This window comes from Hemitrygon akajei, chromosome 11, assembly GCF_048418815.1.
Source record: "Hemitrygon akajei chromosome 11, sHemAka1.3, whole genome shotgun sequence".
Classification (NCBI taxonomy): Eukaryota; Metazoa; Chordata; class Chondrichthyes; order Myliobatiformes; family Dasyatidae; genus Hemitrygon; species Hemitrygon akajei.
In genome coordinates this window covers 91,906,359-92,164,882 of record NC_133134.1, presented here as the reverse complement: position 1 = coordinate 92,164,882, position 258,524 = coordinate 91,906,359, and the positions used below count along the sequence as shown (strand labels likewise).

The 258,524-nt window shown below is 42.6% G+C and overlaps 1 protein-coding gene across 2 annotated transcripts; it reads right to left on the bottom strand.

The window, feature by feature from the left end:
• Window positions 1-118,148: 118,148 nt before the first annotated feature.
• On the bottom strand, window positions 118,149-255,111 carry LOC140735837 (voltage-dependent calcium channel gamma-3 subunit-like). Of its 2 annotated transcripts, none has more exons than XM_073061349.1 (4): window positions 209,380-209,752; window positions 162,655-162,738; window positions 141,904-142,044; window positions 118,149-119,257 (listed from the first exon to the last, which is right to left on the bottom strand). In XM_073061349.1, exons 1-4 carry the CDS (start codon window positions 209,597-209,599, stop codon window positions 118,740-118,742), a joined length of 963 nt encoding a protein of 320 aa, XP_072917450.1. In that variant the 5' UTR covers window positions 209,600-209,752; the 3' UTR covers window positions 118,149-118,739. The 2 variants fall into 2 exon arrangements, with proteins under 2 accessions (XP_072917450.1, XP_072917451.1); XM_073061350.1 differs by lacking the exon at window positions 209,380-209,752 and adding an exon at window positions 255,039-255,111 and having other exon boundaries at window positions 118,150-119,257.
• Window positions 255,112-258,524: the final 3,413 nt, after the last annotated feature.

Genomic DNA, 258,524 nt, shown 5'->3' with positions numbered 1-258,524 from the left:
CTTTTTTTAACCTATGATCACCCTTATTTAACTTATTTTTACCTACACCAAAAGATTCTTGCTACTTTCTTGGACTTATCTTTAAGAGTCTATTGTGAATTTTTGAAGAAATGAATACAGAAATGGCTCTTAGATCTAAAGGGCGAGAACCTGGGAAGGATCCTAACGGCAACGGGAAGAAAAAGCAGACCGATCCGAAGTGTACTGAATTGACTTATGAAATGTTATTGGAGGTTTTAAATCAAAAATTTGAAGAACAACGACAAATTTTTAAACAAGATATAAAGGCTTTTCAAGATTATATGGATAAGATGGATTCAGTAGTTAACCAGCAGCAAGTTCTAATCGCAACTCTGCAAGAGGATGCTCGGAAGCGAGACTTGATAATTGAAAAACTGCAGCAGAACTTACTTTCGACGATTAAACAGGTGGAAACACTTAAAGCCAAGAGTGTCGACTTTGAGAATCGGTCCAGAAGACAGAATCTACGCATACTTGGTCTCCCGGAAGGTATTGAACAAGGGGACCCCACGAAGTACTTTGCTCAACTTTTAAAGGATGCGTTCCCTTCTGTATTCCCAGACAGTCCTCCGTTACTCGATCGCGCTCACAGAATTATGCGTCGATCACCAAGTGCTTCAGCTAAACCACCGGTTGTAATTGTCCGATTTCATTATGTGCATGTTAAAGAGCAAATTATTTGTGTGGCTCGGCGTGTAGGGATGGTCAAATTTCAAGATAACAATTTTTGATTAGTAGAAGATTTTAGTCCAGAAGTAATGAAGGCAAGGCTTCTTTTTAAACCTCTGATGTCTGAATGTTATGAGAAAAATCTAAAACCTGCGCTCTTATACCCTGCGAAGCTCAGAATCTCGCCTCCGAATGCTCCACGTTGTGTTTTTCTTTCTACAACTGAAGCGAGAAGCTTTCTGAAGGAGAACTTCCCTACTGCTACGGACACTCATCTCTAATAAATGACTGATTTTGATCATGCAAGATGGTTTTTATTTCCAAAACCAGATTTTGTTTCTGGCTATTGGTGTAGGTTTACTCTATATTTTATACTCCAGTTAAAGTTTTTTTTTCGACATACTAATCTTTTTATTTTACTTACTTCAACCACTGTACTTTATCTTTGGTTATTATTATTAATCCTTTGAAGGAGAATTTTTAATCCTTCGAAGGTGAATTTTTTTTTACTAAGATGGCGGTTTTTTCTCTAAAATATTTTTGGCTTTTTTTTAATTTCGCTTTTTTTTCTCTCGTCTTCTTCCTATAATGCATCTCTTATCACAGTTTAAATTTGTTTGGTTTGTTTGGGTTTTAACCCGATTTATAAGTTACTAGTGATCATATTCTTTTTGTTTTTTTTACTACCAATTATATTAAGAAGTTTGGTTTTAGTGTATTGATTATAATTTCTTTAGAGTTTGGGTGGATTTTTTTTATCTTTTATATACGGAGTTGTCTTCTGCTGATATGGGGGTAGATTTAGTTTCATCTTTCCCTTTTCCCAGCCTATCCTTGGCTGAGGTGGTCTTTTTTTTCCTCTTGGGTGGGGGGTGGGAGGTCTTTTTCTAAATCTTATGTTTCTTATATCAGTTTTTTTCAGTTTTTTCATTTGGGCTGATCTTGAACTACAAAAATGTCTGCGATGTCATCACTTCCGGGTCCGCTCCTTATTTTTGTTCCTCTTCCGGGTGCATGAGTTCATAATTTGGTTAACCCTTTGTTTACCAAAGGGTTGATTTCAGAAATATGGCTCAGACCATTAATTTTGTCTCTTGCAACACTAATGGCTTAAACCATCCGATTAAACGGAAAAAGATTTTCAAAGTATTCCAAAGACTTAATGTTCATATTATTTTTGTACAAGAAACTCATGTGAGGAAAGAGGACAATTATCGCTTTTTTTAGGTTTTGGAGGGGTCAACACTATCATTCGAATTCGAATGCCAAAGTAAAGGGAGTTTCAATTTTTATTGACTCCTCTATTGCATTTGTCCAACATGATATCTTTTCGGATCCAAATGGTAGATTTTTGTTAATTACTGGCTTACTTTTTAACAAAAAGGTTGCTATGGTTAATGTTTATGCTCCAAATGTGGATTGTCCTGATTTTTTTAAGTCCTTATTTACTTCTCTACCTAATCTAAATGAATATAAGTTAATAATGGGTGGTGACTTTAATTGTTGTTTAAATCCTTTGATGGACAAATCTATATCTACTCAGACTTTACCCAATAAGTCGGCCACTTGTATTAACTCTTTTTTGACTGATAATGGAATTTTTGATATTTGGAGATTTTGGCATTCTAAGGACAAAGAATTTTCTTTTTTCTCACATGTTTATCATTCCTACTCGAGAATTGATTATTTTTTTATTGACTCTTGTTTTATTCCATCGGTAATTGGTTGTAATTATGATATTATAGCCATCTCTGACCATGCTCCATTAAAATTTTCTATTAAATTTACGGATACAGCTTCTAATGCTAGACAATGGCGATTTGATTCTACCTTACTGCAAGATCCAGATTTTATTAAATTTATGAAGGAACAGATTGATTTCTTCTTTTCAACTAATTCCACGGATGATATTTCTTGCGGAACACTTTGGGAAACTTTTAAAGCATATATACCTGGACAGATTATCTCTTACTCTGTTGGTCTGAGAAAACGCATTAAGAAGGAAACTCTTTTATTGGTTGATAAAATTAAAGAGATTGACAAGAAATATTCGATCACTCCTAGTAAGGAGCTTTACAAACAAAGGGTTGAACTTCAAACGGAACATAGTTTATTACTTACATCTTCGATTGAAAATCAGTTAATGAAAACCAGATCTGATTTTTATATACATAGTGATAAATCGGGTAAACTGTTAGCTAGTCAATTGAAGAATGCTTTGGTTAAACGTCAAATTACTAAGATCCGTCAGCAGAATGGGGATCTGACAGTTAACCATGATGAGATAAATAAATCACTTCAAGATTTTTATACCTCCCTGTATCATTCCGAATTCCCTAATGATCGTAATACCATGTGTGATTTTCTTGGGAAATTGAATTTTCCAAAATTATCATCAGATGATCTTTCAATATTAGAAACTCCTATTACGGATGCAGAAATTAAAGGGGTTATTTCCTCCATGAATTCTGGGAAAGCACCAGGGCCAGATGGGTATACAGTAGAATTTTTAAAATGTTTTTCCGCTACTCTTTCTTCTTGGTTATGCAGGGTTTTTGAAGAAGCAATTAGATTGGGCAATTTGCCACAATCTTTTTATAGAGCTTCCATTTCTTTAATATTGAAGAAAGATAAAGACCCTACTGACTGCGCATCCTATAGACCAATATCTTTATTGAATGTAGATTCCAAGATCTTTTCCAAGTTACTGGCATCCAGGTTGGAGAAGGTATTACCCCAAATTATTTCGGAAGATCAAACCGGTTTTATTAAAAATCGCTATTCTTTTTTCAATGTTAGGAGATTATTGAATATTGTTTATACTCCTTCACATAGCACTTCAGAATGTGTTATTTCATTAGATGCGGAGAAAGCATTTGATAGAGTTGAATGGCCATACTTATTTAATGTGCTGGAGAAGTTTAATTTTAGTCTGACATTCATTTCCTGGATTAAACTGATATATCATACTCCAGTAGCCTCGGTGCTTACTAACAATCAAAGATCTCCCTTTTTTCGTTTATTTTGGGGCACTAGACAAGGCTGTCCTCTTAGTCCATTATTATTTGATATTGCTTTAGAACCCTTGGCAATTGCTATCAGAGAATCACAGAATATTTTTGGCATTAATCGTGGGACAGATATACATAAGTTATCATTATATGCAGATGATTTATTATTATTTATTTCTGATCCTGAGAAATCCATTCCTGCAGTTTTATCATTGTTGGCTCAATTTAGTGATTTTTCCGGGTATAAATTAAATCTTAATAAGAGTGAATTGTTTCCTTTAAATAGACAGGTTCCAATTTATGGAAATTTACCTTTTAAATTAGTTAATGACTCTTTTATTTACTTAGGGATTAAAATCACAAAAAACTATAAAGACTTATTTAAGGTTAATTTTTTACCCTTAATCAATCAGATTAAATGTTTGTTTACTAAGTGGTTACCACTATCTTTATCTCTGATAGGTCGGATTAATGCTATTAAGATGGTTATTTTACCCAAGTTTTTATATATATTTCAAGCGGTACCAATTTTTATTCCAAAATCTTTTTTTGCTAATGTTGATTCAAAAATTTCCTCATATATATGGCAGAATAAAAATCCTAGGTTAGGTAAAATATATTTACAGAAGGCAAGGAAGGAAGGTGGATTGGCATTGCCTAATTTTAGATTTTATTATTGGGCAGTTAATATTCGATATTTGATATGTTGGTTAAAGGATTGGGATATATCTTTTAGCCCTCATTGGGTGAACCTGGAAATTAAATCTGTACAAGGATTTGCATTGGGTTCTATTTTAGGGACTTCTCTTCCCTTTGCTCTTTCTAAATTGCCGAAACGAATTGACAACCCGATAGTTAAACATACTTTACGTATATGGTTTCAATTTCGGAAATTTTTTGGGTTGACTCAGTTTGTTTTAAATATTCCTATTGTATCCAATTGCTTTTTTTTATCCTTCTATTATAGACCAAGCTTATTTAGCCTGGAAGACTAAAGGATTACTACGATTTTCCGATTTATTTCTGGATAATTGTTTTATGTCTTTTGAGCAATTATCTAATAAATATAATTTGCCTAGATTTCATTTTTTTAGATATTTACAGAATAGGAATTTCTTAAATACTGTACTTCCTACTTTTCCAAATTTTGTGTCTTCAGGTATTTTGGAGAATTTGTTTGAACTAAACCCTTTTCAGAAAGGGCTAATATCAAAACTTTACAATATAATTATGAAGATACGTTCAGAGCCCTTTTATAAGACTAAAAATGATTGGGAAAGAGAACTTAACCTTACTATCCCTATTGAGAATTGGGATAAAATTCTTCAATTAGTTAATACATCATCTATATGTGCTAAACATTCATTAATACAGTTTAAAGTTGTGCACAGGGCTCATATGTCCAAGGATAAATTGGCTCATTTTTATTCCTATATAAATCCTATTTGTGACAGATGTCATTCTGAGATAGCGTCTTTAACTCATATGTTGTGGTTGTGTCCGCTTTTGAAAAAATATTGGAAAGATATTTTTGATATTATTTCTGCGGTATTGAACATTGATTTACAACCTCATCCTATTACTGCAATTTTTGGTTTACCAATGATGGACTCACTCCATTTATCCGCTTGTCGAATGATTGTATTTCTTACACTAATGGCTAGAAGATCTATTTTGTTGAATTGGAAAGAAATTAATCCTCCTACTGTATTTCATTGGTTTTCTCAAACTATGTTATGTCTAAATTTAGAAAAAATTAGAAGTGGTGTATTTGATACTTCTATTAAATTTGAAAAGATATGGAGACCATTTATTCAATATTTTCATATGATGTAATATGACCCTGTTCCAAGCCTATTTGATTTTCCAGTTTTGATTTTATATATGTTGAGAGGATCGGAGTTGACGACACAGATGATTTTGTATTTTTGTGAGATATAAACAGCCCTTTTTTTTCTTTTTCCTTTTTTTTTCTTTTTTTTGTTTTTTTTCCTTATTAGTTACTAGATTATTAGATTAGTTTTTTTGCATAATTTTTTTTCTTTTTCTTTTTTCTGTTTTTTTATTATATATTATGATATACCTAGGTTTGCCTTGTTTATTTGTATATTGTATCGTCCATGATTTGGGAATACTCATTTATACTGTAATCATTGCTTATGTATTCTTTCATGTTCAGTTGAAATGTGTATGTTTGTAATCCCATTATCTATGTATCAATTTTATTTTGTTGATATTAATAACAATAATAAAAAGATTGAAAAAGAAAGAAAAAATTCAATCAGGTTCGTAAGGCACAACATGCCCTTGACAAAGCCATGTGGACTATTCCTAATCATACCTCTCCAAATGTTCATAAATCCTGCCTCTCAGTATCTTCTCCATCAACTTAACAACCACTGAAGTAAGACTCACTGGTCTATAATTTCCAGGACTATCTCTACTTCCTTTCTTGAATAAGGAAACAACATCTGCAACCCTCCAATCCTCCAGAATCTCTCCTGTCCCCATTGATGATTCAAAGATCATTGCCAGAGGCTCAGCAATCTCCTTCCTCACCTCCCACAGTAGCCTGGGGTACATTCCATCCGGTCCCCGTTACTTATCCAACTTGTTGCTTTCCAAAAGCTCCAGCACATTCTCTTTCTTAATATCTACATGCTCAAGCTTTTCAGTCCTCTGTAAGTCATCCCTACAATCACCAAGATTTTTTTTTATAGTGAATACTGAAGCAAAGTATTCTTTGCTGCAGCTTCTTGTGTCATGAAGCCTCACGTTGTCCAGGTTGGCTAATATCAGTCCCACTGGAGCTGCGGGTAAGGTGACCGCACGTTTCCCACCAGGGCAGGCCACGGTCCTCTGCAATGGTAACGATGCAGCTCCCTTCATCTGCGAGAGGTATTTTGTCTGGTGGACTTGCATGCTGCCCCACTGGGAAGGGCTCATTGCTTCCTATTGCTCATTTTCTGCACCTCAATTGTATTGCAATACAGAGGTAAAATCCTCGGCCCACCACGTCCATGCTGACTTTCTCTGATCTACACTAACAGAATTTATTTACACCAGTCCATAGCCTACTTGGTGCCTGTCCAGATACTTTAATGCTGTGAGAGACCCTGCCCCTACCACCACCTTATGTAATCTGTTCTGGATTCCACCTCGGGGATGGGGAGAGTTCATTCTGAGATTCCTTTAAACCTCATTCACCATGTAGTTTTGTACAAAGTTTTGTACAAGTTTTTTGTGAAAATAAACTTGTCACCTGTTCTATATTCAAAGGGAAGTGTACTCTGGGGTTTCTGCCTTGCTTTTTCTGACCAGTGGTTACATTTTCTCCCTCTGGCACTTTTCCTTTAGCTCCCAAGTAATAAGACTATTGGTAAATTGTAGTGCCTCTGTTATAGATCACATAGCATGGAAACAGGCTGCAACAGTTACATCCATTTCCACCAATCCCATTTTTACTTTCCCCTTTCCCACCAATTCCCCACATATTCATTTACTCACCTAGGGGCAACTTACAGTTACTTTTAACTTAACCAAATGCATATCTTTATAATGTGGAATAAAACCAGAGCCCAGGGGAAACACATTTTGTCACAGGAATGTTACGAATGTGCCGCAACTCTGAGGGGCCGAAGGGTACAAAGTCGTCCCCTCCTTTTTGAGAATCACAAGATCGCTATTAATTCGGGTCTGGGACCCAGGAAATGAGAGAGAGACATGCAGAATCCACAAGGTTTGGAATGTGTCCTGGCCTCAGCGAAAACAAAACCATTGATAACGGCTATTGTCTCTTGGAGACGGAATTGTGTATTGAGTTTACTGTACTATTCATTGAAGCCCCTCAGGGGATGACCAGAATGGGCTGGTTGAGGGATTGCATCATCCCAACCTGATTGACATCTGAGACCCCGTGAGTAAGGATAAAAGAGGGTCTGGGGAACAACCCCTTTAGATGCACCAGGAGAAACGCTAGAAATCCCGTGACAGCGTTTAATAGCGACAGCTGGTGGGGGGCTCGTGTGCATCCTTCCCTTGCCTGGGATTGGCGGGCTCAACACGGAAGAACGGCTTTAGCTAAAGAAGAGGCCACAAGTGAACGGCCACACCAATGAGACTCCGACGGATCGAAATCATAAAAGGAAAGCCGGCAAGTTTTTCTCCCAAAACTCTCTCTCTCTCCAACCATTGAAAACCCAGCGGTCACCAAAGGCTGCAGCCTGCATGAACTGAGCGAACTTTATATTTCCATTGGACAATAAACTATCCCCTAGACAACGATAGAGCTTATTTCTTATTGATTATTATTATACCTGCACTTTTAGATTTAATATTGACAACGTATATTATCTGTATATTTGCATTGATATTATTTTTGGTGTATTTTTACTAATAAATACTGTTAAAAATAGTACCATCAGACTTCAACGGACCTCTCTATCTTTGCTGGTAAGTGACCCAGTTACGGGGTTCATAACAAAGTGGGTGCCTCGTCTCGAGATTTGATACCAAATTGGAGGGCCAGTAAATCGGGCTTTTAAGTCCAAACATGGGTCTGGTTGCGCGGGTAACCAGACGGGAAACCAGCAAAGGTGGACGTGGATGAATTTATAGAAAACCTGACTCTGGAGGCACTAGAGGCGGCCACAAAGTCGGACTTGATAAATATTGCGAAAGGACTAAATCTCGCAGAGGTGAGGTTGTCGATGAAAAAGCGGGAGGTGCGGAGGGCCATAACTCAGTATTGTGAAGCATGTGTTTTCGGCTGAGGTATTGGAAAATATCCAATAAAAGTTACCAGAGAGACTGTGGGAACGGTAGAGAAAGCCCGCCGGCTGAGGCAGAGATCCCGCCGGGTGCTAGTGGTAAAATTAAGGTGGAGGAAAGGCAAGACGGCAGGAGAGGTCCTGGCTTGACCTGTTTTAATTGTGGAAAGGTGGGTCATATTGCATCTAAGTGCCTTGCTCCGAGGAAGGAGGTAGGAAGAGGGAGAGCAGCGGTCCCTACAGGATGTGTTGTGGTGATCAGTAAATCGACGAGAAAGCCCCAGGTAGACAGAATACGAGAAGGGTCTGAGAAATGTATTTCAGAAGGAACCGTGTCTGTGAAAGAGGGAGACACACCAGTTCCAGTGCGGATCTGGAGAGACACGGGAGCTGAACTGTCATTGATTCGCAGTATGGTACTAGATTTTGGTCCTCAGACTGGAGAGGTAGCTTTGAGAGGCATAGGAAAAGGGACAGAAGCGGTGCCTTTGCATAGGATCATTATAAATTGTGAGCTGGTATCTGGACCAGTTGAAATAGGGGTGCGATCAGAATTTCCGAGAACTGACGTAGACATCCTTCTGGGTAATGATTTAGCTGGTGGTGACGTTTGGTTGGCCATGGAGCTGACAAGCCAGCCTGTAAGTGTGGAGGACCTGCCCCTAGATTCCAAGATCTACCCCGCATGCGCGACCACTCGCAGCATGTCGGAAAAGGCAGCTGAGAACGAGACCAGTTTAAATCCAGCCAGTATCGATTTGGCCGAGATGTTTTTACCGACCCTGTACCAAGGGGGTTTAGAGGGTGGTAAAACGGAGAATAGGAAAGTGAAAGAGAGTAAGGGAGAGGAGGTAGACCTTAGCCAGGAGGAAATTTATAGAGACACGGAGTAAAGATGAGAAACAGATAAGGCTGTTAAAAGGTCCAGGGTTGGACATGGATGATCTGTCTGGTGTGGCAGAACCGTTTGAAGAAGTTGAAAATTTTAAGTGTGTTCCCGATAATGAAATGAGGGCAGTCCTAGATGAAAAGGATGCCATTACCTTGAAGAAGTCTGCTGGGTTGGCAGATGAGGTTGTTTCAGCCCGCGGGGTTGAGTTTACTCCGGAAGGGAGTTGCCCAGAGAGGAACTGGGAGGATCAGGGGAACTTAGAATTTGAAAAGGGTACGGGTATTGAAAGCCTGGAAGAGGCAGATGTCCCATTTGAGTGTGTTCAAGATGTGGATGCACGTGGTACTGAACCTAGTAATGGAGCTCAGAAAAAGTCTGAGGTATTTGATTCAGTTTTTGATGCAGGAATGCAGTCCTTGTGGGTCAGATGGACTTGGTTCAGTGAAGAAAGGGTTAACCTTGGTAATAGTGGGAAGTGAGAATTCCCAGTTGTTTGTGTTCGAAGGTGTGTTAAAAGTTAGTGAGGAGATAAAAGGTGGTGAGGTGAATATTATTATTGAAGGAAAAGGGAAAAGTGTAGTTCCTAAATTGAATGAAGAAAATTTAAAGTCTGGATTGATGTCAGAAGCAGCAACCAGGCTACAGAGACAATGGCTTGGTAACACGGTGCCTGCGAATCAATTACAGGTTGATTTGGAATGTAAAGGTGCCCCACACGCTATTGTTATTCAAGAGGGGGCTGTGAAGAGGCAGAATTTGAAATGCTGTTTGGACAAAGAGGGATCGCTTGCAGAGTTGAAACTGAAAACTAATAGCATGAAGGGTCCTGAAGATAAAACTCACAACTTGCTTAAAATTAAAGAATTGTGTGGAAATTCGGAAAATGGTCTAAGTTTGGAACACATTGTTGATAAAATAACTCCTATGAAAGGAGCATGCAAAAGCCTATTCCACACTAGTATACAAGTTAACCACGTGGGAGTTAACTGGAAAAGGGGCAAGGGTTGACGGGATGTCACTTTAAATAACAGGATCCGGTTTTAAGGGATTTCGACAAAGCATGTAACTAATGAAGACAACCCCCATGGAAGATTGACTGTTAAGTTTGAAAATAAAATAAAGATTAGTATTTGCATGAACTTTTGTAGTATACACGTAAGCTAAGATCACAACTCTTTAGTTTTTGTTTTCTGAAGGAAAGGAATAAAAATAGGTGGCTATTAAATTGGAGTCTGATGCTACAAGAATTTATTAAGGAACAAGATGTTAAGATATTAAAGGAAGTGACAATGTAATCGCTAACTGTTTAGATGCTGAATTGAATGTATAACTGTATTACTCTGTAGTGAAAAAAAACTCTTTTGTATTGTGTTAGATTCTGAAATCCTGTAAGACGCTGTATTAATTAATTTTTACCTGTGTTACGTATTCGGGCAACAATAATATAGATGAGTTAGGCAAGGGGTTTTATAACGAATAACACGTTTATTAAACACTGATAACAAACCCCCTTCAAATGTAAACAAACCCAAACAATGATCCGAGCTCAGCTGCTCAAACAGTCCTTAATAGCGTTGCAGTCCCAAACAGTCTTTAAAGCGGTATTGAAAAAAACAGTTCTCCAAAGCGAATTGCCGAATGAAAACAGTTCAAAGAACGATATGCCGACAGTTCCAAAGCTCACGGTACTTTTAGAAGGAGAGACTTTTTAAAGCGATGTAAATTCTCTTCCACGTCGATGTCCTTCGATTCCCAGCGTCGAACTCCCACGTCAAATTTTATTAAATATAACAGCTTAAAGTGACTGACCTTCCTTCCACAATATTCTCAATCTCCCGCTTTTCCAGCGGAGACTATCGTGAGAATAGTAAACGAAATCCTTCCGAATGAGGATCACACAAGGTCGAAGTCAATCCATTGAAAATCGATTCTTCTCAATTTGTCTTCCAAGCTTCACTCTCCCTTGGCAAAGAAACCGTTGGCTCTGACCTTTTAAACTTTAGGCATTATATAAAACTTCATTTTTAACTAAACTGCGTCATCACATTAAATCACACAGTAACATGAAGTCATCTTGGCAAATCCAGCCACGAACTGCCCCACCTGACAGGGTGGGTCTCCCTTTTATACCCTGTAGAAAAAACCTGTCACATGACCTCTACTGGCGGGAAAATGACATCACTCCACCATTACCTCATGTCCAGTATAACTTCAACCCCAGTCACGTGACAAGGGTACCACTGTCACGTGTCACGGGTACGTAACACCTCCCTCCAAAAAAAAACATTTTTGTTCTGTCAAGAACAAAAATTTTTAACAATTACTTACAAAAAAAAATCCAAAAAAAAACAAAGGTATAAATTATATAACATACACAATATACAATACAGTAGGAGTGTTACAATAAAAAAAACCACTCCAAAAAAAAACATTGTACATTCAACATCGAGATAGACAATCAGCAACCACATTATCTTTACCTTTAATATGAGTTATCACAATATTGTACTCTTGTAACATCAAACTCCAATTTAACAATCTTCTGTTTTTGTTTTTCATCTTACTCAGAAAAACTAACGGATTATGATCAGTGTAAACAATAAGTGGTTTTTGAGTTGTACCAACATATACCTCAAAATATTCCAAAGCTAAAACAAGAGATAACAATTCTTTCTCTATTGTTGAATAGTTTCTTTGATGCTTATTAAATTTCTTAGAAAAGTAAGCTACTGGATGATCAACCTCATCACCCTCATTCCTTTGCATCAATACTGCTCCCGCAGCTTCATCACTAGCATCCACAGCTAATGAAAAAGGTTTTTCAAAGTCAGGTGCCTTAAGCACAGGTTGTTGACATATCATTGTTTTCAATTTTTCAAATGCTTCCTGACAAAACACTGTCCACACAAACCTCACATTCTTCTGCAGAAGGTTAGTTAATGGAAGGGCAACATTAGCAAAATTCTTACAAAATTTTCGATAATATCCTACCATTCCCAAAAACCTTCTGAGAGTTTTTTTCCCCGTCGGAGTGGGAATTTCCAAAATTGCCTGAACTTTTGCCTGAACAGGAGCTACCTTACCTTGACCCACAACATAACCAAGGTAAGTCACAGTAGCATGTCCAAATTCACTCTTGGCTAAATTAATAGTCAAGTTAGCTTTTGAAAGCTTTTCAAACAATTTCTCCACCGCAATAATGTGTGCTTCCCAAGTATCATTTCCTGTCACTAAATCATCAATATAAGCATCAGTATCTTTCAAACCCTGAATCACAGAATTAATCATCCTCTGAAAAGTACCTGGGGCATTCTTCATCCCAAATGGAAGAACATTATACTCATATAACCCAGATGGAGTTACAAATGCAGAAATCTCTCTACCTCTGTCCGTTAGTGGAACACACCAATACCCTTTCAATAAATCAATCTTTGTAAGGAACTTTGCTTTTCCAACCTTATCTACACAATCATCTACTCTAGGAATTGGATATGCATCTGTTTTCGTTACAGCATTCACCTTCCTATAGTCCGTACAAAACCTAATACTACCATCAGGTTTTGGCACCATTACACATGGCGAACTCCAATTCGAGTTAGAATGTCTAATAATATCATTCTCTAACATGTATTCAATTTCTTTCTCAGCAAGTTCACATTTTTCCATGTTCATCCTATATGGATGTTGTTTAATAGGTTTGGCATCTGCAACATCTACATCATGTGAAGCTATAGTAGTCCTTCCCGGAACATCTGGAAACAAATCCTTATACTTAAAAATCAATTCCTTCATCTGTTGTTTCTGCTCTAGCTGTAAATGTGCTAATTTCTCATCCATATTTTCCAAAATAGTCGAATTAGGTAACCTAACAGAAACAATGTTAGATTTAGAATGAAAGTCAGATGAATCATCTATCATGTTCCCAGTTAAATCAAACTCATTCTCACTAACCACAACAGTCACAGTATCAGATTGTTTCTCAAAATATGGTTTAATCATATTTATGTGGCAAAGTTGTGTTGACCTTCTACGATCTGGAGTTTTTATTACATAATCCACATCATTAACTCTAGACACAATTTCATAAGGTCCATGAAATCTAGCTTGTAAAGGATTTGTCTGCACTGGGAAAAAAACCAACACCTTATCTCCAGGCTTAAACATCCTCATCCTAGCTTCCTTATCATACCAAGTTTTCATTTTCTCCTGAGCCAACTTCAAATTTTCCTTGGCTAAGCTACAAGCTTTATGTAACCTGTCCTTAAATTTCAAAACATAGTCCAACAAATTAGTATGCACTTCCTTACTAATCCACTGTTCCTTCAATAAAGCTAAAGGTCCTCTAACTCTATGTCCAAACACAAGTTCAAATGGACTAAAACCTAAAGATTCCTGTACCGATTCCCTTACTGCAAATAAAAGTAAGTTTATACTCTCATCCCAGTCACTTTCATTCTCCACACAATATGTCCTAATCATATTCTTGAGAGTAGAATGAAACCTCTCCAAAGCACCTTGCGATTCTGGATGGTATGCAGACGAAGTAATTTGCTTAGCTCCCAATTTATAAACTATCTGTTGAAACAATCCAGACATAAAATTACTACCTTGATCAGTTTGTATTTCCTTAGGCAATCCAAAATAAGTAAAGAATTTTATAAGAGCCTTCGTCACAGTTTTAGCTTTTATATTCCTAAGTGGTACTGCCTCTGGAAACCTAGACGAAGTACACATGATAGTCAACAAATACTGATAACCAGTTTTTGTCTTTGGTAATGGACCAACACAATCTACAATAACTTTAGAAAACGGTTCACCGAATGCTGGAATAGGTTGTAATGGAGCTACTGGTGTAACCTGATTTGGTTTACCCACAATTTGACAAGTATGGCACGTCTTACAAAACATCGCCACATCTTTTCTTAAACCAGGCCAGTAAAAATGTTTTAAAATCTTGTCCACAGTTTTCCTTACCCCTTGATGTCCACCTAAAGGCACACTATGAGCTAAAGTCAAAATCTCATTCCGATAAACTTTAGGAACAACTACCTGGTAAACAACATTCCATTCCTCACTTGCAGGAATTGTAGGCGACCTCCACTTCCTCATCAACACTCCTTTTTCCAAGTAATATCCTACTGACACCTTCTCAATTTCACTACCTAGTAAAGCTTGTTCCCTTAATTTTACAATCTCAGGATCTCTATTCTGCTCTGCTATCATCTCCTTCCGAGACAGAGATAAATCTTCATAGTCAGACCTACTCCCAGAATCTTGTTCAAACAACGAAGGTAAGAAAGTCTCTGACACATCCTCAAAACTCAAATCCTGAGTTGAACAGTCATGAGTAACAACCTCATTCTGCACATCAATCTTTTTAGCCATAGCTCTAGTCACAACACAAGAAGAATCTGTGTTAGAATTCACCTCTGGTTCCTCTGATTCCATTGTCAAATGCACTTCAGGAAAAACTTGTCCACCTGCCAAGTCATTACCTAACAATAAAGAAATACCCTTCACAGGTAAGCTATGCTGTAATCCTACTTTAACAAATCCTGTAACTAACCCTGACTTCAAATTTACTTCATGTAAACGTACAGGCATAAAATCACTTCCAACACCTCTTATGTAATTTACCTCACCAGTATCACTCTCTTCATTAAACTTCAACACACTATCTAACATCAGTGATTGAGAAGCTCCAGTATCCCTAAGAATTTTTATTGGCACCAGAGTAGATCCTTCTTTCAAGGATACAAACCCTTCAGTTATAAAATGATCATATCCCTTTCTAACTTTGTCAGACTCTAACAAATCCTCATTTGTGTTTACCAAACCCTGTAACTTTACAGGTGCTTTAGTATGTTGCACACAAGCATCCGGAACTGCTTCCTTCTCTTTCTTTTTCAATTTGAAACAGTTAGCTATTACATGGCCAGGCTTCTTACAATAGTTACAAATAAGACCAAACTGTCTTTCCTTCACAGGTTTTCCTTCCTCCTTACCTCTCTCATTAACCTCTGATTTAATCTCTAATTTACCTTGAGTCTCCATATTATTTTTCCTCTTGAAAATTCTACCCTGAGGAAATTTATTCTTATGGATTAAAACATACTCATCAGCTAATCTAGCACAGTCCTGCAATTTATCAGTATCCCTCTCATTTAAGTAGGTCCTTACTTCAACAGGAATGCTTCTTTTAAATTCCTCCATTAAAATCAGCTCTTTCAAAGTCTCATAGTCCCCATTTACATTTTTAGAAGAAACCCATCTCTCAAAACACATAGCTTTATCATAGGCAAATTCCACATAAGTCTTTTCCACAGACTTTTTCAAACTCCTGAATCTTTCCCTGTACGCTTCTGGGACCAATTCATACGATTTGAGAATATTTTCTTTCACAATATCATAATCTAATGCTTGCGCAGCAGTTAAAGCTGTGTAAACGTGTCGTGCCTTGCCTTTGATTACACTCTGTAATAACACTGACCATTTATCTTTCGGCCACTCTGACATCCGAGCAATAGTTTCAAAATGTTGAAAATATCACTCCACTTCTGTTTCACTAAATGGAGGGACCAATTTAATTTCTTGGCTAGCAACAAACGGTTTTCTAGAATCAGCAGACTGTTCTACAGACCTTAATTTCTCCATTGCATATTCAAAATCTCTCTGCTTTTGCTCAGCTTCCAATTTACACCTTTCTAACATCATTTGTTCAATTTGCAACTGCATCTCCAGATTACTTATTGGAAACGATTCTAAAATCGATTCTTCAAAAGCACCCGAAGCCACATAGTGAGACGCGATCTTTCTCTGTATTACAGCTTTTGATGTAGTTGGCAAAATCCCTTTAAGATGCAACCGATTAGCGATCTCAGACACTTCAGTTTTTTTCGCCTTCGCTAACAAATCCGCGACTGGCGAATCCAGAAACTCATCAATATTCATCGTTGCCGAATACCACTCACAAGCCAAACAAACAAAAAAAAAATCGAGCAATCCCCGTTACCAAAACACCGATTCAAAATTCAAAAACCTGTTTAAACTCAAATAATTCAATTCCGAACGTAGCCCCCATAATTATGTTACGTATTCGGGCAACAATAATATAGATGAGTTAGGCAAGGGGTTTTATAACGAATAACACGTTTATTAAACACTGATAACAAACCCCCTTCAAATGTAAACAAACCCAAACAATGATCCGAGCTCAGCTGCTCAAACAGTCCTTAATAGCGTTGCAGTCCCAAACAGTCTTTAAAGCGGTATTGAAAAAAACAGTTCTCCAAAGCGAATTGCCGAATGAAAACAGTTCAAAGAACGATATGCCGACAGTTCCAAAGCTCACGGTACTTTTAGGAGAGACTTTTTAAAGCGATGTAAATTCTCTTCCACGTCGATGTCCTTCGATTCCCAGCGTCGAACTCCCACGTCGAATTTTATTAAATATAACAGCTTAAAGTGACTGACCTTCCTTCCACAATATTCTCAATCTCCCGCTTTTCCAGCGGAGACTATCGTGAGAATAGTAAACGAAATCCTTCCGAATGAGGATCACACAAGGTCGAAGTCAATCCATTGAAAATCGATTCTTCTCAATTTGTCTTCCAAGCTTCACTCTCCCTTGGCAAAGAAACCGTTGGCTCTGACCTTTTAAACTTTAGGCATTATATAAAACTTCATTTTTAACTAAACTGCGTCATCACATTAAATCACACAGTAACATGAAGTCATCTTGGCAAATCCAGCCACAAACTGCCCCACCTGACAGGGTGGGTCTCCCTTTTATACCCTGTAGAAAAAACCTGTCACATGACCTCTACTGGCAGGAAAATGACATCACTCCACCATTACCTCATGTCCAGTATAACTTCAACCCCAGTCACGTGACAAGGGTACCACTGTCACGTGTCACGGGTACGTAACACCTGTTGGTAAAAATCTTAGAAGGAAGAGGGTGTTACGAATGTGCCGCAACTCTGAGGGGCCGAAGGGTACAAAGTCGCCCCCTCCTTTTTGAGAATCGCAAGATCGCTATTAATTCGGGTCTGGAACCCAGGAAATGAGAGAGAGACACACAGAATCCACAAGGTTTGGAATGTGTCCTGGCCTCAGCGAAAACAAAACCACTGATAACGGCTATTGTCTCTTGGAGACGGAATTGTGTATTGAGTTTACTGTACTATTCATTGAAGCCCCTCAGGGGACGACCAGAGTGGGCTGGTTGAGGGATTGCATCATCCCAACCTGATTGACATCTGAGACCCCGTGATTAAGGATAAAAGAGGGTCTGGGGAACAACCCCTCTAGATGCACCAGGAGAAACGCTAGAAATCCCGTGACAGCGTTTAATAGCGACAGCTGGTGGGGGGCTCGTGTGCGTCCTTCCCTTGCCTGGGATTGGCGGGCTCACCACGGAAGAACGGCTTTAGCTAAAGAAGAGGCCACAAGTGAACAGCCACACCAACGAGACTCCGACGGATCGAAATCATAAAAGGAAAGCCGGCAAGTTTTTCTCCCAAAACTCTCTCTCTCTCCAACCATTGAAAACCCAGTTTGCATGAACTGAGCGAACTTTATATTTCCATTGGACAATAAACTATCCCCTAGACAACGATAGAGCTTATTTCTTATTGATTATTATTATACCTGCACTTTTAGATTTAGTATTGACAACGTATATTATCTGTATATTTGCATTGATATTATTTTTGGTGTATTTTTACTAATAAATACTGTTAAAAATAGTACCATCAGACTTCAACGGACCTCTCTATATTTGCTGGTAAGTGACCCAGTTACGGGGTTCGTAACAGGAAAAATCCAAACTCCACACAGATAGCACAAGAGGTCACTGGAGCTGAGAGGCAGCAAGCTCAACTAAATGTGCCACACAAGCTCTAAAAGCAAGTGCTTAAACTGGAGGTGCAGTCTGTAGATATAGTCATTTGGGCAGAGTCATCTGAACATACAGCTCGGAAACAGGCCCTTCAGCCCATCTAGTCCATGCTGAAACCACTTAAACTGCCTAATCCCATCGACCTATTACTGGGACCATGGTCCTCCATAACCCTCCCATCCATGTCCATTCAGCGTTGACATAAAGCTTCCATGCACCACTTGTGCTTGTTCCACACTCTCATGGCCCACTGTGTGAAGAAGTTTCCCCATAGGTCCCCTTTCCGAAGTAATCCCCACTTTGCTGAGCTGTACTACCCATGGACCTGAGCTCACCTACCGAAGTAAAGGCCACTTAGAATGTAATCCAATCTGTCGTTCTACTGTATGAATTATAAAGAAGCAAAAATACTTAACAACATATGATTGGCTGCAAGGTCACTCTCCATGACCAAAGGCCACTTTTTTTTTTGCAACCAGGACATGTCTTTCTCTCTACTAATTCTACCATCAATTGAGTCCTGCTGAAGGGTTTCAGCCCAAAACATTGACTAATTTTTTCCATTGATGCTGCCTGGCCTGTTGAGTTCCTCCAGCATTTTGTGTGTTGCTCAGATTTCCAGTATCTGCAGATTTTCTCTTGTTTGTGACCAATTCAATTCATTTTCATTCTTAAATAATGCTTCCTTGAAGATCCTTGTTACATAGATCCAGCTCTCAGTGTCTAGTGGCAGCAGGACACTTGACTGTGGTCCTTCCCCACAGACGAGCTTCAGTGCATCCCTCAGCATGTACTGCAAACCCCGAAATGTGCCAGGCGACAACATTTCTGACATCTCCAATGGGTTTTGGGCAGACTAGGATGTGTTTTTTAAAAGGTTGATGATTTTCCTGCAGCAGTTGGTGTTTGTATAATCATTCCTGTGTTATGTAGCTGCTCAGATCAATCTTGATGAGGAACATTGCATCCCTTTACACACCATGGTAAATGCAACTTCCAGTAGAAAGTGGACGATTGCCTCATCCACATCACAGCCATTTCAAGGGCAGTGGATTTGAGAACATCAGTCAATGCTGGGAGGATCTAATGGGGAGATCTTGGATTTGTTGTTTTGGCAATGACTTTTGACATTTATATGGGAATATCAGTGCCTCCAGTTGAACTCTGTCTTTTTGTGTATTTCCCCCAGCTGTCAGTCTGTGGTTTTGTATTTCCATATGCTCTTGTTCGTTTTCATGCCCTGCCCCGCTCCTGCACCTGCTCTACTCCGGCCCCTGTATTACTGAGTACTCTGCTTCTCATCTGTTTCTCATTATTACCTGTATTGCTGCCACCTGTGTCTCATTGTGCTCCACCTATCATCTGCCTCTCTGTTTATTGCTCAGTGTATTTCAGTCCTGTGTTTTCACCTGTTTATTGCCTGATTGTGCCAGTGAATTTTCCTGAGCCTTTCCAGCATTCGTATCTGTACTCTGTCCATCTAAATATCAACTCTGCCTGTTTCCCGATTCTGGTTTTTAGGTTTCTCTGGATGTTTTGATCTCTGCCTGAACTTTGATGCTGACTTTGTTTGCACCTTGGGATTTGTTACTCAATTAATATCATGGTGTACAACAGTATTGGTTCTGTAATTGGTTCCCTGCTCCAGCATCCTGACAGTACAATCAGGCCAGAATGGATCCAGCAGACTCTGATCATCTGAGAGCTGGCTTGGAACAATAGGGAGTGATGCTGTGGAGACACCAGAACCAGCTGGACTCTGTGTTCTGGGCAGTAGAGTCGCTTTCTGCCAATGTAGCCGATCTTGTGGCCCAGAGTCAGTCACTCCAGCTGTCCCAGAGCGCCCATCAACGTTCTGTATCTGCATCTTCCGCCCTGCCTTCTGCGTCCTTGCATGCTCCTCCCACCCAAGAGCCCCATCTGCCTCCTCCAGAAAAGTACTCAGGTGAGCCTCGTACCTGCCATTCTTTTCTTTCCCAGTACACCCTCATTTTTGAATTGCAATTGACAAAATTTCCAACTGATTGAGTCAAGGTAGTCTACGTCATCACTCAACTGTCCGGTTGGGTGTGAGAATGGGGAACAGCTGTCTGGGAGGCAGGCTCCCCTTTCTGCAGTGGTTTTCAGTTATTTTCTGAGGAGATGAGAAAAGTGTTTGATCACTCCAAACATGGAAGAGAGGCTGTCCATGCACCAGGGGCACAGATCTGTGTCAGATTACACCATAGAGTTCCAGATCCTAGCCACCTCCAGCGGCTGGAACTTGGAGACACAGTATGACACCTTCCTGAACGGCCTTTCCGAAGACGTCAAAGATGAGCTGGTCACCCAGGACCTTCCTGCCACCTTTGAAGCCCTGGTGGATTTGGCCATCCGTATTGATGTTCACCTTCAGCAGTGCAGCAGAGGGACTAGTGTCCCTGGGGACACTAGGTGAGTTTCAAGCTCCTTGTCAGTCTGCATTGCCCTGCTGTTTTTCTCCTTCTACAATTCCTGTTCCAGAGCCCAAGGCTAGGCATGTTGACTGTACCTGCCAGACACCGATTGAAAGACAGAGTCAGCACATGCTCCTGTCTGTACTGGGGCCACTTCATCTCCACCTGCCTTGTAAAAGCCAAGCACTCACCAGTAGGATGAGGAGTACTGGTGAGCATGAGCTCTGTCCTGCCTCCTTGATACCACTCACTTTCATACCTGTTTCTCTGGAGTGGGGCATCTAATGCTGAGCAGTCTCTGCTTTGGTCAATTCTGGTGCAGAGGGTGTTTTATCTGTTCCAGCTTGGCTGCCCAGTGGGGACTACCCACGTCTGCTCTCCAGTCACCATTAATGGCCAACGCCTTGAATGGTCAGAGACATCACTGATGGTGAGTCTCAGTTTGATCCGGCAAACATCGTGAACAGTAAACCCTTTATGTTATTGACTCTCCTCAAGCTCCCACTGTCCTGGGCCACCCCTGGTTAGTCGGACACAACTCCCACATTGACTGGCTCAGTTGCAAGATTGTAGGCTGGAGTCCATCCTGTTACTCCCACTGCTTCTGCCATACTCAGATTCCCTTGTCTCCAAGCTCAGATCCCCCCTGAGGAATTTCTGGATCTTAGTACCATCCCTCCTGAACACATGGACCCAAGGCTGTGTTTAGCAAGTACTGGGCCACTTCCCTGCCACCTCATCGTCCATATGATTGCGCCTTTGACCTCTTGCCCGCCACATCTCCCACAAGGAGCCGCCTTTATACCCTGTCTGTACCTGAAACAGAAGCCATAAATAAGTACATCCAAAAGTCTCTGGCTGCAGGCATCATCCGGCTGTCTTCCTCCCCTGCTGGTACTGGTTTTTTCTTTGTTGAAAATGCATTGATTACCGGACACTGAATGAAATCGCTGTTAAGAACCATTACCCTCTTCTGCTCATGACCTCAGCATTGGGGGAGAGTTTACTGTGGATGGTTTAAACTAGAGTTGTTGGGGGGTGGGATCTGAACTGAAGAGACTGGGGAAGAGGAGGTTGGCTCACAAATAGAGAACGCTTGCAAACAGTGCAAGAGGGAGGATAGGCAGATGATAGAGAAGGGACACGCTCAGACCAAAGGCTTGAGATGTGTTGATTTTTAACGCAAGGAGTGTTGTGAACAAAGTGAATGAGCTTAGAGCATGGATCAGTACTTGGAGATATGACTTGGTGGCCATTACAGAGACTTGGATGGCTCAGGAACAGGATTGGTTACTTCAAGTGCCGGGTTTTAGATGTTTCAGAAAGGACAGGGTCGGAAGCAAAAGAGGTGTGGGCGTGGCACTGTTGATCAGAGATAGTGTCACAGCTGCAGAAAAGGTAGACGCCATGGAGGGATTGTCTATAGAGTCTCTGTGGGTAGAGTATAGGAACAGGAAGGGGTCAAAACTTTACTGGGTGTTCTTTATAGGCCGCCTAATAGTAACAGGGATATTGAGGAGCAGATGGGGAAACAGATCCTGGAAAGGTGTATTAATAACAGAGTTGTCATGATGGGAGATTTTAATTTCCCAAGTATCGATTGGCATCTCTGTAGAGCAAGGGGTTAGATGGGGTGGAGTTTGTTGGGTGTGTTCAGGAAGGTTTCTTGACACAGTATGTAGATAAGCATACAAGAGAAGAGGCTGTACTTGATTTGGTATTGGGAAATGAACCTGCACAGGTGTCAGTGGGATAGCATTTTGGAGATGGTGATCATAATTCTATCTCCTTTACAACAGCATTGGAGAGAGAGATAGGAACAGACAAGTTAGAAAAGTGTTTAATTGGAGTAAGGGGAATTATGAGGCTATTAGGCAGGAAATTGGAGGCTTAAATTGGAAACAGATGTTCGCAGGGAAAAATATGGAAGAAATATGGCAAATATTTAGGGGATATTTGTGTAGAGTTCTGTATAGGTATGTTCCAATGAGACAGGGAAATTATGGTAGTGTACAGGAACTGTGGTTTACAAAAGCTGTAATAAATCTAGTCAAGAAGAAAAGAAAAGCTTACAAAAGGTTCAGAGAGCTAGGTAATGTTAGAGATCTAGAAAACTATAAGGCTACTAGGGAGCAGTTTAAGAAGGAAATTGGGAGATCCAGAAGGGGCCATGAGAAGGCCTTGGTGGGCAGGATTAAGGAAAACCCCAAGGCATTCTACAAGCATGTGAAGAGCAAGAAGATAAGATGTGAAAGAATAGGACCTATCAAGTGTGACATTGAGAAAGTGTGTATGGAACCGGAGGAAATAGCAGAGGTACTTAATGAATACTTCAGGATTCACTATGGAAAAGGATCTTAGTGATTGTAATGATGGCTTGCAGCAGACTGAAAAGCTTGAGCATGTAGATATTAAGAAAGAGGATGTGCTGGTGCTTTTGGAAAGCATCAAGTTGGATAAGTCGCCGGAATTGGATGAAATGTACCCCAGGCTACTGTGGGAAGTGAGGGAGGAAGTTGCTGAGCCTCTGTCAATGATGTTTGCATCATCAATAGGGACAGGAGAGGCTCCAGAGGATTGGAGGGTTGCAGATGTTGTTCCTTTATTCAGGAAAGGGAATAGAGAGAGCCCAGGAAATTATAGACCAGTGAGTCTTACCTCAGTGGTTGGGAAGCTGATGGAGAAGATCCTGAGGGGCAGGATTTATGAACATTTGGGGAGGTATAATATGATTAGGAATAGTCAGAATGGCTTTGTCAAGGGCAGGTCATGCCTTACAAGCCTGATTGAATTTTTTGAAGATGTGACTAAACACATTGATGAAGGAAGAGCAGTAGACGTAGTGTATATGGATTTCAGCAAGACATTTGATAAGGTACCCCTGCAAGGCTTATTGAGAAAGTAGGGAGGCATGGGATCCAAGGGAATATTGCTTTGTGGATCCAGAACTGGCTTGCCCACACAGAAGGCAAAGAGTGGTTGTAGACGGGTCATATTCTGCATGGAGGTTGGTCACCAGGGATCTGTTTTGGGACCCTTATTCTTATTGATTTTTTAAAATAACCTGGCTGAGGAAGTGGAGGAATCGGTTAGTAAGTTTGCTGATGACACAAAGGTTGGGGGTGTTGTGGACAGTGTGGAGGGCTGTCAGAAGTTATAGCAGAAATGGATTAAAACCTTAAATACTAATCCCAAAGCTAAAGTAGTGACAAATGGTCAAATTTCAATGTCATTTCAGTTAACAAGGTCAGCTAGACAAGGTTGTCCATTATCACCTGCTTTATTTGTGTTGGCGATAGAACCATTAGCTGAATTAATTAGAACGGACCCAGATATTATGGGTTTCAGAGTTAACCAGGAAGAATATAAAATTAATTTATTTGCTGACGATGTTTTGTTTTATTTAACAAACCCATTGTATTCGCTGCGTAAATTATCTTCTAGATTGGAAGAATATGGGAAAATATCAGGCTACAAAATAAATTGGGATAAAAGTGAAATCCTACCCCTTACTAAAGGAGATTATAGTCAATGTCGACTAATAACAATTTATATGGCCAATAAATGGTATAAAATATTTAGGTATAAGAGTTGATAATGATATAAAGAATTTATATAAATTAAATTATTTACCATTATTGAAAAAAGTTCAAGAAGATCTTGATAAATGGATGACGTTACCAATAACATTAGTAGGCAGAATAAATGCTGTAAAAATGAATATATTAGCAAGGCCCACGTCTACCGAGGAACCGCGGTCTCAGGTACATTATACCGCTGGCAATGCGGAACAGGAGACCGCGGGAACATTGGCCATCCCTGGGGGGAAGGGCCATCGTGAATTGCGCAAACGCGAAGGACAGAACATGCGCAAACGGGAGCAACAAAAACTACAAAGCCCAGCTATCACTGCAACTGAAAGTGATAGCGAATCGGAGGGAGAGTCAAGTGTCTCGGAAGGATCAGATGAAGAAGAAGTTAAAAGTCCTTCTAGAAATATAGAAAAGACTTTGAGGCAAATAATGCGTAAATTAGACACATTAAAAGTAATTAAAAATAATCAAAAAATACTTGAAAAAAAATAACCAAAATGGAGATTATGCTTGATAAAATGACAAAGAGTCAGGAAAAAATGGAAAAAAGAATTACGGACTTGGAAACTACAACGGAGGACATGGTTGAAAGAATGGACAAAATAGAAAATGAAAGTGCTGCTTGGGCATCAGAAAGAAAACAATTTATGGAAAAAATTGATAAGCTTGAAAACTTCAGTAGACGAAATAATATTAAAATTGTTGGACTTAAAGAAGATATAGAAGGAGAAGATCCAATAAATTTTTTTCAAAAATGGATCCCTGAAAAGTTGGAAATGGAAGGAGAAATTCCAATTGAGATCGAAAGGTCTCATAGATCCTTAAGGCCAAGACATCGAGCTGATCAAAACCCACGATCAATTTTGATAAAATGCTTACGATACCAAGACAAAGAAAAGATCCTGAAGGCCGCTGCCCAAAGTGCCAAAAATAGAAACGGGCCATTGATGATAGCAGGGAAACCAGTTCTTTTTTATCCTGATATAAGTTACAACCTGTTGAAGAGAAAGAAGGAATTTAACCCAATGAAAAAAGCCTTATGGGACAAGGATTATAAATTTACAATGCGTCATCCAGCAACACTGATAATTTTTTTGGAGGAGGGAAAAAAATTTTTCCCGACTATCGAAAAGCGGAGGAGTTTGTACAAGAACTTCCATCTATTCGCTAATTACACATAGAGGCTTCTAAACGTAATGGATTAAAGATGAAGATAGACCCAACGAACAGAAGTGATGGACATTTATGGATATTATTGAAGAGAAAAGCAAAATTTTAGAAATACTAAATGAGAATAGTATTTTTTTTCTCTTATACATATACTTTTTTGTGTTGCGGGGGGGGGCTGGGGAGCTTTGGATCGGTTACTGCGGGATTCACATGTGTAATCATGGCGGTTGCCATGACCCGTACAGCAGAGGGGGGTAATGTTGTGTTTTTTTTCCACAACATTAGTAGGGGGGTATTTTGTTTTTTTCTTTATATTTTAATTTTCTTTTATCTTTTTGCCTGGATGATTGGTGGGGACACACATAGCAACACGGAGATTTTTATAAAGATTTCCCAGGATACCACGAAAGTTGAAAGATTAGGTATTATTATAGATTGGAGTAATATAATAAAAAAAAATAATGACTAATCTACTAAATTTTTTAAGTTTTAATGTTAATGGGCTTAATGGGCCAGTAAAAAGAAAAAGAATTTTAACATATATTAAAAAAATGAAAACAGATATAGCTTTTTTTACAAGAAACTCATTTAACAGACATAGAACATCAGAAATTAAAAAGAGACTGGGTTGGAAATGTTATTGCAGCTTCATTTAATTCAAAGGCAAGAGGAGTTGCAATTTTGGTTAACAAAAATCTACCAATTAAAATACAAAATGTATTAATTGATTCGGCGGGGAGATATCTAATTATACACTGTCAAATTCTTTCAGAACTATGGACCCTTATGAACATCTATGCACCAAATGAAAATGATGTAAAATTCATAGTCTTTTTGAATTTGGCCAATGCACATGATAAAATATTAATAGGTGGAGATTTTAATTTTTGTCTAGATCCAGTTTTAGATAGATCAACAAAGGTTGTTACAAAATCAAAAGCAGTAAAATTAACTCTATCATTGATGAAAGACTTAAATCTGATTGATATATGGAGAAGAATTAATCCAAAAGAAAGAGATTATTCATTTTATTCAAATAGACATAAAACATATTCAAGGATAGATTTTTTCCTATTATCAAGGAATATTCAAGATAGAGTGAAAAATGTGGAATATAAAGCAAGAATATTGTCAGATCATTCTCCTTTAATAATGACAATGATAATGATAGATAAAGAGGAATCAGTTTATAGGTGGAGATTTAATTCAATATTATTAAAACGTCAAGACTTTTGTGATTTTATGAAAAAACAGATTCAGTTCTTTTTAGATATAAATTCACATTCAGTTGATGATAAATTTATAGTGTGGGAAGCAATGAAGGCATACTTGAGAGGTCAGATAATAAGTTATACTTCTAAAATTAAGAAGGAATATATGATAGAAATAGATCAATTGGAAAAAGAGATTACAAAATTAGAAAAAGAATCCCAAAGAAATATGACAGAAGAAAAACAAAGACAACTTATTAACAAGAAGTTACAATATAATACGCTCCAAACATATCGAACAGAAAAAGCAATTATGAGAACTAAACAAAGATATTATGAACTAGGTGAAAGATCACATAAAGTTCTTGCATGGCAGCTAAAAACAGATCAGACTTCTAAAACAATAAATGCAATTCGAACAAGAGTAAATAAAATTACTTATAAACCTTTAGAAATTAATGAAGCTTTTAAGAATTTTTACTCTGAGTTGTACAAATCAGAATCACAAAATGACAATGTCAAGATAGAAAGGTTTCTATCACAAATAACTCTTCCAAAATTAAATACGGAAGAACAGAAGGGATTAGATACGCCTTTTACATTGAAAGAGGTCGAAGAAGCCCTAGGATCACTTCAAAGTAATAAATCTCCAGGAGAAGATGGTTTTCTGTCTGAATTCTATAAAAACTTTAAAGATTTATTAATTCCTCCTCTTATGGAGTTAATACACCAAGCGGAAAGAACGCATAAACTTCCAGAATCTTTTTCCACAGCCATTTTAATAGTATTGCCAAAAAAAGATAGAGATCCTTTAAAGCCATCATCATATAGACCGATTTCTTTATTAAATACTGATTATAAAATAATAGCAAAAATCTTATCTAATAGATTATCTAAATGCTTACCAAAATTAGTACATATGGATCAAACAGGATTTATTAAAAATAGACAATCAGCAGATAATGTAACTCGCTTATTTAGTATAATTCATTTAGCACAGAAGAGGGAGGAAATGAGCGTAGCAGATGCTTTAGATGCAGAAAAAGCATTTGATAGATTGGAGTGGGATTTTTTATTTAAGGTATTGGAAAAATATGGATTAGGAGTATCTTTTATAAAATGGATTAAAACCTTAAATACTAATCCCAAAGCTAAAGTAGTGACAAATGGTCAAATTTCAACACCATTTCAATTAACAAGGTCAACTAGGCAAGGTTGTCCATTATCACCTGCTTTATTTGTGTTGGCGATAGAACCATTAGCTGAATTGATTAGAATGGACCCAGATATTAAGGGTTTTAGAGTTAACCAGGAAGAATACAAGATTAACTTATTTGCTGATGATGTTCTGCTTTATCTAACAAACCCATTGCAATCGTTGCGCAAATTATCCTATAGATTAGAAGAATATGGGAAAGTATCAGGTTACAAAATAAATTGGGATAAAAGTGAAATTTTACCTCTTACTAAAGGAGACTATAATCAATGTCGATCAATAACCCAATTTAGATGGCTGGCAAATGGTATAAAATATTTAGGTATAAGAGTTGATAATGATATAAAGAACATATACAAATTAAATTATTTACCACTATTGAAAAAAATTCAAGAAGATCTTGATAAATGGATGGTATTACCAATAACATTAATAGGTAGAGTAAATACCATAAAAATGAATATATTCCCTAGATTACAATACTTATTTCAATCACTACCAATACAATTACCCCAGAAGTTTTTTCAAGAGCTGAATAAATATGTGAGGAAGTTTCTTTGGAAAGGTAAGATGTCAAGAATATCATTGGAAAAATTGACATGGAAATTTGAGCTAGGAGGGTTACAACTTCCAAATTTTAAGAATTATTATAAAGCAAATCAACTTAGATTTATTGCATCTTTTTTTGAGAAAGACAAACCGGCATGGATCAGAATAGAACTAGATAAAATAGGAGAAAACATACCAGAAGACTTTATATATAAATGGGAATCTAAATGGATACGGGAAAAGAAAGAATCTCCTATTTTAAAACATTTGATTGATTTATGGAATAAGATAAATATTGACGATGAGACAAAGAAATCCTTATTAGCAAAGAGATCTTTAATTCAAAATAGACTTATTCCTTTTACAATGGATAATCAACTTTTATATAATTGGTTTCAAAAAGGGATTAGATATATAGGAGATTGTTTTGAAGGAGGTATATTAATGTCATTTGATCAATTAAAGAATAAATATAAAATATCAAACAACACTCTTTTTTGTTACTTTCAACTAAGGGCTTATTTAAGAGAAAAGCTAGGTCAAACAATGTTACTACCGAAACCCAATGAAATAGAAACTTTAATTCAAAAAGGAAAGATTAAAAAATGTATCTCTTGTATGTATAATTTGATTCAAAAACAGGCAATTAAACAAGGAGTCCATAAGTCAAGACAAAAATGGGAAAGTGATTTGAATATCAAAATTGAAGAAAAAAACTGGTCAAGACTGTGTCTTGACAGTATGACAAATACAATAAACGTTTGATTAAGATTAGTGCAATACAATTTTTTACATCAACTATATATTACACCACAAAAAATAAATAAATTAAACCCAAATTTATCTGATCAGTGTTTCCGATGTAACCAAGAAATTGGTACTTTTTTACATTCTACTTGGTCTTGCTCTAAAATTCAACCTTTTTGGACAAATTTAAGAGTTTTACTGGAACAAATTATTGGAATACACAACCCAATATTACTTTTACTAGGTAATATTGAAGGGATAAAACCGATATCCAGATTGTATAAATATCAGAAAGAATTTATAAAAATTGCATTGGCAGTAGCCAAAAAAGCTATTGCAGTGACTTGGAAATCGGATACATATCTAAGTATAGATCGTTGAAAGAACGAAATTTATGGCTGTATTCCACTTGAAAAAATCACTTATAATTTAAGAGATAAATATGAAACATTTTTGAAAATTTGGCGCCCTTATTTACAAAAGACAGGATTAAATATATAGGTGCTCCAAAGATGAAATAATTGGTTACTTGGGGAAAGAAATAAATATATATACTAAAGTTATTACGAACTCCGTGGAGCATGTGGGGACCCTCCAATATCCAGGCATTCCCTTTTTTTTTCTTTCTTTTTTTTTAATAGGGATGTTAGGGGGGAGGGGTTAAGGGGAGGGGGGCTGGGTAACACATTTTTTTTCATACACATTTATTCTGTAACTATTTGAAAACAATAAAAAAAAAGTTTAAAAAAAATTGCATTATGAATGAATGGATACCGATTCTAGAATAAATGGTTTTCAATCCTGAAAAAAAATGAATATATTCCCTAGATTACAATATTTATTCCAAACACTACCAATACAATTACCGCAGAAGTTTTTTCAAGAGTTAAATAAATGTGTAAGGAAGTTCCTTTGGAAAGATAAGATGTCAAGAATATCGTTGGAAAAATTGACATGGAAATTTGACCTAGGAGGGTTACAACTTCCAAACTTTAAGAATTATTATAAAGCAAATCAACTTAGATTTATTGCATCTTTTTTTGATGAAGATAAACCAGCATGGATTAGAATAGAATTAGATACAATAGGAGAAAATATTCCAGAAGATTTTATATATATGTAAGTGGGAATCTAAATGGATACGGGAAAAGAAAGAATCTCCTATATTAAAACATTTGATTGATTTATGGGATAAGATAAATGTTGATGATGAGATAAAGAAATCTTTATTAGCAAAGAGACCTTTAATTCAAAATAAACTTATTCCTTTTACAATGGATAACCAACTTTTATACAATTGGTTTCAAAAAGGGATTAGATATATAGGAGATTGTTTTGAAGGAGGTATATTAATGTCATTTGATCAATTAAAGAATAAATACAAAATATCAAACAACACTTTTTTGTTATTTCCAATTAAGGGCTTATTTAAGAGATAAATTGGGTCAAACAATGTTATTGCCGAAACCTAATGAAATAGAAACTTTAATTCCAAAAGGAAAAATTAAAAAAATTGTTTCTTGTATGTATAGTTTGATTCAAAAACAGGCAATTAAACAAGGAATTCATAAGTCAAGACAAAAATGGGAAACTGATTTGAATATTAAAATTGAAGAAACAAGTTGGTCAAGATTATGTCTTGACAGTATGACAAATACAACAAATGTCTGGTTAAGATTAGTGCAATATAATTTTTTACATCAATTAAACCCAAATTTATCCGATCAATGTTTCCGATGTAATCAAGAAATTGATACTTTTTTACACTCTACTTGGTCTTGTTTTAAAATTCAACCTTTTTGGACAAATTTAAGAATTTTATTGGAACACAACTTCCACATAATCCAACATTATTTTTACTAGGCGATATTGAAGGGATAAAACCAAAATCCAAACTGAATAAATATCAGAAAGAATTCATATAAATTGCATTGGCAGTAGCCAAAAAGGCTATTGCAGTTACTTGGAAATCGGATTCATACTTAAGTTGGAAGAATGAAATTTTTAGCTGCATTCCACTTGAAAAAATTACTTATAATTTAAGAGATAAATATGAAATATTTCTGAAAATTTGGTGCCTTTATTTACAAAAGATAGGATTAAATATATAGGTGCTCCAAAGATAAAATTATTGGTTATCTGGGGAAATAAATAAATATATATACTAAAGTTATTATGAACTCCATGGAGCATGTGGGGATCTTCTGATATCGAGGCATTCTTTCTTTCTTTCTTCTTCTTTATTTTCTCCTTCTACAGGGATATGTTAGGGGGAAGGGGGTAAGGGTTGACAATTTTTTTAATTTTTTTTCCTTCTGTAACCTATTTGAAAATACAATAAAAAAAATTTAAAAAAAGAAGTTATAGCGGGACATTGATAGGATGCAAAACTGGGCTGAGAAGTGGCAGATGGGAGTTCAACCCAGATAAGTGTGAAGTGGTTCATTTTGGTAGTTCAAATATGAAGGCAGAATATAGTATTAATATATAATCCATATAACAATTACAGCACAGAAACAGGCCATCTCGGCCCTTCGGGTCCGTGCCGAACGCTTACTCTCACCTAATCCCATTGGCCCACATTCAACCCATAACCCCTCCATTCCTTTCCTGTCCATATACCTATCCAATTTTACTTTAATTGACAATACCGAACCTGCTTCTACCTCTTCTACTGGGAGTTCATTCCACACAGCTACCACTCTCTGAGTAAAGAAATTCCCCCTTGTGTTACCCTTAAACTTTTGCCCCCTAACTCTCAACTCATGTCCTCTTGTTTGAATCTCCCCTACTCTCAATGGAAAAAGCCTATCCACATCAACTCTATCTATCCCCCCATAATTTTAAATACCTCTATCAAGTCCCCCCTCAAACTTCTACGCTCCAAAAAATAAAGACCTAACTTGTTCAATCTTTCCCTGTAACTTAGGTGCTGAAACCCAGGTAACATTCTAGTAAATCTTCTCTGTACTCTCTCTATTTTGTTGACATCTTTCCTATAATTCGGTGACCAGAACTGTACATGATACTCCAAATTTGACCTTACCAATGCCCTGTACAATTTTAACATTACATCCCAACTCCAACACTCAATACTCTGATTTATAAAGGCCAACATACAAAAAGCTTTCTTCACCACACTATTCACATGAGATTCTACCTTCAGGGAACTATGCACCATTATTCCTAGATCACTCTGTTCTACTGCATTCTTCAATGCCCTACCATTTACCATGTATGTCCTATTTGGATTATTCCTACCAAAATGCAGCACCTCACACTTATCAGCATTAAACTCCATCTGCCATCATTCAGTCCACTCTTCTAACTGGCCTAAATCTCTCTGCAAACTTTGAAAATGTACTTCATTATCCACAACGCCACCTACCTTAGTATCATCTGCATACTTACTAATCCAATTTACCACCCCATCATCCAGATCATTAATGTATATGACAAACAACATTGGACCCTGTACAGATCTCTGAGGCACACCACTAGTCACCGGCCTCCAACCTGACAAACAGTTATCCACCACTACTCTCTGGCATCTCCCATCCAGCCACTGTTGAATCCATTTTACTACTTCAATATTAATACCTAACGATTGAACCTTCCTAACTAACCTTCCGTGCAGAATCTTGTCAAAGGCCTTACTGAAGTCCATATAGACAACATCCACTGCTTTACCCTCATCAAATTTCCTCGTAACCTCTTCAAAAAATTCAATAAGATTTGTCAAACACGACCTTCCATGCACAAATCCATGTTGACTATTCCTAGTCAGACCCTGTCTATCCAGATAATTATATATACCATCTCTAAGAATACTTTCCATTAATTTACCCACCACTGACGTCAAACTGACAGGCTATAATTGCTAGGTTTACTCTTAGAACCCTTTTTAAACAATGGAACAACATGAGCAATATGCCAATCCTCCAGCACCATCCCCATTTCTAATGACATTTGAAATATTTCTGTAATATTAATTATTAATGTTAATTATTGTAATATTAATATAATATGATATACAATATTAATTATTATATTATTGAATATTAATGGTAAGACTCTTGGAAGTGTGGAGGATCAGAGGGATCTTGGGGTCCGAGACCATAGGACACTCATAGCAGTTGCGCAGGTTGACTCTGTTGTTAAGAAGGCATATGGTGTATTGGCCTTCAGCAACCGTGGAATTGTATTTAGGAGCCGAGAGGTAATGTTACAGCTATATAGGCCCATGGTCAGACCCTACTTGGAGTGCTGTGCTCAGTTCTGATCGCCTCACTACAGGAAGGCTCTGGAAGCCATAGAAAAAGTGCAGAGGAGATTTACAAGGAAGTTGCCTGGATTGGGGAGCATGCCTTATGAGAATAGGTTGAATGAACTCGGCCTTTTCTCCTTGGAGTGAAGGAGGACGAAAGGTGACCTGATAGAGGTGTACAGGATGAGAGGCATTGATCATATGGATACTCAGAGAGTTTTTCCCAGGGCTGAAGTGGTTGCCACAAGAGGACACTGGCTTAAGGTGCTGGGGAGTGGGTACAGAGGAGGTTTTCTACTCAGAGAGTGGTGAGTGCGTGGAATGGGCTGCCAGCAACAGTGGAGGAGGAGGATACGATAGGGTCTTTTAAGAGGCTTTTAGATGGGTACATGGAGCTTAGTAAAATTGAGGGCTATAAGTAAGCCTAGTAATTTCTAAGGTAGGGACATGTTCGGCACAACTTTGTGGGCTGAAGGGCCTGTGTTGTGCTGTAGCTTTTCTATGTTTCTATTTGAACTACTACAAGCAGCCCAAGTTTTCAGCAAGCTTGATCTCCATAATGCCTATCAGCTTGTCCGCATCTGCGAGGGGATGAGTGGAAGATTGCCTTCAACACCACCTCAGGCCATTACAAGTATCTGGTCATCCCATTCGGTCTCACCAATGCCCCCGTCGTCTTCCAAGCCCTGCTAAAAGATGTTCTCAGGGACATGCTGAACCAATTTGTTTTTGTGTATCTCAACAACATTTTGATTTTTTTTCTAAGCAACACACAGGTCACGTCTGCAGAGTTCTCCAGCACCTTCTGGAGAACCAACTCTTTGTGAAGACTGAGAAATGTGAGTTTCAGCGCAATACCATCTCCTTCCAGGGGTATGTAATTTCAGGCGGTTCCATTCACATTGAAGGTCAAGGTGGTGGTCGAGTGGCCCTAACCCCCAACTCGTCGGGTGTTGCAATGCTTCTTGGGCTTTGCTGACTTCTATCGCCGCTTGATCAGAAATTACAATACACTGGCTGCACCACTTGCTGCTCTTACCTCATTGGATGACAGATTCTCCTGGTCCCCTGATGCTGAAAAATCATTATCTGACCCGACGGAATGTTTCACCTCTGTCCCCATACTGATTCAACCCGACACCGACTGACAGTTCATTGTGGAGGTGGATGCATTTGACATTGGCTTAGGAGCTGTTCTCTCTCGGTGCTCGGCCAAGTGTGAGGAGGTACACCCCCTGTGCCGCCTTCTCTCACCACCTCACTCCCACGAAGTGGAATTATGATGTCTGAATCTGGGAGCTGCTGGCTGTGTGCAGCTAGCTCCAGAGAGGTGGAGGCATTGGCTGGAGGGAGCAAAGGTGCCATTCTTAGTCTGGACTGATCACAAGAATCTGGAATATATCCGCACAGCCAAGCATCTCAACTCCTGTCAAGCTCGTTGGTCCCTGTTTTACTCAAGATTCAATTTTACTCTGTCCTTCTGCCCTGGTTCCAAGAATGGAAAACCTGATGCCCTCTCCCAAAGATTTCCTTCCTCTGACACCCCTGAGGTATCTGATGTCATCCTCCCTGCTCATTGTCTTGTGAGTGTAGCGCAATGGGACATTGAATCCATTGTGCAAGCCGCTCTACAAAACGAGGCAACCCCTAGTCAATGCCCCACTAACCATGTTTATTTTTCCAGCTCTGTCTGCTCACAGGTAATGCAGTGGGGTCATTCTTCCCAGTTATCCTGTCACACTGGAACCAAGCATACTCAGGCCTTCATCAGTCAGTGATTCTGGTGGCCCTCCATGGGAGATGACATTTGCAACTTTGTCTCAACCTGTTCAGTCTGTGCTCAAGGCAAGAACTCTAACCAGTCACCTGCTGGTCTGTTACACCCCCTGTCTATCCCCAGGGAACCCTGGTCCCACATTGCCCAGGATTTTGTCACTAGTCTTCCCCCAACAGATAGTAATACCACCATTCTCACAGTAGTTGATTGTTTCTCCAAGTCTGTACACTTCATTCCTTTACCTAAACTCCCCTCGGCCAAAGAAACAACCAAATTACTAGTACTGCATGTTTTTAAACTACATGGTTTACCTGTAGATGTGTCAGACAGGGGCTCTTAATTCACATCCAACTTCTGGAGGGCATGCCTCCTGTTTCTGGGTGCATCTGTGAGACTGTCTTCAGGATTCCACCCACAGACCAATGGCCAGACTGAGTGGGCCAACCAACAGCTAGAGACTGTGTCTGGACTCCCAGAACCCCTCCGCGTGGAGTCAGCAGCTACCCTGGGTCGAGGACACCATAAACTCTCATCTGTCCTCATCCACCGGTCTGTCCCCTTTTGAGTGCTGCCTTGGCTACCACCCTCCACTGTTTCCTGCCCAGGAGGAGGAGGTTGGCATTCTATCTGCCAAGGCATTCATCTGCCATTGTCAGCGGACGTGGAGGCGTACTTGCTCTGCCCTTCTCTGTGCCTCTGCTAGGAGTCAAGCGTCAAGCTCCAAGGCCACACGTTACCAGCAGGGACAGCGTGTATGGCTTTCAACCCGAGACCTGCCCCTCAAGATGGATTCCTGCAAGCTCACCCTTGCTTCATCAGCTCCTTTCCTGTTGCTAAAGTCATCAGCCCTGCTGCCGTCCATCTCAAGCTCCCCTCCACTCTCCACCACATTCATCCCACCTTCCATATGTCCCGGATCAAGCCTTTCACGAGCCACCCCCTGTGTCCTGTCCCCAAACCGCACCCCCCCCCCCCCCACGGCCCATTGATAGGTCAGAGGTCTTCACGGTACGTTGACTGCTGGATGTTTGTTGCCAAACTGTGGACTGGGGGCGGGGGGGCTATGGTCCTGAGGAGAGATGCTAGGTCCCCGCCTGTAACATCCTGGACCCCTCTCTCATCAGGGACTTTCATCGCCAGCACCCAGCTCTACCTTCCGTGATGCCAGGAGGCATTCGGGGGGGGGGGAGGGTGGTGTACTGTCAGTATCTCCAGTCGAACTGTCTTTTTGTGTGCTTTCCCCCCTAGCCGTCAGTCTGTGGTTTTGTATTGCCATATGCTCCTGTCCGCGCTCCTGTTCTACTCTGACCCCTCTATTACTGAGTACTCCATCTCTCATCTGTTTCTCATTATTACCAGTATTGCTGCCACCTGTGTCTCATTGTGCTCCACCTATCATCTGCCTCTCTGTTTATTGCTCAGTGTATTTCAGTTCTGTGTTTTCACCTGTTTGTTGCCAGATTGTGCCAGTGAATTTTCCTGAGCCTTTCCAGCATTCGTCTGTGTACTCTCAGTCTAAATATCGACTCTGCCTGTTTCCCGATTCTGGTTTTTTGGATTTCTCTAGATGTGTTGATCTCTGCCTGAACTTTGACTCCGACTTTGTTTGCACCTTGGGCTTTGTTACTCAATTAATAACGCTGTGTGTATAGTACTGGGTGGGAAACAGTCCCACAGAATTTGCTGCCATCTCCCACGGAGCCTAACCCTAAGGCGCACATACATCACATACAAGTCTTTCAGCTCAACATGTCTATACTGACCACTTCCTATCCAGCTAGTCCCAGTTTCCTATGTCTGGGCTATATCCCCTTATGTACCTTTCAAAGTGCTTCTTAAATGATGCTGTTACCTCATAATTTGATAAACCTCATAAGGTACAAAGTGAACAGTAGGACACTGAGGAGAGGGTAGAACAAAGGGATCTGGGAATACAGGTCCATTATTCATTGAAGATGCCGTCATAGGCAGAGGGGTTCGTAAAGAAAGCTTTTGGCACATTGTTCATAAATTGATGTTATGTTGAAGTTGTATAAGATATTGGCGAGGTCTAATTTGGAGTAATGTGAGCAGTTTTGGTCGCCTACCTACAGGAAAGGTTGAAAGTGCAGAAAAAATTTATAAGGATGTTGCTGGGTCTGGAGGATGTGAGTTATGAGGAAAGATTGAATAGGTTAGGACTGTATTCTTTAGAATGTAGAAGATTCAGAAGAGATTTGATAGAGCTATACAAAACTATGAGCAGAATAGATGGGGTTAGTGCAAGCAGCTTTTTTTCCTCTGAGGGTGGGTGGGACTACAACCAGAAGTTCAAGGGGATCATGAGGGTAAACGTCTTCAGTCAGAGGTCTGTGAGAGTGCGGAATGAGGTGCCAGCATGTGGTGCATGTGAGCTCAATTTCAGTGTTTAAGAGAAGTTTGGATAGATACATGGATAGTAGGGGTATGGAGGGCTATGATCCCCATGCAGGTTAACAGGCATAGGCACTTTGAATTGTTTTGGCATGGACTAGATGGGCTGAAGGGCCTGTTTCTATGCTGTACTTCCTTATGACTTTAATGTACATCCTCCTTGGGGCGCATGGGGTAGCACCTCTGGTGAAGGGGTTTGTCTTCTTCATTCCAGGGCAGTTTGTTTACCTCTGATCCCCACCAGACACTCAGCTGTCACAAGTAGCTGTTTGCATATGACAGCAGCCACAGCATAGTGCTTCAACAGGTGGGGGTAGCCAGTGGCTTCATGTCCTGGTGATGTGGGGACATACCTGTCCTAGCATGTAAAGTCAGCTCTGGCTCCTATATTCAATGCACTGACTGATAAAGGCCAGGTGTACTAATTGCTTTTTTCACAAATCTTTCTTTCTGTGATAGATCTTTTTCTGAACTATACACTTATACTCCTGAGTGTTCTATTACACTCCTCGCTGCCCTGTCATTATTGGTATGTTCTTTGCTGGTTTGATTTTCCAAACTGCATCACCTTATCTGTATTAAAGTCCATTTGCCACTTCTTGGCTCACTTGCCTAATTGATAAAGATCCCCTGTAATCGATGATAACCTTCTTCACTATCAACAACTAATTTTGTGTCATTCATAATCATACTGATCTAGCCTACATTCACATCAAAGTCATTAATGTAAATAAATAACAAGACCATAAAACATAGAAGCAGAATTAGGCCATCTGGCCCATCAAGTCTGCTCCGCCACTCAATCATGGCTGATCCTTTTTTGTTTATATATATCCTCCTCAACCCCAGTTCCTGGCCTTCTCCCCATAACCTTTGATGTCATGTCCAATCAAGAACCTGTCAATCTCTGCCTTAAATACACCCAATGACCTGACCTCCACAGCTGCATGTGGCAACAAATTCCATAAATTCACCACTCTTTAGCTAAAGAAATTTCTCTACATCTACGTTTTGAAAGGGCACCCCTCTATCCTGAGGCTGTACCCTCTTGTCCTAAACTCTCCCACGATGGGAAACATTCTTTTCACATTTACTCTGTTAAGGCCTTTCAATATTTGAAAGGTTTCAATGAGATCCCCCCTCATCCTTTTGAATTCCAGCGAGTACAGACCCAGAGCCATCAAACATTCCTCATATGATAACCCCTTCATTCCTGGAATCATCCTTGTGAACCTCCTCTGGAAACTCCCCATGCCAGCACATCTTTTCTAAGATCAGAGGGCCAAAAACTGTCCCCAATGCCGAAGGTGATGTCTCACCAGTGCCTTATAAAGCCTCAGCATCACATCCTTGCTCTTGTATTCTAGACCTCTTGACATGGCATTTGTCACTAGTCACCAACCCCAATTCCAAGGAACATATTTCAGCTACCACTCTCTTCCTACTTCTGAGCCAAAAGCTCTCCAAAGTTTCCATAGTTTCTTTTCTCTGCAGGTGGTGCAGCAATGTTCAGCTGAGTGAGACAGTGGGTGGCAACTAAGCCAGGCCCAAGCTCTACAACAATGTGAGCAGACAGATCCACAGCATGTTGTGTATATCTGAACTCAACGTGCACCCACACACAAAAGTGGCCATCAGAATGAGGGCAAATTGGATATGTTTTCCACTCTCTCCTTCCTCTGACCTGAACATTCAGCCCCAAGCAATACAATCTAATCTGGATCTCCAGATGAAATGAAAAATGGCTTGGATGCTGGCCATAGCTTAAGGTTTGAGCTATGGTTGCATTATGCACAGTGACAACAACAGCATCTGGCAGTTGACTAGGTGCTTGAACACCATTTGCTTTGAAGTTTTCTGCAACTAAACCAGCCTAAATGAGTTTTACTGATATTGTAAAAGTAATGCAGGGACATTTAGAACTGAAACTATTGTTATTTTCAGGATGTTTTGGGTTTCATAAGTGGAATCAATAGGAAGGGGAGTTCATTTCAGCATGAAGAGATTGCCTGAGCACTGTCTGTTTGGTAGTGGGCTTCATGGTGCTCTGAGAGATTGTATAGTTTGTGGAATCTTACAAGAAAGCAATTAAAATGCTTCCTAACTGAAGTAGGACACATACAAAGAGCATGTTGGGCAGACAAAAATAAATGAACTGCACAGGGAACAGATTAAAGATAAAAAGTCAAGTTGCAGTTTCAAAAAGAGCACTAATCTGATAATGATGAGAATGATAGAGGACTGAGTAGCCTTGAGATTTATAGTGTGAAAACTAACAAAGACAAGCAATATGGCTTACACTAGAAATGTGCGGCAAACTAATTAAAATGGAATTGGATACTGGCTCAGCTGTTTCAATCATTCCACAAAATGGCATTTCAAAGATGCCTGCAGATATCTAACTAAGAATTTATACTGGAGAAAAGATGGTTCCTGTGGGAATAACAGTGAAATGCAACAGCCAATAAGAAACATTGGACTGGTATTTGGTAAAAACAGGAGGGCCAGAGTGGTTGAGACAACTACAACCTGATTGGCGAGCCATCCACCATTTTCATGCCATATTCCCTGCAAAAGAGTCAACTGAAAGTGAACTTAAAAAGGTATTGGATGATGCCACAGCAGTGTTCAAGGATGATATTGGAAAACTTTGTTCTGTGGCTGCCTGCAGGAGGATGAAATCTCAGAGATATAGTCTGTATACATCAATAATAAATGTACTTTCAAATCTGAACTTTTAACTCAAACATACCAAGGGTAAAAATAGTGCTAAATGAAAATGCCACATCCACATTTTGCAAAAGCCCGTCCAGTCCTTTATACCATCTGTGATAAAGTAGCCATTGAGCTACGTTGCATGGAGACTGAAGGAATCCCTTCCAAGGTTGAGTGGAGTCCATATGGGTAATGCCAATGGTCCCAGGAGCCAAGAAGAACAAATCTGTCAAGTTTTGTGGTGATCACCATCAAATCAGTACTGACATTATCCAGGTAACACTGAGTGCCTGGGTAACCTTTCAGTGACTGGTGCGTCACTATTTGCCAGAGTGCAGGTGTGGATGTTACTCCAAAAATAAGGCCATTAAAGCAATAAAATCCTTTTTGAGTGTGTAACACACTGTAAGGTATAACTGCTAAGGCTAATGTAATGGCTTCTATATAATGTTCCACTGCTAAGATAATGGTTTCTCTGTAGCAGCGATGTTTGGGTTATGACTAGAGATAATGGGACTTTGGAATTCAGTGACTATCCAATGGGAGAAATGTTGTTCTTTCTTGTGATTCTGGGAGCCGGGGTTTTTGCAGTCTTTTTTCGAGGAGAGATGAAGAGGAAAGACGCGTGTGGAGAGAGCTGGTAGACCACCGGACGGAGTGGACTGGGATCTGAGGGTCCCGAAGGTCAGCAACATTCAGAGGGGACCGGTGGTGGAAGAATGTCTACTGAGTGAGCTCCAACGTAATCTTGACTGTGATTTAGGCCTTTTTTTTGTTTTGCTTATTTTCATTACTAACCCTATATTCAGATTAAGATTTATAAAGTTTATCATTTAATTGCATATGATGTACTGTCTGATATTTTGCGTTGTGGTTTTGAAACCGGGGGGATGTTACTCAGCATCCACACAAACGTGATCACCCAGTTTGGTGGGGCCAAAGGCTGATTCCCCTAGACAAATGCGAGCTGGGCAAGTCTGAGGGTTACAAGTGTTTATACAGAGTAATACTTGGGACTCTTATTTCGTTTCCATCTATATATAGGTCTCTGGTGAAGTATTTTCCTCCAGTAAGGTTTGCAAAGATATCCTCTATCCTGAGCAGAAGTTATCGATCTACTTTCAGTACTGGTTTGATGGTGACCTTAAAATTACCATAGAACCTGACAGACCCATTCTTTATGGCTCCTGGGACCAATGGCATTGCCCATGGTCTCCACTCAAATTTCAATGACGAGGATGATCTCTAAAATCTCAAGACAGTGTTTAAAAGATTAGAAGGTTATGGGCTCAGAGGACGATGCAACAAGTGTGATTTCTTTAAACCAGGCATCATTTACTGTGTCACACCATTGATGCACAAAGATTACACAAGTGTGCTGAGAAAATTCAAGCTGTAGTGGATGCCCCAAGGCCAAAAGGATGTGTCACAATTGTGGTACTTTTTTAGGATTTGTCGATTACTATAAAAGGTTCCTGCCAAACCTGGCTACTGTGCTCCATTCTTTGAACTCATTACTACAGATTGGGAAGAAACAGCAAAGAACAAAGCAGTTGTGGGGTAGCTTTCAAAAAAACAAAAGGAAATGGTAATATCAGACACCATACTCACACATTATAATCCATATTGAATGTGAAATTTGCCATGCATTGTTTGGAAAGCCAACAAGTCCAGAAGAAAGGTATCCAGAGTCAACTCCTACAACCACCATTGAGATTGGACGGTTTCACAGCCATAAGTCTCACCTGCCAAGCAGAATGATCTCTCTCATCAGGAAAGATGTTACCCCGCAAGAATAAGAAATCTTCCACAGCAATTAAATCTTTAGGCCTAAATGGGACAATTTAAAATTAACTGTACTGTGGATGTCTGTATAGTAGTTGTATTATATAGTTATACTGCGTATATAAGACACATAGGAGTAGGATTCAGCCCATTGTGTCTGCTATTCCATCATGACTGGATGGGAGATGCCAGAGCGTAGTGGTGGATAACTGTTTGTCAGGTTGGAGGCCAGTGACTAGTGGTGTGCCTCAGGGATCTGTACTGGGTCCAATGTGGTTTGTCAGATACATTAATGATCTGGATGATGGGGTGGTAAATTGGATTAGTAAGTATGCAGATGATACTAACATATGTGGCATTGTGGATAATGAAGTAGGTTTACAAAGATTGCAGAGAGATTTAGGCCAGTTAGAAGAGTGGGCTGAAAGATGGCAGATGGAGTTTAATGCTGATAAGTGTGAGGTGCTGTATTTTGGTAGGACTAATCAAAATAGGACATACATGGTAAATGGTAGGGCATTGAAGAATGCAGTAGGACTGAGTGATCTAGGAATAATGGTGCATAGTTCCCTGAAGGTGGAATCTCAAGTGGTGATGAAAGCTTTTGGTATGCTGCCATTTATAAATCAGGGCATTGAGTATAGGAGTTGGGATGTAATGTTAAAATTGTACAAGGCATTGGTAAGGCCAAATTTGCAGTATTGTGTACAGTTCTGGTCACTGAATTATAGGAAAGATATCAACAAAATAGAGAGAGTACAGAGAAGATTTACTAGAATGTTACCTGGGTTTCAGCACCTAAGTTACAGAGAAAGGTTGAACAAGTTAGGTCTTTATTCTTTGGAGTGTAGAAGGTTGAGGGGAGACTTGATAGAGGTATTTAAAATTATGAGGGGGATAGATAGAGTTGACGTGGATAGGCTTTTTCCATTGAGAGTGGGGAGATTCAAACAAGAGGACATGAGTTGATAGTTAGGGGGCACAAGTTTAGGGGTAACATGAGGGGGAACTTCTTTACTCAGAGAGTGGTAGCTGTGTGGAACGAGCTTCCAGTAGAAGTGGTAGAGGCAGGTTCGATATTGTCATTTAAAGTAAAATTGGATAGGTATATGGACAGGTAAGAAATGGAGGGTTATGGGCTGAGTGCAGGTCAGTGGGACTAGGTGAGAGTAAGCGTTCGGCATGGACTAGAAGAGCCGAGATGCCCTGTTTCCATGCTGTAATTGTTATATGGTTATATGACTGATCCCAGATCCCACTCACCTGCCTCTCACCATTCTTGTTCATTTAAATAATTCATTACTGGCTATATATAAAAATAAGTGAATTGAATACATGTGTGCCTCACTTTCAGTAAAAATGAAACTATGATGCATTATTCCTGGCTCCATATTTTTGTTTTCAATTAGTTTAATGTTGTGGTGTTACAAAACATAACAAGCAGTACTAAAAGTACTTCACATCTGAGGACCAGGTTCTTCCCAATCATTGAGAGGGAGTGCCCTTCTCACAGTTGGAACTTTTTTGCTTGACCTTTCCAATGTGCTCCAGACAATGTTTGTGACATGTATCACCCCCTCCAAACAAGAACCCCAGCACTTTCAAGTCATCAAAGCTGATACTGAAGGTGTAGTAGAAACCAGTCAGACCATTTACCTGAATCTTCCTGCTGTTGATTCTGGCCCTGATGTCAATTCAAGCTGATCATAGATGCTGGTCATTCTGTTAACCAACTGTAGATATGAGTCAAAGATGACAATATCAATCATATACAGGGAGGTTTTGATCTGTGTGCCTCAACTGCCATGCAATTTCATAACACATGTTCTCATCCTTCTGTGACAAGATCCTAAGGTTTATTCATTATGGACTGTGCCTTTAAAAAGAGAGAGAGTGGGTGTACACTGATTCAGACTATGTCCACACTAGACCAGATAAATCCGTAAATGAAGCTTTTTCTCTTCGTTTTGACCCTCCGTCCACACTGAAACAGTGTTTTCCTCCCCCGAAAATGGAGCTTTTCTAAAGCACCCTCCAGAGTGTGTAAATTTGAAAATGCCAATTGGCCGGAGCAGTGTGGATGGGGTTACCAGAGATTTCTGGAAATGCTGTCATGACGAGCCGGAACAACGTAACAATTTCAGAACAGATGGCAACGAGACTGAAGCCAGAAGAGTTAAAAATGTACTCACCAAATACTTTGACCCATAACTTTCTGAATAAATAAGTATACTCACTTTGCCCTGTTTTCTGTCCTTGCTTGTATGAAGGTGGTTTACCTATTTATGCAAGTACTTCTTTGACAACAGATGTGTTACAGCCTACTGTACCATTGTATGGAAATACAAGAAAACACTGATGCAGACATGTTTTATATATTTAACAAGGTGCTTTGTTAATGCAACAGAGTTAGTTTTTCAATGTAGATGTGTCCTGCACATGCCCAGTAGGAGGAAACTTGCCCAAATATCAGTTTTAATGTGGACGGAGGTATTTTCAAAAACGCTTGGTGTGGACGCTTATCGTTATTACGTGAAACCGGCATTTTCAAAATTATCCTGTCTAGGAGGGAGGGAGAGGGAGAGGGAGAGGGAGAGGGAGAGAGAGAGAGAGAGAGAGTGTGTGTGTGTGTGTGTGTGTGTGTGTATGTGAGTGCGATATATACAAGAGAGTTTCAGCATGTTTGGGATATATACAAGGTCAGCTGCCTTTCCAACAGACACGTGGAAGATATAGACACTGGGTGAGCTTTGAGTGTCCCAAGAAAGGGTGGGTTTTGCTCGCAGTGTGGAAAAGGGGTGACTGGTGAAAGGCTATCAGTGTGTTTAATCCTTGCCTGGGTTGATAGCTTTACCGCATGAAGATGGTACCCTTTTGTGTGGTCACAGTCGGTGACTTTAACAGGACTTCGGAGGACAACGTGGGAAGAATCAACAGCTTCAGCTTACTTGGAAATCAAATCGCCCCTCTCTCTCTGTTAAATCTACTCAACTCAATATCACGAACCAAACTGACTTCATTCCTATACCATTATAAGACTGTATCATTTACCACCTAAGCTTGAAGAAGTTTGGGGTTTCATATTTACACACTTCTATATATGCATATACTCTGCTAACCTGTTTGATTTATCTGGTTTTATATTACTATATTATGTAGATACTAATAAATAGTGTTTTGTTTGTAGTTAAACCAGACTCTAGGTGTGTTCCATTTCTGCTGGTTCTTTTAACTTATTATGGGGTACGTAAAATTTCCTAAAGGATTTGATAAAGAGATTTGTGCAATAAATAAACATGACTGGGGAAGTGGACAACTCTGATTGACTTCAGATTTAATGGAAAAGCCTGTGTGTTTTTCAACCATTGATTTGAATTGTACTAGGGATATTTGTGTAGAGCATTTCAATGCAATTCCTGATTCTTTCCCCAACACCCATTTTGGTGGACTTGTCCATCCTGTCAAAGGCCCTCTCCTGTACCAAGCTGACTAGACTGGTGCCTATGTCTTTGACCTGAACATAGCAGATGGTATCTTTGAGCAGTGCAGGACTACCAAAGATATCTCTACCAGGTACAGCACAGGTGGATTACCTATGCTAGAGCAGGTGCTACCGTGTTGGTGACAATGTTAGACAGGAGTCCACACTCAGTGAAGATATTGATTTCCAATTCCTGATATTATTCCCTCCTCTTTCTGCTTGTAGATGAAATGATGATGCACTTACTCATGGATTCTGCTATGTAACCATTCAGAAGCATCACAATGTTCACTTCCAGTAGGTCTGAGCCTATCCAGTCCCAGAGCACCAAGTACAAGTTAGTCAATAAACTGAGCAACACACACAATACTGGAGGTCTCAGCAAGTCAGGCTACATCTATGGAGCGGAGTAACAGGGGACTTGATGCTTTGGGCCAACACTCGTCATCAGCACTCATAGTCAATAAACTGCAGCTTCCATGAGTTGTATTTGAATCAAATGAATAGATGGTGCCAATCAGCTCCTTCAGGGTCTGTGGTTGCTCCAAACTGTCCTGCTCACGGTTATCTAAGAGTTCCCTGATAGAAAATAGGAAGTTCTGGGAAGTTGTGCTGTCTGTGGCCTTTCTGTCATAAAGACTGACCTCAAAGGTTCTGCAAATCCTCATATGTTTTTCGCTGATGATGTTACCGAGCTGTCCTCTTCCTTAAGGCTTAAGATCACAGAGCACTCCCTGTGCACCTATTGGAAGGAGCATAATATCTACCTCTCTTTAGGCACTGCTGTCAGGTATCAGCCAAATCTAAATCTCCTCTCACCTTAATCCAATACCTTTTTTCCCTTAGACAGCCCTAACATTGGACAGTATTTCTTGTAATCTACCATTTATAATCGAGGCACAACTCAGCAGGTGCGTGGACATCAGTGAGTTAGACTGGCGGGAAGAATTTAAAAAGATGACAGCTTTATAGAGTGGGTGTAGAGGTAGAGTAAGCTAGAATAGGAGGGCTTTGCCTCAACGGGTCGAGGAAAGGCAAGTTACTTGTGAAGAATAGGAATAGGAATAGGAGGCCGGTGTTCTATGCTGGGTGTTGTATGTGGGATGTCTGGGAGACTCCCAGCCTTGCGGACAGTCACATCTGCGCCAGGTGCATCGTCTGGTCAGGGAAAGTGAGGAGGTGATAGATAGGAGCTATAGGTAAGTAGTCACACCAGGGCCTCTGATAAGTGGGTAACAGTTGAGAGAGGGAAGGGCAAGAGTCAAATACTAGAGAGTTCCCCTGTGGCTGTCCCCCCTTAACAATAAGTTTTCCTGTTTGAGTACTGTTGGGGGTGTACGAGCTACCTGGGGGAAACAACAGCGGACCTAGAGTGAACAGACTCTGGCACAGAGTCTGGCCCTGTGGCCCTGTAGGGAAAGGAAGAGGATGGCAGCAGTGATAGAGGTCTCTATAGTTAGGGGGTCAGACAGACGTGTCTGTGGACACAGGAAAGAAACACAGATCATAGTTTGCCACCCAGGTGCCAGGGTCCAGGATGTTTCTGATTGTGTCCATGATATCCTGAAGTGAGAAGGTGAACAGCCAGAGGTTGTGGTACATATTGGTACCACTGACATAGGTAGGAAAAGGGAGGAGGTCCTGGAAACAGACTACAGAGTTAGAAAAGAAGCTGAGCAGGACCACAAGGATTACTGCCTGTGCCACGCAACAGTGAGTATAGGAACAGAGTAAAGTGGAGGATAAATGCATGGCTGAGAGATTGGAGCAGGGGACAAGGATTCAGATTTCTGGATCATTGAGACCTCTTTTGAGGCAGGCATGACCTGTACGTATAAGGACCAATATCCTGGCAGGGAGGTTTGCTTAGGCTATTGGGGAGAGCTTAAACTAGAATTGCTGGGGGAGAGTGGGAACCGAACTGAAGAGACAGAGTAAGGGGTGATTGGCTCACAAATAGAGAAATCTTGTAGGCAGTGTGAGAGAGAGGATAGGCAGGTGATAGAGAAGGGACACGCTCAGACCTATGGTTTGAGATGTGTCTATTTTAATGTAAGGAGTAGCATGAATAAAGCGGATGAGCTCAGAGCGTGGATCAGTACTTGGAGCTATGATGTTGTGGCCATTAAAGAGACTTGGATGGCTCAGGGGCAGGAGTGCCAGGCTTTAGATGTTTCAGGAAGGACAGGGAGGGAGGCAAAAGATGTGGGGGCATGGCAATGCTGATCAGAAATAGTGTCACGGCTGCAGAAAAGGAGGAAGTCTTGAAGGGATTGTCTACTGAGTGTCTGTGGGTGGAAGTTAGAAACAGGAAGGGGTCAATAACTCTACTGGGTGTCTTTTATAGACCACCCAATAGTAACAGGGACATCGAGGAGGAGATAGGGAGGAAGATTCTGGAATGGTGCCTTAATAACAGGGTTGTCAAGATATGAGATTTTAATATCCCCACTATTGATTGGCATCTCCCTACAGCAAGGAGTTTAGATGGGGTGCAGTTTGTTAGGCATGTTCAGAAGGGTTTCCTGACACAATATGTAGATAGGCCGACAAGAGGAGAGGCTGTACTTGATCTGGTATTGGGAAATGAACCTGGTCTCTCGTTGTGGGAGAGCATTTTGGAGATAGTGATCACAGTTCTGTCTCCTTTACCAGAGCATTGGAAAAGGATAGGAGCAGACAACTTAGGAAAATGTTTAATTGGAGTAAGGGGAAATATGAAGCTACCAGGCAATGACTTGGAAGCATAAATTGTGAACAGATGTTCTCAGGGAAATGTATGGCAGAAATGTGGCAAATGTTCAGGGGGTACTTGTGTGGTGTTCTGCATAGGTACGTTCCAATGAGACAGGGAAAGGATGGTAGGATACAGGAGCCGTGGTGTACAAAGACTGTTGAAAGTCTAGACAAGAAGAAAAGAAAAGCTTATGAAAGGTTCAAAAAACTAAGTAATGATAGAGATCTAGAAAATTATAAGGCTAGCAGGAAGGAGATTAAGAGTGAAATTAGGAGAGCCATAAGGGCCTATGATAAGGCCTTGGCAGGCAGGATTAAGGAAAACCCCAAGTTGTGAAGAGCAAGAGGATAAGATGTGAGAGAATAGGACCAAGCAAGTGTGACAGTGGAAAAGAGTGTATGGAACTGGAGGAGGTAGCAGAGGTAGCAGAGGTATGTAGTGAAAATTGCTTCAGTATTCACTACAGAAAAGGACCTTGATGATTGTAGGGATGACTTACAGTAGAATGAAAAGCCTGAGCATATATACATTAAGAAAGAGGATGTGCAGGAGCTTTTGGAAAGCATCAAGTTGGATTAGTCACTGGGACCGGATGAGATGTACCCCAGGCTACTGTGGGAGGCGAAGGAGGAGATTGCTGAGCCTCTGGCAATGATCTTTGCATCATCAATGAGGACTAGAGAGGTTCTGGAGGATTGGAGTATTGCGGATGTTGTTCCCTTATTCAAGAAAGGAAGTAGAGATAGTTCAGTGAGTCTTACTTCAGTAGTTGATAAGTTGATGGAGAAGATCCCGAGAGGCAGGATTTATGAACATTTGGAGAGGCATAATATGATTAGGAATAGTTAGGAATGGCTTTGTCAAGGGCAGGTCATGCCTTAGGAGCCTGATTGAATTTTTTGAAGATGTGACTAAACACATTGATGAAGGTAGAGCAGTAGATGTAGTGTATATGGATTTCAGCAAGGCATTTGATAAGGTACCCCATGCCAGGTTTATTGAAAAAGTAAGGAGGCATGGGATCCAAGGGGACCTTGCTTTGTGGATCCAGAATTGGCTTGCCCGCAGAAGGCAAAGAGTGGTTGTAGGTGGTTCATATTCTGCATGGATGTCAGTGACCAGTGGTGTGCCTCAGGGATCTGTTCTGGGACCCCTACTCTTCATGAGTTTTATAAATGATCTGGATAAGGAAGTGGAGGGATTGGTTTGTAAATTTGTGATATGATGGCAGAATATAGTATTAAAGGTAAGACTCTTGGCAGTGTAGAGGATCAGAGAGATCTTTGGTTCAAGTCCATAGGACACTCAAAGCTGCTGCGCAGGTTGACTGTGTGGTTAAGAAGGCATACAGTGCATTGGCCTTCATCAGTTGTGGGATTGAGCTCAAGAGCCGAGAGGTAATGTTACAGCTATATAGGACTCTGGTCAGACCCTACGGAGTACTGTGCTCAGTTCTGGTCATCTCACTACAGGAAGGATGTGGAAACTATAGAAAGGGTGCAGAGGAGATTTACAGGGATGTTGCCTGGATTGGGGAGCATGCCTTATGAGAATAGGTTGAGTGAACTTGGCCTTTTCTCCTTGGAGCGACAGAGGATGAGAAGTGACCTGAGAGAGATGTATGAGATAATAAGAGGCATTTATCGTGTGGATAGTCAGAGGCTTTTTCCCAGGGCTGAAATGGCTAACATGAGAGGGCACAGTTTTAAGGTGCTTGGAAGTAGGTACAAAGGAGAGATCAGGGTTAAGTTTTTTTATGCAGAGAGTGGTGAGTGCGGGCTGCCGGTGACAGTGGTGGAGGCAGATACAATAGGGTCTTTTAAGAGAGTCTCAGATAGGTACATGGAGCCTCAAAAAATAGAGGGCTATGGGTATCTCTAGGTAATTTCTGAAGTAAGTACATGTTTGGCACAACATTTTGGACCGAACGGCCTGTGTTATACTGTAGGTTTTAAATGTTTCTGTAATGTTTTATACAGCTATAAGGTCATTCCTCTGGGAATGCAAAATCAGCCTATCCATTATAACTGTAATATTCTCTCCTTATAACTGAAATATTCCATGCCAAGCAACATCTTGGTGATACTCCCTACATCTACATTCTCATCCTTCCTACAGTGTAGAGACTAGAACTGTATTTAGTACTCCAAGCATGGCCTATACAATGTTGTACATGATATCTCAACTCTTATATTCTCTATGTCATGTCTTATAAAGTCAAGCATCTCTTATGCCTTCACTACTTTATCCACCTGTGCTGACTCTTGCAGGAATCTATGCAGTTAATCTTGTACCGCAAACTTAGTCTGTTAATCAGCTCCTCCTGGTGTCTACCATTTAATGAGTATATTCTACCCTTGTTTCCTCTCTCAAATTGCATTACTGTGGACTGCTCATTAAATTCCATTTGCCAATGCTCTGCCCATTTGCTCTCCATCCTTCTGTAGCCTTAGAAACCCTTTGCTATCTGCAATATTGTTAGTTTTGTCAAAGACCTTATTAACATCCCTGTAGAGATCAGCCACCATACTGCCTTCATCAAAAATCTCAATCAATTTAGTGAGACAGGATTTTCCACAAATAAAGCCATGCTAGCTATTCTGAATCAATCACGCTCTTTCCAAGTGAAGGTAAATTCTGTCCCTTAGAACTTTTTCCAGTAGTTTTCCTACCACTGATATAAGACTCGCTGATCTGTACCTTCTTCAGTCCCTGATGCTCTTTTAGAATAAAGGAACAACAGTAACTATACGTCACCCATGGCCAACAAAAATACAAAAACTCTCTTTAAAGTAGGCTTATTCAGAAAGTCAGGAGGCATGGGATCCAGGGAAATTTAGTTGTGTGGATACAGATTTGCCTTTCCCATAGAAGGTAGTGTGTGATTGTAGATGGCACGTATTCCACCTGGAGGTTACTGACCACTGGTGCTCCACAGGGATCTGATCAGTGACTCCTGCTCTTTGTGATTATTATAAATGACTTGAATGAGAAAGGGTGGAAAGGGTGAAACTTGGAAGGGTGGCTTAGTAAATTTGCAGAAGGATCTTAACTAACTCTACAAAACTCTGGTTAGACCACGCAGGCTATTGTTTTCAGTTCTGGTCACCTCATTATAGGAATGTTACGGAAGCATTAGAGAGGGTGCAGAGGAGATTTACCAGGATGCTACATGGAATAGAGATCATGTCTTATGCTCTCAAAGGTTGAGCTAAGGCTCATTAGAGAGGAGGATGAGAGGGGACTTGATAGAGGTATACAAGATGATAAGAGGCATGGAATTAATGGATAACCAGAGACTTTTTCCCAGGATGGAAATGGCTAATACCAGGCGATATAATTTTAAGATGATTGCTGGAAAATGGGAGGGGGGGAATGTCAGAGTTAAGTTCTTTACGCAGGGATTTGTAAGTGTGTGTGGTAGAGGCAAATAAATTAAGGGACATTTAAGAAACTCAGAAAGGCACATTTTATTGAGATGCAGCATGGAGCACATCTTTCCAGCCCTTAGAGCTGTGCTGCCCAGCAACCCCCTATTTAACCCTAGCCCAATCACGGCACAATTTACAATGACAAATTAACCTACTGTGGCGACCCACTTCCCAGCGCACTCAAACCGACTCACAAAGTCGGCAATGAGGCAGGTTCCAAAGAGGGCACCAAGCCTGCTTCACCAGCAAGGGGAAAAGCCCGCGCGCGGGACGGGACTGTGAATACAGCATTCCCGCCCGGGGAGGGCGGGATCAGGAAGGCTTTAAAGTGAGGCCGCGAAGTTTGAATAAACCTCTTTTGTAACTGCAGCTCACCGACTCCGTGTCATTATTGCAGCGCTGCGTGTAACACACCGGTACAATTGGTGACCCCGACGGCCCAAACGATATTTGGACCAGAGATGAACGACACCGCATCTGTTCATGCAGTTTCGTTAAAACTGCCAAGCTTCTGGACACTGCAACCTCACCTATGGTTCCAGCAAGCAGAAGCCCAATTCCACATTCGGCAGATAACCTCGGATGCCACACGTTACTATTACGTGGTGAGCTCCCTCGACCAGGAGACAGCCGCCCAGGTTGAGGAGTTCATACAAATACACAGAATTCAAAGCATTGCTCATAAGGATTTTCGGACTCTCACTGCGTGAGCGAGCTACCCACTTACTGCACCTGGATGGTTTGGGGGACAGGCCACCGTCAGCTTTAATGAACGAGATGCTGTCCCTGGCCGGAGGTCACAAACCCTGCCTCATGTTTGAGCAGGCATTCCTGGAGCAGCTGCCCGAGGACATATGCCTGCTGCTGTCTGATGGGATTTCAGCGACCCCCGGAAGGTGGCGGCCTGGGCAGATGTGCTGTGGAAAGCCAAGAAGGAGAGTGGGGTGTCCGTCGCACAGATCACCAGGCCACGCTCCCAGCAGCAAACCAGATGAGGCCCGGCTGCAGAGCCTGCTCACCCCAGAGGCAGGGGTGAGGAGACCAATGAACAATGGTGCTTCTACCACCAGTAGTGGGGCACAGAAGCCCGCCGCTGTAGCCAGCCCTGCAGGTTCCCGGGAAATGCCAGGGCCAGCCGTCCCTGATGGCTACGGCGTCTGGCCATTGGGATAGCCTCCTGTATGTCTGGGACAAGCAGTTGGGACGCTGCTTTTTGGTCGACACCGAAGCTGAGATCAGCGTAATACCTCCTAAAAGTTATGACACCCGCAACAGAGAACCGGGTCCCACCCTGAGGGCCGCGAATGGCAGCACAGTAAGGACCTACGGCACCTGTACAGTGAGGCTACAGTTCGGTTCCAGCCGGTTCACGTGGGACTTCACACTGGCCGCCGTAGCCCAACCGCTCCTGGGAGCTGATTTTTTGCGAGCTCACAGCCTACTGGTCGACCTGCCCAGGAAGAGACTGGTCCACGCTGAGACCTTTCAAAAGTTCTCCCTGGGTGAAGCCCAGTTGCCGGCCCCACACCTGGACTCCATCACGCTGTCCGACAACGACTTCACCAGAGTCCTGGCGGATTTCCCACCGGTTCTGGCACCGCAGTTCACGGCAGCCATGCCCAGACCATGTACAGCACCACATCACGACAAGGACCATCCCTCCACGCCTGTGCTCGAAGGCTTGCCCCGGACAATCTCCGACTGGTGAAGGAGGAGTTCAAGAGGATGGAGGAATTGGGGATCATACGGCGGTCCGACAGCCCATGGGCCTCCTCTGCACATGTGTAACCCCTGGGTCACCCCAGGCATCGCTCAAACTCGTTCTAGTCTAGGGGGAGCAGCCTTCGGCCCCGCCAAACTGGGTAATCAGCTGGTGTGGATGCTGTGTGATGTCCCCGCCTCGCTCAAAAAACAGACAGTACACCTTATGCGATTAAATGAGTACAATTTATAAAGATTACTATAACTAAGCGATTACTAACGATACAGTATATATGAATAAGAGAAAAAAAAAAAGAAAAGGCGCCAAACTTATCAAAGTCCAAACCACTTTGTGCACAACCGTTGGAGCTCAATTACTGAAGTCTTCTGGTATTCGATCCCCTCCAAATTTCTCGACCCGCCTCCTGGGACCCCCACGGTGGTCGACCAGTCGCTCCACACTCCTCTGTCTCCGTCTCCTCTCATCACCGAAAACCTTGGGCCGGGGACCCCCGCTCGGGGTCCGTACCGTCGCCCAGCATCCAGCACCCCGTCCTCTCTCTCTCACTCCATCGTGCCGACTCCCCAAAACCCCCACCAACAATCAGTTTATAGTCCCAAACAAGCTTCCAGCACTTATCATAACAAAGAACCTAGCATTCCTACTATTAATACAGGCGCCAGCATTCCTACTTGTAACAAAACAAAGACGCCATTTTGATTACATACACAGTAACAAAGAAAAAGAAAAAAAACCCCGTTACACATGGTACCCAAAGCAACAGGGGGCTGAAGACCATGTGGCGACTACCACAGGCTGAACGAGGCTACCACACGGGACCGCTACCCTGTGCCGCACATTCAGGACTTTGCTGCCTGCACGGCGCACGGATCTTCTCCAAGGTAGACCTCGTCCGGGGATACCATCAAATCCCAATGCATCCCGACGACATCCCCAAAACAGCACTCATCACCCCTTTCGGCCTTTTCGAGTTCCTCCGCATGCCGTTTGGCCTAAAGAATGCTGCACAGACGTTTCAGCGGTTAATGGACGCAGTGGGATGCGACCTGGGCTTCGCATTCATCTATTTGGATGACATCCTAATAGCCAGCAGCAGTCGTCAGGAGCATCTGTCCCACCTCTGTCAACTCTACGCCCGACTGAGTGAATATGGCCTGACAATCAACCTGGTCAAATGCCAGTTTGGGCTCGACACCATCGACTTCCTGGGCCACAGGATTACTAAAGATGGGGCAACCCCTCTGCCCACCAAGGTAGACGCAGTCCGCCATTTCCCCCAACCCAACACAATCAAAGGCCTTCAGGAATTCATGGATATGGTAAATTTCTACCACCGCTTCCTCCCTTCAGCTGCCCGAATCATGCCCTGATGTTGGGTAAGGGTAAGGACATTGCCTGGGATGAGGAGTCTGCCGCCGCTTTCGTTAAAACCAAGGAAGCCTTGGCAAATGCCACGATGCTAGTGCATCCCAGAACGGACGTCCCTACCGCCCTCACAGTGGACGCATCCAACATGGCAGTCGGTGGAGTGCTGGAACAACTCATCAAGGGTCGCTGGCAACCCCTGGTGTTTTTCAGCAAACACCTACGAGCACCCGAGCTCAAATACAGTGCTTTCGACTGGGAACTGTTGGCGCTATACCTGGCAATCCGGCATTTCAGGTACTTCTTCACCGCGTTCACGGACCACAAACCGCTTACCTTTGCGTTCAAAAAAGCTGGTCGTCCCGCCAGCAGCGACATCTGTCCTACATCTCTGAATACACGACGGATGTCCGGCATGTCTCGGGAAATGACAATGTCGTGGCGGACGCCCTCTCCCGCCCTAACATCCAAGCCCTGTCCCAGGGGGTAGACTATGAAGCTTTGGCGGTGGCGCAGCAGGCAGATGACGAGATCCCTAGTTACAGGACTACAGTCTCTGGTTTGCAGCTCCAGGACCTCCCCGTAGGCCCAGGTGAGAGGACCCTACTCTGTGACATCACCACTGGCCAACCCCGCCCCGTCATTCCAGCAGCCTGGTGGCGGCGCATTTTCAACTCCATTCACAACTTAGCGCACCCCTCCATCAGGACAACCGTCCAGATGGTAGCCAACAGGTTTGTTTGGCACATACTCCGCAAGCAGGTCAGTGAATGGGCCAGAACGTGCATGCACTGCCAAACAGCCACGGTGCAGCGGCACACCAAAGCCCTGCCGCAGCAGTTCCACCCCACCCGCCAGCGTTTCGACCACATTCATGTGAATATCGTGGGACCCCTGCCAGTGTCGCGAGGAGCGCGGCACCTCCTGACTATCGTGGACCGGTTCACAAGATGGCCAGAGGTGTCCCGCTCACTGACACCACCTCCGAATCTTGCGCCCGGGCACTGATTGCCACCTGGGTATCTCGCTTTGGTGTACCGGCCCACATTACCTCCGACAGAGGCGCCCAGTTCACCTCCAGCCTGTGGTCAGCTATGGCCAGCCTTTTGGGGACACAGCTGCACCACATAACTGCCTACCACCCACAATCGAACGGACTAGTGGAGTGTTTCCACCGTCACCTGAAGTCGGCCCTCATGGCCCGCCTCAAAGGGCCCAACTGGGTGGACGAGCTCCCCTAGGTTCTGCTCGGCATCCGCACGGCGCCCAAAGAGGATCTGCACACCTCGTTGGCCGAGTTGGTGTACGGTGCACCCCTGGTCGTCCCAGGAGAGTTCATACCAGCCCCAAGGGGGCAAGAGGAAGAACCTGCAGCGGTCCTGGGCAGACTATGTGAGAGGCTCGGTAACCTGACCCCCATACCCACTTTACAGCATGGGCAGAACCCGACCTGCGTACCCAAAGAACTGCAAAATTGTAAGTTCATTTTTGTACGATGGGGCGGACATAGGGCACCACTACAGCGGCCGTATGAGGGGCCGTTTACGGTGATCAGAAACAACGGGTCCACATTCGTGCTGGACATTGGGGGGAAAGAGGAGGTTTTCACGGTGGACCAACTCAAACCGGCCCATGTGGACTTGGCGCAGCCGGTCGAGATTCAGGCACCGCGGCGCAGAGGCAGACCTCCCAAACAGGGACCGACCCAGACTGAAGATATTGGGGGGTGTATCGCCGGTTCTGGGGGGGGGGGTTATGTGGCAACCCACTTCCCAGCGCACTTGAACCGGCTCACAAAGCGGCGCGCGCCAGCATTGAGGCAGGTCCAAGCCTGCTTCACCAGAAAGGGGAAAAGCCCGCACGCGGGACGGGACTGTGAATACGCATTCACAGGGGAGGGAACTCACATTTGCCCGGGGAGGGCGGGATCAGGAAGGCTTTAAAGCGAGGCCGCGAAGTTTGAATAAACCTCTTTTATAACTGCAGCTCACCGACTGTGTCGTTATTGCAGCGCTGCGTGTAGCACACCACTACACTACCATCTGGTACTTCTTTGGACTGTGGCAAGAAAGCGGAGCACCCAGAGGAAAACCACATGGTCATGGGGAAAATGTACAGGCTCCTAACAGGCAGTGGCAGGAGTTGAACCCAGATTGTGGGTATTGTAAAGCATGGAGCTAAGCACTATGGGTGATAGAAGAGCTATATATAGGAGTAAAGGGTTAGATTGATCTTAGAGTAGTCAGCACAACATCATGAGCTGAAAAGCCTGTACAGTGTTGTAATGTTTTATGTTCTATATACTTAGTGAATAAAGATGAGCAGTATTTATCTAGGACATTTCCCACATCCTTCCACTAGTATCAACCCCTCTCCATGGACAAATATTCATTTTGGTCTGTAAAGGAGCCTATTCATTCTCTGGTTAATTTCTTCCTCTTAAAATACACATACATATAACGTTTTGTGATTCATCTTAATAAATGATATGACGTGGCCCCATTTGGCCCTCCTAATTTCTTTTTTAAGTACTCCTATACTCTCTAATCTTCCTCTCCCAGTTGCCTATACATGTTGTACGCCTCCTTTTTTCACCAACCTTTCTGTATACCTTATCATCCAGGATTCTCTGATATTTTCATCCACACTTTACATCCTCATGGTAGCAAGTTGGTACCATCTTCCTTTTAAAATACTCCCACTTGTTGAACGTTATTTTACCTCTTAATCTACTTTTAAAAATCCCTGATTTATGATATTGAGATTGCTCTTGCCCAGTTCTGTACCCTGACATGTAAATCGTCCTTATTCCTCTCCATGACCACCCTGAAATTTGCAGCTGTTCACTATTCCTAAATTGCTCCCCCACTGACACATCAAACACTTGCCCAGTTTAATTTCCAAAAAGCTCCATCCCCAGAATTACGATCTACATATTTGCTTGAAAAACTCTCCAACATGCGCTTTACAAACTCATCTCCATCTGAACTTCAAAGTATGATCAAAGTGTACATAGGTCACAATATACAGCCCTGAGATTATTTTTGTGGGTATACTCAATAAATCTATGGAATTATAACCATAACAGTATCAATTAAAGACTGCCCAACTTGGGCATTCATCAGAAAACAACAAATTGTGTAAGAAAGGAAGAATAATAATAAATAAATGCAATGAATCATCCTTGAAAGAGGGAACATTGATTGTGGGAACATTTCAATGAACTTTTCAGTGAACTTGAGGGAAGTTATCCCTTGTAGTTCAAGAGCCCAATGATTGAGGGATGGTAATTGTTGTGAATCTGGTTATGAGAGTTTGAGGCTCCTGTACCTTCTCCCTGATGATAGCAGCGAGAAGAGAGCATGTCCTGGGTGGTGGGGGTCTCTCATAACAAATGCTGCTTTCCTGCGATGTCATTCAATGTAGATGCAAGGACTTTACCCATGAGAACTGGGCCGTATCTGTTACTTTTTGTAGTATTTTCTGTTCAAGTGCATTGGTGTTTCCACATCAGGCTATGATGCAGCCAGTCAATCTGCTCTCCACTACATATCTATAGAAGTTTGTCAAAGTTTTAGATGTCATGTGAATCCCTGCAAACTTCTAAGAAAGTAGAAGCACTGCCATGCTTTCTTCATGATTGCATTTATGTGCTGGGCCCAGGACAGGTCCTCTGAAATAATAATGCAGCAGAGTTTAAACTTGCTGACCCTCTCCAGCTCTGATTCTCCAATGAGGACTGGTTTATGGACATCTGGTTTCCTTCTGAAGTCAATAATCAGCTCCTTGGTCTTGCTGACATTGAGTAAGAGGATATATGGCACCACTCAGCCAGATTTTCAATCTTCCTCCTATATGCTGATTCATCACTACCTTTGATTTGGCCTTCAGCAGTGGTGTCGTCAGCAAACTTGAATTGAAGCTGTGTAAAGTGAGGACAACAGGAGACTAAGCACACAGCCTTGTGGTGCACCTGTGCTGATGGAGATCATGGATGAGATATTGTTGCCATTCCAAACTGATTGAGGTCTGCAAATCAGGAAATCCAGAATCCAATTGCACAAGGATGTATTGAGGCCAAGATCTTGGAGTTTATTGATTAGTTTTGAAGGATTGATGGTATTGAATGCTGAGCTGTAGATGATGAAGAGCATCCTGATGTATGCATCTTAGCTGTCCAGGTGTTCCAGGGTTGATTGAAGAGCAAATGAGATGCCATCTGCTGTGGACCTGTTGCTCCGGTAGCAACTTGGAGTGGATCTAAGTTGTTTCTCATCAGGAGTTGATATGTTTCATCACCAACCTCTCCAAGCACTTCATCACTGTTGATGTAAGTGCTATTGGGCAATAGTCCTTGAGGCAGGTCACTGTGTTCTTCTTGGGCACCGGTACAATTGAAGCCTGCTTGAAGCAGATGGGTACTACATGCTGTCAAGTGAGAGGCTAAAGATCTCAATGAACACTCTAGCCATTTGATCAGTGCAGGTCTTTAGTATTTAGAACAAAGTACATAGCACAGAGGTATAGCACAGTACATAGTACAGCACAGTACAGGCCCTTCAGCCCACAATGTTGTGCCGACCCTTAAACCCTGCTTCCCATATAACCCTCACTTTAAATTCCTCCATATACCTGTCTAGTAGTCTCTTAAATTTCACTAGTGTATCTGCCTCCACCACTGACTCAGGCAGTGCATTCCACACAACAACCACTCTCTGAGTGAAAAACCTTCCTCTAATATCCCCCTTGAACTCCCCATCCCTTACCTTAAAGCCATGTATTTAGCAGTGGTGCCCTGGGGAAGAGGCACTGGCTGTCCACTCTGTCTATTCCTCTTAATACTTGGCCAGGTACCCCACCTGGGCTGGATGGTTTTCATGGATTCACCCTCCTCAGGGGGATGTGGGAGTTCATGTTGGTTGCACTATGTCTTTACGTTCAATACGATCATAGAGGGCATTGAGCTCATCTGGAAGAGAAGCACTGCTGTTGCCTCTGTCACTTGATTTGACTTTGGAAGCGATGGTAGTATTCAAGCCCTGCCACAACTATCAAGCAACCTGTGTTCGTTCAAGTTTAATTCAGAATTGCCACTTCATCCAGCAATCGTAGCTGGACCTCTTGTACCTTTCTTGGTTACCAGACTTGAATGCTTTTGATCTGGCTCTCAGAAGAGTTTGGATCTCATAGTTCATCTAGGGCTTCTGATTGGGGAAGTCTCTGAATGATTTTGTGAGGACACACTCATCTACAGCTGTTTTAATAAAGTCTGTTAGAACCATGGTGTATTCATTCAGATCAACAGATGAGACCTTGTACAAGGCCAAGTCCACTGACTCAAAACAATCCCATAGACTCTCCTCTGCCTCCCTCATCCACTTCTTTGTTCTAATCACTGGAGCTTTCCTCTTTAGCCTCTGCCTGTATGCAGGTAGGAGAAGGACAGCCAAAAGATCAGATTTACTGAAATACACTCTGGGCAAGAACAGTAGGCACTTAACAGTAACACTTACAACAGTGGTCTAGTGTCTAGTGTTCTGATGCGACAGGTTATATGCTGATGGTAATTGGGCAGGGTTTTCTTCAAACAAGCCTGGATGAAGTCCATGACTATGATTTGAAATGTATCAGAATGGACTGTTTCTTGTTTGCAGACAGCATCATGCAGTATTGCAAGTGCTTGAATATTGTCACTCGCTGGTGGTATCTAAATTGTGATCAGGATTATAGAGGAGAACTCCTTGGTAAATAGAACAAGTTGGGTGTTCAAAGCCAGGGAAACATGAGTTCCATAAAACCACACCCTTGCAGCTCCACCAAGACTTTCATGAACACATACCTCTGCCTTTTACCTTTTCCAAATCAACATTTTGGTCCATTCAATAAATTGTAAAGTCTTCAGGTTTGACCTTTGAATTTGGCATGCTGCAAGAAAGCCAGACATAGTACAACAGTTCTTCATTTCCCTCCCAGATAGTAATCTTGCCCTCGGGTCCTCAATTTTGTTCTCCAGCGATTGCATATTTGCTAACAAGATGCTAGGTAAACAGGGCCTCATTCCTCTGCGTATCAGCCCAGCTTGGAACCCACACTAGCCCCGACCTCACTTCTGGCCATGGTTGTGAATTTTGCCCGCTTAAAAGTGCTGTATCTGCTTGGTCCACCAACACCTTCAGATGATCATGAAATTGCAGATCATTAAATTAATTGAAAAGTACATTGCTTTGAGCGAAATTATATGCTGCAGGTTGCAGTGAGAGTAATGTGAAAGAGATACATTTCAAAGTATAATTAGAATTTATTGGATCTCATTAATTTTCGATCCGTAGGTTCTTTTAGGAGATCAAGAATGAGTGAGAAATTTTGATTCTTCACAATTGTTTATTTAAAAGTTTAAACAAAGAATCAAATACTAAGCAGAAAAGCATGATAAAGAAAACATGAAAGATGGTTAAGAAATGATGGTGCCTTTGAAAAATCTGCCATCTTTAAAGTTCAGATAACACAAATTACAAACATAGAAACATAGAAAAACCTACAGCCCACAAAGCTGTGCCAAACATGTCCTTACCTTAGAAATTACCTAGGTTTACCCATAGCCCTCTATTTGTCTGAGCTCCATGTACCTATCCAAGAGTCTCTTAAAAGACCCTATTGTATCAGCCTCCACGACTGTCGCCAGCAGTTCATTCCACGCAGTCACCACTCTGCATAAAAAACGTACCTACTTCCAAGCACCTTAAAACTGTACCCTCTCATGCTAGCCATTTCAGCCCTGGGAAAAAGCCTCTGACTGTCCACACAATGAATGCCTCTCATCATCTTATACACCTCTATCAGGTAACCTCTAATGCTCCGTCGCTCCAAGGAAAAAAGACCGAGTTCATTCAACCTATTCTCATAAGGCATGCTTCCCAATCCAGGCAAACTCCTTGTAAATCTTCTCTGCACCCTTTCTGTGACCAGAACTGAGCACAGTACCCCAAGTAGGGTCTGACCAGGGTCCCGTATAGCTGCAACATTACCTGTCGGCTCCCAAACTCAATCCCACGATTGATGAAGGCCAATGCACCGTATGCTTTCTTAACCACAGAGACAACCTGCGCAGCAGCTTTGAGTGTTCTATGGACTTGGACCCCAAGATCTCTCTGATCCTCCACGCTGCCAAGAGTCTTACCATTAATACTATATTCTGCCATCATATTTGACCTACCAAAATGAACCACCTCACACTTATCAAGGTTGAATTCCATCTGCCATTTCTCAGCCCAATTTTGCATCCTATCAATGTCTTGCTGTAACCTCTGACAGTCCTTCTTACTATCCACAATGCCTCCAACCTTTGTGTCATCAGCAAATTTACTACCCCATCACCCACTTCCTCATCCAGGTCATTTATAAAAATCACGAAGAGATGGGGTCTCAGAACAGATCCCTGAGGAACAGCACTGAGCTCCATGCAGAATATGACCCGTCTACAACCATTCTTTGCCTTCTGTGGGCAAGCCAGTTCTGGATCCACAAAGCAATGTCCCCTTGGATCCCATGCCTCCTTACTTTCTCAATAAGCCTTGCACGGGGTACCTTATCAAATGCCTTGCAGAAATCCATATATACTACATCAACTGCTCTACCTCCATCAATGTGTTTAGTTAGCAAACACGAGGAAATCTGCAGATGCTGGAAATTCAAACAACACACACAAAATGCTGGTGGAATGCAGCAGACCAGGCAGCATCTATAGGAAGAAACACTGTCGACGTTTCGGGCCGAGACCCTTCGTCAGGACTAACTGAAAGTGTTTAGTTCCATTCTCAAAATATTCAGTCAGGCTCATAAGGCATGACCTTTCACAAAGCCATGTTGACTATTCCTAAACCTATTATGCCTCTCCAAATGTTCATAATTCCTGCCTCTCAAGATCTTCATCATCTTACCAACCACTGAAGTAAAACTTACTGGTCTATAATTTCCTGGGCTATCTCTATCCCCTTTCTTGAATAATGGAACAACATCTGCACCCCTCCAATCTTCCGGAATCTCTCCCGTCCCCATTGATGATGCAATGATCATCGCCAGAGGCTCAGCAATCTCCTCCCTCACCTGCCACAGTAGCCTGGGGTACATCTTGTTCAATCCCGGTGACTTATCCAACTTGATGCTTCCAAAAGCTTCAGCACATCCTCTTCCTTAATGTCTACATGCTCAAGCTTTTCAGTCCACTGTAAGTCATCCCTACAATTGCCAAGATCTTTTTCTGTAGTGAATTCTGAAGCAAAGTACACAATAAGTATCTCTTATGTCTCCTCTGGTTCCATAAACACTTTCCCACTGTCACAATTGATTGGTCCTATTCTCTCATATCTTATTCTCTTGCTCTTCACAACTTATAGAATGCCTTTGGGTTTTCCTTAATCCTGCTCATGGTCCCTTCCAGCTCTCTTAATTTCTTTCTTGAGCTCCTTCTAGATCTTCTAGATCTCTATCATTATTTAGTTTTTTGAACCTTAGATAAAAGAATCCAATCAAGTTACATGTATGTTATGTGCGAGCACTTATATAACCATATAACAATTACAGCATGGAAACAGGCCATCTCGGCCTTTCTAGTCCGTGCCGAACACTTACTCTCACGTAGTTCCACCGACTTGCACTCAGCCCATAACCCTCCATTCCTTTCCTGTCCATACACCTACACAATTTTTTTTTAAATGACAAAATCGAACCTGCCTCTACCACTTCTACTGGAAGCTCATTCCACACAGCTACCACTCTCTGAGTAAAGAAGTTCCCCCTCATGTTACCTCTAAACTTTTGCTCTCTAACTCTCAACTCATGTCCTCTTGTTTGAATCTCCCCTACTCTCAATGGAAAAAGCCCATCCACATCAACTCTATCTATCCCCCTCATAATTTTAAATACCTCTATCAAGTCCCCCTTCAACCTTCTATGCTCCAAAGAATAAAGACCTAACTTGTTCAACCTTTCTCTGTAACTTAGGTGCTGAAACCCAGGTAACATTCCAGTAAATCTTCTCTGTACTCTCTCTATTTTGTTGACATCTTTTCTATAATTCGGTGACCAGAATTGTACACAATACTGCAAATTTGGCCTTACCAATGCCTTGTACAATTTTAACATTACATCCCAACTCTTATACTCAATGCTCTGATTTATAAAGGCCAGCATACCAAAAGCTTTCTTCACCACCCTATCCACATGAGATTCCACCTTCAGGGAACTATGCACCATTATTCCTAGATCACTTAGCCAATTAAAAACCAAAAGGGAACAAGCATTATGTAATATTCCCGTCAGTAAGTGGAGATGAACCACCACGTACTGTGAAAAACATGAGTTTGTAAAAGATATAAACTGATAAAAATACAAATTATGTCAGTAAAAAGAAACTACGTTTGAAACTATGATTTTAGTCTTGCATTAATTCCAATAATATCTTATAAAAAGTATAAAAAACCATTTTGAACAGCTCCCCCCCAACTTTGATTCTATAAGGTACACTGTTATAATCATTACATCTGAAAATTCAGAGGCAGAAAAACATAAAACATAGAACAGAGAAAATCTGCAGCATATTACAACTCCTTTGGCACACTGATGCACTATCAATAACTCCAAAAGACTGGAAGTAGAGTAAATACTGAAAGGCTTTTATTAGCAGTAAAACGGAGCACGTCCATGCCGGATGACTGCCCTGGACTGTGGGAGGAGCAGTGACACAATCACCTTTATCCAGGGGTCTGTGGGAGGAGCCACTGGAGCAGTCAGCAGAGGGGCGTGTCCAGACAGATATACATGGTTTACCACACACACAATGTTGCATGGACCATGGACTACTCTCACAGCTACCTAGAATTTCCCTACCGCATAGTCCTCTATTTTTCTAAGCTCCATGTACCTGTCTAAGCATCTCTTAAAAGACCCTATTGTATTTGCCTCTACCACCATCACCAGCAGTACATTCCACGTACCCACCACTCTGTGAAAAACTTACCCCTGACATCCCTCTTGTACCTACTTCAAAGCACCTTAAAAATATGCCCCCTCATGTTAGCCATTTCAGCCCTGGGAAAAAACGTCTGACTATCCACACAATACTTAAATATCTAAAATATTTTTAAAAATAAATACTTAAATATCTACTTACAGAATAATCAAAAACAACTTCAATTGTTTCATATCAAAGAGTACACATGTTCTTAAAAGCATTTACAATATTATGTTCTTATTGAATACATTAGGAACCGTTATGTGGGCGGTGAGAGCAGCGAGGTTTCCCCTCGCAGGTTGGTGGCAAAGGAGAGTTTTGTGGGTGTTTGGTATCATTCTGGCAGCACAATCAGCAGTGAGAGCAGCGCACAGTGACGTGGTTTCTCACATGTTGGCAAGAATAGCACAGAGAGAAGTAAATAAAAGTGCAGAAGGGACTAGTTAACATGGAAACATAGAAAATAGGTAAAGGAGTAGGCCATTTGGCCCAACTCAGATCCTTGTACCTGCTTTCTCTCCATACCCCCTGATCCCTTTATCCACAAGGGCCATATCTAACTTCCTCTTAAATATAGCCAATGAACTGGCCTCAACTGTTTCCTGTGGCAGAGAATTCCACAGATTCACCACTCTCTGTGTGACCAAGTTTCTCCTCATCTCGGTCTTAACAGGCTTCCCCTTTATCCTTAAACCGTGACCCCTCATTCTGGACTTCCCCAACATCGGGAACAATCTTCCTGCATCTACCCTGTCCAATCCCTTTAGAATTTTATATGTTTCAATAAGATCCCCCCTCAATATTCTAAATTCCAGCAAGTATAAGCCTAGTCGATCCAGTCTTCCTTCATATGAAAGTCCTGCCATCCCAGGAATCAATCTGGTGAACCTTCTTTGTACTCCCTCTATGGTAAGAATGTCTTTCCTCAGATTAGGGGACCAAAACTGCACACAATACTCCAGGTGTGGTCTCACCAAGGCCTTGTACAACTGCAGTAGAACCTCCCTGCTCCTGTACTCAAATCCTCTTGCTTATGAATGCCAACATACCATTCACCTTTTTCACTGCCTGCTGTACCTGCATGCCCTCTTTCAATGACTGGTGTACAATGCCACCCAGGTCTCGTTGCACCTCCCCTTTTCCTAATCGGCCACTATTCAGATAATAATCTGTTTTCCTGTTCTTGCCACAAAAGTGGATAACCTCACATTTATCCACATTAAATTGCATCTGCCATGAATTTGCCCACTCACCTAACCAATCCAAGTCACCCTGCATCCTCTTAACATCCTCCTCACAGCTAACACTGCCGCCCAGCTTCATGTCATCTGCAAATTTGGAGATGCTGCATTTAATTCCCTCGTCTAAATCATTAATATATATTGTAAACAACTGGGGTCCCAGCACTGAGCCTTGTGGTAACCCATTAGTCACTGCCTGCCATTCTGAAAAGGTCCCATTTATTCCCACTCTTTGCTTCCTGTCTGCCAACCAATTCTCTATCCACATCAATACCATACCCCCAATACTGTGTGCTTTAAGTTTGTACACTAATCTCTTGTGTGCGACCTTGTCAAAAGCCTTCTGAAAATCCAAATATACCACATCCACTGGTTCTCCCCATCCACTCTACTAGTTACATCCTCAAAAAATTCTGTAAGATTCGTCAGACATGCTTTTCCTCTCACAAATCCATGCTGACTTTGTCCGATGATTTCACCACTTTCCAAATGTGCTGTTATCACATCTTTGATAACTGATTCTAGCATTTTCCCCACCACCGATGTCAGGCTAACTGGTCTATAATTCCCCAGTTTCTTTCTCCCTCCTTTTTTAAAAAGTGGGGTTACATTAGCCACCCTCCAATCCTCAGGAACTAATCCAGAATCTAAAGAGTTTTGAAAAATTATCACTAATTCATCCACTATTTCTTGGGCTATTTCCTTAAGCACTCTGGGATGCAGACCATCTGGCCCTGGGGATTTATCTGCTTTTAATCCCTTCAGTTTACCTAACACCACTCCCCTACTAACATGTATTTCCCTCAGTTCCTCCATCTCACTAGACCCTCGGTTCCCTACTATTTCCAGAAGATTTTTTATGTCCTCCTTAGTGAAGACAGAACCAAAGTAGTTATTCAATTGGTCTGCCATGTCCTTGTTCCCCATGATCAATTCACCTGTTTCTGATTGTAAGGGACCTACATTTGTCTTAACCAATCTTTTTCTTTTCACATATCTATAAAAGCTTTTAGAGTCAGGTTTTATGTTCCCTGCCAGCTTTCTCTCATAATCTTATTTCCCTTTCCTAATTAAGCCCTTTGTCCTCCTCTGCTGGACTCTGAATTTCTCCCATTTCTCAGGTGTGCCGCTTTTTCTGGCTAATTTGTATGTTTCTTCTTTGGAATTGATACTATCCCTAATTTCCCTTGTCAGCCACGGGTACACTAACTTCCCTGGTTTATTCTTTTGCCAAATTGGGATGAACAGTTGTTGTAGTTCATCCATGCGATTTTTAAATGCTTGCCATTGCATATCCACCGTCAACCCTTTAAGTATCATTTGCCAGTCTATCTTAGCTAATTCACGTCTCATACCTTCAAAGTTACCCTTCTTTAAGTTCAGAACCTTTGTTTCTGAATTAACTATGTCACTCTTCATCTTAATGAAGTATTCCACCATATTATGGTCACTCATTGCTCAATACCCAGTCTAGAATGGCCTGCTCTATAGTTGGTTCCTCGACACGTTGGTTCAGAAAACCATCCCGCATACATTCCAAGAAATCCTCTTCCTCAGCACCCTTACCAATTTGGTTCACCCAATCTATATGTAGATTGAAGTCACCCATTATAACTGCTGTTCCTTTATTGCACACACTTCTAATTTCCTATTTAATGCCATCCCCAACCTCACTACTACTGTTAGGTGGCCTGTACACAACTCCCACCAGCGTTTTCTGCCCCTTAGTGTTATGCAGCATTACCCATATCGATTCCACATCCTCCAGGCTAATGTCCTTTCTTTCTATTGTGTTAATCTCCTCTCTAACCAGCAATGCTACCCCACCTCCTTTTCTTTCCTGTCTATCCCTCCTGAATATTGAATATCCTTGGATGTTGAGCTCCCATCCTTGGTCACCCTGGAGCCATGTCTCTGTGATCCCAACTATATCATATTCATTAATAACTATCTGCACATTCAATTCATCCACCTTGTTACGAATGCTCCTTGCATTGACACACAAAGCCTTCAGGCTTGCTTTTACAACACTCTTAGCCCTTATACAATTATGTCGAAAAGTGGCCCTTTTTGATTTTTGCCCTGGATTTGTTTGCCTGCCACTTTTACTTTTCACCTTACTACTTTTTGCTTCTACCCTCATTTTACACCCCTCTGTCTCTCTGCACTTGTTCCCATCCCACTGCCACATTAGTTTAAATCCTCCTGAACAACAGTAGTAAACGCTCCCCCTAGGACATTGGTTCCAGTCCAGCCGAGGTGCAGACCGTCCTGTTTGTACTGGTCCCACCTCCTCCAGAACTGGTTCCAATGCCCCAGAAATTTGAATCCCTCCTCCTTGCACCATTTTTCAAGCCACATATTCATCTGAAATATCCTCCTATTTCTACTCTGACTAGCATGTGGCACTGGTAGTAATCCAGAGATTATTACCTTTGTGGTCCTTCTTTTTAGTTTATCTCCTAATTCCCTAAATTCACATTGTAGGACCTCATCCCATTTTTTACCTATATTGTTGGTACTTATGTGCACCACGACCACTGGCTGTTCACCCTCCCACTCCAGAATGTCCTGCAGCCACTTTGAGACATCCTTGACCCTTGCACCAAGGAGGCAACATACCCTCCTGGAGTCTCGTTTGTGGCCACAGAAACGCCTACCTATTCCCCTTACAATTGAATCCCCTATCACTACAGCTCTCCCACTCCTTTTCCTTCCCTCCTGTGCCGCAGAGCCACCCATGGTGCCATGAACTCAGCTGCTGTTGCCTTCCCCTGATGAGACATCTCCCCCAACAGTATCCAAAACAGTATATCTGTTTAGGAGGGAGATGACCTCAGGGGACTCCTGCACTACCTGCCTACTGCTACGTGGCCACCCTTTCTGCCTGTGTAGCCTTTACCTGTGGTGTGACCAACTCACTGAACGTGCTATTCACGACTTTCTCAGCATCGCGGATGCTCCAGTATGAATCCAATCGCAGCTCCAGCCGCTCAATGCGGTCTGCCAGAAGCTGCAGCTGGACACACTTACTGCACACATAGTCGTCAGGGACACTGGAAGTATCCCTGATTTCCAAAATGCTGCAGGATGAACAAACCACGGGGCCAATCTCAGCTGTCATGACCTACCCGATTCGTTGCCTCAACTTTTGAAACGTTCTCCTTTTAAAGGAACTTACTCGGCCTTACCTCACTTGGAGTGAAGCTCGTCCTCAGCCTCTGCTCGCCGAAGCTTCTGAAGACAAAGCCTTCCTACTCTGTCTCCCTCTACTACATCGCCCGCTACAATGTCCATAATTAAGCAGCCATTGTTAGGAGTGGGCTAGTGGTGAGAGTGTGAGTGTCACTTTTTGGCTGAAAGGAAGCTTTGGCTCAGAAGAGGCGTTGGCTCTGGGTTAATTGTCTAGACAAGTTTCAGTTTCCCTTTTTTCTTACTGTATCAGGGGTGTAGTTTAAATGGCTTCATGCCGGATGGCAGAGTTGTGAAACCCAGAATCTTCCAGGGAACTACATCTGCGTGAAGTGCATCTAGCTACATTTCCTTGAAGACCAACAGGTCAACGGCAGATGCCATCTCTCTGGCACTACATTCTTCCTTAGAACACTTGGAGAATAAAGATGCATATGTAAGGCTCCTTTTCATTGACTACAGCTCTGCCTTTAATACCATCATTCCAAATAAATTGATTCCTCAGCTCCGGAACCTGGGTCTTAGCACTCAGATCTGCAGCTGGATCTTCAACTTCCTCACAGACAGGACCCAGGCTGTAAAAATAGGGGACAAGCTCTCCTCTACAATCATTCTGAGCACAGGTGCACCACAAGGCCATGTACTCAGCCCCCTGCTGTACTCACTGTACACCCATAATTGTGTAGCCAATTTTCCGTCGAACTCAATATATAAGTTTGCTGATGACACCACAATTGTAGGCCACATCTTGGGTAATGATGAGTCTGAGTACAGAGAGGAAGTTAAGAACCCGGTGGCATGGTGCGAAGACAAAAACCTATCCCTCAACGTCAGCAAGACAAAGGAATTGTTTGTTGACTTCAGAAGGAGTAGAGGACCGCACAACCCCATCTACATCGGTGGTGCACAGGTGGAACAGGTCAAAAGCTTTAAGTTCCTCAGGGTGAATATCACAAATGATCTGACTTAGTCTAACCAAGCAGAGTCCACTGCCAAGAAGGCCCACCAGCACCTTTACTTCCTGAGAAAGCTGAAGAAATTTGGCCTGTCCCCTAAAACCCTCACTAATTTTTATAGGTGCACCGTAGAAAGCATTCTTCTAGGGTGCATCACAACCTGGTATGGAAGTTGTCCTGTCCAAGACCAGAAGAAGCTGCAGAAGATCGTGAACATATCCCAGCACATCACACAAACCAATCTTCCATCCTTGGACTCACTTTACACCGCACGCTGTCGGAGCAGTGCTGCCAGGATAATCAAGGACACAACCCACCCAGCCAACACACTTTTTGTCCCTCTTCCCTCCGGGAGAAGGTTCAGGAGCATGAAGATTCATACGGCCAGATTTGGGAACAGCTTCTTTCCAACTGTGATAAGACTGCTGAACAGATCCTGACCCGGATCTGGGCCGTACCTTCCAAATATCCGGACCTGACTTGCTCTACCTTACTCTCCCTTTTCTATTTTCTAATTATGATTTATAATTTAAATTTTTATTATATTTAATTTGACTTGTACTTCAGGGAGCACGAAGCACAGAATCAAATATCGCTGTGATGATTGTACGCTCTAGTATCGATTGTTTGGTGACAATAAAGTAAAGTAAAGTATGTTAGGGATCTGGAGCTACAGCTGGATGACCTGCGGCTTGTACGGGAGAGTGAGCTGATCATCGATCGAAGTTACAGGGAAGTAGTCACCCCGAAGTTGCAGGAGGCGAGTAGCTGGGTGACGGTCAGGAGAAGTGGGAAGGAGAATAGGCAGTAAGCATAGAGCACCCTTGTGGCCATTCCCCTCAGTAATGGATATACTGTTTTGGATACCGTTGTGGGTGATGACCTCCCAGGGGAGTGCCATGAAGATAGGTACTGGCACTGAGCATGGGTCTGTGGTGCAGAAGGGAAAAAGAAGAGGCGAGCATTAGTGATAACGCACTCAATAGTCAGAGGTACAGACAGGAGATTCTGTGGAAGGGAATGGAATACCCAGATGGTATGTTGTCTCCCAGGTGCCAGGGTCAGGGACATCTCCGATCATGTCCACAGCATTTTGGAGAGGGAGGGAGAGCAGCCAGACGTCTTGGTACGTATTGGTACCTAAGACATAGGAAGAAAAAGCAGTAAGATCCTGAAGAGAGAATTTAGAGAGTTTGGCAGAAAGCTGAGCAGGACCTTCGGGGTAGTAACTGCTGGATTGCTATCTCTGCCACGCACCAGTGAGGGTTGAAACAGGATGATGTGTGACTGAGAAGCTGGTGCAGGAGGCAGGGCTTCAGGTTCTTAGATCATTGGGATCTCTTCTGGGGGAGGTATGACCTGTACAAAAGGGACGGGTTCAATCTGAACCTGAGGGGGACCAGTATTCTTGCGGGCAGGTTTGTTTGAGCTGATAGGGGAGGTTTAAACTAATTTGCCAAGGGGTGGGAATTGGAATGAAGGAACTCAGGTAGGCCAGATGGTCAGGCTGTCAGGAAGGGTAGGCAGATGATAGGACAAAATTGCAGCCAGCAGGGTGAGAATCAGTGCATTAGAGATGCAGAATCAAAAAGGGTAGCAAATACAGTACTCAAAGTGTTATATCTCAATACATGAGTATAAGAAATAAGGTGGATGATCTTGTTGCACTTTTACAGATTGTCAGGTATGCTATTGTGGCCATCACTGAAATATGGCTGAAGGATGGTTGTAGTTGGGAGTTGAATGCCCAAAGTTACAACATTGTATTGGAGGAATATGAAGGTAGGTAGAGGGGGTGGTGTGGATCTGTTGGTAAGGAATGACACCAAATCAGTGGAAGGATATGACATGGGATCAAAAGAGTTGAGTGAGGAAACTGCAAGTAAAAAGGACCCTAATGGTAGTTATATACAGGCCCCCCAACAGTAGCTGGGATGTGGACCACAGATTGCAAGAGATAATAGAAAAAGTGAGTCAAAAGGGCAATGTTATGGTCATCATGGGAGATTGAGAAAATCAGGTTGGTAATGCAGGTAGATTGAGAAAATCAGGTTGGTAATGGATCTCGAGAGTGAGTTAGTTGAATGCCTAAGGGATAGATTTTTAGAGCAGTTTGTCATTGAGCCTACTAGGGGATCATCTATACTGGATTGAGTGTTACATAATGAACCTGAGGCGATTGGGGAGCTGAAGGTAAAGGAACCCTTGGAAGGAGTGATCACAGAATGATTGAATTCTACTTGAAATTTGATAGGGAGAGAGGAAAGTCTGACATAGCAGTATTTCAGTGGACTAAAGGAAATAACAGTGGTATCAGAGAGGAGTTGGCCAAAGTAAATTGGAAGGAGCTGCTAGCAGGGATGATAGCAGAGCAGCAATGGTGTGAGCTATTGAGAAAAATGACGAAGGTGCAGATGTATTCCAAAAATGAAGAAATACCCAAATGCCAAAATAGTACACTGTGGCTGACAAGGGAAGTCAGAGCTAATGTAAAAGTAAAAGAGAGGGCAAACAACAAAGCAAAAATTAGTGGGAAGACAGACAGACAAAATCTAACAGGAAGTATCTAAAAGAATCGTTAGGAAGGAAAAGATGAAACATGAAAGCAAGCTAGCAAACAATATCATAGTGGATAGTAAAAGCTTCTTCAAGTATCTAAAAAAAATAAGAGAGATGAGAGTAGACATGCTAGAAAATGAGGCAGGAGAAATAATATTGAGAGCAAAGACGTGAGTTGAAGATTGTGAGGGAAGAGAAGTGAGTGCAGTTACTATTACAAGAGAGAAGGTGCTCAAAAAAACTGGAAGAATAAAGGTACATAAGACACCCATTCCAGATGAACTGCACCCTAGAGTTCTGAAAGAGGTAGCGGTAGAGATTGTGGAGGTACTAGTAATGGTATTTCAAGAATCATTGGACTCCGGCATGGAAAATTGCTAATGTCACTCCACTCTTTAAGAAAAGAGGAAGGCAACAGAAAGGAAATTATAACCCAGTTAGCCAGAACTCAGTGGTTGGGAAGATTTTGGAGTCAATTGCTAAGGATGAGGTTATGGAGTACTTGGTGACACAGGACAAGATAGGGCAAAGTCAGCATGGATACCTTGAGGGAAAATCTGTTGGAATTCTTTGAGGAGATTATAAGTAGGATAGATAAAAGGGATGTAGTGGCTGATGTATTTTTGGACTTTCAGAAGGCCTTTGACCAGGTAGCACACATGAAGTTGCTTACCAAGTTAAGAGTCCATAGTATTACAGGAAAGTTACTAACATGGTTAGAGAATTGGCTTATTGGTAGAAGGCAGCAAGTGGGAATAAAATGATCCTTTTCTGGTTGATAAAATGATCCTTTTCTGGTGACTAGTTGTGTTCCATAGGGGTCTGTGTTGGGTCCGCTTCTTTTTATGCTGTAGGTGACAGAATAGATAGCTTTGTTACCAGGTTTGCAGATGATACAAAGATTGGCAGAGGGGCAAGTGTGTTGAAGAAAGGGTGGGCTGTAGAAGGACTTGGACAGATCAGGAGAATGGGCAAGAGAGTGACAAATGAAATACAAAGTCAATGGTCATGCAGTTTGGTAGTGGAACTAAATGTGCAGACAATTTCCTAAACTGGGCGAAAATCCAAAAATCTGAGATATAGAGGGACTTGGGAGTCCTTATGCAGAACATCCTGGTTAACTTGCAGGTTGAGTTGGTGGTGAGGAAGGTAAATGCAATGTTAGCATTCATTTCCAACAGGTCTAGAATACAAGAGCAGGGATTGTAATACAGAGGCTTTATACCTTGAGTACTGTGAACAGGTCTGGGCTCCTTGTTTAAGAAAAAACGTGCTGGCATTGGAGAGGCTTCAGAGCAATTTCACAAGGATGATTCTGGAAATGAAAGGGAAATGAGGAATGTTTGGTAGCTCTGGGCCTGTACTCACTGGTATTTAGAAGGTTGAAGGGGGATCTCACTGAAAAGAGTAGATGTGGAAAGGTTATTTCCCATGGTTGGAGGGGGGGGTTCTAGGACAAGAGGGCAGAGCTTCAGGATAGAGGTGTGTCCATTTAAAACAGGGATGCAGAGACATTTCTTCAGTGAATTTGTAGAATATGTTACTCCAGGCAGCTGTGGAGGCCAGGTATTTGGGTATATTTAAGGTGGAGATTGATGGATTCTTGATTGGACACACCATCAAACATTACAGGAAGAAGGCCGAGGATGGGAGGAAAGGATCAATCATGATTGAATGATGGAGTGGACTCGATGGGCCAAATGGCTTAATTCTGCTCCTATGTCTTGAGGTCTTATGAGTTTGGACAATTCTAGCAATAATAGCATTTAAACAAACAAAAAATGTAGATTATGATTGTTATATCTGTGTACAACTATATATTAATTAAATAAAAGCACGCGGGAGATGGTTTTAACTGGTGTATTCAGATTGCAACGGGAGAGAGAACATTATGTGTTCTCTATGACACTATGTGTCTAGGCATAAAGGGCAGGCAGCTAGCATTAACTGCACGTACCCAACTTATATTTGCATCTATGAAATCGGCACTGAAAAGGATTTTTGAAGAAAAGGCCACGAAGACAACAGGAAACGGTGTACTTCACTGAGCAGAAATGACAGTAAAGCAAGCTAGGTCCCAGAGTGACCAGATGAGGGCACCATTACCTACACAACTCCACTGAACAAGTACATCAGGAGATCCAAATGTCATAATCAGAAACAGAATCAGGTTTATTCTCATCAGCATGTGACGTGAAATTTGTTAACTTAGCAGCAGTAGTTTAATGCAATACATAATCCAGCATAGAGAAATAATAATAATTATAATTATAATAAATAAACAAGTAAATCAATTACATAGCAAACACGAAGAAATCTGCAGATGCTGGAAATTCAAACAACACACACAAAATGCTGGTGGAACACAGCAGGCCAGGCAGCATCTATAAGGAGAAGCACTGACAACGTGCTTCAATTACATATACTGAATAGATTTTTTTTAAATGTGCAAAAACAGAAATCCCGTATATTAAAAAAAGTGAAGTAGTGTCCAAAGCTTCAATGTCCATTTAGGAATTGGATGGCAGAGGGGAAGAAGCTGTTCCTGAATCACTGAGTGTGTGCCTTCAGGCTTCTGTATCTCCTGTCTGATGGTAACAGTGAGAAAAGGGCATGCCCTAGGTGCTGGAGGTCCCTAATAATGGATGCAGCTTATCTGAGACACTGCTTCCTAAAGATGTCCTGGGTACTTTGTAGGCTAGTGCCCAAGATGGAGCTGACTAGATTCACAACCTTCTGCAGCTTCTTTCTGTCCTGTGCAGTAGCCCCTCCATACCAGACAGTGATGTAGCCTGTCAGAATGCTCTCCACGGTACAACTATAGAAGTTTTTAAGTGTATTTGTTGACATGCCAAATCTCTTCAAACTCCTAATAAAATATAGCCGCTGTCTTGCCTTCTTTATGACTACATCAATATGTTGGGACCAGGTTAGATCCTCAGAGTTCTTGACACCAGGAACTTGAAGCTGCTCACTCTCTCCACTTCTGATCCCTCTATAAGGATTGGTATGTGTTCCTTCGCTTACCGTTCCTGAAGTCCACAATCAGCTCTTTCATCTTACTGACGTTGAGTGCCAGGTTATTGCCGTGGCACCATTCACTAGTTGGCATATCTCACTCCTGTACACCCTCTCGTCACCACCTGCTTACCAACAATAGTTGTATCATCAGCAAATTTAGATGGCATTTGAGCCATGCCTAGCCACACAGTCATGTGTATACCGAGAGTAGAGCAGTGGGCTAAGCACACACCCCTGAGGTGCGCCAGTGTTGATCATTAGCGAGGAGAATATGTTATCAACAATCCGTACAGTCTGTGGTCTTCCAGTTAGGAAGTTGAGAATCCAATCGCAGAGGGAGGTACAGAGGCCCAGGTTCTGCAACTTCTCAAACAGGATTGTGGGAATGATGGTATTAAATGCTGAGCTATAGTCGATGAACAGTAACCTGACGTAGGTGTTTATGTTGTCTAGGTGGTCTAAAGCCATGTGGAGAGCCACTGAGATTGTATCTGTCATTGACCTATTGGTCCAGGTCCTTGCTGAGGCAGGAGTTCAGTCTAGTCATCACCAACCTCTTAAAGCATTTCGTCACTGTTGATGTTAATGCTACCAGATGATAGTTATTAAGGCAGCCCACATTATTCCTCTTTGGCACTGGTATAATTGTTGCCTTTTTGAAGCAAGTGGGAACTTCTGCCCATACAGTGAGAGGTTGAAAATGCCCTTGAATACTCATGCTAGTTGGTTGGCACAGGTTTTCAGAGCCTTACCAGGTATTTGATCAGGATCTTCTACGTTGCAAGGATTCACTCTCTTTAAAGACAGTGCAGTTTGTCTGAGCAAAAGCTGGTCACACAAAACCGAACAAGTTAAGCTAAGTGAAGAAAAGTACAAATCTGAAGATGTAGAAGAGTGTCATATATCACTTACTAATGCAGAGACATCTGATGCAGAGATTTTGATGATGGAATTTCCAGGATCTGCTGATATTGATAGAGCATGCACATATACAGTTTGTGGAGAAAAATAGCTTGAAAGCTATGTAAGTGAACTAAACCAGAATGAAGCGCAGAAACTGGTGAACACAGATACACCCAGTTACAGAGCATTCAAATTTGGAGATGGAAAGATTGTAAATTCTACCAAGAGTGAAAATTCCCCAAAAAGTAGGGCAGACAAAATGTTGCATTGGAACGGCAGGTGGTTACCAGTGAACATTCCATTCTTTATCTTGAGTAAAACTTACTTCAAGAAAGCAAGGGCAATATTGGATATGGAGAATGACCAAGCTACGATGTTTCCACAGCTAGTGTCTTTTGAGCTCACTAGTTCTGGACATTACTGTGTGAATATTCTAGATAAACACATTACTGAGAATCAATGTGAGAATGAAGTACTGTCACAGAGAACATGATCCCAGATGAGAAACGCAAAGTGTTGCTCAAGCTTCACAAGCAGTTTAGACCCTGATCGATTTCAAAAACTGCTCAGGAGTTCAAGAGTCAAAGATGCAGACTATTTTTCCATTCTAAAGCAGATAATTGACAGCTGTGAGATGTGTCAAACCCAAGCCTGTGGTTAGTTTGCCACTAACATCTGAATACAATGGAACAATGGCCATAGATCTACATGAATTGTAGCAAGGAGTGTGGTATCTCCACATCATTGATGAGTTCATACATTTCAAAGCTGGTAGCACTGGGACTCTTAGAGATAGCAAAATAAAACAACTTAATCCATTCCTGGATAAGTGTGCATGGCCAACCTCAGAAAGGATTCAGTGATAATGGTGGTAAATTTAATATTGATGAGCTCAGAGATATGGCAGAGAACTTTAACAGTGACATACAATTCTTGGAATAATGGACGACCGAAGTGAAGCAATCAAATACATACTGAAATAATGCTGAAGGTAAAGGAAAACAATGGCTGTGATTGGAAAACAACCCTGGACTAGGCCTTTATGGCAAGGAATACCATGCACAATGTACATGGCTATAGCCTGTATCATCTTGTTTTCAGCCAGAATCCAAACTTTCCCTCTGTACTGGTTCACAGGTCACCTGCTTTAGAGGGCACTGGGTTGGGAAATATTTTTCAGTACTGCATGCATCAAGGAGGGCTTTCATTGAAGTAGAGTGTTCAGAGAGAATTTGAAGAGCACTGCGGGCACAGACAGGTTCATCCTACAGATGAAAAATATTAGTCGGGATAAAGTGTATTCTGAAAGAGCAGACTGTACAGAATGGAAAAGTCCTGGAGTTGCCATTGGTCAGGATGGAGTTGTGGTATTCATGAGACATGGAGGTACACCTGTGAAAGTGCATCATCTCAGATTATGTAAAGCACAAACTGAAATCCATCAGAACTCCATGGAGAATGACACAAAGAATGAAAAGTACTTACCTGATACAGTGTCACATAGCATAGAGAACGCTGAGGACCCAACGGATTTGCTCAAGAGTGGCACAGACAGAGCTGAAGAGTTCAGTTGGGCACCCATCAGACTTGCTTGAACAACAGGTATCATGAATGTACAAGTAACATGGAGATTTCAGTCTTAAAACCGGATGAACTGACATTTGTAGACCAAGACACTGGAATCTCGTATGAAGCTGAAGTCTTAGGATGAGCAGGCAAAGCCACTGGGAGAAACAAAAGTTGGTACAACTTGAATTGAGAAACTGAGAAAAGGGTAAAGAAATACAAGATGACCAAGCAACTTGTGCCTCCGGGGATCAGCACTTGGAGCTATGATATTGTGGCCATTACAGAGACTTGGATGCCTCTGGGCAGGAATAGCTACTTCAAGTGCCAGGCTTTAGATGTTTCAGAAAGGACAGGGAAGGAGGCAAAAGAGGTGGGGGCGTGGCACTATTGATCAGAGATAGTGTCACGGCTGCAGAAAAGGAGGAAGTCATGGAGGGGTTGTCTACGGAGTCTCTGTAGATTAAAGTTATGAATAGGAAGGGGTCAATAACTCTACTGGGTGTTTTTTTACAGACCACCCAATAGTAACAGGGACATCAAGGAGCAGATAGGGAGACAGATTCTGAATAGGAGTAATAATAACAGGGTCGATGTGGTGGGAGATTTAAAATTCCCAAATATTGATTGGCATCTTCCTAGAGCGAGCGGTTTAGATGGGGTAGAGTTTCTTAGGTGTGTTCAGGAAGGTTTCTTGACACAATATGGAGATAAGCCTATAAGAGGAGAGGCTGTACTTGATCTGGCATTGGGAAATGAACCTGGTCAGGTGTCAGGTATCTCAGTGGTCGAGCATTTTGGAGATAGTATTCACAATTCTATCTCCTTTACCATAGCATTGGAGAGGGATAGGAACAGACAAGTTAGGGAAGCATTTAATTGGAGTAAGGGGAAATATGAGTCTATCAGGCAGGAACTTGGAAGCATAGATTAGGAACAGATGTTCTCTGGGAAACATATGGAAGAAATCTGGTGAATGTTCAGGGGATATTTGCATGGGGTTCTGAGTAGGTACATTCCAATGAGACATGGAAAGGATGGTAGGGTACAAGATTCGTTGTGTACAAAGGCTGTTGTAAATCTAGTCAAGAAGAAAAGAAGAGCTTACGAAAGGTTCAAGTAACTAGGTAATGATAGGAATCTAGAAGATTATAAGGCTAACAGGATGGAGCTTCAGAAGGAAATTAGGAGAGCCAGAAGGGGCCATGAGAAGGTATTGGCGGACAGGATTAAGAAAACCCCAAGGCATTCTACAAGTATGTGAAGAGCAAGGGGATAAGACGTGAGAGAATAGGACCAATCAAGTGTGGCAGTGGAAGAGTGGGTATGGAACCGGAGGAAATAGCGGAGGTACTTAATGAATACTTTGCTTCAGTATTCACTATGGACAAGGATATGGCAATTGTAGGAATGACTTACAAAGGACTGAAAAGTTTGAGAATGTAGATATTAAATAAGAGGATGTGCTGGAGCTTTTGGAAAGCTTCAAGCTGGAGAAGTCACCGGGACCGGATGAGAAGTACCCCAGGCTACTGTGGGAAGGGAGGGAGGAGATTGCTGAGCCTCTGGCAATGATCTTTGCATCATCAGTGAGGATAGGAGAGGTTCCAGAAGATTGGAGGGTTGCAGATGTTGAACCTTTATTCAAGAGTGGGAACAGGGATAGCCTAGGAAGTTATAGACCAGTGAATTTTACTTCAGTGGTTGTTAAGTTGATGGAGAAGATCCTGAGAGGCAGGATTTATGAACATTTGGAGAAACATAATATGATTAGGAATAGTCAGCATGGCTTTGTCAAAGGAGGGTCATGCCTTACGAGCCAGATTGAATTTTTTGAGAATGTAACTAAACACATTGATGAAGGTAGAGCCATAGATGTAATGTATATGGATTTTAGCAAGGCCGTTGACAAGGTACCCCAGGCAAGGCTTATTGAGAAAGTAAAGAGATATGAGATCCAAGGGGACATTGCTTTGTGGATCCAGAACTGGCTTGCCAATAGAAGGCAAAGAGTGGTTGTAGATGGGTCATATTCTGCTTGGAGGTCGGTCACCAGTGGGGTGCCTCAAGGATCTGTTCTAGGACCCCTACTCTTTTTGATTTTTATAAATGACCTGGATGAGGAAGTGGAGGGATGGGTTAGTAAATTTACTGATGACACAAAGGTTGGGGGTGTTGTGTGGAGGGCTGTCAGAGGTTACAACAGGACATGCCTTTTCAGAAGGCATTTGATAAGGTCCCACATAGAAGATTGGTGGGTAAAATCAAAGCTCAGGGCAGCGGGGGGAAGGCATTGACATAGATAGAAAACTGGTTGGCAGATAGAAAGCAAAGGGTAGCGGTGAATGGGTGTTTCTCGGAATGGCAGGTGGTGACTAGTGGGGTGCCACAGGGCTTGGTATTGGGACCACAGCTGTTTACCATTTACGTTAACAATTTGGATGAAGGCATAGAAAATAACATCAGCAAATTTGCTGATGATACTAAGCTGGGTGGCAGTGTGACATGTGATGAGGATGTTAGGAGAATTCAGGGTGACTTGGATAGGCTGGGTGAGTGGGCAGATACTTGGCAGATGGCGTTTAATGTGAATAAGTGTGAGGTTATCCACTTTGGGAGTAAGAACAGGAAGGCAGATTATTATCTGAATGGTGTAGAGTTGGGTAAGGGAGAAATACAAAGAGATCTAGGAGTCCTTGTTCATCAGTCACTGAAGGTGAATGAGCAAGTGCAGCAGGCAGTGAAGAAGGCTAATGGAATGTTGGTCTTTATTACAAAGGGAATTGAGTACAAGAGCAAGGAAATCCTCTTGCATTTGTACAGAGCCTTGGTGAGACCACACCTGGAGTATTGTGTACAGTTTTGGTCTCCAGGGTTAAGGAAGGACATCCTGGCTGTAGAGGAAGTGCAGCGTAGATTCACGAGGTTAATTCCTGGGATGTCTGGACTGTCTTACGCAGAGAGGTTAGAGAGACTGGGCTTGTACACGCTGGAATTAAGGAGATTGAGAGGGGATCTGATTGAAACATATAAGATTATTAAGGGATTGGACAAGATAGAGTCAGGAAATATGTTCCAGATGCTGGGAGAGTCCAGTACCAGAGGGCATGGTTTGAGAATAAGGGGTAGGTCATTTAGGACAGAGTTAAGGAAAAACTTCTTCTCCCAGAGAGTTGTGGGGGTCTGGAATGCACTGCCTTGGAAGGTAGTGGAGGCCAATTCTCTGGATGCTTTCAGGAAGGAGCTAGATAGGTATCTTATGGATAGGGGAATCAAGGGATATGGGGACAAGGCAGGAACCGGGTATTGATAGTAATTGATCAGCCATGATCTCAAAATGGCGGTGCAGGCTCGAAGGGCCGAATGGTCTACTTCTGCACCTATTGTCTATTGTCTATTGACATTGGTAAGATGCAAAACTGGGCTGAGAAGTGGCAGATGGCGTTCAACCCAGGTAAGTGTGTGATGGTTCAAGTATGATGGCAGAATATAGCATTAATGGTAAGACTCTTGGCAGTGTGGAGGACCAGAAGGATCTTAGGGTCCGAGTCCATAGGACACTTGAAGGTGCTATACAGGTTGACTCTGTGGTTAAGAAGGCATACAGTGTATTGGCCTTCATCAATTGTGGAATTGAGTTTAAGAGCCGAGAGGTAATATAGGACCCTGGTCAGACCCCACTTGGAGTACTGTGCTCAATTCTAGTCGCCTCACTACAGGAAGGATGTGGAAACCATAGAAAGGGTGCAGAGGAGATTTACAAGGATGTTGCCTGGATTGGGAAGCATGCCTTATGAGAATAGGTTGACTGAACTCGGCCTTTTCCCCTTGGAATGTCGGAGGATGAGAGGTGACCTGTCTTATGTGTGATGAAAAAACCATGGGGAGATGGGGTCCAAAGTTGACCCCCTGTGAACTATGCTGCTAACGAAAGAGAGAGATAAAGAGGGGGAGAGGCGCCATGCTGCACATGCTGATAATGGGAGAGACACAAGGATTTAAAATTATGGCTTCTTCGCTGATTGTTAACTTTACTTCCATGGACTTTGCCACTTTGCCTGCTTGTGTGAATCCCTGCTGACACAGCATAGTGGGTGCCAGGTGCCTGCTGAGACAGGAGGGAGTGGCCCAGTTTGATGGACATGGTCAGTTGATGGATGGCTGGTACTCCGGTAGGGGAGATAAAAGACGAGTCTGCTGAGACACAGGCAGAAACGCCACTGGACACTGAAAGAGTGTTGTGCACCCACAGGAAGGTGGGGGCTTGGAGGATTGATTCGGGGAATCGGTCAGAGGCTCACAGTGTGTGAAGGCAGACTGGTGGGGGCTTGTGTGTGTGTCCACCCTCGCCTGGGTGACAGGCTCACCACTGAAGAACGGTCTGGCTTGGAACAGAGGGGTCATAGTCGGTGACCACAACAGTACAACAGAACAAGAAGACAATGGAAGGTTTGCCTGCTGCAACTGCTCATCTCTCACTCACTCGCTCTCTCCAACGTTACAACAGCAACTACCTCAACCCAAGCTAAACTGAACTGAACTCTGCATTACCTTAAGACTATTCATTTACCTCTAGACTATGATACAGCTTGGTTTTGATTCTTATTCCTACACTTCTGTATTTATCATTGCTAACCAGTTTTATATGTATATTTGCATTTTTGATACTGTATTACTTAGTTTACTAATAAATACCTTTAATTGCAGTACCACCAGACTCCAATGTATCATTCCATTTCTGCTGGTTTGGTAACCTGGTCACTGGGTACATGACAAATTGGGGCTTCTATCCAGGATTTTGAATGTCAAATTGGGAGGTTGTTGGATTGATTGGGGTAAATTCCCTTATCTGATTTGGTGTGTGGGAAATACAGGTAAACAGCAGAAATGGAGATTGACAAGTTTTTAAGGGAACCAACTTTGGAGGCATTAGGGGATGCCAGAAAGTTGGAATTGTTGAATATTGCGGAACGGTTGAAACCTGTGAGAGTGAATCCGGCAATGAGGAAGTTGGAGATACAGAGATACATAGTTGATTACTATGTATCTGAGGGGGTGTTTTCCAAAGAGGAGCGGGAGATGTTTCCTGAGAGTAAACCCAGTGGGGTTGAGCTTCAGCTTCAGATGGAAAGATTAAGGATGGAGGAGGAGGAAAGGAAAAGGGAGCATGAGTTCCGAATATGGAAGCTGGAGGCTGAGGAAAGGGAGAAGGAAAGGCAGTATGAGATGGATAGGTTACGAGCATTGCAGGCAGGGGGACACGTGGTGGACCCAGACAGGGGGTTCAAGGTTGGTCAGGAGGTTAAGTTGGTACCCCCATTCGAGGAGATGGATGTCGATAAGTACTTCCTCCATTTTGAGAAAATTGCTATGAATCAGGACTGGCCTAAGGAGAAGTGGGCTGTTCTGTTACAGAGTGTTCTTAAGGGGAAGGCTCAGCAAGCCTATTCGGCATTGTCTATGGATGAGGCGAAGGATTATGAGGAAGTAAAGTGGGCTATACTGAGGAGTTACGTGCTGGTTCCAGAGGCATACCAGCAGAGGTTCCGGAATTTGAGAAAGCTGTGGGACCGCATGTATTTAGAGTTTGCCCGTGAAATGCAAAAAGTGAAGTTTCCCCCAAATAAGAGCTACCAGAAGGGTAATAGGGATGGTAGAGAAAGCCCACCAGCGAAGTCAGAGAATAAGCTGAGGACCAGTAAGGGTAAGGAGGAAGAAAAGCAGGCTGGAAGGAAGTTTCCCAGCTTTACATGTTATAATTGTGGGAAGGCTGGTCACATAGCATTTAAGTGCCTGGCTCCAAAGAAAGAGACAGGGAAAGGAAAGGCGACAACTTGGACAGGCTGCATTGGGCCGGTCAACAGACTGATGAGGAAGGAGAGGTCAGATAGAGTTCAAGAGGGGCGTGAGAAGTTAATTTCGGATGGGTTGGTATCTGTGGAGGAGGGGTCAACCCCAGTTCCAGTGCGGATCTGGAAAGACACTGGGGCTTGTCAGTCATTGATCTTAAGAAAGATGTTAGAATTCAGTGATGAGACCGAGACTGGGGAGGTAAATGTGACAAAAAGGTATGGGAAAAGGGACCGAGGCGGTACCGTTGCATAAGATATATAAGGGCATTCCGAGAGGTAAAGGATGCCGCTACCTTGAGGGAGTCTGCTGGGTTAGCAGACGAGGTTGTTTTAACCTGCAAGGTTGAGTTTACTCCGGATGGGAGTTGCCCAGAGATTAACTGGAAGGATCAGGGGAACTTGGAATTTCCTTTCGGTTAGTCCTGACGAAGGGTCTTGGCCCAAAACGTCAACAGCGCTTCTCCCTATCGATGCTGCCTGGCCTGCTGTGTTCTACCAGCATTTTGTGTGTGTTGTTGCTGGTATTGAAAGCCTAGAAGAGGCAGATATCCCGTTTTCCTGTGTTCAGGTTGTTGAAATACCTGTGGATTCACAGGGTACTGAACCTTGTGTTGAAACTCAGGAAAGGTCTGAGGTGTCTGACTTGGTTAAAAAGGAATGCAGTCCTTTTGGGTCAGATAGACTTGGTTCAGTGAGTAAGGGGTTAACCCTGGCACCAGTGGAAAGTGAGAATTCTCCGTCACTTGTGTTAGAAGGTTTTCTAAAAGTTATTTTAGAATATTATATTATTGAATATTATTGAATATTATATTGTGAATATTATTGAAGATAAAGGGAAAAGTATTGTTCCTGAACTTTTGAATAAGGAAAATTTAAAGTCTGGATTGGTTTTAGAAGTAGTAAACATGCTGAAGGGTCAGTTGTCTGTTAACAAGGTGCCTGCTAGTCAATTACAGTTTGTTTTGGAATTTAAAGATAAACAAAGTGGTCATGTTGTTTAAGTTTGTGATTTGGAGAGGCAAAACTTGAAGTGTTGTTTTGTCCAAGAGGGATCACCTGCTGGTGTTATTATAAGAACTAATAGACTTAAAGATCTTGAAGATAAAATTAATGACTTGCTTAAAATTAATGAGTTGTTTGGAAGTTCAGCAAATGGGCTTAGTCTGGAAAACATTGGTGATAAGTTAGCCCCTGTGCAGGGAGTCTGTGAAGGCCTTTTCCAAACTGGTGAGCCCGCTGATCACGTGAGGGTTAAGTGTTCTGTGTCGAAGTGGAAAAGAGATAATGGTTAACAAAACACCACTTTGAATAACTGAGCTTGTTCCCAGTTAGTCTTTACAATGACTCCTGAGATGGTGATGTGCCTCTCCTGTGAGATGTGGCAGTCTTGGGGGAACTCCCCTCTCCCGCAGAGTCACATCTGCCAGAAGTGCATGCGGCTGGGCGATCTGGAAGACCATGTGAGGAATCTGGAGCAGCAGCTGGATGACCTTTGACTCATAAGGGAAAATGAGGCAGTCATAGATGAGAGCTACGGGGAGGTAGTCACACCTAGGCTGCCAGAAGCAGGTCGTTGGGTGACAGTCCGAGGGGGGAAAGCGAAGGAGAGTAGACAGGCAGTGCAGAGCACCCCTGTAGCCATTCCCTTGAATAATGTTTACCGTCCTGGATGCTGTTGGTGAGAACGACCGACCAGGTGTGAGCCATGGTGGCAGGGCCTCTGGCACTGAGTCCGACCCTGTGGTGCAGAAGGATGGGACGGAGAAGAGGAGAGCTGTCGTCATTGGAGACTCTATAGTCAGGGGAGCAGACAGGAGATTTTGTGGACGTGAGAAGGAAACCCGCATGGTTTGTTGCCTCCCATGTCTCTGACCGTGTGCACGACATCCTGGTACAAGAGGGAAGGCAACCAGAAGTCATGATACATGTTGGGACCAACGACATAGACAGGAAGAGGGATGAGGTCCTGAAGTGTGAGTTTTGGGAACTAGGCAGAAGGCTGAAGAACAGGACCTCAAGGGTGGCGTTCTCAGGATTGCTGCCAGTGCTACGTGATAGTGATGGTAAGAATTGGAGGAGCTGGCAGTTGAATGCGTGGCTGAGGAGTTGGTGAAGGGGGCAGGGTTTTAGATTTTTGGACCATTGGGATCTCTTCTGGGGAAGGTGGGACCTGTACAGATTGGATGGGTTGCACCTGAACTCGAGGGGGAGCAATATCCTTGCAGGTAGGTTTGCTAGCATGGTTCGGGAGGGTTTAAACTAATTTGCAAGGGGGATGGGACCCGGAGCAATAGAGCAGTGAAAGGAGTGCATGGAGTAAAGCCAGACCTAACATATAGAGAGGCTTTGAGGAAAGAGCAGCAGAATAAAGGGTATAAAGGTAGTAAGGTAGAAGGGCTAAACTGTGTGTACTTCAATGCAAGAAGCATCAGGAACAAAGGTGATGAACTGAGAGCTTGGATACATACATGGAATTATGATGTAGTAGCCATTACTGAAACTTGGCTGGCACCAGGGCAGGAATGGATTCTCAATATTCCTGGATTTCAGTGCTTTAAAAGGGATAGAGAAGGGGGGAAAAGGGGAGGAGGGGTGGCATCACTGGTCAGGGATACTATTACAGCTGCAGAAAGGGTGGATAATGTAGCAGGATCCCCTTTTGAGTCAGTATGAGTGAAAGTCAGGAACAGGAAGGGAGCAGTTAATCTACGGGGGGTATTCTATAGGCCCCCTGGTAGCAACAGAGATACAGAGGAGCAGATTGGGAGGCAGATTTTGGAAAGGTGCAAAAATTACAGGGTTGTTATCGTGGGTGACTTTAACTTCCCTAATATTGATTGGCACCAGATTAGTTCCAATGGTTTAGATGGGACAGAGTTGTTAAGTGTGTCCAGGATGGATTCCTGTCACAGTATGTTGACAGGCCGACTAGGGGGAAATGCCATACTAGATCTAGTATTAGGTAACAAACTGGGTCAGGTCACAGATCTGTCAGTGGGTGAGCATCTGGGGGACAGTGATCACCGCTCCCTGACCTTTAGCATTATCATGGAAAAGGATAGAATCAGAGAGGATAGGAAAATTTTTAATTGGGGAAGAGCAAATTATGAGGCTATAAGGTTAGAACTTGCGGGTGTGAATTGGGATGACGTTTTTGCAGGGAAATGCACTATAGACATGTGGTCGATGTTTAAGGATCTCTTGCAGGATGTTAGGGATAAATTTGTTCCAGTGAGGAAGATAAAGAATGGTAGGGTGAAGGAACCATGGGTGACAAGTGAAGTGGAAAATCTAGTCAGGTGGAAGAAAACAGCATACATGAGGTTTAGGAAGCAAGGGTCAGATGGGTCTATTGAGGAATATAGAGTAGCAAGAAAGGAGCTTAAGAAGGGGCTGAGAAGAGCAAGAAGGGGGCATGAGAAGGCCTTGGCGAGTAGGGTAAAGGAAAACCCCAAGGTATTCTTCAATTATGTGAAGAACAAAAGGATGACAGGAGTGAAGGTAGGACCTTCATTAGAGATAAAAGTGAAAAGATGTGCCTGGAGGCTGTGGAAGTGAGCGAGGTCCTCAATGAATACTTCTCTTCGGTATTCACCACTGAGAGGGAACTTGATGACAGTGAGGACAATATGAGTGAGGTTGATGTTCTGCAGCATGTTCATATTAAGAGAGAGGAGGTGTTGGAGTTGTTAAAATACATTAGGACAGATAAGTCCCCGGAGCCTGATGGAATATTCCCCAGGCTGCTCCACGTGGCAAGGGAAGAGATTGCTGAACCTCTGGCTAGGATCTTTATGTCGTCGGTGTCCACGGGAATGGTACTGGAGGATTGGAGGGAGCCGAATGTTGTCCCCTTGTTCAAAAAAGGTAGTAGGGATAGTCCAGATAATTATAGACCAGTGAGCCTTACGTCTGTGGTGGGAAAGCTGTCGGAAAAGATTCTTAGAGATGGGATCTATGGGCATTTAGAGAACCATGGTCTGATCAGGGACAGTCAGCATGGTTTTGTGAAGGGCAGATCGTACCTAACAAGCCTGATAGAGTTCTTTGAGGAGGTGACCAGGCACATAGATGAGGGTAGTGCAGTGGATGTGATCTACATGGATTTTAGTAAGGCATTTGACAAGCTTCCACACGGTAGGCTTATTCAGAAAGTCAGAAGGCATGGGATCCAGGGAAGTTTGGCCAGGTGGATTCAGAACTGGCTTGCCTGTAGAAGGCAGAGGGTCGTGGTGGAGGGAGTACATTCAGATTGGAGGGTTGTGACTAGTGGTGTCCCACAAGGATCTGTTCTGGGACCTCTACTTTTTGTGATTTTTATTAACGACCTGGATGTGGGGTTAGAAGGGTGGGTTGGCAAGTTTGCAGATGACACAAAGGTTGGTGGTGTTGTAGATGGTGTAGAGGATTGTCAAAGATTGCAGAGAGACATCGATACGATGCAGAAGTGGGCTGAGAAGTGGCAGATGGAGTTCAACCCAGTGAAGTGTGAGGTGGTACACTTTGGAAGGACAAACTCCAAGGCAGAGTACAAAGTAAATGGCAGGATACTTGGTAGTGTGGAGGAGCAGAGGGATCTGGGGGTACATGTCCACAGATCCCTGAAAGTTGCCTCACAGGTAGATAGGGTAGTTAAGAAAGCTTATGGGGTGTTAACTTTCATAAGTCAAGGGATAGAGTTTAAGAGACGTGATGTAATGATTCAGCTCTATAAAACTCTAGTTAGGTCACATTTGGAGTACTGTGTCCAGTTCTGGTCGCCTCAGTATAGGAAGGATGTGGAAGCATTGGAAAGGGTACAGAGGAGATTTACCAGGATGCTGCCTGGTTTAGAGAGTATGGATTATGATCAGAGATTAAGGGAGCTAGGGCTTTACTCTTTGGAGAGAAGGAGGATGAGAGGAGAAATGATAGAGGTGTACAAGATATTAAGAGGAATAGACAGAGTGGACAGCCAGCACCTCTTCCCCAGGGCACCACTGCTCAGTACAAGAGGACATGGCTTTAAGGTAAGGGGAGGGAAGTTCAAGGGGGATATTAGAGGAAGGTTTTTCACTCAGAGAGTGGTTGGTGTGTGGAATGCACTGCCTGAGTCAGTGGTGGAGGCAGATACACTAGTGAAGTTTAAGAGACTACTAGACAGGTATATGGAGGAATTTAAGGTAGGGGGTTATATGGGAGGCAGGGTTTGAGGGTCGGCACAACATTGTGGGCCGAAGGGCCTGTACTGTGCTGTACTGTTCTATGTTCTATGTTCTATGTTCTATCTGGTTCTGCAGGAATTTGATTTTTTTTATAACAAAGCATGTGAATAATAAAGACAAGGTCATGGTAGATTAACTGACTGAATGTTAAGTTTAAAAGTGAAATATAGATCAGTATTTGTATACACTTCTGTAATGTGTTACATGATAATCACACATGTATTAGTTTAACCTCTGTAATATACACCCAAGTTAAAAACTGTTCCACTGTAGAAAAAGAATTACTGTCACTTATTCTGGCGTTACAACATTTTGAGGTTTACATTTGTCCGTCACAGAAGCCATTGATAGTTTATACTGATCACAACTCATTGGTATTTTTGACTAACATGAAGGATAAAAATGGACGGTTATTAAGTTGGAGTCTGATGTTACAAGAATTTGATATACAGATACAACATGTAAAGGGAACTGACAATGTAATTGCTGATTGTTTATCTAGGTGTTAGAATTGAAAATATATCTGTGTTACTCTGTTGGCTAATGACTGCGTCTGTATTATATTAGACTCTGTAATGTGCCTTACTATTGAATTTTTCCCCCGGTAAAAATTCTTTTAAGGGTGAGGGTGTTATGTGTGATGAAAAAACGATGGGGAGATGGGGTCCAAAGTTGACCCCCTGTGAACTATGCTGCTAATGAAAGAGAGAGATAAAGAGGGGGAGAGGCGCCATGCTGCACATGCTGATAATGGGAGAGACACAAGGATTTAAAATTATGGCTTCTTTGCTGATTGTTAACTTTACTTCCAAGGACTTTGCCACTTTGCCTGCTTGTGTGAATCCCTGCTGACACAGCATAGTGGGTGCCAGGTGCCTGCTGAGATAGGAGGGAGTGGCCCAGTTTGATGGACATGGATAGTTGATGGATGGCTGGTACCCCGGCAGGGGAGATAAAAGACAAGTCTGCTGAGACACAGGCAGAAACGCCACTGGACACTGAAAGAGTGTTGTGCACCCACAGGAAGGTGGGGGCTTGGAGGATCGATTCGGTGGAATCGGTCAGAGGCTCACAGTGTGGGAAACCAGGCCTGTGGGGGCTTGTGTGTGTGTGTCCACCCTCGCCTAGGTGATGAGCCCACCACTTAAGAACGGTCTAGCTTGGAACGGAGGGGTCATAATCGGTGACCACAACAGTACAACAGAACAAGAAGACAATGGAAGGTTTGCCTGCTGCAACTGCTCATCTCTCTCTCTCTCCAATGTCACAACAGCAACTACCTCTACCCAAACTGAACTGAACTCTGCATTATCTTAAGACTATTCATTTACCTCTAGACTACGATAGAGCTTGGTTTTGATTCTTATTCCTACACTTCTGTATTTATCATTGCTAACCTGTTTTATATGTATATTTGTATTTTTGATACTGTATTACTTAGTTTACTAATAAACACCTTTAGTTGCAGTGCCACCAGACTCCAACGTATCATTCCATTTCTGCTGGCATGGGGTACGTGACACCTGATAGAGGTGTACAAGATAATGAGAGGCATTGATCGTATGGATAGTCAGAGGATTTCCCCCTGGGCTGAAATGGCTAACACGAGAGGGCATAGTTTTAAGGTGCTTTGAAGTAGGTACAGAGGACATGTCAGGGGTAAGTTTTTTTTTCACAGAGAGTGGTGAGTGCATGGAATGGGCTGCCGGCAGTTTTGGTGGAGACGGATTTGATAGGGTCTTTTAAGAGACTCCTGGATGGCTACATGGAGCTTAGAAAAATAGAGGGCTATGGGTAAAGCCTTGGTAGTTCTAAGGCAGGCACAATTTTTATGAAGTGTCTCGGCCCGAAATGTCAACTGTACTTTTTCCTATAGATGCTGCCTGGCCTGCTGCGTTCCACCAGCATTTTGTGTGTGTTGCTGTATTGTGCCTTTCTGTTTCTATGTATGGCTGGAAATTCGAGATAGCAGGTATACGGATGGAGCTAGGGAGACTGGCCACATGGAGGCTCTTCTGATTTAAAGAAAATTTGTTACTGGAAAGGTGAGACCAAAGAGGGGACGGTGACTCGGACCCGGACTGGGCGTTAGAATCATGATGTGGTGTTTTAATAAACTGGAGGAAGTGGTCAAAAGGCAGCCTCCACCAAAACCTAAACCTGAGGTGGAGGAGGAAAAATAATAAAAATGGAAGTAGATCGTTCCCCCCTCCCCCCTTCTCTTATGTCCTAGGTCACGTGCTGCCAGGAAACCCTGATAAGGAAATAGCAATATTCGCCACAGTTGCTTATTTGGCCTACATTCTGCAGCAACGCACTTGGAGACTTGGTCATGAACGAGTGTCCCCATTTGCACCATCTCCTAGAGCAGAAATTTTTTAAAAATCTTGCATTCCTTGGAATGACAAATACTGTCCACACTGGTTTCCTGAATACAGAATACAGGGTGCACCATCTCAAATCCATTGGAGCCCTGAAATAGAACAGGCATATGAGGCCCTAAAGAAGAAAATGCTCCACGCACCAGCCTTGGGCATTCCTGACTACACTGATTCCTTCCAGTTATATGCTACCAAAAAGGAGGGATTTGTGAGCGCCTTGTTGACTCAGGAACATGGTGGATTGAAAAGACTGATGGCATATTACTCCACAGCAGGGGCATCAAACTTCACAGCAGGATGATTTGGGAGGTGGGGGGTGGAAGTATATTCATGACTATTTATTATGTATCTGTATGGCAGCCATACAATAGGTGGCAGTTAACCACCCGCTGTGCATAAGAACCTACCACCCTGCACTGAAGACCAGTAGGGCCCCCACTTACGTCATCAGACACAGTATAAACACAGAGTACTCAGGTAAGTAACACCTGTAGCAAGGCTAAGACCGTTTGCTGCTGTGGTTCAAAATGCTTTCCAAGAAAAGTTGACATATTGACAAAGTCGGATATTCAACGATAATTGGAAAGATCGTTTTTTCTTCTGTGAGGTCAACAGCAAACCTGTGTGTCTGATATGCTTGCAACAAATGGCTGTGGCAAAAGAGTACAATATCAAACAACACTGAGACGTCACACGGAGAAAAATATGACAAGTACACAGGACAACTCAGAACGCAAAAGATAAACAAGCTTGAAGCAGCTCTGAAAGAACAGCATTCAGTGTTCACCAGAAGTCAAGAGACTCATTATAGAGCTGTCAATGTCAGCTACATTATTGCCAACAAAACAGCTGCTACGTTGAAGCTACTATACTCAGAGGGGGAATTCATCAAAGCATGCATGCTGACGGTGGCTGAGCTGGTGTGCTTTTGGTAATATCAGCTTGTCAAGAAGTACTGTGGCAGAGAGAATCGGGGACCTTGCAGGAGATTTGAACAGACAAAGTGAAGTCATTTATTGCCTTCTCTATTGCAATCGACGAGAGCACCGACGTGATTGATGTAGCTCAATTGAGAATATTTATTCGTGGTGTTGGTGCATCTTTGACCGTCACCGAGGAGTTTGTGGAGATGGTGCCCATGACAAACACCACAATGGCGAATGACGTTTTTTCCAGCCTTGTCGAGGCCTTGGACAGACTGGGGGTTGACTGGAGTCACGCTGTCAGCGTGGTAACAAATGGCACACCATCCATGGTCGGGAAAAAGGCAGGTGTTCTTGCGAAACTCAGAGAGAAAGTACAGAGAATCCAGAGCAGGAATTCTGGAATTTTCATTGTATTATACACCAAGAGGCTTTATGTAGCAGGACCCTGAAAATGGACAATGTCATGGATGTAGTAATCAAAACGGTTAATTTTATTAGAGCCAAGGGAATCAACCATCGGCAATTTGACACTCTTTTGTCCCTACCCTACCACACTGAAGTCCGCTGGTTGAGCAGAGGGGTTGTGCTCAAACTTTTTTTTCAATTACGTGCGGAAATTGGACTATTCATGAACGAGAAAGGGAAGCCAGTGGCAGAGGTGGATGACCCAGACTGGCTTCATGATCTTGCATTTTTGGTGGATATAACAGATAGATAGATAGATAGATAGATACTTTATTCATCCCCATGGGGAAATTCAACTTTTTTCCAATGTCCCATACACTTGTTGTAGCAAAACTAATTACATACAATACTTAACTCAGTAAAAAAAATATGATATGCATCTAAATCACCATCTCAAAAAGCATTAATAATAGCTTTTAAAAAGTTCTTAAGTCCTGGCGGTAGAGCACTTAAATGTGCTTAATGTTAACGTACAAGGCCGCAACAAACTTGTTACGGAATATGATGACAGCATTTGAGCCTTTCAAATTAAATTAGGCCTGTGGGAGATGCAACTATCCCGGAGCAACCCGGCTCATTTCCCCTCTTTGCAGTCTGTACATGGGAAGAGTGTACAGCTCATGGGAATAATGACAACATGGACAGGTACAAGGACAAAATATCACGGCTGAAAAGTGAGTTTCAGAATCATTTCTAAGTCTTCACTCAGCTCAAGAAGGAATTCTCACTATTTTGCTTGCCGTTTGCCATCAGATGTGCCAGAGGTACTCCAAATGGAACTAATTGAAATTTGGCTTTGAAATATAAATTTGAGACTGTGGGTCTGGACTCATTCTATCAATACCTGGAACTGATGTACCCCAAGATGACAGACTTCGCCTCAAGAATCCTTTGCATGTTCAGGACAACATACCTCTGTGAACAGACGTTCTCCATAATGAACATTAACAAATCCAAACTGCGTTTGCAGCTGACACACAGACATCTAAATGACATTATGAAAATCACAACTGCTCAGAAACTGGTCCCTGATGTTGATAGGCTGGTTAAAGCCAAGAGTTGCCAGGTGTCTGGAAGCAGCAAGTGAAAAATGAGTGACACTGTTTGATGCACTGTGATATGTAAGCAAAATGCATTATGAAATATTGAGTGTCATAATATTGTGATTCATTCATTTTCTGACTATTCTATTATTGTAAATGTGATCACTTCAATAAAAATTAGAGGCTAACTGTGTTCATTGTCTGAGTTTGATTGCTGGAAGCAGGCTAATAAAAATTAGATGCAGCTGTGTAGCCTACATTTACCATTTGTTTCGTTAGATCTACATTTGTGTCTGCTAATATTCGATTTCAAATGGTTTATTAATGGAAAGGGTGTGGCTCCCAAAACAATCTTAACCAAAATAGCATTGTTTTTTTTCTCTCATCACAACTTCCTTGTAGCCTATGACTGTAAGTTAATACCAATCATAAAAATAATGCTTGTTAGGCAATCTTCTTCATAAGAAACAAAATTCGTAAAGTGAAACACTTTGTAGTTATAGCAGAGACTGAGACACGAGAGCAGGTTGAAAAAAAATGAAGGCAACGAAAAATGTGGGAGCACGCGTGTGTGCACAACTGATCCGGCCCGCATGAAGTCACATTTTGCCCAATCCGGCCCGTGACCTAAAATGAGTTTGACACCCTTGCTCCACAGTGACTACCCATGGTGCAAGGCCTGTCTGGCTGCCTATGAGCTGTAGTGGTGACAGCAGTGACAGTCAAAAAAGGCAACGCCTATAATACTGAAACACAGTACTGTCTCCCCACGCAATATTGCTACCCCACTATCCAGCGGCTACACAAAACTTCACAGCAGAAAGGCAAGCAGAGTTTGCTATTTTCAAAGTCAAATTAGATTTTTAAAAGAGCACCAACCGTTAATGCAGTCACCCTTGTTCCCATTCATGGTGATGCCGAATGACATGATTGTGTGATAACTGTAGAAGCCACTACCTCTGAGTTCTAACCTTTACGTAACCCAGATTTAACTCACTTTACTGATGGCTGATCGTGTAAACTTGGTGATTTTGAGTAACTGGTTCGGTGACTCCTCATGAGGTACTTACTGGAACATCACACAAACCGCTGAGCTACATGCAATCACAAGGGCTTGCATTTTAGCTAAGGGTGTGAACTATACTGATTCGTGGTACGCTCTTGGGGTAGTACGCGATTTTGGTAGCCTGTGGTAGCATGGAGAATTTATTACTTCCTCTGATAAATCTATACAGCATGCTCAACTTATTGAGAATTTGCTACAGACTGTTCTACTGTCCCAGCAGATCACTGTAATAAAATGTGAAGCCCATATGCGTAGCTCCTGTGGCACAAGGTAATATTGCGACAGAGCAACCGCTAAATCTGCCATCCTTTCCGTTTCAATGAATTTACAACAGTCTCTTACGCCAGTGCAGAGGAACAACAGCTTTGGAAAAATAAACGCTGCACGCATGAAGGCGGTGGATTATGGTCGCACCCCGATGGCCGCGCCGCATGTCCCCGTAATCTCCTCTTTGTCTTTGATAGAGTGGCACATGGCCAGGGACATGCAGTAACACATCAAATACGAAACCAGGACTAACAGTAAATTACTGATGAAGAAGATTATTCCCCAATTTGGGATTCCGGCCAAGCTTAACAGTGACGGGGAATGCACTTTATGGGGAAATTTACTAAAGCATTGGGCAAGCTCTGGGATTCTCCTGGGACTCGATGGGACAGGTTCTGGGATTCTCCTGGGACTCGCAGGTGCCCTACCAATGATAATCACGAGAAAGAGTAGAGATTAGAAAGGATGAAAATATTGGAAGGATGAAAGACACTCTGGCCAAAGTATGCAAAGAGGTGGGATTGAAAGGACTGAGGTACTACCCATTGCTCTATACACCTTGAGAAATCATGTCAACAGGACCACCAAACTGGTCCCTTTTGAAGTATTGATGTGAAGACCTATGCCTGCGGATTTTAACCCATATAACCATAACAGCAGGGGAACAGGCCATCTTGGCCCTTCTAGTCCGTGCTGAACGCTTACTCTCACCTAGTCCCACCTAACTGCACTCAGCCCATAACCCTCCATTCCTTTCCTGTCCATATACCTATAGAATTTTTTTAAATGGCAATACCAAACCTGCCTCTACCACTTCTACTGGAAGCTTGTTCCACACAGCTACCAGTCTCTGAGTAAAGAAGTTCCGCCTCGTGTTACCCCTAAATTTTTGCCCCTTAACTGTCAGCTCATGTCCTCTTGTTTGAATCTCCCCTACTCTCAATGGAAAAAGCCTATCCACGTCAACTCGATCTATCCCCCTCATAATTTCAAATACCTCTATCAAGTCCCCCCTCAACCTTCTACACTCCAAAGAATAAAGACCTAACTTGTTCAACCTTTCTCTGTAACTTAGGTGCTGAAACCCAGGTAACATTCTAGTAAATCTTCTCTGTACTCTCTCTATTTTGTTGACATCTTTCCTATAATTCGGTGACCAGAACTGTACACAATACTCCAAATTCGGCCTTACCAATGCCTTGTACAATTTTAACATTACATCCCAACTCCTATACTCAATGCTCTGATTTATAAAGGCCAACATACCAAAAGCTTTCTTCACTACATGAGATTCCACCTTCAGGGAACTATGCACCATTATTCCTAGATCACTCTGTTCTACTGCATTCCTCAATGCCCTTGCATTTACCATGTATGTCCTATTTGGATTATTCCTACCAAATTGTAGCACCTCACACTTATCAGCATTAAACTCCATCTGCCATCGTTCAGCGCACTCTTCTAACTGGCCTAAATCTCTCTGCAAGCTTTGAAAACCTACTTCATTATCCACAATGCCACCTACCTTAGTATCATCTGCATACTTACTAATCCAATTTACTACCCCATCGTCCAGATCATTAATGTATATGACAAACAACATTGGACCCAATACAGATCCCTGAGGCACACCACTAGTCACCGGCCTCCAACCTGACAAACAGTTATCCACCACTACTCTCTGGCATCTCCCATCCAGCCACTGTTGAATCCATTTTACTACTTCAATATTAATACCTAATGATTGAACCTTCCTAACTAACCTTCCATGTGGAACCTTGTCAAAGGCTTACTGAAGTCCATATAGACAACATCCACTGCTTTACCCTCGTCAACTTTCCTCGTAACCACTTCAAAAAATGCAATAAGATTTGTCAAACATGACCTTCCACACACAAATCCATGTTGACTGCTCCTCATCAGACCCTGTCTATCCAGATAATTATATATACCATCTCTAACTCCTCCCGCAAGTGTCCAAACAGTGCTGATACGGACTGATGAAAAAACCCTAGAAGTACTAAAAGCTCCAAGTGAAGCTATAATAAATATGGGCAGAGTAATAGCAGATAGAGTTCACACAGAAAAATCTGAGGTGCTGCTCCTTCATAGAGCAAATGCAAGGAGACAGTACAAGACCTTTGATAGTGTTGCTGAGCAGAGAGATCTTGGGGTCCAAATTCATAGCTCCATGAAAGTGGCAACACTGGTCAATGGGTGGTGCAACTTTATAAAACTGGTTAGGCCACATCTATCTGGAGTATTGCGTACAGTTCTAGTCACCCCTTTATAGGAAGGACATTGAGGCTTTGCAGAGGGTACAGAAGAGGTTTACCAGGATGGTGCGTGGTTGAGTGGCATATGCTATCATAAGAGGCTGCACAAACTTGGGTTGTGTTCTCTGGAGCACCCGAGGCTGGGTGAGGTGGGGTGTGGAGGTGCTGGGCTTTTAGCTCAGACAAAGCAAAGGAAAGAAAAGCTCAGTTTTTTTTTCCTTTTCTTCTTTATATCTGCTCAGTAAGGTAGAGATGACAGGCAGGATAGTACAGTGCTCCTCTTGCAGGATTAGAAATGGGGATGGTGCCGTTGGATTGGCGTATTGCTCATGTGGTTCCATTGTTTAAAAAGGGTTCTAAGAGTAAACCTAGCAATTATAGGCCTGTCAGTTTGACATCAGTGGTGGTTAAATTAATGGAAAGTATTCTTAGAGATAGTATATATAATTATCTGGATAGACAGGGTCTGATTAGAAACAGTCAACATGGATTTGTGCGTGGAAGGTCATGTTTGACATATCTTATTGAATTTTTTGAAGAAGTTACGAGGAAAGTTGATGAGGGTAAAACAGTGGATGTTGTCTATATGGACTTCAGTAAGGCCTTTGACAAGGTTCCGCACAGAAGGTTAGTTAGGAAGGTTCAATTGTTAGGTATTAATATTGAAGTAGTAAAATGGATTCAACAGTGGCTGGATGGGAGATGCCAGAGAGTAGTGGTGGATAACTGTTTGTCAGGTTGGAGGCTGGTGACTAGTGGTGTGCCTCAGAGATCTGTACAGGGTCCAATGTTGTTTGTCATATACATTAATGATCTGGATGATGGGGTGGTATATTGGATTAGTAAGTATGCAGATGATACTAAGGTAGGTGGCATTGTGGATAATGAAGTACGTTTTCAAAGTTTGCAGAGAGATTTAGGCCAGTTAGAAGAGTGCGCTGAACGATGGCAGATGGAGTTTAATGCTGATAAGTGTGAGGTGCTACATTTTGGTAGGAATGATCCAAATAGGACATACATGGTAAATGGTAGGGCATTGAAGAATGCAGTAGAACAGAGTGATCTAGGAATAATGGTGCATAGTTCCCTGAAGGTGGAATCTCATGTAGTGAAGAAAGCTTTTGGTATGTTGGCCTTTATAAATCAGAGCATTGAGTATAGGAGTTGGGATGTAATGTTAAAATTGTACAAGGCATTGGTAAGGCCAAATTTAGAGAATTGTGTACAGTTCTGGTCACCAAATTATAGGAAAGATGTCAACTAAATTGAGAGAGTACAGAGAAGATTTATTAGAATGTTACCTGGGTTTCAGCAACTAAGTTACAGAGAAAGATTGAACAAGTTAGGTCTTTATTCTTTGGAGCGTAGAAGGTTGAGAGGGGACTTGATAGGGGTATTTAAAATTATGAGGGGGATAGATAGAGTTGATGTGGATAGGCTTTTTCCATTGAGAGTAGAAGAGATTTAAACAAGAGGACATGAGTTGAGAGTTAGGGGGCAAATGTTTAAGGGTAACACGAGGGGGAATTTCTTTACTCAGAGAGAGATAGCTGTGTGGAACGAGCTTCCAGTAGAAGTGGTAGAGGCAGGTTCGGTATTGTCATTTAAAGTAAAATTGTATAGGTATATGGACAGGAACGGAATGGAGGGTTATGGGCTGAGTGCGGGTCAGTGGGACTAGGTGAGAGTAAGCATTCGGCACGGACTAGAAGGGCTGAGATGGCCTGTTTCCGTGCAGTAATTGTTATATGGTTATATAGGATGTGGAAATGTAGGGAGACCTCCAGTGTCCCTGACCACTACAACTGTGAGAAGTGCATCCAGCTGCAGCTTCTAACAAACAGCATTAAGGAGCTGGAGCTGGAACTGGATGAACTCTGTATCATTTAGGAAGCTGAAAGGGTGATAGATAGTTACACTCAATATGCAGGACAAAGGAAACTGGGTGACAGTCAGGAAGTGGAAAAGGGGTTAAGGAGCCAGTGTAGAGTACCCCTATGGCCACCCCCCTCAACAACAGGTATATCACTTTGGATACTGTCTGGGGCAGGGGATGAATGAGCTTACTGAAGAAAATTACAGTGGTTATGTGTCTGGCACTGAGCCTGCCTCTGTGACTCAGAAGGGAAGGGGGGGAGAAAATTTGTTAATGCTGCATCATGGGGTTTGAACTAGAGTTGCAGTGGGATGGGAACCAGAGTGCCAGAACAGGTAGTGGAGAGGTTGTGGAGGCAGATGTTGGTAAGACCTCAGACAAAGTTAAAGATCAAAAGGTTGAGTACAGTGCGACAAAATAGAAAAGGGTGATACAGGACAGAAGGAGTTGTATCTGAATGCACGCAGTATACGGAATAAGGTAGATGAACTTGCAGCACAGTTGCATATTGGCAGGTATGATGTTGTAGATATCACTGAATCATGGCTGAAAGATGATAGCTGGGAGCTTAATGTCCAAGGGTACACATTGTATTGAAAGGACAGGTGGGAAGGCAAAGGGTGTGGTGTTGCTCTGTTGGTAAAAAAAAATGAAATCAATCAATACAAAGAGGTGTCGAATCATTGTGGATAGAACTAAGGATCTGCAAAGGTAAAATTACCCTGATAAGAGTTGTATACAGCTTCCAATGCATACCTTAAGAGCAATGTTACAATAGTCATGGGGGAATTCAATATGTAGATAGATTGGGGAATTCAATATGTGGATAGATTGGGAAAATCAGGTTGGTGTTGGATTACAAGAGGGGGAATATCTTAAGTGCCCATGAGATGGTCTTTAGAGCCAGCTCGAGGTTGAGCCCACTAGGGGATCAGCTATTCTGGACTGGGTGGTGTGCAATGAACCAGTATTGATTAGAGAGCTGAAGGTAAAAGAACCCTTTGGGGAATTCACCCTGAAATTTGAGAAGGCGAAGCTGATGTCAGATGTATCAGAATTACGGTGGAGTAAAGGGAATTACAGAGGCATGAGAGAGGAGTTGGAAGGAATTGGTTGTTTGCCAATGACAGCCTACTGTGTAGTGGCTCAGTAGTGGGGAGGGCCCTACCCATGATGAACTTGGGGTCTCCACTCATTTTTGTAAGCTTTTCTATACCAAGGGTATTGGTGTTTCCATACTAGGCTGTGATGCAGTCAATATACTTTACACTACACATCTATAGAAGTTTGTCAAAGTCTTAGATGTCATGCTGAATCTTTGCAAATATCTAAGGAAATAGAGGCTTTCTTCATTGTGCTCCTCTGAAATGATAACACCGAGGAATTTAAAGTTGCTGGCCCCCTCCATCTCTGATTCCCCCAATGAGGATTGGCCCGTGGACCTCTGGTTTCCCCCTCCTGAAGTCAATAGTCAGTTCTTTGGTCTTGCTGACATTGAGTGAGAGATTGTTGTTGTGGTACCACTCAGCCAGATTTTCAATCTCCTTCCTAAATACTAATTTGTTACTACCAATTCGGCCAATGAATGACATCATCAGCAAACTTCAAAATGGCACTGGAGCTGTGCCTAGCTTCACAGTCATAACTATAAAGTGAGTAGAGCATGAGTCTGAGCACACAGCCTTGTGGTGCATCTGTGCTCATGGAGACTGTGGAAATACTTTTGGCAAAATGACTGGAGTCTGTAAGTGAGGAAATAGAGGATCCAATTGCACAATGAGGTTTTGAGGCCAAGGTCTTGAAGGTTATTGATAAGTTTCACTCAACACTGGTAAGACCACAGAAAATAGAACATTATAGCACAATACAGGCCTTTTGGCCCATGATACTGTGCTGATCTTTTAACTGACTTAAAGATCAATCTAACACTTCCCTTCAACATAACCCTCTATTTTTTTTATCATCCATGTGGCTATATAGTAGTTTCTTTAGTGCCCCTAATGTGCCTGGCTCTACCACTAACTCTGACAGGGTGTTCTACACAAGTCACCACACCCTGTGAAAATAACTTAGCTCTGACATCCACTCCTTCTTTCCTCCAATCATCTTAAAGCTATACCCCCTTGTATTAGCCATTTCCACACTGGGAGAGAGCCAAAGCTCTCCACTCTATGTATGCCTCTTAACATCTTGTACACTTCTGTCAAGTCATACTTCATTGTCCTTCACTCCAAGGAGATAAGTCCTATCATGCTCAATTTATCTACATAAGACATGCTTCCTAGTCCAGGAAGCAATCTCCTTTATACCATTTCTAAAGCTTTCACATCCTTCCCATCATAAGACCATAAGATATTGGAGCAGAAAGTCAAGTCGTCAAGTCAAGAATTAGGTCATTTGACTCATCAAGCTTGTTCTGTCATTTCATCATGGCTGATCCATTTACCTCTCAGCCCCAGTCTCCTGCCTTCTCCGCATATCTTTTGATACCTTGACAAATGAAGAATCTATCAACCTCTGCCTTAAATATACATAAGACTTGGCCTCCACAGCCATCTGTGACAATGAATTCCACAGATTCACCATACTCTGGCTGAAGAAATTCCTCCTCATCTCTGTTCTAAATGGACATCCCTCTATTCTGAGGCTGTGACCTCTGGTACTAGACCTCTCCCCCCCACCATAGGAAATATCCTTCCCACACTCACTCTATTGAGGCCTTTCAGCATTTGATAGATTTTGATGAGATCACCCTCATTGTTCTGAATTCCAGTGAGCACAGGCCCAGAGCCCACAAATGCTCCTCATATGATGCCTTTCAATCCCAGAGTCATTTTCTTGAAACACACACAAAATGCTGGTGGAACACAGCAGGCCAGGCAGCATCTATAGGGAGAAGTGCTGTCAACGTTTCGGGCCGAGACCCTTCGTCCCTATAGATGTTGCCTGGCCTGCTGCATTCCACCAGCATTTTGTGTGTGTTGTTTGAATTTCCACCATCTGCAGATTTCCTCGTGTTTGTCATTTTCTTCAACCTCCTTTGAACCCTCTCTATTGTCAGCACATCCTTTCTTAGATAAGGGGTCAAAACTGCTCCCAATACTCATGAGGCCTCACCAGTGCCTTATAAAGCCTTAACATTACATCCTTGCCTTAAAATTTTAGCCCTCTCAAAATGAATGCAACCCTTTGCTTCCTCACCAACCTGCAAGTTAACCTTTAGGGAATCCTGCATGAAGTTCTTTTGCATCTCAGATTATTGAATTTTCTCTCCATTTAAAAAATCGCTTTTATTTCTTCTACCAAAGTGCACTTTGGTACACTATTCCATCTGCCATTCCACTGCTCATGCTCTTAATCCATCTTCAGATCATCTGCAAACCTGGCCACAAAGCCATCAAGTCATTCATCCAATAACAAACAAGAGAACATCTGCAGATGGTGGAAATCCAAGCAACACACACAAAATTCTGGAGGAACTCAATAGGCCAGGCAGCATTTAAGAAAAAAGTACAGTTGATGTTTCGGACTGAGGCGAGTCCCATCCTGCCAAAAGGTCTCTAGCTTTTTCCATAGATGCTGCCTGGTCTGCTGAGTTCCTCCAGCATTTTGTATCTGTTCCTTTATCCAATCATTGACATATAATGTAAAAATAATCGATCCCATCAGACCCCTGTGGAACACCTTTAGTCACTGACAGCCAAACAGAAAAGGCTCCCTTTATTCCCACTCTTTGCCTCCTGCCAATCATGTCAATCATGCTAATCTTTCCTTTAATACCATTGGCTCTTAATTTGTTAAGCAGCTTCATGTGTGGCATCTTGTGAAAGGCCTTCTAAAAATCCAAGTACTCAACATCAACCAATTCTCCTTTGTTTATCCTGCATGTTATTTCTTCTAAAAATTCCAACAGATTTGTCAGACAAGATTTTCCATGGATTTCTCCATGCTGATTTCAGCTTATTTTATCATATGCCTCCAAGTACCCCACATCCTTAACAATCAACTCCAACATCTTCCCAAACAATGAGGTCAGACTAACTGGCCTATAATTTCTTTTCTCTGCCTCTCTCCTTTCTTGAACAGTGGAGTGACATTTACAATTTCCAGTCCTGTGGAACCATGCTAGAATCATTGATTCTTGAAGGATCATTACTAATACCGGAACAATCTCTTCAGTCACCTCTTTCAGAACCCTGTAATCCATCAGCTGCAGCTTCTCCCTGGTAATGGCAACTTCACTCAATTTCCAGCATACAGCTAGTGTGTTCTACAGCGAAGACTGATGCATAATACTTATTCAGTTCCTCTTCCGTTTCCTTGTCCCCCATTTCTATCTTTCCAGCATCATTATCCAGTGGTCCTACATCTACTCTTGCCTCTCTCTCACACTTTATGTATCTGAAGAAACTTTTGGTATCCTCTTTTACATTATATGCTAGCTTACCTTTGTATTCCATCTTTTGCTTCTTTGTGACATTTTTAGTTGCCTTCTGTTGGTTTTTAAAATTTCTCAATCCTCTCTTTTGCTTTTCTGTTGGGTTTGACTTCTCTTGTCAGTCACTGTTGCATTCTCCTGCCTTTAGAATACTTCTACTTTGGGATGTATCTATCCTGCACCTTCTGAACTACTCCCAGAAGCTCCAGCCATTGCTGTTTTGCTATCATCCCTGCAAGTGTTTCCTTCCAATCAATTTTGGCCAACTCTTCTCTAATGTCACTCTATTTCCCTTTTCTCCACTGTAACACTGATAGATCTGACCTTAGCTTCTCCTTCACTGATCACTATCGGTTCCTTTACCTTGAGCTCTCTAACCAATTCCAGATTACGACATAACTCATCGATCATCGAGGCCTGGTCCGAGATCCACCACGTTCCCAGAGACCCGCGGTCTGCTACAGTGTCGGAGCACCTGGAGACGCGGCCCATTTCCACCAGCACTTCTCCGAAGCAGACGACCACACAGAAGTGATGTCAGAGACCTCAGGATACCCCAGACGCTTCCCCAGAGTGACCACCGTAGAGCCCTGTTGGTGGACATCCACAGCTGCTGAAAGTGAGGCCTCCGCCGCCAACCTCGGAAATCGAGCCCGGGGCTCGGCTAGAGCGGAGGCCTCTGCAACTGTGACACAGTTCACGGACTTGTTTCAGCTGGCAGCCCGGACCTCCGGGATTAAGTGTTGGCTTTGGGGCCCGACCCAATTGACAGCCCGGGCCACCAACACACTGCATCGATGGAAACCTGGAAAGATGCACAATTTACCGAGGAAGCGTGGGAAAAGAGCTGGGCTGCTGGTCAGATTGAAGCGGAGGGGCTTTAGGATCCCTCTGCCCACCATCTTACTAGCTAATGTGCAAGCCATAGAGAACAAGGTGGATGATCTTAAAGGGAGACTCATCTACTGCAGGGAGATGCAGAACTGCTGTGTATTCTGTTTCACAAAGACCAGGCTCTCCCCTGCCACCCCCGACTGTGCCATCTGACCAGAGGGATTTTCGATCCATCGGATGGATGGCACGGCGTCTTCGGGCAAGACAAAGGGAGGTGGAGTTTGCCTACTGATCAACACTGCGTGGTGCTCGGACACAGTGGCACTGACAAGCTCCTGCAGTCCGGACCTGGAACATCTGTCGGCCAAGTGTCGTCCCTATTATCTGCCACGGAAATTCACCTCAGTCATACTGAAAGCGGTCTACATTCCCCCCCAGGCAGACGTGGAATGTGCTGTGAACACACTGTATGCCAACATCAGTGAAATTGAGACCAGGTATCTGCAGGCTTTGCTCATTACAGCCGGGGACTTTAACCAGGCCAACCTCAGAAAAGCGCTGCCAAAGTTATACCAACATGTCTCCTGTTCCACTAGAGGTCCGAATATACTTGACTACTGCTACACAGCAGTCAAGGATGCCTACCATTCCGACTTTGGAAAATCGGACCATCAGGCCGTACTCCTCCTCCCGGCTTACAAACCGGAACTAAAGCAGTAAGTCACGGTGTCAAAAGTGGTGTCGCGTTGGACAGAGGAAATGAATGAGGTCCTCCGTGACTGCTTTGAATTGGTGGACTGGTTAGTATTCAAGGACTCGGCAGCTAACCTCGATGAGTATGCCTCAGCTGTCATGGACTTTATCTGGAAATGCACAGAGGACTGTGTGTCTCACAAGACGATCCGGGTATTCCCTAACTGGAAACCTTGGATGAATTACGACATCTAGTCCCTTTTGAAGGCGAGAGCTGCGGCTTTTAGGTCTGGGGATACCAGTCACTACATGGAATCCAGGCGTGAACTCCAGAAAGCCATTAAGGGCGCTAAGTGGCAATATCGAGCCAAGTTGGAAGCCCAGGCTAACCAGAGGGATGTCAGTAGACTATGGCAGGATCTAAATGAGATCACTGGGCACAAAGAAAAGGCTGGGAATATCAATAACTGTAACGCTTCTCTTCCTGACGAACTTAACGTATTCTATGCAAGATTCGAACAGAAGAGGAGTGTCCCGCCCCATCTGGATGAACCGGACCTGGTGGCATCAAGATTCATCGTCACCGAGGAAGACGTTAAAAGAGCCTTCCTGAAGATAAATCCAAGCAAGGCAACGGGCCCAGATGGTGTCCTGGCGTCCCGGGACAGGCTCTCCAGGCCTGTGCAAGCGAGCTAGCTGGAGTGTTTGCTGACATCTTCAGCTGCTCCCTGCTTCAGTCTAAGATCCCCTCGTGTTTTAAGGAGGCAACGATAATCCCGGTGCCGAAGAAAAGCAAGGTGGCATGCCTGAATGACTACCAACCTGTGGCTCTAAAGTGCTATGAAGTGCTTTGAGCAATTGGTTATAGCACACATCAACCATAACCTACCGGTCAACCTCAACGCTTTGCAATTCGCCTACCGGAGTAACAGGTCAACTGCAGATGCCATCTCTCTGGCACTACATTCCTCCTTAGAATACCTGGAGAATAAAGATGCATATGTAAGGCTCCTTTTCATTGACTACAGCTCTGCCTTTAATACCATCATTCCAAATAAATTGATTCCTCAGCTCGGGAACCTGGGTCTTAGCACTCAGATCTGCAGCTGGATCTTCAACTTCCTCACAGACAGGACCCAGGCTGTAAAAATAGGGGACAAGCTCTCCTCTACAATCACTCTGAGCACCGGTGCCCCACAAGGCTGTGTACTCAGCCCCCTGCTGTACTCACTGCACACCCATGCTTGTGTAGCCAAGTTTCCATCGAACTCAATATATAAGTTTGCTGATGACACCACAATTGTAGGCCGTATCTTGGGTAACGATGAGTCTGAGTACAGAGAGGAAATTAAGAACCTAGTGGCATGGTGTGAAGACAATAACCTATCCCTCAACATCAGCAAGACAAAGGAATTGGTTGTTGACTTCAGAAGGAGTAGCGGACCGCACGACCCCATCTACATTGGTGGTGCGCAGGTGGAACAGGTCAAAAGTTTTAAGTTCCTCAGGGTGAATATTATAAATGACCTGACTTGGTCTAACCAAGCAGAGTCCACTGCCAAGAAGGCCCACCAGCGCCTTTACTTCCTGAGAAAGCTGAAGAAATTTGGCCTGTCACCTAAAACCCTCACTAATTTTTATAGGTGCACCGTAGAAAGCATTCTTCTAGGGTGCATCACAACCTGGTATGGAAGTTGTTCTGTCCAAGACCGGAAGAAGCTGCAGAAGATCGTGAACATAGCCCAGCACATCACATAAACCAATCTTCCATCCTTGGACTCACTTTACACCGCACGCTGTCGGAGCAGTGCTGCCAGGATAATCGAGGACACGACCCACCCAGCCAACACACTTTTTGTCCCTCTTCCCTCCAGGAGAAGTTTCAGGAGCTTGAAGATTCACACGACCAGATTTGGGGACAGCTTCTTTCCAACTGTGATAAGACTGCTGAACAGATCCTGATCCAGATCTGGGCTGTACCTTCCAAATATCCAGACCTGACTTGCACTACCTTACTTTCCCTTTTCTATTTTCTAAATATGATTTATAATTTAAATTTTTATTATATTTAATTCAATTTGTATTTTAGGGAGCTCGAAGCGCAGAATCAGATATCACTGTGATGATTGTATGCTCTGGTATCAACTGTTTGATGACAATAAAGTAAGTAACTCCCAGTCCAGTATAGCTGATCCCCTAATGGGCTCAACCACAAGCTGCTCTAAAAAGCTATCTCATAAGCATTCAACAAAATCCATTTCTTGGGATTCAGCACCAAGTTGATTTTCCCAGTCTACCTGTGTATTGAAATCCCCCATGACTACACATAACATTTCCTCTTTGACATGCATTTTATATCTTCCATTGCAATTTGTAGACCACATCTTTGCTACTATTTGGAGGTCTGTATCTAACTCCCATAAGTGTCTTTTTAACGTTGCCGTTTCTTAGCTCGACCCTCAACAGTTCTACACCTTCCAATCCTAGGTCACCTTTCTCTAATGATTTGATTTTTTTTTATAACCAACATACCTCTGCCTGCCTGTGTTTTTTGATGCAATGTGTATCCTTGGACGTGAAGTTCCTAGCTATAAACTTCTTTCAGCAACCATTCAGTGATGTCTTCAACATCATACCTGTCAATCTGTAGCTGTGCTACTAGTTCATACACCTTATTCCATATATTGTGTGCATTTATATATAAAACCTTCAGTCCTGTGTACATCGCCCTTTTTTGATTTTGTCCCTCTTTTACACTGCAGCTCATCCTGTTGACTGCAATTTTGCCCTATCAACAGCCTTTCTTCCCTAGAGGTCTCACTACACACTGTCTCAGTTTGTAAACCAACTACACCATCTTCAGCCCTGTCGCTGATTTTCATCCCCTTGCCAAATTAGGCTAAATCCTACTGAACAGCTCCATCAAACCTTCCCACAAGGATATAGGTCCCCCTTGTGTTCAGATGCAACCCGTCCCTTTGTACAGGTCATAACTTCCCTAGAAGATTTCCCAATGTTCCAGAAATCTGAACCCCTGCCTCTTGCCCTAGTTCTTCAGCCATTCACCTGCCAAATCATCCTGAAATAACCCTCTCTGGCACGTGGCACAGGCACCAATCCAGAGATTTCTTACCTGGAGGTCCTGCTTTTCAGCTTTCTATCTAATTCCCTATACCTCCTCACCTTTCCTACCTATGTCATTGTTGCCAATATGTACCCAGACCTCTGTCTGCTCACCCTTCCCCTTTAGAATGCTGTGGACTCAATCCAAGACATCCCTATCCCTGATCCTAGTACCTAGGAAGCACCATACCATCCAGGTGTCTCTATTGTACCCCCAGAATCCTGTGAATTTGTGGAATTTATTACCACAGACAGCTGCGGAGGCCAGGCTGTTGGGCGTATTTAAGGCACAGCTAGATAGGTTCTTGAATGGACAGTATCAGTTTATGGGCAAAAGGCTAGGATGTGGGGCTGAGGAGGGGAAAAAGAATCAGCCATGATCGAATGGCGGAGCAGACTCAATGGGCCAAATGGCCTAATCCTGCTTCTATGTCTTATGGTCCTGCAACCTAGGGGTGACAACCTTCCTGTAGCTTTTATCTATCACATTCCTCAGTCTCCAGTATGAGCCGAAGATCATTGAGCTGCAGTTTCAGTTCCTTAATACGTTCTCTGAGGAGCTGCAGCTCCTGGTGCAGATGTGGAGGTCACCCAGAATTCCCACATTTCACACACAAAACAAAACACTGTCCCTGGAGCCATTCTCATTGCACTAACAGACAAGGAATAAAGGGAATGAAGAGTAAACAGGATGAAAAAACTTACCAGATACTTTCCTCGCCTCAGCATGATCTTGCAAAGCCTATTGTGCCAAAGCCACTCCAACATTGGCCCATTCACACAATGCCTCTCTTATTTTTTTAATCATGAAATAATCAGAACCGTACACAATATTCCAAGAGGTCTAACAAGGGTCTTATAAAGACAATAAGAGCACAAGACATAGGAGTAGGAGTAAGCTATTCGGCCCAGCAAGTCTTCTTGGCATTTCCATCACACCTGATTAATTATCCCTCACAATCCCATTCTCCTACCTTCTCCCCACAGTCCTTGACACCCGGACTAATAAGACCATAAGATATTGGAGCAGTATAGACATAGAGATGTGACATTACCTCGCGGCTCTTGAATGCAGTCCCTGACTAATGAAGGCCAACACATTGCATACCTTAACAATCCTATCAACTGTGTAGCAAATTTTAGCAACTTATGGACATGGCGTCAAGATCCTCTGTTTCTCCACACTACCAAAATACTTGTCATTAACTCTATTCTACTTACAAATCCAACCTTACAAAATGAATTACTTCACACTTTTCAGTTTGAACTGCATCTGCCCTTCGTCAGGACTAAGGGTCTTGGCCCAAAATGTCGACTGTATTTCTTCCTATAGATGCTGTCTGGTCTGCTGCGTTCCACCAGCATTTTGTGTGTGTTGTCTGTATTCACACTGTCAAGTTTCCCTGAATCCCATGACTTTCTGAATAAAGTTACATGCAGAACTTTATCAAATCCATATACACCACATCCACTGCTCTTCCTTCATCAATGTGCTTTGTCACATCCTCAATTAATTCAATCAGGCGCGCAAGGCATGAACTGCCCTCCACAAAGTCCTTAGTCAGATTAGTCTGACTATCCCTAATCAGATCACACTCATAAAATCATGGCTCTAAGTCTCCTCTACAATAATTTTCCCATCAGTGGTATACAATTCCTAGTTCCTTTTGTGAATAAAGGAATAACATTTTTCACCCTACAATCATCTAGTAGTACTACTGAGGCCAGAGACAATATAAAGATCACAACCAAGGGCACAGCAATCTCTTCCCTCACTTCGTATAATAATCTGGGATATACCATCTGGCCTGGGATTTACCTATCCTAATCTTTTTCAAAGAGTTCTTACCATTAACATGTTCAACCATATCAACTTGCTTTACGCTGTCTTCACAATAGTCAGGGTCCCTCTCACTTGTGACTGCTGAAGCAAAGTATTCACTAAGCACTCCCCTACCTCCTGTGACCCCAAGCTTATGTTCCCTCTACTATTATTGGTCCTATCCTCACTTTGGTCATTCTCCTGTTCCTCACAGACCCCTTGGGGGCTTTTTCATAATCCTATTCACAAAGACCCTCTCATGTCCCCTTCTTGCTCACCTGTCCATTCTTCAGCTCTGTCCTGGCTACCCTGTAATTCTCTAGAGCCCTGTCTGATCCTTGTTTCCTAAACCTTAACTAAGTTACTTTCTTCCTCTTGAGTAAGTGTTCCATATCTCTTATCAACTATGGCCTTTCACCCTGCCATCCTTTTCCTGCCTCAATGGGACAAACCTATCGAAACCTAAACAACCTCCACATTTCAGTTGTGGATTTCCCTGAGTACATGCTCCCAATTTATGCTCCCCAGTTCTTGCCTTAGCATTATAATTCTACTTCCCCAATTAAATACCTATCACTCTGTAAGTTAAACCCTCCCCAACAGCTCTTGCAAATCTGCTCTCAAGGATATTAGCCTGCCTCAAGTTCAGGTGTAACACATCATTTTTCTACAGCAAATACCTTTCCCAGAAGATATCCCAATGATCCATAAATCTACAACCCTGCCCCCTGAATCAGTTCCTCATCAATGCATTCATCCATCAAATAGTATTTTTACCCTCACTGACATGTGGCACAGACAGTAATCCAGAGATTACTATCTTTGAAGTCCTGTTTTTCAGCTTTCTACCTAATTCCCTATATTTTCTCTTTAAGATCTCCACCCTTTTCCTAGCTAGGTCATTGGTAACAATATATTCTGCCAATTCTGGCTGCTCACTCATAATGCTGTGGAACCAGTCCAAGATGTCCCTGACTCTGGCACCTGGCAGGCAACATTCCATCTAGGTGTCTCTTTCAAGTCCACAGATTCTCCTGTCTGCTCCCCTAACTATCGAATTGCCTATCACCACTGCACTCCTCTTTCCCTCCCCTAGAGCTAGATGGTGCCAGAGTCGTGGCTGCTGAGACCTTCCCCTGTAGGTCCACCTCCCCCCAATAGTATACTTACTGAGAAGGGAAATGGTCACAGAGGTGCTCTGCACTGTTTGCATATTCCCTTTAAACCAGCATGTTGTACTTATACCAAACGCTGGTTACTAGCACACAATACGAAGTGCTGACACCCGGCATTAAGGAGTAACACCCAGCTTTAAGGAGTGACACCCAGCGATACTTGATGTTAATACCCAACACTAGGAACTTATACCCAACCTACACAAGAGGGATGAGTTGCACTTGTATCCTTTCAAACTACTGGTCTCGCTCTTGTTGGCTAATGCTCTATCTGATGAATTGCTCCTGCTCGAGTCCCAGCCCTGCGAATCTGAAAGGATATTTATTAGGATAGCTAAGCAGGGAAAGGAATACTCAAACTGTATTTATTTCAGTTCTCAATTCAGAGTTTCAGTTTGAATTGCCATTCAAGATAAGGCAGATGAACTCAGAAAAAGGATTTGTTAACAGGACTGTAATGCTACAGAAACAAGTCAGGGAGAAGAACAAGAGTATGGGATACAGATGTTACCTGTGTGACAGAGGTACGATAAATGAGGAGGGAGTGTAGCATTCTTGATAAGGGAGCAAACAACTGCTGTATTTAGAAATGACATTCTTGGGGACCATCCAGCGAAGCCATATGGGTAGAACGTAGAAACAAAAAAGGAGAGGGTCATTCAAGTGGGCCTGTATTATGGAATAACTGTGGCACACATTTCAGCCCTGGGAAAAAGCCTCTATCTACATGATCAATGCCTCTCATCATATTGTACACCTCTATCAGGTCACCTCTCATCCTCCTTCACTCCAAGGAGAAAAGGCCAAGTTCACTCAACCTATTCTCATAAGGCATGCTCCTCAATCCAGGCAACAACCTTGTAAATCTCCTCTGCATCCTTTCTATGGCTTCCATATCTTTCCTGTAGTGAGGCGACTAGGACTGAGCACAGTACGCCAAGTGGGGTCTGACCAGGGTCCTATAAAGCTGCAACATTACCTCTCGGCTCCTAAATACAATTTCACGGTTGATGAAGGCCAGTACACCATATGCCTTCTTAACCACAGAGTCAACCTGCACAGCAGCTTTGAGCATCCTATGGACTCAGACCCAAAGATCCCTCTGATCCGCCACACTGCCAAGAATCTTACCATTAATACTATATTCTGTCATCATATTTGACCTACCAAAATGAACCACTTCACACTTATCTGCATTGAACTCCATCTGCCACTTCTCAGCCCAGTTTTGCATCCTATCAATGTCCTGCTGTGACCTCTGGTAGCCCTCCACACTATCCACAATACCTCCAAACTTTGTGTCATCAGCAAACTTACTAACCCATCCCTCCACTTCCTCATCCAGGTCATTTATAAAAATCACGAAGGGCAAGGGTCCCAGAAGAGATCCCTGAGGCACTCCACTGGTGACCAACCTCCATGCAGAATATGACCCATCTACAACCACTCTTTGCCTTCTGTGGGCAAGCCAGTTCTGGATCAACAAAGCAATGTCCCCTTGGATCTGATGCCTTCTTACGTTCTCAATAAGCCTTGCGTGGGGTACCTTATCAAATGTCTTGCTGAAATCCATATACACTACATCTACTGCTCTTCCTTCATCAATGTGTTTAGTCACATCTTCAAAAAATTCAATCAGGCTCATAAGGCACGACCTGCCTTTGACAAAGCCATGCTGACTACTCCTAATCATATTATACCTCTCCAAACGTTCATAAATCCTGCCTCTCAGGATTTTCTCCATCAACTTACCAATCACTGAGGTAAGACTCACTGGTCTATAATTTCCTGGGTTATCTCTACTCCCTTTTTTGAATAAAGAAACAACATCCGCAACCCTCCAATCCTCCAGAACCTTTCCTGTCCCTATTGATGATGCAAAGATCATTGCCTGAGGCTCAGCAATCTCCTCCCTCGCCTCCCACAGTAGCCTGGGATACATCTCATCCGGTCCCAGCGACTTATCCAACTTGATGCTTTCCAAAAACTCCAGCACATCCTTTTCCATAGTGAATCCTGAAGTAAAGTATTCATTAAGCATCTCTGCTATTTCCTCTGGTTCCATACACACTTTCCCACTGTCACACTTGATAGGTCTTATTTTTTCACATCTTATCCTCTTGCTCTTCACATACTTGTAGAATGCCTTGGGGTTTTCCTTAATTCTGCCCACCAAAACCTTCTCATGCCCCCTTCTGGCTCTCCTAATTTCCTTCTTAAGCTCCTTTCTAATAGCCTTATAGTCTTCTAGATCTCTAACATTACCTAGCTCTCTGACCCTTTTGTAAGCTTTTCTTTTGTTCTTAACTGGATTTATAACAGCCTTTGTACACCATGGTTCCTGTACCCTACCATAACATCCCCGTCTCATTCGAAAGTACCTATACAGAACTCCACACAAATATCCCCTGAATATTTGCCACGTTTCTTCTGTACTTTTCCCTGAGAACATATGTTTCCAATTTAAGCCTCCAATTTCCTGCCTGATAGCCTCATGATTCCCCTTACTCCAATTAAACGCTTTTCTAACTTGTCTGTTCCTAACTCTCTCCAATGCTGTTGTAAAGGAGATAGAATTATGATCACTATCTCCAAAATGCTCTCTCACTGAGAAATCTGACACCTGACCAGGTTCATTTCCCAATACCAAATCAAATACAGCTTCTCCTCTTGTAGGCTTGTCTATATATTGTGTCAAGAAACTTTCCTGAACACACCTAACAAACTCCACCCCATCTAAATTCCTTGCTCTAGGAAGATGCCAATCGATATTTGGGAAAGTAAAATCGCCCATCAAAGTACAGAGGAGATGTCAGGAGTAAGTTTTTACTCAGAGAGTGGTGAGTGCGTGGAATGGGTTGCCAGCAACGGTGGTGGAGGCGGATACAATAGGGTCTTTTAAGAAACTTTTAGATAGGTACATGGAGCTTAGTAAAATAGACGGCTATATGTAAGCTTAATGATTTCTAAGGTAGGGACATGTTCGGCACAGCTTTGTGGGCCAAAGGGCCTGTATTGTGCTGTAGGTTTTTTATGTTTAGGTCCACAGGTTAGGGTCCTAATTTTGGATGAAATTGGACAGGACTTAGCAGGGGTCAATTTGCTGAGACTTGTTCAGTGGAAAGGAATGAAAAGGCAAGTGGGAAGCCAAATGTGCAGGACGAAGGTAAGGCAAAGGGTAAACTTGGTAATTTCGGAGATCCTTATTGGGCAAGAGATATAGAGGCTCTGGTCAAAAAAAGAAGGAAGCGTAGATTGGGCTTAGGAGGTCAGATGGAGTGAACCTTTTGATGACTGAAGAGGAAGATCAGGAAGGCAAAGAGAAGGTATGACCTGGATCTGGCAGGTAACGTTAAGGAAAATCCCAAGAACTTCTAAGGTAATATTAAAAGGGTGGGAAGGGAGAGAGTAGGATCTTTTAGGGATGCCTATATCTTGAGCCACAGGAAATGGGTGTTTACTGAGAAGAAAATCATGTTTGCTCAGGGAATATGGTAAACAAGTTGAGATATTTTGGAGGGCATTCATATTAACAGGGAGGAGGTATTTGCAGCCTGAGAGTACATCATCTGGCTTTCTGGGAGGTTAGAGGGGAAAATGTGGGGGCCCTTCCAGGGATAGCCATTGGTGAAGTTCCTTTAAGACTGGAAAGTGGCTCATGCTATTCTGTTGTTTAAAAGGCGTAACAAGGAAAATACATGGAACTACAGGCTGGTCAGACTGATATCAGTAATGGGAAATGTACTGGAGGTACTCCGAGAGGCAGGATCGATTACCATTTGGATAGAAAAAAATCCACCTGTCTTTATATGTGGGAAGTTGTGCTTGACAAACCTTTCAGAGCTTTTTGAAGAAGTAATCCTAAAAGTAGATTAGGCTAGGACAGTGGATGCTGTCTATCTAGTTTCTACCAACACCTTCAACAATATCCCACATGGTAGGCTGGTCTGGAATGTTACGTCCCATGGAACCCAGCGAGAGTTAATTAGGTGGATTGAAAATTCACTCAGAGTTGGGAGGCAAAGGGTTACAATTGAAAGTTGTTTCTCCAAATGCAATCTGGTGACTAATGATGTGCCACAGGAGTTGTTGTTGGGACCCTTATTATTCAAATTTTATGAAAAAGATTTGGATGCAAATGCAAGGTTATGGATGACACAAAATTAGGAGCTGTTGTTGATAGTGAAGTAGTTTATCATAGATTACAAGGGTTTCTTGATCAGTTAGGGAAGTGGCAAATGGATTTCAATCCAGACAAGTGTGAGGTAATGCAATCTGGAAAATCAGACCAGAGAAGAACTTATGCTCTGAACAATAGGGAGTGTTATTAAACAGAGGGGACTTTGGAGGACAATACAAAATTCATTGAAACCAGTGTCACAGATACACTGTGTGGTGAAAATGGCTTTTATCACATTGGCCTTCATCAGTCAGAGCATTAAATATAGGAGCTGGGACACTATGTTGCAGTTGTACAAGTCATTAGTGAGACCACACTTGGAGTACTGCATACAGTTTTGGTCACCCTGCTATAGGAAAGACATGGTTAAACTAGGAAGTACAAAAAGATTTACAAGGATGTTGCCAGGAAAAATGTTCCTGAGTTATAGGAAGAGCCAGGCTCGGTCTTTATTCATTGAAACTTGGGAGAATGACAGGTGACCTTATGGAAATGTTTAAAATTACAAGAGGCATAGATAAGGCATATGGTAAGTCTTTTCCCCTGGTTAAGGGAGACCAACACTAGAGGGCATACATGTAAGGTGAGAGGGAATCAATTTAAAATGACCTGAGAGGCAGCTTCTTCATGTGCAGAGGGTGGTGACTATAAGTTGCGAGAGGAAATCTTTGAGGCAGATACAACAGTATCTTCCAGGAAATATTTGAATAGGAATTACTAGCTGTGGTCAGCACTGGGCCAAAGGGCCTGTATCCATTCTGTATTGAGCTGCCTGACATTTAACACGATGCTGACATTATCAACAGCTGCCAACGTACAATACAAGGGGCTGAAATCCAGCAGTAGGTACTGACACCCAACACAAGGAGTGTAATCAGTGCTATGTTCTGATACCCGACACTAGGTGCTGGTCCCCAGTACATAAAGTTCAGATAGATAGATAGATAGATACTTTATTCATCCCCATGGGAAAATTCAACTTTTTTTCCAATGTCCCATACACTTGTTGTAGCAAAACTAATTACATACAATACTTAACTCAGTAAAAAATATGATATGCATCTAAATCACTATCTCAAAAAGCATTAACAATAGCTTTTAAAAAGTTCTTAAGTCCTGGCGGTAGAATTGTAAAGCCTAATGGCATTGGGGAGTATTGACCTCTTCATCCTGTCTGAGGAGCATTGTATCGATAGTAACCTGTCGCTGAAACTGCTTCTCTGTCTCTGGATGGTGCTATGTAGAGGATGTTCAGAGTTATCCATAATTGACCGTAGCCTACTCAGCGCCCTTCGCTCAGCTACCAATGTTAAACTCTCCAGTACTTTGCACTTTGCACTGATATCCATACCTGTGCAATAATAAGCTACAATAGACACTGATACAACACAGAAGAGGATCTTCAGCCCACAGTCTGTATGCTAGCCATGGAATCTCTAACATTCTAAGTCCCACTTACCCTTCCATGCCTTAGCAATTCATATGTGATTATACCCAACATTGATATCCAGGCTGAGCACCAATAATCAACACATTTAATATAGACAGCACTACCCAGCAATGGGTTCTAATAAATAAAACTAAAACACTGAAATACAAAATTTTTTGCAGTGGTAATAAGTTCTGACACCTTACACTGGGCACTTACACCCAACAAAGAGAAACGATACCCAGAAATGGGTGCTAATATCTACCATTTGGCACTGAAGTCCAACACTGGGCACTAATGTCAAGTGCTATAGCACAGGAACAGTCCCTTTGCCCCATCTAGTGTATGTTGAGCTATTATTCTGCCTACTCCCATGACCCACACCTGGACCACAGTCCTCTATATCCCTACCATCTATGTACTTAAATTTTGTTTGTTACCCTTAAATGTCAATATTAAACCTGCATCCACTACTTTTGTCTGTTCTATATTCTCACCACCCTCTGAGTGAAGAAGTTCCCCTGCATGTTTTCCTTAAATATTTCACCTTTCACCTTTAATCTTTGTCCTCCAGTCTTACCCAAACTCAGTGGAAAAAGTCTGTTTGCATCTACCCTATCTATATTTCTCATAATTTTGTATACCGCTATCAAATTGTGGTTCAATTTTTTTATACCTTAGGGAATAAGGTTCTAAATTATTCAACCTTTCCCTCAAACTCATGCCCTCAATTACCTGCACAAACTTAGATAGGTACGTTGATGGGAAGGGCATGGTGGATTATAGTCCAGGCGGCATGGACTAGATGGACTGAAGGACCTGTTTCTGTACTGTGGTGTTCCATGACTCTACATTCAACACTGTGCACTGATATCTAATGACAGGTGCTCTCAATCTGCACAAAATAACGCACGGGGGTTCATTGCTTTCTGTGCTGGTAGGTTAACAGTATCCATACCAAATGACTGACAAATAACAAGTGATGACAAAGTCTGAATGACCGGTATATTTATTCCTGTTATTCAATTTTTACATAAATCACCAATGTGTGTCATCAAATTCAGTGCTCCTAGCAACTAAGCTATTTGATTTCAACTGTGCTCTTATTTTCAAAATTTAATAAAATTAAGCATTTAAATGGTAAGAATATATCAATCCATCTCATTAAAATTATTTACTGCTCTGTAGGGGAGGTCAGTCGGTGAAACCGGGTGTTCAGTTGGGACATGCAGAAGTGGAGCCATTGTATCTCCTGTGGCTTTGCTGGAAACTTTTTCAACCTGTCTTCAGTCTTTGACTCTAAACTTGGTGGGAGGGAGCCAAGGCTTGTGATGAAGTCTGTACCATCATGGCACACTTCCCCCTTAGACAGGAGTGGTTCGCCTGTTGGCAGCGTTTGAGTGGAGACTTCCTTTCCATTCCTTCGAAACACAGTTGTGAACCTGCAGGAATTTAGCATTCCTTTCAGAAGTTGAGTTTGTTGAAACAACTGCTTTTGAAGAGTCTCTGGAGAGCGCATACATTGATATCTGAGTGGAGGGTGGTGTGTTGTAGCATTTACCTCCAATGGGGGAAGAGTCCCTTGATCGAGGCTCAGTAGAACGGGAGCTTGACCTGCGCCGGAACCGGTACCTGTAGCTGGGAATTCGGGCAAGTGTGGACCTCTTCAGTTCATGGTTCGGAGACTTTACCCTCAGCAGTCGGTGTTTCTCAATATACATGTGCACTGCTAACACTCCCATTGTTTCTGCAATGATGAACGAGAGTGCCCCAAAGTAGAACGACCATCCATAAGAGTAATTGTTCTTCTTGGTATCGCTCTGTGCGGGATCTCCTGCGTTTGCTGATATGTATACTATAATTCCTATTATGTTGCTTAAACCTAAAGGAGTGGAGAGGACAGGGTTATAATTACAGGCTGTGATATAACAGAGAAGGAAGCAAAACATGTCACAGAATCATAACTTTGTAAAAACTTCTGTAATTTTGTAAATCAAAGAGGATTCAGAGGATCCGGCCAATTAATTACTTCACTGGCAAGTCCCAGCTGTAATATTGGATCCCACTTAAAGGATTCGGGAACTGAAAAAAAAACCTGTGAGCAACAATTGAATATGGCTAGATGATTTTGTTGAAGGGGCATGCCAAAAATATTCTGCTCACTCAGAGACAGCCACTAAGAATCCCAGCACAGTACAAGTGAGCCCTAGCTGCAGCTTTAACCCATTCCTATTCACACATCACCAGAATGTACTCTAGAAGGTGATTGGTTTAGAAATCTGATTGCAGTGGGGCAGAAGCTCTTTTTAAATCTAAACAACTGGGTAGTTAAGTTCCAGCATCTTCTCCTAGAAAGTAGGAGAGAGAAAAGGGCATGGCCAAGGTGGCATCCCTGATGATACTGTTAGCTTTAAAATTCAAAAGGGGGAAGAATGCAGGACTGAAGGTACTGTATTCAAATGTGCGCAGCATTTGGAATAAGGTTGACAAACTCATGGCACAATTGATCAGTATGATGTTGTGGGCATCACTGAGTCGTGGCTGAAAGAAGGCCATAGTTGGGAGCTTAAGGATATATTTTGTATCAATAGGACAGGCAAGAAGGAATAGGTGGTGGTGGGGCTCTATTGGTAAGAGATGGAATTACATCTTTAGAAAGAGGTGACATAGTGTCAGAGAATGTTGAATCTTCGTGGGTGGAGTTAAAGAAACTGCAAGGGTGAAAAATCATTGTGAGAATCATATACAGTATGGTCCTCCAAACAGTAGCCAAGATGTGGGGTTGGGATTGCAAAGGGAGCTGGAAAAGGCATGTAATGCCCATGTACAAAATTAAGGGAGGGAAGTTTAGGGGAGACATCAGGGGTAAGGTTTTTTTTACACAGAGGGTTGTGAGTGCCTGGAATGACTTGCCAAGGATGGTGGTGGAGGCTAAAACATTAGGGGTATTTAAGAGCCTCTTGGACAGGCACATGGATGAAAGAAAAATAGAGGGTTATGGGGTAGTGTGGGTTTAGTACTTTTTTTTAAGGATTATATGGGTTGGCACAACCTGGAGGGCTGAAGGGCCTATGCTGTGCTGTAGTGTTCTATGGTTCTATGGTAATAAGGGTAATGTCACTAATGGCGGACTTCAATATGCAGGGGATTTGAGAAAATCAGGTTGGTGTCAGATTACAAGAGGGAATTTGTTGAATGCCTACAAGATGGATACTTAGAGCATCTTTGTGCTTGAGTCTACTCGGGGAAAGGCTATCTTACACTGGGTGTTGTGTAATAACCCAGATCTTATTAGGGAGCTTAATGTAAAGGAACCCTTAGGAGACTGTTCAGAATATGATTGAATTCATACTGCAATTTGAAAGGGAGCAGCTTAAGTTTCACAGTGGAATAAAAGGAATTACAGATGCATGAGAGAGGAGCTTGGCCAGGTGGATTGGAGGGGGATACTGGCTGGGATGACAGCAGAGCAGAGATGACTGACGTTTTTGGGAATAGTTCACAAAGTGCAAGATGGATATGTCCCAGAGAAGTAGTTTTTGAATGGCAGGGGTAGCTGACAAGGGAAGTTAAGGACCACATGAAAGACAAGGAAAGGGCATATAATGCATCAAAAGTGAGTGGGAAGTTGGATGATTGGGAAGCTTTTAAAATCAAACAAAAGGCAACTAAAAAAGCTATAAGATGGGAAAAGATGTAATATGAGCACAAACTAGACAATAATATAAAGCAGGATACTAGAAGCCTCTAGTTAAATAGAGTGAAAAGGAGGTGAGAGTTGAATAGACCTCTGGAAAATGATGCTGGTGAGGAAGTAATGGAGGACAAAGTAATGGCAGATGAACTTAATGAGCACTTTGCATCTGTCTTTACTATGGAAGACACTAGCAGTGTGCCAGAGATCCATGAAGTGTCAGAGAACAGGAGTGAGTGTCATTGCTATTACAAAGGAAAAAGTGCTAGGCAAACTCAAAGGTCTTAAGATGGATAAATCACCAGGGCCAGGTGGACAACATCCCAGAGAACTGAGATAAGTTGCTGAAGAGATAACGGATTTCAAGGATCACTTGACTCTGCCATGGCCCACTCTTTAAGGGAAGAAGACAAAAGAAAGGAAATGGCCAGATAGCCTAACCACAGTGGCTGGTAAAGTGTTGCAGTCTATCATTAAGGATGAGGTTTCAGGGTACTTGGATACTAATGATGTAATAAGTCAGTCAAGCATGGTTTCTGTAAAAAGAAATCTTGCCTGACAAATCTGTTAGTGTTCTTCAAGGAAGTAACAAGCAGGGTGGACAAAGGAGAGGCAATGGATATAGGATGTCATTCCTGCCTGTGACCATCAAACCTTACAACTCCTCCCTTGGAGTGTCAGACACCCTGAGCCAATAGGCTGGTCCCGGATTTATTTCCACCTGGCATGATTAACTTATTTTTATTTAATTATTTATGGTTTTATATTGCTATATTTCTACACTATTCTTGGTTGGTGCGGCTGTAACGAAACCCAGTTTTCCTCGGATCAATAAAGTATGTCTGTCCGTCTGGATATCATTTACTTGGATTTTCAGAAGGCATTTGTTTAGGTGCCACACATGAAGCTGCTTAACAAGATAATATCTTAAGGCTTTACAGGAATGATACTGGCATGGATAAAGGTGTGACTGACAGGCAGCGAGTTGGAATAAAGGGGGCCTTTTCTGGTTGGCTGCCAGGGACTAGTGTGTTCTTCAGGGGTCAGTATGGGGACTGCTACTTTTCACATTGTTTGTCAATAGTTTGAATAATGGAATTGATGGCTTTGTGGCAAAGTTTGCGGACGATAAAAATATAGCTGGAGGGGTAGGTAGTACTGAGGAAGCAATGCGATTTGCAGTAGGACTTAGACAAATTGGAAAAATGAGCAAAAAAGTGGCAGATGCAATCCAGTATTGGGAAATATACAATAATGCATTTTGGTAAAAGGAACAATAGTGTGGATGATTATCAAAATGGAGAGAAGGTTCATACATCAGACATGCAAAGGGACTTATGAGTCCTCATGCAAGATTCCCAGAAGGTTAATTTACAGGTTGTCTGTGGTAAAGAAGGCAAATGCAATGCTGGCATTTATTTCTGGGAGAATAGAATATAAAAGCAAGGAAATAATACTGAGCCTTTATAACACACCAGGTAAGCTGCACGTGGGAGTTTTGTGAACAGTTTTGGGCCCCTTATCTCAGAAAGGATGTGTTGTCTTTGGAGAGAGTCCAGAGGAGGTTCACGAGATTGATTCCGGTAATGAAGGGGTTAACATATGAGGAGCGTTTGACATCTTTGGGCCTGTACTCACTGGAACTTAAAAGAATGCAGAGGGCTCTTACTGAAACCTACCCAATGGTGAAAGGATTAGATAGGTTGGATGTGGAGAGGATGTTTCCTATGGTGGGGGTATCCAGAACTAGAGGACAGAGCCTCAAAATTGAGGGGCAACCTTTTAAAACAGAGGCAAGGAGGAATTATATTTGCCAGAGAGTGGTGGATTTGTGGAATGTTCTACCGTGACTGCAGTGGAAGCCAAATTCATGGCTATATTTAAAGCAGGTTGATAATTTCCTGGTTGTTCAGGGCATCAAAGGATATAACAAGGCAGGTATATGGGGTTGAGTGGGATCTGGGATCAGCCATGATAGAAAGGTGGAGAAGGCTCGATGGGTTGAATGACCTAATTCTGCTCCGATGTCTTAAGGCCTTATGATTTTTACTGAACCAACACAGCATGAAGTGGGACTTGATGAATGCACATTTTAAGCTTGTGATGGACTGGTCACAGTTTCCTGTTACTTACAGATTCTGACAGTTCAGAACAGAGCAGTTGCCATACCAGACCAAGATAAAACCTGGCAGGATACTTTCTCTCATGCAATGCATTGACTATATAATAATGCATTCTATGCACATCCTGGGCAATTGGGCATGTGACTGTGATGTGTACTGCCCACATTCCAGAGATCAGTACATTTATTTACTGTGGGATGTGGGCAGTACCTCTAAACTCAGGGATCATGTTGGAGGTGGTCACACTTCCTGTGTGAGGATGGCACTTGGAGCCAGACATTCACACAATACATTATTAATTGGCCCTTTGAACCAATGAGCTCAAGCCAAACAGGCTGCATTCCCAGTGGCCACTTCATTAGATATACCTGTGTGCTTGCTTGCTTTATCTATATATATATATATATATATATATATATATATAACCATATAACAATCACAGCCATTCCGGCCCTCCTAGTCCGTGCCGAACTCTTAATCTCACCTAGTCCCACCTACCCGCACTTAGCCCATAACCCTCCACTCCTTTCCTGTCCATATACCTATCCAATTTTACCTTAAATGACACAACTGAACTGGCCTCTACTACTTCTACAGGAAGCTCATTCCACACAGCTATCACTCTCTGAGTAAAGAAATACCCCCTCGTGTTTCCCTTAAAAACAGCCAATAATGTGGTAAGAACTCAATGCATAAAGGCATGCAAATATGGTCAGGAGGTTCAGTTGTTGTTCAGACCAAACTTCAGAATGGGGAGGAAATATGATGTGGTGCCAGATGGGGTGATTTATGTACCTTAGAAACTCCTGATCTCCTGGGATTTTCATGTACAGTCTCTAGAATTTACAGAGAATGGTGTGAAAACAAAAAAAAATCCAGCGAGCAGCAGTTCTGTGGGCAAAAATGCCTTGTTGAGATAAGTCAAAGAATTGCGAGACTGCTTCAAGGGGACAGTAACTCAAATAAACATGAGTTACAACAGTGGTGTACAGATTACCACCTTGAAGTCAATGGGCTACAGCAGTAGAAGACTATGAACATACACTTAAGTGGCACTGTTGATCAGGGATAATATCACGGTTGCAGAAAAGGAGGAAGTCATGGAGGGGTTGTCTATGGAATCTCTGTGGGTGGAAGTTAGGAATAGGAAGGGGTCAATAACCTACTGGATGTTTTTATAGACCAGCCAATAGTAACAGGGACATCGAGGAGCAGATAGGGAGACAATTTCTGCAAAGGTGTAATAATAAAAGGGTTGTTGTGGTGGGAGATTTTAATTTCCCAAATATTGATTGGCATCTGCCTAGAGTGAGGGATTTAGATGGGGTGGAGTTTGTTAGGTGTGTTTAGGAAGGTTTCTTGACACAGTATGTAGACAAGCCTACAAGAGGAGAGGCTGTACTTGATCTGGTATTGGGAAATGAACCTGGTCAGGTGTCAGGTCTCTCAGTGGGAAAGCATTTTGGAGATAGTGATCACAATTCTATATCCTTTACCATAGCAGTGGAGATGGATAGGAACAGAAAAGTTAGGGAAACGTTTAATTGGAGTAAGGGGAAATGTGAGGCTATTAGGCAGGAACTTGGAATCATAAATTGCAAACAGATGTTTTCAGGGAAACATACAGAAGAAATGTATGTTTCACTGAGACAGGGAAAGAATAGTAGGGTACAGGAACCGTGGTGTACAAAGGCTGTTGTAAATTTAGTCAAGAAGAACTGCTTACAAAAGGTTTAAAAAACTAGGTAATGATAAAGATCTTGAAGATTATAAGGCTAGCAGGAAGGAGCTTAAGAACGAAATTAGGAGAGCCAGAAGGGGCCATGAGAAGGCCTTGGTGGACAGGATTAAGGAAAACCACAAGGCATTCTACAAGTATGTGAAGAGCAAGAGGATAAGGCATAAGAGAATCAAATATGAGAGTGTATGGAATCGGAGGTGACAGCAGAGGTACTTAATGAATAGTTTGCCTCAGTATTCACTATGGAAAAGGAGCTTGGCGATTGTAGGAATGACTTGCAGTAGACTGAAAAGCTTGAGCATGTAGATATTAAGTCTTACTTCAGTGGTTGGTAAGTTGATGGAGAAGATCCTGAAAGGCAAGATTTATGAACATTTGGAGAGGCATAATATGATAGGAATAGTCAGCGTGGCTTTGTCAAAGGCAGGTCATGCCTTACCAGCCTGATTGAATTTTTTGAGGATGTGACTAAACACATTGATGATGGTAGAGCCTTAGATGTAGTGTATATGGATTTCAGCAAGGCATTTGATAAGGTACCCCATGCAAGGCTTATTGAGAAAGCAAGGAGACATGGGATCCAAGGGTACCTTGCTTTATGGATCCAGAACTGGCTTGCCAACAGAAGGCAAAGAGTGGTTGTAGATGGGTCATATTTTACATGGAGGTTGGTGACCAGTGGTGCACCTCAGGGATCTGTTCTGGGACCCCTACTCTTTGTGAGTTTTATAAATGACCTGGATGAGGAAGTGGAGGGATGGGTTAGTAAATTTGCTGATGACACAAAGGTTAGGGGTGTTGTGGATAGTGTGGAGGGCTGTCAGAGGTTACAGCAGGACATTGATAGGATGCAAAAACCGGGCTGAGAAGTGGCAGATGGAGTTCAACCCAGATAAGTGTGAGATAGTTCATTTTGGTAGGTCAAATATGATGACAGAATATAGTAATAATGGCAACGTGGAGGATCAGAGGGATCTTGGTGTCCCAAGTCCATAGAACACTCAAAGCTGCTGTGCAGGTCGATTGTGGTTAAGAAGGCATACAGTGTACAGGGCTTCATCAATCGTGGGATTGAATTTAGGAGCCAAGAGGTAATGTTGCAACTATAGAGGACCCTGGTCAGCCCCCAGTTGGAGTACTGTGCTCAGTTCCGATCCCCTCACTACAGGAAGGACGTGGAAACCATAGAAAGGGTGCAGAGGAGATTTACAAGGACGTTCCCTGGATTGGGGAGCATGCATTACAAGAAAAGGTTGAGTGAACCTGGCCTTTTCTCCTTGGAGTGACAGAGGATGAGAGATGACCTACTAGAGATGTACAAGATAATGACAGGCACTGATCGTATGGATAGTCAGAGGCTTATTCCAAGAGATGAAATGGCTGGCATGAGAGGGAACAGTTTTAATGTGTTTGGAAGTAGGTACAGAGGAGACATCAGGGTTAAGTTTTTTTGTTTTTTGTTTTTTTTTACACAGAGAGTGGTAAGTGCCTGGAATGTGCTGCCAGCGGCGGTGGTGGAGGCAAAAACGAATAAGGTTTTTTTTTTAAAGGGACTCCTGGATAGGTACATAGAGCTAAGAAAAATAAAGGGCTATGGGTAAGCCTAGGTAGTTCTAAGGTAAGTTCATGTTCGGCATAGCTTTGTGAGCTGAAGGGCCTGTATTGTGCTGTATGTAGGTTTTCTGTCTCCTCAAATCTGCAGTGATGGTCTCCTGTATCAATGCTGTGCCCTTTCTTCACTTACAAACATCATGGATAGATTGTTGAAGTGCCAGTCCTGTACGTCTTTCTATCATGTCACTGTGATTGCAACATTTTCATCAAAACTCTGTTTATCTAGGCTCCTTGCATTCAAATCAATGTGATATAAACCTAATTCTCACATGGGAGCACGGAAGAACAACTGGAAATCTCCAGGAAGGCCTTCTTTGTTGCTGCTGCTGTTGTGAGGTCTGGGTCTCTGCTGGGAAGAACAGGCCCCCAGTCCTCAGGGTCACGTTGCCGGTGGCGGGGGCATCATAGTGCGCTCGGCAGAGGATGGTGCTCAGAGAGGCTGTGCTAGAAGGGATGGTCGGAGGCTCGGAGGTTCGATGGACTCGGAGTCCACTGCGGTTGGGGTGCTTTCACTGTGTGCTGTGTCTGCGAGGCTGGGTCCGACAGCACTTACATTGTGTGCTGCGCCTGCAAGGATGAGTCCAGTGGTGCCGTGGAAGTCCATAGCGGAGGTATTCCCTTATGCTGGCTGCGTGGGATGACGAGTCTATCGGGACCCTGAGGACTTGTGGGAAACTGTGTGGTGGTTTCTTTCGAACTTATAAGTCTTTTAACATCTTTGGACTATTTTTAATGTGCCCATGGTCTGTTTTTTTTTAATCAATTATGGTATTGTTTGCACTGTTGTAATTATGTGGTTTTGTGTAGGTCTTGTAGCTTTAGTTTTTGGTTTGTTGGGTGGTAGAGTTGGTCTCCTGACTTGGCGCTAAGATGATAGCGCGATATTAAATATGCAGCAGCCTCTCCAGACTCTGGATTTGGGGATTGCCAAATGTTATGTGGATTTTCTGGTGTAGTCTGTTTTGTCATGTGCTTTTGTGATATCATTCTGGAGGAACTATATAACAATTACAAGGGCCATCTCGGCCCTTCTAGTCCATGCCAACGCTTACACTCACCTAGTCCCACTGGCCCGCACTCAGCCCATAACCCTCCATTCCTTTCCTGTCCATATACCTATCCAATTTTACTTTAAATGACAATACCGAACCTGCCTCTACCACTTCTACTGGAAGCTCATTCCACACAGCTACCACTCTCTGAGTAAAGAAATTCCCCCTCGTGTTACCCTTATACTTTTGCCCCCCTAACTCTCAAATCATGTCCTCTTGTTTGAATCTCCCCTACTCTCAATGGAAAAAGCCAATCCACGTCAACTCTATCTATCCCCCTCATAATTTTAAATAACTCTATCAAGTCCCCCCTCAACCTTCTACGCTCCAAAGAATAAAGACCTAACTTGTTCAACCTTTCTCTGTAACTTCGATGCTGAAACCCAGGTAACATTCTAGTAAATCTTCTCTGTACTCTCTCTATTTTGTTGACATCTTTCCTATAATTCAGTGACCAGAACTGTACACAATACTCCAAATTCGGCCTTACCAATGCCATGTACAATTTTAACATTACATCCCAACTCCTATACTCAATGCTCTGATTTATAAAGGCCAGCATGCCGAAAGCTTTCTTCACCACCCTATCCACATGAGATTCCACCTTTGGGGAATCATGCACCATTATTCCTAGATCACTCAGTTCAACTGCATTCTTCAATGCCCTACCATTTACGATGTATGTCCTATTTGGATTATTCCTACCAAAATGCAGCACCTCACACTTATCAGCATTAAACTCCATCTGCCATCTTTCAGCCCACTCTTCTAACTGGCCTAAATCTCTCTGCAAGCTTTGAAAACCTACTTCATTATCCACAACACCACCTACCTTAGTATCATCTGCATACTTACTAATCCAATTTACCACCCCATCATCCAGATCATTAATGTACATGACAAACAACATTGGACCCAATACAGATCCCTGAGGCACACCACTAGTCACCGGCCTCCAACCTGACAAACAGTTGTCCACCACTACCCTCTGGCATCTCCCATCCAGCCACTGTTGAATCCATTTTACTACTTCAGTATTAATACCTAACGATTGAACCTTCCTCACTAACCTTCCATGCGGAACCTTGTCAAAGGCCTTACTGAAGTCCATATAGACAACATCCACTGCTTTACCCTCGTCAACTTTCCTCGTAACCTCTTCAAAAAATTCAATAAGATTTGTGAATTTAAAATAAAATTTAAAATAAATTCAATAAAATTCATGACCTTCCATGCACAAATCCAAGTTGACTGTTCCTAATCAGACCCTGTCTATCCAGACAATTATATATACCATCTCTAAGAATACTTTCCATTAATTTACCACCACTGATGTCAAACTGACAGGCCTATAATTGCTAAGTTTACTCTTAGAATCCTTTTTAAACAATGGAACCACATGAGCAATACGCCAATCCTCCATTTCTAATGACATTTGAAATATTTCTGTCAGAGCCCCAGCTATTTCTACACCAACTTCCCTCAAGGTCCTAGGGAATATCCTGTCAGGGCCCAGACATTTATCCACTCTTACATTCCTTAAAAGTGCCAGTACTTCCTCCTCTTTAATTGTCATAGTTTCCATAACTTCCCTACTTGTTTCCCTTACCTTACACAATTCAATATCCTCCCCCTTAGTGAATACCGAAGAAAAGAAATTGTTCAAAATCTCCCCCATCTCTTTCAGCTCCACACATAGCTGTCCACTCTGATTCTCTAAAGGGCCAATTTTATCCCTCACTATCCTTTTGCTATTAATATAACTGTAGAAAAGCTTCGGATTTATTTTCACCTTACTTGCCAAAGCAACTTCGTATCTTCTTTTAGCTTTTCTGATTTCTTTAAGATTCTTTTTACATTCTTTATATTCCTTGAGTACCTCATTTACTCCATGCTGCCTATATTTATTACAGATCTCCCTCTCTTTCCGAACCAAGTTTCCAATATCCCTTGAAAACCCTTGGGACGTTGTTTCATTTTTAAACTGCATCGCAGTCGTGGTTTCTAAATGACAATAAACCGAAATTCAATTCAATGTGAGTCATTCTGCCAATTGGATTGAGCTACATTTTTTTGTTATATTTGACTGAAACTTGGTTGAAAGTCCATGGTTCCCTGAAAGTGGCAACACAAGTAGATAGGGTGCTAAAGAAGGTGCACAGCGTACTTGCAAAATGCTGGAAAAACTTAATGTCAGCCAGGATGTATGGTGGGAAAATCGATGATTCAGGCTATGACCCTTTGTCAGAAATCCTGATGGGCATATGATTTTTGGATCATTGGGCTTTCTTCCAGTTAAGCGGGACCTGTGTAGAAGTGCAATTTGCTCTTGAACTGGAGGAGGACAAACATCCTAACAGGAAGGTTTGTTCATGCTGCATGGTAGGGGTTTAAAGTAGAGTTGCAGGGGGATGGGAATCGGATCATCAAAACACTGGCAGAGAAGCTTGCAAAGCATAAACGACTGGAATTTCTGAAAGCAATTTAGAAGGCACAGGATATATACATCCCAATGTGGAACAATTATTCTAAAGGAAAGATGACATAACTGTGGATAACATGAGAAGTCAAAGCCAACATAAAAGCCAGAGAGGGTATATAATCGAGCAAAATTTAGTGGGAACTTAGAGGACCATTAAGCTTTTAAAAACCAACAGAAGGCAACTGAAAAGTCATTAAGCAGGAAAAGATGGAAGACAAAAATAAGCTAATATAACACGCTGTAAGGGTTCACTGCTGAAGTAACGGTTTCTCTGTAGCAGTAATGCTTGGATTATGGTTGGAGATAACAGGACTGTGGATACATGTTAGCCAATCAGGATTTTGTTGCCCTGTCTTGTGATTCTGGAAGCAGTTGATTTTGCGGGTTTTTGCCAGAGGGAGAGAGAGAGAGAGAGATGAAGAGAGAAGATGTGAATGGAGAGATTTAGTAGATTGCCAGGCGGGGTGAACTTGGAGCTGGGGTCCAAAGGTCGGTGACGCTCAGAGGAGACCGATTGTGGAAGAAGGACTACTGAGTGAGCTCCAACTTTGTGCACAGACTGTTTAATAAGATTTGGGGCCCTTTTTCTTTTATATTTTGTTTCTCTACTAACCATATAATCAAAGTAAGAGTTATAAAGCTTAATTGCATATTGTGTACTGTTGGTTATTTTGGGGTACTGATTTGTAACAGGACACACATCATGCAGCATCCACCCAAATGAGATTTCTTAAGTTTGGCCGGGCAGGGGTTTATCACCTCTTATATTAAGCTGCCAGGCAAAGCAAGTGTTACAACTGTGGGGGCTACATTTGGGATTGATTCCGTTGGATGCTGTGTGATTACCCTGAGAAATGAACCAGTGGGGCAGATATTTGTACTCTGGATGAATTGTTAATTCCACTGTTAAAGTTGTGACTGTGAACGGAGGTTTGATAAAATAGCAGGCGCAGCTCTCGTTTTAATGCAGACCAGTGCTGAGGTAGCTGGGTGCGGAGATTTCAAAGACAGTGTTCTATCATTTCTGAGAAGTGAGGGGGAAGAGTGGTTAGATTTGTAATGTCTAATTAGTCCACGTCCCCCAGTGAAGAGTAAGAATTCTGAGGTATTATCCGCCCTTACTTCTCTGGTGAATAAATGGAAAAATCAGATTCAAAGTCCCAGCTATGGCAGGCTCCGCCTATTCTCTGGAATATTGCCCACCCCTAAAGGGGAGTAGGAGTATGAGATGAAAGTGGAATGGACCTCTCAGTTGTTAGATGAGTGGCAGTGCTCAGATGATGAAAAGCTACAGAGATTTGTTGAAAGTTTGAATGGACGGTCTGCTGACGATGTCAGAACTGTCAGGTTAAATGATCCTGTAGCAACAGCTATTAACTATCTGCAAGCACTGGACAATGCTTTTGATCTGACTGAAAGCCCAATGGAGCTCCTAGAGAGGCAGCTGTATTGCTTGCAGCGCGGGGGTGGGTGGGTGTCATTCAGGTGGCTGAGGTGAATCAGTGAAGAATGGACCAGATAGCCAGGGGTGTCCATGACCGGATTGTGTGGGGCCTCCGACAGTCTCATAAGATGCGCTCCCCTCCATCTTTTGTTGAGCTGATCAGAGAGGTACGGGAAGAGGAGAACGTGGCGGAGGCGTGGGAGGACTCAGTCGGCAGGGTACAGTCCTCGGTGGTAGTCCCCTGTGGTGAAGTGACCACAGATAGCCTACCCGGGGAGTGGTAGAGGAGATTGCGGCAGATTTGAGAACGGAGATACGTTGGCTGTTATTAACAGGTGTGACCCGCCCCCCCCCGCATATGATGGAGCTGATGGGGGGAGGGGCGGATTCCCCAAGGGGACAAACAATGCGGAGGGCTGCTGACAGCAGGAGTCATGCCCAGAAGGAGAGTGAGCCCCCGGGTACCTCAGCAGGGAGAGTCGTTTGGAAAACTTAGAGGGGACCCAGTGAGGGAACGGTCTGGTGTCTCTGAGGGAACTCATTCCCAGCAATGTACCAAAGGACTCTCGAAAGCCTAAGTCCCTATTCCTGAAGGCTTAGTGGGTCCATGGTCCAGTGTGTCACTATGGATAGAGGGTATTTATGCTAAAGCCATACTTGACACCAGGTCGCAGGTCACGTTACTCTACCATTCGTCTTACAACTGGTATCTGAAGCACTTACCCTTGACACCATTCAGTGCACTGGAGATTCGGGGTCTCAGTGCTGGTGATTATCCATACGACAGTTATTTGTCAGTGAAACTGGAGTTCTCGGAGGCCAATGTGGGAGTGTCTGAGGTTCTTGATACAAAGGTGCTGGTTTGTCCAGACCCTGTTGAGACGGGCGGCGTTTCAACTCTGGTGGGGACCAACACCCTTCTTGTGAGGAGGCTTATGGGGGCCTGCAAGGAGAAGGTTGGTGAGAGCTTTTTGGGGACAATGTCCGTGCACCTGGTGTTTTGAGCTGCTTTTGAGGAAGTGCATAGCAGCATTGGGCTGGATACTGAATTTAAACGAGGGACTGTGTGGTTCACCTACTCGAAGTCAATGGTGATACAGCCCGGGGAAGTAGTGACAGTGATGGGGATACCCAAATTTCCTGGAGTGCCTGAGGGCGAGGCCCTCTTAGTGGGCTCTCCGGAAGACCATGAGAGGGAGTCAGGATTTCCTGCTGGGCTACAGGTGATCATCAGGAACACTACGAAGAGCATGGTCACCTTCAAGCAGGGGATGCCCCTGGTGCATTTGTTCCCGATGACGGTAATGTCTAGTGCCCCCGTGAGGCATGCCGGGGAGAAACTATTGGAAGAGGGGGGAAAGTTGACCACTGAGTCATTCAACTTCGGGGACTTCCCGGTGCCACCAGGTTGGAAAAGAAGGCTGGTAGAAAAGATGTTTAAGCTGGAAGGTGTCTTTTCCATCAGCGAGTTTGATGTGGGTTGTTCCAAGAGCACTCATCGCACTATCCAGGTGACCGAGGACACCCTGTTTAGAGAGAGGTCGCAGCGACTGGCCCCCGAAGACGTGGAAGAAGTGCAGCAGCATGTGTAAGTTGAAGGAAGCTGGGATCATCACTGAGTCGCGAAGCCCCTATGCGTTCCCAATAATAGTGGCCCAGAAGAACGGGAAGGTGCGCATGCGTGTGGACTATAGGACCTTGAACCAGTATACGGTCCCGAGGGTCGAAGACGTGCTGGCCTGTCTGAGTGGTGCGAAGTGGTTTAGTGTGCTGGACTTGAGAAGTGGATATTACCAGGTCCCAATGAGTGAGGCCGACAAAGACGGCATTTATATGTCCCCTGGGATTCTTCCAGTTTGAAAAGATGCCTCAGAGCATATTGGGAGCCCCTGCTACCTTCCAGCGGGTCATGGAGAATTTGGCGGGGGATATGAACTTGCTTGAGGTATTGGTGTATCTGGATGACCTCATAGTGTTTGGGTCCACCTTGGAGGAACATGAAGCGAGGCTACTGAAGGTGCTCAGCCACCTGAAAGCTGAAGGGTTAAAACTTTCCCTGGTCAAGTGCCAGTTCTGCCAAACGTCTGTTAGCTATGTCGGACACATATTCTCACGGAATGGAGTAGCTACAGACCTGGCTAAGATAGAAGGATGACCACTTGGCCAAGGCCCCAGACTGTGAGCGCTCTGCACTCGTTCCTTGGGTTCTGTGATAATTATACAGAGATTTGTGAAGGGCTACGCCAAAGTGAGTCACCCCTTGAATCAGCTTCTGTGTGATTACCCTCCCTTGGGGAAGAAAGGGAAGGAGAAAAAAGGGACAGGAGGGTGGAGAATATCTAAATCTGTCAGAGTCCTCTGGACAGAGGTGGGATGTAAAATGTGAGGAGGCTTTTCAGTCACTGAAAGAGTTGCTGACCCAGGCGCCGGTGCTGGCTTTTGCGGACCCCCGATTGCCGTATGTACTGCACACAGATGCCAGCCGAGAGGGTTTAGGGGGCGTCCTGTATCAGGATCAGGGTACTGGGTTGAGACCTGTGGCATATGTCAGCTAGAGTTTGTCAGCTTCCGAGAGAAACTATCTCACGCTCAAGTTGAATTTCCTGGTGTTGAAATGGGCAGTGGTGGATAAGCTGAGTGATTATTTCTACGGGGCCAAGTTTGAGGTGAGGACGGACAACAATCCTGACCTCGGCAAAACTGGATGCCTTTGTCCGACTATGATTTCAGCCTGAAGTACCGGCCAGGGAGCTGGAACGTTGATGTGGATGCTTTGTCCTGACGGATGCATGAGGGCTGGACAGGGATGAGGAGTGGGAGAGCGTTCCTGCCCCGAGGGTGAACGCCCTGTGTCAGTTTGCCATCACCCTGAAGGCAGAGGAAAAGGACAGGCTGGATCGAGCAGTGGATCAATCAGGGGCTTCTGATGACGCCATACCCCAAGTTTACTGTAACCTGACCGCTCTGAAGACCAATCAGCTGCTGGAATTGAGTTCTGGGGAAGTGGCAGCTGCTCTGTGAGATGACCCGGACATTGGCACTATTTGGTCCGCGGTTGAAAAGGGAGACATGGCTCAGGTGGAGAAGACGAAACACGCTTTGGCGCCACCATTACTGAAAGAATGGCCTCGGTTAGAGTTGAAGAACCAGATCTTATACCAGCTCACGTCACCCCTGGACCGACCTCGGCGTTGCCAGCTGGTTCTGCCCGAGAAGTATCTGAGGATGACGTTGAAGTCACTTCATGATGATTCTGGACATTTAGGGGTGGAGAAGACCTATGGATTGCTTAGAGACCGGTTTTACTGGCCCCAAATGAGGTCAAAGGTTGAAGAATATTGCAAGTCGTGCATTTGCTGCATACGGCGGAAGACACTGCCTATGCGGGCAGCTCCCTTGTCCCACTTGCAGAGTGCAGGGCCCCTGGACCTGATGTGTATGGATTTCCTGTCAATAGAACCCGATGCCAGCCACACGGCGAATGTCTTAGTCATCACGGACCACTACACCAGATATGCTCAGGCTTTTCCTACCAAGGACTAGAGGGTGACTACGATGGCAAAAGTGTTATGGGAGAAATATTTTGTCTATTATGTCCTTCCCAGGTGGATACACAGTGACCAGGGACAGAACTTTGACAGCAGACTCATCTATGAGTTACTGGGCATGCTTGGAGTTGAGAAATCGAGGACCACGCTCTATCACCCGCAGGGCGATCCCCAGCCTGAGAGGTCTAATCGGACCTTGCTAGACATGCTCAGGACCCTGGAGATCAGCAAGAAGAGCAGATGGAGTCAACATATTGGGCATCTGGTTCACTGCTACAACTGTACACGAAATTAAGTTACTGGATACTCGACATATTATCTGATGTATGGGCGTGAGGCGAGGTTGCCCATTAACCTTTGTTTCGGAACTGACGAGGATGACTTACCACTGAAGCCTTATCTGAAGTATATGTCTGATACGTGGAGAGAGCTGAAAAGAGCTTATGAACTGGCTGGAGTCGTGGCCGCCAAGCAGAATCGAGGAAATAAGAGGAGGTATGATCAAAAAGTGAGGTTCTCCCAACTCCTGCCAGGAGACCCAGTCCTCATAAGGAATTTGGGGCTACCAGTTTTCCTGGTGAAACCAGAGGAGGGAAATGGGCCTGTCAGGATTCTCCATCAGACCCACCTGTCGCCCTGGGATAAGAGGTGTAGGTAGACCCAGAGCCTGACTTGGAGCCTACACCAAGTAAGAGGACTGTGAAAATGCAGGGCGACCTCAGGGCCCACAGCAGGAGAGACTGGGCCTGGGCCCACCCATGAGAGGGATACTGATTCCGAGGATGATGATTTGGATGTGTGGTACATGCTGCTGTTCACTATCTCCCCATTGATTGAGGCAAAGACTCCTGGCCTTCTCCCAGTGAGTCAGGTGAAGTGGGTGGGGGTCTATCTGTGGGCAGCCTGGGTTGCAGTAGAACCCTGAAGGAGAGGAAGCAGGGCCTGGACACGAGATAGAGCGCTCTGAGTTGCAGGGGGACACGAGTGATAGATCGGGGGAGGACTCGCCAAGTCGGCCCCAAGTATCCCCAGTAGTGTCTGAGCCTGAAGAGTTAGGTGAGGAGGTACGGAGGTCTCAGAGAATTAGGAGACCACCGGATAGGTTGATCTATGTAGCGCCTGGGGAACAGGGCGTGATCTCGACTGTTCTGGGGAGCTACGTCACTGCCTTTTGCACCTGGATTGGGCTTTGTGTTTTGCAGTAGGGTTGGCAAACACTCTCAACGTCTTGAGGACATGATTAAATTTGGTGGGGGGGAGAGTGTAACGCTGTCACTGCTGAAGTAATGGTTTCTCTGTAGCAGCAATACTTGGATTATGGCTGGAGATAACAGGACTGTGGCTGCATGTTAGCCAATCAGGATTTTGTTGCCCTGTCTTGTGATTCTGGAAGCAGTTGATTTCGCGGGTTTTACCAGAGGGAGAGAGAGAGAGATGAAGAGAGAAGACGTGAATGGAGAGATTTGGTAGAACGCCGGGCGGGGTGGACTCGGAGCAGGGGTCCGAAGGTCGTTGACACTCGGAGGAGACCGATTGTAGAAGAAGGACTACTGAGTGAGCTCCAACTTTGTGAATAGACTGTTTTAATAAGATTTGGGACCCTTTTTCTTCTATATTTTGTTTCTCAACTAACCATATAGTCAAAGTAAGAGTTATAAAGCTTAATCGTTTAATCATATAGTGTGTACTGTTTGTCATTTTGGGGTACTGATTTGTAACGGGACACATTGTGCAGCATCCACCTAAATGAGATTTCTAAGTTCGGCCGGGCAGTGGGTTATTACCCCCTATATTAAGCCGCTAGGCGAAGCGAGTGTTAGACCAGCCAATAATATTAAAATGGATACCAAAAGTTTCTTCAGATACATAAAGTGTAAAATAGAGGTGAGAGTGGATATCAGACCACTGGAAAACAATGCTGAAGAGATAGAAATGGGGGCAAGAAATTGGCGGATACATTAAGTAAGTATTTTACATCAGTCTTCTCTGTGGAAGACACCAGTAGTATGGTGGAAGTTCCAGGTGTCAGGGGTCATGAAGTGTATGAAGTTACCATAACTAGAGAGAAGGTTCTTGAAAACTGAAAGGTCAGAAGGTGGATAAGTCACCTGGACCAGATGGTGTGCACCTCAGAGTTCTGGAAGAGGTGACTGAAGCAAGAATAATGATCTTTCAAGAATCACTAGATTCTGGAATGGTTCCAGAAGACTGGAAAATTGCAAATGTCACTCCACTCTTCAAGAAGGGAGAGAGGCAGAAGAAAGGAAACTATAGGCCAGTTAGTTTGAACTAGTGGTTGGGACTATGTTGGATTCAAGTATTAAGGATGTGGTCTCAGTGTACTTGGAGGCAAATGATAAAATAGGCCATAGTCAGCATGGTTTCCTCAAGGGAAAGTCTTGCATGACAAATCTGTTGAAATTCTTTGAGGATAACAAGCAGGATAGACAAAGGAGAATCAGTGGATGTTATGTACTTGGACTTTCAGAAGGCCTTTGACAAGCTGCCACACGAGGCTGCTTAACAAGCTATGAGCCCATTGTATTACAGATTCTAGCTGTGGCAGCTTTGGAGGCCAAGTCTTAATGTATATTTAAGGCAGATGTTGAAAGATTCTTTATGGTCAGGGATATAGGGAGAAGGCAAGAGACTGAGAGGAAAGTTGGAGCAGCAATGATGAAATGGTGCAACAGCTTGATGAACCAAAATGCGAGAGGGAGGGGAGGGAGAGAGGAGAGAGGAGAGAGGAGAGAGGAGAGAGGAGAGAGGAGAGAGGAGAGAGGAGAGAGGAGAGAGGAGAGAGGAGAGAGGAGAGAGGAGAGAGGAGAGAGAGAGAGAGAGAGAGAGAGAGAGAGAGAGAGAGAGAGAGAGAGAGAGAGAGAGAGAGAGAGAGAGAGAGAGAGAGAGAGAGGAGAAAAAGAGGGAGGGGGAGAGAGAAGGGAGGGAGAGGGGAGGGGGAGAGAGATGAGGAGCGAGGGAGTAGGAGGGAGAAATGGAAGTGGGGAGGGGTAAGGACAGCGTGATGAAGGGGCAGGAGAAGTAGAGGGATAGGGAGGGTATGGAGTTAGGGGGAGGGAGTAGAGAGGGAGAGGATGGGGTGGGCAGTAAAGGGGTGGGGGTTAGGGGGTTAGAAGAGTAGGGAGTAGGGGTAGAGGGGTAGGGAGGAGGGTGCACGGGAGTAGAGAGGTAGGATGGAGGGGGAATGTGAGCGGGGAGGGGTGAGAGCTGGGGGAGCGTGTAGGTGGTGAGAGGGAGGGGTAGGGGTGAGGGCAAGGAGGGAATGAGAGGAAGGAGAGAAAGGGTGAGGGTTTTGAGCGGGGAGGGGTTAGAGGTGGGATAGTGGGAGAGAGGGGAGAGTGGTGGGGAGTATGGAGGGGGTTGTGGATGGAGTTGTGGAGGGGGTGTGAACGGGAGTGAGGGGGAGAGGGTTGAGAGGGGGTGGGATGGATGAGAAGGGGGTGAGAGTGGGTGAAAGGGGAGAGGGGGATGAAAGTAGGGAGAGGGGAAAATTGGGGGAGAGGGGAGGGGACAGTGTGGTGAAGGGCAGGGTAGGAGAAGTATGGGGTAGGGAGGGTAGGGGAAGGGGATAGGTGGTACGGGGTTGGGGAGGGGGATAGGTGGTACGGGGTTGGGGAGGGGGATAGGTGGTACGGGGTTGGGGAAGGGGATAGGTGGTACGGGGTTGGGGAAGGGGATAGGTGGTATGGGGTTAGGGAAGGGGTAGAAGATGGGGGATGGGCAGTAGAGGGGTGGGGGGGGTTAGAGGGGTAGGGGTTAGAGGGAATAGAGGCAGAGGTGTAGGGGAGAGGACTAGGGGGAATCGTAGAAACCTTACAGCACAATACAGGCCCTTTGGCCCATAAAGCTGTGCTAAACGTGTCCTTACTTGGAAAAGACCTCAAGTTACCCACAGCCCTCTATTTTACTAAGCTCCATGTACCTATCCGGGAGTCTCTTAAAAGGCCCTATCGTATCTGCCTCCACCACCATCGCCGGAAGCCAATTCCACGCACTCACCACTCTCTCGTGTAAAAAACTTATCCCTGACATCTCCTCTGTACCTACTTCCAAGCACCTTAAAACTCTGCCCTCTCATGCTAACCATTTCAGCCCTGGGGAAAAAGCCTCTGACTATTCACATGATCAATGCCTCTCATTATCTTGTACACCTCTATTAGGTCACCTCTCATCCTCCGTCGCTCCAAGGAAAAGAGGCCGAGTTCACTCAACCTATTCTCATAAGGCATGCTCCCCAATCCAGGCAATATCCTTGTAAATCTCCTCTGCACCCTTTCTATGGTTTCTACATCCTTCCTGTAGTGAGGCAACCAGAATTGGGCACAGTACTCCAAGTGGGGTCTGACCAGGGTCCTATATAGCTGCAACCTCTCAGCTTCCAAACTCAATCCTATGATTGATGAAGGCCAATGCACCGTATGCTTTCTTAACCACAGAGTCAACCTGCGCAGCAGCTTTGAGTGTTCTATGGACTCGGACCCTAAGATGCCTCTGGTCCTCCAAACTGCCAAGAGTCTGACCATTAGTACTATATTCTGTCATCATAGTTGACCTTACAAAATTAACCACCTCATACTTATCTGGGTTAAACTCTATCTGCCACTTCTCAGCCCAGTTTTGCATCCTATCAATGTCCTGCTGTGACCTCTGACAGCCCTCCACACTATCCACAACACCCCCAACCTTTGTGTCATCAGCAAATTTACAAACCCCAGTTCATCATCCAGGTCATTTATAAAAATCACGAAGAGTAATGGTCCCAAAACAGATCACTGAGGCACACCACTGGTCACCAATCTCCTTGCAGAATATGACTCACCTACAAGCACACTTTGCCTTCTGTGGGCAAGCCAGTTCTGGATCCACAAAGCAATGTCCCCTTGGATCTCATGCATCCTTACTTTCTCAATAAGCCTTGCATGGGGTACCTACTAAATGCCTTGTTGAAATCCATATACACTACATCTACTGCTCTACCTTCATCAATGTGTTTAGTCACATCTTCAAAAAATTCAATCAGGCTCATAAGGCACAACCTGCCTTTGACAAAGCCATGCTGACTATTCCTAATCATATTATGCCTCTCCAAATGTTCATAAATCCTGCCTCTCAGGATCTTCTCCATCAATTTAACAAACACTGAAATAACACTCACTGGTCTATAATTTCCTGGGCTATCTCTACTCCCTTTCTTGAATAAAGGAACAACATCCACAACCTTCCAATCCCCTGGAACCTCTCCTGTCCCCATTGATGATGCAAAGATCATCGCTAGAGGCTCAGTAATCTCCTCCCTCGCTTCCCACAGTAGCCTGGGGTACATCTCATCCGGTCCTGGTGTCTTATCCAACTTGATGCTTTCCAAAAGTTCCAGCACACTCTCTTCCTCTTCTGTAGTGAATACTGAAGCAAAGTATTCATTAAGAATCTCAGCTCTCTCCTCCGATTTCATACACACTTGATTGGTTCTATTCTCTCATGTCTTATCCTCTTGCTCTTCACATACTTGTCGAATGCCTTGGGATTTTCCTTAATCCTGTCCACCAAGGCTTTCTCATGGCCCCTTCTCGCTCTCCTAATTTCATTCTTACGCTCCTTCCTGCTCGACTTATAAGCTCTTCTTTTCTTCTTGACTAGACTTACAACAGCTTTTGTACACCATGGTTCCTGTACTCTACCATTCTTTCTCTGTCTCATTGGAATGCACCTATGCAGAACCCAACGCAAATATCCCCTGATCAATATTTGGGAAATTAAAATCTCCTACCACAACAACCCTGTTATTATTACACCTTTCCAGAATCTATCTCCCTATCTGGTCCTCGATGTTCCCGTTTCTATTGGGTGGTCTATAAAAAGCACCCAGTAGAGTTATTGACCCCTTCTTGTTCCTAACTTCCACCCACAAAGACTCTGTAGACAATCTCTCCATAACTTTCCTCCTTTTCTGCAGCCGTGACACTACCTCTGATCAACAGTGCCACGCCCCCACATCTTTTGCCTCCCTCCCTGTTCTTTCTGAAACATCTAAAGCCCAGGAAAGTGGTGGGGGAGAGGGTAGTGGGAGAGGGGTAGGGTGGAGGGGGAATGTAAGCAGGGAGAGGTGAGGGGTAAGGATGAGGTTGGGTGGGGGAGTGTTTAGGGGCAAGGGGAGGGGTGGTGGGGTTTAAGAGCGGAAGGTGATGAGGGGGAAGTGGGGAAGGCTTTGAGTGAAGGTGGGTGAGCGGGAAGGGGTGGAGGGTATAGGGGTGGGGAGGGGTGCAGGAGGGGAAGTGTGGAGGAGGAACAAGAAGGGGAAGAGAAGAGGAGGGGGAGAGGTGGGAGAGCTGTGGATAGTGATGGGAATAGTGAGGGGGGGATAGGGAGGGGGAAAAGGGGTGAGTGATGGGGAGGGCAGGGGTGCAGGGAAGGGGGAGAGTGAGGGGAAGGGGGAGCACATCTACAGTGTCCAAATGTGTGAAATGATTGAGTCTGACACAATGCCTCAGGGTCCAATCTTCTGTCCCAGTGTGCAAATGAACAGAGCTGCTGAACAAAACATTGCTACAGTGTTTCAGAGTCTGTCCCAGTACCCAAGGGTGCATGTGAAGGGATGCAATAATGGAGTTAAGGGAGGAATCCCATAATGCCAATGTACTGCCTTCATCACCTGATGTTGAATCTGGAACCACTGTAGTATGCAGCCCTCCTGAACTCATCAGCTTTGTTCTAAAAGTGCTTCTATTTGCTCAGCAGGAGCAACCTAGTATTGCAGACCAGAAGGGAGTTCAAAAATTATTTCAGTAAATTATTTTAGTTAAAAAACAACGAACCTGCAGCAACGAAAAAAATCCCAGAGCTGAGGACAATGTCATGTCTGCTTTTGTAGAATTCACTAGCTGCTATGCAGATCCCACCCAGGAACAGTAATCCCACACTGAGTATCGGGAACAGGCTGGAAGCTCGAACAATTCCTGCAGAGAAAACAGGAGTCAACACACAGTTCTTCATGTGAGTCACAAAGTAATATCTGTCACATACTCTAAAAGTTGGAAATTTCCTTCCCGTTAGTGTCTGCTTTACATATAGCATGATGGCAAAACAAAGTTGAGGAAATGGGCTGTGGGTAGAAAGGCGATAGGTTTGCCTTCTGATTGGGTGATTTCAGTTAATTAAATTCCCCATCATTCATGCCTTCCTCCACAATGACCATCTCTGCCCACACCTTGTTCAATTTCTCCAAAAACTCAAATTCAAGAGATATTGAGGCCCTAGGTTAAGAAAAATAAGAATGCATAGCAATATCGGCAGGTAGGAACAAATGAGGTGCTATAGAGTACAGGAAATGCAAGAGAACACTAAAGAAAGAAATCAAGAGGGCTAAAAGAAGGCATGAAGTTGCCATAGCAAGACAAAGTGAAGGAGAATCCTGAGGCATTTTACAGACATGTTCAAAGAAAAGGATTGTCGGGGATAAATTGTCCTCAGGAAGATCAGAATAGTAATCTATGTGTGGAACCAAAAGAGATGGGGGAGATCTTAAATGAAATGTTGCATCTGTATTTACTCAGAAGACAGACAGATTCTTATAGCGGTGAAGGAAAGCAGCAGTGAGGTTGTGACCCCTATTCAGATTACAGAGGAGAAGGTGTTTGCTGCCTTGAGGCAAATTAGGGTTGACAAATCCCCAGGGGCTAACAAGGTGCCCCTTCAGACCCTGTGAAAGACTGGTACAGAAATTGCAGGGGAAATATAATGCAGACTGTTATCTAAATGGGGAGAAGGTTCAAATATCAGAGGTGCAGAGGGACTTACGAGTCCTTGTGCAAGACTCCCAGAAGGTTAATTTACAGATTGAGTCTGTGGTAAAAAAAAGTTAAATACAATGTTGGCATTAGGGGAAAAGAATATGAAAGCAAGGAGATAAGGCTGAGCTTTATAAGACACTAGTCAGGCCATGATTGGAGTATTGTCAACAATTTTGGACCCATATCTTAGAAAAGATGTGCTGACATTGGGAGAGTCCAGAGGAGTTTCACAAGGATGATTCCAGGAATGAAGGGGTGAAGAGTGTTTGGCAGCTTTGGGCCTGTACTCATTGGAACTTAGAAGAATGTGTGGTGGATCTCATTGAAACCTACCGAATGTTCAAAGGAATAGATAAGGTGGATGTGGAGAGGATGCTTCCTGTGGTGGGGGTATCCAGAGCTAGAGGGCACAGCCTCAATACTGAGGGGTGACCCTTTTAGAACAAAGGTAAGAAGGATTTTTTTTTTAGCCAGAGAGTAGTGAATCTATGGAATGCTCTGCCACAGACTGCAGTGGAGGCCAAGACCGTGGGTATACTTAAGGTGGAAGTTGATGGTCAGGGTATCAAAATATATGGCGAGAAGGCAAGTGTATGGGTTTGAGTGTGATCCAGTATCAGCCATGCTAGAAGAGCAGAGCAAACTCAATGGTCTGAATGGCCTAATTCTGCTCCTGTCTTATGGTCTTAGAGAAGGCAGGGGTTTGGATGACTATGGTCCGGTTGCAGGTTGTTGGGACTAGACTGTTTAAATGTTTCAGCACGGACTAGGTGGGCCAAAGGGCCTGTTTCTAGGCAGTACTCTTCTATGACAGGCACTTAATTGGGCCAAAACATACTGGTTCCTATGTGTCCTAATTAAACAGAATTGGGGCCTGGAGGCAGGCCATTATCTGAATTTTGTTTGTCATTCTATGCCACTTACCCAGTGGTGATCCAGACCCATTGTAATCCTCGTTAACAATCTTCATTGTCAATCACAACTACTTTACTGTCACCTATTTTCGTGTCATCTGCAAATTTACTAATCATGTGTTATACATTTTTATTTAAATTATTGTTATAAATAACAAATAACATTAGACCAAATGTCGACCCCTGAGGCACACCATTAGTGAAGGATGAAGTGCTCCGAGAGGTTGCTGATGAAACACAAACTCGTGCCTGAGAAGCAACTTGGATCCACTCCAATTTGCCTTTTGGCACAACAGCAGATGACATTTCATTGGCTCTCAACTCAACCCTGGAACATCTGGACAGCAAAGATGCATACATCAGCATGTCCTTTTTTGCAACAGCTCAACATTCAATGCTATCCCTCAAAACTAATCAATAAGCTTCAATACTTTGGCCTCTAAACCTCTTTGTGCAATTGGATCCTCAATTTCCTCACTTGTAGATCCTAGTCAGTTTGGATTGGCACAAAGAACAAAGAGAGAACAAAGAACAATACAGCACAGTACAGGCCCTTCAGCCCACAATGTTGTGCTGACCCTTAAACCCTGCGCCCCCCCCCCCATATAACCTTCCACCTTGAATTCCTCCATATACCTGTCTTGTGGTTTCTTATATTTCACTAGTATACCTGCCTCCACCACTGACTCAGGCAATGCATTCCATGCACCAACCACTCTGAGTAAAAAACCTTCGTCTAATATCCCCGTTGAACTTTCCTCCCCTTACCTTAAAGCCATGTCCTCTTGTATTGAGTAGTGGTGCCCTGGGGAAGAGGCGCTGGCCGTCCACTCTATCTATTCCTCTTAATATCTTGTATACCTCTATCATGTCTCCTCTCATCCTCCTCTCCAGAGAGTAAAGCCCTAGCTCCCTTAATCTCTGATCATAATGCATACTCTCAAAACCAGGCAGCATCCTGGTAAATCTCCTCTGTACCCTTTCCAGTGCTTCCACATCCTTCCTATAGTGAGGCAACCAGAACTGGACACAGTACTCCAAGTATGGACTAACCAGAGTTTTATAGAGCTGCATTATTACCCCGCGACTCTTAAACTCTATCCCTCGACTTATGAAAGCTAACACTCTAGAAGCTTTCTTAACTACCCTATCTACCTGTGAGGCAACTTTCAGGGATCTATGAACATGTACCCCCAGATTCCTCTGTTCCTCCATACTACTAAGTATCCTGCCATTTACTTTGTACTCTGCCCTTCCAAAGTGTACCACCTCACACTTCTCCAGGTTGAACTCCATCTGCCACTTCTGCATCCTATCAATATCTCTCTGCAATCTTCGACAATCCTCAACACTATCCACAACACCACCAACCTTTGTGTCGTCTGCAAACTTGCCAACCCACCCTCTACCCCCACATCCAGGTCGTTATGGGACATCACTAGTCACAACCCTTCAATCCGAATGAACTCCCTCCTCCACGACCCTCTGCTTTCTGCAGGCAAGCCAATTCTGAATCCACCTGGCCAAACTTTCCTGGATCCCATGCCTTCTGACTGTCTGAGTAAGCCTACTGTGTGGTACCTTGTCAAATGCCTTACTGTTGTTGTTGTTCGTCCTTCGGAGTCGAAGACGACCACGACTTCTGTCAGGTGGAGGGTTTGTGACTGTGGGTCCGGAGGTGACTGGTGAGGCCAATCTGGGCCCTGAAAGCTCACCCACATGTGGGACATGAGGGTAGGTGCTGCAGTGGAAGTGGAGGTAGCTCGAGCCTTGCGCACGGCGCGTTTCCTCTGAGCATCTGTGGTGCTTCTGATTTCTGCTGCATACGCTCCTTTAGAGGTCCTGCTCCACCAGGTTGGGCGGTCCAGAGCAAGCGATTCCCAGCTACTGGGATTGATGTTGAGGTCTTTGAGGGACACTTTGAGGCAGTCTTTGAAACGTTTCTTCTGCCCTCCAACTGAGCGCTTGCCCTGGCTCAGCTCTCCATACAGCAGCTGTTTTGGTAATCGACTGTCAGACATCCTGACGACATGACTAACCCAGTTGGCTTGGGCTTTCTGTAGGAGGGTGTAGATGCTGTGGGTGCTATCCCGCTCCAGGACCTCCGTGTCTGGGACTTTGTCCTGTCTGAGAAGTCTGCGGAGGCAGTGCATGTGGAAGTGGTTGAGCTGTTTAGCGTGTCTGCTGTAGACAGTCCAGGTCTCGCTGGCATAGAGGAGGGTGGTGACAACCACTGCTCGGTAGACCTTCAGCTTGGTGGTAAGGCGGAGTCCTCTCCGCTCCCATACATTCTCACGGAGTCTTTGGCAACTCTGTTGCTGATCTCTGCATCTATGTTCACCGCTCGTGATAGAGTACTGCCCAGATAAGTAAAGGTGTCGACTGCCAGTAGCTTCTGCCCCTTTACTGTGATGTGTGGTTCCTGGTAGGGCTTTCCCGGTGTGGGCTGGTACATATCATCGGTCTTTTTGGTGCTGATTGTAAGTCCAAAGTTGTCACAGGCTCGTGAGAGGCAGTCCATTTCTCGCTGCATCTTCTGCTCTGTGCTGGCGTTGAGGGCGCAATCATCAGCGAATAAGAGGTCTCTGACGACAGTCTCCTTTACCTTTGTAACAGTCTGTAGACGTCGGAGGTTGAATAGCCCACCACCAGTCCTGTATCTGACGTGTATACCATCCTGACAATCGCATAAGGCATCATTCAGCATAGCAGAGAAGACCATGCTAAAGAGTCTAGGGGCGAGAACGCATCCTTGCTTCACACCGTTCGTCACTAGGAAGGCTTCTGACTCATCACCATTATCCAAAACTTTCACCATCATGCCATCATGGAACTGTCGAACAATCGTAATGAACCTGCTAGGGCAGCCAAACTTCTCCATTATCTTCCATAAGCCACCTCTGCTGATCGTATCAAATGCCTTGGTCAGATCGACAAAGGTCATAAAGAGGTCGCTGTGCTGCTCTTGACATTTTTCCTGGAGTTGGCGTTCAGCAAAAATCATGTCGACAGTTCCACTCTCTGCACGGAAGCCACACTGGCTTTCTGGGAGGAGACCTTGCTCAAGGTGTTGGAGAAAGCGATTAAGCAGGACGCGAGTCAAAATCTTCCCAGCTATGGACAGGAGGGAAATGCCTCAGTGATTGTTACAAGACTGGTGGTTGCCTTTCCTCTTGTAGCTGTGGACTATGCTGGCATCTTTCAACTGTTGCGGGACCTTTCCTTCATTCCACATAGACTGGAAGAGCTCAGACAGCTTCTGCATCATGAATGGGCCTTCTACTTTGTAGACTTCAGCAGGGATTGCATCTGATCCTGGTGCTTTGCTACAAGAAAGCTGCCTGATGGCTTTTCTGACTTTTGTTACGTACCCCGTAACTGGGTCACTTACCAGCAAAGATAGAGAGGTCCGTTGAAGTCTGATGGTACTATTTTTAACAGTATTTATTGATAAAAATACACCAAAAATAATATCAATGCAAACACAGATAATATACGTCGTCAATACTAAATCTAAAAGCGCGGGTATAATAATAATCAATAAGAAATAGCTCTATCGTTGTCTAGGGGATAATGTATTGTCCGATGGAAATATAAAAGTCACTTCAGTTCATTCAGGCTGCAGCTTTTGGTTGGAGAGAGAGACGGATTTTTAGAACTTGCCCGTTTTTCCTTTTTATGATGTCAATCCTTCGAAATGTCGTCGGTGGTGATCTCTTCTTTAGCTAAGCCGTCTTCCGTGGTAAGGCCTCAATCCCGGGCAGCGGGAAAGGACACACGTGGGCCTTCCACCGGCTGTCGCTATTAAACGGGATTTCTAGCGTTTCTCCTGGTGCGTCTAAAGGGGTTGTTCCCCAGACCTTTTTTTATCCTTACTCACGGGGTCTCAGATGTCAATCAGGTTGGAATGATACCATCCCTCAACCAGCCCACTTTGGTCATTCCCTGGGGGCTACAAATAAATAGTACAGTACTCAATACACAATTCCGTCTCCAAGAGACAATGGCCGTTTTCCGTGGCTTTGTATCGCTGAGGGGCCAGGACATTCCAAACCCCTTGTGGATTCTGCGTGTCTCTCTCTCATTTCCTGGGTCCCAGACCCGCATTAATAGCGATCTTGCGATTCTCAAAAAGGAGGGGGCTACTTTGTACCCTCAGAGTTGGGGCACAGTCGTAACACTTCTCCTTCTTCTTCTGTAGGGAGGTTGTCAAGGTCCAGGTTGATCTCCACCTGAGGTAGGCGAGCAATGGCCTCATCATTGATTTCGGCTGGGCGGTTGAGGACCTGGTTGAAGTGTTCAGCCCATCTCTCCAAAATTTGCTTTTTCTGTCAGCAGCCGAGTCCCATCTGCACTGAGGAGGGGGAGGAGCCAGAGGACTGAGGTCCATACATAGCCTTCAAAGCATTGTAGAAACGCTTGGTGTTGTGACTGTCTGCGTAGCCCTGGATCTCATCGGACTTATTGCTGAACCAGACATCCTGCATCTCACGGAATTTCTTCTGCACTTTCTGTCTTGCAGTGGCAAAGGCATCTATCTTTGCTTGTGATATGGGATCGTTCTGGTGCGCTCTGAACAGTTGGTGTTTCTCTGACAACAGTGCCTGTATCTCCTCGTCGTTCTAATCGAACCAGTCTTGATGTTTACGGATTGCTGCTCCGAGGTGTTCGAGAGCGGTAGAGTAGACTGCATCTTTGAAAGCCGTCCACTGCTCTTCAATGCTGGTGTGGTCATCCTGGGGTGTGTCAAGCAGCCTGCTATCTAGGTCTTCACGAAATTCTTCTGCAACTATGCTGCTCTTCAGCTTGGAGACATTGAGCCTCTTTGCAGTCTTCTGACCTTGGGGTCTTCTCACAGGCAGGATGCGAAGTTTAAACGTGTACACTATGAGTCGATGATCCGTCCAGCAGTCAGCACCACACATGGCCTTTGTCACTCTCGCGTCTTGCCAGTCCCTCTTTCTGGTGATGACATAGTCAATCAGATGCCAGTGCCTAGAGTGTGGATGCATCCAAGATGTCTTGTTACGGGTAGGGAGGCGGAATAGGGTGTTGGTGATGACAAGGTCATGCGTAGCGCATGTCTTGAGGAGTAGCAGGCCATTGCTGTTAGACTTGCCAATACCATGTCTTCCAAGAATCCCTTCCCAGGTCTGGTAATCTGTCCCCACTCTGGCGTTAAAGTCCCCGAGGACAATAAGCTTCTCTGACTGTGGGACTGCTGCTATGAGGGCATCAAGTTCTTCATAGAACTTATCTTTGATGTCATCTGGGTTGGTCATCATTGGGGCATATGCACTGATCAGCGTTGCACTCCTCTTATTGCCAAGTGGGAGCCAAAGCGTCATCAGGCGATCGTTGATGCTCTCTGGAAGCTTGGCAAGTTTACGAGCGAGGTGGGATCGGATGGCAAATCCAACGCCAGCCTCTTGTCGTTCAGTGCTGCTGCGACCGCTCCAGAAGGTGTACCCACCACCACGTTTTGTAAGCTGGCCCTTGTCTGCTAGGCGTGTTTCACTGAGTGCTGCAATGTCCACGTTATAGCGGGCTAGTTCTTTGGTGACCAGGGCTGTTCTTCTTTCTGGTCTGACAGCCTAGGTGATGTCAAGCAGAGTTCACACGTTCCACGTGCTAAGGTTGAGCACCTTCACTTTTGTCTTCTTTGTAGTTCGACCACTAAGTGGGATCCCCGCAAGCCGCAGTGTGCTGGCCAGGGTAAGATGAAGCAAGCTATGTTTGAGGCACCTTTTCTAGCCCCTTCCTCCATGGAGATGAGCAGAGCGATTCCTAAAGAGGACTGCTCAGACACCCAGGAGGCTGGCAAGCTCCACTGCTGTTTCATTCCAGCGGAGAACGACCCAATGTCCTGGGCCGCCTGTGTGCAGGTTTGTGACTACAGCTTCCAGTGTATCCACACCTGCTGCTTCGCCACTTGCCCATCGCCACAGGACTTGAAGTTTTTTAGCAGAATGGGTTTGGAGTCATGACTTGCACTTGACTTGGAGGGAGAGTTGCGCAAGTCGTCAGCCTCACTCTCTCATCCCAACCTATCTGTATCCAGTTGCAAGATGGAGTCGAGACGGCTGGAGATAAGTCCGGATGTGTCATGGTTTCTTGAAATAACCAGGAGACGCAGAAGATTCTTTGAGAAATTTAAGCCTTTATTTGCAAACAAAAGCTGAGACAATTAATGAACGTGTCACTAATTGCCTGCCGAGCCTAGTTCACAGTATTCTTTATAGTAATTTCTTATCTTAGTCGCATTAGCATACCCCGTCTCCTATCTCAGTTACATTAGCATACCCTATCCGCTTGCAACGCTATCACCAGCACATTAGCTTCTCGATTCGCCACGAATATTTCTGCTCAGTAGCCCATACTTGCTCTAGTCTACTCCCTGGAACACGTGTCCCCCTTCCCGGCCTTGACTGGTCCCCATACCATCACACCACTCCACGATCCCATCTACCACCGTTATCTCTAAATGCTTACTTTCACTGTGAGCTACATTCTCAAGGCACTGATGTGTTCAATAGTACACAGAGAATACAGAGATTTCATTCTGGTTAATAAGTTGGATACATAGTAAATGTAAGGCTGGTTACATAGTTTTGGTTACACAGCAAACAATGCAACCTTATTCTCCAACAGATGCAGTGGATGGCCAGCAGTGTCCTACGTGTCTCACTGTGCCCTGATTGCGCTCCACAACGCTTTGCTGGGTCCGCCTTTCTACTCGTTGGACCGCAAAGTGGTGGTCTCCTCCGCGTAGTCCGCCGAATTCAGTCTTCGCATGTGTAGGTAGACAAGCCCTAACTCACCGAGGGTTTGAGGCTCATCGGCTACCCTCACCAGGTTTTGCCGGCCAGTCGAAGCTGTTGCCCGGGGTGTGGCCGCTGTTGTATGCAAACAGCTACGAGGAACCACTGGTGAGAGCTGAATGTCAGGTGAGGACCAATGCGGCCGAACTATTCAGAAGAGTACGACGTGTTCCCCGTCAGAAGTACTACCTCTCCCTGACACCCCATACACCCCCACTTACTAAAATCCATGTAAATCACATCCACTGCACCATCCTCATCTATATGCCTAGTCACCAACTCAAAGAACTCTAACAGGCTTGTGAGACACGATCTGCCCTTCACAAAGCCATGCTGACTGTCCCTAATCAGACCATGTTTCTCTAAATGCCCATAGATTCTATCTCTAAGAATCTTTTCCAACAGCTTTCCCACCACAGACGTAAGGCTCACTGGTCTATAATTACCCGGACTGTCCCTACTACCTTTTTTGAACAAGGGGACAATACTTGCCTCCCACCAATCCTCCGGTACCATTCCCATGGACAAAGAGGACATTAAGATCCTAGCCAGAGGCTCAGCAATCTCTTCCCTCGCCTCATGGAGCTGCCTGGGGAATATTCCATCAGGCCCTGGCAGACTTAATCTTCCTAATATATTTATCCATAATGTATGTAACAACATCTCCACAATCTCCATAAGCACAGGTGTACCACGAGGCTATGTGCCTAGAACCCGGCTTAGCGATGAATGGTGAGTGAGAAAATCTCAGCCTGGCACATGCAGAGACTTGGCCCAGCACAGCATATTTAAAAAAATGCAGAGTGATATGTATTCTTCAGAAGGGAAGACACGAATGAGTATTAAAAACAAGTCAGAATCCAGAAGAATTCATGGGTTCATAAAGACTGAGTACCAGATGATAATGATCATAAAAAAAGTAGAATTGGCTGACTGTGTTTTCAAAATTGATATATTTGATTACACAAAGGATAACTGGAATATGTACACTGAGCTAATTGAACAGTATTTTGAAGCAAATTAAACAGCCAATGAGAATATGGCTAACGCGAGAGGGCACAGTTTTAAGCTGCTTGGAAATAGGTACAGAAGGGGTGTAAGGCGCAAGTCTTTTGCACCGAGAGTGGTGGGAGCGTGGAATGGGCTGCTGACGACTGTGGTGGAGGCGGATACAATAGGGTCTTTTAAGGGGCTTCTGAATAGGTACATGGAGCTGAAAAAAATAGAAGGTTATGAGTAAAAATAAGTACATGTTCGGCACATCATTGTGGACTGAAGAGCTTGTATTGTGCAGAAAGGTTTCCTATGTTTCTGTGAGTTATCTTTTCTCCAAAATAAGTTCTTAGTTGGTATCTTTGAAATGCCATTCAAACTCATTTTGTGGAATGACTCGAAAGGCTGAGCCACTTTAATTAATCTCCCGTTCACTTCTGGCATAAGCTGTATTGCTTGTCTATTGTTAGTTTTCACATTGTAAATCTCAAGGCTACACAGTCCTTCATCACTCTAATCACTATCAGAATTTTCATCAACAGCACACAGATTAGTTCTCTTTTTGAAACTGTTACTTGGCATTTTAGCATTTTCTCTTCTCTAAGCAGACCATTTATTTTTGCCTACCCATCATGCTCTTTGTCTGTATCCAACTTTGCAGCATTTCCTGCAAGCTTTCCCTTTAAATCTGAATTTGGTGTATGTGAGCCCCTGCCACAATGGTAACATAATTTGTTCAGCCAGGCCAGTTTCAGTTTAGATGCTGCAACTCAATTGCGTTTTTGCCTGAAGTTTCCTTTGAAACAGAAATTTCCTCAGCTCGTTTGAAAGTGAGCTATGCTTCAGTCAGGAGCCATTTTTGAATGCTTTCTTGTAAGATTCCACAAGCTAAATAATCTCTCAGTCCTTCATTAAGCCCATTACCAAACTGACAATGTTCAGACAATCTCTTCAATTCAGCTACATTCACTGAAATAGACTCCCCTTCCCTTTGATTCTGTTTATGAAACCTAAAGCGTCCTGTGATCAACAATGGCTTTGGTTTTAAATATTCCTGCATCACTTTTACAATAGTTGCAAGGTTTATTTCTGATGGTAACAAAAGAAATTGTTGAGGGTAGGGCAGTGGATGTGGTCTACATGGACTTTAGCAAAGCATTTGACAAGGTCCCTCATGACAGACTCATCCAGAAAGTCATGAGGCATGGGATAAGTGGAACTTTGGCTGTTTGGATAAAAAATTAGCTTAAAGGAAGAAAGCAGAAGAAGGAAAGTATTCTGCCTGGAGGTCGGTGACTAGTGGAGTGCCGCAGGGATGTGTCCTGGGACCCCTGCTATTTGTGATTTTTATAAATGACAAGGATGCAAAGATGGAAGGATGGGTGGGTAAGTTTGCGGATGACATGAAGATTGGAGGAGTTGTGGATGGAGCTGTAGGTTGTCGAAGGATACAAGAGGCTATAGACAGGCTGCAGAGTTGGGCAGAAAAATGGCAGATGGAGTTCAATCCAGACAAGCTTGAGGTGATGCATTTTGGAAGAACAAACCAGAAGACTGAGTACAGGATTAATGGTCAGTTACTTAAGAGTGTGGATAAACAAAGAGACCTTGGGGTTCAAATCCATACATCCCTCAGGTCGCTGCACAGGTTGATAGGGTAGTTAAGAAGGCCTATGGGATGCTAGGCTTCATTAACAGGGGGATTGAGTTCAAGAGTGGAGAGGTCATGTTGCAACTCTACAAATCTCTGGTGAGACCGCACTTAGGGTATTGTGTTCAATTCTGGTCACCTTATTATAGGAAGGATGTGAAAGCTATGGAGAGGGTGCAGAAGAGATTTACCAGGATATTGCCTGGTTTGGAGAACAAGTCATTTGAAGCAAGGTTAGCAGAGCTGGGACTTTTCTCTTTGGAGAGTATAAGAATGAGAGGGGACTTGATAGAGGTCTACAAGATTATGAGAGGCATAGATAGGGTGGATAGTCAGTACCTGTTTCCCAGGGCACCAACAGCAAACACCAGAGGGCATATGTACAAAATTAAGGGAGGGAAGTTTAGGGGAGACCTCAGGGCTAAGTTTTTTTTTTACATAGAGGGTTGTGAGTGCCTGGAATGACTTGCCAGGGATGGTGGAGGAGGCTAAAACATTAGGGGTATTTAAGAACCTCTTGGACAGGCACATGGATGAAAGAAAAATGGAGGGTTATGGGGTAGTGTGGGTTTAGTACTTTTTTTTAAGGATTATATGGGTCAGCACAACATGGAGGGCTGAAGGGCCTGGATTGTGCAGTAGTGTTCTATGGTTCTATGGTTTGGTTGGAGCACACAAACTTTGAACCAAACTGTATGCCTTTAACCTTAATGCACTTGGCAAACTGGCATTTATTTCTCATTGGTTATTTCATTTACTTCAGAATGCTGTTTGAAATGCTCAGTATACATGAGCCAATTACCCGTTGTGTAATCAAACTCATCAATTTTTCAGGTAAAACCAGTCATTTCTGCTTATTTTGTCAATAATTAGTATTACCTGGTACTCACAGTTATGAACCCGGAATTCTATTTACTGCTTTAAAAAACACTTGATATGTGTTCCCTTGCAAAGAACATGTGCTGGCTGCTTTTTTTTTTAAACTCAATCGTCTCGCCACATGCCGGGCTGCCTTTTTTACTCACCGTTGCTCCCACTGTGTTTTATTTTATTTTGAACATCTCACTCCATTTAACAGATCCGTTGCCATCTCGGGTTCGTTTTAAAATACCTCAGCACCAATATTATGTTTTGTAGATTCAAAACATTAAATTAATTCGAAGAAACTTGTGGGAGCCTGAAAATACGAGTGTAACTTTGCCTTTAAGCTATGCTTACGTATGCAACATGACATATGCAATTCACTTATTTTTAATTATAACCTATAATTATTTAAATGAACAAGAATGTTTAATCAAACAATATATACACAAGATTAGTAAAATATTATTGAAATATTAAATACACAACAACTAACACAGTCCAATGATATACTAGAGGAAGCCCACAAATGTCACCATGTTTACAGCGGCAACATGCCATGTCTACATCTCACTAACCCTAAAGAAACCCATACAATTTTGGAATGTGTGAGGAAACTGGAGCACCTAGAGGAAGTCCATGCAGTCACAGGGAACTTTCAAACTCCTTACAAACAGCAGTGGGAATTGAAATCCAATTGGTGATGGGTGGTGTGGTAATGAATTGTACTAACTGCTACTCTACCTTAGTTTACCAGATCCTGTTTAATGATCCTGAACTTGATCTTCTGCTAATACAGAATTATTTTCCCATACCATGCTTATCTTTATCTCAAAGTTCAATGTAAATGTTATTATCAAAGTACACATGCGTCAACATAGACAACCCTGGAATTCAATTTCCTGCAGGCATACTCAGCAAATCTATAGAAAAGTAACTATAGTAGGATCACTAAAAAATGAACTAGAATGCAGAAGACAACAAACTGCAAAGTCAAACAGAAATAAATAGTAATAAATAACAAGAACATGTAATAATGAGATAAAAAGTCCATTAAAGTGAGATTATTGGTTGTGGGAACATCTCAATGGATGGTTGTGGGGTACTAACTGTTCTTGAAACTGGTAGTGTGAGTCCTGAAGCTCCTGTACCTTCTACTTGATGGCAGCAGTGGGAAAAGAGCATAGCCTGTGTGGTGAAGATCTCTGATGATGAATGCTGCTTTTCTACAGCAACGTCCATGTAGATGTGCTCAATGTTTGGGAGGGTTTTACCTCCGATGTACTGGACCAAATGTACTATCTTTTGTAGGATTTTCCATTTAAAGCCATTGCTATTCCCATACCAAGCTGCGATGCAGCCAGTCAATATACTCTCCACTGCACATCATAGAAAACCTACAGCACAATACAGGCACTTTGACCCACAAAGTTGTGCCAAACATGTCCCTACCTTAGAAATTACTAGGCTTACGCAAAGCCCTCTATTTTACTAAGCCCCATGTACCTATCCGAAGGTTTCTTAAAAGACCCTATCGTATCCGCCTCCACTACCGTTGCTGACAGCCCATTCCATGCACTCATCAGTCCAGGGTAAAAAAAACTTACCCTTGACATCTCCTCTGTACCTACTCCCCAGCACTTAAATGTGTGTCCTCTTATGGCAGCCATTTCAGCCCTGGGGAAAAAGCCTCTGACTATCCACACGATCAATGCCTCTTATCATCTTATACACCTCTATAAGGTCACCTTCGTCGCTCCAAGGAGAAAAGGCCAAGTTCACTCAACCTATTCTCATAAGGCATGCTCCCCAATCCAGGCAACATCCTTGTAAATCTCCTCTGAACCCTTTCTATCGCTTCCACATCCTTCCTGTAGTGAGGCGACCAGAACTGAGCACAGTAATCCAAGTGGGGTCTGACCAGGTTCCTATATAACCGCAACATTACCTCTCAGCTCCTAAATACTATTCCACAATTGATGAAGGCCAATACACCATACGCCTTCTTAACCGCAGAGTCAACCTGCGCAGCTGCTTTGAGTGTCCTATGGACTCGGACCCCAAGATCCCTTTGTTCTTCTACACTGCCAAAAGTCTTAGCAATAATACCATATTCTGCCATTTGACCTACCAAAACGAACCACTTCACACTTATCTGGGTTGAACTCCATCTACCACTTCTCAGCCCAGTTTTGCATCCTATCAACGTCCCGCTGTAACTTCTGACAGCTCTCCACACTATCCAAAACGCCTCCAACCTGTGTTTCATCAGCAAACTTACTAACCCATCCCTCCACTTCCTCATCTAGGTCATTTATAAAAATCACAAAGGGTAAGGGTCCCAGAAGAGATCCCTGAGGCACTCCACTGGTGACCAACCTCCATGCAGAATATGACCCATCTACAACCACTCTTTGCCTTCTGTTTGCAAGCCAGTTCTGGATCCACAAAGCAACGTCCCCTTGGATCTGATGCCTTCTTACTTTCTCAATAAGTCTTACATGGGGTACCTTATCAAATGCCTTGCTGAAATCCATATACATTTACTGCTCTTCCTTCATCAATGTGTTTAGTCACATCCTCAGAAAATTCAATCAGGCCCATAAGGCATGACCTGCCCATGCTGACTATTCCTAATCATATTATACCTCTCCAAATGTTCATAAATCCTCCCTATCAGGATCTTCTCCATCAGCTTAACAACTACTGAGGTAAGACTCACTGGTCTATAGTTTCCTGGGCTATCTCTACTCCCTTTCTTGAATAAAGGAACAATATCCGCAACCCTCTAATCCTCTGGAACCTCTCCTGTCCCCATTGATGATGCAAAGATCATCGCCAGAGGCTCAGCAATCTCCTCCCTCACCTCCCACAGCAGCCTGGGGTACATCTCATCCAGTCCCAATGATTTACCCAACTCGATACTTTCCAAAAGCACCAGCACACCTTCTTTCATAATATCACGCTCAAGCTTTTCAGTCTGCTGCAAGTCATCACTATAATCACCAAGATCCTTTTCAATAGTGAATACTGAAGTATTCATTAAGCACCTCCGCTATTTCCTCCGGTTGCATACACACTTTCCCACTGTCACACTTGATAGGTCCTATTCTTTCACACCTTATCCTCTTGTTCTTCACATGCTTGTAGAATGCCTTGGGGCTTTCTTTAATCCTGCCCGCCAAGGCCTTCTCATGGCCCCTTCTGGCTCTCCTAATTTCCTTCTTAAGCTCCTTCCTGTTAGCCTTATAATCTTCTAGATATCTAACATTTCCTTGCTCTCTGATCCTTTTGTAAGTTTTTCTTTTCTTCTTGACTAGATTTATTACAGCCTTTGTACACCACAGTTCCTGTTCCCTGTCTCATTGGAATGTACCTATGCAGAACTCCACACAAATTTCCCCTGAACATTTGCCACATTTCTTCCATACCTTTCCCTGAAAACATCTGTTTCCAATTTAAGCTTCCAATTTCCTGCTTGATAGCATCATAATTCCCCTTACTCCAATTAAATGCTTTTCTAACTTGTCTGTTCCTATCTCTTTCCAATGCTATTGTAAAGGAGATAGAACTATGATCGCTATCTCCAAAATGCTCTCCCACTGAGAGATCTGACACCTGACCAGGTTCATTTCCCAATACCAAATTAAGTACAGCCTCTCCTCTTGTAGGCTTACCTACATATTGTGTCAAGAAACCTTCCTGAACACACCTAACAACTCCACCCCATCGAAATCCGTTGCTCTAGGGAGATGCCAATCAATATTTGGGAAATTAAAATCTCCCATCACGACAACTCTGTTATTATTACATCTTTCCAGGATCTGTTTCCCTATCTGCTCCTCAATAGCCCTGTTACTACAAAAACACCCAGTACAGTTATTGACCCTTCCTGTTCCTAACCTCCACCCATAGAGACTCTGTAGACATTCCCTCCATGGCGTCCACCTTTTCTGCAGCCGTGACTCTCTGATCAACTATCTCTGATCAACAGTGCCACACCCCCACCTCTTTTGTCTCCTTCCCTGTCCTTTCTGAAACATCTAAAACCCAGCACTTGAAATAACCATTCCTGTCCCTGAGCCATCCACGTCCCTGCAATGGCCACCACATCATCTCTCCAAGTACTGATCCACACTCTAAGCTCATCTGCTTTGTTCACAACACTCCTTGCATTAAAATAGACACATCTCAAGCCTTTGGTCTGAGCGCATCCCTTCTCTATCACCTGCCTATCCTCCCTCACACACTCACTGTCTACAAGCTTCCTCTATTTGTAAGCTAACCTCCTCTTCCCCAGTCTCTTCAGTTCGTTTCCCATCCCCCAAAAATTCTAGTTTAAACTCTCCCCAGTAGCCTTAGCAAACCTCCCCGCCAGGATATTGGTCTCCCTGGGATTCAAGTGCAACCCATCTTTTTTGTACATCTGCCTGCTAATATCCTCTAAACATATTCATCAATGTCTTTCACACCTTGTAACACCATTCCTGTTGGCTGCACCTTCTTACCTTCTAATCTTTACTCGTGCAACTTCCTGTGACAGTGCTTCATGTAGAAGTGCTCAGTGGCTTTACCCGTGATGGACTGGGCTGTAACCACTTCTTTTTGTAGGTTTCCCTTCATAAGTGCATTGGTATTTCCATACCAGCCCATGATGCAACTAGTCCACCTTGATAAAGTTGTTGACCCCCTTCACCTCTGATCCCCCAATGAGGACCTCTGATTTTCTCCTCCTCAAGTTACTAATCTGAGTCATAGAGAAGTAAAGCACAGAAATAGGCCCTTTAGCCCATCTAGTTCATGCTGAGCCATTTAAGCTGCCTACTCCCATTGACCAGCACGGGGACCATAGGTCTCCATACTCCTACCTATCCAAACTTCTCTTAAACATTGAAATCGAGCATGCATTTTTGTTTTGGCAGTTCATTCCACACTCTTTGAGTGAAGAAGTTTCCACTCATGTTCCCCTGAACTTTTCACCTTTCACCCTTAACTCATCTCCTTAGTCTTGCTGGCATTGAGTCAGATGTTGTTGTGGTACCACTCAGCCAAATTTCCAATCTCCTTCCTGATTTATCACCACCTTTGATTTGGCCATTGGCATCACAGTCATAAGTATACTTTATTCCTTGGAGCACAGAAGAATGAGGGGGGATTTGATACAGGTTTACAAAATTATGAGGGGTAGAGACAGAGTAAATGTGAGTAGGCTCTTTCCACAGATTAGGAGAGAAAAATACGAGAGGACACGGCTTTAGGGTGAAAGGGGAAAGCTTTAGGGGGAACTTCTTCACTCAGAGTGGTGGGAGTGTGGAACGAGCTGCCATCTGACATGGAAAATGTCTTAAGTTTTAAGAATAAATTGGATAGATACATGGATGGGAGAGGTCTGGAGGGTTATGGACTGGGTGCAGGTTAATGGGACTAGCGGAATACAGTTTCGGCACAGACTAGAAGGGCTGAATGGCCTGTTTTCTGTGCTGTAGTGTTCTATGGTTCTATAAAGCAAATAGAGTTGGGGGCGAAGCACAGCCTTGTGGTGTGCCTGTGCTGTGGAGACTGTGGGACAGATGTTGTTGCCAATCCAAACTGACTGGGGACTTCAAGTGAGGAAATTAAGGATCCAGTTTCACAAGGAGGTACTGAGGTCCAGGACTTGAAGCTTAATGATTACACTTGAGGGGATGATAGTATTGGATGCTGAACATTCAATGAAGAGCAGCAATGGAGACACCTTCACTGTCCAGTTGTTCCAGGATTGTGTGAAGAGCCAATGATGGTGGTTCCAAGCCACCCTTCAGGCGGGAGTTAATACGTTTCATCACCAACCTCTCAAAGCACTTCATCATCGTAGATGTGAGTGCTACTGGCATTTGCCATTGAGGCACTTCTTCTTGGCAATGGTATAAGTTAAGCCAGTTTGCAGCAGGTGGGTCCCTCAGACTTAAGTGAGAGGTTAATGTTATCGGTGAACACTTCAGCCAGCTGGTCACCACAGGTCTTTGGTGCTCAGCCAGATACCCCGTCTAGGTCCATGGGCTCACCCTCCTTCAGGATGCTCTTGCATTTGCCTCAGACTGAAATCACAGTGTCATTGAGGACTGTGGAGGTACCTCCATGTTTTGATGGTCAAAGCAAACAAAAAAGGGATTGAGCTCATCTGAGTTCAAAGTCTTGTTGACACCTCTGTCTCTGGTTTTACCTTGTAGGAGATGATACCATTCCAGTCCAGCCACAGCTGTCAATCACATCTTCAGTGATTCAGGTTTGGTCCAGAATGACCATATTGCACATGAGACGGCTTTCCGGAGTTCCTACCTGGACCTCATGCATTTCAGTTAGTCGCAGACTTGAATGCCGTTGGTCTGGTCCTCAGCAGTTTGAGGATGTGATGGTCCACCCAGGGCTTCTGATTAGGGAAGACTCAATGATTTTGTGGGGACACACTCATCTACAACCTTTTTATAAAGTCCATGAAAACTGTGCTATATCCGTTCAGATCCTCTATTGAGGCATTCAGGATGAGGTACTAAATTGGATTAGATATTGGTTTCATGGGAGAAGCCAGAGAGTGGTAGTAGATGGTTACTTCTCTGACTGCAGGCCTGTGACTAGTGGAAGGAACCATGTTCCTTTGCCTGAATGGAGCAATTTTAAAATTATATTGCGAACTGTGTATATGGTTGATACATTCTCTGTTAAGTTTATAGCCAAGCAGGGAGGAGTGTTGTGTATTTAACATTCCAATATTTGAGTGATCTTGTGTATATTATAAATATATTCATTGCATATGTCATTACTCTACCACATGATGTGTGCACACCTTGCTTAATGGAAACTCGGTAACTCCTGAATTTGCAGATTACAGTGAGTTTACTTGAGTTAATTTAATGCTTTAAAGTTACAAAACAGAAAATTGGTCATTGACATAAAAGACACATTTCACTGTATGTTTATGCTTCAATGTTCATGTGACAAATAAAGCAAAAATAGTGATTTGTAAGATAACTTACATTTGGGAAGTGGAATTCTTTTAAAGGTGAAATAAGGACAATTTAGGTTCAAGGTGTTCCTGTAGGGATAAAAGGAAAGGACAGCAGTTCAGGGTACCCTAGCTGACAAGTTTGATCAAAAAAGGGCAGCATCTTGTAAGTATGGATTACTGAAATCAGCCGAGTCCCTTGCAACTCGACCTCGTAAAAAAAAACACTGCCACCTCCAGTTTAAATTCCCACGTGGAATATTGTGGAGGATCAAATACAGTACCCAAACCCAGCACAGCCCCCACTTGTCCCACTTAACCTGGAACTTTCAGACCCAGGGAATTCAGTGCGATGGTCCTTAGAACCCAGTGGACCTCGGGAGCCGACAGAGGTTCTGTTCTGTTGATGGGAAGCCATCACGATTGAAAATAAAGTAGAAATAATAAAGTGTCTGGAAAGAGTTGAAATCCATCGGTCATTGGAAAAGCGTTAGGCTATAGTCGGTCAACGATCTGAACAATTTTAAAGGATAAAGTGAGAATAACGGAGTATGTGAAAGGCTGATGAAAGCTACAATTATTACTAAGCAATGCAGTGGTTTAATTATTGGAATACATACGTTTCTTAAGTGTTTTATATGCATAGAAAGGTAAAATATACTATATACTAAGACAAACATTTGACTAACTGATGCTAAATAATACTGATGTACTTGTTCCGATTTACGTACAAATCCGACTTAAAGAGGGACTCAAGAATGGAACTCGTACGTAACCTGGGGACTGCCTGTACTCTAAATTTGGCCTCCCCAGCTCTTATGGAACTTCATCAGAATACCCCAACTCTTTTGATTTATGAAGATCAATGTTTCAAAAGTGCTCTTTATAATCCTATCTACCTGTGATGCCACTTACAAGAATAATGAATCTGTATTCCCCTATTCTTCCACATTCCTCTGCGCCATACCACTCACCATGTAAGCCTGATCTTGGATTGTACTCTCAAAGTGCAACACCTCACGTTTGTCCGCATTAAATTCCACCTGCCATTTTCCAGCCCATTTTTCCAACGGGTTCAGAACCCATTGCAGGCATTCATAGACTTCCTCCCCATCCACCACACCCCCAATCTTGGTGTCATCCACAAGATTACAGAGGACCCACATTTAAATAAGAACAATGTAGCAAAAAAGCCACTTTTTTTAAACTGATATTGTTGATGAATACTTAGAATAATCTGAAAAGACGGGTGATAGATCATACTGGTGCTAAAATGCAGTGAACTGACTCAGGAAAATCAGAGCAACACATACAAAATGCTGGAGGAACTCAGCAGACCAGGAAAAGAGTACAGTCGACATTTCGGGCCAAGACCCTTCGGGGGTAGTCTTTGCATAATGTGACTTTTCTGACCCTATTCTTAAACAATGCGTTATGTACAAAGGTTAGATACACTGTATAGTCAGTTCAGAGGAATACGTTATGCCTTTAAAGTTCACATTCCTTTTGCAATATAACTGTTCAAACTGTGTGAAACAGTCTCAGTACACTTACTCAGCAAATACTCCGCTGTGTCCTGTTCATAGTCTGCATCCTCAGGGAAATGATCAATTATTTTGCAGACTCCTTTGAAGGTACCTAATGGAACACACATTTTAGAACAAGAATGTACTGAAAAAAAACGTGTTACACAGAGTTTACACAAGTGTAAAAGTGTTACACAAGAACAAAGTTGGTTTCACTTTTAAAAACTACTGTAGTACATTAGCCTGGAGAAAGGGTGATCTTGGAAATAAATTTGATCTGCTGTTTTTCATATCCAGAGCTCGGATGCAAAGAGAACCTGTTGGGGAGAGTTCTTGGATCCACTAATGCCAGAAGGGGTATGTAGATTGGAGCTTACAATCCAATCAGCTATCAGAAATTGAACATTGGAGCCAGTTGACAGTTTGTATGTTTTATGCCGATCTGAAAAACATGAGGAGATTTCATTGACCACATGCAAAATATACAATTTTCCTGACAGCAATTGATAGCGCCACTGTCTGTATTTTTTTAAACAGTGACAGGAAGGAAAGAAAAAAACTACCAGGGATTGCCTGGAAGATTATCAGTGTGAAATGCAATGAATAATTATAATGAACCACTTGTATATTAAGGTCAACCAACTGTAAGTGGGAAGGAATTGTATATAAGATTCACAGGGACCTGATGCAGAGAGAATCTGTTCGGAGGTGGTCTTGGATCCACCAATCCCAGGAGTAGAATACACAGTGCAGGTTACAATTGAATCAGCTGTCAGCTAAAGCCAACACAATAAATAGCTGCTCTAAAAAGCATCTAAAACACGTAGTCTTGCAATGTTAAGATAGTACATTTAGTTTGATGTAAACTGACAGATAGTCCCTCTAATAGGGTCTATGCAGAGACACTGTTTGTTACACGCAGCTAGTAATGAGGCACAATACATCTTCTTACACACAGTCCCTGCAACACACACATATGTTGCTACACAGATGTAGCCTGGGAAAAATACATTCAGGATCACAAATAATTTTGAGTCTGTTGAGATGTTTTAAAGCAGAAAGAGGATATCAAAATACAAACAAAAAATGAGCTTGATTAAAAAAAAAGTTCTTGCTGTTACCATCTCAGCTGAATTTTGATCCACACACTTGTGTATCAACTAGTTATGTATGCAGTAAACTCAAATATATAAACCAATACGGTAGTGGCAATTCTAAAAAACAATACAGCAACATTCAAATTCCACCAAACTTATACATTATACACAACATGAAAATACCAACAAATACACCTCATCTTCACTATCAACACACACAAAATGCTGGTGGAACACAGCAAGTCAGGCAGCATCTGTAGGGAGAAGCGCTGTCGACGTTTCGGGCCGAGACCCTTCGTCAGGTCTAACTGAAAGGAAAGATAGTAAAAGATTTGAAAGTAGGAGGGGGAGGGGAAAATGTGAAATGATAGGAGAAGACTGGAGGGGGTGGGGTGAAGCTGAGAGCCAGAAAGATGATTGGCAAAAGGGATACAGAGCTAGAGAAGGGAAAGGATCATGGGACAGGGAGGCCTAGGGAGAAAGAAAGGGGGAGGGGAGCACCAGAGGGAGATGGAGAATAGGCAAAGTGATGGGCAGAGAGAGAAAGAAAAAAAAGGAGGATGAAAAAAAGCTAAATATATCAGGGATGGGGTTAGAAGGGGAGGAGGGGCATTAGCGGAAGTTAGAGAAGTCGATGTTCATGCCATCAGGTTGGAGGCTACCCAGCCGGTATACTAGGTGTTGTTCCTCCAACCTGAGTGTGGCTTCATCTTCACTATGATGCATACTCACTTTGGCACAGATGATTGACCCTGAAACAAATTCTTCTCATTCACACCACATGAACAGAGATGAACATATGCACATTACTCACATTTAGTCATGAAACAAGGAAGAATGACAAAAATAAACCTTTATAATATATTTCCCTGTAGTTAAATGACTAAGAAAACTAACACTTTTTGTCCCACTTCCCTCCGGGAGAAGGTTCAGGAGCATGAAGATTCATACGGCCTGATTTGGGAACAGCTTCTTTCCAACTGTGATAAGACTGCTGAACAGATCCTGACCCGGATCTGGACCGTACCTTCCAATATCTGGACCTGATTTGCACTACCTTACTTTCCCATTTCTATTTTCTAATTATGATTTATAATTTAAATTTTTATTATATTTACTTTGATTTGTACTTAAGGGAGCACGAAGCACAGAAACAAGTATCACTGTGATGATTGTACACTCTAGTATCAATTGTTTGGTGACAATAAAGTATAAAGTATAACCTAATAGGCCAATATCTTACTCGCGAAGATCTAAAGCATCCAAAAGTAAAACATGGCAAATCAGCATTATACTAGATTCACAAACAAGTATAAATGAATTTACATGGATTATTCACCTTCCTCAGCATACAACCAACATCCCTGTGGAAAACAGCTCCCTGCACTCAATGTTAGTCTACCTCGAATATCTAACTATTATTTTCTACCCCAGGCCGACCAGGGGGAAATGCCATACTAGATCTAGTATTAGGCAACAAACCGGGTCAGGTCACAGATCTCTCAGTGGGTGAGCATCTGGGGGACAGTGACCACCGCTCCCTGACCTTTAGCATTATCATGGAAAAGGATAGAATCAGAGAGGACAGGAAAATTTTTAATTGGGGAAGGGCAAATTATGAGGCTATAAGGCTAGAACTTGCAGGTGTGAATTGGGATGATGTTTTTGCAAGGAAATGTACAATGGACATGTGGTCGATGTTTAGGGATCTCTTGCAGAATGTTAGGGATAAATTTGTCCTGGTGAGGAAGATGAAGAATGGTAGGGTGAAGGAACCATGGGTGACAAGTGAGGTGGAAAATCTAGTCAGGTGGAAGAAGGCAGCATACGTGAGGTTTAGGAAGCAAGGATCAGATGGGTCTATTGAAGGATATAGGGTAGCAAGAAAGGAGTTTAAGAAAGGGCTGAGGAGAGCAAGAAGGGGGCATGAGAAGGCCTTGGTGAGTAGGGTAAAGGAAAACCCCAAGGCATTCTTCAATTGTGTGAAGAACAAAAGGTTGACAGGAGTGAAGGTAGGACCGATTAGAGATAAAGGTGGGAAGATGTGCCTGGAGGCTGTGGAAGTGAGCGAGGTCCTCAATGAATACTTCTCCGGTATTCACCAATGAGAGGGAACTTGATGACGGTGAGGACAATATGAGTGAAGTTGATGTTCTGGAACATATTGATATTAAGGGAGAGGAGGTGTTGGACTTGTTAAAATATATTAGGACGGATAAGTCCCTGGGGCCTGACGGAATACTCCCCAGGCTGCTCCACGAGGTGAGGGAAGAGATTGCTGAGCCTCTGGCTAGGATCTCTATGTCGTCGTTGTCCACGGGAATGGTACTGGAGCATTGGAGGGAGGCGAATGTTGTCCCCTTGTTCAAAAAAGGTAGTAGGGATAATCTGGGTAATTATAGACCAGTGAGCCTTACATCTGTGATGAGAAAGCTGTTGGAAAAGATACTTAGAGATAGGATCTGTGGGCATTTAGAGAATCATGGTCTGATCAGGGACAGTCAGCATGGTTTTGTGAAGGGCAGATTGTGTCTAACAAGCCTGATAGAGTTCTTTGAGGAGGTGACCAGGCATATAGATGAGGGTAGTGCAGTGGATGTGATCTACATGGATTTTAGTAAGGCATTTGACAAGCTTCCACATGGTAAGCTTATTCAGAAAGTCAGAAGGCATGGGATCCAGGGAAATTTGACCAGGTGGATTCAGAATTGGCTTGCCTGCAGAAAGCAGAGGGTCGTGGTGGAGGGAGTACATTCGGATTGGAGGGTTGTGACTAGTGGTTTCCCACAAGGATAGCTTCTGGGACCCCTACTTTTCGTGATTTTTATTAACGACCTGGATGTGGGGGTAGAAGGGTGAGTTGGCAAGTTTGCAGACGACACAAAGGTTGATGGTGTTGTGAATAGTGTAGAGGATTGTCGAAGATTGCAGAGAGACATTGATAAGATGGAGAAGTGGGCTGAGAAGTGGCAGATGGAGTTCAACCTGGAGAAGTGTGAGGTGGTACACTTTGGAACGACAAACTCCAAGGCAGAGTACAAAGTAAATGGCAGGATACTTGGTAGTGCGGAGGAGCAGAGGGATCTGGGGGTACATGTCCACAGATCCCTGAAAGTTGCCTCACAGGTAGATAGGGTAGTTAAGAAAGCTTATGAGGTGTTAGCTTTCATAGTTGAGGGATAGAGTTTAAGAGTTGTGAGGTAACGATGCAGCTCTGTAAAACTCTGCAGTACTGTGTCCAGTTCTGGTCGCCTCAGTATAGGAAGGATGTGGAAGCATTGGAAAGGGTACAGAGGAGATTTACCAGGATGCTGCCTAGTTTAGAGAGTATGCATTATGATCAGAGATTAAGGGAGCTAGGGCTTTAATCTCTGGAGAGGAGGAGGATGAGAGGAGACATGATAGAGGTATACAAGATATTAAGAGGAATAGATAGAGTGGACAGCCAACGCCTCTTCCCCAGGGCACCACTGCTCAGTACAAGAGGACATGGCTTTAAGGTAAGGGGAGGGAAGTTCAAGGGGGATATTAGAGGAAGGTTTTTGACTCAGAGAGTGGTTGGTGTGTGGAATGCACTGCCTGAGTCGGTGATGGAGGCAGATACACTAGTGAAATTTAAGATACTACTAGATAGGTATATGGAGGAATTTAAGGTGGGGGGTTATATGGGAGGCAGGGTTTAAGGGTCGGCACAACATTGTGGGCTGAAGGGCCTGTACTGTGCTGAACTGTTCTATGTACACATTCATAATGCCAACAGTTTTCTCTTAAAGGCACAGCCAATTATTTTAGCGTAAAAAGAGTGCAGTTTTAAAAATAAAAAATAATATTCAGCAGTCATCTGGTTACACATACACAGTCAGGACTGGAACACAGTTCCTGTTACACACACATTCAGTACTTGAAGATATTCCATTACACATACACAGTCAGAACTGGGACACAATCCCTGTTACCCATATATAGCCATTACTGGGACACAATCACTTGTTTTTACACAGTCAGTAGTGGGACACACAGGCCCTGTTGCATGTACACAATCAGTGCTGGGACAGAACCCCTATTACATATACAGAGTCAGTACTGGGTCACAGTCCCTGTTATACATACACAGTCAGTACTGGGAAACAGCCCCTGTTATACGTACATCACTGGGACACAATCCCTGTTAAAAATACACAGTCCAGTTATGCAATCACTTTAGAACTGCAACACAGTCCCTGTTGCACTAAAATGTCACAACTGCGACATAGAGCTTTTTACACTTACACTTTCAGACATGGGACACACTGTCACTGTTGCAAATACACAGTCACTACTGGGACACAGTCTCTGGTTACACAAACATTGTCAACACTCGGACACAAACCCTGTTTCACATATGCAGTCAGTACTGTGACACAGTCCCTGTTACACATACACACTCTGTATTGGGACACACAGCCTCTGTTACATATACACAGTCAGTACTTGGACACAATACTTGTTACACATAATCAGTACGAGGACACACTCCCTGCTACACATACAAAGTCAGTGCTAAGACACACTGTTGCTGTTACAAATACATTACTGGAATACAGTCACTGTTACATATACACAGGCAGTGCTGAGACACAATATCTGTTGCTTACACAGTCAGTACTGGGACACAAATCCAGTGAAACATACACAATCAGAACTGTGACACAGTCCCTGTTGCACTAAAATGTCACAACTGCAACACAGAGCTTGTTACACTTACGCTGTCAGAACTGGAACACACTGTCCCTGTTACACATACACAGACAGTACTGGGACACAATCCCGGTTAAACATACACAGTGCAGTTACACAATCACAGTCAGAACTACAACACAGTCCCTGTTACACTAAAATGTCATAACTGTGACACACAGCCTGTTACACTTACACTGTCAGACATGGGATACTGTTTCTGTTGCAAATACACAGTCACTACCGGGACACGGTGTCTGGAAACTTTACTGAACACACATGACAAACTATCTGATCTAGTCCTTCTACAGTATGGGATTCCCAGTCAATATGTGGAAAGTTAAAAATCACCTATATAATAACCTTATGCTTCCTGCAACAATATGCGATCTCTTTACAAATTTGTTCCTCTAAATCCCTAGGACTGTTGGGTGGTCTATAATACAGCCCCATTAACATGGTCATACCTTTCTTATTGCTCAGTTCCACCCATAATGTCTCACTAGTTGATTTCTCCAGTCTGTCCTGACTGAGCACTGCCATGACATTTTCCTGACTATTAACACCATCCCTCCTCCTTTAATCGTTCCTGCTCTGTCGTGACTAAAACAATGGAACCTGGAATACTGAGCTGCAAGTCCTGCCCTCTCCTGCAGCCAAGTTTCACTAAAGGCTACAATATCATAATTCCAGGTGTTAATCCAGGCCCTGAGCTCATCAACCTTTTTTATGACACTTCTTGCGTTGAAATATATGCAGCTCAGGATACTAGTCTCATCATGCTCAACCTTTTGATTCCTAACTTTGTCTGAGGTCTTATCAGCATCTGTCTCCACAACCTCTCCACTAACTGTTCTGGCACTCTGGTTCTACTCGCTCTGGAACTCTAGTTTAAGTCCCTTGTGCAGCATTGACAAACACAAAGATAGCAGTTCAGATGCAAACTGTCCCTTCTGCACAGGTCTCACCTTTGCTGGAAATGACCCCACCACTGTCTGTGGGAGAGCATTCCACAGATTCACTACTCTTTGGCTAGAAAAAAATCCTCTTATCTCTGTTCCAAAGGATCGCCCCTCAATTTTGAAGCTGTGCCCTCCAGTTCTGGATACTCCCACTAAATCTAGTCCTTTCCACATTCACAAAATGCTGGTGGAACATAGCAGGCTAGGCAGCATCTATAGGGAGAAGCACTGACAATGTTTCAGGCCGAGACCCTTCGTCAGGACATCTGCATCTGCAGATTTCCTCGTGTTTGCCCTTTCAACATTTGATAGGTTTCAATGAGATCCCCCACATTCTTCTAAATTCTAGTGATTACAGACCCAAAGCTGTAAAACGCTCCTGATATATTAACCCCTTCATTCCCGGAATCATCCTTGTGAACTTCCTCTGGACTCTCTCCAATGACAACACATCCTTTCTGAGATATGGGGCCCAAAACTGTTGACAATATTCCAAGTGCAGTCTGACTGGTGTCTTATAAAGGCTAAGCATTATCTCCTATCTTTTATATTCTTTTTTTTAAAATTTTTTTTAATTGAATTTTCAAATAGGTTACAGAAAGAAATAATTATCAACCCTTCCCCCCCTCCCCTTAACCCCTCCCCCCTAACATATCCCTATAGAAAAAAAAGAAAGAAAGAAAGGATGCCTGGATATCGGAAGATCTCCACATGCTCCATGGAGTTCATAATAGCTTTAATATGTATATTTATTTATTTCCCCAGATAACCAATAATTTTATCTTCGGAGCACCTATATATTTAATCCTATTTTTTGTAAATAAGGGCGCCAAATTTTCAGAAATATTTCATACTTATCTCTTAAATTATAAGTAATTTTTTCAAGTGGAATGCAGCTAAAAATTTCATTTTTCCAACTTAAGTATGAATCCGATTTCCAAGTAACTACAATAGCCTTTTCGGCTACTGCCAATGCAATTTTTTTGAATTCTTTCTGATATTTTTTCAATTTTATCCCTTCAATATCACCTAGTAAAAATAATGTTGGATTATGTGGAAGTTGTATTCCAATAATTTGTTCCAGTAAAACTCTTAAATTTGTCCAAAAAGGTTGAATTTTAAAACAAGACCAAGTAGAGTGTAAAAAAGTACCAATTTCTTGATTACATCGAAAACATTGATCAGATAAATTTGAGTTTAATCTATTTATTTTTTGTGGTGTAATATATATTTGATGTAAAAAGTTATATTATACTTTTAGTCAAACATTTATTGTATTTGTCATACTGTCAAGACATAATCTTGACCAACTTGTTTCATCAATTTTAATATTCCTTTGGAAACTCCTTCGGAAAGGTAAGATGTCAAGAATATCGTTGGAAAAATTGACATGGAAATTTGACCTAGGAGGGTTACAATAACCAAATTTTAAGAATTATTACAAAGCAAATCAAGTTAGATTTATTGCATCTTTTTTTGATGAAGATAAACCGGAATGGATTAGAATAGAATTAGACAAAATAGGAGAAAATATACCAGAAGATTTTATATATAAATGGGAATCTAAATGGATACGGGAAAAGAAAGAATCTCCTATACTAAAACATTTGATTGATTTATGGAATAAGATAAATGTTGATGATGAGATAAAGAAATCTTTATTAGCAAAGAGACCTTTAATTCAAAATAAACTTATCCCTTTTACAATGGATAATCAACTTTTATATAACTGGTTTCACAAAGGGATTAGATATATAGGAGACTGTTTTGAAGGAGGTATATTAATGTCATTTGACCAATTAAAGAATAAATATAAAATATCAAATAACACTCTTTTCTGTTATTTCCAATTAAGGGCTTATTTAAGAGATAAACTGGGTCAAACAATGTTATTGCCAAAACCTAATGAAATAGAAACTTTAATTCATAAAGGAAAAACTTAAAAAATTATTTCTGGTATATATAATTTGATTCAAAAACAGGCAATTAAACAAGGAATTCATAAGTCAAGACAAAAATGGGAAACTGATTTGAATATTATATTCTATATTCTAAAACTGAACTGAACTAATCCCCTCGAAATAAGTGCCAACATCATATTTGTCTTCTTTATCATACATGATTTACCTGTAAATTAACCTTCTGGGAGTCTTGCACAAGGATTCCTAAGTTGCTCTGCACCTCTGATGTTTGAACCTTCTCCCCAGTTAGATAATAGTCTGCACTATTGCTCCTATTACCAAATTGCATTATCATACATTTCCCAACACCGTATTCCATCTGCCACTTTTTTGCCCATTCTTCTAATCTGTCTAAGTCCTGCTGCAATCATATTGCTTCCTCAGCACTACCTACCCCTCCACCTATCTTCGCATCATCTGCAAACTTTGCCACAAAGCCATTATCCAAATAATTGAAAAAAAAAGTTAAAAGCAGCAATCCCAATACTAACCGCAGAAGAACACCACTAGCCACTGGCACCCAACCAGAAAAGGCCCCTTTTATTCCCACTCACTGCCTCCTGCCTGTCAGCCATTCCACTATCCATGCCAGTATCTTTCCTGTAACACCAGGAAAGCAGATTCATGTGTGGCACCTCATCAAATGCCTTCTGAAAATCGAAGTAAATAACATCCACTGCCTCTCCTTTGTCCACCGTGTTTGTTACTTTCTCAAAGAACTCTAACAGATTTGTCAGGCAAGATTTCCCTTGACAGAAACCATGCTGACTTTGACTTCTTTTATCATTAGTCTCCAAGTACCTTGAAACCTCATCCTTAATAATAGACTCCAACTATTGGTCAAAGCTCTTACTTAAGTGGTGGGCAAATTTTTGAAGTAGATTCTTAGAGGTACAGTTCATGAGCATTTGGAGAAGCAAAGTCTGATTAGGAATAGTGAGCACAGCTTTGTGAGAGTCAGGTTATGCCTTTTGAGCTGAACAAGGCACCTTGATGAAGGTAGAGCAGTGAATATCGATTTTAGGAAAATGTTCGATAAGGTTTCCTATCGTAGGTGCACTCAGAAAGTCCAGAGGCATAGAAATATCAAGCAGGATAGACAATGGATAATCAGTTGATGTTGTGTACTTAGATTTTCAGAAGGCCTTTGACAAAGTACCGCACGAGGCTGCTTAACAAGCTATGAGAGTATTAGAGGAAAGATTCCAGCATGGATAAAGTGGCTGATTGGCAGGAGGCAAAGCGTGGGAATAAAGGGAGCCTTTTCTGACTGGTGGCCAGTGACTAGTGGTGCTCCACAGGAGTCCATGCTGGGATCAATTCTATGTTAATGATTTGGATGATGAAATTGATGGCTTTAATGTAAAGCTTGCAGACGATATGAAGATAGATAATTCTGAGGAAGTAGAGAGGCTACAGAGGATTAGGTGAATGGGTAAAGAAATGGCAGATGGAAGTGTATGGTCATGCACTTAGGTAGAAGAAATTAAAAGGTTGACTATTTTCTAAATAGAGAGAAAATGCAAAAAACTGAGGTGCAAAGGGACTTGGGAGTCCTTGTGCAGGATTCCCTAAAGGTTAATTTGCAGGTTGAGTCTGGTGAAGAAGACAAGTGCAATGTTAGCGTTACTTTCAATAGGACTAGAATATTAAAACAAGGATGTAATGTTGAGACTTTAATAAACCACTGGTGAGACCTCACTTGCAGTATTGAGAACAGGTTTGGGCCCCTTATCTAAGAAAGGATGTGCTGACATTGTAGAGGGTTCAAAGGAGGTTCACAAAAATTATACTGGGATTAAAGGGCTTGTCATATGATGAGCGAATGATGGCTCTGGGTCTCTGCTCACTGGAATTTAGAACAATGAGGGGTGACCTCATTGAAACCTATTGAATGGTGAAAGGCCTTGATAAAGTAGATGTGGAGATGATGTTTCCTATGATGGGAAAGTCTAAGACCAGAGGACACAGCCTCTGAATAGAGGGCATTATTTTAGAATGGAGATGAGGAGGAATTTCTTTAGCCAGAGAATGGAGAATCTGTGGAAATTCTCTGCCACAAGCAGCTGCGGAGGCCAAGTCCATGTATATTTAGAAACATAGAAAACCTACAGCACAATACAGGCCCTTCAGTCCACAAAGTTGTGCCAAACATGGCCCCACCTTAGAAATTGCTAGGCTTACCTATAGCCCTCTATTTTACTAAGCTCCATGTACCTATCTAAAAGCCTCTTAAAGACCCTATCGTATTCGCCTCCACCACTGTTGCTGGAAACCCATTCCACACACTCACCACTCTCTGAGTAAAAAAACTTACCCCTGACTTCTACTCTGTACCTACTCCCCAGCACCCTAAACCTGTGTCCTCTTGTGGCAACCATTTCAGCACTGGGAAAAAGCCTCTGACTATCTACACGATCAATGCCTCTCAGCTTGTACACCTCTATCAGGTCACCTCTCATCCTCCGTCGCTCCAAGGAGAAAAGGCCAAGTTCAGTCAACCTATTCTCATAAGACATGCTCCCTAATCCAGGCAACATCCTTGTAAATCTCCTCTGCACCCTTTCTATGGTTTCCACATCCTTTCTGTAGTGAGGCAAACAGAACTGAGCACAGTAATCCAAGTGGGGTCTGACCAGGGTCCTATAAAGCAGCAAAATTACCTCTCAGCTCCTAAATTCAGTTCTACGATTGATGAAGGCCAATACACCATACACCTTCTTAACCACAGAGTCAACCAGCATAGCAACTTCAAGTGTCCTACGGACTCGGACCCCAAGATCCCTCTGATCCTCCACACTGCCAAGAGTCTTACCATTAATGCTATATTCTGTCATCATATTTGACCTATCAAACTGAACCACTTCACACTTATCTGGGTTGAACTCCATCTGCCACTTCTCAGCCCAGTTTTGCATTCTATCAATGTCCCGCTGTAACCTCTGACAGCCCTCCACACTATCCACAACACCTCCAGCTTTTGTGTCATCAACAAATTTACAAACCCATCCCTCCACTTCCTTATCCAGGTCACTTATAAAAATCATGAAAAGTAAGGGTCCCAGAACAGATCCCTGTGGCACTCCATTGGTGACTGAGCTCCATGCAGAATATGACCCCTCTACAACCACTCTTTGCCTTCCGTGGGCAAGTCAGTTCTGGATCCACAAAGCAATGTCCCCCTGGATCCCATGCCTCCTTACTTTCTCAATAGCCTTGCATGGGGTACTTTATCAAATGCCTTGCTGAAATCCATAAACACTACATCTACTGCTCTTCCTTCATCAATGTGTTTAGTCACATCCTCAAAAAATTCAATCAGGCTCGTAAGGCACAACCTGCCCTTGACAAAGTCATGCTGACTACTAATCATATTATACCTCTCCAAATGTTCATAAATCCTGCCTCTCAGGATCTTCTCCATCAACTTACCAACCACAGAGGTAAGAGTCACTGGTCTGTAATTTCCTGGGCTATCTCTACTCCCTTTCTTGAATAAAGGAACAACATCCGCAACCCTCCAATCCTCTGGAACCTCTCCTGTCCCCACTGATGATGCAAAGATTATTGCCAGAGTCTCAGCAATCTCCTCCCTCACCTCCCACAGTAGCCTGGGGTACATTTTGTCTGGTCCCAGCGACTTATCCAACTTGACACTTTCCAAATGCTCCAGCACATCCTCATTCTTAATATCTACATGCTCAAGCTTTTCAGTCTGCTGCAAGTGATCACTACAATGATGGATCCCTGATTAGTCAGGGCATGAAGGATACAGGGAGCAGGCAGGAGACTGAGGCTGAGAGGAAAAGTGGATCAGCCATGATGAAATGGCAGAGCAGACTCGATAGGAGAAATCGCCTAATTCTGCTCCTATATCTTATGGTGTAAAATGTTGTTGTTGGCTACAGAGGATGCAGATCTAGGCTGAGATGCAGCAGATGGTGTTCAACTGGAAAAGTGCAAAATGATTCACTCTGGAAGGTCAAATTTAAAGGGAGAATACAGGGTTAATAGCAAGGTTTTTAGCAGTATGGTGGAACAGCAGGATTGTGGGGTCCACAGCCATAGATTCCTCAAAGCTGGCGCTCAAGTGGATATGGTTGTTCAGAAGATGAATGATGTGTTGAACTTTAGTTGGAGGATTGAGTTCAAAAGCCACAAGGTAATGTTGCAGCTGTATAAACCCCTGGTTGTACTACACTTGCAATACTGTGTTTAGTTCAGGAAGGCTTTGGAAGCTCTAGAGAAGATGCAGAGGAGAGTTAGTAGGATGCTGCCTAGATTAGAGAGCATGTTTTACTCTGGGGATAGGTTGGGGAAGTTGGGGCGTTTCTCTGTGGAGTGAAGGAGGATGAGGGGTGACGTGATAGAGATGTACAATATAGTCAGAGATATAGATAGCCAAAGACTTTTTCCCAGGATGGAAGTGGCAAGCACAATAGGAGCAAGCATAATTTTAAGGTGACCAGAGGAAAGCATAGGAAGGATGTAAGAGGTAAGTTTATTTGTTTTTTTTTTACACTGTGTATGGTGAGTGCATTGTACACCTTGCTGGAGAGAGTCAGATACATTAGGAGCATTTAAGAAACACTTAAATAAGCTCATGGATGATAGAAAATGGAGGGCTATATAGGAGGGAAGGCTAGACTGATTTTAGAGTTGTTTAAAAGGTTGGTATAACATAGTGGGCCAAAGAGCCTGTACTATTCTGTAATGTCCTATGTTGTATTTTCAAAGGGAATTAGGAGAGCCAGAAGCGGCCAAGAGTAGTCCTTTATGTCCCCTCCTGGTTCTCATAGGATTAAAGATAATCCCAGGCATACTACTCCCACATAGAGAATAAAAGGATATCTAGTGAGGGGGTAAGTCCACTCAAGAATAAAGAAGGAAACATATGGTTGGGGTGGAGGATGTGGGTGAGATCCTAAATGACTACCGTATTGATGTTTACCAAGGAAAAAGAATTAGATGGTAGTGTGAAAATTGTGAACTGTGCTAATATGCTGGGTCATTTTGAGATTAAGGAAGAGGTAGCTTTTAGTCTTTTGAAGAACATTAAGGTGTGTAAGTCCTGTGGCCTGATGGCATATATTCCAGGTTATTGAGAGGCAAAAGATGAGATTCCTGGGCCCTTAGCCAAGATCTTCAAGTCCGCATAAGCCACAGGCAAGGGCCTGGAATTCTGGCAAAAAGCTAATGTTGTTCCAATATTTAAGTGAAATAAGGATAATCTTGTAAACTATAATGTGAGAATGGCGAGTCTCGCACCAGTTGTAGGGAAGTTGGAAAAGATTCTTGAGCATTTATGAGTATTTGGAGAACCATGATTTAAATAGGGGCAGGCAGCATAGCTTTGTGTAGGGCAAGTTGACTGACTAACTTAATGAGTTTTTTGAGAAGATGATTAAGGTGATTCATAAGGCTGGAGCTGCGGATATTTTCTACGTAGATTTTAGGAGGGTGTTTGATAAAGTGCCACATGGTAGGTCCATCTAGAAGATGAACGTACATGGCATAAATGGTATCTTTCCTGTTTGGGTTTAGACTTGGCTTCCCCATAGAAGACATGATGAATCATGTTGATGAATCTTAGTCTACTGGAGTTCTGTGACTAGTGATATTCCACAGATCTCCATCCTGGGACCTCTGCCATCTGTAATATATATAAATGAATGGTGAGTGTTAGTAAGTTTGCAGATGATACAAAGATTGGTGGTACTATGGATAGTGTAGAAGATTACCAAAGTTTATAGTGGGGTAGAGATCAGCTGCAGATGTGAGTGGACAAATGACAGAGAGCATTTAACTTGGCCGTATGTGAGCTCTTGTACTTAGGAGTTGAAAATTAAAGGGAAAGAACACAGTTAACGGCAGGATCCTTAACTCTGGCTAGCCGTATCTGGAGTATTGCTTTTACTTCTGGTTGCCGATCATCGGAAGGATGTGGAGACTTTGGAATGGGGTGTAGAAGAGTTTTAGACCATAAGACATAGGAGCAGAGTTAGGCCATTTGGCTCATTGAGTCTGCTCCATTCAATCATGGCTGATACTTTTTTTAATCCCTCCTCAGCCCCAATACCCAGACTTCTCCCTATAACCTTTGATGCCATGACCAATCAAGAACCTACCAAGCTCTGCCTTAAATACACCCAACAACCTGGCCCCCACAGCTGCCTGTGGTAATAAATTCCACAAATTCACCACCCTCTGGCTAAAGAAATCTCTCTGCAACTCTGTTTTAAATGGACTCCCTTCTATCCTGAGGCTGTGCCCTCTTGTCCCAGAATCCCCACCATGGGAAACTTTCCACATCTACTCTGTCTAGGCCTTTCAACATTTAAAAGCTTTCAGTGAGATATCCCCTCATCCTTCTAACCTCCTGCAAGTACAGTCCCACAGCTATCAAATGTTCCTCGTATGATAATGCTTTTCATTCCCGGAATCATCCTTCTGAACCTCCTCTGACCCCTCTCCAATGCCAGCACATCTTTTGTTAGATGAAGAGCTCAAACCTGTTCACAATACTCAAGGTGAGCCCTCACCAGTGCCTTATAAAACCTCAGCATCACATCCCTGCTCTTGTATTCTAGACCTCTTGAAATGAATGCTAACATTGTATTTGCCTTCCTCACTACCAACTCTACCTGCAAGTTAACCATTTGAGTGTTCTGTACAAGGACTTCCTAAGTACACCTTTGCATCTCAGATTTTTGGATTTTCTCCCCATTTAGAAAATAGTGTGCACATTTATTTCTTCTATCAAAATGCATGACCTTGTATTTTCAACATTGTATTTCATTTGGCACTTCATTGCCCATTCTCCTATCTGTCTAACTCCTTCTGCAGCCTACCTGTTTCCTCAACACTACTTTCGTATGTTCCACAAAACTGGCAACAAATCTTCGTATCATCCACAAAAGTGGCAACGAAACCATCTATTCCATCATCTAAATCATTTACATACAAGATAAAAAAAAAACCTGTCCCACCACTGACCTCTGCGGAACACCACTAGCCAGTGGCAGCCAACCAGAAAAGGATCCTTTCATTCCTGCTCGCTGCGTCCTACCAATCAGCCAATGCTCTAGCCATGCCAGTTTAGCAGAATGCTGCCTGAATTAGAAAGCATGTGGTACGAAGAGAGGTTGGACAAACTCAGGTTGTTTTCTCTGGAGCAGAGGCTGAGTGCAAACCTGACAGAAGTTTATAAAATTATGAGGGGCAAAGATAGTGTAGGCAACTGGTATGTTTTCCCAAAGATTGAGGTGTCAAACACTAAAGGACATACTTAAGCTAAAATGGTTTCAGCTCAAAGGAGATGTGCAGGCAAGTTTTTTTTAAAACACAGAGTATGGTGGGTATCTAGAATACACTGCCAGGGAGGAGGCTTTTAACAGGCTCTCAGATTGGTACATGAATGTGCACACAATAGACAGATAAACTTGTGTAGGCAGAAGGGACTAGTTTAGTCCATTTTTAATTAGTTTAAACAGTTTGAAGTAAATAACGAGCCAGGGATCTTATATCCACTGTTCTATGTTAGACATACTGCCAGCACTGGGAACACAGTTCTTTGTTACATGCAAAGTCAGTATCAGCACACAGTAGCCATTAAACACAAGGTTAGTGTTGCGACACTCACTCCTATTTGCCACTTAGCTCTGTCTGGCCTGACTTTATCGGATGACATCCTGGTGAATGGAGCCTTCTTGCTGAAGGAATGGCTGTGTAAGTGTGTTGTGCATGTCATTGTATCTCAGGCTAACAGTACTTTGTGAACTGGGTTGTACGTGGGCCCTTTTTTCAGTTTTACGTGTGACACAGTAGCCAACAATAATATTGCGTTCAATAATAATTACATTAATCGACCAATTTCAGTGGCAAGTTCAGTTCACTAACTTTGTGACTTCCATTAAAAGTAATCTCTTCTGCCAACTGTGATGGGGTATTCAATACTGGACCTCATCCAGTGGTCAAGGGGGAGGGGTACAGCTGTCTCACATATCCTGGTGCCCTTATCTGCAAGACACAAAATCCTATGAATCCAGTCAGATATATATGACCTTTCAAAGTCCCCTGCTTCTGAGAAAGGGCAAACACTGGTGGAGATGAGGTGGCAAGCATTTTCCATTCAGAAACAGCCAAATTGTCCTAAGTATTTACACAGATTTATATCAAAAACAATCAGAGAAAATAAGAGTAAGCACCAAGATAATCTCTCTGGTATGTAATCTCTCCCACACCTCTATCTCTCTGGGACAAGAAGTCACACAGAGTACATGCATTTTATCAAGTGTCTGGGTTGGAACAAGAAGTCATAACCTTTTGCCGAGGCTAACACAAGCAACAGAGAGGTACCATTCCCTCACGTGGCATCTGATTCAAAGTCTCCAATGCTGTGATGTGAATCCCAGGAACATGCCTGCACATAGCAAATTCTTGTTATTTTGTACCTTCTTCAGTAACCACCTGAACCTGTCACAATGTGTGAAGTGAGAGCAGATCAGGAGCACGTACTTATGTAGAAAGAAGGAGTCCGGTTGATGACTTCATCAAAATAGCTTCTGAAGAAAGATGGTCAAGTGAAACATACCCTCTTTCTCCCGAGTTGTTGCCTAACTTGCATTAATTTTAGAGCTCTTTTATTGTTCTTACAAAGTAGGAAGCACAATGTAGCAGCTATCTATTTCTTTGCATGAGAATCTGGGGTCTTCTCCCTTGTGAGCCAGTTGTTCAGAAACTAGCAGTAAACTCAGGAGATGCTCAGCTGGTCAGGCAGCAAGAATGCAAAGAGAAATAGATTCAAAGACCCTTTATCAGGACTCTAGAAAATTAACTGTGTTTCTCTCTCAGAACATGCTGCCTGTCCAAGAACACTATGGGAAGCTTCATAAGAAATTGCAGGACTCTGGCTGAGATATATGCATCATTGTTAGGGCTGGAAGTCTGGAGACTGGCTAATGTTCATTTATTTAAGAAGAGCTACAAAGAAAATCCTTGGAACTATAGACCAGCAAGCCTAAAATCTGTAGTAGATAGGTTACTAATGGGGATTCTGAGGGATAACAATTGCAAGCATTTGGAAAGACAGGGCTGATTATGGATAGTCAGCATGTCTTTGTGCATGGGAGATCATGTCTCATGAAACTGAGTTTTTTTTAAAGAAGTAACTAAGAAGGTCATTGAGGGTAGGAATGTAAATGTAGTCTAAATGGATATCATCCCCTCAAAGCTAATCAACAAGTTCCAAGACTTTGCTCCCAATACTGGATCCACAACCAATGGACTAGTTTTCAAGGACTCTTTACCTCATGTTTTTGATATTTATTACTTATGCATTTATCATTCTACTTTCTTTCTTTCTGTATATGCACAGTTTATTGTTTCTGCACTCTCGTTGAATGCCCGAGTTGGACGGTCTTTCAGTGATTCTATTATGGTTCTTACTCTACAGATTTATTGAGATTGCCCACAAGACAATGAATCTCAGGGTTGTGTATGGTGACATATATGAACTTTGCTAATAAAGTTATTTTGAACTTTAAGGACTTCATTACAGACATTCACATCATATGCTGCTATTTAAAGTAAGATTGCATGGGATCCAGGGGCAGAGGATAATGGTAGAAGGATGCTTTTCAGACTGAAGATCTGTAACTAATGGTATTCCCCAAGGGTCAGTGTTAGGCATGTTGTTATTTGTAACCTACATCAATGACTTCAGTTCAGTTCAGTTCCAGTTTATTCTCATTTAGAAACCATAAATGCAATGCAGTTAAAAAATGAGACAACGTTCCTCCAGAATGATATCACAAAAGCACATGACAAAACAGACACCACCAGAAAATCCACATAACGTTTGGCAATCCCCAAACCAGAGTCCGGAGAGGCTGCTGCGTATTAATATCGCGCTACCATCTTCGCGCGTTTCCCGGAAAGGAGCTCCAAACCCACCAGACAAAACAAGACTACCCAGACACACCAAGTCAGGAGACCAACTCTAGCACCCAATAAACCAAAAACTAAAGCTACAAGACCTGCACAATACCACATAATTACAACAGTGCAAACAATAGCATAATTGATTAAAAAAAAACAGACCATGGACACAGTAAAAATAGTCCAAAGATGTTAAAAGACTATAAGTTTGAAAGAAACCACCACACAGTTTCCACAAGCCCTCAGGGTCCTGATAGACTCGTCATCCCACGCAGGTGACAGAAGGGAATACCCCCGCTATGGACTTGCACGGCGCCGCCGGACTCAGCCTCGCAGACACAGCACACAGTGAAAGCACCCCGACCACAGCAGACTCCAAGTCCGTCGAACCTCTGAGCCTCTGACCATCCCCTCCGGCACACCCTCTCTGAGCACTATCCTCTGCCGAGCGCACTACGACGCCCCTGCCACCGGCCACTGGCAACGCGACCCCGAGGACTGGGGGCCTGGTCTTCTCAGCAGAGGCCCCAACCTCACAGCAGCAGCAGCAACGAAGAAGGCCTTCCTGGAGATTTCCAGATGTTCCTCCATGCTCCCACGTCCGTTTTTCATCAGATTAGGATTGTGCATGGCACCCCACTTAACAAATAACAGATATCAGCTCCGGAGTGGCCGCTGCAAGCTGCGTCACACCTTGATGGGATGACTTGATCTTGACTTGGATGGGAATGTACAAGGCATAGTTAGTAAGTTTGCTGATGACGTTGAAGTAGGTGGTACTGCTGACAGTAAAGATTGTTTAGGTCAAAGGGTTCTTGATCAGCTGGACAAGTAGGCTGAGAAAAGGCAAATAGAGTTTAATTTGGTGAAGAGTAAAGTGTTGCATTTTGGGAAGACAAATGAGGGTAGGGCTCTAAGTGTTGTAGGACAGAGGGACCTAAGAGCATAAGTACATGTAGTGGTGAAGAAAGCTTTTGGTATGCTGGCCTTCATCAGATAGGGTATTAAACTCTCCTCTACATTGGCAAGACCCGACACAGATTGGGGGACTGCTTCGTCGAGCACCTCCGCTCTGTCTGCCACAACAGACAGGATCTCCCGGTTGCCACCCACTTCAACTCTGCTTCACATTCGCATTCAGATATATCCATACGTGGCGTCCTCTATTGCCATGATGAGGTCAAACTCAGGTTGGAGGAACAACACTTCATATACTGTCTGGGTAGTCTCCAGCCCCTTGGTATGAACATTGAATTCTCCAACTTCTGGTAATTCCCTCCCTCTCCCTTCCCCCATCCCACTTTCACTCTGCCTCCTCTTCCAGCTGCCGATCACCTCTCTCATGATTTTGTCTTCTTCTACTACCCACAGTGCTTTCCCCTTACATTCCTTCTTCACCTTTCCTGCCTATCCCCTCCTTGCTTCCCCTCCCCCACCCCTTGATCTTTCCTCTGATTGGTTTTTCACCTGGCACCTACCAGCCTTCTCCTTCCCACCATCCCCCCACCTTCTTTATAGGGCCCCTGCCCCCTCCCTCTTCAGTCCTGATGAAGGGTCTCAGCCCGAAACGTTGACTGCTCGTTTCCACGGATGCTGCCCAACCTGCTGAGTTCCTCCAGCATGTTGTACAGGGCGCTAAATATACAAGCTGGGATGTTACGTTGCAGTTGTACAAGACTGCACTCAGTTTTAATCACCCTGCTACACAAAAGGTGCAATTAAGCAGGAAAGAGTCCAGAGAAAATTTATAAGGATGTTGCTGGGACATGAGGGAATGAGCTATGCAAATTGTTTGAGCAGGTTTTGAGTTTTTTTTATATATAAGAACAAAACAGAATGGAGAATTATTTTAATGCTGTTTAGAGTATATAGGGTAAACATGCATCGTCTTTTTCCCCAGAGTTGGGGAATGCATAGATTTAGTTTGAGAGAGGAAAGATTTAATAAGAACCTGGAGCAACTTTATTACCTTGAGAGTAAGTATATGGAATCAGTTGCCAGAAAAGTGGCTAAGATAGATGCACTTAATGTTGGCCAGCTGCTTGGATTGGAAGTGTTTTGAGGGATAAATCAAACTCGGGCAAATGGAACTAGCTTAGTTGGCATGAACCAAGTGACTGAAGGTCTGTTTCTGTTCTGTATGACTATGACTTCCCAAGTGTTTTCAGCATTTTCTGCTTTAATTTCTGTTTTCCAGCACCTGTAAGTTTTGACTTTTGGTTAATAAGGAAACTTGTCTGAGACCCAGCACAATGACTGTAAATTAATCTGAGTCATGGTCAGTTTTTGTTGGAAAAAGTTATATACCGAAGGATAGGGGAGGCTGATTTCAGTTAATAACAGGTAAACTGAAGAACTTACTGAACTGAAAAGCTGCATGTACCACACAATACCACACAATTCCCCCAAATCTAGGGCTAAAGCCTGTGGTGGACCATCTAGGAGATATACTGCTCTGAGACTATTAAGTCATGGCAGAGAGTCATGAAGTAGCAAGAGAGCATGGTTCTCAACAAAAAACTCTGGCCTGCCATGGCTGTGATCTTGAGGAGTTGTAGCAAAGATTCACTTTCATTCTGGAATTCACTTATGGTTGGTAAACATGATCCATTCTGTGGGATTAGACCCACTAGCAAAGATATATACATTTTACTAACATTAAACCTTATAAAATCACTAAAATTACTTAAAATAATTGACTAGACCCAATAAAGGTTGGGAAATCAGAAACGAGCGGGCCTAGATCTAAAGTGAAAAGGGAAAGGGGAATGGTTCAATAGGAACCCTAGTGGCAACCCTTTCACCCATATGGAACAAGCTGCCGGAGAAGTGGTTGAAGCAGACACAACAACATTTAAAAGGTATTTGGACAGGTACATGGACAGGAGTGTTTTAGAGGAATATGGTGAAATGCAGGCAAATGGGACTAACTTGGATGGGCATCTTTGTTGATCTGATAGAGGTATAAGATGATGAGAGGCATTGATCATGTGGATAGTCAGAGGCTTTTTCCCAGAGCTGAAATGGTTGCCACAAGAGGACACAGGTTTAAGGTGCAGGGGGGTAGGTACAGAGGAGATGTCAGGGGTGTTTTTTTACGCAGAGAGTGGTGTAACGAATGTGCCACAACTCTGAGGGGCCGAAGGATACAAAGTAGCCCCCTCCTTCTTGAGAATCGCAAGATCGCTATTAATTTGGGTCTGGGACCCAGGAAATGAGAGAGAATCCTCAAGGTTTTTGGAATGTGTCCTGGCCCCTCAGCAAGACAAAGCCACGGATGACGGCCATTGTCTCTTGGAGACAGAATTGTGTATTGAGTACCGTACTATTCATTGAAGCCCTCAGGGAATGACCAGAGTGGGCTGGTTGAGGGATTGCATCATCCCAACCTGATTGACATCTGAGACCCCGTGAGTAAGGATAAAAGAGGGTGTGGGGAACAACCCCTTTAGACACACCAGGAGAAACACTAGAAATCCCGTGACAGCGTTTAATAGCGACAGCCGGTGGAGGGCTCGCGTGCGTCCTTTCCCGTTGCCTGGGATTGGGGCCTTACCATGGAAGAATGGCTTAGCTAAAGAAGAGGCCACCAATGAAATTTCGAAGGATCGACATCATAAAAAGGAAAAGCTGGCAAGTTTCTAAAAACTCTCTCTTGACTCCAACCAAAGGCTGAAGCCTGCATGAACTGAGTGACTTTTATATTTCCATTGGACAATACATTATCCCCTAGACAACGATAGAGCTTATTTCTTATTGATTATTATTATACCCGCACTTTTAGATTTAGTATTGACGACGTATATTATCTGTATGTTTGCATTGATATTATTTTTGTGTATTTTTACCAATAAATACTGTTAAAAATAGTACCATCAGACTTCAACGGACCTCTCTATCTTTGCTGGTAAGTGACCCAGCTACAGAGTTCGTAACAGTGGTGAGTGCATGGAATGGGCTGCCAGCAACGGTGGTGGAGGCAGATACAATAGAGTCTTTTAAGAGACTTTTGGATAGGTACATGGAGCTTAGAAAAATAGAGGGCTATTGATAAGCCTAGTAATTTCTAAGGTACAGACATGTTTGGCACAACTTTGTGGGCTGAAGGGCCTGTATTGTGCTGTAGGTTTTCTATGTTTCTATGTTTGGTGTTGTTGGACTGATGGGTTTTTCCGTGTTGTATTATTCTATTATTCTTAGGTTTACAACAACTTGTAACTCAAGATGAGAACTGATACAGTTCCTGAAGGCCAAGTTTACACAACATGTTGACATTGACTGCATCACAGGGACAAGTGAATTCTATATCTCAACAGCAATGGAATCAGCTGGAAGTATTATGAAATGTCTTGTTAGCCATGGTGGGAATGTGAAGTCTCCCTTCCCAAGCCATGACTCAAATGGAACCTCACTTCCTCACTTTCTCCTCATGTCATTACATTGTTAACACAATGGTTTTCATTTCCACTGTGGACACTGGGTCTGCATTGTGTGAGCTCGTCCTGTGTTGCACACACCAGATCTGTGTTATGCAGTCTGGATCTATACTAAGAGGCCAGTTCTGATTTGTGTTGACCAGATCTGTACTGAGGAGGTCAGTTCTACTTTGCTGAGGCTTGACCTGTATTGGGAATCATCTAACCTCATCATTTAGTTTGCTTAATCAATTATTTGTGGTGCTACAGCAGTGTAAGGGGGCAGCATGGTATTGAACAGGTAGCATACTGTTATTACGACACCAGCAGCCTGGATTCATTTCTACCACTATCTTTAAGGAGTTTGTTCGTCCTCCCCATGGTCACATGGGTTTCCTCCGGGTGCTCCAGTTTCCTCCCACAGTCCAAAGACGTACGGGTTATATGGGTGTAATTGAGTGGTGCAGGCTCATTGGGCTGTTAACTTGCTGTATTTTCAAATAAAAATATTTTAATTTCCAAGGAAGTTCAGAAATAGGGCAATAAATATGAATCAACAGGGAGCTGTGGAGGAACTGATTCTTGGAGCTGTTGAACAACAAAATATTTCGGAAATTTGTAATAAAGCAAAGGCTGCTGGAACACTGATCAGGCACAATCATAGTCAACATCATCTTGTCAATTGTCCCAATCCCAAAACATTAATATTCTTTTCACAATCAATCCCTGACCTGCTGAGTGTTCACTGCATTTTACCTTAATAAGCAATAGAAGTTAGTGAGGTGTAGGTGGAGACAAGTCTGGAATATGAAGATTGATATGAACTATTTTCGTGACTGGTCAGTTGAAAGTTGACTGTAATTTCCCTTTGAGAGTGGTACTTTTTAAGTGTCTGTACGACCTGACGTTTTTGTGGCACCCTGAAGGATTCCATGTACTGGACTCTCGAGAATCAGTTCCTCCACAGCTCCCTGTTGATTCATATTTATTACCCTATTTCTGAACTTCCTTGGAAATTAAAATATTTTTATTTGGAAATACAGCAAGTTAACAGCCACGGCAAAAGTTGCTGGAGTGGACCTGTGGCTGGATTGAAGTGGTGGGCCCCGAGCATGAGCCCGAGAGCAGAAAACAAACTGCTGTTTAGCTGAATTAAGCACGAGCCAGATTAAAAAGATCAAGGCGTTGAGGCCAAGGGTGAAGGAGGAAGCTGTAGCCAGTTCACTATTTTACTCAGCTCAGCAGTGAACTGGCCCTATGGCTGTGGCCTGCAGCTATCAGGCTCCCGGAATAGTTACAGTGCTGAAATGGCTCTGTGGATGTGGACCCTGCAGATCATGATCTGTGTTTCATTTGTTTACATAACCATAAGATGTAGGAGCAGATTAGGTCACTCGGCTTGTTGAAGTCTACTCCTCCCTTCCATTTTGGCTGATTCATTATCAACCCCACTTATTATCAACCCCATCATAGCTGATTTATTATCAACCTCATTCTTCTGCCTTCTCGCTGTAACCTTTGACACCCTGACTAACCAAGAACCCATCAACCTCCACTTTAAACATTCCCAAAAATTTGGCCTCCATAGCTGTCTGTGGCAATGAATTCCACAGATTCGCCACCCTCTGGCTAAAGAAATTCCTTCTTGTTTCTGTTTTAAATGAGCATCCCTATGTGCCTGCTAGTCTGAGACTGACCCATCATAGAAAACATGCTCTCCACATCCATTCAATCCAGGCCTTTCAATCTTCAATAAGTTTCATGGAGACTTCTCCCTCCCCCCTCATTTTTCTAAGCCCCAGCGTGTTAAAGCCCCGGGACCATCAAACACTCCACATACATTAACCCGTTCATACCGGAATATTTCTCGTGAACCTTCTCTGAACTCTCTCCAATGCCAACACATTTTTTCTGAGATAAGGGGCCTAAAACAGCTCACAATACTCTTAAGTGTGGTCTGACCAATGCCTTATCACATGGTCTTATGTAAAAAGGTCCTTATGCCTCAGTATCACATCCTTGCTCTTATATTCTCATCCTCTTGAAATGAATGCCAACATTGCCTTTGGCTTACTTATCACTGATTCATATGCAAGGTAACCTTCAGGAAATCCTGCACAAGAATTCCCAAGACCTTTTGTACCTCTGATTTTTAATATTTTCTCCCAGTTTTGAAAATAGTTTATGCTTTTTTTCCTTTTACCCAAGTGCTCTTCCTTACACAAAATTTCATCTGTCATTTCTTTCCCCATTCCCCCAAAACTGTCTAACTCCTCCTGCAACACCCTGCTTCCTCAACAATATCTGCCCCTCCACCTACCTTTGTATCATCTGAAAACATGGCCACAAAGCCATCAATTCTGTCGTCCAAATTGTTGACATATCAGATTCAGATGCAGTTTATTGTCATTTAAAAACCACAAATGCAATGCAGTTAAAAAATGAGACAACGTTCCTCCAGAATGATATCACAAAAGCATATGACTAAATAGGCTACACCAGAAAATCCACATAACGTTTGGCAATCCCCAATCCAGAGTCCGGAGAGGCTGCTGCGTATTAATATCGTGCTACCATCTTAGCGCGTTCCCCAGAAAGGAGTTCCAAATCCACCAAACAAGACCAAAAACTAAAGCTACAAGATCTGCACAAAACCACATAGTTACAACAGTGCAAACAATACCATAATTTGATTAAAAAAACAGACCATGGGCACGGAAAAAATAGTCCAAAGATGTTAAAAGACTATAAGTTCGAAAGAATCCACCACACAGTTTCCACAAGTCCTCAGGGTCCCAACAGACTCGTCATCCCACGCTGGCGGCAGAAGGGAATACCCCCACTATGGACTTCCATGATGCTGCCCGACTCAGCCTCGCAGACACAGCACACACTGAAAGTGACCTGACCGCAGCGGACTCCAAATCCGTCGAACCTCCGCGCCTCCGACCATCCCCCCCCGGCACAGCTTCTCCGAGCACCATCCTCTGCTGAGTGCATTAAGACAACGGCCACTGGCAACGCAACCCCGAGGACTGGGGGCCTGTCCTTCTCAGCAGAGACTCGGACCTCACAGCAGCAGCAGCAATGAAGAGGGCCTTCCTGGAGATTTCCAGATGTTCCTCCGCGCTCCGTGCTCCCACGTCCATTTTTCATTAGATTAGGACTGCGCACGGAATCCTATGATGTGATCCTATGATAGAATCCTATGATATGATGTGGAAAGCAGCAGTCCCAATACCAACACCTGCGGAACACAACTTCCCACGAGTAGCCTAACAGAACAGGCCCTCTTTGCTTCCACTCTGCCTCCTGCCAATCAGCCAATCTTCTATCCATGCTAGTATCATTCCTGTAATACCATGGGCTCTTAACTTGTTTTTTTTTAAAACTTTTTTTATTGAGTTTTCAAGTAATTACAGAAAGAAAAAGAAAATATATATAAAAAATATACCCTTCCCCCCCTCCCCCCTAACATCCCTATAGAAAAAAAAGAAAGAAAGAAAGAGTGCCTGGATATCGGAAGATCCCCACATGCTCCATGGAGTTAGTAATAACTTTAGTATATATATTTATTTCTTTCCCCAAATAACCAATTATTTTATCTTCGGAGCATCTATATATTTAATCCTGTCTTTTGAAAATAAGGGTGCCAAATTTTCAAAAATGTTTCATATTTATCTCTTAAATTATAAGTAATTTTTTCAAGTGGAATACAGCTGGAAATTTCATTCTTCCAACGATCTATACTTAAGTATGAATCCGATTTCCAAGTAACTGCAATAGCCTTTTTGGCTACTGCCAGTGCAATTTTTATAAACTTTCTGATATTTATTCAATTTGGGTTTCGATTTTATCCCTTCAATATCGCCTAATAAAAATAATATTGGATTATGTGGAAGTCGTGTTCCAATAAAACTCTTAAATTTGTCCAAAAAGGTTGAATTTTAGAACAAGACCAAGTAGAATGTAAAAAAGTACTAATTTCTTGGTTACATTGGAAACACTGATCGGATAAATTTGGATTTAATTTATTTATTTTTTGTGGTGTAATTTATAATTGATGTAAAAAATTACATTGCACTAATCTTAACCGGACATTTATTGTATTTGTCATACTATCAAGACATAGTCTTGACCAACTTGTTTCTTCAATTTTAATATTCAAGTCACTTTCCCATTTTTGTCTTGACTTATGGACTCCTTGTTTAATTGCCTGTTTTTGAATCAAGCTATACATACAAGAAATAATTTTTTTAGTTTTTCCTTTTTGAATTAAAGTTTCTATTTCATTAGATTTCGGCAATAACATTGTTTGACCTAATTTTTCTCTTAAATAAGCCCTTAATTGGAAGTAACAAAAAAGTGTTGTTTGATACTTTATATTTATTCTTTAATTGATCAAATGACATTACCTCCTTCAAAACAATCTCCTATATATCTAATCCCTTTTTGAAACCAATTATATAAAAGTTGATTATCCATTGTAAAAGGAATAAGTCTATTTTGAATTAAAGATCACTTTGCTAATAAAGATTTCTTTGTCTCATCATCAACATTTATCATTCCATAAGTCAATCAAATGTTTTAATATAGGAGATTCTTTCTTTTCCCGTATCCATTTAGATTTCCATTTATACATAAAATCTTCTGGAATATTTTCTCCTATTTTATCTAGTTCTATTCTAATCCTTAAAAAGATGCAATAAATCTAAGTTGATTTGCTTTATAATAATTCTTAAAATTTGGAAGTTGTAACCCTCCTAGATCACATTTCCATGTCAATTTTTCCAATGATATTCTTGACATCTTACCTTTCCAAAGAAACTTCCTCACATATTTATTTAACTCTTAAAAAAACTTCTGTGGTAGTTGTACTGGTAGTGATTGAAATAAATATTGTAGTCTAGGGAATATATTCATTTTTATGGTATTTACTCTACCTACTGTTATTGGTAATACCATTCATTTATCAAGATCTTCTTGAATTTTTTTCAATAACAGTAAGTAATTTAATTTATTTAAGTTCTTTATATCATTATCACCTCTTATACCTAAATATTTTATACCATTTGCCGGCCATCTAAATTGAGTTATTAATCGACATTGACTATAATCTCCTTTAGTAAGAGGTAAAATTTCACTTTTATCCCAATTTATTTTATAACCTGATATTTTCCCATATTCTTCTAATCTATAGGATAATTTACGCAACGAGTGCAATGGATTTGTTAAATAAAGCAGAACATCATCAGCAAATAAGTTAATCTTGTATTCTTCCTGATTAACTCTGAAACCCTTAATATCTGGGTCCATTCTAATTAATTCAGCTAATGGTTCTATCGCCAACACAAATAAAGCAGGTGATAATGGACAACCTTGCCTAGTTGACCTTGTTAACTGAAATGGTGTTGAAATTTGACCATTTGTCACTACTTTAACTTTGGGATTAGTATTTAAGGTTTTAATCCATTTTATAAAAGATACTCCTAATCTATATTTTTCCAATACCTTAAATAAAAAATCCCATTCCAATCTATCAAATGCTTTTTCTGCATCTAAAGCAACTGCCACACTCATTTCCTCCCTCTTTTGTGCCAAATGAATTATACTAAATAACCGAGTTACATTATCTGCCGATTGTCTATTTTTAATAAATCCTGTTTGATCCATATGTATTAATTTTGGTAAGTATTTAGATAATCTGTTAGATAAGATTTTTGCTATTATTTTATAATCAGTGTTTAATAAAGAAATAGGTCTATATGATGCTGGCTTTAAAAGATCTCTATCTTTTTTTGGCAATACTATTAAAATAGCTGTCGAAAAAGATTCTGGAAGTTTATGCGTTCTTTCCGCTTGATGTATTAACTCCATAAAAGGAGGAATTAATAAATCTTTAAACTTTTTATAAAATTCAGGCGGAAAACCATCTTCTCCTGGAGATTTATTACTTTGAAATGATCCTAGGGCTTCTTCGACCTCTTTCAATGTAAAAGGCATATCTAATCCCTTCTGTTCTTCCGTATTTAATTTTGGAAGAGTTATTTGTGATAAAAACCTTTCTATCTTGACATTATCATTTTGTGATTCTGATTTATACAACTCAGAATAAAAATACTTAAAAATTTCATTAATTTCTAAAGGTTTATAAGTAATTTTATTTACTCTTGTTCGAATTGCATTTATTGTTTTAAAAGTCTGGTCTGTTTTTAACTGCCATGCAAGGACCTTATGTGATCTTTCACCTAGTTCATAATATCTCTGTTTAGTTCTCATAATTGCTTTTTCTGTTCGATATGTCTGAAGTGTATTATATTGTAACTTCTTATTAATAAGTTGTCTTCGTTTTTCTTCTGTCATATTTCTTTGAGATTCTTTTTGTAATTTTGTAATCTCTTTTTCCAATTGATCTATTTCTATCATATATTCCTTCTTAATTTTAGAAGTATAACTTATTATCTGACCTCTCAAATATGCCTTCATTGCTTCCCACAATATAAATTTATCATCAACTGAATGTGAATTTGTATCTAAAAAGAACTGAATCTGCTTTTTCATAAAATCACAAAAATCTTGACGTTTTAGTAATATTGAATTAAATCTCCATCTATAAATTGATTCCTCTTTACCTATCATTATCATTGTCATTATCAAAGGAGAATGATCTGACAATATTCTCGCTTTATATTCCATATTTTTCACACTATCTTGAATATTCGTTGATAATAGCAAAAAATCTATCCCTGAATATGTTTTATGTCTATTTGAATAAAATGAATAATCTCTTTCTTTTGGATTAATTCTTCTCCATATATCAATCAAATTTAAGTCTTTCATCAATGATAGAGTTAATTTTGCTACTTTTGATTTTGTGACAACCTTTGTTGATCTATCTAAAACTGGATCTAGACAAAAGTTAAAATCTCCACCTATTAATATTTTGTCATGTGCGTTAGTCAAATTCAAAAAGACCTCTTGTATAAATTTTACATCATTTTCATTTGGTGCATAAATATTCATAAGAGTCCATAGTTCTGAAAAAATTTGACAATGTATAATTACATATCTCCCCACTGAATCAATTAATACGTTTTGTATTTTAATTGGTAAATTTTTATTAACCAAAATCGCAACTCCTCTCACCTTTGAATTAAATGAAGCTGCAATAACATTTCCAACCCAGTCTCTTTTTAATTTCTGATGTTCTATGTCTGTTAAATGTTTCTTGTAAAAAAACTATATCTGTTTTCATTTTTTTAATGTATGTTAAAATTCTTTTTCTTTTCATTAAGCCCATTAACATTAAAACTTAAAAAATTCAGTAAATTAGTCATTATTTTTAATTATGTTACTCCAATCTATAATAATACCTAATCTTTCAACTTCCGTGGTATCTTGGGAAATCTTTTTAAAATTCTCCATGTTGCTATGTGTGTCCCCACCGATCATCCAGGCAGAAAGATAGAAGAAAAATAGAGTATAAAGAAAAAAACAAAATACCCCCTACTAATGTTGTGAAAAAAAAAGAACACAACATTACCCCCCTCTGTTGTACGGGTCATGGCAATCGCCATGATTATACACGTGAATCCCATAGTAATCGATCCAAAGCTCCCCAGCCCCCCGCAACATAAAAAAGTATATATATAAGAAAAAAATACTATTCTCAATTAGTATTTCTGAAATTTTGCTTTTCTCCCCTGTATCATCCTTAAATGTCCATCATTTCCATTCACTGTCTCTGTCTTCATCTTTAATCCATTACGCTTGGAAATCTCTATGTGTAATTAGTGAGTAGTTGGAAGTTTTTGTGCGAACTCCTCCGCTTCTCGATAATCGGTAAAAAATCTTCTTTTTCCCTCCTCCAAAAAAATTATCAGTGTTGCTGAGTGACGCATTATAAATTTATAACCCTTTTCCCATAAAACTTTTTTCGCTGGGTTAAATTCCTTTTTTCTCTTCAAAAGGTTATAACTTATATCAGGATAAAAAAGAACTGCCTTCCCTGCTATCATCAATGGCCCGTTTCTCTTTTTGGCACATTGGGCAGCCGCCTTCAGGATCTTTTCTTTATCTTGGTATCTTAAGCATTTTATCAAAATTGGTCGTGGATTTTGATCAGCTTGAGGTCTTGACCTTAAGGCTCTATGAGCCCTTTCAATTTCAATTAGAGTTTCTCCTTCCATTTCCAATTTTTCAAGGATCCATTTTTGAAAAAAATTTATTGGATCTTCTTCTATATCTTCTTTAAGTCCTTGTGTGCTTTTTTTGACTGTCTTTGTTGCGTGAGTGTTTTGTCTGTGTTGTGTGGTATTTTTCACTGTTGTATGGGTAATTTTTGATGGTGTTGTGTGGGGAATACTTTGACTGACTGTTTTGTGATGGTTTTTGACTGTCTGTGGGGCTTTTTGACTGTGTTGTGCAGGTTACTATGACTGTCTTTGCTGTGTGGGATTTTATGACTGCCTCTGCTGTTTGGGGATTTGGACTGTGTTGTGTGAGGGTGTTTTGACTGTGTTGTGTGAGGGCTTTTTTGACTGTGTTGTGTGGGTTATTACTTTCTTTGCTGTGCAGGATTTTATGACTGCTTTTGTTGTGTGGGGTTTCTTTGACTGTCTTTGTTGTGTGTTTTTGTTTACTGTATTTGTTGTGTGAGATTTTTGACTGCCTGTGTTTTGTGGGTTTTTTCAGTCTGTTGTGTGTGTATTTTCTTTTACTGTGTTGTGTGGGGAATTCCTTGACTGTGTTCTGTGCGGTTTTTGACTGTGTTGTGTGGGGTTTTTTGACTGCCTTTGTTGTGTGGGGTTTTTTGACTGAGTTCTGTGGGTATTTTTTGACCGTGTTGTGTGGGTTATTATGATCATCTTTGTTGTGTGGGCTTTTTGACTGTGTTGTGTTCGGTTTCTTTGACACTCTTTGTTGCGTTGGGTTTTTTGACTGTGTTGTGTGGGTTTTTTTTGACTGCTTTGTGTGGGTTCTTCTGACTGTCTTTGTTGTATGGGGCTGTTTGACGGTGTTGTGTGGGTTTTTTTGATTGTCTTTGTTGTATGGGGTGTTTTGACTGCATTATGTGGGTTTTTAAGCTGTGTTATGGTGATTTTTGACTGTGTTGTGTGTGTATTTTTTTCCATTGACTGTTGTGTGGCTTTTTTGAGACTGTGTTGTGTGGATTTTTTCGACTGTGTTGTGTGGGTTCTTCTGACTGTCTTTGTTGTATGGGGCTGTTTGTGTTGTGTGGGGGTTTTTGACTGACTGTTGTGTGGGGTGTTTTGACTGCATTGTGTGGGTTTTTAAGCTGTGTTATGGTGATTTTTGACTGTGTTGTGTGGTTTTTTTTACTGTCTTTACTGTGTGGGGCTTTTTGACTGTCTTTGCTGTATGGGCAAGGTTTTGATTGTCGTTGTTGTGTCGGATTTGACTGTGTTGTCTGGGTTATTTTGACAGTCTTTGTAGCGTGGGTCATTTTGGTTGTCTGCATTGTTTGGGGATTTTTGACTATCTTTGTTGTGTGGGTTTCTTTGACTGTCTTTGCTGTGTGGGTTCTTTTAACTGTCCTTGTTGTATGAGGCTATTTGACTGTGTTGTGTGGGTTTTTTTGACTATCAGTATTGTGTGGGGTGTTTCAACTGTTGTGTGGGTTTTTTGACTGTCTTGGTTGTGTATGGGGATTTGACTGTGTTGCTTGGGGTTTTTTGTCTGTGTTGTGTGGGGTTTTTTGACTGTCTTTGTTATGTGGGTTTTTTTGACTGTTGTGTGGAGTTTTTTGACTGTCTTTGTATGGGGTGTTTTGACTGTTTTTAAACTGTGTTGTGGTGTTTTTTGACTGCGTGGTGTGGGTATTTTTAGACTGTGTTGTGTGGGTTAGTATGACTGTCTTTGTTCTGTGGGGTTTGTGACTTGTGTGGGATTTTTGACTGTGTTGTGTGGGTATTTATTGATTGCACTGTGTGGGTTATTATGACTGACTTTGTTCTGTGCAGTTTTTGACTGTCTTTGTTGTGTGGGGTTTTTTGAATGTTATGTGGGGATTTTTGACTGTATTCTATGGTGTTTTTTGAATGTGTTGTATGGGTTATTTTGACTGACTTGTGTGGGTGTTTTGACTGCCTTTGTTGTGTGGGTTTTTTGACTGTTGTGTGGGTTATTATGACTGTTCTGTGGGGTTTTTGACTGTCTTTGTTGTGTGGGGTTTTTTGATTGTGTTGTCTGGGTTATTTTGACTGTCTTTGTTGTATGAGTTACTTTGACTGTCTTTGTTGTATGGGGTTTTCTGACTGTTGCGTGAGCTTTTTAACTGCTGTGTGGGTTTTTCGACTGTCTGCGTTGTGTGGGTATTTTTTGACTGTCTTTGTAGTGTGGGTTTTTTTGACTGTTGTGTGGGGTTTTTTGACTGTTGTCTGGGGCTTTTGACATCTTTGTTGTGTGGGTGAGGTTTTGATTGTCTTTGTTGTGTTTGGCAGGTTTGACTGTGTTGTGTGGGCTTTTGTTGACTGTCTTTCTTGTGTGGGGTTTTTTGACCGTCTTTGCTGGGTGGGTTTTTTGACTGCCTGTGTTGTGTGGGTTTTTAAAATGTGTTGTGGTGTTTTTTGACTTTGTGTTGTGAGTTTATTTTCACTGACTGTTGTGTGGGTTTTTTTTTACTGTGTCATGTGAGTTTTTCTTTTTGACTGTGTTGTGTTGGTTCTTTTGATTGTCTTTGTTTTATGGGTGTCTTTGACTGTTGTGTGGTGTTTTTTGACTATCTGTGTTGTGTGTTTATTTTCACTGACTGTTGTGCATTTTTTTTTACTGTGTCGTGTGAGTTTTTATTTTCAACTGTGTTCATGTTGGTTCTTTTGACTGTCTTTGTGTTGTGTGGGGTTTTTTGAATGTGTTGTGTGGGTTTTTAAACTGTGTTGTGTTGTTTTCTGACTGTATTGTGTGTTTTTTTCACTGACCGTTCTGTGTTTTTTTTTACTGTTCTTTTTTTTTTGACTGTTGTGTGTGTTTTTACTGTCTTTTCCGTGTGGGGCTTTTTGCTGTGTGGGCGAGGTTTTGATTGTTTTTGTTGTGTCGGGGGTTTGACTGTGTTGTGTGGGTTCTTTATACTGTCTCTGTTGTGTGGGGTTTTTTGACTGTATTTGTTGTGTGCGTTTTTTTTTGACTATTTTTCTTGTGTGGACTTCTTTGATGTCTTTGCTGGGTGGGTTTTTTGATTGTGTTGTGTGGGTTTTTAAACTGTGTTGTGGTGTTTTTTGACTGTTTTGTTGTGTGACATTTTTTGACTGTTTTGTGTGGGCTTTCTTTAACGGTCTTTGCGTGAGGTTTCTTGACTGGTGTGTGGGTTTTTTTGACTGTGTTGTGTGGGGTTTTTTTTTACTGTCCATGTTGTGCGGCGTTTTTTGATTGTCTTTATTGAGTAGGGTTTCTTGACTGTGTTGTGTGTTTTGTTTTTGACTATGTTGTGTGGGATTCTTTGACTTTATTCTGTGAGTTTTTTGACTGTTGTGTGGGATTTTTCAGTCTGTCGTGTGGGTATCTTTTGACTGTTGAGTGGGGAATTCTTTGACTGTGTTATGTATTGTTTTTTTGACTATCTTTGTTGTGTGGGGTTTTTTTTTGACTGACTGGGTTGTGTGGGTTTATTTGGACTGTCCAAATTGTGTGGTTTTTTTGACTGTCTTTGCTGTATGGGATTTTATGCCTGTCTGTGTTGTGTGGGTTCTTTCACTCTGGTGTGTGGGTATTTTTTGACTGTGTTGTGTGGGGAATACTTTGACTGTCTTTGCTGTGTGGGGTTTTTAGACTGTCCGTGTCTTGTGGGGTTTTTTGACTGTCTTTGTTGTGTGTTTTTTTTTAACTGTCTTTGTTGTGTGAGTTTTTGACTGTGTTGTGTGGGTTTTTCCACTCTGTTGGGTGAGTAATTTTTTGACTGTGTTGTGTGATGGTTTTTGACTGTGTTGTGTGATGGTTTTTGACTGTCTTTGTTGTGTGGGGTGTTTTGACTGTCTTTGTTGTGTGGGGTGTTTTGACTGTCTGTTGTGTGGATTATTTCACTCTTCTGTGTGGAATTTTTTGACTGTGTTGTGTTGGTTAGTATGACTATCTTTGTTCTGTGGTGTTTTTGACTATCTTTGTTGTGTGGGGTTTTTCTACTGTTGTGTGGGTTTTTTTGACTGTTTTTGTTGCGTGAGTTTTTTGATCGTGCTGTGTGGATTTTTTGACTGTCTGCGTTGTGTGGTGTTTTTTTGACTGTCCATGTTGTGTGGGTTTTTGACTATCTTTGTTGTGTGGGGTTTCTTGACTCTGTTGTTTGTGGACAATAGAGTCAAAAAAAACCCACACAAGACCGTCAAAAAACTCACACAACAAAGACAGTCAAAAGAACCCACACTACAGTCCAAAAAACCCACACAACAAAGACAGTTAAAAACCTACATAACAGTCTAAAAAACCCCACACGAGTCAAAAAACTCCTAGTGTGGGTTTTTTTTTTACTGTATGCTGTGTGAGGGGTGTTGACTGTATGTTGTGTGGGGCTTTTGACTGTGTCTTGTGTTGGGTTTTTTTGTCTTTGTTGTGTGGATTTTTTTGACTGACTGTGTTGTGTGTGCGGTTCTTTGTGAACTTTCTTTGACAGTCTGCGGTATGTGATGTTTTTTGATTGTGTTGTGTGGTGTCTTTTTGACTGTATATGTTGTGTGGGGCTTTTGACTGTCTGTCTTTTGTAGGGTTTTTTGGACTGTCTTCGTTGTGTGGGTTTTTTTGACTCACTGTATTGTGTGGGGTTGTGTGGGACTGTGTTATGTGAGCATTTTTTGACTGTTGTGTGGCTTTTTAATTGTCTTTGTTGAGTGGGTTTTTTGATTCTGTTGTGTGGGTTTTTTTGACTGTTGTGTGGGGTTTTTTAAACTGTCTTTGTTATGTAGATTTTTGACTGTGTTGTGTGGACAATTTTTTGACTGTATTGTGTGGGTTTTTTTTGACTGTGCTGTATGGGATTTTTTTGACTGTGGTGTGTAGGGTTTTTTGCTATCTTTCTTGTGTGGGGTATTTTGACTAACTGTGTTGTGTGGGGTTTTTTGGACTATGTGCTGTGTGGGGCTTTTTGACAGTGTTGTGTGGGGCTTTTTGACTGTGTGTTGTGTGGGGGTTTGACTGCATATTGTGTGGGGGTTTGACTGCATATTGTGTGGGGGTTTGACTGTATGCTGTGTGGGTGATTTGACTGCATGCTGTGTGGGTGTTTTGACTGCATGCTGTGTGGGTGTTTTGACTGCATGTTGTGTGGGGGTTTTGACTGCATGTTGTATGGGGGGTTTTGAATGTGTTGTGGTGTTTTTTGACTGTTGTGTGGGTTTTTTTGGACTGTCGTCTGGAGTTTTTTTTAGTGTGTTTTGGGGATTTTTGACTGTTTTCTGTGGGTTTTTTTGACAGTCTTTGTCACGTGGGGGTTTTTGACTGACTGTGTTGTGTGGGTTTTTACACTGACTGTTGTGTGCAGTTATTTGACTGTCTTTGTTATATAACCATATAACAATTACAGCACGGAAACAAGCCATCTCGGCTCTTCTAGTCCGGGCCGAACACTTACTCTCACTTAGTCCCACCCACCTGCACTCAGCTCATAACCCTACGTTCCTTTCCTGTCCATATACCTAGCCAATTTTTTTTTTAATGACAATATCGAACCTGCCTCTACCACTTCTACTGGAAACTCATTCCACACAGCTACCACTCTCTGAGTAAAGAAATTCCCCCTCATGTTACCCTTAAACTTTTGCCCCCTAACTTTTGCCTGTTGTGTGGGTTTTTTTTGACTGTCTTTGTTGTGTGGAGAAAACACAAAAATTTGACGTGTTGTGTGGGGTGTTTTGACAGTCTTTGTTGTGTGCTGTTGTTTGATTTTGTTGTGTGGGTTTTTTTGACTGTCTGAATTGTATGGGTTTTACTGACTGTGTTGTGTAGGGGGTTTTGACTGTATGTTGTGTAGGGGGTTTTGACTGTATGTTGTGTAAGGGGTTTGACTGTATGTTGTGTAAGGGGGTTTTGACTGTGTGCTGTGTGGGTTTTTTAAACTGTGTTGTGGTGTTTTTTGACTGTGTTGTGTGGGCTTTTTTTTTAAACTGTTGTATGGGTTTTTTTCACTGTGTTGTGGTTTTTTTTACTGGTTTCTGTCGGCTTTTTGACTGTCTTTGTGTTGACTGTGTTGTCTGGGTTTTTTGATTGTTGTGTGGGGATTTCTTTTACTGTGTTCTGGGTTTTTTCCAACTGTTTGTTGTGTGCAGCTTTTTGACTGTGAGTTGTGTGGGGTTTTTTGACTGTATGTTCTGTGGGTAGTTTTGACTGTGTTGTGGGGTTTTTTGACTGTGTTGCGTGGGTTTTTAAACTGTGTTGTGTTGTTTTTTGACTGTATTGTGTGGGGATTTTTACAGTGTTGTGGCTTTCTTTTTTACTGCTTTTTCTCTGGATTTTTTTTGACTGTTGTTGTTGGGTGGAGTTTCTGACCGTCTTTGTTGTATGGGGTTTTTTGACTGACTGTGTTGTGTGGGAATTTTCGACTGTGTTGTGGGGAATTTTTGACTGTCTGTGTTGTGTGGGGTTTTAAACTGTGCTGTGGGTTTTTTTTTACTGTCTTTGTTGTGTTTGTTTTTGAATGTCTGTGTTGTGTGTGTTTTTATTGACAGTGTTGTCTGGTTTTTTTTCCACCGGGCTGTGTGGGGATTTCTTTGACTGCGTTCTGGGGTTTTTTCCGACTGTCTTTGTTGTGGGGGTTTTTTTGACTGTCTGTTGTGGTTTTTCTTTTTACTGGGTTGTGTGATGTCCTGTTGACTGTCTTTGTTGTGTGGGGTTTTGGACTGCCTGTCCTGTGTGGGTTTTTTTTTACTGTGTTGTGTGGGTTTTTTTTAACTGTGTTGTGTGGGTTGTTTCATTCTCCGTTGTCTGGGATTTTTTGACTATGTTGCATGGGTTATTATGACTGTCTTTGCTGTGTGTGGTTTTTTAACTGTCTTTGTTTTGTGGGTTTTTTTATGACTGACATTGGGGTTTTTTGACTGTTGTGTGGACATTTTTTAAATGTCTTTGTTGTCTGGGGATTTTTGACTGTCTGGGTTGTGGGTTTTTTTGACTGTGTCGTGTGGTGTCTTTGACTGTCTTTGTTGTGTGGGGTTTTTTGACTGTCTGTCTTAGAACCATAGAACACTACAGCACAGTACAATCCTTTCAGCCCTCCATGTTGTGCCGACCCATATAATCCTTAAAAAAAAGTACTAAACCCACACTACCCCATAACCCTCCATTTTTCTTTCATCCATGTGCCTGTCCAAGAGACTCTTAAATACCCCTAATGTTTTAGCCTCCACCACCATCCCCGGCAAGTCATTCCAGGCACTCACAACCCTCTGTGTAAAAAAACTTACCCCTGATGTCTCCCCTAAACTTCCCTCCCTTAATTTTGTACATATGCCCTCAGGGTGTTTGTTATTGGTGCCCTGGGAAACAGGTACTGACTATCCACTCTAACTATGCCTCTCATAATCTTGTAGACCTCTATCAAGTCCCCTCTCATTCTTCTACACTCCAAAGAGAAAGGTCCCAGCTCTGCTAACCTTGCTTTATATGACTTGTTCTCCAATCCAGGCAACATCCTTGTAAATCTCCTCTGCACCCTCTCCATGCTTCCACATCCTTCCTATAATGAGGTGACCAGAATTGAACACAATACTCTAAGTGCGGTCTCACTAGAGATTTGTAGAGTTGCAACATGACCTCTCCACTCTTGAACTCAATCCCCCTGTTAATGAAGTCTAGCATCCCATAGGCCTTCTTAACTACCCTATCAACCTGTGCAGCAACCTGAGGGATGTATGGATTTGAACCCCAACGTCCCTTTGTTCATCCACACTCTTAAGTAACTGACCATTGTACTCGGTACTGTACTCGGTCTTCTGGTTTGTCCTTCCAAAATGCATCACCTCACACTTATCCGGATTGAACTGCATCTGCCACTTTTCTGCCCAACTCTGCAGCCTGTCTATATCCTCTTGTAACCTTCAACAATCTGCAGCTCCATCCACAACTCCTCCAGTCTTCGTGTCACCCGCAAACTTACTCACCCATCCTTCTGCCTCTACATCCAGGTTATTTATAAAAATCCACAAATAGCAGGGGTCCCAGGACAGATCCCTGCTGCACTCCACTAGTCACTGACCTCCAGGCAGAATACTTTCCTTCCACAACTACCCTCTGCTTTCTTCCTTTAAGCCAATTTTTTATCCAAACAGCCAAGGTTCCATGCCTCGTGACTTTCTGGATGAGTCTCTCATGAGGGACCTTGTCAAATGCCTTGCTAAAGTCAATGTAGACCACATCCACTGCCCTACCCTCATCAATTTCTTTTGTTACCTCTTCAAAAAACTCAATCAGGCTCGTGAGGCACGATCTTCCCTTCACAAAGCCATGTTGACTATCGATGAGTAGACTGTACTTCTCCAAATGCTCATAGATCCTATCCTTAAGAATCCTTTCCAGTAGTTTGCATACCATCGACGTAAGACTCACCGGTCTATAGTTCCCAGGTTTATCCCTATTACCTTTTTTAAACAAGAGAACTACATATGCCATTCTCCAGTCCTCTGGCATTTAATGTTTTTAAGAAGATCCAGCACTTCTTCCTCAATCTCCACATTGTCCAGCACACAGGCCTGCTCTACTTCGACCTCATCCTGATGAAGATCCTTTTCACTTGTGAATACTGAAGCAAAGTATTCATTTAGTACCTCTTCAACCTCCTCCGCTTCTGGGCACATGTTGCCCTCTTTATCCTTTAGGTCCCACCTTCGTTCTTATCATCCTCCTATTCTTCACATACGCAAAGAACGCCATGGGGTTCTCCTTAATCCTACATGCCAAGGCCTTCTCATGCCCCTTTTGAGCTCTCCTAAGTCCTTTCTTTAGCTCCTTCCTGGCTACCCTATATTTCTCATAAGCCCCTCCTACTTCCTGCTTCTTATATCTAACATATGCTTCCTTTTTCCTCTTGACAAGTTGCCTCACATGTTTCGTCAGCCACGGTTCCCTTTTCCTACCATTTTTTCCTTGCCTCAGTTGGACAAACCTATCCTGAAACCAGCTCAGGTGGTCCCTAAACTTCTCCCACATTACTTCTGTGCTTTTCCCTTTGAACATCTGTTTCCAATTTACTCTCGCTAGTTCCTGCCTCATCCCTTCAAAGTTAGCCCTTTACCATTTCGTCTGATTTTATCCCTTTCCATAGCTATGCTGAAGCTAAGGGAGTTGTGGTCTTGTGTGGGGTTTTTAAACTGTGCTGTGGGTGTTTTTGACTGTCTTTGTTGTGCTTTTTTTATTGACAGCATTGTCTGGGTTTTTTGACTGTGCTGTGTGTGTTGTGTGGGGATTTCTTTGACTGTTTTCTGGGGGGTTTTTCCGACTGCCTTTGTCTTTGCTGTGTGTGTTTTTTTTAAATGTCTGTTGTATGGGGTTTTTTGACTGGGTTGTGGGTTTTTTTTAACTGTGTCGTGTGGTGTCTTTGACTGTCTTTTTTGTGTGGGGTGTTTGTCTGTGTTGTTTGGGGGTTTTTGAGTATCGGTGCTGTGTGGGGTTGTTTAGTGGTTTCTAATGTGTTTCTTTGTTTTGTGCCTACCTGGAAGAGGATGAATCTGAGTGTTGCGTATGGAATATGTATTTTGATAACAAATTTTCAGCACTTTGAACTTTGAAATATAATATACCAAGCATTACTAAACCTCTCACAAGAGAACAACAGCTTGGGTCTCCTTGACATAGAATTGTCATTGGAAAAGACTCTGTCTCTCTGTTCACTAAAAGCTCTTTACCCTTGGAAAAGAATACAATGTTACAAACAATATTTGTAAAAGTTTGGCACAATGTGCAGCCTTTGAGCACCCTGCCTCCCAAGGTCCACATGACACCTTTATTACAGATATTATCAATATTAACCAAAGCTTTTGTTTCCCAGGAGCTCAGAATGAACACAGGGTGAAGCCACTGGCTCAGTGTCCACGCTTCAATTCAGTCATGGAGACCGACAACCATATGGGGATCTATGTGTCCATAAGGACATGTAGACCATCATCAACCTCTTCCTTATTCCCACATCTACTTCAGAAACAATGTTTATCTGCTGGTAGAGCATTTCAGATAGTTGGAAGAGGCTATAAAATGACCTCATACTGAGCTTTCACTATAGCAACAGGTAGAAAATGGGCAGCAGTGTTCTGATCACCACCTCTGCTACATCTGTTCATTGTCTCATTCCATTTCATCAAAGTAATTACTACCAGCCCAGAGCAGAATTAGTACAAGGGCAGGCAATATACTGGGTGCTGGGAACAGACCAAAACTTAGCAGGAAAATGCATTTAAATTCTCTTGGATCAACTGCCTCAATTTCATTCCACAGAAAGCACTCATTTGTTCAGTCCAACTCAGAGGTGTTTGGGACAATTGGTGGCTGGGTTCAGATGGTAGTTTAAATTAACACCCAAAGCCAGGCCTGGAATCCAGTCCTCCCTCCGCCCCATAGGACGTAACCATCTGCCTTTGGAACACTAGTGAAATAGCTTAAAAAAAAAACTAGCCTATGACAAGTAACACATACAAAATGCTGGAAGAACTCAGCAGGTTAGGCAGCATCTATGGAAAAGAGTACAGTCGACATTTCACACCAAGACACTTCAATAGGACTGCTCTGGGCTGGTAGTAATTACTTTGATCGTGGTGGTGATCGGAAAACTGCTGCCCATTTATTACCTGTCGCTATAATGAAAGCTCAGTATGAGGTAATTTTACAGCCTCTTCCAACTATCTGAAATGCTCTACCAACAGATAAACATTGTCACTCTAGTAGATGTGGGAATAAGCAGTCCTGCTGAAGGGTCTTGGCCTGAAATGTTAAGTGTACTCTTTTCCTTAGATGCTGCTTGTTCTGCTGAGTTCCTCCAGCATTTTGTGTGTATTGCTTGCATTTACAGCATCTGCAGATTTTCTCTTGTCTATGACAAGCAAGTGACATTGGGAAAGAGGGAGGAGTAACTGCAACATGCATCTTAAATGAATTTGTCCCTTTTGCAGAAACACTCATTCACACAAACCCTGGAACAGGTGGCATGTAAGGGGTCATAAAGTTTACACCATGAAAGAAGCTTCTTGGCCTCCCCTATTCAGGCTGGATAAAGGAAGGAACTACGCAGGATAACTATCCCCTCTTCTCAGTTCTGAGTTTGCAGCACTGAAGGTTAACAACTCTTCAGTGGCAATCTTTACTCAGTCCCAGAATGGAAAATGGAGTGGTATTGTTGCCTGTCTGCTGAGATATTCAGTTAAGGCTCAGATGCTCTCTGGTGGATACAGAAGATTCCATTTACAGAAATGTTTTGCACAGTGTTCATAGCTATTCTTCAGTCAACAACTAACCAGAATGTAATACTGAATCTATTTTAACAAATGTTTAGCCTTGTTTTGAAGACCATGTCCAATTTCAAGCACTGCACTCAGCTTTAAAGGGGATACAGATGACATTTACAGGACTCCATGGTTAAAATGGAGAAGCTGGGATTCTCCAGGTTAAGAAACTTGATGAAGACATTTAAATTCTGAAATAAAAGCAGAACATGAGATATTCAGCAGGTCAAGCATCATCTATAGAGAGAGAAACAATTAATATTTCAAGTCAAAGACTATTCCTTGGATTCTCTCTGATCCTGTTTCTCTCCACTGATGCTCCATTGTGCTCTGCTTTTATTTCAGCATTGTCTGTCTTCCAGTATTTTCAGATTTTGACTTTTTTGTAAAACTTTGTTATTTAAAGAAAATTGTTTCAGTTGTTGGGGAGTTAATAGCTAAGGAATGCGATTAAAGTCAGCATAAGAAAAGCCATTTCACCCACTGAATGGTTAACATTACAATGTGTTGTCTGACAGAGCATAGGGCACAGTAGGTTCTCAATTATACTAACAAGTTAGAGAGAATGTGAGCTTGAACTAAAATGCCCATCAAGAGAGGTGATAAGGACTTTGTGCTGACTGGTCTGCTGTGTTGACCCTTTCCCTGAGTGATATAGATAGATCGCAGAGACAGGGGAGCCAGGGACTGGAGGGCACAGATTTAAGGTGAGACAGGAAAGACTGAAGTAGAACCTGAGGTGCAACAGGGGGTTGGTAGGTATACGGAATGAGTTGCCAGAGTAAGTGCTAGAGTGGTACAATTGCAACATTTAAAATGTACTTGGCTGGATACATGGATAGGAACATTTAGGGGAGACTGGCCAAATGCAGCTAAGTGGAAATAGCTCAGGAAGGCACGTTGGTCAGTGTGGATGAGTTGGGCCAAAGTACCAGCTCCCATGTTCTATGACTATGACTGAAACACAATTTAGAGTCACAGAGGCAGACTGTCAGAGCACTACAGCACAGAAACAGAGCCTTCAGCCCATCTGGTCCATGTCAAACTGTTACTCTGCCCTGTCACATTGACCCAACCTTGACCACAGCCCTCCATACTCCTCCTATCCATGTACCTTTCCAAACTTCTATTCAACCTTTCCCTATAACTCAGGTCCTCAAGTCCCAGCAACATACTTGTAAATTTTCTCTGCACTCTTTAAATCTTACTGATATTTTTCCTGTGGTAGGTGACCAGAACTGCACACAATATTCCAAATTAGGCCTTGTCAAAGTCAGTGTAATATCTCAACTGCTGTACTCAGTACTTTGATTTATGAAAGCCAATATGCCAAAAGCTCTCTTTATGACCCTATCTACCTATGCCACCATGTTCAAGGAATTTATGGATCTATATTCCCAGATCCCCCTGTCCCTACTGTTCTCTATGCAAGCCATACCCTGATTTATTGGGTAAGGGATTTCGGTAGAATGGTTAGATGGCAGAGTCATTTTCCTCAGAGCAAAGTATGGTGAGTTGGTGTACTGCTTGGACAAGGTATACATGAGAGGTTTCTCCCATTTGCACAGACCAAGAGACACATATTTAAAACACTGACTGAAGATAGATGCTGAGAAACATTTTTACTCAGGTACTAGTTAGGAGCAGGAGTATCATGTGAGAAAGAGCAGAGTCAGTGCTTTCAAAATGGGAGGAAATCACACATTACTATGGTAATAGAACAGGGATTGGGACAGAGGAGGTGACATCCCACCTGCCCTGTTACCTTATGTGAAATATTTCAGCATTTATTACATCAGTTCCCTCAATTTCTACCTTGCAACAATTAATTGCTGTGAAACACATTGCGATATGTTTATTGCAGAACACGGGTGACTGCTAATTGTTTTCAGTAATCAAGGCAACACTGCCTTATTTACCCAAGGTCATTCTTTTCATGGAACCTGATAGAAAATTACTACAATTACTGACAAAGGCTTTTCTGACTTAGCACCTTACATCCCCAGGCATGAGATCAATTCACATCACCAATTTTTCTAGACTGCATCAAAAAATCCAGTTGCATCGACAGGTACCTTGTAATATTAACTGTTTTCCCACTGTACTGGTGCTGATGATCCACAGTATTTCCAGCATTTTCTATTTTTTCATACTTCCAGTAACTAGTATTTTGAATCTCTCAATTCCAGTAACGTTTTACACCCTCTCAAGAACAAGGGAGCACAGGTTTAAGGCGAGAGGGCAACTTGAGAGACAACAAAGGGTGGTATTTATGTGGAATGAGCTGCCAGTGGAAGTGGTTGAAACAGATACAACAACAACAACAACTTGTAAAGGGTGTTTGGATGAGTGACATAGATTGTATAAAAATTATATTATAAGCCAAATGCTGGTCAATGGGACTAGACCAGGTGACATGAACCAGTCGGGCAGAATGGTTTGCTGTAAACTCTATGAAAATCCTCTTCTTTATCTCCTTCTATTTCCATCTCCCCCAGACAAATCAGCTGCAATTAACAGAAAAACAAACTGCTGGAGGTTTTCAGCAGATCTAGCAGCATCTGTGGAGGCAGAGCAATGGTTGATGTTCTAGGTCAAAACTCCAGACTGCAGCATCTCCAGTCTCTTGTGTCTCTCTCCCAACTAAATTCTGTCATCTACGCTTTGTTACATTCATTCTCTCCACCCTTTCCTTCTCTGCACCACAAAATGTCTTTTTTCTCTAACTTCCTCAGTTCTATCTGAACTAAAACATAAATTATATTTCTCTCTGCACAGATGTGGCCTGATCTCCCAGGAAATTTCAACATTGTGCTTGATTTTACATTTCCAGCACCTGCATCTTTTTGATTTTTTTATTATAGTTATTTTCCTTTTAACCAAGTGGATCGTTCCCATTGCTGGTAGAAGTGATACATTTCAAAATGATTAATGACAGCACAGACAAAAAAGGATTTCCCTAATTTGGAAGTCTTTTAAACATTTAACCTCACTGACAAAAATTGCTTTGGGCCTCTTCTTTTTAGTTACATTACAATGAAGAATCTATCCTTTCCTGGAATTCAGATGAATAACATCTATCGGCATTGAGACAAAGATGATGCTCCCTGTGACTGGGCTGCCTAGAACACTTCCTCCAAATCAGATTGGTCATGAAAAGAAGTTTCGATTTCTGACCGGTAGTGAATCTTAGGAAATTCTATCTCAAAGTGAGAATGAAGACTCAGGTTCTGAATACAAGTTCCTCCCTGGGTTATGGACACACTGGACTAATGGAGACCAAACCTCTGCTTGCTCTCAGTCGCAGCTATTTCTGTGATCCTCTCCACACACATTTGTTCCAACAGTTCCAAAGGTTCATTAAGTATCAAAGTATACAACTCTGAAATTCTTATTCTCCAGATAGCCATGAAACCAAGAAAAGAGTGGCAGTATGATCACCTCAGGATCGCTGTCTTAACCCGGGGGATTTACTGTGGCTATTGAGCACGTGAAAGGAAGTAAGCTCATGTAGGAAAATGTTGCTTTCATCGTGACCCCATCGTAAGCCTCAGCCATCCTCCTGTTGGGGTATTCAGATCTAATGTTTAAAACCTGTTTCCCACGCTGTGGTGTTCTAATTTGACTGTGACAAGAAACCCCTTGTTTAATGTACTTTTCAGCCGAATAGGTCAAAAGAATGAGAGAATTGTGTCCAAGAGCACGGGTTATCCCTACAGCTGGGGGGTATTTCCCGTGTCGATGCCGCTCGCAGTGACTATGAGCTGTGCTTTAACGCGAGCTGGGTTTCCGGGGTCGCTTTACACGGGCAGCCACGCATTTCTCGTGTTACATGTGGCAGCTTATTTCGCTCCTGGGATAGTTACAGCATTATAACACGGATGAATCTGGTTAGGGACTGTAAACCCTGTCACTCCGGTAGAATTACTTTGTTTCAAGATTTATCTCCCGTTACCCTTTTTATACAAACAACTACATTTTGAAGTTCAAGTCCCGACGAACCGATCCCGACATGGAAAGTGCGGGGCTGCCCTTCCCTCAACCCCACTTCACCCTTGGACCCACGCCCGAGACCGGGACCAGCACCCGGCAAGGGGCGGAAGGTTACTGAGGGTTTAGGGATTCGGGGAGCGGTGAGTAGGGAGGGAGCCCCAGAGAGAGTGGTCTCAGGATCTCGGGAGAAGGATGAAGTGAGTTCGGGGAGGGAGGTCTCGGAGTCTTTAATCCGCCACCTACCTTCTAAGCAGCAGGTCCTCCAGAGGCCGGAGTGGGTCATCACCTCCTCGTTCTTGCGGACCGTGTCGTTGTCGTCGCCGCCGCCGCCCTTGCTACGACACACACCCCGGGAGTACAGCCAGTAGTCGGTGCCCACGGCGATTGTCATCAGGGTGAAGGCGGCGAACGCCCCCGCTGTGGTCAGTAGCATCTGCAGCCCCCGCTCACAGCCGCCCCCCATCTCGGACCGGGACACCGGCCCAGCCCACCCGAGTAATGAGAGCCTGAGCCCAAGCCTTGGCGCCGTTGGGACGGACGGAGGGAGGGAGACGTGTGTGTATGTAGGTGGTGGGGGGGTTGTTCCATTCCATTCCCGCCCCGTAACGTGACTCCCGCTCACAGCCAGCGAGGGCTCAAAGAGACGGGAAGGAAGTCCCTTACCCGCCCCAAAACCCTCTCTCATTCCAAGCCCCTCCCCATCGCTCATCCCCAACACCTTTTTCACTTCCCCACCACAATCGTTAACTCCTATCCCCAAACTGCCTTCCCATTCCTCAGCCTAACCTTATTAGGAGAGGGCACAGTTTTAAGGTGCTTGGAAGTAGGTACAGAGATGTCAGGGGTAAGTTTTTTTACGCAGAGGGTGGCGAGTGCGTGGAATGGGCTGCGGCGACAGTGATGGAGGCGGAAATTATAGGGTCTTTTAAGAGACACCTGGACAGGTACATGGATCTTAGAAAATTAAAGGTGTTTGTGGGATCTTGCTTTATCCAGCAAGATATTGTGTAAGTTGCATGCATTAAGCTTCTCGCATTTCTAAGGTATAAATTTTCAACAATCAGACCTATTCCATTTCCCAATTCTGTGTCACAGGTGTTGGGCTGGAGAGAGGTCTCTACCAAAGGAGGTGGAAGCTGCTCCTTCCCTCTGCTAGTCTGCTGGTCACCCTTGGGCAAGGTGCAGCACCTGATCAGGGTCACATGCAGCCATGGGAGCAGGTGGATGGTCTTATGAGCAGCTGGTGCATATCACTTCCTGATTGTGTGATCACTGATGCCAAGCAGACAATCTCTGAAGAGTTTACTAGTGACTAAGATAACCCATCTTGTAAAGACACTGCCCAGAAGCTTGCAATGGCAAATCACTTCTGTAGGATATGCCAAGAACAATCATGATCATGGAAAAACAACGATCACCTGCATCATCAACATGGCACATAATGATGATAAATTCACCAATCACAGAAAAACATAAATCACAGGCACATAGCATCATTAATAAACTTTCACATGAAAAAAATCACAGGCGCATAGCTTCAATAACAACCATTCACATGACAACATCAACCACAGGGATATAGCATCAATAATAAACATTCACATAAAAAACATAAATCACAGGCACATAGTGTCAATAATAACTCACAGAAAAACATAAGTCACAGGCCCATCGCATCAATAATAGGTATTACCAGAAAAACATAAATGACAGGCACATACCATCAATAATAAACATTCACAGAAAAGAATAAATCACAGGTACATAACATCAATAATATACATACACATGAAAAACAAAATTCAGCACATAGCAGCAATAATAAACATTCATAGAAAAACATAAATCACAGGCACATAGAATAAATAATAAACTTTCACAAAAAAATGTCAGGCACAATAGCAAAAATTCACAGACTATAAATCACTGACACAGAGCATCAAAAATTAACATACACATGAAAAACATAAATAACAGGCAAGTAGCATCAATAATAAACATACATATGAAAAAAATCAGTGACAGAGCATCAATAATAAACATTCACAAAAAACAAATGCCAGGCACATAGCATTAATAATAAACATTCAGAGAAACATAAATCACAAGCACAAAGCATCAATAATAAACATTCACAGAATAACATAAATCACAGCCACATGGCATGAATAATAAACAATAAAAACATAAATTATAGTAAAAAGCATCAATAAAAATTTACAGAAAAACATAAATCACAGGCACTTAGAGTCAATAATAAACATTCACATGAAAAACAAAAATTCATAGGCACAAAGCAGCAATAATAAACATTCACAGAATAACATAAATCACTGTCACTGTCATACAGGGGTGTTGTATCAGGACCCAAATGCAGGACGCAGACACTGCAGTGCTCGGAACAGGGCAGGACAAGGGACTGGGAACAAGGAGCCTGGGGTGGACTCCAAGCTTGAGACTGGACAAGGGGCCAAAACCTGGGTCTTGCCTCGGGCTCGGACCCCCAAAACCAGGCAAAGACGTGACAAGGCTTGGCTAGAGACTTGGGGTCGAGGCCTGGCTTGAGGCTGGGGTTGAGGCCTGGCTGGAGCTTGGAGGCAGACTAGAAACTGTATATAAACATAGAGCTAGGACTTCTCCTTCGACAAGCCGAGACTCATCTTTCACAAAACACTAACATGAGACTGGACAGAACATAGACATAGAGCTGGGACTTCTCCTTTGACAAGCCGGGACTCAACTTTCACTCCACACCAAGGTGGGGCAGGACCGTCCGTTGGGTAATGGCAGAACGGCCGGACTTACCCGACAGAGGCAAAGACAAGACAAGACAGATTTCCCCCGCAGGGCAACGGCAGGATGGCCCAACTTACCCCACGGGGCAAGGACAGGAAGAGACAAACACCGAAGAACGACAGACAGTTCCATCTCTGCATTGGGGCTGCTCCAAGTAGCCATTACGGCCAGCAACCTTGGCTGGCTACGGAAACAACCGGATCCTTACCTAGCTCGGAGTGGCTGACGGCCCCCAGCTGGCCCGGGAAACGGCCGAATCCATACCGCAATGACAGCTCCGACTACTGACAGTAAGGCTCCAAGAAGCAATGGTTCTCCAACACAGCCTAAAGATGGCAAGTGGCCGTACCAGCCTTTCATCAGCCATTTGCTCCATGAGAATCTTGCCAGGGAAGCTTGACAAGACGACCCCCCCCCCCCCCCCCAACCACACTCAATCTCAGGGCCACTTATATTCCCCGCCAACAAGGTGAGTATCAGGTGTTTATGATTTAGTCCAACCAAAACAAGGGACAGCCGGAGGACCCGGAGTCCGGAGCCTGCAGACCGCGAACCAGTACGCGGACCCCGGGCTGGACCATGACAGTCACAGAGCATCACTAATAAACATTCACATGAAAAACATAAATCACAGGCATATAGCATCATTCACATGAAAAAAATCACAGGCACAGATCATCAATAATAAACATTCAGAGAAACATAAATCACAGGCACAAAGCATCAATAATAAACATTCACAGCATAACAAAAATCACGGGCATATGGCATGAATAATAAACATTAAAAAACATAAATTATAGTAAAAAACATCGATAATAAACATACACAGAAAAACATAATTACAGGCACATAGCATTAATAATAAACATTCATAGAAAAACAAATCACAGACACATAGCATCAACAATAAACATTCACAGAAAAACATAAATCAGAGGCAGATAGCATCACTATTAACTATTCATAGAAAAACATAAATCACAGGCACGTAACACCAATAATAAACATTCACATGAATGGGACCAATATTCTGGCAGGAAGGTTTGCTAAGGCTGTTGGGGAGAGTTTAATCTTTAATCGCTGGGGGGTGCAGGTGGGAACCCAGCTAAAGAGACGGTTGGCTCACAAATAGAGAAAGCTTGTAGGCAATGTGAGAGGGAAGATAGGCAGGAGATAGTGGAGGGATGCACTCAGACCGATGATTTGAGATGTGTCTATTTTAATGCAAGAAGCATCATGAACAAAACAGATGAGCTTAGAGCATGGATCAGTACTTGGAGCTATGATGTTGTGGCCATAAAGAGACTTAGATGGCTCAGGAGCAGGATTGGTTACTTAGAGTGCCAGACATTTGATGTTTCAGAAAGGACAGTGAGGGAAGCAAAAGAGGTGGGGATGTGGCACTGCTGATTAGAGATAGTGTCACAGATGCAGAAAAGGACAAAGTCATGGAGGGATTGTTTACTGAGTGTCAGTGGATGGAAGTTAGAAACAGGAAGGGGTTTAATAACTCTACTGGGTGTTTTTTTATAGACCACCCAATAGTAACAGGGACATCGAGAAGCAGATAGGGAGACAGGTTCTGGAAAGGTGTAATCATAACAGGGTTGTGTTGGTGGGAGATTTTAATTTGGTGGGGATATTTGCCTGGGGTTCTGAGTAGGTACGTTCAAATGAGACAGGGAAAGGATGGTAGAGTACAGGAACTGCGGTGTACAAAGGCTGTTGTAAATCTAGTCAAGAAGAAAAGCTTATGAAAGGTTCAAAAACTAGGTAATGATACAGATCTAGAAGATTATAAGGCTAGTAGGAATTAAGAATGAAATTAGGAGAGCCAGAAGGGGCCATGAGAAGGCATTGGCGGACAGGATTAAGGAAAACCTCAAGGCATTCTACAAGTATGTGAAGAGCAAGAGGATAAGGCATGAGAGAATAGGACCAATCAAATGTGACAGTGGAAATGTGTGTATGGAACCTGAGGAGATGGCAGAGGTACTTAATGAATACTTTGCTTCAGTATTTGCTACGGAAAAGGATCTTGGCGATTGTAGAGATTACTTACAGTGGACTGAAAAGCTTGAGCATGTAGTTATTAAGGAAGAGGATGTGCTGGAGCTTCTGGAAAGCATCAAGTTGGATAAGTCACTGTGACCGGACGAGATGTACCCCAGGCTACTGTGGGAGGCGAGGGAGGAGATTGCTGAGCCTCTGGTGATGATATTTGCATCATCAATGGTTCCGGAGGATTGGAGGTTGTAGTTGTTGTTCCCTTATTGAAGAAAGGGAGTAGAAATAGCCCAGGAAATTATAGACCAGTGAGTCTTATTTCAGTGGTTGTTAAATTGATGGAGAAGATCCTGAGAGGCAGGATTTATGAACATTTGGAGAGGCATAATATGATTAGGAATAGTCAGCATGGCTTTGTCAAAGACAGATTGTGCCTTATGAGCCTGATTGAATTTTTTGAGGATGTGACTAAGCACATTGATGAAGGTAGAGCAGTAGATGTAGTGTATGTCCTATATTATTATAGATGAAATCTATGTCCTATGTCATTGATGCTACGTGCCTGTGACTTATAGAAACATAGAAAACCTACAGCACAATACAGGCCCTTCAGCCCACAATGCTGTGCCGAACATGTACAGACTTTAGAAATTACCTAGGATTACCCATAGCCCTCTATTTTTCTAAGCTCCACGTACTTATCCAGGAGTCCCTTAAAAGTCCCTATCGTATCCGCCTCCACCATCGTCGCCGGCAGCCTATTCCACGCACTCACCACTCTATGCATTAAAAACTTAACCCTGACATTGCTTCTGTACCTACTTCCAAGTACCTTAAAACTGTGCCCTCTTATGTTAGCCATTTCAGCCCTGGGTAAAATGCCTCTGACTATTCACATGATCAATGCCTCTCATCATCTTATACACCTCTATCAGGCACATAGCATCAATAATAAACATTCACCCAAAAAACATAAATCAGAGGCACATAGCAACAGAATCAGAATCAGGTTTATTGTCATCGGCATGTGATGTGAAACTTGTTAACTTAGCAGCAGCAGTTCAATGCAATACATAATCTAGCAGAGAGAGAGAAAAAAATAAATAAAAATAAGTGAGGTAGTGTCCAACGCTTCCAAGTCCATTTAGGAATTGGATGGCAGAGGGGAAGAATCTGTTCCTGAATCGCTGAGTGTGTGCCTTCAGGCTTCTGTTCTCCTACCTGATGGTAACAGGGCATGCCCTGGGTGCTGGAAGTCCTTAATAATGGACACTGCCTTTTTGAGACACTGCTCCCTAAAGATGTCCTGGGTACTTTGTAGGCTAGTGCCCAAGATGGAGCTGACTTGACTTATAACCTTCTGCAGCTTCTTTCGGTCCTGTGCAGTAGCCCCTCCATACCAGACAGCGACGCACCCTGTCAGAATGTTCTCCATGGTACAACTGTTGAAGTTTTTGAGTGTATTTCTTGACATGACAAATCTCTTCAAACTCCTAATTAAGTATAGCCGCTGTACTGCCTTCTTTATAACTACATCAATATGTTGGGGCCAGTTTAGATCCTCAGAGATACTGACACCCAGGAACTTGAAGCTGCTCACTCTCTCCACCTCTGATCCCTCTATGAGGATTGCTATGTGCTCCTTCGTCTTACCCTTCCTTAAGTCCACAATCATCTCTTTCATCTTACTGATGTTGAGTGCCAGGTTATTGCTGCGGCACCATTCCACTAGTTGGCATATCTCACTCCTGTACGCCCTCTCGTCACCACCTGAGATTCTACCAAGAATGGTTGTATTGTCAGCAAATTTATAGATGGTATTTAAGCTATGCCTAGCCACACAGTCATGTGTATTCAGACAGTAGAGCAATGGGCTAAGCACACACCCCTGAGGGCACCAGAGTTGATCATCAGCAAGGAGGATATGTTATCACCAATCCGCACAGACTGTGGGCTTCCAGTTAGGAAGTCAAGGATCCAATTGCAGAGGGAGGTACAGAGGCCCAGGTTCTGTAACTCCTGAATCAGGATTGTGGGAATGATGGTATTAAATGCTGAGCTATAGTCGATTAACAGAATCCTGACATAGGTGTTTGTGTTGTCTGGGTGGTCTAAAGCCATGTGGAGAGCCACTGAGATTGTGTTTGCCGTTGATCTATTGTGGCGATAGGCAAATTGCAATAGGTTCAGGTCCTTGTTCAGTCTAGTCATGACCAACCTCTCAAAGCATTTCATCACTGTAGGTGTGAGTGCTACCGGGCGATAGTCATTAAGGCAGCCCACATTATTCTTCTTTGGCACTGGTATAATTGTTGCCTTTTTGAAGCAAGTGGGAACTTCTGTCCATAGCAGTGAGAGGTCAAAAATGCCCTTGAATACTCCCACTAGTTGGTTGGTACAGGTTTACAGAACCTTACCAGGTATTCAATTGGGATCTTCTGCCTTGCAAGGTTTAATAATAAACATTCATAAAAAAACATAAATACAGGCACATAGCATCAATAATACATTCACATGAAAAACATAAATCACAGGCACACAGCATCAATAATAACCATTCACAGAGAAACATAAATTAACACTATTTTAAAAGAAAGAACACAATTAAAGAAAATCTATTTTAGTGCAATGTACTCAAAGTAGTCACAGAGTTGCTAAATTATGGTGATTGGGGTTGGTTCAAAGAAATGGCTAAAAGGAAGTAGTGGTTCCGAAATCTGGTGGTGTACAATTTCTGGCTCTGTAACTCCAGCCTGATGGTAATTGCGAAAAAGTGGCATGGCCTGGAGAATGGGGATGTTTGATGATAGATGTTCCTTTCTGGGTGCAACACTTCCTGTGGATACTGCTGATGGTGAGTGGAATTCAGAGTCATATCAAAAAGGAACCTAAATTTTGTTCAGACACATAAAATGTAAAAGAGAAGTGAGAGTGGATATCAAACTGCTGGAAAATGGTGTTGGAGAGGTAGTAATGGGGAAATAGGAAAATGGCAGATGAAATGCATCAGTTTTCATTCTGGAAGGCACTAGCAGTATGGTGCAAGTTCCAGGTGTCAGGCGTCATGAAGTGTGTGAAGTTAACATTACGAAAGAGATGGTTCTTGGGAAACTAAAAGGTCAGAAGGCAGTCAAGTCACCTGGACCAGATGATGTACAACCCATAGTTCTGAAAGAGGTAGGTGGCTGGAGTGATTGTGGAGGTATTAGTAATGATCTTTCAGGAATCACTGGGTTCTGTAATGGTTCCAGAAGACTGGAAATTTGCAAATGTCACTTCACTCTTCAAGAAGGCAGAAAGACAGAAGAAAGGAAACTATTGGCCGGTTAGTCTAAACCTCAGTGGTTGAGAAGATGTTGGAGATAATTATTCAGGTTACTTGGAGGCACATGATAAAATAAGCTGTAGTCAGCATGGTTTCCTCAAGGGAAAATCTTGCCTGATGATTATTTTTGAATTCTTTGAAGAAATAACAAGCAGGATAGACAATAAATAATTGGTTGATGTTGTGTACTTGGATTTTCATAAGGCCTTTGACAAGGTGCTACATATGAGGCTGCTTAACAAGCTACAAGCCCATTGTATTCCAGGAAAGATTCTAGCATAAATAAAGCAGTGGCTGATTGGCAGGAGGCAAAGAGTGGGAATAAAAGGAGCCTTTTCTGACTGGCAGCTGGTGACTAGTAGTGTTCCACAGGGGTCTGTGTTGGGACCGATTATTTATACATTATATTTTAATGATATGGATGATGAAATTGATGGCTTTGTTGCAAAGTTTGCAGCTGATATGAAGATAGGTGGAAGGACAGGTAGTTCTGAGGAAGTAGAACGTATACAAAAGGACTTAGACAGTTTAGGAGAAAGGGCAAAGAAATGGCAGATGGAATACAGTGTCAGGAAGTGTAGGGTCACTCACTTTAGCAGAAGAAATGAAAGGGTAGCTATTTTCTAAATTGAGAGAAAATACAAAACAAAAGAAGCACAAAGGGATTTGGGAGTCCTTGTGCAGGATTTCCTCAAGGTTAATTTGCAGTTTGAGTCTGTGGTGTGGAAGGCAAATGTGATGTTAGCATTCATTTCAAAAGGACTAGAATATAAAAGCAAGGATATAAAGATCAGACTTTATAACGTACTGGTGATGCCTCACCTGGGGTATTGTGAGTAAGTTTGGGCCCCTTATCTTAAAAAAGATGTACTGAAACTGGAGAGGGTTCAAAGGAGGTTCATAAAAATGATTCCAGGATTGAACAGCTTGTCATCTGAAGGGAATTTGATAGCTCTGGACCTGTACTCACCAGATAGGCCTTGATAGAGTGGATGTGGATGGATGTTTCCTATGATGGGGGAGTCCAAGATCAGAGGACACAGCCTCAGAGCAGAGGTGTGTCCATTTAGAACAGAGATGAGGAGGAATTTCTTTAGTCAGAGAGTGGTGAATCTGTGGAATTCACTGCCACAGGCAGCTGTGGAAGCCAAGTCACTAGGTATATTTAGAGCTGATAGATATTTGACTGGTTGGGACATGAAGAGATTATGGAGAGAAGATTGAGGCTGAGCAGGAAAATGGATCTGCCATGATTCAATGACGGACCAATTCGATGGGCTAAATGACCTAATTCTGCTCCTATATCTTATCGTCTTATGGAATGCACCCCAGTGTTCAAAATTCAAATTTTTTTTTCTTCTTCGGCAGTTTAACGGGGGCACGACTACGCAAGCATGTGTAAGTCGGACCGTGAGGCAGCGGGAGAATTTAAAGGGAGCAGTTTGTGGAAGTTGGTCATTTTTTTCGGCAGGTTAATGGGGGCACAACTGCACAAGCGCATGTATGTCGGACTGTGAGGCAGCGGGAGAATTTAAAGGGAGCAGTTAGACGGAGCGGGTGATGTTGTAGCAGGCGACAGAGTAGGAAGGCTTTGTCTCGAGAGGCTTCGACGAGCAGAGGCTGAGGACGAGCTTCACTCCAAGTGAGGTAAGGCTGGGTAAGTTCCTCTAAAAGGAGAACGTTTCAAAAGTTGAGGCAACGAATTGGGTAGGTCATGTCAGCTGAGATCGGCCCCGTGGTTTGTTCATCCTGCAGCATGTGGGAAATCAGGGATACTTCCAGTGTCCCTGATGACTATGTGTGCAGGAAATGTGTCCGGCTGCAGCTTCTGGCAGACCGCAGTGAGCGGCTGGAGCTGAGATTGGATTCATACTGGAGCATCCGCGATGCTGAGAAAGTCGTGAATAGCACGTTCAGTGAGTTGGTCACACCACAGGTAAAGGCTACACAGGCAGAAAGGGAATGATTGGCCATGTAGCAGTAGGCAGGTAGTGCAGGAGTCCCCTGAGGTCATCTCCCTCCTAAACAGATATACTGTTTTGGATACTGTTGGGGGAGATGTCTCATCAGGGGAAGGCAACAGCAGCTGAGTTCATGGCACCATGGGTGGCTCTGCGGCACAGGAGGGAAGGAAAAGGAGTGGGAGAGCTGTAGTGATAGGGGATTCGATTGTAAGGGGAATAGATAGGTGTTTCTGCGGCCGCAAACGAGACTCCAGGAGGGTATGTTGCCTCCCTGGTGCAAGGGTCAAGGATGTTTCTGAGTGGCTGCAAGACATTCTGAGTGGAAGGGTGAACAGCCAGTGGTCATGGTGCACACAGGTACCAACGATATAGGTAAAAAAAACAGGATGAGGTCCTACAAGGTGAATTTAGGGAATTAGGAGATAAACTAAAAAGTAGGACCACAAAGGTAATAATCTCTGGATTACTACCAGTGCCACGTGCTAGTCAGAGTAGAAATAGGAGGATATTTCAGATGAATACCTGGCTTGAAAAATGGTGCAAGGGGGAGGGATTCAAATTTCTGGGGCATTGGAACCAGTTCTGGGGGAGGTGGGACCGGTACAAACAGGACGGTCTGCACCTGGGCTGGACTGGAACCAATGTCCTAGGGGGAGCATTTGCTGCTGCTGTTCAGGAGGATTTAAACTAATGTGGCAGTGGGATGGGAACAAATGTAGAGAGACAAAGGGGTGTAAAATGAGGGTAGAAGCAAAAAGTAGTAAGGTGAAAAGTAAAAGTGGCAGGCAGGCAAATCCAGGGCAAAAATCAAAAAAGGCCACTTTTCAACATAATTGTATAAGGGCTAAGAGTGTTGTAAAAACAAGTCTGAAGGCTTTGTGTGTCAATGTGAGGAGCATTCGTACAAGGTGGATGAATTGAATTGCAGATAGTTATTAATGAATATGATATAGTTGGGATCACAGAAACATGGCTCCAGGGTGACCAAGGATGGGAGCTCAACACCCAGGGATATTCAATATTCAGGAGGGATAGACACGAAAGAAAAGGAGGTGGGATAGTGTTGCTGGCTAGAGAGATTAACGCAATAGAAAGGAAGGGCATTAGCCTGAGGATGTGGAATCGATATGGGTAGAGCTACATAACACTAAGGGGCAGAAAACGTTGGTGGGAGTTGTGTACAGGCCACCTAACAGTAGTAGTGAGGTTGGGGATGGCATTAAACAGGAAATTAGAAATGCATGCAATAAAGGAACAGTAGTTATAATGGGTGACTTCAATCTATATATAGATTGGGTAAACCAAATTGGTAAGGGTGCTGAGGAAGAGGATTTCTTGGAATGTATACGGGATGGTTTTCGGAACCAACATATCGAGGAACCAACTAGAGAGCAGGCTATTCTAGATTGGGTATTGAGCAGTGAGGAAGGGTTAGTTAGCAATCTTACAGTGCGAGGCCCCTTGGGTAAGAGTGACCATAATATAGTGGAATTCTTTATTAAGATGGAGAGTGACATAGTTAATTCAGAAACAAAGGTTCTGAACTTAAAGAAGGGTAACTTTGAAGGTATGAGACGTGAATTAGCTAAGATAGACTGGCAAATGATACTTAAAGGGTTGACGGTGAATATGCAATGGCAAGCATTTAAAAATCGCATGGATGAACTACAACAAGTGTTCATCCCAGTTTGGCAAAAGAATAAACCAGGGAAGGTAGTGCTCCCGTGGCTGACAAGTGAAATTAGGGGTAGTATCAATTCCAAGGAAGAAACATACAAATTAGCCAGAAAAAGCGGCACACCTGAGGACTGGGAGAAATTCAGAGGCCAGCAGAGGAGGACAAAGGGCTTAATTAGGAAAGGGAAAAAAGATTATGAGAGTAAGCTGGCAGAAAACATAAAAACTGACTGTAAAAGCTTTTATAGATATGTGAAAAGAAAAAGATTGGTTGAGACAAATGTAGGTCCCTTACAGTCAGAAACAGGTGAATTGATCATGAGGAACAAGGACATGGCAGACCAATTGAATAACTACTTTGGTTCTGTCTTCACCAAGGAGGACATAAAAAATCTTCTGGAGATAGTAGGGGACTGAGGGTCTAGTGAGATGGAGGAACTGAGGGAAATACATGTTAGTAGGGAAGTGGTGTTAGGTAAATTGAAGGGATTAAAGGCAGATAAATCCCCAGGGCCAGATGCTCTGCAACCCAGAGTGCTTAAGGAAGTAGCCCAAGAAATAGTGGATGCATTAGTGATAATTTTTCAAAACTCCTTAAATTCTGGATTAGTTCCTGAGGATTGGAGGGTGGCTAATGTAACCCCACTTTTTAAAAAAGGAGGAAGAGAGAAACCGGGGGAATTATAGACCGATTAGCCTGACATCGGTGGTGGGGAAAATGCTAGAGTCGGTTATCAAAGATGAGATAACAGCACATTTGGAAAGAGGTGAAATCATCGGACAAAGTCAGCATGGATTTGTGAAAGGAAAATAATGTCTGACGAATCTTATAGAATTTTTTGAGGATGTAACTAGTAGAGTGGATAGGGGAGAACCAGTGGATGTGGTATATTTGGATTTTCAAAAGGCTTTTGACAAGGTCCCACACAGGAGATTAGTGTGCAAATTTAAAGCACACGGTATTGGGGGTATGGTATTGATGTGGATAGAGAATTGGCTGGCAAACAGGAAGCAAAGAGTGGGAATAAATGGGAACTTTTCAGATTGGCAGGCGGTGACTAGTGGGGTACCGCAAGGTTCAGTGCTGGGACCTCAGTTGTTTACAATATATATTAATGATTTAGACGAGGGAATTAAATGCAGCATCTCCAAGTTTGCAGATGACACAAAGCTGGGTGGCGGTGTTAGCTGTGAGGAGCATGCTAAAGGGATGCAGGGTGATTTGGATAGGTTAGGTGAGCGGGCAAGTTCATGGCAGATGCAATTTAATGTGGATAAATGTGAGGTTATCCACTTTGGTTGCAAGAACAGGAAAACAGATTATTATCTGAATGGTGGCCGATTAGGAAAAGGGGAGGTGCAACGAGACCTGGGTGTCATTGTACACCAGTCATTGAAAGTGGGCATGCAGGTACAGCAGGCAGTGAAAAAGGCAAATGGTATGTTGGCATTCATAGCAAAAGGATTCGAGTACAGAAGCAGGGAGGTTCTACTGCAGTTGTACAAGGCCTTGGTGAGACCACACCTGGAGTATTGTGTACAGTTTTGGTCCCCTAATCTGAGGAAAGACATTCTTGCCATAGAGAGAGTACAAAGAAGGTTCACCAGATTGATTCCTGGGATGGCAGGACTTTCATATGAAGAAAGATTGGATCGACTAGGCTTATACTCGCTGGAATTTAGAAGATTGAGGGGGGATCTTATTGAAAAGTATAAAATTCTAAAGGGATTGGACAGGGTAGATGCAGGAAGATTGTTTCCGATGTTGGGGGAGTCCAGAATGAGGGGTCACAGTTTAAGGATAAAGGGGAAGCCTTTTAGGACTGAGATGAGGAAAAACTTCTTCACACAGAGAGTGGTGAATCTGTGGAATTCTCTGCCACAGGAAACAATTGAGGCCAGTTCATTGGCTATATTTAAGAGGGAGTTAGATATGGCCCTTGTGGCTAAAGGGATCGGGGGTATGGAGAGAAAGCAGGTACAGGGTTCTGAGTTGGATGATCAGCCATGATCATACTGAATGGCGGTGCAGGCTCAAAGGGCCGAGTGGCCTACTCCTGCACCTATTTTCTATGTTTCCCTCATGTTTCCATACATTTGAATGCCATACCAGTCCATGATGCAGTCAGGATACTTTCAGAAGTCCCTCTGTAATAGTTTGTTAAAGTGTTTGATGACAGGCCATTCATCCTAAACTGCTGCAAAAGCAAATATGCTGTCATGCTTACCTCAGGACAGCTCATTGGATATGTTCTTGCTCAGGAATTTAGAGTTGCTGACTCTCTCCACCACCAATCTCCAAATATAGATTGATGCATGTTTGCCCACTTTCCCTTTCCTGAAGTCAACACTCAGCTCCTGAGTTTTGCTGAAATTGAGCAAGAGGTTTTTGTTCAGAACAGCTAAGCCTGGTGTGCTATCTCACTCTAGATGTATCAACTTACTGGAGCAATTACAGGTTGCTTGGTAGAGTAGCGGTTAGCGCAGTCACTTTACAGCACCAGCAACTCCCCCAACTTTCTGTAAGGAGTTTGTATATATGTTCTTCTCATGACCATGGGGCTCTCCTCTTGGTGAACTGGTTTCCTCCCACATTCCAAAGACCTCCAGTTAGATTTAGTTATTTGAGTTACCAGTCAAACACAAGGTCTATGGTGAAACAATAAAAACAGCATGTTCCATTTTTATCTCAGATTTTCAGTATCTACAACATCATATTTTTGGCTGTGATGGAGAGAATGTGATTCTCTATCACGAGGTGATCAGTCGGTGGGACCACTTTCCCATTTGGACACCAGCCCCAGACTTTGCAAAGTCCACTAGGTAAATCACATTTAGAGAGTTGTTTAGCCTGAGGTGAGGCCAGATGCACTGTTCTGATTCTTTATTGTATACGGTGATGCTGACTGGCTCCAAGGCTGCTGCCCTGTTAAGAGTAGACAACTCCTCAGTTTGTAGCAAGTTGCCAGTCCTATCTGGAAAAGATAGCCATCAGTTGAGTGAGTCCGCTCAGCTCAGACACACTGAAACCAGACAATGAGGTGTACAGGACAATTACAGCTGGGAACCTCCTGGCACCACAGGAGTGCCCCATCAAATGAGTGGCTTTGACCCAAGCAACTGGGGACCACAACTGTAAGTTAGGCTAAGGAGGAATGCTAGACTGGATAGGGGTTTGAAACTTTGGAAGGATGTACATTCACAGAGAGGGAAGCAATTATTTAGCACAAGCACAGAGAGAATGGAGATTTTTCTGCCCTAGTGAGATTGTCAAGGTATTGAGAGAGGGTGCCAATGAACAGAGGAAGGTCATAACCTTGTTAGTGGGAATGAAATTGTCAGTCCTCTTGGCTGATCTACTAGCTGACATGAAGTTTGTAGTGGTTCACAAGGATAAACAAATTCAAGTACCAGTAAAGCAGTGGTTGGCACAGGATAGTCGGACCAGACTTGACCAGGGCAGCCATGCTGCTTTGACACACCTAGGCCTAGACAATCTTCTAACCTGCCAACTGGTTCTTTTCAACAATTCCTTGCACTGAGGATGTGACCATGTCCTGTCGCAGTACGGTGTACTGAAGACTGAAACCAATCATTTATACTCATAGGACCCATAAAGAGAATGAACTGTATAAGCTGGGGCAAGGATGATGGTGCAGTGAGCTGATGATATAACTTAGATCCCAGGTATATAGGCTGTTCACCTTTGTGGCCATTCAAAACTAACTGTCAAATAGCAAACAGTCCCAGGAGCTTGCAGGTGCACAATCTTTAGCAAGCTAAATTTCTCACATGCCTATGCATACACGTACCACCCAGAGCAAATTCACTAGCTGAGAATCAGCACTAGCAAAGGGTAATTAATTATCAGTTTATAGGGCAAACACATGCCAATTGATCTTCCAACCAGATACTACAGGGCATTTGTCAGTGTCTCTGTAACTAGGGTGACGTACTGTTGCTAGAGTAATTTGACACTTTAGCAGCCAGTATGTCACTCTGATTATTGAGGTAGAATATGTGAGGAAGCATCACTTAAGTTCCAAAGGACACAAATGTCAAATTTAAGATGGAACTCACACAAAATGCTGGAGGAACTCAGCAGGCCAAGCAGCATTGAGGAAAAGAGTACCGTCGATGTTTCAGGCCGAAACCCTTCACCAAGCACATCTTCCCCCCCCCCACCCCCACTTTCTACTTTCCGCAGGGATCGCTCCCTACGTGACTCCCTTGTCCATTTGTCCCTGCCCACTGATCTTCCTCCTGGTATTTATCCTTGCAAGCAGAACAAGTGCTACACCTGTCCCTACATCCCCCTCACTACCATTCAGGGCCCTAAACAGTCCTTCCAGGTGAGGTGAAATTTCACCTGTGAGTCTTTTGGGGTTACTTACTGTGTTCAGTGCTCCCATTGTGGCCTCCCGTACATTGATAAGACCCGGTGTAGATTAGAGACCACTTCGTTGAGCACCTACGCTCTATCCGCCAGGAAAAGCAGGATCTCCCAATGGCTACCCATTTTACTTCCACTTCCCATTCCCATTCCAATAGGTGCATTCATGGCCTCCTCCATAGGAGGCCACACTTAGGTTGGAGGAACAACACCTTATACTCCATTTGGGTAGCCTCCAACCTGATGGCATGAACATCGATTTCTCAAACTTCCCTCCCTCCTTCACCATTCCCTATTCCTTTTTCCTTCTCTTACTTTATCTCTTTGCCTGCCCAATGCCTTGTGCTCCACCCCACTTTTTCTTTCTTCCATGGCCTTCTGTCTCTTTCATCAATCAACTTCCCAGCTCTTTACTTCATCCCTCCCCCTCCAGGTTTCACTCATCACCTAGTGTTTTTCTCTCTCCTATCGCTCCACCTTTTAAATCTACTCCTCAGCTTTTTACTTCAGTCCTGGTTTCGGCCCGAAATATCGACTGTACTCTTTTGCTAGATGCTACCTGGTCTGAAGAGATCCTCCAGCATTTTGTGTGTGTTGCTCGGATTTCCAGCATCTGCAGATTTTCTCTTGTTTGTGAAGATGCAATAATTAGTTTTACATGTAGCCCTTAAGTCAGTAGGCCAGGGAGTGAGATCCATCAAAGAAACGTTGGTAGTTATATTGAATACCAGAAGAACAAACCAGGTCAATTCTTTTTGGCAACAGACATGCAGGTTCTTTTCTCATCTAGCTTTAAACCTCCGAGATTGATATGGCTCCTCAAGAGGATGGTGCCACAATAAGTGGAATAATGTACTCTGGGTGGGTGGCACGTTGCCTGATCTCCCTGTTAGTGAAGCAAAATGCTCACCATTAGAAATATGAATAGTCTACCATTCAAAGTGTGGTGGTAAGAAGAGGTCATTGGGGAACACATCAAGGATAAGATATCTTGGCCATTCTTCATGGTCAACATCTTGGCATTGTCCACATGAAGGCAATAATCAAAAGGTTTATTCAGTGGTCAGGCACAGGTAAGGACATTGCACACCCAGTAAATTATTCAAGGTTCAGCTCCTTCAAAAACTTGTCACTCATGATGAGCCCTGCCAGAGCCTACCAGTTCACACTGACAGCTGTCAAATGGAGCCACAACTCTCACATTAAACCTCTGCCCACTGATTGTGGACTTCATTACCCTGTAGTCTCCTATCTACATCCATCATAACTAGAACTATAAACAATACTCCATACAATCTAACCAATGGTTTTTTTTTTTTTACAGCTGCAACATGCCATCCCAGACCTGAAGAAGGGTCTCAGTCTGAAATATCAACCATTTATTCATTTCCATCGATGCTGCATGACCTGTGAGTTCCTCCAGCATTTTGTGTGCATTGCTCTGGTTATCCAGAATTTGCAGAATCCCTTGCGTTCCACCTCTTATACTGCTTGGGTCTGAACCATGCTGGCTTTTGTGGACCTGTTCTTGTCTCATCCTATTTAGGTTCCTCCCTTAATTCTTTCTTCTGATGCACTGATACTGCATTTGCAGCTTCTTGCACTTGTGCAGAACTTGAAAGTTCAGCAATTTTGCTGCCAATTTGCTCTAAATTACAACATGGTTCCAGATTCTATCCTTCACTTTCTTGACCTCACTCTCCCACACCTTTCCCCTCCTCAAGGTTAGTATAGTAATCAATATCCATTTCAATACGAGAACACTCTTCACTTTATCAACTTCTCTGTTCCTATTTCATGGTATCCATTAATAATCAGTATCCAGCATAATTCTCCTGCTCTCCTGACCACTTCTTGTAAGAGCACAGTTCTCCCAATACTCCTAGTGTGGATAGTTAGAGACTTTTTCCCAGGCTACCACGAGAGGGCATAGTTTTAAGGTGCTTGGAAGTAGGTACAGGGGAGATGTCAGAGGTAAGTTTTTTTTAATGCAGGGAGTGGTGAGTGAGTGGAATGGGCTGCCGGCGCCAGTGGTGGAGGCGGATACGACAGGGTCTTTTAAGAGACTTCTGGACAGGTACTTGGAGCTTAGAAAAATAGAGGGCTATGGGTAACCCTAGGTAATTTCTATAGTAAGGACATGTTCGACACAGCATTATGGGCCAAATGGCCTGTATTGTGCTGTAGATTTTTGACGTTCTATGTTGTACTTCTAATTCCATCGTATTGATTTTGATGATTACATTTTCCATATCATTGCTTGCAGCAAGTTTTCCATTTTCCTTATTCATATTTTGCCCTCTACCATAGTCTCAAACATGTCTTCCCTGTTTTCTCTTCTTCTTTCCCCCACTTTTCCACTCAGTTGGAAAACATCTGCTCACCTCGTTAAAGGATCATCCTCCAGAATTTACACCTCCAAGACTTTCACACTACACACATCTCTTTCCCACACATTCCCTTCCAGCATCCTGACGGGACTCTTCCCTCTGTAACTCCCTGCTTTACTCTTCCATCTCCATTAACCTCTTCCCTTCTCATAGTATCTGCAGATACAACTGCGGGAGATACAACACCGGTCCCTTCCAACCATCCAGGGATGGGCAAACAGTCCTTCCATGTGAAGCAGTGATTTGCTTTCACTTTAGTTATGAATTGTCTCTATGCTGAAGAAACCACACTCAGGTTGGGTAATCACTTTGTAGAACACCTTGATTTAGTCTGCAAGTGCATCCCTGGTCTTCGTGTTTATCATATTAATTATCTTTCCCACTCTCACTCTGAATAACTCTCTGCCTTTGACCTCGCCCCCTGTTCAACCAAAGGCATAGCATCTCCACTTGAAATTTGAAGGGAAAAAGCAAAGTCTGATGTAGCAGTATTTCAGTGGAGTAAAGGAAATTACAGTGGTATGAGAGAGGAGTGGGTCAAAGTATATCTGAAAAAGCTGCTGGCAGGAATGACAGCAGAACACCAATGGTGTGAGATTCTGGGAAAAATTAGGAGGTGCAGGAGACGTATTCCAAAAACAAAGAAATACTCAAATGGCAAAATAGTACAACTGCGGCTGAGAAGCGAAGTCAAAGCTAATGTAAAAGCAAAAGAGAAGGCATTCAACAAAGCAAAAATTAATGGGAAGACAGGATTGGAAAGCTTTTAAAAACTTATAGTGAACAACTGAAAGAGTCATTAAGAGGAAAAAGATAAAATATGAAAGCAAGCTGGCAAACAATATCAAAGTGGATAGTAAAAATTTTTTCAAGTATGTAAGAAATAAAAGAGAGATGGGAGTGGATATAGGGCTGCTAGAAAATGAGGCCAGAGAAATAATAACAGGGGATGAGGAGATGGCAGATGAACTAAATGAGTATTTTGCATCAGTGTTCACTGTGGAAGACACTAGCAGTGTACCAGATGTTGAAGGGTGTGAAGGAAGAGAAGTGAGTGCAGTTACTATTGCAAGGGAGGAAGTGCTCAAAAACGCTGAAAGACCTAAGGGTACATAGGTCACCCGGACCAGATGAACTGCACCCTCAGGTTCTATGAAAGGTAGCAGTAGAGATTGTGGAGGCATTACTAATGATCTTTCAAAAATCATTGGACTGTGGCATGGTGCCAGAGGACTGGAAAATTGCAAATGTTACTCCACTCTTTAAGAAAGAAAGGCAGCAGAAAGGAAATTATAGACCAGTTAGCCTGACCTCAGTGGTTGGGGAGATGTTGGAGTCAATTGTTAAGGATGAGGTGATGGAGTACTTGGTGTTACGGGACAAGATAGGACAAAGTCAGCATGGTTTCCTTAAGGGAAAACCTTACCTGACGAATCTGATGGAATTCTATGAGGAGATTACAGGTAGGATAGATAAAGGGGACACAGTGAATGTTAATTATTTAGACTTTCAGAAGGGCTTTGCCAAGGTGCCACACACGAGGCTGCTTACCAAGTTAAGAGCCCATGGTATTACAGGAAAATTACTAACAATGGTTAGAGCATTGGCTGATTGGTAGGAGGTAGTGAGTGGGAATAAAATGAGCCTTTTCTGGTTGGCTTCCATTGACTAGTGGTGTTCTGCAGGGGTCAATGTTGGGACCACTTTTATATGCTGTATATCTATGATTTCAAAGATGGAATAGATGGCTTTGTTGCCAAATTTGCAAATGATACAAAGACTGGTGGAGGTATGGGTTGTGTTAAGGAAAATGGTAGGCTGCAGAAGGATTTAGACAGATTAGGAGAATGAGCAAGAAGTGGCAAATGAAATACAATGGTCATGAACTTTGGTAAAAGAAATAAATGTGTAGACTATTTTCTAAATGGGGAGAAAATCAAAAATCAGAGATGAAAAGAGACTTGGGAGTCCTTGTACAGAACACCTTGAAGGTTAACTTGCAGGTTGAATCGGTGATGAGGAAGACAAATGCAATGTTAGCAATTTTCAAGTCAAGTCAATTCAAGTCACTTTTTATTGTCATTTCAACAATAACTGCTGGTACAGTACACAGTAAAAATGAGAGAATGCTTTTCAGGACCACTGTGCTACATGAAACAGTACAAAAACTACACTGAACTACATAAAAACAACACAGAAAAAAAACTACACTGGACTACAGACCTACCCAGGACTGCACAAAATGCTTAAAACGGTGCAGGCATTACAATAAATAATAAACAAGACAATAGGCACTGTGAAGGGCAGTAAGTTGATGTTAGTCCAGGCTCTGGGTATTGGGGAGTCTGATGGCTTAGGAAACTGTTACACAGTCTGGTCGTGGGAGCCCGAATGCTTCGGTGCCTTTTCCCAGATGGTAGGAGGGAGAAGAGTTTGTATGAGGGGTGCGTGGGGTCCTTCATAATGCTGTTTGTTTTGCAGATGTAGCATGTAGTGTAAATGTCCGTAATGGCGGGAAGGGAGACCCCAATGATCTTCTCCGCTGACCTCACTATCAGCTGCAGGGTCTTGCGATCCGAGATGGTGCAATTTTCAGGAGGTCTAGAATACAAGAGCAGGGATCTGATGCTCAAGCTTTATAAGGCACTGGTGAAGCCTCACGTTGAGTATTGTGAACAGTTCTGGGCTCCTCAGCTAAGAGAGAAGGTGCTGGCATTGGTGGGGGTCCAGAGGAGGTTCACAAGGATGATTGCTGGAATGAAAGTGTTATAATATGAGGAACATTTGATAGCTCTAGGTCTGTACTTGCTGGAATTCAGAAGGATGAAGGAGATTACTGAGAATTACTGGATTACTGTAAGGATTACTGGCAGTCATTGCATCAGCCCAAAGCATTGATTCTTCATTCAACGATTAACTACTGACATTGCATCCCACTTTGACCTCCAGTCATTTACCAGAGGTAATTAGATTTTAGAACACTAATTAGAATTAGAAATTTGTGCTGAGAAAATAGATTGCCCTCAATTTTGGGGTTGCTGAAACATGGCATGTTTAATGCCAATGCACAAACAATTACAAAGCTGTGGAAGTAAATTGGTATTGGGCTGGTTTACTCTGTAACACTGACACAGGATTATTTACATTCCTGGAGGGACCTCACCCAATTATGTGTAACTCCCAACACTTTGCTGTCCAGTAATTAGGGGACTCAGGGAATCAGCTCTCAAAGACACGATCCCCGCAGCAGCCACACAACAAAACATACATGAAATATTGCAGGTAAGAGGGAGAGAATTCCCACAATTATTGAAGCACCAAGTACTTGTTCTTGAGATCCTATCTACCAGGGGTGGGATGAGGGAATAGTGGAGATGTCTGTCAAATGAGAGGTTCAATGTGTCAGTGAGGAGATCCTGTGCATGACTTGTGTCACGGACATGGAAAATGGGCAGCCCAGCTTCAGAAGAGCTAGACTGAAAATGGCTTATGTAATGATAAGGAATTCCATATGTAACATTGGTTAACATTTTACAGCTAATGTTGAGGGTATTTCATTTAATGGTTTTTCATAGAAACAGTGTGTTCTGTTGGTGGTGTTTGGGTTACTGTTAAAGATAAGAGGTTATGATGTTCATACTTAGGAATGTAATGTCATCCAGTCAGGATGGTGGAATTGGGAGAAGGTTCTAGAGAATGCTGGGATAAGAGGTTCTGTGATGGACACTGGGGTGGGTCAAGGTCTTTTTGGTGGGAGATGGAGAGAGAAGAAGCTTGAGAGAACCAGCCATAGGATTTAGAAACAGAACATAGAAAACCTAAAGCACAATATAGGCCCTTCGGCCCACAATGCTGTGCCGAACATGTACTTATTTTGGAAATGACCCAAGGTTACCCATAGTTCTATTTTTCTAAGCTCAATGTACCTGTCCAGGCATCTCTTAAAAGACCCTGTCATATCTGTCTCCACCTCCGTTGCCAGCAGCCCATACAACACACTCACCACTCTCTGCGTAAAAAACTTACCTCTGACATCTCTGTACCTACTTCTAAGCACCTTAAAAATGTGCCCTCTCGTGTTAGCCATTTCATACTGGGAAATTGGTATTTCCATGCCTCTGACTATCCACATGATCAATGCCTCTCATCATCTTCTACACCTCTATCAGGTCACCTCTCATCCTCTACTGCTTCAAGGAGAAAAGGCCAAGTTCACTCAACCTATTCTCAGAAGGCATGCTCCCCAATCCAGGCAACATCCTTGAAAATCTCCTCTACAGCCTTTCTATAGTTTCCAAATCCTTCCTGTAGTGAGTTGACCAGAACGGAGCACAGTGCTCCAAGTGGGATCTGACCAGGGTCCTATATAGCTGTAACATTACTTCTCGGCTCTTAAACTCAATCCCATGGCTGAGGAAGGTCAATGCACTGTATGCCTTCTTAACCACCAGAGACAAACTGCACAGCAGTTTGAGTGGCCTATGGACTCAGACTCCAAGATCCCTCTGGTCCTCCACACTGCCAAGAGTCTCATCGTTAATACCATACTCTGTCATCATATTTGACCTACCAAAATGAACCACCTCACACTTATCTGGGTTGAACTCCATCTGCCACTCCTCAGCCCAGTTTTGCATTCTATCAATGTCCTGCAGTAACCTCTGACAGCCTTCCACACTATCCATAACACCCCCAACCTTTGTGTCTTCATCAAATTTACTAACCCATCCCTCCACTTCCTCATCCAGGTCACCTATAAAAATCACAAAGAGAAGGGGTCCCAGAACAGATCACTGAGGTACACCACTGGTTGCTGAATTCCAAGCAGAATATGACCTGACCTCAACCACTCTTTGCCTTCCATGAGCAAGCCAATTCTGGATCCACAAAGCAAGGTCCCCTTAGATCCCATACCTCCTTACTTTCCCAATAAACCTTGCATGGGGTACCTTATCAAATGCCTTGCTGAAATCCATATACACTACATCTACTGCTCTACCATCATCAATGTGTTTAGACACATCCTCAAAAAATTCAATCAGGCTCGTAAGGCACGATTGGCCTTTGACAAAGCTATGCTGACTATTCCTAAACATATTATGCCTCTCCAAATGTTCAAAAATCCTGCCTCTCAGGATCTTCTTCATCAGCTAAACAACCACTGAAATAAGACTCACTGGTCTATAATTTCCTGGGCTATCTCTACTCCCTTTCTTGAATAAGGGAACAACATCTGCAACCCCTCCAATCCTCTGGAACCTCTCTGGTCCCCATTGATGATGCAAAGATCATCGCCAGAGGCTCAGCAATCTCCTACCTCATCTCCCACATTGGCCTGGGGTGCATCTCGTTCGGTTCCAGTGACTTGTCCAACTTGATGCTTTTCAAAAGCTCCGGCACATCCTCTTCTTTAATATCTACATGCTCAAACTTTTCAGTCTGCTGTAAGTCATCTCTACAATCGTCAAGATCATTTTCCGTAGTGAATACTGAAGCAAAGTACCTCTGCTGTCTCCTCTGGTTCCATATACGTTTTTCCAGTCACACTTGATTGGTCCTATTCTCTCATGTCTTTTCCTCTTGTTCTTCACATACTTGTAGAATGCCTTGGGGTTTTCCTTAATCCTGGCTGCCAAGGCCTTATCATGATCCCTACTGGCTCTCCTAATTTCATTCTTAAGTTCCTTCCTGCTAGCCTTATAATTTTCTAGATCTCTATCATTACCTAGTTTTTTGAACCTTTTGTAAACTCTTCTTCTTGACTAGATTTTCAACAGCCTTTGTACACCACAGTTCCTGTACCCTACCATCCTTTCCCTGTTTATTTGGAACGTACCTATGCAGAACTCCACCCAAGTATCCCCTGAATATTTGCCATATTTCTTCTGTACTTTTCCCTGAGAACATCTGTTTCCAATTTATGCTTCCAAGTTCCAGCCTGATTGACTTATTTCCCCTTATTCCAGTTAAACATTTTCCTAACTTGTCTGTTCCTATTCCTCTCCAATGCTGTAGTAAAGGAGATAGAAGGGTAATCACCATCTCCAAAATGGTGTTCCACTCAGATGTGACACCTGACCAGGTTCATTTCCCAATACCAGATCAAGTACTGCCTCTCCTCTTGTAGGCTTATCTACAAACTGTGTCAAGAAACCTTCCTGAACACACCTAACAAACTCCACCCCATCTAAACTCCTCACTCTAGGCAGATGCCAATCGATATTTAGGAAATTGAAATCTCCCATCACAACAACCTTGTTATGATTACACCTTTCCAGAATCTGTCTCCCAATCTGCTCCTCGAAGTCTGTTGCTATTGGGTTGTCTGTATAAAAAAAAACATCCAGTAGAGTTGTTGACCCCTTCCTGTTTCTAACTTCCACTCACAGAGACTCAAACAATCCATCCAGGCCTTCCTCCTTTTCTGCAGCTGTGACACTATCTCTGATCAACAGTGCCATGCCCACACTTCTTTTGCCTCCCTCCCTGTCCTTTCTGAAACATCTCAAGCCTGGCACTCAAAGTAACTATTCCTGCCCCTGAGCCATCCAAGTCTCTGTAATGGTCACAACATCATAGCTCCAAGTATTAATCTATGCTCTAAGCTTTGTTCATAACACTCCTTGCATTAAAATAGACACATCTCAAACCTTCGGTGAGCATGTCCCTTCTCTATCACCTGCCTATCCTCCCTCTCACACTGTCTCCAAACTTACTCTATTTGTGAGCCAACCGCCACTTCCCCAGTCTCTTCAGTTTGGTTGCCAGCCCCCAGTGATTCTTGTTTAAACTCTCCCCAATAGCCTTTGCAAACCTCCCCACCAGGATATTGGTCCCCCGGGATTCAAATGCAAACCACCCTATTTGTACAGGTCACACCTGCCCCAAAAGAAGTCCCAATGATCCAGAAATCTGAATCCCTGCCCACTTCAAAACCTCAGCCACACATTTATCCTCCACCTCATTCTATCCCTGTACTCACTGTTGCATGGCACAGGCACTAATCCCGAGATTACTACCTTTGAGGTCTTGCTTCCTTCCTAACTCCCTGTAGTCTGCTTTCAGGACCTTTTTCCTTTTCCTGCCCATGTTGTTGATACCAATATGTACCATGACCTCTGGCTGTTCTCCTTCCCACTTCAGGATATCAACACTGGTACATCTCAAGGATGTGTGTTCAGCCCACTGCTCTACTCTCTGCACCCATGACCGTATGGCTAGGCACAGCTCAAATACCATCTCTAAATTTGCTGACAACATAACTATTGTTAGCAGAATTTCAGATGATGAGGAGGTGGTGTACAGGAGTGAGATGGGTTAGGTAATTGAGTGGTGTCACAACAAGAAACCTTGCACTCAATGTCAGTAAAACCACGGAGTTGATTGAGGACTTCAGGAAGAGGAAGGAAGGTAACACTCATCAATACTCATTGAGGGATCAGTGTGGAAAAGGTAAGCAGATTTAAATTTCTGGGTGTCAACATCTTTGAAAATCTATCCTGGGCCCAACATATTGATGTAATTACAAAGAGGCACAACATTTCATTAGGAGTTTAAGGAGATTTGTCTGACACCAATGATTCTAGCAAATTTTACAGGTATAGTGTGGAGAGCATTCCTACATGTTACATCACCATCTGGGGTGGAGGGGCCACTGCACATGATCAGAGAAAACTGCAGTAAGTTGCAAATTCAGCCAGCTCCATCATGGGTATTATCCTTCTCCAAGACGGAGAACATCTTCTAAAGGCGATGGCTCAAAAAGGTAGTATCCATCATTAAAGACACCCATCACCCAGGACATGCACTCTTTTCATTGCTGCTATCACGGAGGAGGCCTGAAGAAACATGCTCAATGTTTTCGGGACAGCTTCTTCCCTTTTGTCATCAAATTTCTGAATGAGCTCATTACCTAACTATTATTTTCTTCTTTTGCTCTCTTTTTGCATTACTTATTTGATTTAATTTTTTTATTGTAATTTATAGTTTGTTTTTATTATGTATTGCACTGTGCTGCTGCTATAAACTGTAACCCCCAGGTTTGGCCAGCGGCATTAGTCTAGGAAAAGGCACTCTCTGGCCCGGCCAAACTTGTGAAATCTTGTTTGAATGGATGCTGCGTGATGTGTTCCTCTGTTACAAATCAGTACAACAAAATAACAAACAGTACACCTTATGCAATTAATTGATTTAGTTTTATAATTCTTAATTTGACTAGAGGGTTAGTAAAGAAAACAAAAAGAAAAAAGTCCCATTTTAATAAAACAGTCTAATGCACACGTTGGGGCTCATGATTTTCCCATCCGTTCGTGCTCTACCGACTTCCCCAGGTGTCGTCAACTCCCAGCCCCATTCCATGTCCACTCAGTCTTGCAGTCTATGACCTCTCTGCTCTGGCATCTTCTCTCTCCATCTTCTGCCAACAAAAGCTTTTGAATTCCTCACTCTCAAGCACACAAGGAAAAAAAAACAGTGGACGCCGCACATTCCAAAGCCCGTTACCTCTAGTCATAACCCAAACACTGCTGCTACAGAGAAACCGTTACATTAGCAGTGAAACCTTTCCCAGGGCGTTACAAAACCAACAAATTTTATGACATATGGCAGTGATATTAAATCTAATTCTGATTCTGAAAGAGGTGACGTGATCAGAAGAGGTAGAATCATTCTAGGTAGAGTTCAGAAACTGAAAGGGTAAAAAGACCCTAATGTGACATATATGCAGGCCTCTGAACAGTAGCCAGATGTACAAATTTTAATGGGAGTTAAAAAAACATAAAAAGAGCAATGTTAAGATAGAAATGGTGCAGGTAGATTGGAAAATCAAGTTGGTGCTTGATGCGAAGAGGAGTTTGTAGAATTTCTATGAGATTGCTTGTGGTTGAGCTCACTAGGGAAAAGACAATTCTGGATTGGATGTTGTGTAAATGTCAGAGACTTGTGATCACTATCCTTGAAATGCTCACCCAAGAGATCTGGCACCTGACCAGGAAATTGCCTAGTATCAGATTCAGTATGGTTTCTCCTTCAGTTGGCCTGTCTACGGGAATCCTTATAACCATATAACCATATAACAATCACAGCACGGAAACAGGCCATTCCGGCCCTCCTAGTCCGTGCCGAACTCTTAATCTCACCTAGTCCCACCTACCCGCACTCAGCCCATAACCCTCCACTCCTTTCCTATCCATATACCTATCCAATTTTACCTTAAATGACACAACTGAACTGGCCTCTACTACTTCTACAGGAAGCTCATTCCACACAGCTATCACTCTCTGAGTAAAGAAATACCCCCTCGTGTTTCCCTTAAACTTTTGCCCCCTAACTCTCAAATCATGTCCTCTCGTTTGAATCTCCCCTACTCTCAATGGAAACAGCCTATTCACGTCAACTCTATCTATCCCTCTCAACATTTTAAATACCTCGATCAAATCCCCCCTCAACCTTCTACGCTCCAATGAATAGAGACCTAACTTGTTCAACCTTTCTCTGTAACTTAAGTGCTGAAACCCTGGTAACATCCTAGTAAATCGTCTCTGCACTCTCTCTAATTTATTGATATCTTTCCTATAATTCGGTGACCAGAACTGTACACAATATTCGGACACGTAACAAATTCCGCCCCACCTTATACCTCTTGCACAAAGGAGGTGCCAATCAATATTCAGGAAGTTAAAGTGACCTGTGACCTCAACCCTGCTTCCAGAATTCCATAGAATACTCCCAGGAAGTGAATGCTCCTTTGCTCCCTTCCTCTTTCATACTTCCATCCACATTGACTCGGTAGACAGTCCTCCCTTTCCGCGGCCGTCATAATATCCCTTACTAGTAAATCTCTGTCCCACCTCTTCAGCTACACATTCATCTACAAATCATCCTGTTCTAGTTTGTGGCACAGGCAGTAATCTAAAGATTACCATCCCTGTTTTTCTGCTTCCTACCTATATGCCCTACCCTATATTCTCTCTTCAGGACCTCATCCAGTTTCCTAGCTTTGTTATTGGTACCAATAAGAACCACAACTTTTTGCTGCTCACCCCCCCCCCCTTGAGAATACTGTAGATCCAATCTGAGAGTTCCCTAAACCTTGCACCTGAAAAGCAACATAACGTTGTTATTACCTCCTCCCATTGATGCTGTCTGGCCTGCTGAGTTCTGCTAGCATTTCGTGTTTTTTTTTTATAACATCTGGGTATCTTTTTCATGCCCACAGAATCTCTTGCCTGTTCTCTACCTGATAAATCCCACATCTCCACTGTTCTCCTCTTCTCTCCTTCTGAGCCACAGAGCCAGACTCAATGCCAGAGACCTGGTTGCTGTTTCTTTCCCCTGGTAGGTTATCCTTATGGACAGTATCCAAAACTTTATACTTACTATTAAGAGGTACTATACACTATCTCCTTATTCCCCTTCCATCTCCTGACAATCACTCAGCTACCCAACTCCTGCAACTTAGGTGTGACCACCTCCCTGTAGCTCCTATCTGTTACATCCTCAGTCTCCTGAATAAGCTAAAGATCATCCAGCCCCAACTCCAGTTCCTTAACAGTCTGGATGTACTTATCACAGATGTAACTGTCAGGGAAACTGGAGGTCTCCCAGATATCGCAGATCTTACATAAGGAACACACCACAGATATGGGATTCTGTCTCATTACTCTAGCTAGGCTCTAATAAAAATAGAAAGAGAAACCTCAACCTAACCTCCACTTCTGAAAGATGAAGTTTCTTCAGTCATTTGAAGAGAATGCCTCTACCTGTCTGTTGTCCACCACCAATCATCCCAGACTGATACAGACAAAAAATGCTCACCTTGAGGTGGTTTTCCACAATGATCCAGGAGCTTTTCGACCTTGTCTATACCTTTGTTTTGAATAATAGAAGCCTAGGATTAGCCTTCTTCACCAGAATCCCTCACCTGCAGTCAGCCCAGGCTAGTGAGGATAAAGGAGATGCATCCTTCCAGGAATATGGCATTTACAATGTTACACCAACTGTAAGGAAATGAATACCATACAGGCAGATTTGCTAGTGTTATTAGATTGTCTGGGGATGGGTGCATCCTCGGGAGAAGTGATATGATAGAGAGGACAGCACAATTAAAGTGAACCAGTTGGAGAAGAAGGAACATTACAAAGAGTAAGGAAAGATAGTTTGATTAAGTCGCACTTACATCAATGCAGGAAGTCTGGAGATACAGAAGATAGAATAGAGAATGAACATTAGAGGAGCAGGCCCTTCAGCCAACACACTTGTGCCAAACCAATTGAATTAGGAATCAAGTGGCTAACTAAACTAATCTCTTCTGCCAACACAATGTCCATATCCTTCCATTTTCCTCACATTTACGTGCCAATCTCAATTTTCTTAAAAGTCTGAATGTTTGTCTCTACCACTATCCCAGGCAGCGCAGCACAGGCCCCCACCACTCTGTGTAAAACACTTACCCCTCACATCTCATTTCAAATTACACCCCTCACCTTAAATGCATGCCCTCTGATATTAGACATTTTAACCCTTGGAAAAAGATATTTTCTGTCTACTCTGTCCATGCCTCTCGTAATCTTATAAACCTCTCTCAGATCTCCCCTCATCCTGTTGTTTCAGAGAAAACAACCCAAGTTAGTCCAGCCTCTCATTAAGGTACATGCCATTTAATCCTGGCAAGATCCCAGTGACACACAAAATACAAAATGCCGGAGGATTCCAGTGACACAGAACTTCTGGCAAACAGGAGGATTTAAGAGTCATATAGCAAGAGTTCAAGGGCTACTTGTTCCTCTTGAAGTAAAAGGCAATGGTGCTGGCAGCAGGGGACCATGTGTATCAAGGCATTTTGTAACACTGATCAAGAAAAAGGCTTGGGTCAATGCAGGCAACTGGAATCAAAGGAATCACTAGAAGTATATAGAGGATGCCAACTCTACTCACAAAAGTAATTAGTAGGGCCAAGAGGAAGCAATCAGATGGCTTTGACAGAAACTAAGAAGGATCCTAGGTAATTTTTAAGTGGTTTAAGGGATAAGGACTCCAAAGAGAATGGAACCTCTCAAAGCTCAATACTAAGAACCATGTACAAAGCCTCTGGAGATACCAGCATAGTAACATAGCAGTCAGTGTAATGCTTTACAGCACCAGCAATACAGGTTCCTTTCCTACCACTATATGCAAGGAGTTTGTACATTCTCCTCGTGATCCTGTGGATTTCCTCAAATGCTTTAGTTTCCTTCCTCATTCCAAAGATGTACAGATTAAGTTATAGACATGTTACATTGGTGCTGAAAGCATGTTGACATTTGCAGGCTGACCCAGCCCATGCTCGGACTGTGTTGGCTGTTGACGCAAATGATGCATTTCACTGTATGTTTTGGTGTTTCAGTGTATATCTGACAAATCAAACTCATCTTTATCTTTAAAGTAAGTATGTTTCTCTGATTATTTTTCCTTTGTTTTTACCATGGAAAAGGAGTGGAAAACTTAACAAAGTTAATGAGTGTGATGAATGTGTTATAATGTATGGAGGTAGATGCATCTCCAGGTCCTGATAAGGTATATTCAAGAATACCATGGGAAGTAAGAGAACTCTTGCTAAGATATTTGCAACATCACTATTCTCTGGTGAGGATTTGGAAGACAGTAAGGTAGCAACTGTTTTGTCTTTAAGGAGCATTGTAAGGATAGACTTGGTAATTATAGACCAGTTAGCCCAACATCTGTGGTAGGTAAGTAGCTGGAAAGCATTCTGAGGGATAGGTAATACTTACATTTGGAAATATGGGGGCTGATTAGGGGTATCCAGAATGCCTTTATTCATGCAAGTCTTTTTTAAGGAATTTGATTGAGTTTTTTGATGAAGTGACAAGTGTATTGAACACAGATTATATGGAGGCTTTTGATGAAGTTCAACATGATAGGCTGATCTAGATGGTTCCATTGCATGGCATTGAAACAAAGATAGCAAACTGCATACAAAATTAGCTGGATGGTAAGAATCAGAGGGGGATTGTGTTTCTCAGATTGTAGGGCTGTGAGTAGTAGTAGGGTCATTGCTGGGTCCATTGCCATTAGTCATCAATAATAACTGTTTGGAGGAGAATACATGAGTAATAGTTAGTAACTTTGCAGTTGACATTAAAATAGGGGCTGTCATAAACAATGAACAGGAGTATCAAGACCTGAAGTGTGATTATAATTGGTGGACTCAGAAATGGCAACTGGAAGTTAATTCAGATAGGTGCAAAGTATTACATTTTGAAAGAACAAGTCAGAGTAGGTCTACATTGTTGAATTGAAAGGCCCTGGACTCCAGGACTGGTGACTTGTATCACCAAAACCACATAGCCCCTGTGAAAGCCTTGAGATGCATACAAAACATACAACAGATGCCAACAGCATATAAAACAGGTCATTTGTGCTGCTAATGATTCTTTCAACTTAATATCAGAGAAGTGAATTAACTGGTTGCCAAGAATTGTGAAAAAATATGCAGCTGGGGAGGATAGGTTGATATGATGCTTCCTTCTTTAAACCCATTTTAAATATCTGATTCTACATCCCAGGATATTCAATAACTTAAAAACTTTGCAAGGTAGCTGTACATTTGCAAGAAATAATTGTTGCCAGAACTAAAGTCTACAAATGAGCAAACAGGAATGAGACATATAACCATATAACAATTACAGCATGGAAACAGGCCATCTCGGCCCTTCTAGTCCATGCCAGTGCTTACACTCACCTAGTCCCACTGGCCTGCACTCAGCCCATAACCCTCCATTCCTTTCCTGTCCATATACCTATCCAATTTTACTTTAAATAACAATACCGAACCTGCCTCTACCACTTCTACTAGAAGCTCTTTCCACACAGCTACCTCTGAGTAAAGAAATTCCCCCTCATGCTGCCCTTAAACTTTTGCCCCCAACTCTCAAATCATGTCCTCTTGTTTGAATCTCCCCTCCTCTCAATAGAAAAAGCCTATCCATGTCAACTCTAACTATCCCCCTCATAATTTTAAATACCTCTATCAAGTCCCCCATCAACCTTCTACGCTCCAAAGAATAAAGACCCAACTTGTTCAACCTTTCTCTGTAACTTAGGTGCTGAAACCCAGGTAACATTCTAGTAAATCTTCTCTGTACTCTCTCTATTTTGTTGACATCTTTCCTGTAATTCAGTGACCAGAACTGTACACAGTACTCCAAATTCAGCTTTACCAATGCCTTGTACAATTTTAACATTACATCCCAACTCCTATACTCAATGCTCTGCTTTATAAAGGCCAGCATACCAAAAGCTTTCTTCACCACCCTATCCACATGAGATTCCACCTTCAATACCTTCAACGTAGACAAAGCAAAGTACTTTCTTACCATGTTGTTGCTAGAATGAAGTTGGCCATTTTATGAGACTGTTATTACAGCTGCAATTTTGGAAACTTTGGTGAACTGGTTCTTGCTGAGAGATATCTTAATCAGAGCAACTGAACATGGCTACAATGAGATTTGTGCTAAAGATCTGATAAACCCGAGGCCATTTTCAGATTAAAAAGCTGTTTATTATGTAAAATGGCAGACTTGAAGGAACAGCCTGAGATCAGGTCATCAGGGCTGTGTGTTTGCTGACCTGGTTGAACTGGTCTGAGTTGAAAAACAATAAAAGCCAGTACCTAGGGCACAAATCTGAGGGAAAGGGCCATAAAGCATTACTGCTTATAGCCTTGGGCCAGATCCAATGAGAAGCTATCACAGCTCAGTCAGATGAGCTTGACCTAATGAAATTGCAACACAAGAACCAGAGCTATCAACACTTCCTCATATGATAACCCTTTCAATCCCAGAATCATCCTTGTGAACCTCCTCTGAACCCTCCCCGATGCCAGCACATCCTTTATTAGAGGAGCCCAAAACTAATCACAATACTCAAGGTGATGCCTCACTAGTGCATCACATCCCTGATCTTGTATTCTAGGCCTCTTGAGATGAATGCTAACATGGTATTTGCCTCCCTCACCTCCAACTCAACCTACAAGTTAACCTTCAGGGTGTTGTGTGCAAGGTCTCCCAAGTCCCTTTACATCTCAGATTTTTGTATTTTCTCCCCATTTAGAAAATAATCTGCACATTTAATTCTTGTACCAAAGTGCATGACCATGCATTTTCCAACATTGTATTTCATTTGCCACTTTCTTGCCCATTCTTCTAATCTGTCTGTCCTTCTGCAACCTACCTATTTCCTCAACACTACTCACCCCTCCACTAATCTTCATATCATTTGCAAACCTGGCAACAAAGCCATCTATTCCATCATCTAAGTCATTGATATACAGCATAAAAAGAAGCGATCCAAACACCAACCCCTGTGGAACACCACCAGTCAATGGCCACCAACCAGAAAAGGATCCTTTAATTCCCACTTGCTGCCTCCTACCAATCAGCCAATGCTCTAACAATGCCAATAACTGACCTGTAATACCAAGGGCACATAACTTAGTAAGCAGCCTCATGTGTGTCACCTTGTCAAAGGACTTCTGAGAGTCCAAATATACAACATTTGTTGCATCCCCTTTATCTATCCTACTTGAAGAATTCCAACAGGTTCATCAAGCAGAATTTTCCCTTAAGGAAACCATGCTGACATTGCCCCATCTTGTCCAGCATTACCATGTACTCCATAACCTCATCCTTAATAACTGACTCCAACATGTTCCCAACCATTGAGGTCAGACTAACTGGTCTAAAATTTCCTTCCTGCTGCCATTCCCCTTTCTTTTTTCATTTTTAGAATCTTTCTATTGGAACATTATCTTCTATAACCATATAACTACAGCATGGAAACAGGCCATCTCAGCCCATCTAGTCCGTGCAGAATGCTTACTCTCACCTAATCCCACTGGCCCGCACTCAGCCCATATCCCTCCATTCCTTTCCTGTCTATATACCAATCCAATTTTGCTTTAAATGACAATACCGAACCTGCCTCTACCACTTCTACTGGAAGCTCTTTCCACAGAGCTACCACTCTGAGTAAAGAAATTCCCCCTCATGTTACCCTTAAACTTTTGCCCCCTCTCAACTCATGTCCTCTTGTTTGAATCTCCCCTACTCTCAATGGAAAAAGCTTATCCACGTCAACTCTATCTATCCCCCTCAATTTGAAATACTTCTATCAAGTCCCCCTCTGTACTCTGTAAATCTTCTCTGTACTCCCTCTATTTTGTTGACATCTTTCCTATAATTCAGTGACCAGAACTGTACACAATACTCCAAATTCAGCCTTACCAATGCCTTGTACAATTTTAACATTACATCCCAACTCCTATACTCAATGCTCTGATTTATAAGGGCCAGCATACCAAAAGCTTTCTTCACTACATGAGATTCCACCTTCAGAGAACTATGCACCATTATTCCTAGATCACTCTGTTCTACTGCATTCTTCAATGCCCTACCATTTACCATGTATGTCCTATTTGGATTATTCCTACCAAAATGCAGCACCTCACACTTATCAGCATTAAACTCCATCTGCCATCACTCAGCTCACTCTTCTAACTGGCCTAAATCTCTCTGCAAACTTTGAAAACCTACTTCATTATCCACAACGCCACCTACCTTAGTATCATCTGGATACTTAATAATCCAATTTACCACCCCATCATCCAGATCATTAATGTTTATGACAAACAACATTGGACCCAGTACAGATCCCTGAGGCACACCACTAGTCACCGGCCTCCAACCTGACAAACAGTTATCCACCACTATTCTCTGGCATCTCCCATCCAGCCACTGTTGAATCCATTTTACTACTTCAATATTAATACTTAATAATTGAACCTTCCATGCAGAACCTTGTCAAAGGCCTTACTGAAGTCCATATAGACAACATCCATTGCTTTACCCTCATCAACTTTCCTCATAACCTCTTCAAAAAAATTCAGTAAGATTTGTCAAACATGACCTTCCACGCACAAATCCATGTTGACTGTTCCTAATCAGACCCTGTCTATCCAGATAATTATATATACCATCTCTAAGAATACTTTCCATTAATTTACCCACCACTGACGTCAAACTGACAGGCCTATAATTGCTAGGTTTACTCTTAGAACCCTTCTTAAACAATGGAACCACATGAGCAATAAACAATGGAACCACACGAGGATACTGGAAGAGAGAAGGGGGGAGACGATGAGGAAGGAAAGGATGCTTAAAGTACAGGAGACCCCAGGAGATGTACCTCTCGTAAACAGGTTCACGCTCTTGGAAGCTGTCAGGACAGAAGATGCTGCTTGGAAGAGCCATGGTAGTAGGGGACTCCATAGTAAGGTACGGAAAGGGGTTTCTGAGGCAACAGGTGAGAATTAAGGATGGTGTGTTGCCTCCCTGGTGTTAAGATCCAGTACATCACGGACCGGTTGCAGGGAATCCTCAAGGATAAAGGTGAACAGCCGGAAGTGGTAGTGCATGTCGGCACAAATGATATCGGGAAGAAGAGGAAGGACCTTCTGCAGCGGGACTTCAGAGAACTCAGAAGAAGGCTGAAAAGCAGGTCTTCCAGGCTGGTTATCTCCGGTTTGCTTCCAGTTCCTTGTGCTGGAGAGGGCAGGAACAGGGAGATAATGGATCTGAATGTGTGGCTGAGGAACTGGTGCAGGAAGCAAGGATTTACATTCTTGGACCACTGGGGTATGTTTTGGGGTAAGGATAAATTGTACAAAAGGGACGGGTTGCACCTTAATAGGCGAGGGACCAGAATTCTAGCAGACAGGTTTGCCACTGCAACACGGATGTGTTTAAACTAAGTAGTGGGGGGGTGGGGGGTGGGGGAAGGGGATGAACTGGAAATATAAAGATGAAGTCAAAGGGAAAGCGAAAATAAGAAAAGTTAAAAAGGACAACAGAATCAACGGAGCAGAAAGGTCAAGAAGAGATCATACAGTATGGCCAAGTGAAATAGGAATTGATATGAAAGGTGAAGGGAGTAATAAATTAAAAGTATTATATATGAATGCACGAAGAACAAGGAATAAAGTAGATGAGCTTGAGGCTCAGTTGGAAATTGGCAAGTACGATGTACTGGGAATAACAGAGACATGGCTTCAAGCGGACAGGGCCTGGGAAATGAATATTCAAGGATATACGTCTTATCGAAAGGATAGACTGACGGGCAGAGGGGGTGGGGTGGCTCTGTTGGTGAGGAATGATATTCAGTCCCTTGCGAGGGGGGACATAGAATCAGGGGATGTAGAGTCAGTATGGATAGAACTGAGAAATTCTAAGGGTGGAAAGACCCTAATGGGAGTTATCTACAGGCCCCCAAACAGTAGTCTGGCTGTAGGGTGTAAGTTGAATGAAGAGTTAAAATTGGCATGTCGCAAAGGTAATGATACAGTTGTCATGGGGGATTTCAACATGCAGGTAGACTGGGAGAATCAGGATGGTACTGGGCCCCAAGAAAGGGAGTTTGTGGAGTGCCTCCGAGATGGATTCTTAGAACAGCTTGTACTGAAGCCTACCAGGGAGAAAGCAATTCTAGATTTAGTGTTGTGCAATGAACCGGATTTGATCAGGGACCTCGAGGTAAAGGAGCCATTAGGAGGTAGTGACCATAATATGATATGTTTTAACTTACAATTTGAGAAGGGAAAATCAGATGTATCAGTATTACAGTTGAACAAAGGGAACTATGGAGCTATGAGGGAGGAGCTGGCCAAAGTTCAATGGAACAAAACCCTAGCAGAGAAGACAGTGGAACAACAATGGCAGGTATTTCTGGGAATAATGCAGAAGGTGCAGGATCGGTTCATTCCAAAGAGGAAGAAAGATCCTAAGGGGGGTAAGGGGTGGCCGTGGCTGACGAGGGAAGTAAAGGACAGTATAAAAATAAAAGAGAAGTATAACATAGCAATGATGCACGGGAAGCTGGAGGACTGAGAAGCTTTTAAAGAGCGACAGAAGATGACAAAAAAGGCAATACACGGAGAAAAAAATGAGGTACGAAGGTAAACTAGCCAAGAATATAAAGGAGGATAGTAAAAGCTCCTTTAAGTATGTGAAAAGAAAAAAATAATTAAGACCAAAATTGGGCCACTGAAGACAGAAACGGGTGAATTTATTATGGGGAAGAATTTATTATGGGGTGTCTTCACTAGGGAAGACACAAACAATCTTCCAGATGTAATAGTGGCCAAAGGAACTAGGGTAATGGATGAACTGAAGGAAATTTATATTAGGCAAGAAGCGGTGTTGGATAGACTGTTGCGTCTGAAGGTTGTTAAGTCCCCAGGAACTGATGGTCTGCATTCCAGGATACTTAAAGAGGTGGCTCTAGAAATCGTGGATGCATTGGTAATCATTTTCCAATGTTCGAAAGACTCAGGATCAGTTCCTACGGATTGGAGGGTGGCTAATGTTGTACCACTTTTCAAGAAAGGAGGGAGAGAGAAAACAGGAAATTATAGACGTCAGTGGTAGGAAAGATGCTGGAGTCAATTATAAAAGAGGAAATGACAACACATTTGGATAGCAGTAGAAGGATCAGTCCCAGTCAGCATGGATTTATGAAGGGAAAATCATGCTTGACTAATCTTCTGGAGTTTTTTGAGGATGTAACTATGAAAATGGACAAGAGAGAGCCAGTGAATGTAGTGTACCTGGATTTTCAGAAAGCTTTTGATAAAGTCCAAAATAGGAGATTAGTGGGCAAAATTAGGGCACATGGTATTGGGGGCAGAGTACTGACATGGACTGAAAATTGGCTGGCTGACAGGAAACAAAGAGTAGCGATTAACGGGTCCCTTTCGGAATGGCAGGCTGTGACCAGTGGGGTACTGCAAGGTTTGGTGCTGGGACCACATTAATGATTTAGATGAAGGGATTAAAAGTAACATTAGCAAATTTGCCGATGACACAAAGCTGGGTGGCAGTGTGAAATGTCGGGAGGATGTTATGAGAATGCAGGGTGACTTTGACAGGCTAGGTGAGTGGACAAATGTATGGCAGATGCAGTTTAATGTGGATAAATGTGAGGTTATCCACTTTGGTGGCAAGAACAGGAAGGTAGATTACTATCTAAATGGAGTCAAGTTAGGAAAAGGGGAAGTACAACGAGATCTAGGTGTTCTTGTACATCAGTCAATGAAAGCAAGCATGCAGGTAGAGCAGGCAGTGAAGAAAGCTAATGCCATGCTGGCCTTTATAACAAGAGGATTTGAGTATAGGAGGAAAGAGGTCCTTCTGTAGCTGTACAGGGCCCTGGTGAGACCCCACCAGGGGGGTGAGCAGTTTTGGTCTCCAAATTTGAGGAAGGACATTCTTGCTATTGAGGGAGTGCAGCGTAGGTTCACAAGGTTAATTCCCGGAAATGGCGGGACTGTCATATGTTGAAAGATTGGAGCGACTGGGTTTGTATACACTGGAATTTAGGATGAGGGGGATCTGATTCAAACATATAAGATTATTAAGGGATTGGACACGCTGGAGGCAGGAAGCATGTTCCCGCTGATGGGTGAGTCCAGAACTAGAGGCCACAGTTTAAGAATATGGGGTAGGCCATTTAGAACAGAGATGCAGAAAAACTTTTTCACCCAGAGAGTGGTGGATATGTGGAATGCTCTGCCCCAGAAGGCAGTGGAGGCCAAGTCTCTGGATGCTTTCAAGAGAGAGTTAGATAGAGCTCTTATAGATAGCGGGGTCAAGGGATATGGGGAGAGGGTAGGAACGGGGTACTGATTGTGTATGATCAGCCATGATCACAGTAATGGCAGTGCTGGCTAGAAGGGCCAAATGGCCTACTCCTGCACCTACTGTCTATTGTCAGTACACCAATCCACTGGCACCATCCCCGTTTCTAATGACATTTGAAATATTTCTGTCAGAGCCCCTGCTATTTCTACACTAACCTCCCTCAAGGTCCTAGGGAATATCCTGTCAGGATCCAGAGATTTATCCACTTTTATATTTTTTTTAAAGCGCCAGTACTACTACTTCTTTAATCATCATAGTTTCCATAACTTCCCTACTTGTTTCCCTTACCTTACACAATTCAATATTCTTCTCCTTAGTGAATACCGAAGAAAAGAAATTGTTCAAAATCTCCCTCATCTCTTTCAGCTCCACACATAGTTGTCCACTCTGATTCTCTAAGGGACCAATTTTATCCCATACTATCCTTTTGCTATTAATATAAATGTAGAAACCCTTCGGATTTATTTTCACCTTTCTTGCCAAAGCAACCTCAAATCTTCTTTTAGCTTTTCCAATTTTTTTTCTTAAGATTCTTCTTACATCCTTTATATTCCTCAGGCACTTCATTCACTCCATGCTGCCTATATTTATTGTAGATATCTCTCCTTTTCCGAACCAAGTTTCCAATATCCCTTGAAAACCATGGCTCTCTCAAACTTGTAACCTTTCCTTTCAACCTAACAGGAACAGAAAAATTCTGTACCCTCAAAATTTCACCTTGAAATGACCACCATTTCTCTATTACATCCTTCCCATAAAACAAATTGTCCCTATCCACTCCTTCTAAATCCTTTTGCATTGCCTCAAAGTTAGCCCTTCTCCAATCAAAAATCTCACCCTGGGTCCAGTCCTATCCTTCTCCATAATTATATTGAAACTAATGGCATTGTGATCACTGGACCCGAAGTGCTCCCCAACACATACCTCCATCACTTGACCTATTTCATTCCCCAACAGAAGATCCAACACTGCCCCTTCTCTAGTTGGTACCTTTATGTACTGCTGCAAAAAGCTATCCTGCACACATTTTACAAACTCCAAATCATCCATCCCTTTTACAGTATGGGCTTCCCAGTCTATGTGTGGAAAATTAAAATCTCCCACAATCACAACCCTGTGCTTACTACAAATATCTGCTATCTCCTTACAAATTTGCTCCTCCAATTCTCGCTCCCCATTAGGTGGTCTATTATACACCCCTACAAGTGTTACTACACCTTTCCCATTCCTCAATTCCACCCAAATAGTCTCCCTAGACAAGCCCTCTAATCTATCCTGCCAGAGCACCACTAATATTTTCTGACAAGCAACGCAACACCTCCCCCTCTTGTCCCTCCGATTCTATCACACCTGAAGCAACGAAATCCAGGAATATTTAGTTGCCAATCACACCCCTCCTGCAACCATGTTTCACTAATAGCTACAACATCATATTTCCAGGTATCAATCCATGCTCTAAGCTCATCCACCTTTCTTACAATGCTCCTAGCATTAAAATAAATGTATTTAAGAAATTCTCCACCTCTTCCTCTGTTTATCTCTAACAGTACAAAGAAATTTACTGTCTTTTTTCTTCCTTCCCCCAAACATCTGTTCTGACACTTTGGTTCCCCTCCCCCCTCATATCTAGTTTAAATCCACTGGAGCCTCTCTAGCAAACCTACCTGCAAGAATATTTGTCCCTCTCCAGTTCTGATGTAAACCATCCCGCCGGAACAGGTCCCACCTTCCCTGGAAAACTGCCCAATTATCTACAAATCTGAAACCCTCCGTCCTGCACCATGTCTTCAGCCACATGTTGATCTGCACTATCTTACTATTTCTAAACTCACCTGCACATGGCACTGGTAGCTATCCTGAGATTGCTATCCCGGAGGTCCTGTCCTTTAACTTGGCACCTAGCTCCCTAAACTCACCTTTCAGGACCTCCTCACTCTTCCTACCCACGTCATTGGTCCCTACATGGACCATGACATCCGGCTGCTCACCCTCCCTCTTCAGAATACTGAGAACTCGATCCGAGATATCGCGGACCCTGGCACCAGACCATCCGGGATTCTCGATCTCTTCCATTGAACCTCCTATCTATCCCCCTAACTATTGAATCCCCTATCACTACTGCTCTCCTCTTTTCCCTGCTTCCCTTCTGAGTTGAGGGTCCAGTCTCAGTGCCAGAGATGCAACCACTGCAACTTGTCCCTGGTAGGTCGTCCCCACCAACAGTATCCAAAATGGTATACTTATTGTTGATGGGAATGGCCACAGGGGTGCTCTGCTCTTCCTGTCTATTCCCCTTCCCTCTTCTGACAGTCACCCAACTACCTGTCTCCTGACTCCTAGGGGTGACTATCTCCCCGAAACTCCTGTCTATTTCTGCCTCTGCCTCCCGAATGATCCAAAGTTCATCCAGCTCCAGTTCCCTAACTCGGTTTGTCAGGAGCTGCAGCTGGATGCACCTTTTGCTGGTGCAGTTATCAGGGACCATTGTGCTCGCCCTGACTTCCCACATACTGCAAACTGAGCACTCAACTGCCCTAACTGCTGCCTCCATTACCTACTCCTAATATAGATTAATTAAAGGAGTTTACCCGGCCTTACCTCACCTGGAGTGAAGCTCATACTCAGCCTCTGCTCGCTATTTAAATTCTCCGGCTGCCTCACGGGCCGACTTTCACACGCTTGCGCAGTTGTGCCCTGTTCAAACCTCGCCTCTGCCTGTTCTCATCGAAGCCTGATTGAGCCAAAGCCATCCCACTCTGCCTCAGTCCACTCCGACGATGGCCGCTGTATATGGCGGTCTTTCTTTTTAAAACTTTGGCGCGCTACGTCACGCTCTTGCGCAGTCTAGCCTCTTTGCCATGATCAGTTAAAAAAACAGCTTCTGTCCGAGCATCTTATACCTCTTCCCTATACACTTCTTGCTGCGATTTAAAAATCTACAGCTATAAAATGATAAACTTCAACAAATTAATATGTATACAATTAATAAAGCTGAAGAAAAGCTGATTGTAAAATATAAAAATGGGAAAATATATATTTATATAGGAAAAAGGAGGGAAAAAAGAACCCCATCTAACTAGGAAAAAAAACAACTACAAAAAAAAAACCCATTAGGAATCAACCCCCTGGATGTTTGACAATCATCTAAATATCAAAAAAAAGAGTAATCAACCACCATTTCATATTTATAAAAAAATGAAATTGGAAGGAAATCATGTAACTTAATTCAAATTAAATGATAATATTTGGCAAAAGAACCCCATCTTCACTGAAAATCGAATAGAGGATCAAAAGTTCTACTTCTGATTTTTTCCAAATTGAGACATTACATTACTTGAGAAAACCATTCAATTAATGTAGGGGAAGAAATATCTTTCCATTTTAATAAAATAGCCCTTCTTGCCAGCAGTGTAACAAATGCAATTACATGTTGATCTGAAAATGAGACACCCTGAATATGATGTGGAACTATTCCAAATAGAACAGTTAATCTATTAGGTTGTAAATTAATTTTCAGAGCTTTAGAAATTGTAGAAAATAAAGATTTCCAAAATGATTTTAATGAAGAACATGACCAGAACATATGTGACAAAGTAGTTACTTCAGTTTTACATCTATCGCAGTAGTTGTCTATACTAGGAAATATTTTAGATAGTCTCTCCTTTGTTAAATAATAACAGTGAATAATTTTAAATTGAATTAAACAATGGCTGGCACATACAGAAGTAGAATTTACGTTTTTCAAAACTCAAAGCCAATCTTCATTAACAAAGGTCATATTAAGTTCTCTTTCCCAATCTTGTTTAATCTTTAGTGATAGGTTCTCTTTTTGTAACAAAAATAAATTATAAATTCTGCTAATGGAACCTTTCACTAAGGGATTCAATTTCAAAATGGTATCAACAAATCAGATTCTTGTAAATATGGAAACTTAGGTAAATATTGTTGTAAAAAATGTCTAACCCAAAAATATTGCAAAAATGTGTATGAGCGAGAGAAAATTTATTAATTAACTCTTCAAAAGTCATCAATCAACCATCACAAAATAAATCTGTAAAAGAATGGATTCCTTTATTTTTCCATAGAAGAAAAATGGGGTCAGTTGTTGAAGGTTTAAATGAAAAGTTTTGATATAAAATCTAGACAACTTAAATTGTTTAAAATTTAAAAAATTACGAAACTGAACCCAAATCCGTAGGGATTGTTTAATAACCAGAGAGATTTAAATTTGGAATTTTAGAGAACTGTAAAGTTAATGGAGCTCCTAAAATTGAAGTTAAATGAAATTGTTTAACAGCTTTTAATTCCAAATCAACCCATAATGGCTTTTGGTTCTTATCAAGCCAATATAACCAAAAACATAATTGTCTAATATTCACAGCCCAATAATAGTCTTAAATTAGGAAGTGCAAGTCCACCATCTTTTTTAGATTTTTGTAAATGATACTTATTAATTCTTGGTCTCTTATTTTTCCAAATAAAGGAAGAAATAAGAGTCAATTTGATCGAAAAAATTTTTAGTTAAAAAGATAGGTACATTTTGGAAAATATAAAAATCTAGGTAAAATCATCATTTTCACAGCATGAATATGACCTATTAAAGAAAGAATAAGTGGATTCCATCTAGAAAATAGTTGTTTCATGGAGTCCATTAATGGAACTATATTCGCTTTATAGGGATCTATATATTTTTAGTAATTATAATATCTAAATGTAAATTATCTAAATGATATTCCTTTAAGAATTCATTATATATACTAACATGGACATTTAATGGAAACAATTCACATTTATTCAAGTTAAGTTTATATCCTGAAAATTTACCAAAATCTTTAAGCGTTTCCAAAAGATTAGGAATTGGTTCCTCAAGATTTGAAATAAAAACCAAAAAATCATCTGGATAAAGAGAAATCTTATGTATGGTTCCATTCATAGAGATACCATGAATATTTTTAGCTTCACATAGTGTTATAGCTAAAGGCTCCAATACAAGATTAAATAATAAAGGACTTAATGGAAATCCCTGTCTAGTGCCATGAGAAAGTGAGAAAAGAGACCATTATTAGTAATGACCGTGGCAATAGGATTCTTACAAATCATTTGAATCCATCTATTGAAATTATTACCAAAACCAAATTTTTCTAATACTTTAAACAAATATGGCCCCTCAACTCTATCAAATGCCTTTTCTGTGATGAGAGAGATAACACATTGAGGTTGATTAGATAATGATGAATATATAATGTTCATCAATCTCCGAACGTTAGAAAAAATAATGACCTTTAATAAAACCTGTTTGATCCATAGAAATGATTTTAGTTAAAATATTTACCAAGCGATTAGCCATTATTTTAGAGAATTTTTGCATCCACATTTAATAGCAAACTAGTTCTATATGATGAACATTCAAGAGGATGTTTATCTTTTTAAGAATTAAGGAAATAGACGCTTCATAAAAAGGTAGTAAATTACCCTTCTCAAAGGATTCATGAAATATTTCCAAAAGATATGGAGAAAGTAATCTTTCAAATTTTTTGTAAAACCCCACTGAATAACCATCAAGTCCAGGAGCTTTACCTGATTGCATTGATAAAATAGCTTTCTGAATTTCATGCTCAGTAATTGGAGCATCAAGCATCTGTTGATCTTCAACAGAAATTTGTGGAAATTTAATCTTATGTAAAAAAGCCTTCATTTTGGAGGAATCTGCAGGAAATTGAGATCTATAAAGATCAGAGTAAAAATCTTGAAAAGTATTATTAATGTCCTCATGATTACTTGCTACATCTCCATTATTTTTACAAATCTTTAAGATTTGTCTTTTAGCTCTAGCTGCTCTTAATTGAGAAGGGTCAGTCCTGACAAAGGGTCTCGGCCCGAAACATCGACAGTGCTTCTCCTTATAGACGCTGCCTGGCCTGTTGTGTTCTACCAGCATTTTGTGGTGTTGAAATTTTCAGCATCTGCAGATTTCCTTGTGAAGCTAAGAGTTTATTATTTTTATCCCCAAAAATATAAAATTGACTTTGCAATTTAAGCAAATATCCTTCAATAGGATAAGTTAGTAATAAATTATACTGTGATTGTAATTCTACTCTTCTTTTAAATGAAAAAACATTTGCAGAGATTGCATTGATGTTATCTAATTCTTTAATTTGTTTAGAGATTTTATCTAATTCCATTCTTGTTTGCTTCTTCAGTTTAGCTATATACGAAATAATTTGACCATGTAGATAAGCTTTTAATGTATCCCAAATTACTAACTTAGGGACGTTTCCTATATTATTAAAGAGAAAAACTCTTTTACCTGAGCTTCGATAAACTCAACTAATTCTGAACTTTGTTCTGGAAAACGCCAAATGGCCCTTGGGTCTTGGCCCGAAACGTTGGCTACTCTTTTCTCACGGATGCTGCCTGACCTGCTGAATTCTTCCAGCGTCGTGTACATATTCTAGTTTTACTCTGGAAGCTTGCATGAAACTGAGGATCCTTCCAAAATTTTTAAAAATTGATTTTTATCACATAATCTGATATGCTTCTCTTGACCAAAGATTATATCAGGCTGGAATCAGTTAATAACCTTAAATGTTTTCTTACGCTTAATAGGATGATTCCAACTGCGAACATTCCAAGTTAAACCATTTAACTGTTTAGATATCATCATGGAACTTTGCATCTAAAAAGAATAGTTAGACGCATGTCAGGATAGGTAGTCAAAAATGGCAGAGATGAACAACAATAAAAATAATTGGCATATGCTCAGGGATTCCATATTGGGGAAAAAAGAAAAAAAATCCAACCCAAACTACAAAGCCCAGAAACAAGTCAATATCAATCGACACAAGCCCCAAGAAAAGCATAGATGCAAATGCAATTCCGCCTACCTAGGTAAAAAAAAGAGAAAGAAAAAATAATCTCTGTCTCCCTCTACCGAACATAAAACTCATTACAGTCGACATATATCTCAATATAATTAACCATATAACAATTACAGCACGGAAACAGACCATCTCAGCCCTTCTAGACCGTGCCCACACTTACACTCACCTAGTTCCACTGGCCTGCACTCAGCCCATAACCCTCCATTCCTTTCCTGTCCATATACCTATCCAATTTTACTTTAAATGACAATACCAAACCTGCCTCTACCACTTCTACTGGAAGCTCATTCCACACAGCTACCACTCTCTGAGTAAAGAAATTCCCCCTCGTGTTACCCTTAAACTTTTGCCCCCAACTCTCAAATCATGTCCTCTTGTTTGAATCTCCCCTCCTCTCAATAGAAAAAAGCTTATCCACATCAACTCAATCTATCCCCCTCATTATTTTAAATACCTCTATCAATGCCTTGTACAAATTAACATTACATCCCAACTCCTATGCTCCTATCCCAATGCTCTGATTTATAAAAGCCAGCATACCAAAAGCTTTCTTCACCACCCTATCCACATGAGATTCCACCTTCAAGGAACTATGCACCATTATTCCTAGATCACTCTGTTCTACTGCATTCTTCAATGCCCTACCATTTACCATGCATGTCCTATTTGGATTATTCCTACCAAAATATAGCACCTCACACTTATCAGCATTAAACTCCATCTGCCATCGTTTAGCCCACTCTTCTAACTGGCCTAAATCTCTCTGCAAGCTTTGAAAAACTACTTAATTATCCACAATGCCACCTACCTTAGTATCATCTGCATACTTACTAATCCAATTTACCACCCCCATCATCCAGATCATTAATGTACATGACAAACAACATTGGACCCAATACAGGTCCCCTGAGGCACACCACTAGTCACCGGTCTCCAACCTGACAAACAGTTATCCACAACTACTCTCTGGCATCTCCCATCTAGCCACTGTTGAATCCATTTTACTACTTCAATATTAATTCCTAACGATTGAACCTTCCTAACTAACCTTCTGTGCGGAACCTTGTCAAAGGCCTTACTGAAGTCCATATCAACAATATCCACTGCCTTACCCTCGTCAACTTTCCTCATAACCTGTTCAAAAAATTCAATAAGATTTGTCAAACATGACCTTCCACGCACAAATCCATGTTGACTGTTCCTAATCAGACCCTGTCTATAATTATATATACCATCTCTAAGAATACTTTCCATTAATTTACCCACCACTGATGTCAAACTGACAGGCCTATAATTGAAAGATTGTTACTAATGCCTCCACAATCTCTACCTCTACCTCCTTCAGAACCCAAGGGTGTTACACAACCGTGGCAGTGGACTAACCCTAGTGCAGAGCATGGGCACAGAGGCAGAGTCAGTAGGTGTTTTTGACATAAGCATGGAATCAGTATCCAGGAGCAATTCTAGACTTAGAACTGACAGTCCAAAGAAACAAGGCTACTCACACCAGAGCTGACCAACAAACTGGCAGCTCCTTGTGTGACCAGGGTTTTTATCCTGCATTTGCTGATGGAAAGCAGGTGTGTGTAGTTAGTGGAACCTGGGAATGATTGGAAACTAAATGAGGGGATTGAGGCCCAATTCCTGAGGTAATTAGTAAGGTGGGGGATTGCCAGAAGGGACCATGACAAAGGGTGCAGTTCATCTGGTCTGTGTGACTTATCTTGCTGGCTGCAATTTTCCTAAACCTCACACCATTGCTGCTCTGCTGTCATCCCTGCCATCAGCTTCTTCCAATTTACTTTGATCAACTCCTCTGTCATACCATTGTACCTTACTCCACAGAAAGACTTTACTCTTTCCCTGTCAAACTTCAAGTTGAACACAATCATATTGTGATCATTGTCTGCCAAGGGTTCTTTTACCATAAGCTCCCTAATCACCTCCGGTTCATTACATAACACTCAATCCAGTATTGCTGATTCCCTGGTAGGCTCAACGACAAACTGCTCTAAAAAGCCATCTCTCTTGAGATTCATTACCCGCCTGATTGTCCTAAATGTTAAAATATCCCTGATTATTATAGCAATGCTCTTTTGATACCCCTTTTCTATTTCCTGTTGTAATCTGTGGTCCATATCCCAGCTACTGTTGGGAGGCCTGTATTGAACTGCCATCAGGGTCCTTTTACCCTTGCAGTTTTTTAACTCAACCTACAAGAATTCAACATCTTCTGAACCTATCACACATCCCTAATGCACTGATATTTATCTTGCTGGCTGCAATTTTGTCCTATCAGCTGCTTGCCCTTCCTGATTGCATGCTTTCTTTGCTTTTTTACCATCTGCCCTATCCCAAGTCCCTTCACTCCGGTTCCCATCCCACTGCCAAGTTAGTTTAAACCTCTCCAACAGCTCTAACAATCTGCCTGTGAGAATATTGGTCCCCCTCGGGTTCAGGTGCAGCCCCTATTGAATAGATCATACCTCCTCCAAAAGAGATCACAATGATCCAAGAACCTGAAGCCCTGTCCTCTACACCAGCTTCTCAGCCATGCATTAATCTGTTAAATCATCCTGTTTCTACTCTCACTGGTGCATGGCACAGGCAGCAATCCAGAAATTACTACCCAGGAAGTCCTGCTTCTTAGCTTTCTGCCTAGCTCTCTAAATTCTCTTTCCAGGACCTCATTGCTTTTCCTTCCTCTGTCATTGATACCAATATGACCAAGACATCTGGCTGCTCTCCCTCACTCTCCAAAATGCTATGGATGCAATCTGAGACATCCCTGACCCTGGCACCTGGGAGGCAACATACCATCTGGGTGTCCCATTCATGTCAACAGAATCTCCTGCTTGTTCCCCTGACTATTGAGTCCCCTATGACTACCGCTGCTCTCTTCTCCATCCTTCCCTTCTGTACTACGGGCCTATGCTCAGTGCCAGTAACCAGGTCTTGGTGGCATTCCCCTGGCAGGACATTCCCCACAAGTTTCCAAAACGGTAAGCTTATTGAGGGGAATGGCAACAGGGGTGCTCTGCGCTAACTGCCTCCTCACATTTCCATTTTTCCTGACAATCACACAACTACCTGCCTCCTGCAACTTAAGGGTGGCTACTTCCCTGTAACTCTGATCAATGTTCTCCTCACTCTCCCAGACAAGCCAAAGGTCGACCAGATGCTGCTAAGATCCCTAACATAA

Excerpts from the sequence above, each read along its gene's own strand:
- LOC140735837 (XM_073061349.1), bottom strand. The coding sequence starts at position 209,599 with ATGGGGGGCGGCTGTGAGCGGGGGCTGCAGATGCTACTGACCACAGCG. Across the intron at positions 162,739-209,379 it reads GAGGACCTGCTGCTTAGAAG|GTACCTTCAAAGGAGTCTGC; the intron begins GTAGGTGGCGGA and ends GTGTTCCATTAG. Across the intron at positions 142,045-162,654 it reads CACAGCGGAGTATTTGCTGA|GAATTGTTCGAGCTTCCAGC; the intron begins GTAAGTGTACTG and ends TTTTCTCTGCAG.